The sequence below is a fragment of the Drosophila innubila genome, assembly GCF_004354385.1.
Source record: "Drosophila innubila isolate TH190305 chromosome 2L unlocalized genomic scaffold, UK_Dinn_1.0 4_B_2L, whole genome shotgun sequence".
NCBI classification, from domain to species: domain Eukaryota; kingdom Metazoa; phylum Arthropoda; class Insecta; order Diptera; family Drosophilidae; genus Drosophila; species Drosophila innubila.
Genome location: NW_022995372.1, coordinates 11,542,488 through 11,818,350, shown reverse-complemented (window position 1 = coordinate 11,818,350; position 275,863 = coordinate 11,542,488). Strand labels below are relative to the sequence as shown.

At 39.3% G+C, this 275,863-nt stretch overlaps 46 protein-coding genes, 2 long non-coding RNA genes and 1 pseudogene across 66 annotated transcripts in view; 20 read left to right on the top strand and 29 right to left on the bottom strand.

Moving 5' to 3' along the window:
- LOC117782122 (menin) overlaps positions 1-385 on the top strand; it is a 6,669-nt gene extending 6,284 nt beyond the window's left edge. The window contains exon 3 of the mRNA XM_034619092.1: positions 1-385. This exon is cut by the window's left edge and continues 1,996 nt beyond it. The gene's annotated coding sequence lies outside the window, so the exon portion shown is untranslated.
- An 881-nt stretch (positions 386-1,266) lies between these two features.
- On the top strand, positions 1,267-3,825 carry LOC117794511 (conserved oligomeric Golgi complex subunit 5). The gene is made up of 4 exons (XM_034635148.1): positions 1,267-1,293; positions 1,377-1,992; positions 2,047-3,138; positions 3,198-3,825. Coding segments are annotated over exons 1-4 (2,289 nt in total). The 5' UTR covers positions 1,267-1,291; the 3' UTR covers positions 3,777-3,825.
- A 118-nt stretch (positions 3,826-3,943) lies between these two features.
- Positions 3,944-6,937, top strand: LOC117794512 (apoptosis inhibitor 5 homolog). Its single transcript, XM_034635150.1, has 7 exons — positions 3,944-4,113; positions 4,309-4,470; positions 4,533-5,066; positions 5,130-5,330; positions 5,391-5,593; positions 5,652-5,838; positions 5,901-6,937. The coding sequence occupies exons 1-7, from the start codon at positions 4,045-4,047 to the stop codon at positions 6,147-6,149; spliced, it is 1,605 nt and encodes a 534-aa protein (XP_034491041.1). The 5' UTR covers positions 3,944-4,044; the 3' UTR covers positions 6,150-6,937.
- Positions 6,938-7,221: 284 nt separating this feature from the next.
- Positions 7,222-8,567, bottom strand: LOC117794513 (small glutamine-rich tetratricopeptide repeat-containing protein beta). The gene has a single exon (XM_034635151.1). It carries the CDS (start codon positions 8,419-8,421, stop codon positions 7,366-7,368), a length of 1,056 nt encoding a protein of 351 aa, XP_034491042.1. The 5' UTR covers positions 8,422-8,567; the 3' UTR covers positions 7,222-7,365.
- A 423-nt stretch (positions 8,568-8,990) lies between these two features.
- Positions 8,991-18,429, top strand: LOC117780048 (MAGUK p55 subfamily member 6). Its single transcript, XM_034616426.1, has 10 exons — positions 8,991-9,270; positions 12,105-12,202; positions 15,693-15,845; positions 15,926-16,423; positions 16,764-16,862; positions 16,924-17,085; positions 17,139-17,349; positions 17,417-17,748; positions 17,820-17,894; positions 18,056-18,429. The coding sequence occupies exons 1-10, from the start codon at positions 9,174-9,176 to the stop codon at positions 18,230-18,232; spliced, it is 1,902 nt and encodes a 633-aa protein (XP_034472317.1). The 5' UTR covers positions 8,991-9,173; the 3' UTR covers positions 18,233-18,429.
- Positions 18,430-18,752: 323 nt separating this feature from the next.
- On the bottom strand, positions 18,753-19,454 carry LOC117780049 (proteasome maturation protein). The gene is made up of 3 exons (XM_034616427.1): positions 19,350-19,454; positions 19,023-19,288; positions 18,753-18,957 (listed from the first exon to the last, which is right to left on the bottom strand). The coding sequence occupies exons 1-3, from the start codon at positions 19,350-19,352 to the stop codon at positions 18,822-18,824; spliced, it is 405 nt and encodes a 134-aa protein (XP_034472318.1). The 5' UTR covers positions 19,353-19,454; the 3' UTR covers positions 18,753-18,821.
- Positions 19,455-24,086: 4,632 nt separating this feature from the next.
- Positions 24,087-39,093, bottom strand: LOC117780226 (homeotic protein caudal). Its single transcript, XM_034616668.1, has 2 exons — positions 37,826-39,093; positions 24,087-25,408 (listed from the first exon to the last, which is right to left on the bottom strand). Exons 1-2 carry the CDS (start codon positions 38,604-38,606, stop codon positions 24,939-24,941), a joined length of 1,251 nt encoding a protein of 416 aa, XP_034472559.1. The 5' UTR covers positions 38,607-39,093; the 3' UTR covers positions 24,087-24,938.
- A 2,891-nt stretch (positions 39,094-41,984) lies between these two features.
- LOC117780198 (protein diaphanous) lies at positions 41,985-52,826 on the bottom strand. Of its 3 annotated transcripts, none has more exons than XM_034616631.1 (5): positions 52,575-52,826; positions 49,462-49,784; positions 44,326-46,281; positions 43,735-44,265; positions 41,985-43,137 (listed from the first exon to the last, which is right to left on the bottom strand). In XM_034616631.1, the coding sequence occupies exons 2-5, from the start codon at positions 49,781-49,783 to the stop codon at positions 42,665-42,667; spliced, it is 3,282 nt and encodes a 1,093-aa protein (XP_034472522.1). In that variant the 5' UTR covers position 49,784; positions 52,575-52,826; the 3' UTR covers positions 41,985-42,664. The 3 variants fall into 3 exon arrangements, with proteins under 3 accessions (XP_034472522.1, XP_034472521.1, XP_034472520.1); XM_034616630.1 differs by lacking the exon at positions 52,575-52,826 and adding an exon at positions 49,851-50,043; XM_034616629.1 differs by lacking the exon at positions 52,575-52,826 and having other exon boundaries at positions 43,735-44,264; positions 44,325-46,281.
- Positions 52,827-53,544: 718 nt separating this feature from the next.
- LOC117780762 (beta-1,3-galactosyltransferase 5-like) lies at positions 53,545-55,164 on the bottom strand. The gene is made up of 2 exons (XM_034617407.1): positions 54,643-55,164; positions 53,545-54,571 (listed from the first exon to the last, which is right to left on the bottom strand). Exons 1-2 carry the CDS (start codon positions 55,004-55,006, stop codon positions 53,634-53,636), a joined length of 1,302 nt encoding a protein of 433 aa, XP_034473298.1. The 5' UTR covers positions 55,007-55,164; the 3' UTR covers positions 53,545-53,633.
- Positions 55,165-55,765: 601 nt separating this feature from the next.
- On the bottom strand, positions 55,766-59,013 carry LOC117780932. Its single transcript, XM_034617627.1, has 3 exons — positions 58,444-59,013; positions 58,079-58,381; positions 55,766-57,284 (listed from the first exon to the last, which is right to left on the bottom strand). The coding sequence occupies exons 1-3, from the start codon at positions 58,907-58,909 to the stop codon at positions 56,227-56,229; spliced, it is 1,827 nt and encodes a 608-aa protein (XP_034473518.1). The 5' UTR covers positions 58,910-59,013; the 3' UTR covers positions 55,766-56,226.
- Positions 59,014-64,060: 5,047 nt separating this feature from the next.
- On the top strand, positions 64,061-71,897 carry LOC117780709 (protein MON2 homolog). The gene is made up of 12 exons (XM_034617341.1): positions 64,061-64,443; positions 64,772-64,903; positions 64,968-65,507; positions 65,600-66,198; positions 66,254-66,684; positions 66,742-67,457; positions 67,825-68,163; positions 68,223-68,867; positions 69,350-69,531; positions 69,597-70,700; positions 70,760-70,842; positions 71,142-71,897. The coding sequence occupies exons 1-12, from the start codon at positions 64,321-64,323 to the stop codon at positions 71,318-71,320; spliced, it is 5,073 nt and encodes a 1,690-aa protein (XP_034473232.1). The 5' UTR covers positions 64,061-64,320; the 3' UTR covers positions 71,321-71,897.
- Positions 71,898-80,944: 9,047 nt separating this feature from the next.
- On the bottom strand, positions 80,945-100,323 carry LOC117780710 (neuroplastin). The gene is made up of 7 exons (XM_034617342.1): positions 100,160-100,323; positions 98,726-98,828; positions 84,427-84,550; positions 81,934-82,094; positions 81,541-81,648; positions 81,265-81,456; positions 80,945-81,188 (listed from the first exon to the last, which is right to left on the bottom strand). The coding sequence occupies exons 2-7, from the start codon at positions 98,796-98,798 to the stop codon at positions 81,052-81,054; spliced, it is 795 nt and encodes a 264-aa protein (XP_034473233.1). The 5' UTR covers positions 98,799-98,828; positions 100,160-100,323; the 3' UTR covers positions 80,945-81,051.
- A 61-nt stretch (positions 100,324-100,384) lies between these two features.
- LOC117780711 lies at positions 100,385-101,031 on the top strand. Of its 2 annotated transcripts, none has more exons than XR_004617110.1 (3): positions 100,385-100,443; positions 100,510-100,641; positions 100,713-101,031. It is a non-coding gene; the product is annotated as an uncharacterized LOC117780711 (long non-coding RNA). The 2 variants fall into 2 exon arrangements; XR_004617111.1 differs by having other exon boundaries at positions 100,695-101,031.
- A 2,908-nt stretch (positions 101,032-103,939) lies between these two features.
- On the top strand, positions 103,940-124,641 carry LOC117782187 (CD109 antigen). Its single transcript, XM_034619189.1, has 7 exons — positions 103,940-104,128; positions 107,292-108,181; positions 118,879-122,644; positions 122,709-122,902; positions 123,052-123,226; positions 123,289-123,394; positions 123,460-124,641. The coding sequence occupies exons 2-7, from the start codon at positions 107,301-107,303 to the stop codon at positions 123,669-123,671; spliced, it is 5,334 nt and encodes a 1,777-aa protein (XP_034475080.1). The 5' UTR covers positions 103,940-104,128; positions 107,292-107,300; the 3' UTR covers positions 123,672-124,641.
- A 330-nt stretch (positions 124,642-124,971) lies between these two features.
- LOC117782188 (TBP-related factor) lies at positions 124,972-125,924 on the bottom strand. The gene is made up of 2 exons (XM_034619190.1): positions 125,703-125,924; positions 124,972-125,629 (listed from the first exon to the last, which is right to left on the bottom strand). Exons 1-2 carry the CDS (start codon positions 125,846-125,848, stop codon positions 125,110-125,112), a joined length of 666 nt encoding a protein of 221 aa, XP_034475081.1. The 5' UTR covers positions 125,849-125,924; the 3' UTR covers positions 124,972-125,109.
- A 100-nt stretch (positions 125,925-126,024) lies between these two features.
- On the top strand, positions 126,025-144,836 carry LOC117782185 (protein purity of essence). Its single transcript, XM_034619187.1, has 14 exons — positions 126,025-126,476; positions 126,649-126,743; positions 126,915-127,342; positions 127,564-129,706; positions 129,771-130,286; positions 130,732-136,690; positions 136,753-136,957; positions 137,039-137,731; positions 138,037-138,810; positions 138,917-139,824; positions 139,894-140,373; positions 140,579-142,589; positions 142,904-144,500; positions 144,564-144,836. The coding sequence occupies exons 1-14, from the start codon at positions 126,358-126,360 to the stop codon at positions 144,644-144,646; spliced, it is 16,011 nt and encodes a 5,336-aa protein (XP_034475078.1). The 5' UTR covers positions 126,025-126,357; the 3' UTR covers positions 144,647-144,836.
- On the bottom strand, positions 144,809-157,648 carry LOC117782186 (multiple epidermal growth factor-like domains protein 8). Its single transcript, XM_034619188.1, has 5 exons — positions 156,979-157,648; positions 154,563-156,917; positions 152,493-153,812; positions 147,520-151,078; positions 144,809-147,377 (listed from the first exon to the last, which is right to left on the bottom strand). The coding sequence occupies exons 1-5, from the start codon at positions 157,387-157,389 to the stop codon at positions 146,194-146,196; spliced, it is 8,829 nt and encodes a 2,942-aa protein (XP_034475079.1). The 5' UTR covers positions 157,390-157,648; the 3' UTR covers positions 144,809-146,193.
- Positions 157,649-157,671: 23 nt separating this feature from the next.
- On the top strand, positions 157,672-158,952 carry LOC117782184 (60S ribosomal protein L44). Its single transcript, XM_034619186.1, has 3 exons — positions 157,672-157,769; positions 158,020-158,193; positions 158,668-158,952. The coding sequence occupies exons 1-3, from the start codon at positions 157,767-157,769 to the stop codon at positions 158,803-158,805; spliced, it is 315 nt and encodes a 104-aa protein (XP_034475077.1). The 5' UTR covers positions 157,672-157,766; the 3' UTR covers positions 158,806-158,952.
- Positions 158,944-159,633, bottom strand: LOC117782183 (WASH complex subunit 3). The gene is made up of 2 exons (XM_034619185.1): positions 159,129-159,633; positions 158,944-159,067 (listed from the first exon to the last, which is right to left on the bottom strand). Exons 1-2 carry the CDS (start codon positions 159,587-159,589, stop codon positions 159,028-159,030), a joined length of 501 nt encoding a protein of 166 aa, XP_034475076.1. The 5' UTR covers positions 159,590-159,633; the 3' UTR covers positions 158,944-159,027.
- Positions 159,634-160,952: 1,319 nt separating this feature from the next.
- On the bottom strand, positions 160,953-170,156 carry LOC117779598 (striatin-4). 8 transcript variants are annotated; one of them, XM_034615830.1, is made up of 6 exons: positions 170,103-170,156; positions 168,431-169,108; positions 164,810-165,266; positions 164,531-164,749; positions 164,158-164,214; positions 160,953-163,514 (listed from the first exon to the last, which is right to left on the bottom strand). In XM_034615830.1, exons 2-6 carry the CDS (start codon positions 168,812-168,814, stop codon positions 162,403-162,405), a joined length of 2,229 nt encoding a protein of 742 aa, XP_034471721.1. In that variant the 5' UTR covers positions 168,815-169,108; positions 170,103-170,156; the 3' UTR covers positions 160,953-162,402. The 8 variants fall into 8 exon arrangements, with proteins under 8 accessions (XP_034471721.1, XP_034471726.1, XP_034471727.1 ...); XM_034615835.1 differs by having other exon boundaries at positions 164,531-164,725; XM_034615831.1 differs by lacking the exon at positions 170,103-170,156 and adding an exon at positions 169,788-169,933 and having other exon boundaries at positions 162,403-163,514.
- A 516-nt stretch (positions 170,157-170,672) lies between these two features.
- Positions 170,673-171,330, bottom strand: LOC117779965 (barrier-to-autointegration factor). The gene is made up of 2 exons (XM_034616323.1): positions 171,071-171,330; positions 170,673-170,985 (listed from the first exon to the last, which is right to left on the bottom strand). Exons 1-2 carry the CDS (start codon positions 171,194-171,196, stop codon positions 170,839-170,841), a joined length of 273 nt encoding a protein of 90 aa, XP_034472214.1. The 5' UTR covers positions 171,197-171,330; the 3' UTR covers positions 170,673-170,838.
- Positions 171,331-171,966: 636 nt separating this feature from the next.
- On the bottom strand, positions 171,967-172,536 carry LOC117780473 (barrier-to-autointegration factor-like). Its single transcript, XM_034617024.1, has 2 exons — positions 172,300-172,536; positions 171,967-172,231 (listed from the first exon to the last, which is right to left on the bottom strand). The coding sequence occupies exons 1-2, from the start codon at positions 172,435-172,437 to the stop codon at positions 172,085-172,087; spliced, it is 285 nt and encodes a 94-aa protein (XP_034472915.1). The 5' UTR covers positions 172,438-172,536; the 3' UTR covers positions 171,967-172,084.
- A 2,246-nt stretch (positions 172,537-174,782) lies between these two features.
- LOC117780994 lies at positions 174,783-175,316 on the bottom strand (annotated as a pseudogene).
- Positions 175,317-176,367: 1,051 nt separating this feature from the next.
- Positions 176,368-178,597, top strand: LOC117780085 (lipoprotein lipase). Of its 2 annotated transcripts, none has more exons than XM_034616486.1 (4): positions 176,368-176,509; positions 176,581-176,743; positions 177,068-177,708; positions 178,302-178,597. In XM_034616486.1, the coding sequence occupies exons 1-4, from the start codon at positions 176,368-176,370 to the stop codon at positions 178,523-178,525; spliced, it is 1,170 nt and encodes a 389-aa protein (XP_034472377.1). In that variant the 3' UTR covers positions 178,526-178,597. The 2 variants fall into 2 exon arrangements, with proteins under 2 accessions (XP_034472377.1, XP_034472376.1); XM_034616485.1 differs by having other exon boundaries at positions 177,068-177,704; positions 178,302-178,440.
- Positions 178,563-183,087, bottom strand: LOC117780084 (annulin). Its single transcript, XM_034616484.1, is given in 4 exon segments — positions 178,563-178,882; positions 179,136-181,072; positions 181,075-181,113; positions 182,937-183,087. Coding segments are annotated over 4 exon segments (2,319 nt in total). The 5' UTR covers positions 183,055-183,087; the 3' UTR covers positions 178,563-178,657.
- LOC117780087 lies at positions 182,533-183,145 on the top strand. Its single transcript, XR_004617060.1, has 2 exons — positions 182,533-182,882; positions 182,944-183,145. It is a non-coding gene; the product is annotated as an uncharacterized LOC117780087 (long non-coding RNA).
- Positions 183,146-185,098: 1,953 nt separating this feature from the next.
- LOC117780086 (RWD domain-containing protein 4) lies at positions 185,099-186,115 on the bottom strand. Its single transcript, XM_034616487.1, has 3 exons — positions 185,882-186,115; positions 185,719-185,828; positions 185,099-185,657 (listed from the first exon to the last, which is right to left on the bottom strand). Exons 1-3 carry the CDS (start codon positions 185,987-185,989, stop codon positions 185,243-185,245), a joined length of 633 nt encoding a protein of 210 aa, XP_034472378.1. The 5' UTR covers positions 185,990-186,115; the 3' UTR covers positions 185,099-185,242.
- Positions 186,116-186,407: 292 nt separating this feature from the next.
- Positions 186,408-188,055, top strand: LOC117780769 (protein phosphatase 1E). The gene has a single exon (XM_034617415.1). The coding sequence runs from the start codon at positions 186,579-186,581 to the stop codon at positions 187,920-187,922; it is 1,344 nt and encodes a 447-aa protein (XP_034473306.1). The 5' UTR covers positions 186,408-186,578; the 3' UTR covers positions 187,923-188,055.
- Positions 188,056-189,038: 983 nt separating this feature from the next.
- Positions 189,039-191,022, bottom strand: LOC117780768 (H/ACA ribonucleoprotein complex non-core subunit NAF1). Its single transcript, XM_034617414.1, has 2 exons — positions 190,765-191,022; positions 189,039-190,693 (listed from the first exon to the last, which is right to left on the bottom strand). The coding sequence occupies exons 1-2, from the start codon at positions 190,940-190,942 to the stop codon at positions 189,099-189,101; spliced, it is 1,773 nt and encodes a 590-aa protein (XP_034473305.1). The 5' UTR covers positions 190,943-191,022; the 3' UTR covers positions 189,039-189,098.
- A 595-nt stretch (positions 191,023-191,617) lies between these two features.
- On the bottom strand, positions 191,618-194,623 carry LOC117782032 (RUS1 family protein C16orf58 homolog). The gene is made up of 4 exons (XM_034618944.1): positions 194,471-194,623; positions 193,622-194,412; positions 192,531-192,864; positions 191,618-192,470 (listed from the first exon to the last, which is right to left on the bottom strand). Exons 1-4 carry the CDS (start codon positions 194,535-194,537, stop codon positions 192,409-192,411), a joined length of 1,254 nt encoding a protein of 417 aa, XP_034474835.1. The 5' UTR covers positions 194,538-194,623; the 3' UTR covers positions 191,618-192,408.
- A 498-nt stretch (positions 194,624-195,121) lies between these two features.
- On the top strand, positions 195,122-199,799 carry LOC117780121 (protein SERAC1). The gene is made up of 4 exons (XM_034616530.1): positions 195,122-195,484; positions 196,686-197,232; positions 197,304-198,307; positions 198,749-199,799. The coding sequence occupies exons 1-4, from the start codon at positions 195,411-195,413 to the stop codon at positions 199,533-199,535; spliced, it is 2,412 nt and encodes an 803-aa protein (XP_034472421.1). The 5' UTR covers positions 195,122-195,410; the 3' UTR covers positions 199,536-199,799.
- Positions 199,574-200,835, bottom strand: LOC117780122 (protein TIPIN homolog). Its single transcript, XM_034616531.1, has one exon. It carries the CDS (start codon positions 200,747-200,749, stop codon positions 199,883-199,885), a length of 867 nt encoding a protein of 288 aa, XP_034472422.1. The 5' UTR covers positions 200,750-200,835; the 3' UTR covers positions 199,574-199,882.
- Positions 200,836-201,080: 245 nt separating this feature from the next.
- LOC117782241 (protein male-specific lethal-1) lies at positions 201,081-205,572 on the top strand. The gene is made up of 2 exons (XM_034619279.1): positions 201,081-202,758; positions 202,819-205,572. Exons 1-2 carry the CDS (start codon positions 201,472-201,474, stop codon positions 204,811-204,813), a joined length of 3,282 nt encoding a protein of 1,093 aa, XP_034475170.1. The 5' UTR covers positions 201,081-201,471; the 3' UTR covers positions 204,814-205,572.
- A 704-nt stretch (positions 205,573-206,276) lies between these two features.
- On the bottom strand, positions 206,277-213,364 carry LOC117782240 (hydroxylysine kinase). Of its 3 annotated transcripts, none has more exons than XM_034619278.1 (4): positions 213,231-213,364; positions 211,216-211,555; positions 207,300-207,424; positions 206,277-207,213 (listed from the first exon to the last, which is right to left on the bottom strand). In XM_034619278.1, the coding sequence occupies exons 2-4, from the start codon at positions 211,539-211,541 to the stop codon at positions 206,393-206,395; spliced, it is 1,272 nt and encodes a 423-aa protein (XP_034475169.1). In that variant the 5' UTR covers positions 211,542-211,555; positions 213,231-213,364; the 3' UTR covers positions 206,277-206,392. The 3 variants fall into 3 exon arrangements, with proteins under 3 accessions (XP_034475169.1, XP_034475168.1, XP_034475166.1); XM_034619277.1 differs by lacking the exon at positions 213,231-213,364 and adding an exon at positions 213,175-213,197; XM_034619275.1 differs by lacking the exon at positions 213,231-213,364 and adding an exon at positions 211,639-211,792.
- Positions 208,085-210,462, top strand: LOC117782239 (exonuclease 1). The gene is made up of 2 exons (XM_034619274.1): positions 208,085-208,921; positions 209,009-210,462. Exons 1-2 carry the CDS (start codon positions 208,118-208,120, stop codon positions 210,149-210,151), a joined length of 1,947 nt encoding a protein of 648 aa, XP_034475165.1. The 5' UTR covers positions 208,085-208,117; the 3' UTR covers positions 210,152-210,462.
- A 316-nt stretch (positions 213,365-213,680) lies between the features above and the next one.
- Positions 213,681-215,779, top strand: LOC117781687 (glutathione S-transferase C-terminal domain-containing protein homolog). Its single transcript, XM_034618493.1, has 2 exons — positions 213,681-214,619; positions 214,692-215,779. The coding sequence occupies exons 1-2, from the start codon at positions 213,828-213,830 to the stop codon at positions 215,670-215,672; spliced, it is 1,773 nt and encodes a 590-aa protein (XP_034474384.1). The 5' UTR covers positions 213,681-213,827; the 3' UTR covers positions 215,673-215,779.
- Positions 215,759-216,789, bottom strand: LOC117781692 (NEDD8). Its single transcript, XM_034618498.1, has 3 exons — positions 216,633-216,789; positions 216,361-216,491; positions 215,759-215,978 (listed from the first exon to the last, which is right to left on the bottom strand). The coding sequence occupies exons 1-3, from the start codon at positions 216,648-216,650 to the stop codon at positions 215,882-215,884; spliced, it is 246 nt and encodes an 81-aa protein (XP_034474389.1). The 5' UTR covers positions 216,651-216,789; the 3' UTR covers positions 215,759-215,881.
- A 153-nt stretch (positions 216,790-216,942) lies between these two features.
- Positions 216,943-218,867, bottom strand: LOC117781691 (homocysteine S-methyltransferase). The gene is made up of 4 exons (XM_034618497.1): positions 218,705-218,867; positions 218,011-218,176; positions 217,767-217,946; positions 216,943-217,709 (listed from the first exon to the last, which is right to left on the bottom strand). The coding sequence occupies exons 2-4, from the start codon at positions 218,165-218,167 to the stop codon at positions 217,051-217,053; spliced, it is 996 nt and encodes a 331-aa protein (XP_034474388.1). The 5' UTR covers positions 218,168-218,176; positions 218,705-218,867; the 3' UTR covers positions 216,943-217,050.
- Positions 218,868-219,833: 966 nt separating this feature from the next.
- Positions 219,834-226,958, top strand: LOC117781686. Of its 3 annotated transcripts, XM_034618491.1 has the most exons (6): positions 219,834-220,030; positions 221,825-223,912; positions 223,973-224,265; positions 224,628-225,259; positions 225,693-226,276; positions 226,310-226,958. In XM_034618491.1, the coding sequence occupies exons 2-6, from the start codon at positions 221,894-221,896 to the stop codon at positions 226,487-226,489; spliced, it is 3,708 nt and encodes a 1,235-aa protein (XP_034474382.1). In that variant the 5' UTR covers positions 219,834-220,030; positions 221,825-221,893; the 3' UTR covers positions 226,490-226,958. The 3 variants fall into 3 exon arrangements, with proteins under 3 accessions (XP_034474382.1, XP_034474380.1, XP_034474381.1); XM_034618489.1 differs by having other exon boundaries at positions 219,837-220,030; positions 225,693-226,958; XM_034618490.1 differs by lacking the exon at positions 219,834-220,030 and adding an exon at positions 220,071-220,338 and having other exon boundaries at positions 225,693-226,958.
- A 68-nt stretch (positions 226,959-227,026) lies between these two features.
- LOC117781690 (radial spoke head 1 homolog) lies at positions 227,027-228,259 on the bottom strand. The gene is made up of 2 exons (XM_034618496.1): positions 228,163-228,259; positions 227,027-228,098 (listed from the first exon to the last, which is right to left on the bottom strand). The coding sequence occupies exons 1-2, from the start codon at positions 228,235-228,237 to the stop codon at positions 227,136-227,138; spliced, it is 1,038 nt and encodes a 345-aa protein (XP_034474387.1). The 5' UTR covers positions 228,238-228,259; the 3' UTR covers positions 227,027-227,135.
- A 29-nt stretch (positions 228,260-228,288) lies between these two features.
- Positions 228,289-233,070, bottom strand: LOC117781689 (UDP-N-acetylglucosamine--dolichyl-phosphate N-acetylglucosaminephosphotransferase). Its single transcript, XM_034618495.1, has 5 exons — positions 232,720-233,070; positions 232,524-232,665; positions 232,246-232,459; positions 231,512-231,746; positions 228,289-228,890 (listed from the first exon to the last, which is right to left on the bottom strand). The coding sequence occupies exons 1-5, from the start codon at positions 232,863-232,865 to the stop codon at positions 228,395-228,397; spliced, it is 1,233 nt and encodes a 410-aa protein (XP_034474386.1). The 5' UTR covers positions 232,866-233,070; the 3' UTR covers positions 228,289-228,394.
- LOC117781688 (beta-1,4-mannosyl-glycoprotein 4-beta-N-acetylglucosaminyltransferase) lies at positions 229,293-231,229 on the top strand. The gene has a single exon (XM_034618494.1). The coding sequence runs from the start codon at positions 229,504-229,506 to the stop codon at positions 230,983-230,985; it is 1,482 nt and encodes a 493-aa protein (XP_034474385.1). The 5' UTR covers positions 229,293-229,503; the 3' UTR covers positions 230,986-231,229.
- Positions 233,071-233,363: 293 nt separating the features above from the next.
- LOC117782004 (sorting nexin-29) lies at positions 233,364-235,227 on the bottom strand. The gene has a single exon (XM_034618908.1). The coding sequence runs from the start codon at positions 235,135-235,137 to the stop codon at positions 233,530-233,532; it is 1,608 nt and encodes a 535-aa protein (XP_034474799.1). The 5' UTR covers positions 235,138-235,227; the 3' UTR covers positions 233,364-233,529.
- A 445-nt stretch (positions 235,228-235,672) lies between these two features.
- On the bottom strand, positions 235,673-236,688 carry LOC117780418 (zinc finger BED domain-containing protein 4-like). Of its 2 annotated transcripts, XM_034616936.1 has the most exons (4): positions 236,658-236,688; positions 236,528-236,595; positions 235,937-236,361; positions 235,673-235,881 (listed from the first exon to the last, which is right to left on the bottom strand). In XM_034616936.1, the coding sequence occupies exons 2-4, from the start codon at positions 236,562-236,564 to the stop codon at positions 235,699-235,701; spliced, it is 645 nt and encodes a 214-aa protein (XP_034472827.1). In that variant the 5' UTR covers positions 236,565-236,595; positions 236,658-236,688; the 3' UTR covers positions 235,673-235,698. The 2 variants fall into 2 exon arrangements, with proteins under 2 accessions (XP_034472827.1, XP_034472828.1); XM_034616937.1 differs by lacking the exon at positions 236,658-236,688 and having other exon boundaries at positions 235,937-236,419.
- Positions 236,689-236,798: 110 nt separating this feature from the next.
- On the top strand, positions 236,799-245,928 carry LOC117780417 (polycomb protein Sfmbt). Of its 3 annotated transcripts, none has more exons than XM_034616933.1 (7): positions 236,799-237,578; positions 238,550-239,420; positions 240,027-241,382; positions 242,268-242,517; positions 242,588-243,120; positions 243,690-244,078; positions 244,688-245,928. In XM_034616933.1, the coding sequence occupies exons 1-7, from the start codon at positions 237,435-237,437 to the stop codon at positions 245,018-245,020; spliced, it is 3,876 nt and encodes a 1,291-aa protein (XP_034472824.1). In that variant the 5' UTR covers positions 236,799-237,434; the 3' UTR covers positions 245,021-245,928. The 3 variants fall into 3 exon arrangements, with proteins under 3 accessions (XP_034472824.1, XP_034472825.1, XP_034472826.1); XM_034616934.1 differs by having other exon boundaries at positions 237,435-237,578; positions 243,690-244,006; XM_034616935.1 differs by lacking the exon at positions 238,550-239,420 and having other exon boundaries at positions 237,453-237,578.
- Positions 245,929-247,403: 1,475 nt separating this feature from the next.
- LOC117780423 (NAD-dependent histone deacetylase sirtuin-1) lies at positions 247,404-253,007 on the bottom strand. Its single transcript, XM_034616945.1, has 3 exons — positions 252,160-253,007; positions 250,857-251,701; positions 247,404-249,995 (listed from the first exon to the last, which is right to left on the bottom strand). Exons 1-3 carry the CDS (start codon positions 252,582-252,584, stop codon positions 248,599-248,601), a joined length of 2,667 nt encoding a protein of 888 aa, XP_034472836.1. The 5' UTR covers positions 252,585-253,007; the 3' UTR covers positions 247,404-248,598.
- Positions 253,008-253,921: 914 nt separating this feature from the next.
- On the top strand, positions 253,922-255,753 carry LOC117781699 (dnaJ homolog subfamily A member 2). The gene is made up of 3 exons (XM_034618506.1): positions 253,922-254,170; positions 254,231-254,674; positions 254,732-255,753. Exons 1-3 carry the CDS (start codon positions 254,102-254,104, stop codon positions 255,404-255,406), a joined length of 1,188 nt encoding a protein of 395 aa, XP_034474397.1. The 5' UTR covers positions 253,922-254,101; the 3' UTR covers positions 255,407-255,753.
- A 600-nt stretch (positions 255,754-256,353) lies between these two features.
- LOC117780684 (zinc finger protein 160) lies at positions 256,354-258,626 on the bottom strand. The gene is made up of 2 exons (XM_034617311.1): positions 257,092-258,626; positions 256,354-257,031 (listed from the first exon to the last, which is right to left on the bottom strand). The coding sequence occupies exons 1-2, from the start codon at positions 258,562-258,564 to the stop codon at positions 256,477-256,479; spliced, it is 2,028 nt and encodes a 675-aa protein (XP_034473202.1). The 5' UTR covers positions 258,565-258,626; the 3' UTR covers positions 256,354-256,476.
- A 1,690-nt stretch (positions 258,627-260,316) lies between these two features.
- On the bottom strand, positions 260,317-261,432 carry LOC117779810 (protein kinase shaggy). Its single transcript, XM_034616130.1, has one exon. The coding sequence runs from the start codon at positions 261,430-261,432 to the stop codon at positions 260,317-260,319; it is 1,116 nt and encodes a 371-aa protein (XP_034472021.1).
- Positions 261,433-275,863: the final 14,431 nt, after the last annotated feature.

Sequence of the window (275,863 nt, the reverse complement as noted above, 5' to 3'; positions counted from 1 at the left end):
AATAAGTTCAAAAATGGTATAAATTAATCAAATGTATGGTGTTTTATTCCTTTATAAAAGTAGCATATTTAAACAAAAACAAAAGATACAAATCTATATTAATACATACATTTGTAGATATATTTTGGCATACAAAATTTTTACTATAAGCGTAAAAGAAAAATTAACAGTTTGGCAAGCGAAAAACCATTTGAAAAAATAGCCTATAACCACAAAAGCAAAACATGCAATAAATCAAAAGCATACCGCAAACTATTTATTATCGATGTTAAAGTTACTTATATTTCAAACCGCTCAATAACCCTATTAGCTTGAAATTCAAATAGCCACAAGTCAAAATGTTATAAAAAAAAAATTACAAATAAATGCATCTTTCAAAAAGCAATTCCATAACCATTTTAAATTTTTCTAGCAATCGAGTTTCGAAAATAGCCGGAACTTATTATAAAATATTTTAGTTGGCAACAGTGGCTGGAAAGCTATGTTATCGACGATGAATATATTTATCAAAGTGTATTCTGAATATCGGTATCGGTAACCACTAAATTTTTGGTTTTGAATATTGTGTACTTCTTGATTAAATACAGTTCATTGATTTATTTTACAATACAATATGACAATAATATGACACATACGATGCTACTTACAATTTAATAATACAACATGTTTTTAGTTTTTTTACATGAAAATAAACTAAATCAGAAAAATTATGCAAAAATACTAAACTAAGCAATTCCAAAATGCATTAACTTTGAAGTAATTAATAATTTGATGAAAATTTAAAATTTGAAATTAGACAAAATTAAGGAAAACATTTTAATGAAGGTTTAAAGTTCGTCAACCCTCGGTAAGGAAGTTACAAAATTTTATTCTGAAAAAAAGATATAACAAAAAATCCAGCAAATTTTAACAAAAATGTTGTAAAAATTAAATGAAAATGAGTATAAAAATTAAGAAGATCCATTTTCGGAATTGTACTTATTTTTTAAGTACAAAAAATCAAACCAGATCGGGAAATTCTGCAGGGTGGCAGCCTTTGCACCTGGTTGCTGTCCTACTCCACCAGTACTGGCAAGTTTTTAGGGGGAACAATAGCTGTTTCCGTCTTAAAAGCATCTTAATTTGTTATTTTAGGCAGTTTTGCACAGTTTTACCAAAAATAATAATAGCAAAACTTATCTGAAAATAGCCAGATTTTCAGCTAATAGCAATTTGAAGAATTTCTAGAAAACCAACTCTGAAAATAGCCAGATATAGCTATAAAATAGCTAAGTTGGCAACAGTGATTGCAATGTACGTGTTTTGTTCTGATTATTATTAAATTTGTTTTAAATTGATTAAATAAAGTTGATTAATAAACTTGTACACCCTCATAGGGTATCCAACACGATGGCACTCAGTGGTCACAAGGATAAGGCAACATCCGAGGCTGCCGTAGATGATGACGACTACACATCAGCCATATCCCACTTGACGATTGGCGTACAAATCCAGGAGCTATCGAAACGTTTACAAAACACCACAGAGGAGTTGCATCAACAGGTACGGGACAAGCATGGAGCATTATTGCAGCAGGCAACACACGCCGGTCGTTTCGATGCTGCACTTAATACGCTAACGGAGGATGTGCAGCGCGTACGCGCCACAGGACATCGTCTTAAGAGCCAAGTGGACACCCAATACCAACTGGTGGAGAACCAAACCCAGGTGCTTGGCCGGCTGCATGATGTGTCGCATCTGTTGCGCTCGGCAGGCACATTGCTTACGTTGACTGCCAAATTGAAGAATACCAAGGATGTATTAAGACAGGCAGAGCTGCATTTTGAGCTGGGTCAGTTGATAGAAGACAAGGAGCTTAAGGACATTGATTTTATACAAGAAGAGCGCGCCTACGTGATTAGTTCCGGCCAGAAAATACGTAATCTAACACAAATGCAGTTGGTCACTGGACTCCAGGAGCGCAACCAAACGCAGGTGGTCAATGCACTCAAGGTGAGTAATTCAGCATTGCCGTAAACATCGTCAGTTAAACTCATCTGCCTACAGATTTTTATGAACTTCAACACGCTGGAGAAATCGCTGGACAATCTGCTGACCACATTTATAGCCGACATGGAGCAGTCGCTCAAGGAATGCTTTGCAGGCACAGACATATCTGTGCTTAATAAAGCCGATGCCATGCGCTCACCCACCCATGGAGCAAGTAGCTCAGCCAAGTCGAATTCACGAGGTCCCGGCAAAGCGCCTCAGTTAACAACGACGCAAAACTTTCGAGCCAAGTTCTGGAAATCCTTGCACTGGCTGCTCTACGATGAGCTCTACGAGAGTTGCACACAAATCAAGTTGCTGAAAACGGCGTTAGAGCAAATCAATCAGTTTGGTTATACGTCCGAGTCATCGGATCAATGCATTCCACAACGCTTCTGGCAGCGTGTCCAGCAGTTGCTGCGCAAATCCTTTGACGAGTGTTCGCAGCATGTGAATCAAACATTGCAGGAAGGTCTCTCCAAGCTGCTTACCTCGGCACGTGGCTTGGAGCAGCGGCTGAACAATGAATTTCAGTTTGACAATGAACTTTTTGCTCCTTTGGAGGTGGGCTACGTTAGTAAATGCGCTGCCAACATGAAGGCTTGCTTGGCCGGAGTTGAATTGCCCGGCAACGAGACGGTCGACAACTTTATAAGAGTGGCATCCACTGAGTTGAGTGCAGCTCTCATTGACAGCCGTCTCAGCACTGCGATTGCAAGTGTGTTTGTTGTCTGCGGCAAGGAGTTGTGCACCAAGCTGGAGGCCCAAATTAAACTGGGCGCTGACTCCAAGCAAGTTGTGGACATGCCCAATATGCAGCAACAGCAGAATACACAGCTGGCCAATGTGTTGTACTACTACAAAGATTCGGTGCGTCGCATGCTCAGAGATCTGCAGTTGCAGTTTGAGAAGACAAGCGGTGGAGCCAGTGGGAGCATAGCTCGTTCATTAGAGCAGGCGGATTTGTTGATTGGCACTATTTTACAACAAATTATGGAATCGATTATAACGACCATAAGCATCATCATACTGAGCATGCATCGTGAGCCAGGCTTGAACACGGATAGACTGTCCACAACAGGACCATCCATGTACATGAAGGAGCTGCAGGTCTGCAGGACACAATTGTCCGATTATTAAATTATAGCTATATTATTTTATTATTACAGGAATTTGTTAGCCGCTCCTGGTCGCATCACATAGAGCTGTTTGATGACAAGGAGCTGACCAGTAAGTGTGGCCAAGAGCTGGCCAAGCGTTGCATTGAGCTCTTTCTTCACAATCTTTGCATTTTGAGGCCATTGAGTGGCGCGGGCAGACAACGCCTAAAGCAGGATTGTCAACACATGGAGCAGGCGTTGAAGCCACTGTGTCCCAATCTTGCGGAACTGGGAAAACCGTCCCGATTATTGCGTGCAATGTCCCTGTTGATTGTGCAGAGTTCCAAGGACCTGGTAAACCAAACAGTTGGCCCAGATTCCTTGGTGCCCAGCTACATAGTGCTGCTGCTTCTGTTTGGTCATGCCGGTGCAGATCTACAGTCACCGCACACCACAGCAAATTGGTCAAACGAGCGTTTAATTGAATGGCTGGATGGACACACGGCAGAACGTGAGAAATTAGAGCTGATATCGGGCGCGCTTCAGAGATATCGCGATAATGCCAGACGCAAGAATATTCAACAATACGATGAGGTATATCCCATGATGGTGGATTACTTTGAGCAGGCCTTAAAGGCAATCGCCTAATTAAATTATCCAAGAAATTCCATCTATTCAAATAAATATTCAAAATCAATTTCTATACGTTATTTGGTTATTCGTTGCTATATATCGATAGTTATAATCGATAGCAGCTATTGCATCAATAGTCGGCTTACTCACTAGAAGTGTCATCACTGACTAGACACACCATTTTGTTTGAGAAAAAAATCGTGCGAAAACGTTTTCTTGTGCGCTCTGTGTAAAGTAACTTTAAAAATATTTTGAAATAAGAGTTTACCATTAGGCAACCACAATGGACAACATTGAACGACTTTATAAATGCTACGAGATATTATCCGAGGCGGGTGATAAAATTTCTGAGGTAAGCACCATTAAAACAACGCGTCAAAATGTACGGTGCTCATATACATACATGTATGTACATGCATACACATTCACACTCGCACTCATACATACACAAGTATGCGATAATACACGCGCGCCGGCGCTAGTTAAATGAAATGTACAAATTTGTATATGGATATGTATAGAAAATTTGCAATTTTAATGCTTGCAGCATGTGGCGGAATACAAAGAGATATTGCAGGCCGTAAAAGGTACATCGAAAGAGAAGAGATTAGCATCCCAATTTATTGGCAACTTTTTCAAACACTTTCCGGAATTGTGTGACACCGCAATCGATGCACAGTTCGATTTATGTGAAGATGATGATACACAGGTGCGTCAATCAATCACTAAATAAGTCAAAATGTGTGAATAACTTTCGAATTATACTTGCAGATACGTCGACAAGCCATCAAAGACTTGCCTAAGCTGTGTCAAGGCAATGCAGAAGCCACAATCCGCGTGGGCGACACTCTGGCACAGCTGCTGATATTGGACGATGCAACCGAGTTGCAGCAAGTCAACAACTCGTTGCTAAGCATCATTAAGCTAGACACAAAGAACTCGATAACTGGTTTATTCCAGCAAATCACCACGGGCGATGAGCAGACACGAGAGCGTTGCTTTAAATTCATTGCCACCAAGCTGTTGACAATGGGTCCCAATGTTATAACCAAGGAAATTGAGGACTATATTGTGGATGAGATCAAGAAGGCATTACAGGATGTGACAGCCGATGAATTTCACTTATGCATGACGATTTTGGGTGCAACAAAACTGGGAAGCACAATTACCGGTCATGCTGAACTTGTAAAACTGGCCACGGAACAAGCTGAATTGAATACCACGGACACTGATACCATTGCTGTTGACGATGAAGTTGTGGAGCGTTTCATACAATGTGCCACAGCAGCTGCACCTTACTTTTCGGTATTTAAACAGTACAAACTAATTATTTTTTTCATTTATAGATCTTATCTGTTTTAATTATAGAAAACAATCAAATCGACACAGTTTGTGAGCTACGTTTGCGATAAACTGTTGCCCATCGACACATGGAATTTGATTGCCACTGCAGTCTCACAAGATCAAATACAGTTGCGTCTGCTTAAAGTATTCGCCGAGATGATAACTAATACCGATAAGCTGGAGAACGCCAATGAGCGCATCAATGCTGTCTACAATGTTCTTCTTGTGAGTCTCTTATCATTATGATTTAATCGAATTATATGCTAAACTGTTGATGATTTACAGGAGTACATGCCGTTGCCAAAGCTGAGTGACGATGATGTGGCAGATACGCCGCCCTCATTTCAGTTCTCGCATGCTGAATGTTTACTGTATGCACTACACACATTGGGAAAGAAGCATCCAGGAAATTTGACTTTTATTGAAGACGCTGAGAAACTAAAAGACTTTCGAGCTAGACTGCAATATCTAGCACGCGGTACACAGGGGTAGTCAAAAGTCTAGAATATCAAGTGAATCAATAACCTAAATTGTTTAATTTTGTAGCTATATTAAGAAACTGGAGGAGGCACTTAAAGGCAAGACTGCAGAGGAACTTAAAACGGAGGAGAATCAGTTGAAGCAAACCGCTTTGAAAACGACATCAAATATCAATATACTGATACGCGATCTGTTTCATTCACCGCCTATTTTCAAGCATGACATTGTCCTCTCCTGGATTGTGCCGAAAAGTGTATGTATTTATTTTTCACTGCTAATTAGTTTATCATTTTACTATCTTTATCTCAATTGTAGAGCAAACTTGGCAAACGCCATGTGCCCATCACATTTGGCGACAAGGGTGCCGCCAATGGAAATCAGGAAACGGATCAGCAGGACAAGAAATCGCGGCCATCCAATGAGCAGAAATTCTACTCACCGCCATCGGGCAAATACTCTGGCAAAGTGAATCCCAACTATGGCAACAACAGCAACAACAATCGTGGACGCCAACGTGGAGGAGGCGGCGGTGGAGGCTTTAGGAATCGACGCTACAGATATTAGATGCCACCTAAGCAGCACTTTTTGCATGTTTGCTATCCTAGTCGTTAATCAACAAGAAACACCACAAAGAAAACTTAACCGAGATTTTGAAAATTCTCTATCAACATCCACGTATTTACGACTAATAAACAACTTGCGAAATCACATACAAGACTTGGCCTATAGACGAATTTTGTCGAGTTCCATCAAGCATTAACTAAAGCAAGAATGAACATCTCTAAATGCACGGGTGAGTATCAAGTAAACTTTCCTTGTAATTGTCTACCTTTGATATATTTCAGAGCGTCTCACAGCATCAATTATATGAAGTTCTATTAACAATTTTCCTGACTTGCTTTCTTATTTTTCGAAACACACAAACAATTGCTTCGTATGTGAAACATGTTTGCAAATTTAATCATGATATCTTCAAACAACGCCATGCCCACTTACATTTTCATATTGTCATCATAGACGTGAGCGTTGTTTTAATATATCAGACTCCAAAAGTTAACGATCTATCTATATATAAAATAATATATTAAAAATAGTTTGTAAACAATTTGCAATATCACCACTTAACAATAATAACCAATGAGTTTGATAGAAGTAAAAATTTATGAAGTCCCAATACATATGAAATGATAATGATATGCAAGTAATCTCGTGTTATAACTATTTAAAGCAGCACTAGATTTACAAACATGTGCGAAAAGTTTGTCAAAACCTTTTAATCACAAGCCTAATTAGTTCTTTTGTTCACATAAATACTTAACTATTGTACTACGTAGCAACAACAGCAACAACAATATGCATAATTTGAATAAACGGAAATCTAAAGAAATGGTTTCCCTTGAAACCCCAAAATTGATTTTTATTTAACAGTAATGATATCAGTTTTGAATAGAAAAATAGTTTGTGTAGGTGTTCAATAATAAATTACTAGATAATTATTATTAAACTAAATTTATACATTGAAAGTAGTATAATTTTAATAAAAAAAGAAGCAATATAAACTTAAAAGGATTCAGAAGTGTAGCACAGAATTTGACTCGTATTGAGGGTTTGAAAGACGAAAGTAAATATCGTTTAGTCGTGTGTTGTATGTATTTATTTAGCATTATTAAAAATATATATGTATTGTGTATTATAAGCATTTTTAAACATTTAAACAATCGATTTAAGTTTTAAGCATAGATGAGTACATATGCTAACACTAAGTGGACGCTGCACACATCTAGATACTTGGAGGGGGCTGATTGCCCGGTTGTTGGCCACCTGGCGGTCCTCCGGGACCACCTCCAGGATTGGCGCCACCTTGCTGCTGGGCGCCGACCAACTGTGTGGCAAAGCTCTGGAACAGTTGCAGCATGTCATTTGGCATGGGTGGCACTTGACCGGGAGCTGCTCCACCTGCAGGTGCGGCACCTTGAGCGCCGCCCATATTCGCAAACAATTGGCCAATGGTGTTCATGACCATGGGATTCTGCGTCATGGATTGCAACTGCTCCAGATCGATCTCAGCGCTGCTAAACAGGTTGCGGACAGTTGGATTGGTTAACATGGCATTGAGGCCATCTGTGAGATGCGACAATTGAGGCGGCTGATTGCGAGCATTGCGAACAACCTCCAGATTGTTGCGATAGTCGGCATTGTCCGGCTCCAGTTCAATGGCCTTGGCATACGCCTGCTCCGCCTCGTTGAATTTGCCCAGATTGGAATAGGCCACACCCAAGCGGCAATACGCCTTGCTATAGTTAGCATTATAGAGCAGTGCCGATTTGCAATCGGTTACAGCGCGATCGTTGTCGCCCAGGCGAATGTGAGCGGCGGCCCGGTTGCAATAGAAAATTGGATTCTTGGGATCAAATGTGATGGCGCGATTATATTGTAGCAGTGCCTCATTGTATTTGCAGTCCTTCATCAGGCGATTGCCCTCGTTTTTGATCGATTCGGCCAGGGCCAAGGACTCGGGATTGCGTTCAATGTACAGCGATTGGAAAAGCTCAAACATGTCAATGTTCTTTGTGTTGACCACGCTGTTGCTGCCACTGCCGCTGGCAACTGCAGCATCGCCGCCTGGAGCTGCACCCGAAGCGGCGGCTGCAGCCGTTGTGCTTTGTGATGTTGCCGTTAGCTGTTCCGGCTCCTCGTCGCCCACATCGAAAGCGGCTTGCAAACATTGAATGGCTACTTCAATGCTTTCACTCTGATCCGGCGACATCACATCCACCTGCTTTTTCAAGTAGTCAATGAAGGAGCGAACAAAGCTTTGCTGCACTGCGTCCGGCATTTTAATTTGTGTGTGTTAGTTTCACTTTTGATCACTTTACGTATTAAAATATTTGTGGAAATTCACTTATGTGGCTCATTGGGGGCTCCTCTCACACACACACACACACCAAATGAAAATTTGTGAGCATGCGACCGATAAATCTAGAAAATCATCTCTATGAATGTGACTTCTAGGGCTGCTCAGCTTCGATAGCTTGATGGCAAATGACAAGCAGTTTTTGTTCGCTATCGTTCAACCTATCGTTATCGAGCGCGTGAAAAACTCGTTTTTTTTTATGTTGTTGCTGGTAGCAAAAGTTTGGAGCAAGCTTGCAAGCTTTTTGACAGCATGCAACAAAAGACTTTTCAGTTAAACACTCTCTGGCATTGCTAGCGTTGGCTTGCTGTGTTTTGGTTGTTCGCGTATTTTCAACTGGTTGTTGTTGTTGTTGTTGGTATTGTATTTGTATTTGTATTTGTTGTTGCTGTTGTCGTGGCGTGTGTATATACATAATAACAAAGCAAGTGATTATTCAAATTACTTTTTAGCATATGTTGAGGCACTGCCAAAATTAACAACACAGGCAACATCTTAAGAAAGTGTTTGTGAGTGCGAGAGTGTGTGTGTGTGTGTGTGTATGTGTGCTTCCTTCCGTGACGTCACGTGAGTCCTAATTGCGTACAATCCTTTACGTCTTCGGTCAGCTCGTTTGACTCGCTGCCAACAGTTTTGGTCTCTCGCTCCACATATAATAACTAAGTGGCGCCAACATGGTGCGTTGGAGTGCACGTTCGCGTCGGGCGCGGCAAGACCAAGTGGAGCTCTTGGCCAGCAACAACAAAATTGGCGAAGATGACAGCGATAATGGTAAGCGTTAAAACGTAACGGTAAATCAGGCTACACCAACTGTGTTGTCAGAATTTTTACAGTTTAAAAAAGCTAAATAAAAAAAAATAAAATAAAATAAAAAAAACAAAAAAAGAAAGATACAGCTTAAATGCTTCCAAAAAATATCCAAAATGTTGTGGTTTTATTGTTTATTTTCACAATAAATTCAACTTTTAAACCTTTTAAAATCAGCTAGATCTAGCCTTAAATAAGCTTAACTGTCAACACTGATATCCAAAAGCTTTTTGTAATTATTAAATTAGAATAAAAGACAATAAGAAAGACCAAGCTTAACTGCATTTAAAAAATAGACATTTTTGTGCACTCATTGTTTTTCTTTAATTTAAAAATTTAAACATTTTAAAATTAGTCAGTAATGGTCTTACAAATCTAAGCTGGCAACACTAATAACCAAATGCGGTTTGCTACTCTTCAACATTGATACGCTCTAATGACATCTAATAGGCTATTTCCACGACCACTCACATTTGCCACATTTGCTCACATTTGAATGTGCCTCATATTTGGCTTTCCACGACCAAATGTGAAACTGTTAAGACCCGATCGGTCCTATGACAGCTATATGATATAGTGGTTCGATTAGAACCGACTTTGGTCACCGACAAGTCTAACTTAAATGCATATTCTATTAGTTTGGTTACGATATCTCGTAAAACAAAAAAGTTTTTCATACTAAGACTTAATATTGGACCGATCGGTCCTATGACAGCTATATGATATAGTGGTCCGATTTGAACCAACTTTAGTCCGGATATATAAAACCAAGTTAAACGCATATTGTATTAGTTTGGTTAAGATTTCTCATAAAACAATAAATTTTTTTCGTACTAAAACCTAATTTTGACCCGATGACAGCTATATGATATAGTGGTCTGATTTAAACCAACTTTTGTCAGGATATATAAAACCAAGTTAAATGCATGTTGTATCAGTTTGGTTGAGATATCTCATAAAAAAATTTTTTCGTACTAAAACGTGATTTTCGACCGATAAAAAAATGTATTTATTCACTTAACAGATAATATCTTCCAAACCCCTCAACCAAAATTTATGTTTCATATACCAAAAAACCAAAAATTTAACAGAAATCGTTAGAGCCGTTTTGTCAGAAATCGCCAAAATGTAAGCTTAAAAACTTTATTTCACCTGTAAAATGTTACCTGAGTGCTTTAGAACTTGAACCTGTTTCTACGTCCGACTGCGTGCTGTGGAAAATATTTCATGAATAAAATTCCTTGCTCATTCGTCGCGTATTTTGATAAGCTTACAGCTCCGAGCTCTGCACCGATGTCGGTTCCTAAGACCACAGTCAAGACTTCAGTCCTAAGTCAGCCTTGATGACGATGGTCCAATGCCGCGCCGGCTTTATCGACGTTGCGCTTGGAGGCTTTTTGGCATTTATCACCAGCACTTTACCCCTCACTTAACGCATTCCCAGCTGAGGTCCCAATTTCAATTTCAGCTCCAACCCAAGCTATAACTCCAGCTACAGCAGAGTGTTGTGCGTGTTTTCTTAATGGTTTTCTGCCTAATGTCTGGACGATGTTGTGGGTCCCAAAGGGCTACAATTGATTTTGAATTATATGCCCACACTTGGCTGACCATTCAGACTCTGAATTTTGACTGGAAAGTTATCAAGCCGCAGAATCTACACTCAATAGGGGATATGTAATAGTTTTTAGCATTTTCAGCATTTATTAAAATGCTCAATTCTCAATCAGTACAGATGTTTAATATGAAATGATTGAATATTCGCCGAAAAATTAAGTATAAAAATTAATGGAACCACAATTTGATAAGAGCAACCCATAAAAATACTTATTCTCGATCAAATATACGGGTCAAACTTCTATCTGATAAGTAAAACCAATGCTCGAAAGTAATTAATGAATAAATTATAAGGAAACGAAAGTTATACAATGTTTTCTCAATACTAAGCTTTATCTAGCTTAAGATAATAAATATTTAAAGAATAATGTGCTTAACTGCCCCAGTAATTAAATATTTCAACCCAGTTATGTTTATTTTGTTCTAAGAAAATCAGTTTTCTATGAAAAATATTTGTTTATTTCCATTCAAGTTAAGCGCACTTCGAACTGTTATTTTTAGGAATATATGGTGTTTAAAAAATAAGTGAATATTTAATAATTGTTGTCAATGATCTCAATATGAATATTGAAAAAATACGATTCGATCGACTGTCATTTTATAACTTACTAAAAAGCTCCGCCTCCTGCTCGCTTCGCTCGCCAATACGCGGCTCGTTAGTTATTATATATATTATGAATTATTAAATATTAAATAATTTGTAGAGCAGTTCTATGACAGCTGTATGATATAGTGGATATCTAAAACCAAGTTAAATGCATATTGTATCAGTTTGGTTGAGATATCTCATAAAACCAAAAAGTTTTTCGTATTAAAACGTGATTTTCGACCGATAGAAAAATGTATTTATTCACTTAACAGATAATATCTTCCAAACCCCTCAACCAAAATTTATGTTTCATATACCAAAAAACGCGAAATTGTACGTATTACAACATATTACCTGAGTGCTTTAGAAAAAAAGTTTAAAGGTAAGCATAAAAGCCCTCAATCACACACGTTCCTATACATTCATTATGAATGAGCCAAAATGATCATTCGGATTTTGTACTGAAATGAAGTCCACATTTCGGCCAAATGATGAAAATGGCGTCGAATGAGCCAAATGTGCTGTCGTGGAAATAGCCTATTAGTAGGCTAGACTCCAATTATCCGTATCCCATGTCCTCCTTTCTTATTTGCAGCTGCCTATCGCAACTCGGGTGATCTATCGGACACTGATGAAATCTTTCTGAAGGGTCTTTTACTTAGCAATCCATCTACGCCGCACAAGGAGCTTATGGTATGTAGATTAAATCGCACACACATCGTTTTTGCTTTGTTCTTTGACCCAAATCCAAGTCAAACCATCTGCCAATGCCCTCGATTTCAATAAGAAAATTATGTAGATTTTCCCCACATTATCGAGAGCACACACACATGCACACTTGTACAAGAAAAATCATTGTTGTTTACTCTATCGATGGCATTGCATGGAGGAGACCAAAATCTTGCGTGCGCTTACGATTCTCTTTATTACATCATTTCGTTGGCTACTTCATGCTTGATTTACTTACGATAGCATTTACTGCATTAAAGGGTCATGGCTGCCCATTTCCAGAGCTTTCACTTAAGTAAAGAGTACACGATGCTGGGCAATAAATATGCTGTCTTAAAGCATGAGAACGAAGAGTACTTTGCCTTTTGTTGTTGTATTATTTAGTGCGAAACGTTTTATGGCTCTTTATATTATTGTGTCCGTTTTATGACACGTATGGCAGAGCAATTAACACTATTCTTTTTAGCTTATTTGCACATTAAACTTGACCCCATATTTTAGGCGTAACTTTATTAAAATGAAATTATGTAAAACATTAAATAATTTATGATAGCTATTGATTTCATTTCTTCATTGCAATGTAATGCTAATAAAGAGAAATAATATTTGTTAGTTTGTTTTTGTGGCAACACACAAAACTGAAACACGCAAAAGCCAACAAACCAGATTTAATCAAAAGCGACGTCGCGTGTCGCAGGTAATTAGAATAAACATTCTCCTAGGTAAATATGTATGTAAGTATGAGTGTTATTACAGTGACCCGATATTGAGAAAGGCAGTGAAAGTAATTAAAGCTACAAGTCACGAGACTTTCTTGATTCGAAAAATAAAAAAAATGGACATATTATAAAGTCACTGCAAATTCCACATGTTCATTTAGGAGACTCACATAAAAAGCAGCAAAAAACGACGACAACAGCAACGCCCTATGGATAAAAAAAAAGAGTGGAAACGAAGCTTTGCATGAAAACCGGTTTGAAAAATGTTTTTCTAAGTAAATGCGCATGCATGTGTTAATTATGAAAACTTAACGATACCTGGGCCAGAAGTAAAATCAACAAATGCAGAAGAGAAGCAGAGTTGTTGGCCTACTAATGCAGTAGCTGCCCAATTCAAAAGCTCTGAAAGCGGCTTTAAGCGACGTCTGTTAATTAACAGTGGACTTACAGTGGCGTACAGTTGTAACGTTATGGCCAATAAAACTTTAGCAAGCTACGCACTAACACTAGCACACGCAACTAAGAGCGACGACTAACCTGCAAGCTCGCTCCCATGCTGTGGAGCTAGCCCTAGCATGCTCTCCCTCTCTCTCTGTGTATCGCGGCCTCTCTGTGTCATAGCACTCACACCCAACTGTATGGTAAACTGGGTTTCATGCCAGTCAGTTACTTACGAGCTGTGCTAAGGTGAGGTTCTACTATTGTTTCGTGCGCTTGACTTCATATGCATGTGTTGGTGTGTATGCATGTCTGCGCTTATGTATGTGTGTTTGTGTGCGCGCTTTGCTCATTTGAGCATGGCTTAAACGGGGCAGCGGCTCGGCATAAATATTCAACAGTTAGTTTTGAATGCTCGCCCGCTTATTCACTCTTTCTCGCTCTCGATCGTCGCGCTCAGTTCTCTATTTTATCTCAAGTACGCTTTCAATAATAAAGTAAACGTTTTTTAAGAATATATATATATATGTACAAGTGATTTGAATGTACTTGCTTCATATGTGTGCCATTGATAAACAGAGCGAAAATAGCACAAGTGTTTTGTTGTGGTGTGGTGCTGTCTTGGTTACTCAGTTGCTCAGTCAACAACAAACCCAATTTTAGCCAGGTTAACTGGCACTCTGTTTGATGACGTAGTCGTGCTACGACTCTCGACTCGTATTGTGTAACGTCTTAGCTGTGTTTTGGCATTTCCAAAACCAAGTGAGTTGCATGCTCACACACACACACGCACATACTTATACAGATACTCAAGTCAAGTGAGAAGCTCACTCTCCGGCTTGCTCACACAGACACGGACACAACAACTTACACCTTTTGGACTTGTGTCACGCTCCGCTCTTCTCTGCTTGGCTTTAATGCAGCGCTCACTAGCGCGCTTTGGGAGTGGCTCCAAAAAAAGTGAAAAAAAAAAACAATTGAAAAAACGAAAAGTGCTTTCTTCAAATTAAATAAATATAAGTTGTTTTACTCTTTAATGACAGTAAACAACTCGAAATAACAACAAAATTGTAACATTTAGACAAAAGTCGCATTTTTAGGTTAAATATCTTAAAGATTCGTCAGTTTTTTAACACGTTTAACCTTCGCACGTATCTAAGAGTTCAGAAACACACAAATTTCATTGTTATTTATTGTGTGTGGAATTATAATTTGTCTAATTAGAGTTAACCTGTTGAAGTTTTTTACACAATTTGAAATATGTGCGTGATTTTTATTATTTATTATGACAACAAACTGGCAAAGCAGTTAACCAGGCTGTAAGGTGAAAGCCCTTTTCGTTAGCAACCAGCAGCAACAACAACAACGAATATGACAAAGCTCGGTGTTTTCATTTGTGTGTGTATGTGTGTGTTTCTGTGTGTAAAAGAGCCAACATTGGAAATTCTGTGTGGGGCTTCATTTCACGCGGAAGAACTGAAATTCGATATTTGCCAGACTTAACTATGCAACCAAATAAACAATATAATCGCTGATTGGATTCTCCACTGTAAACAAAAGCTCTGAATTAGGATCAAGCTAATTCACACTCCGAAAGCACACGCCAAGTATGACTTAACTGCTCTCTTCCAGCCAGTTGATCTTTCTCTTTTTGTCTAATGCAATTTGTCATCAGCAGCGAGAGAAATACTTGTAAAGAAAAAGAAAACTTTTTCCAGCGTACGCTACACTATAGAAATTGCATGTGAGTGAGTCGTGGAATCGTGGGCGGAAATTGTGGCAGAGGCATTATAATAAATACTGTCTGACAGACAGGCAGACAATTAGTGAGAATGCTACATGCTGACAAAGGGATGTGGCTGACGACGAAAGTAAATAAACTTAGCTAGAAAAGTGCACCGGAAGACAAGAATTAATTGCAATTGCAGCAAAATACAAATTCACTTTTTCAAGACAGAGAGAGAGACAGAGCGAGAGAGAGAGAACCGATCGACCCAAATTTGTAAGCACATTCGACCCAATTTTTGACCTGAGTTACGAATGAAATAGCTCAAAGTTCGAGGGGGTTAAATGAAAGAGGCTGCCAAAAAAAAAGAAAAAATAAAATAAAAAATAAGAGCCCAAGCGTTCAATTAACGGACGTGAACGTCAATTAAGAAGAAGCAAAGATGACTTGACCTAGGGCAGTGAGATGATGAGACAACTTAGAGCGAGCGATTTAATTTAATTATGCGTATATGTCTCATCTCATTTCATGTTCTGTCTGACTTCAATTCATACTTATTTACTCATCATAGCTGAATCCAACCGAACCGCAGCCCGTGCCCGCCTTTCTGCCCGCCCATCTGAACAACAAGCCGATCTGTGACGATATCATACGCAAATTTTCGCCATCAAGACGTTTGGAGTCTCGCGAGCTTGCTAAGCTCTTGGCCCAGCCCCACTTTCGTGTAAGCACACGTCCAGCGAGTGGAAAAAAAGCACTATTATCTCCAACACACTCTCACTCACTCCCTTTTGCTCTGATTAGGCTCTGCTGCGTGCTCACGATGAGATAGGACATTTGTACGAGCAACGTTTAAAAGCTGTCGGTGGATCGATAACAAAGCTCGAAGCGACAAGTCAACGGCAATTGGGCGGATATCTCTTTACGGAAGACATATTAAATAGCAAAATGCCGGTGGAAACAATTAAAATGGTCGGACTACGTCGGGATCCAAAGCAGCCGTTGGGTCTGACAGTCGAGGTGGATGAGTACAAGCAACTAGTGGTGGCACGTATACTCGCTGGTGGTGTTATCGATAAACAGGGCATGCTCCATGTTGGCGATGTCATACTGGAAGTAAATGGAACTCCGGTCCGCACAGCCGATGAGCTGCAAGTGGAAGTGTCACGCGCTAAGGAGAATCTAACACTCAAGATTGGACCCAATGTCGATGAGGAGATCAAAAGTGGTCGCTATACGGTCAGTGGGGGTCAGGTAAAACAGAATGGCATCACAAATCTTGAAACAGGCAAGAAACTAACGGTAAGTGGTGTGCTTTAACTGTATTTTGTTTTAGCTGAAAATTAAAGAAACGAAAAGAAAAAAGAGTTTGCTACTTTTTTGCATGGATTTTTAACAAGTAGAAAGACAAGAGATATTTTTGTTTAGCTGTTAACGTTTTTACTTTGATTACATATCTATAACATATGCAATATTCAATCACAGATTGAACTCAATCGAATTATATAGTTCTATTTAGTCCAAGACAAAATTCTAAAACACCTGCAACTAAGTAAGTAAATCTTGAGCTTAGCTGAAGAAATTTCTCACATTACTTTATGTTTACCTAATCTTCCTTTTTATTCGATTATTATGCGATTAGTGTTATATGCGCGCCTTGTTCACATACAATCCCTCAGAGGACTCTCTATTGCCCTGCCGGGATATTGGATTGCCCTTCAAATCAGGCGACATTCTGCAGGTCTGTGGAAACTGAGATTTTCTTACTACAGCAAATAGACTGGTTCATTTACTGCTTACAGATCATCAATGTAAAGGATCCCAACTGGTGGCAGGCAAAAAACATCACAGCAGAGTCGGATAAAATTGGTCTGGTGCCATCGCAGGAGCTTGAAGAGCGACGCAAGGCATTTGTGGCACCCGAAGCGGATTATGTTCACAAGATTGGCATTTGTGGCACAAGGGTAACTGGTCAGATAATATATTTAAATTTCAAAAACTAAATGGTTTCCTGCAGATATCCAAGAGGAAGCGGAAGACCATGTACCGCTCGGTGGCCAACTGTGAGTTCGACAAGGCAGAGTTACTACTGTACGAGGAGGTGACACGCATGCCACCGTTTCGAAGGAAAACTCTGGTATTGATTGGCGTCTCTGGTGTGGGCAGACGCACGCTCAAGAATCGTCTGATCAACAGCGATGTGGACAAATTTGGCGCTGTCATTCCACGTAAGTGAACCATTCAATAACTTATATTGAAATCTATTGAAATTTTTTTATACTTTTTTAAAAACAGACACCAGTCGCCCCAAACGCGCCTTGGAGGAGAATGGCGTGAGCTATTGGTTCATGGATCGCGAGGAAATGGATGAGGCCATCAAGCAGAATGAGTTTCTGGAGTACGGCGAGCACAATGGCAACCTCTATGGCACCCACATGCAGTCCATCAAGGATGTCATCAACAGTGGACGCATGTGCATTTTGGATTGTGCGCCAAATGCGTTGAAGGTACTGCACAATAGCCAGGAACTGATGCCATTTGTCATATTCATTGCTGCGCCAGGCATGGAACAACTAAAGACTATCTATGCCGATCGTCGCGCCACCGGCTCCAATAGAAATCTATCTGTATGTTAAAATGACTGTGTGTTTAGAGTAGTGCTAGCTTAGAACCCGCTAACCAATTGATCCTCTTACAGTTTGATCGTCAAAGTTCCATACGCTTCAGCTCCAGACGCGCACGTACGCTCGAGTCCTTAGCCTCGCTCTATGAGGTAAATGTCGACGATGTTGGACAATTTTAAGATAAAACATTCTAATTTTGAATTATGCCATAACTTGCACGCATTAGGTCACCTTTGTAGCACTCCTAGATCTCTGCTTGAACACAGAAACATTGCTTAACACATCTATCAATTATCATTATTATCAACAGGATGACGATCTTATTTCCACAGTGGAGGAGAGCAGCTTTGTTCAACGAAAGTATGAAAAGTATTTCGACATGGTCATTGTCAACGAGGACTTTGATGAGACGTTCCGTCAGGTGGTTGAGACCTTGGACCAGATGAGTCATGAGGAGCAATGGGTGCCTGTGAATTGGATATATTAAGAAAACTCAATTTGCTATCGAACTCTTCTATTCTAATAGTATCTATTGTATTCATCACAAACGAAATAATGTCTACGTACATATATGTATATGTATTTATATGCAATATTGTACAATTTAAAAATGCCCTTCGCTTCTTTTAATTGGTTTCCTTAAGTTTAAGTCTAATGTTACTATATGAAACGAATTCGTCCATTCGCAAGCTGTTTTATTTGTATGACCCTATTTTATTTATATTTTTAACGTTTATGATTTACATTTCTTGAGACTTTTGTTTTATTGCAATGTGCTCTAGCTATTCTTTTATTTTCATAACTTTTTGTATGCATATCATATATATATATATAATTTAATGAATCTCTCGAGTACAACCAATTTTAATGATTACAAAACCAAGCTCTGCCAATATTTTATTAGTTTTTAGTTCAAATACGTTTTGTTTCAGTAAAATGTATCAGTTTGTGCGATAAATAGCAAAATGTTGATGACAAATAAATGCGCATTTGGCTCAAAAAAAATGTCGTGGATTCCACCTTAAAGGGAGTTTTATTTTTCCATAATTGTTATAATGTTGCATGAGAATTGGGAACTAAAGGTAAATGCCCATTGACTTTTCCACGACGGCGTGGGGTTGACGCATCTGCTCATTGTGCTCGGGAATGCTCAAGAAGTCCTCGAAGGCGATTTCATCACAGCGTCCAGTCAACACATCCTCCATTACATTGCTGCAAAAGCCGAAACACGTGTTGAAGCTTTTGTTAACCATCAAATTGTAATAATAGGATTTTACCTTGATGTCAAAAAGGGCAGACGACCAATTTGACGAGCCGCAAAGCGATCCATGCCCATTCTTAAAGGTGCACACAGGCCCTCGCGATTTCGGAGCATTTGCATATCAATGTTGTATCTATGATCACGGTAGTTCAATTCAGAGTCACGCAAACGATGAATGTGGGCCAATTGGCTTAAGCAATTTGGCTCAGTGGGCAAAACGGCTTTGCCGGATGCATTTAGGACGGGCACGTCTGTTGGGCGAACTTTAAGAGACTGTTGGTTCTGTAATGCAATACAAACGTACTTAATACCATGTTAACATTATATTCCAATAATTTCTTACCATTTTATTAGTTATGTTTTATAAATCCTGGGAGTTTCAATATAAAACAAATTTACAATGACAAAACAGAATTCGGTTTGACTTGAAGTTGGCTGCGAGTTATTTTTTAGGTCTTTATTAAAAACGCGTTTTTAGCTAGGTGGCAATATTTCCAACGATAACGATAAATTTTAAATCGACAAATGCGGCATATGATGCGAGAGCAAGCAGCTTTTGTTTGCTGCCGCGAATTTAAGAATTCAAATTGAAATATTTGTAGCTTAACTGTAAATAGATTTTTGACAATCTGAATTTTGAAATAAAAATGATAAAAAGTTATTGGGATTTACAGAGATTGCTTTGATTAATTTCACCCTGCACAATTTGTGGAATCTCGTGCTTGACACACTCGACTGTGGCGCACTCTAATCAATTCAATAAACAAATCAAACTAACAACGCCACAAATTTGTTGTTATTTTTTTCAGTGAAATCGCCCACACCTTTTAGCGGCTTTTATGATCCACTGCTCCACAGAGCTCCAAAATTCAGTTTCAGTTTGCTTGTTTTTAATTTCTGTGGTCACATTGAGTGACAACTGCTAGAAACAGACAGAATTTAATTAGTGCATGGTTACTAATAAAACTTGTTGCTTAATTTCCATAAACAAAACAAAAGCACACAAAATTGTGTTAATCAAACTCCCGCATAAAAGCCCTAAACTGTCTGCGTACCGATCTGAACTGAACTTGAAACAAGCAAACAAGAAACCGGATAAACCTATGGAAATATGACGACGACGGCGTGGAAAAGCAAATATGTACCTAGACATAAATTAATTATCTCGATCATGCTTGAGATAAAGGACCAGCATTCAAGACCGATCTCTCTGAAAAGATTTTAATATTTTGCATTCATGTGATATAAAGCTTAAATTAATATCACGCCTGAAATACTGATTAGTATTTGTACGAGTATTCGTATCATGTGATTGCTGTGCGGGTGTTGCTTTTTATTAAGAATGACATACAAATTATTTAGAGTATGTCAAGTAATTGTTTTTAAAACATAACTTTTAGAAATAAAATTACTTCACATGCATATGTATATTATGTGTAACATTAAGGAATTATATTGTATTGGATTAGTTATTGAAGTTCGACTCTATGTGCTCTGATAGTATATAGCAGTGAAATTATTCTAACTTATTCGTCGTTCCGTGCCGAAGAACCTCTCAACGCTTGATTTATTATGCGGCAGATTAACAAAATCGGAAACGTCCAGACCATACAAAACAAATGTGAAAAAATACAACCTGTCTAGATTTGATACAACAACGAATCGAATCGGGTTTTTGTAGATTACTAAAAAGTTTCCTTAGTCACATCGATGTACTCGGATATTGACGTTGGTCAGCGGGTTGCTGCTGGATTCCTGTTAAACCCAAAATATTTTGACTTTTATGTAAGCAAATGCAAAAAAACCCAAACAGCAACAACAACTGACCAAACAAGCCGATACCGATAAAGGAAGTGTGCGCTACATTTTCACACCTACATGCTAAATAAAAGAAGAGGAGAAAACGGTACACAGGCAAACGGACATGTAAGGAGCGTTGAGAGGTGGGGGCAGACAGATAGGGGAGGCAGATTGCATTGCGGATGCACAGGCGCTCTGCTTGACATGTTTGCATTTGTCCATGCCGATTTTCGATATTCAAGCTAAATTAAAATTCACTTTTGTTGTTATACCCAATATTCGCAGAGTAGAAGTGTATTATAAACTCGTTGAATGTATTCTTTTGAATGAATCGCGAATGTAGAAAAAATAAAATCCTTTCTTCGTCACTGAATTTTTTGCTGTATTCATTTTATTACACAGAAGCTATGCCTGTTTTAAGTTGTAAAACACAACTTGTAATCAAAATAAATGTTGTAGCTCTATAACTCCTAAAGTTAAAAAATACAAAAATACCTTTATTTTTTAAATTAAAACAGAAAGGAAAAAATTAAATTCTATACCAAAAGTCTATCTACAAATGTATTTTTGTATTTTAAAATATAGTTGAATGCAGTGGAACTTGTTTATTTTATTGTTCTAAGGTGATAAGGTTTTTTCTTGAATAATTAAATATGTGCATTTATTAATTAGTCAAATCAGTTAGTATAGATAGCAGTACCGGGTATTCTACAGTCGAAGTCGCGACTAAATATTTTTCTTACTCGCTTGGGCTTAACTCTTTTGCGGGTACGCTGGCCTTTGGTCAACTGACTGTAACGAATTCGAAGCACGAAATTTCAAAAATGTTTGACTTTAGCCGCCGACTTTGGGTAGCTACTGCATTACACATACTTGTGTACAAATACAGACGTACGAATGTACTGTGTAACAACTGTGCAATTACTGGGAATTCACAGCTTATGTTGCTCCATGCGCCATTTTGAGAGAACTTTGACATGCTCAAAAATGGATAAAAAAAAGTGAACAAATGTCGATGCAGATCAAGTGATTTATGATCGTTCTTCTTGTGAATACGAGTAGAAGATGAAATGCAGTTGGCTGCTCTGTATTCTCCATCCCTTTGCCCATCCCTCGCTGCCACACTCGTAAAATGTAGGAATGATCTTTTTAAGATCGCTCACGAAACGGAAAATGTTTTATGATATGGCGGCTGTTGCTGCTGTTGAATTGGTGCTGTCTTAATTGGCACCCATAGGATTGCAAGAATCGAACCCCTAGAGTTACTTATGGTATACTGATACTGGCACTCTCTGGCATCGCATTATCAATTCTCTCTCCGTCCAATCATCGTAACTTCTGCTTACAGCTGCGCCATTGTCGCGGATGATCCATAAAACTTTATGGCACTCCGAAAAGTAACGTATGTACGTTCGAAATTTAAAGTTTTTGTCCGCATCTCTTCTTCTTTTTTCCCGGATCGGATTCTTCTCCTCCTTCTGTCCAGCTGCTTTCGGTATGTCTCTATTAGTGACGACAATGCAAAAGATTATAAATTTTATACCATATCGACATATGTATGTCTGTATATACATACGTGCGATACATATGTATATATTGTTATATATACGTGAATGTTGGTCTTTTATACATTTATTACTGTGAAAAATTTTAATTCTTACGTTATACTTTTATGTATTTGACTTTTACATTTTTGTCCCTTTGGCCAGCACTTATAGTTGACTCTTTGATTGTGTGTTGCCTTGGCATTAAGTTTGGATTCAAATACCAAATACCATTAATTGGCAGCATCTATAAATCGGAAAGTGAACATCGTAAATCAATCGAAGCGATAAACAAAATGATGAAAAATCAGAGGTTCAAGCGATTAAAAGTTTAACAATCTTCTTCAATTTTGTTGATTGACTGCTTGGTTGAATAATTGATTGACTTAAAGGATATTGATTTTAAACCTAGCTTTTCTTTTTTGATCTTACGAATATCCAAAAATAAGGGCTAGACTGAAGTCCATTTCCACGCTTTTAAAGAAGAAAATCCTAATGGGAGAGGTAGTAATAGGACTATTTTATCTCGGTCTTGTCATTGAATATCCTGGACACTCCTTTGCCAAATAACGCGCTTCAATCAGGTTATCGACTGGCCAACGGACATTCAAATCTACGCATTTGTCAGTCTATTTTTAATCCATTAAACTAAAACTTTACAAGATCCCTCCTTAAAAGTAAGGCCATGATCTTTTAATGGTAATTCATCGACTTTAAACTGCGTAGTCTGACTAATAGGGTCCTGAAAATATCTAAGGAAATTCGACTAAGAAAGTATACTAAACAATATACTTATATATTGCGAATTTTTGTTCAATTTGAATGATAAATTCAAAATTTTCTTTAAATTATATTTATTAATTCTATAATAATGATTAATTTAATTTGATTTTCGTAATAAATTTTTCTCATAAGCAATCGTATATTACAACTAGTCAAGAAACTGCCTTGCACATTTTCTTTTGCAATAATAATATATATTTTTCATGGAGTTTCAATATTTCTTATTTTATTATTCTTGTGTATGGTTTTTAGTAAAAATGTTCACAGAATTGAACTTATGAAAGTTAAAAAACAAATAAATGCTTCTTTATTTTGTCAATATACTTTCTTGGCTAACTGTATGTGTGTATATATTTACTAAGTAAATTTAACTTGTATGTATTTGAGTTGAGAAATGCGTCTCGTGAGGGAAGCTAGGTATAAATTCAAAAGTACGTTTGAGCACTTAAAATGGAGTAAGTTGTAAGATTCAATCAAATTACATGCAACTCTGACATTCATTAATATTTTATATTCAACCAGAGGTGGCGCTTCGCATTGGTGCAACAGAGCAAGCAATAGTGTCAAGAGTCTCACTCAATGGCGACGAAGGCGTTGACAAAACAAAAAGAGAAACTATTGACAGCTTTGCTGCTTCTTCTTTTCCTTCGTAGGTGGAGCGAATCAGCTGCTGAACTTGTTGTGAATGTGGGTTGCATTGATCTGCTATTGTGAATACAGTCTAAATTTACAGCAAATGAATCCCCAAAATGTAAAAATTGCATTATTTTGTTGGTATTTTTGTAGTATTTTATTTTAATTCAAATAGCACATGGATTTTACATAAATTAATCGTAGCCATAATTTAACTAAAAATTAAATTACATGCATGTGTGCTTTATATTTGTGATATGTAGGCAACTGTAATATTAATTTATAATTATAATTTGTTGTGCACAAAATATGTTTATGTATTTGTTGTTGCAGTTAATTATTAACATTAAATTCAAATTACACTAGTAGCTAACTAATTGTTATTACAGTTTTAAAGTAATAAACGTTAAAATTGTTTTGTGTTACATATTTACATGTGTGTCTGTGTGTGTGTTTGGGTGTGGAACCAAATCGCACCAAAGCTCAAAGTTTACTGAACTAATTTTTATGTATTGTAATTATAATTTGTTGTTGTGTGAAGCTGTGTGTATGTCGGGGACGGCTATACAAATTATTATTTATGTATATTAAATTACATTTCATTTTGATTTGTTTGCTTTTTCTCACTTAAACGCTAAATGTTGTTGTAATTGTTATTATTAAAACTTAAATTTTAAACATTATCTAGAACAAAAACAAACATAATACATACAAAAAGGACAAAATACAGATAAAAAATTACACATTAAATATCAAATAAAATAAAACATACATTTTACATGGTTTATTTAAACATTTATATCTTTCATACTGGAACCTCGTTGCGGTGGTGGGTTGATCGGATGGGGGTAAAGGGGGTGCTGGCAATGCGTCAGCGTTAAACACCACGAATATACAATCACAAAAATTAACAACGTGCAATATTCAAAGGCGCCGCTGCACAGGAAACAGGAAACTCCACAAAACAGTCTGACTGTTTTGCCAAAGTTAAAGTTGCCCCCAACCCGCCCTCAATTAAAAAAAGCCTAAGCTAAATCCACCGCCAGATCACTAGGACACGTTGCAAAGCTGGTGCTGGTCTCCAGTTGCTGCATGTAGCTGCCACCGCTGATGCTGTGGCCATAACTGGCTGTTGTTGCCTCGCCGTTAACGTTGTTGCCTCCATAGTCATGTCACATTGAGAGCGTGCCCACGCCCACTGCCGCAGCGGACATTTGGGCGCTGTGCTGCAACTGATGCGAATGCGCCGCCGCCGCTGCAAGCGAGTGACTGTGGGCGGCCAGATGTGGATGCAATCGCATGGCGGGTAGGTTCATAGCCATGGGATTCATCGAATGCAGCGGATGCTGTAAATGCAATCCCGGCTCCAGCTTTGTCTTGGCATCCAACAGCTGACTGTAATCCGTATGTTGTACGCCTCCCATCACATTGGGATCGCTGCCCTTCTTGTTCTGCTTGCGCTCCTTGGCCCGTCGATTCTGGAACCAGATCTTCACCTGACGCTCTGACAGTGACAACGATTGTGCCAGCTCACTTTTACGGCGTATGGTTATATACCGAGACGTGCAGTATTCCTTCTCCAGCTCCAGACGCTGGAAGTCTGTGTAAACCACGCGATACTTGTCCTTGGTGCGGGTTTTTCCTAATCAAATAGAAGTAAACATCAAGTATTGAATTAGTTAAAAGATTTAAATATTTTTAATATTAAAATGTCTAAAAAAATAAACAATCATGCTTGAATCGACAAGAAAATAATCGCTTTGAGATAAGAAATCTTTTACATGTTCGTCAACATTTTTGTTATTCAAAAACTTTAGGCACATGCTACAAAGAACAATTTTTCGCCAGTTTGTTTTCCAATAATAATAAAAATAACTGGTAACTTATTTTAAAGATATTGTCAAGATTGTCCGTTTTTATTATAAAACTTTAAAAAACAAACTTAGCTTGAAACTCATATCAGAAGTAATATAAGTAACAAGTATAATTATTCAGGTATTGTTTTAGTTAATTAACTTGGGAAACTCAAAAGCGTGTGTGCTAATTTGTCGTCACTTCAACTGTTGGGCATCCACGGCAATGGAATGGATGAGTGACTGGCGTCAGGTGAACAAACATCTCAACTCATCCTTATGTGCCCATCATCATCACCATGGTGATTATCATCTTCATGTTCAAGTTGCTTGTCATAACAGACGACAATATTTGAATTAAGATAGGCCATAAAAATATACATATATGAAAAAGAGGCAAAAAAAAAGCGTTGCGGTAAATATTAAAATGCAACCTCCGGGAATTATAATTATTATTTTCTTGGGGGCGCCTTAACGAACACCCAGAGAAGATACTTATGACCTGACCAAATAATGGCGCTCGTTGCGCAATTAGTCAATCAAAATTCAAATAAATGACAAAACGAGCTAAAGACAAGGCATGAAAAAGGCCACGGGATCATGACATGATATAGTTCGGTCTGCCTACGTGATAAACACACACACATACATACACACACACACACTCTAAAGAAAAACTCTCTCAGATTGCGACTATCACAACAAAATGAAATGCAAACATATAGTTCATTTTTTTTCGTTTTTATTTTTGTTGGAATTTTGCTCTAATTTTTCTATGTAGCACTCTGAATGCGTTTGTAAACCACAATTAAAATCGAGCAAACAAGCGAGTAAATAGACAAATATTTTCACAGATGATAAGTTCAAGCGATATAGCAAGAAGTACAGAAGACCATGGCCAGAAGAGCAGAAAGAAGTAAGAAGTGTAGGTGTTAAAGACCTTAAGATCCTCTACACCTCCTAAGATATATGATTCTTCACGCTCTTGATTTTCTTATACTCCAAATTCTAAAAATTATAATTAATGATCTATATATTTATTACAATCTTTAGATTACAAAAATGTTCTTAATTGATTTCGTGTTTAGTTGTGAAATACTATTGTAGTTTTATAGTCTTTATGGAGAAACTGCCTAAAAAGACCTAATACCGAAATGGTCTGTCGCTTTTGGCCTTATCTCTTGCACTCGTATTTATTTTTTACACTTTTGTTTAGACGTGAATTTATAGCGTTCGCTTCGTTGTTGTCGTTGTCGTCATCGTTACCTGTTTACTTAGCTAAAGCCTCATTCTTTTTGTTGTTGTTGTTTTGTTTTAATCTAAAAATTCTACAGCTTTTCGTCGTCTCTGTGCCTAATAATAAATCTCAAATTTTCAGTCTTGTTGCAATTTTAGTGGGGGCTCTAGATTTTAGATCTAGAAAATACTCTCAACTCGTCTCGAGTCGTCACTTTTGGCCCGCGCGTGTTCTTGTCTCACACTGCTGATAAGTGGGTGTTATAGAAGCCATAATACAACTAAAGCTGATAACCCAAAACTGTTTAGACAGACTTAAGATGGCAACGTTGGATTTGAGGAAGTGCACAAATATTTGTGACCATTAAAAGGCAAAAAAATTGAGTAAAGAAATTAAATAAAACTAATAACAATAATAATAACCTGTCAACGATACAATCATCAAGTAGGATTTGCTTGTGTAAATTGAACAAAACACAAAATTAAGTATTATTCCATTTGAGACTATTTCGCAATCTGACGAAAATTCCAAGTTCTTATATAATTAAGAATTGGAAAATATAAGAATATATTATACTTCGAATGGTATTGTAAAGTTTTATAGTTATCTCTTGAAAAGAATCATCTTTAATTGATTTTCTTGAAAGTTTACCTTATTATAAAATAATTAAATGTATTTGAGTAATACTATAAATTTGTATAATCCTAGCTTTCGATTACTTAAAGAATCCTTTCAAAAAGAAAATAGCTAATAGATATAATTTTTATCCTGCTACAGATCCATTTTTCAATTTCTTAAATATTCCACGTGGTGTTCCCATTTTAGATACCATATATAAATCTGTCTTCTTCCATTTAATCTATGCATAATTTTTATCTGTTGCCACTTTCAGTTCCAATTTCTCACACCTGAACACGCTGAGCAAACAACAGTCTAAACTGGAGCACATTGTGTTGTTGTTGTTGATGTTAGCGGCATTGGGGCTATGGTTCTATCTGACCTTCACGGCCATAACCATATAATCCAATAAATTGTGTATACCATATATAAAACTATAAAGTTACTAACCCGCACTGAGTGTTTTATTATCTGCACACAGAATAAATACGCACACTTTATGTGGACCAAGTAAAGTTGTCTAACTGAGAACTCTAGACAAACAGACACAAATCTGCTTAGAGGGATCTTCATAAGATCTATATGATAAGATATCATGCTCATAACTCAACTCAATACACCAGAAACACCCAAAAATTTAATACGAAAAACACTAAAGTCATTTTTGCAAACAATAAAAAATAAAAATTAAAATAAGAGTTAAGTAAACTCTTAGATATCCAAAGGTTTTTTTTCTATACTATATATCTCTATAACATATATTCAGAAAGTCTTAAAAGTACAAATACATTTTATTCGTAATTAAATAAAATGCCTTTTTTGTTTTGTGGAAAAAAAGGTGTGATATTTTTTATGGCTTTGTCACTGGCTTTTCAAGGGGAGTGTTAAGGTAAATGCGTAACAGTATATTTATATAAATGGAGCTACTTCTTCTTCTATCTGTAATTCTTTGGGGAACTGCTTGTTCAACTCTATTAAATGTGGCAATGATTTGTAATTGAAAGTTGAACTGGGACTAAAAATGAGTTCTCCTACATATATCGCACCCATAATGATGGATTAGTTGACATTACATTATCATGGTTTACAAATCGAGTTGTTGTTGTTTTTTGTTGTTGTTACACGATAGTTGTCCTATCGATTGCATACGCATGAGACGGCGGCATAGTTCAAATGCACGCACTCCCTAATCCCAGTTGAGGTCTATATCAACATTAAGAACTCCGACTCCAAGTTGCAATCAGAGTCGGGAGTTGTACTCTGTTAACCTGAAGTTGCTAGGCTTTGCAACGGCTACTCCGATAAGCTTTAATAGCTGTTTGTCCCGTATCGAATGTGATACAGACATGTGTATATTGTCGCTTCGAGCTAGCCAACTTGATTGGCCCTTGATAATAATGGCATTTTCATTAACATCAATAATTGAAGAAAAACACTGCGAAAAATTGGACTTCTATTCATTGAAAAACTATTCGAACTACTTTTCACACCAGCGTAGGTTGCTGATAATGCTATCATAAATAAGTGACGTAACTTTTTAAAAGTTGTATTCAAATTCTAAATGATACTAATTAATGATCCAAAAAAAAGTTATATTATTTACAAAAATATAAATTTTGTTATGTTTTATATTCAATTACTTAACAAATGACTCTTATTTTTGATTTTTATTTTATGTGTGCTATGATTAAACTTAGAAATAATATTTATTTTAAAAATATACAACAAAAATTAGGCACTGACTTTTACTGTTAATAATAAAGAATTTTATAAATTGTCGGAACTCTCTTCAAACTCTTTTAATTCCTTATTTTACAAATGCTTGTATCGTTTTCTCTTTGATTTTCTTTTATCTACAACTTTTTTATTAACAATTTGCATTGAATAACTAAGATTTAAGCCCTATTTTTGTAGACTATATAAAAGTAAAGCATTTGCTACTGTTTTTCCTGACCTTATCAATAATATACATGTATGTATACATATATCACAGTGTAATAATTCACAACTGGTACACACCCATTCTCAAACAATCGAATGGTTTATGAGCGTGTATCTGTATCTGTGTATCTGCATCTATCTGTTCGTGTTTGATTCTTGCACTGTGGCTATTTGCCGACAAAGGAAATAGTGTAAACAGCAAATGCCAATAGTTGATAGGATTTAAGATTTTATAGCCCCGATATTATATATTAATATACAGTATGATTGGTTTCTTTGTTTAACAAACAAACATAAATTGGAGCAAAGTTAAAACCATAAATGATTGTTAAAAGACAATTGACAAAGTTGTGTTATAAATTAAAAATATATATAGAATAAAGTATAGAATCTATGAATACGTGTATATAAAAATATAATTACTCAAGCAGCTGTTGCAGTTAAAGATGGTGATGTTGCCACCGGACATGCCATGGAATCATGAGATTGCGGCAATTATGCGTTCAGTTCCCAGCGGGCAAATCACGACCCAAGGACACTTACAGTTAACTGTTAACTGTTGCGGTTAGTTACGGCCAGTTGTCAATTGGTGGTTGCTTCGTGGTTGCCCACCGACAGCGTGTTAATGTGGGCTGTGGATTGTGGACTGTGCCCCCCTGCAGTGGGTTAATTTGTCACTGGCAGGCCGCCTAAGAAGAACTGAACATCTTTATCTATGGATCGGCGGGCATTGCCCAAACATGATGACAAAATAAATAGAGCAAACCAGATGAGCAACTCTACTGGGAGACATTTGTTACCTGCAACCTTTGCGCTCTCTCTCTTTTGCACCCTCTCTCGTTTTTCTTACTGTCTGTTTCTATTTAAATTTGGAAATTAAAGCTGCTGTCTGGGTCAAAAGTTTCCTCACAGACTCACACCGCCTCCCTTTGCCACATCTCGCACAGCAGCAATTTCATTTATTGCACCCCTGGGACGTAGACCAACACTGGCAGCAGCAGCCAACTTGACTTTTCAACACTCAACAATTTGTTCTGAGCCAAGCTTAAAGTTGAACTGCAAATATTTTTTGTGATTTTGCTTTTATTTTTGGCAACTTGTGGGAGGATGGAGAAGGGAGGGAGGCAGGGATGCAGCATCATAAATGTAGCAAAAGAAGAGACAACAGCAACAAGAACAACAACAACAGTGACTACTAGCAACACTCACCACCTAAGCGACAATATAACAATAACATTTATTTGGCATTTTGCTGCTGTTTTAGATGCTGTTATATCGTAAATATTAGCTCAAATTACATCATAAAATCATTTGATTCGATTTGACGTTTATTTTATTTTCCTTTTTCTCCTTTTTGTTTGTGTCTTTGCCTCTTTGCAGCCCGTTTACATGGGCCTTGTACCAAATTTACTACCTTGGTGGCAGAATCTCAGTTAAAAGGGTAAATCAATGTAGGTTAGTTTGAAAGGAATGCCCGTTGGGTACTTTATAAGTAACTAAGAAGGGACATGGTTATAAATTTGAATAACGAAACAAGTCGAGTAAATATATGAGACTAAATTCTTTAAACAACAGTTCTTTTTAAAAAATATACTCATTTAATTCTAGTGCTTAAATCGAAACGTACCATTATTATTTAAAGGCCGACGGCAATCATAACTTTGAATATATTTGAACATATTTTAATCAAACGTGACATCAATAAAAAATAAAATTAGATATAGTAAAGTTGAAGATTTATATATGTTCTATTACTTTAGTATATTTCAATTATTAAAATTCTACAACGATTCTTACTTAACGGAGTTGGTAACTATTTTGAATTCATTGTAGAAAAGCTCGACTATATAACTAATTGGATATCTTTGATCTCTTCTCTCTACTTGTAATCTACATGTATCCAAATCATTATAACGCAGCTCGACTGTAATATAACTAGTTTAATTCCTGTTCTCTTTATTCTTTAAGCTAGAAAATTAGATCAGCTGTATAATTTCCATAAAATGTAATTAAAGTTCCACTAATGTTAAGGGGGCCGTCAATAAATAACTCTTTCGCTCACACACACACTGATGCCATGTGAACACGCGAGAGAGAAATTCAAAATGGCGGACATCAAAGTGGAAACATGCGACATGGAAACGGTTTATGAGTATATGCCATGAATATATATGCATATGCAAAAGTACAACGGCTCCAAACAGACACCGCCGGCAGAACCCCTCCTCTCCCCAGCCCATCATCTTTGCTTTAGCTCCCCCTACATCTCTATATCCATCTCCAAGCCCCGCCCTGGCACGCAGCATTATAAATGCCAAAGAATAAAAAGAAAAAGAAGGAAAAAAATATTATCAGATCGCGTGCAGCGGCACAAACGAATGCCGCCTGTACGTGCCGCAGCCAAATGTGGCACGCAAGCCCACAGACCCGAAGGGGCGGAGTTGCAACTGCACAAGAGGATGTGAAATGTGGCTGAATAGCAATGGACGTGGACGTGAATATGGCCAACACGCCATTGGCAGCAAACGGTCTCAAGCCACATTTTATGTGGAGGGGAGTGGAGTTTAGAAAATGGCAGCCGTTGGCCAGAATTTAACGGTGAGAGACTGAAGCAGCGTCCAACTCAAGTCCAAGTCGAGAGTCAAATTCAAAGTCGTAGTCGCCATTAAAGTCATAAATTGTCAGGCGGGTAAAATTATTTTTTTCAAATTTGCGTTAATTATTTCGAATGCGGAGCTCGCATGCAATAAACATTTACAATCATGCGCTATATACATATGAATATGTATGTATATTTATGTAGAAACGATATAAGATATATATGTATACACATGCGATACGAAACACGACTTGAGCTTATTTATGAGCGGCACATGCAAGCCAAAAAAAGAGAATAATTTCAAAAAAAAAAGAAAAATTTGAGAAAAGATCTTAGGATTGGGATGCGTACCACCTTCTTCCAGTATATCATTAAAGTCCTCTAAATTGGGTGTGCTGCACAGTTCTGTTAAGAATGAAAGTTAAGATTTGTTCCATTTTCAGATAGTTTATAAATTGATCATACAATTGGTTAAAAAAAAGTTTAAGCAATACTTATATTCTATACAGAAAGATATAGATATAACTTTTGCATTCAAAATAAACTTTGAAATTAAATGTTATTTATTAAAGATGGTTTGTCAGCAGAATGATTTGATTTTCAGAATAAATGTAACTTTAAAGACTGACTAGTCAGAAAAACTCCACATATTTAAAATCATTTCAATTACTGATAAATATAATCATTTCTATATTTCTATAACTCAGTCAGTTAGTTTTACTAATTCCAAATCAAATATGATTTATTAAAGTTTTATTTAGCCAATCAACCGGATGGTTTCACTTGCCCACAACAATTGTTTACCCAACAGCAGCTGTTTGGGGTTGAGTATACTAAATATTATAAGCCAGGCCAACACATTATTGATAATTTGCGCTTCATAAAAATATTAAACAATAAATTTTGCGCTAAATTGTGTGTATGCTCCTTGGCTTGGTGTGAACTATAAATTGTCTACTGAGCTCGTTCCGTTTCTTATCTCAGTAGGTTAAACTCTTCGGGTCAACGTGCAACAATATTTGAATAATCTTTGAGGACAGACACCGAGTAAACAAACTGCAACTTGGCTGCAACGATGGGTATTCACTATAACGGACAACCAATATAGATACAGTTAACAGTTTATTTGTGCAGCTCGTTGAACTTGATTAAGTGTGGCGAGTGATTGGCGAGTAACGAGTCATAAGTAACGAATACAGAGTGGTCATTAATTAATGAGAAACTAAACGAGCGTCAAATCACAAAACAAATCCCAGCTAATAATCATCATAATTAAAGTGGCATAAAAATCAGAATATTGCTACCATATACAATATTCATTGTTATGGTTAGGGTATATATAAATATACTGATATATGTGCAAGTATATGGCGATATATGGCAATATATATTGTTGACTTTGCCACAGTAGCTGCTGAATGAAATGAAACATTTAATTTAGTTTTTTATAATTATTGCTACTTTATTGTATTGTTAAGCGATTAACGGTGCAAATTACGCTCACAATATATGGTATATAAGGTAGTAAATGGTCTATGGGACCAGTTGGACTGCAAATCTTGGCCATAAAAAGAATAGCTCCCAACGCAAACGTTTTCGCATTGTACGCACTTCATAAGAAACGTGTCCACAATAAGTTTAACACGTTTCCAGCAAAATCAGTTAGTCAGTCAGTCAATTAATCAGTGGAATTATGCCTGAGATACAAGAAGCTGATATTTTGTTTATACACGCAAAATATTTACCCGTACAATATGTCGTATGAGCGATTTTGATTGACAATCGGATTTTAATGTCGAGGCGAGGCAAAATGCCAGGCGAATTTTAGTTTATGACGAAAGGAAACGCTTCTGCTTGACACATTTAATTTTAATTTTAGAACTAAAATTGTGGTTTCTACTTTATTTTTTGTGTTGGTTCTCAGTTTCTATTAGCTGATAAACATATAAACATTATGAGAAGCCCATTTGACGCTCAAACTGATGAAATTGCTAAGGGAATGTTAATATATTTTAGGGCAATGCAGAATGACTTTGGACAGAGCCTTAGAAATATAAAAACACTTATTTGCTTAAAACTTTAGAATGACAATAGTTTTTAAAAACTCTTTTAAGTACAAAAGTTGATAATAAATCTCTCGGTCAAGATTAATCCGTAAATACTGTTTTTTTTTTCTTTTTCTTGTCTTTCTTTCATTACTTTCAATTCCTTAAGCTCAAAAATCCACGGCGCCTAATCGAACAACCGAAAATAAATGTACTTATACACATTGTAACACCTTATAGGATATACATACATATATAAATATGTACATGTGTATTTGGTATGGGAAGGGCTTTTGAGCTACAAATTTCAGTTATTACCAATATCAATGCCAATACAAATAACAGCACACACATTTTATTTAAACAACTAAGTCCAAAGTAAATCGATGGGACATATAACTCATGTCAGGGGCCTACAGAGTGGGATAGGGCGAGTGTGGGTAGAGAGAGAGAGAGAGAGAGAGAGAGAGAGAGAGGGAGAGAGAGAGAGAGAGAGGGGGAGAGAGAGGGAGAGAGAGTGAAAGTGTAAGAGTGTGAGAGAGTGTGCTAATCCTGTCATGTCAATCATGGTACCATTTGTCAGACGCAATGTCGCTATGCCCGGATAGATGATGAACTGGGCTAATCAACAAACGGACTTCATTTTGACACATGCCCCGGGACTGACTGACTGACTGGCAATGTTAACTCTCTCTCCGACTGCCTGTTGACGGCAACGTCGCACAAAAACCAAATATTGATAGCACTGATAACGATCGACATCGACAGCAACATCGACATCGACGAGAATGTCGCTCTGACTGCACCTCCAACTTAGTGGCCATTTTTAATGGCTTATCACTTCTACAAACATACACACATATACATCTATTACCTATGAATGTCTATATTTTGTGTATCAAACGAGGAGTCGTATCATAATTTCAAATTGGAGTTGCTTTATTTTATTTTTGGGGCCAGACATTGGGGCAACAAAAATCTATGCTCACTTTAGATAGTTCTCCCTCGATATGTGTGCGATGTATATAAATTTTGTGCCTATTGACACATTAAATCTCAATGTGTCATGTGGCATTAAGTTTTGATCCCACCGTCATTCACCTCACCCGTAATAATTGCTTGACTGTTTCTGTTTCAAACTCAACAAAATCCCAAGTTTGATTTATCAGTATTTCTTCGTGAAACATTCTCGTAACATTTATTTTTTTTTTGCTATTTTTTTCTATTTTTTGTTAATAATGATTGCAAAGATTTGGCCATAAATGTCGCTATTTAGTTTTTATTGGAAGTAATACTAATTTTTATTGGTTTATTGGCTATATTGTTTTAATCAATACGCAGGGCGGCGCTGTTATCAGCCATAACCAGGCTATGGGCTAGAGATAACACACACGTTTTGATACGATTCTCGTATCAACCCAAAAAAATTATTGGAGCAACATAGAAACCCGGGTTCCATACGACGGGCCATTGACAGGCGGACGTTCATTTCACAAAGGTGGCCTATTCTACCTACCACCCTCCCACCTTCCATCAGACAATTCCCGTTATCCCCCCTCTCGCTTATTTGCTGTATCGCTAATCTAATCGCAAAAACCGTTGAAACAAAAGTACAAGCAACAATAACAATTGTTGAAGAACTTTTATTGCCACACCCAATACCTCAATAGTGAATACCTGTGTGGATTCGAATATGTCGGGTTTCCAGTGAAATGAGACCTCAACACGTACGCCCCACAAATTCAATCTAAAAATACAACAAAAAAAATGCACCGAAATCGCGTAAAAGAATTCATTAAATGATCACGGCTCTATAGAGATACATAGATACTCTGTATGGCGCCAAAACTGAAAACTCAGTTGAATTGTTTATTATTTATAAGAATAATAAATAAAATTCATAATCTTAATTTGTCGTCTTGACCCGCTAAAGGATTAAATTGAACAACGGCCACAACAACAACAACGGCAGGGCAATAAACGTTAATTGCATACCAACAGATTTTATGGGCTTAATGGATATCGTCGATATCGAACGTCGTCAACTTGAAACGCTGCCTGGGGTCATAAATTGTGAGCGCTTGCGCACGTGTTTTAGTGTGAGTGTATTTGCTTGTTTGGCATTTAAATGTAAGAGTGTGTACATTAAAAGTGTCAGTGTGTGTATGGAGATGCATTGACATTTGCATTTACATCGCTGTTGTTGGCGCTCTGTACAAAGAGAAAAAAGAGTTCAATGCTGTGCCAGGAGAGTAAACCACAAAGATGGCCGAACTGAGCTTTTGACATTTGATCACAACGAGCGAACAAGACAAGACAAGAGGTGAGAGAATAAAAGTAGATTGTAATGGAAAAAGGTTTTTCGACATCGAATACACAAACGTGTCAAAAAGTGGAATTTTAAAACAATGACTCAATTCAACATAAACGTAATTAGAATGATTTATGCATGTATCTTGCATATCTAAAAGGTCTTTATTTACTTTTCAAATTCAATTGATTCGCATCGATGCATTTGACGGTTTAACTTCGACATTTCGAACTTATTAGAAACATTTCTCACACCGCTAATTGCTGTGAGAGCGATCGGCGCGTTCTTGTCTTTCCTTCTATTTGCATTTTTCATTTGAAACTCAAGAAATGATCAACCCTATTGAATTTTTATACTAAAATTGATTTACGACACAAAATTAGTCAACATAGTCGACAAGTTTCGGTAAGCGGACTGCTGAGCTGAGTTTCGCCTATAAATCAAGGCAGTGTGCCAGATCCAGGGCCGTAAACTGAAGACAAACATTTGATTTTTATGAGCTAATGGCCCTTGGGTCGACTGAATGCAACCAAATTGCTTATTGTAAGTTATAAAATTATGTTTCTGTTTTTCTCTTTTAAAGCGCGAACAGCACGAGCTTCGACCAAATACTGAAAAAGACAAAGCAGACACTGTGCTTGCAAATGCGGGATAAACCCAGAAAAGGTGTCCAAATTCGATTGAATTTACCCAAAACCTTGGTGAAATTACTAAGGTGAAGTTGAAGTCATGAGAGCGAACGCTCTCTTATTTCAGAGAGCATACGCTTTCAATGTGATCTGAACGAACAAGAAATCAAAACAAAGTAGGATATCTTCCTATATATTTCTATCCGTTAGTTTTAAGGCAATGAAAGCTCAAAGCACAATTAATACAAATACCAAGTTTATACGACAGCTTAAGTGAATTTAAATAAAATCTTTTTTAATGCGCTTTGTGTATTAAACACGTCGTTATCTTTATAAGTCGGCTTATATTTTATTTTAGTTAAGAGCTTATGCAAATGGAAAGCATTGTAGTTAATTTAAGAGTTTAGCGAAACGAATTTTTGCTACATTGGTGGAAATTGGATATTTAATCAATTCTATGCCTCGACGTATTTTGAAGGTGTTAAATAATAAAGTATATTCAGCTTGAACAATTTTAATATCTTAAAACGCTTCAAAAACTTTTTAATTAAATTGGTACAAAATATATGAAATTTTCCTATTAACTTGTTTCGTTTGAATAAATTCTTGTAATTTTATTTTAATAGTAATATTTAGTTAAAAATTATAATAAACATTTACTTTATAAAACTTGAGAGCCTGTTGACGAAATTTTGTATATAAAAAGGAAAATACTAACATAATTGTCACACAATAAAGTGTTAAATCAGCTAAAAACTGTCTTATAAACCTGGTAATTGACATTTACATACACAAATGCACAGTGGGTAAAAAGGTGGAAACTTACCGGGTTGTGGTTGTGCCGGATACGATGGCTTCTTCATCCAATCGTAGTACTGAGCCTTTGCTGGCGATGTGCGATGATTGTTATTGCTCGTGATGCTGTTGTTGTTATTGTTGTGTGTAGAGGGGCTGTTGTTGTTGTTATTGTTGCTGGCCGCGCCGCTTAAATGGTGGGTCATGTGATGTGGCGACGAGGCGGACGTGGGTGCACCAGGGCTGGATATCTCACTGCCCGAAACGGTGATCGGTGGCGATGGCAATCCCTCGGCAATGTGTTGCTGTTGTTGTTGTTGAGAATGGGACACAGGATCGGTGGCAATGCTGCCGTTTGTCTCGTTCAGCTGTGTGCCACCTGCCGAGGGACCCACGACGGGGGCAGAGCTGCCGCTGCCCGAGCTGGCTGAGCTGCTGGAGCCGCCGCTGGGTAGGCCGCTGTTGATGTGGGCATGATGCTGATGCATCAACTGGTGCGCCGATGTGGGAACATTTTGTCCGAAGTTGTCGCCCGCTGCCGAACTGGAGGCAGGTGAATGCCACTCGCCGGCGCTCGCTGCCGCGGCCGAATGGAACATGTGATGGGGATTGTAGTACATTTGATGGGCGGCCGCGGCGTGATGGGCGGCATGGGGGGAATCCACTTCGCCCAGGAACTGATGATTCGGTGTTGTGTGATAGTTGGGCGTCCAGTTCCATGGCTGACCTGCGGCGGCTGCCGAGGCATATGCCAAATTGGCAGCACTGTGCTTTTGAGCGTACGGCAGGGTATTATAATAGTGTGATACCATTTTTGAACTTTGGGGCAGCTTCTCCTGTTTTTGAGGTTATGGCGCGTAAGCAAATCTCGATTAATTATTTATATCGTTTATTCCTATCTGTTCAACACTTTGTGTTGTGATTTTATGTCTATTGATCACTTGTCTGTGGATTACTTGCACATTTTGTAAGCTTTACTTGAAGTTTACTTTCAACTCGTTCAATTTTTGCGCTCCTTTTTCTGCGCTCTTCTGCTCACTCACTTGAGTTTGTAATGATGTTATTGCGAGCTATCGATTATCAAAGTGATCGTATAATCGTCTAGTGTCTTTTTTAGTATTTTTATATGATTGTAATTGTATCGAATCCACCTACGCGTTATTTTAACTGATTTTACTGCTGATGTGCGTTTTTATTTTCAACTGCCGTTGCGTTTGGCCTGTTGCGACGTTAACCGCAGTCGAATACGTACTGACGGCAATGAGCGTCGCACTGATAAACAAGCCAAAAAAAAAGAAGCCGAGGCACAACAATCTTTGCTTGCAGCGAAGTCGACAGCAATGGTATTACTAGTTGTCTCACTCACACGCATGCAATCGACCGTACGTTTGAATTTTTTAACCCTCATCGCAAGTCCATTTCCGTTGAGTTTGAAATTCAAGATGGCTTATGTTTTCGTACTTGTTCTTTCTTCACTGCTGCTGTCTCGCTCGCTCGAGTACGTTATGGATGACAGGTAGCTCCGCCTCCTCGACTTGGACCTGGGCAGGTACCATTTGGCGATGGCAATTTTTAGATGGTAGAAAGACAGACCCCTTTTCCTTTACGACTGCTTCGATTTGTACTATAAACTACTATTGCCGTTGGCTGTCCCTAATTAAGTAATTTCATACGAGTATGCATTATGCAATTAGTGGCTGTAAAATCATGTTTGTAATGCCATAACTACGGATTTCATTTATTATACCATTGTACATACGATTCATTCAGCCTTTGGCATTTTCCAAGCACCAATCAACGTTTTAATGTTCAGATTTTGGATTTGTTTTATAAGCCTTCATGGTACCCCGATTATTTTGCAAAGAAATTGAAGTTTTCATATGAATATCAAACTAATTACAACACAAGTGATATAACACCTTATAACACTTAAGAAATTGATCATACATTAAAGAATAATTTAACAAAAAGTGTGTGAAAATATAGAATACAAATTAGATGTCATTACTTTAAATATGAAAAATAAAGATAGAAATTTATACAACTGCTAAGATAGTAGTATTTTTTCACAGCTCGAAAAAGTATCTCAACAATCATACATTTTGTAAAATTAAAAGAAACAGAAAAATTGTCAAATATTAAAATATCTTCCATCGATTGAATAATTCGTTACAGTTGATTTTCTGATTACTGCATGTATTGGTTAAAAAACATATTCATTGATTATTTGGACCCTAAATTGTTGCTGATGCCATAAAATTGCATGTTGCCTGCTTTTTAAAATATGTGCACGGTGAGCGCGAATAATTGGAAATACATTCAGGTGACACAATGGACAATTTCACACAGACAACAACAACAAGGGAAAATCAAAAGATCGGCAGTTGTTGGCCATGCCAGCAGTTGTTGGCAGTTGGTCCTGCAGGCCAACACTTACATTTCACTTATTAACGCTGAGGACTTTAAAATACATATTTGAAATGTTTCGATCGTCCTGTCTAAACAAAAAACCCCTTAATGCCCGAAAACAAAACATTGTAAAACAATTGAAGGCAGCACTAAAGTTTTATGATCGCGCGAACTCAAACGCGATCGCGATCGGAATCGCGACCTAGAGCAGCAGTCGAAAGGACACTAAACAATGCCTATAGAAGGTGGCCATAAAGTTCGCACAACAATTAAGCGGTCGCAGCCCATTTTTCCTTGGTTTGCTTTTTTTTCGCAAAGCGTCAATAATTCAAGAGAATTCTGTATGCTGCATCTGAGGTACAAAAGGAAGGGTAGGGCCATTTTTTGGTCCAGACACCGGGCAAGTCATGTAATAGGGCATAATGTTTACCTGGAAGTCATTAGAGGCGCAATATGCTCGTGCCTGACAACAGAAAACAGAAAGTAAACACTGGCGACAAGATTCTCTAAAAACAAAACCAAACCGTTAACAATAAAAAAAAATCGAATCCCTTCTAATGCATCTATGTCTATCGCATTATGAGTCACACAACTCATAAATTAGAATATGACCATACCCGTAACATTAACAACAACTTATAACAATAACAAAAAAAAAATCGAAAATTTTAAAATGCAATTATGTTAATAAATCCATAAAGAAAGCACAGCGCCATAAGCCATAAAACAGCTTCAAAACTCAAGCGGCAATTAGACCGAGCGAGAGAACTGTGATACGGATGGGCACCGACTCTGCACGAGCCCCAATCTCAGATACATATACGATCACATATACATATACAAATACACCTATAAAATTTGCCGTCGCAGACCGAAGGCAAAAAAAAAACTGACGCGATGTTTGATTGGATTGTCGAGTTTTTGTCGCTTGTCGGTTAATTTAAGGTTGAAAAGTTTTATAGCCATGACTCCCAACAAGTGGCCGCCGATCGCCTCTCCCCATATCTCCTTTCCCCGCAATGGGCAAGTGCATTTTGCGTTGTGCACACATTTATGGGTGCCGCAGCAACAGCGGCGACAAATTAAAATTTTCGCTTTTGCGGCAATATAATTTAACGAAAACGCCGAAATTTATTTATAAAATGAAAAAATTTGCAAAGATCATCATGATGAATCAGTATTTTTTTCAAAACTTATTACAAAATAAACTATAGTTGTTTTTACCCGACATTCATAGTCTTTAAAGCTCACACCATAAAGGAAGCATAGAAAGCTGATTTTAACGTTTCTTCAAATAATCAGTTTTCGGGTTTCTTTGTTAAAATTTGAGTTTCTACTGCTTCAATATTGATTCGTTTGCAATTTTTGACAAATTCAGAAATCATTATAACCATCAATAAAAAAATGCTTTTTGAGTCCATTGGTTCTTATAATTCTTTTCTGTCTATTCTTATTTGTAGCTTCGTTCAATATCAATAAATATATATTATAGGACAGTTTTCCACACTTTTACCATCAATAACAGTGACTCAGTCAGACAGACAGTCAACAAGAAAAGTTGAATAGATATAGTTAGTCAACAAGAAAAGTTGTACGAGTATATATACAGATTACCATTTAATCTTTTTTAAACGCTCGTTAAAAGTTATCACTCATCTAGTTGTTTTGAAATGTTTTAATTTCTAAATAAGTCTAATTTAAATCTCTCATCTCTTTACTTTATTTGATTTTCATTATACTCCTTAACCACTTTTCACTAAAAACACAAATCCAGCGTAGACTTCATTTAGATACTGTATGATTTTATTTTCACAATTTTCAGCATTGGGAATTTAATTCCGAAATTAAAGTTACAAAGTTACATGCATATTTAATGAGTTTTGATTTCCAAAAAATGGTTTAATTGCTCAATTCGTACCGATACTAAGTATTATTATAAAATTACTTAAATACATATGCTCATTGTCCGAAAATAGATGAATTAACTAATCGTTTATATATATTTATAAGTAGTAGAAAACAAGTTAAAAGAAAAAGCAGCAATTAACGCAGTTTAATTAATATGTGACTTAATATCATATTAAATACAAAAGGAATTCTATCATTAAGATCGTTCATTTGGTGCTCTGAAAACAAAGTGACATGAAACAATATTAAAAGCAATCAAAAAGAGGCATAACGAAAACAAATAGTATTTGAACTAAATTTTACAGTAGCAAGAAAGCGCATTCATTTCAAAAAGTAGTATATCAAAAATATATATTTTCAGATGTAGGTATTATCCCGATTGTCTAGCACTTTGCGGCTGTTAAATTAATCGACTTCAAATAGCTTTTGTTAACAGCAATTGATGATGTTATAAACAAGGCTGCAGATACCACTGTTAATGTCTAAACACTTAGATGTCTATATATCTATTTATATATGTACACAGGAGCCAAGTGCTCATGGTTTATTCATACTACGCCGATCCCAGCACCTCGTTTAGTATCATTTCTCGGGTCATTAGCTGGCCATTGGTGACCCTCGTCCGGGAACGACTTCGACTCAATTGGGCGCGACGTTCGGCACCCGCAGGTCGTTGGCGACGCGGTTGACGAGTTCTTTGACCAAAGACTGAGCCCGTATGCAAAGCCTCTAGCAGACTGTCCATGACACCCTCCTGCGCCTGTGCGGCATCCATGTCCACCACAGCCATCTTGCGCTGTTGTCGCTCCATTTGCTCACGCTGCGATTGCTCACGAGCCTCCTGCATGCGTCGTTTTTTCTCCAACTCCTCGCGTACGCGGACGTTATCGTTGTGCGCCGATTGGAAGGCATCCTTGAAAGTCTTGATATCGCCAAAGAACTCCTCCATAGTGTATTTACTGGGATCGAAGGCATAATACTCGCTAAGATCCTTGAACAGCTTCTCCATTTGCACCTGCATTTTGCCTGTAAACATATTAATTGTTAGTTTGGTTCAACTCTTATTAAAGTAAATGATAGGCACACAAAACCAGGAGACTTTTAATTAGCGTATAAAAGGCGAAAACAATATTACGAAAAGTTTAATTATTAAACTAAGATTAAAAAAAAAAAACAAATTTGAAACTCAAAAATTAAAAAATTACGCAAGAAAAAATATGTTATTCAAATCAACAGATTTCTTGGTTGGTAAAATAAATCAGAATAACGCTAATTTCATAACTTTAATTTTAATATCTAAAGAAAGAGATCCTGCGTTACCTTAAAATAAATAATTGAAATAAATATTATAAATGGTTTAAATTATGCAAATGATGTATAGAAGTTTATCGCAGATTCCAAGTAAAAAGAAAATTAGAAACGGATTTATAACTGTTATTTTCGTTCACGGCTCCTTTTTCCTATTAAAATAAACTATGAAGTTTTTTCTTATCCTAAATATTGTAATCTGCATAAATTTGCTAGTTTTTACTTCTTTTGGCCCCTTTAAATAGTGTTTATAGTTTTTATAATTCTTTTCGAAAATATTAAAAATTCACTCAAGGCACTGTCCTTATTACTTACCCAGCACATCGACCTGCTGGCGACAGTCGACGGCAAACTTGCCCATCACTTCGCTGAACTTGTCATCATCGCACTGCGGCACTTTGTTATTCTGCAGATCCGTTTCCAGATTCTTGACTGCCGAATTCATTTGCCGCATGGCCTTCTGTATGGCATCCATGTTGACTCGCGATGCTTTGTCAACGTGCGACAAGTCATCGTAGAAATTGAGCGCATCGGGAAACCTCTTCTCCACCAAATCGACCAAGTAGTGAAGCAGCGTTTGCTTGTTATCAGTATCCTTGGTGTTTGTCAATTTGGTCAAATAGGATATCTCAAAGCCAAAGGCGGCTTCGTTCTTGGAGCCAGTGTTCATATAGTTTCCGAGCAGCAGAATGAGCTCAAGTATCTTCGAGAACTTTGCGCTGTTGCGTATCTCCTCACAGGCGGCTGTCCCGGCCACAATATCCGGCTTGATATCCTGCACCATGTCTGCGTAAGTCAGCTTAAAGTTGAGGTTATGCAGACGTGGCGACAAGCGTTTGATTTCACCTGAAAGATGAGATAAGTTAATGGGATTCTCCTTTGAATTCTTCACTTCTATTTACTCACCTATGGTAGCCGCAAACTGTTCAATTGGTGGCAACGGTTCACCCTTCGCCTTGATCTCTTGGAGACGCTTCAGCTGCTCTGGCGGCGGCAGATATTGAATAAGATTCTGTAGTATGTTGGAGGAAAGAATGGCAGTATCACAACGCAGCAGACAAATCTTAATTTGCTCATAGGACAGATGCTTTAGTGAGCCTCCCAGAAGAATGGACAGATTCTGTGCCGATTTGCCGTCCAAGACGCGCAAGTCAATGTTTTTCTTGGTCAGCGTAGTTGGCTTATCCACCGAATCCTTTTGCTCTTTCTTCACGGGCTTCGATGAGAATTTGATAGCGAGTTCTTGCAGGAAATCATCGGAAGCTAGTTTATCCTCCTGGCACTTTACCCAGAAGGCATTTTCTGACATTTTAGCCGGCACAATGGCCTTCCAGTTGGCGCGCTTCATGGGAGTCTTGGTATCCCACTTCTTTTTGGGCTTCAGTCCGTGCGGCAGCACCGGAGCCATAGGCATCATCATCATAGGCGGCGGTGGCGGTCCCCCAGGTCGTATCATCCCAGGCATTGGAGGTGGCGGCGGACCACCTCCCATGCCGGGCATTGGCGGCGGTGGTGGCGGTCTTGGACCGCCTGCCATGCCGGGCATGGGTGGTGGTGGCGGCGGTCGTGGTCCTGCCATGCCTGGCATAGGTGGGGGTGGCGGTGGCATGGCTCCTCCGGACCCTGGTGGTGGCGGTGGCATGGGTATGTTGATTTTGGGTAATTTATTGGGTGATGGCGCTGCCACACCGTTGGCTTCCATTAGCTTGACCTTTTCCTCGAGATGGGCCGCCTTGGCCTCCGCCTCTTGTTTGGCACTCTCAAGCGCCTCGATCTTCTTCTCATACTCCTCCGAGCGCTGCATCTCTTTGGCCTTTGCTTTCTCCACAATGTCGTCGAGGAGCACCGATGTGTCGATGTTGAAATCGCGATTCTCAAAGTTCGGATCGCAATATCCCTTGTGGAACACAATCTGCGCTATGCACTCCTCTATCAGTTGATAGTAGGCGGGACGAAAGTAGAAATCATCGCGAATGTACAACAGATGTTGTAATATCGATAGGAAATACGGCTCTGAGGCGGTGTCCATCACCAGATTTTTTAAAACATCGAAACAATCCTGCGGATCATCCATGTTAAAGGTGACATTATCAAAGTTCTGCACAAACAACTCAAAGTCATCGTCGCGTATATCCTTAAAGATCTTGAAATGCTGCTGCAGTGCCTCATTGTTGCTGCTATTTACAATGTCAGTGAATTCATCCATCCGATCATAAAGTCCCATACGCATAATCTCACAACGCAGATGCAGACGGAAATTGAGATCCGTCGGCGTACTCGTTAGCGTATTAATAAAGATGAGACTGTGACAGACCAGCTCACGCTTTGGATCCTCCCTATCCGATACGAACAGCGCATCCACAATGGGTCGAAACCTCTCGCTCGCCTTATAGGACGTGGCTGCTATTGTGGTGATGGCTCTCAACACCTTCTCATAGCCATTCCGCTCGTACACCAGACAAAAGGAGGCCAACAACTTGATAGCTTCACACATCGTTTGTGGCTTGCGTGGATCCAGCGATTGGGCCAATAGAAGCACCACACTATGCTGATCCGGTGTCAGGACGACATTCAAGCCCCATGTATTATTCATGATGGCCTTGAGGCAACGTATCGCCTCAAACTCAATCCGTCCATAGCTGCGATCCTTTTTAGCTCGTGTTAAGAGCTTCTCAATCTGTTCGATGCCCGCCTCACCAAACTCCCTGATCCAGGATATCGTATTACTGGTCAACGCCACACGCAACGACTCCACGCATTGATAAACCTTAGGTTCGCTGTGCTCTCCATTCTGCAGATATTCTATGTAGTCGATGGGCTTCTCGAAGCGAGAATTCGCGCTACGCTCCGCTGGATTTTTACCTGCAATCGAGTAGAGATTGAAAATTAAATAAAATAGTATTTGTATTACAATCTAGTTGTCTTAAGTCAATGTTTATATTTTTAAAAATTTTATTATTACTATATTTGTAGGAAAAATGTTACGCCAACTGAATATACAAATAATCCCACTGATATTTTATATTAGAATTGTTTGTAGTTATTACTTTCCCAGTCTAAACTTAGTCATCCTACTTTGTATTCATCCCGAATACATTATCATCATCATTGCTGTTATAACATAAATAAAATTTTCAAAATTAGACTCAAACAATAATAACCACAACAATGTTAAATATCGTCACCATTATAAAATAACTTCTACTTTTCGTATTCGTATTGTATTCCCAATCACTGGGATTTATTATTTTAATTTAATGGCAGATCCATTTACATTTAATGTATTCGAATCAAGTAATCAAACCGAAACCAATAAAGGTTACGGGTTCGGTTTCGGTACGTTCCAAAACAGTTATTTCGATAAAAGGTTCTATTTCAGTTTACTTCTTCGGTTTTTTTTTAAACATATCGAAGTAAATATCTAGATCCAGAGGAATTATAATAAACAATAATAAATTAAGATACCAAACCATGAACAAAATGACATTCCGCTCGAAAATCGGTAAAGTTTTTTCAAAGTTATGATATTCGAAGTTGCTCAAGCCTTTGACCTAGGAACTTTACAAGTCAAAATATTTCTTAATTTTGACATGATTTTTTACGAGGTCAGATTTCTTCAAGTTATGAGTTTCACCTAGCAACTTTACCACAACCGTACCGGTACAAGCGTTTCGGTTTTCGGTTCTTGAATGAGAATTAATTTCTGTTACGGTTTCAGTTCCGGTACTAAAAATGAAACGGTTAGTTGTTATTCCCTGATTCGAATGTGAAGTTTCTTTTATTTTACAGTTTAAATTGAAAATCGGCTAGTCTTAAGCAACCTCCACTGTACTGCAGATTGCACGTTTCGCTCCAGTTACGCGCGTTGCTGGGTCCATAATACTATAGAGTTGAGTGAGGCATTATCAGCTGGAGGAAACGCTGCTCCATGATTTCTCAAAATGTAACCTTGACTTTTATCAAAAATCCCCAACAGAATGTGCCAGATGAGCAAATATGTTCTTATATTTATTATTAAGAATAATCATTGAAATACATATATGTACATACATATAAAACATATATTTAAATTACGTCAAGTGCTTTCAATGCAGACGCCTTGCAGTTGATTGATGTTATTATTATTATAGCTCGAAAGTGCAAAATTCAAGTGTACAATGCTACAAAACAACAATTCTCTCTCTGTCTCTCTAGTCCTCTCTGTGAGTAGCTTAAAAAGGGAGAAAACGAATTCAAGTGCATCAACTTTATAGATCGAAAAGCTGTCATCTGATTTATCTTACACGTAATGTGCAAATACGTGCATAAATACAATATGAGAGTCTACAGAGTAGAGTATGACAAAATCAGCTCAAAATAAATGCTGTGCAATAATGAGCAACAAACGAACGATGATAAATCCAATTGCTGATCGTAAACATCGAGAAGAAGGCGTCGAAGTAGAAACAGGTGGAAAAACAAAATTAAAAAAATGGAAAATGGTTGTTTACTTTTATAGCGACGTGAAATATTGAAATTATTTTGTACCATATCTAATATACCCTGTATTTTATATTAAGCATTCTGTTGAAAATATACACAAATACTGATTGGCTTTAAAATATCCATTTATTGTGGTATTTGGATCATTTTATAGGGTATCTTGCAGTCTACATTGTGCATCTATTAGCATGCCCAGACAGAACAATTATGACTATATCTTATCAGCTTGATGCGCTAAATTACACTAGACATGTTCTCCTTCTACGCCATTTAATTTTATTTGATAAATTAGTGCTGATCTTGAGAATTATGCTTAAGCGATAAGGTTTATTATATTGCTAAGCACCCAGATTAACTTTAAGAAAAACATACAAGCTCCATAAGATACTCTATTAACAGCTATCGCTAATTACAAGTTGTTAAATGTATAAGAGTAATCCACTTATCCATCGCTAAATCTCAACTATTTTAATATAGAGTAGTAATTGTGATTATTGTGTGGATACATTGTATTCATTTCATGAAATTTTCTATCTTTCAGTATACTTAATTAATGAGCTATCAGTTAGTTTTCAAACACGGTATAAAATTGTTTGTCAATAAGTACATTATTTAATATGAGCTTTCACCCAATGTTTATTAAAAAGCTTTAATTGAAACCTGTAAGTCCTTGACAATGATGTTGAGCGTGACCTTTTCAGATTTATAATTCAATTTTTTTCATCTAAAACCACATTAATTTTAATAAGCTTTTATAAAGTGATTATTAAACTTCTTTAATCGTAATCTGGAAATCAACTAATGAACTTTTACTAAATTAATTAAATTGAAATCTGTAAATCAGCAATAAATTTATGGGTAGTGATATTGTGCTTTATATTATTGCAGGGTATTTTATTTTCGATCTTTAAGCACATTCATTTTTAAAAAGCTGTAAGTCTATTAAAAACGTACAATAAACAAAAGAGTAAAGTGTTCATAAAAATACTTAAGCCGTGTGATGGAAGGGAGGATGGAAGAAGGGAGGAAGGGAACGTGCGCCGCTTGAGTTAATTAATAAAACAACTTTGTGTTGTGGGTGGCCCGGATTTGGCGGCGTTGCTGGCAGGTGGGCGAATTAAAAGCAATTGTTTTGTATAAAGTTAAACAGTTTATGCGGTTACAGTTACGATCTGCATATGATTAAGGCCAGTTAATTGAAATGTGCAACGAGACAAGTCAAGCTTATCAGTCGGGGAGTTAGGGAATGTTGGAAGTAGAAGCTGTGTGAACACTCAGGCTAAAACAATTTGATAATATTTGTTGCAATACTTTTTCGTTTTAGATAAGGCATTCTATCTATATCTTATACAAGCTCTGATAACACACTAGCACATTCCCCTAAAATGCGACTATGAATCATCATTGCCATTTCAACGTAAACACAAGGCGATAATTGATAGGAGAAACCAGTGAATTGGCCAATGCAATGGAAACTTGCAACACAATACAATAAAGAGATATTTGTTTAGCTGTTATTAATCTTATCTATAAATTGAGGTGTCTCTCTTTCTCTCTTACCTTTCATATGCATGAAAATCATTTTTTGACGCTCCGCAATTGATTTACTGAGCAGCGGTTCTCGCTTATCCTTGGGTATATTCATATCCTCGAGTATTTCGAGGAATTTGGCATTCACCTGTGCCTCACTCAACTCATGAATATGCCGCTCCAGTTCACCCACACTGAACCCACCATCGTTATCTGTGGAAACGGGTCGTCCAACTCCATGTGGTAGACTGTTGCTGTTGTAGTTCCCACTGCCCTTCGATTTGGAGGGACGACCGAACCAGCTTTCCAGCAGGCCGCCGCCCGTTGACTTTGACTTCTCATGACGTGACATTCTGCAAAATGCGTTAAATTCAATAAGTCAAATCACAACAATTAATTAAATAGAAGCAATTTCAAACCCAAAATTTTTTAGACGCATTTTGTTTGGTTACCAAATGTACAATAGATTCTTTAGTGTGTGTGTTTATTTTTTGGACATGCGCAGCTTTTGTTTAGCTGAACAGCTGTTAAGTGTTTACAACTTGAGGCAATGCAATCTCTTAGAACCGCACGCATTGAGCTGCAACGCGGCACTAACAAGAAATTGTACATCCCAACAAATCAGCTGCCTCATTATCAGTGATGCTGCCGGTTTACTTTCTCATTTACTATATAACAAAGGATCGGGAGCGGGGCGCAAAGTTGTTTTTAAAGATGACCGTTTATGTCTACAGTCAGCAAAGTATTTTTATTGACAAAGAACAAAAAACAAATATTTGATTTTATAAAATTTTATATATTTATTTTATAAATTTAATTTCTATTTATGTTTATTATGTAAAAATAAATATGGTTTCTGGTTTTATTTTATTTTATTTAATTTTAGTTGATTATGCTTATAGATATCTATTTTTTTTTATAAAAAACAAATTTGTGAATTTTTTCCTTTGTCAAAAAAAAGATGTATATCATATCATTAAAAAAGATTAACAGCAGTATGTTTTCAAACAATTATTAAATCAATTTAACGCCAATTGTCAGTATTCCTGAAATTGCTTTAGATTGACTTTTAAGTATCCCAACATTTGTTGTAACACTTGATAAAATGTATCTGAAATGCATTAAAACAATATTACAATTGTCACATTTTAATATGTAATTTGAGCTTTTCATTAAATCGACATAAAACTACTGAGCGCTTCTCATTTAAATTAATTTCATTTTTAAACACTCGTATTCGTAAATTTACCATAACGTGTCTGTCGATTGTTGCGACTGTGAAAATGGTTAACAACTAAATTTCTGACACTAGCACTTTGCTTAGTTATCTTAAAAATTGTAAGCAAACTACATTTTTAAATTGAATACAACTTTAAATATGCGATAATTATCGTACCAAAATGATTAAGTCCATCTCTAGTTAACAAATTAACATGTAAATAAATAAAAATAAGGGAAAGGGAATAGAGCTAATTGTGAAGTGGTTGTAGAACTGGGCACGTGGTACGTGAAAACGGTTGATTAATTTCGCAAATGAAAACATTAAATTGAAAAAAAAGTGAAAACTTTAGCTAAACAAAGTAGCTAAGTACATAAACATTAAGCCTAATTATTAAGCGAATGCAAAAAGTGACGCGATAATTACCAAAATAGGAAATAACATAACAAATTGTATGATAGGCAGAGGGAGAAGAGCGCGTAAACAGAAAAAAGCGATAAAAAAAAAAAAAACAAATTGCGCGGGGTCATCGTTAGATGCGTCTGTGTGAATGTGTGTGAATCATGTGGCGGCATTCAAATGCAATTCTGTCTGTTAAGTTTGAATTTTGCGTCTCCATCGATGGGATTGCTTAGAAAAAATATGTTAATCTAATGATTCATTTGGCAGACAGGTTTTGGCTTGATGATGTTGTCATCAGCAGCAATATCGCTGTGAATGATCTAAAGCAAATGTGTCTGGTCGGGATTGCAAAATAGCGGCAACATCTTCACACAGAGCATGTACAGTGGTTCTTAGCCTATGTGACCCACTACATTTTAAACTATATTTAGTATTTAAATGCTTAATTCGGTATTAAAAATAAAACAAAAACATTAAGATTAGAGTAAACAATATTTAAGTGTAATTTTTATTTTCTTTCTAGTGCAAAACAAATTCATTTCAAATGGGTAATACAGTGGGTCAAATAAGCTGTGAGCCACTGTATACATATGTACATTACTTTAAGCAGAAGGGCAACAATTTCTTTTTATGTCGAGGAGGAAATGCTTTCAACAAGATTTCTTTAGCTCAAGAATTTACCGCTGCTTCTGCTGTTGTTGTTGTACTTGCTGTTGCAACAATCGCTTCACTGGTTGAATAGGCCAAATGCAACAACATGCTGTGCACTCGCATTGTTGTTTACATCGAGGCAAATGCACTTTGCAGCCGCCTATCGTGTGAATACCTAATGAATATTAACAGCAACAACAATAGAAGCAACAACTATGCCAATTGTAAACAATCAACGTGTGGCGGGCTTTCAAATTTTTTGAAAATTGAAACGGACACCAAATGCAAGAAACGTAGTCTGTTGCTCAAATTCCAAGAAGTGACGATTAAAAACAACTACAACACCTACCGCAGTGTATAAGACCAAGAGAAAGACAAGACTCAAAACAAGAATTCGAATACGAATTCATAAATGCGCTCACCTTCGTTTCGGATATGTGCTCACTTTTGATTTTTGGTGGTTTACGTCATAAGACTGAAAAAATAATGGCTTGGTTGGCAAAGGCGAACACACACACATATAGGCATACACACTCACACACACATACACAATCAGAAAGAGCAGTCAAACACCCCCCGTTCCATGTTCCATTTCGTGTTGTCGCAGTCACTGTTGCTTGTTGTTTTTGTTGTCATTGGGTGCGCTGGCTGATTTTTTGTTTGCTTTATATGCCGCGACGCGACGCTGGCCTAAACAGAGCTGCGCAGCGCACTTTGAAGCACATACTCTTACACATACACATACACATACACACACACTCACGCACATAAGACACTATGCGTGGAAATTACAAAGCGAATTTTTAATAAACTACCCAAAGTTACGAGCAATACGAATAAATTACGCCAAGCTGGAAGAAATTCGCTTACTTTTTTATATTATTTATTTTTGGTGATCGCTTTGCTGCGGTTGTTGAGGTTGCTGCTGCTGTTGTTTGTGGTCACACCACTTGTTGCTGTTTTGTTGGCGCATTAAACGATGGCTAAACTCACATAAATTTTAAGGGTCGTCTACGTGCGTTCGCTTATAGATAACTTTGTCAACAATTTAACACGTAAATAAATATTGTGCTTTCCATTCGTCGTTTGGCACGAATACAAAAAAATATGAATGCAAGCGGTGTGTTCGGAGTGTTGCCACTCTAGTAAAAATTTCCGATCTGGTTTGATTTTTTGTACTTAAAAAAAAGAACATTTTCGAAAAAAGGTATTCTAAATTTGTGTACTTTTTTTTTTAGCTAGAATTTTTTTTGTTGCAAAATTTTTGTTCGTTTTTTCTGGTTTTTTGATTTATATTTTTTTTTTATTAAATTAACCAACCTATTTTCCCGAGGGCTGACGATCTTCAAACATTTATTTAAATGTTTACCCTAAAGTGCCCACACACGACAAGCATGCGCGCTGAGCATGTTTGGCTCGCGTCAATTTTTATCGTGTGTGGAGTAGTTGGCGAGCGACTCGTTGGTATTTGAAAAATTTCAATTTCAACGAGCGGCTCGCGCTTATGCTCGTCGTGTGTGGCGTTATGTGCGAGCATTAAATCAAAACACACCAAACGTCACTTTGATTTTAAGAGTCAATGAGATAAAATTGAACAATTTGTCGTGTGTGGGCACCTTTAATTTTGTCTAATTTTAAATTTTCATTAAATTTATAAACTGTTGAGTTTTTGCCTTTTTTAAATTTAAAATTTTCTTCAGTGATGGGCGACAATATCGACAAAATAAGTTGACCATCGATAACAAAGATTAGTTCGTTCATCAAAAATTGAACTTCTGATCCACTATCATGTATGATATCGATAAGCTCATCGATAAGTTTGAGCTGTCGTTAAATTTGAATTGGGAACTTAAAACCATTTTTATTTAAAACTAACCCACAATAGTTTAAAGTTGATATTTATATGTTTAAATTATAGAGAAAAGCTATTCTAACATTTTGCGGTTTGGTTCTGCAGCTTCTGCCATAAATCGAACTGTTCGCTAGATTTGACCATGTGTAGGCTTATAGATTTGCGTATATTGCATGAAGTATGACCGATTCGTCTGTTGATGAACTCGTAAACGTGAAAGCGTTCAATATCCAAACTTTGCGCCACAAAACCTGTGATGAAGACATCCTCCAGGTTCAGATATGCCTTCTTCAGTGATCCCACATATAAATCGTGGATAATGTCACCAGTCATTAAGTAGGCAGGTCCCGTGGTGAACGTGGGATATACTTTTTCTGGATACTGGTTAATGGATACATAGTACTTGGATTTTTTATTACGAACGGGCTTCCATTTATGGGCCAATCGACCAAAGATGGCTCGCTTCTGTTTGCGTTTTTCCCGATCTGCTGTAAAACTCAGGAGCATGGGCACATTGATGAACATGTCGTCATCCGTCTTTAGCAAATACTTGGCATGATGACAATGCAGATCCGCCCACTCCAGAGCCGAGATAACTTTAAGCGTTAAATTATTATAGGAATCAATATAGTTTCCTCTGATCAGATCGCCATACAAAGAATTTTCCTCACTGAGAGCTTCATTTACCGTCCTGTTAGTACTGCGACCCAAAACAAAAGCTATGCCAACATCACGACGTGCTCCATAATGTCCCCAGGTCTGTCGGATGGACATGCGTGCATCCGCATGCTTAAGTGCTGAGGTGATCAATACCACAAGCCTTGTGCTTAAGCCGTTAAGCGAACAAATGCGATCCACATCAATCTCTTCATTTAAATGACCGCTCTCATAGAGCTTTTCTGTTTCAATCAGTAAATTGGGAGAATCTTTTATTTCTAATAGCACCTGTTGAGGAGTGTTTTCTTTCGGATCTTCTCTTATGCCCGGCTCACTTTTGTTCTCGTGCATTGAGGTAACTTTGTAAGAGTAGTCAAAATATGGTTTAACTGTAAATAAGTTAAGCGATTTAGTTTATTTTAATTTTTACCTGTATCTGTATTTATCTGCTTCCTACGCAAATCGCCTTCATTGGAAGTCTCAGCCTTATGACTGGAATCAGCCGAAGGATGTGAAGACGATTTTCTTAGCCGCTTCTGTTCCTCCACTCCTGAAGACAGCCCGAATTCGCCTGTGTTATTCAACTCCACCATTTCCATTAAAGATGGCAGCTTCGTCAGCTGCTCCTCCTGCTGGCGACCTGAATCTGCAGTTATCTTTTGTGAGATGGAAATCTCTGGGTTAAACGTCGATGTCGTGGAATATAATGCATAGATGAAAATAGTGAAAATTATAAGTTTAAAAACTAGCAGAGTGCGCAACATGCGAGTATTGCCTAAGTTGACGACTGCCATTGTTATCTCGATATTTGACTTGATTTTGTATTTATTTTCTTTTTTGATTTGTTTTTGTAAATACGAACGCGATGATAAAATACATAATACGCTTGCTGTGATCAGTTTTGTGCACTTTTATTGAGTGCAACAAAAAGTAAACACATAAACAAGCGAAATAAAATGATATACATATTTTCAAAAGCCAACTTTGATATTTAGAGAAGTTATATGGTATTTTTTAGTTAATTAATTTAAAATATATTATGTCGATGCTATATCAATTAGTTTATGCAAAGGACAAAAAGAAAGTATTTAACAAACTTAATTTTGAATAAGTTATGAGAGCTCAAAAAATGTGCAGACGTAGGTAAGAAGGGAACCAAAAAATTTCGAAAGAATTCAACCTTTCCAAATAAACAAAATTTATCCATTGCTTTAAAATTAACATCACATCCTTTTGTTCTTCGTCTTTATTCTTCAGAAACCCCATACGAAACAGCTCCGATAGCTGCTGGTGAGAGATTCCATTCTTTATATATGGAATTATTATCCTCGGCGTCCACATTTTTGTTGGAATCAAGGAATAGATACTATATTATATACTATATTTAAAAAAAAATCTGTGTAAAAGGAATAATTTACCATATAAAATGATTTACGTATTTCCAAAAGTCCACTGCAGTATTTTAAATAAATAAATAAGCCAACTACTTATTTACTATATCATACAAAAAACCATCTTTGATCTTTAGAATTACAGAAAATAAACACAATTGAAATTCTTATAAGAGCTGCCTTTTATATATTTAAAAAAACACAGATTATTTGACGACCACAGTAAGCCAATAGTGTTCTTTGAGACTGTTTTCGCTTCGTTTTTTTGGTAAAATATTGAAAATTTTACCTTGCATTACGGCTACTAAAGGTGTGAGTTGTGTTTTGTGAGAGTGTGTTTGTGTGTATATTGTGTTATCATACTTATGACCACAGTTATTGCTAATTATCAGTTAAATAATGGCATTTATAATGCTAAAGTTAGACTACCAAAACATAATTTAAAATATATATAGGTGTACGCATAGTACATTATGTTGTGTAACTCGAGAGTAGACATCAGATACATTCCTAATACTTAGAAACTAAAGTATCTCTAGATGCTGCCTTTCTTTTTTATCTTTTGCTAATTCCATTGCTCTAACATTTAACATAGATTAAATTCACAGCTTAAACCTAAAATACTATTTACATTTTGTAGTCTGATCCAGCAGTTTCTTCCACAGATCAAACTGTTCGTTCGACTTGATCATGTGTACGCTAATGGCATTGCGTATGTTGCAAGGATTAAACGAGATTCGACGATTTACGAACTCATTGACGTGCAGACGTTCGATACCCAGACTTTGGGCCACAATGCCTGTTGTGAAGACATCCTCCAGCTTCAGATAAACTGTCTTTAACGCTCGCACATAAAGATCGTGCACAATGTCGCCTGTCATCACGTAGGCAGGTCCTGTGGTGAACGAAGGAAACACTGCCGCCGGGAACTGATCAGTCGACACGTAGTACTTGGATTTCTTATTACGAATCGGCTTCCATTTCTTGGCTAATCGGCCAAAGATGACGCGCTTGTCCTTGTGCTTCTCCAGCTGTTTCACAAAATTCAACAGCTTTGGCACATTGATGAACATATCATCATCTGTTTTTAGTATATACTTGGCACCATTACAATGCTGATTTGCCCATTCCAAGGACGAGATCGTCTTTAGCGTTAGATTATTATAGGAGTCAATAAAGTTTCCTCGAATCAAGTCGCCGTACATGTAGTTCTCATCGCTGAGAGCCTGATTCACCGTCTCGTTGGTGCCGCGACCCAAAACAAAGGCCAAGCCAATATCACGACGTGTTCCATAGTGTCCCCAGGTCTGTCTGATGGACATGCGTGCATCCGCGTGTGTCTGTGCCGACGTGATCAGTATCAACATTCTAGTTTTGGTGCCATTAAGCGGACAAATGCGCTCCACATCAATCTCTTCATTTAAATGTCCGCTTTCATAGATTTTGTAGGTTGTAATGCCCTTGGATGGATCCATTGGACTGCTGGGAGTCTTGCTTTTGGATTTCGTGGTACGCACCGAGGGGACTTGCGGCTTTGGTGGTGGCGGCTTCTCCTTTGTTTCCTCGCCGTCCACTTTCACTTGCATCACGGCGTATGAAGAAGCTGGCGGCACAGCCGCATTGTTATTGTCCAGCAAATTAATTTGCAAGTCATCCATCAATCCAGGCTGATTGGTTTTATCTGCAAACAGTGAGCAAATTAAGTAAATGTAGTTGGGTTTATTTGATATACTATCTAGAAGAGCGTTATGTGCGGTCTGCAAATTGTCGTTGCGTAATATGCAACCCAATAGTCTCTAACGACAGGCGTCGAGCGTAAAACAAACTATTCGGAAAGGCTAAACGAGATCGAATGTAAGAGACCCAGTACTTATATAAAATTGCATAGCTACCGAGTTCATTCTAAGGGTGTTATTCAAATTTCGGGACAGATCCCCACTTAAGTAATATTACATGTGTCTAAACTCATATATAGTGTGGTGCCTATTATATTTTCTGACATCTAAGTGTTCATACAGACGGACTTGGACACGTTCATTGTTGAAATTTTCCATGATGCAGAAATATTGGTTAAGTCCTACTCTTTATTGGGTTATACTTTTGTATACTATTTAAAAGAGAATTGAAAGATATTTAATTTTAAGTGGAAAGTGCTACCAAATTGATAATGTGAAATCGTATTTATGGAGTTATGACAGTCTTGAAGTAAATGAGTCACATGTATATATATTATTTGCGTTTGATAAACTTAATACACCCTTTGCTGTTTTTGATTACAGAGTCTAATAACGTAAACGCTAATGTTTGTCTGCCTTCCAAACCGTTAGGAAAGATGATACCTTTGTGTTTTCCAACTGCCAATTAGCAAACACACAAAGTGACCTGATGCCTGACGCCCGCCAATATAATCTGCTGACAATTGTGTAGAACAAGGCAACATGGCACTCCCATTTTGTTATGGAAATGGAAACGAACCCGTGTGTTGTTCGTTGGGCAACGCGTTGTTGTTGTTGTTGTTGTTGTTGTTGTTGCTGCTGCTGCTGCTGTTTGATGTCATGTTCTTTAGTATCTTATCGGCATTCTCAATAAACTTTTGCAAATTGGAAGTCGGTATCATAAGAATCTCCGCATCTGAAGGCGACTGTTGTTGTTGTTGGTGCTGCTGCTGCTGCAGCTGTTGTTGTTGTTGTTGCTGAGGCGAGGCAATTGCTGATGCAGCTGCTGCTCCAACTGATTGCTTAACAGTCAGCGACTCACTGTTGTTGTTATTGATGTTGCCTACGCAATAAAATATATTTAACACACGCTGTCAATTAGCATTATTGTTATGGCCAACTCACCTGTCATGGCATCAATGCTTTGCACATATTGCTGCTCTTCGAGCAACTCATCGGCAACATTGGGCGCCTGTTCACTGCCAGCCATGGGACTGGCACCACCAGCTCCTCCATCCAATAGCGCATCCTCATCAATGGTGGGCAAACGATGCTGCATTGGAGGCTTCCTATGCAACTCCTGCGATCTAGATTTACCATTATCCTCCGCTCCGGCGATGTTCAAGACTCCCGTGTTGTTTAGATGTTGTGGCAACTGCTCCGATTGTTGTTGCTGTTGCTGTTGACGATTGGCGGCTCCCGTTAGTTGTTGTGGCGTTGGTGGCGCCGCCGGAGCGTGCATATGTGTTGGCGTCAACGTTGTTGTCATTGTGGAATACGATGCATAGATAACGATAGTGAGTATTACGGCAATCAAAACCAACAGAAAGCGCAAAATGCGCGTATTATGCAAATTTCCAACTGCCACCATTTTGATCCTTTTTATTTATTTATCAATCTCAATCTCAACCACAAATCAAAATCAAATCTTTGATTTTTGAGTATTCGTTTTCGTATTTATTTTTCTATACTTTTTTTTAAATATTTATGACATTTACAAACTGTAAAAATAAACAAAGTAAACTTAACGTTAGAATATTATGTTTAATAGAGAAACATTCAAAAAAATTTCAAAATTATAACATAAAAAACAGTTGTAGTTGTCGCTATAGAATTGCTCATAACTGATATGCCGAGAAAAGAAGTGAAAAGAGCACGGAAATGGTGCAAGATATCAGATATGTATAGAGCTCAAATGAATAAATACTTACAAGTTTCCTTAGGTTTTTTTTATGAAAGAAAATAATAGAAGAATTAAAGAGTTGTCACATTCATTTGTCCAATACAATTATGCCCATTATTACCCATTTCACATGCAGGGTATAGGAAAGAACAATCTATTCACACTAGCCTTATATAATGTGAACAAAACAACAACGATCAATCAATTGCTAAAAATATACAAAACACGTATGCACAAATTCGTACACAGTTGGACGCTTGGAGAGCAAAAATAATTTGGTTAAAAGAGTCGCAGACACGTTGGAGATGAATGAAGTACAAATGCTGTTCTGGGCATGCTAATGAACTGGACAAACGTGAAAAGTAGGAATATATTCAAATCAACAAATCCAGCATCCAAAACTGTTGTCATGAGTCTCTTCTTGCGTCGCCTTCCATATGGTAGACAATCCTTAACATTCTTGACCCGATTTGCCAATGGAACGAATACTTGAAGAAACCACCTTCGCAAACCACTTGGCTGACAATGTACACACATGTACATATGTACGTATGTGTGTTGTGTCCACTTGACTTGCCCCGACCCACATACTCATAATAGGAATAGCTTCTCCAGCTGTAAGTTTATAATCGGTCTGTGATCAAATAGAAATTTGATTACAATGTGTGTTTTTATTCTTATCATGGGTATACTTATTGGCGTTTATTGGCGCTTTTGTCAAGCTACTGACACTTGACGCTGACGGATTTATCGCTTTAGTGGAGGCGATTAAATGGCCAATTCAATTGTAAGAATCAAATTACAAGGGGTTTTAAGTTATGGGTAAAAGGGTAAAAGTTTGTGGCCAGATGGAGTCATCGTCCACCCTTGCAGTTCAAGTTTGCTGTCGAATATTTTTATAAAAAAAAAACAAAACTAATTTAATGCCTCGAATTTTGTTAAGGCTATTTAAGTGCCTGTGTACCGGGTCCTCACAGCCGATCACACTGGACGGTATCGTTTTTAGTAGCTGTACACCGATATTTTCAAATCACAACACTGAACCTAATAAAAATAAAAGCCAGAGCCATCAATGCTATTTGTTTAGAATTTATTATCAGTTTACGAACTTTAACGATTGATTCAAAAGTCGAAATAATCGTAGATAAAGCGTCATCGGGAAAACTACAATTCGTAATTACGGCAATATTCCAATCAATTGAAAAGTTTCTGCAGAAGTTATTGTGATAACGTTATCGAATCTGCACTTTAGATAATTAAATAAATATGAAGGAGTTGGCGTGTTTATCTAATCTCTAGCTAATTCAAAAAACGATAACAGGTAGACAGATTGGTAACAAGGCAAATGAGAAATCTATTTAATTATTCTACAGTTATGCGACGGATAAAAATATTGGGATAACTGTAATTATTATGTACTACCAAATAATTAATGTTTTTGATGAAAGATAAAAAGTACGAGTATTTGAAATACGACATACTGTAATCTTATCCATCAATGAACAGTCATATAGTCTAGAGTGGAGTGTTTTTTGAGAGTAGTTCAATTTATTGCCCATAACAAGGTTATTACCAAAAAAAATTTCCTATGAAAACCTTTGATAAGATGTTTCTCTGATAGGATCATTTCCGTTAAACTGTTTCAGTTTAGAGTGCAAAAATAATGTAATGAATTTTATAGAATTATTTTATAATTGTTTATATTGCTGTTATCGCGATAATGTTTAGCGAGCGTCATCTTGACCGGGTTTATGTGACGCACTGTGCAATTAACTCAACAAATTACGAGTCAAGAAATATTCAAGCGTAAATCTTAAAGTACACAATGTCTAAATGAAAACTAATCAACCGTTTTATTGGAGACCGCAACGTGACGCATTGAGGCTGGTTAATCTAGAAAGCGAGAGTGTCTTATCAGCTGAATTTATAGCTGATTCTACTCTCGCTTGATTTAGAGTCCATTTCCCTGGCTATTGCAGTAAACCATTAATGCGTTATTTTAGTACATGTGTTTTAGCTATTACCAATGTGAATTAATGATAGAAAGAAAACAAGCATTAAACATTGGCACTTTTGGCGCTAACAACTAATTCTTATCAGCTAACCAAGACTCAGGAAGTACACACAACTTCCAACTATTGTATTAAATCATTTATCTGAAGAAACAAAAAGTATTTACTCGGGACATAATTCATGCAGATAAACGAAAAAATAAAATACATATATGTATATTTCTTTTAAATATAATTGGAAGTGCACGTGCTCACTTGCTAGATTTAAATGAGGTGCTAAATTGCGACAGATTCGTTAAAAATTGCAAATAATTAGTTTAAGGTCTAATTAGAAGTAACACACAGTTTTTGCTTGTGATTATACAATAGGAGTGGGGGAGTGGGGAAGCTGGGGATCACTTAAGCTAGACGAACTTGGAAATGAAGTAAGTATGAACCATGACAAGTACAATGAACCGCAGAGATTATCGTCGGTTATAGTGAGAAAACGGGTTTTAGATTTAAACCGAATATCTTTCGGTTGAACCGCGTTGCTATCAATCAAAGTCGCATCAAAAGCTTTAAGAGGGCGTTGACCAGGAAGATGATATCCATGAGATACATAGTGTGTAGCAGCTGATCAAGCTTCCAAGTTGGCCAAGATTGCTTCCGGCCACACTAATGAAACCATCGCTCGTAATACGCACATGCAATTTGGGAATTTGGTAATAATCGTGCGCTTACCAAAAGTATTACTCAACCATTAAGCAACGCTTTGGTTATGTTAATAAATTAAGCACAAAACAAGAAAACAACACTGTCATTGGTTGGACATTGCACGGTCACCCTGTCTTTTGTCTCGGAATGGACACAAACTCTCAAACTAACTTACCTGCAGCTTAGTCGCAGCGTTCGACTTGGCGAGTAAATTTGTTAATTGAAGCAGCGACTGCGACTGCGACTATGACGTCGACGGCAGCAGCAGCGGCGTCAGCCTGAAGACAGCGACAATGTTGTCGGTGATTGGGCTATGGCTGTGGCTATTGTTGGACCAGGGTCAAGCATAATTACTAGATGGCTGGGCCGGGTCTATCAGCCTTATTGTGTTGTCTTATTAGTTATTTTTAGTGTTTGTTCATAATTAATTTGCGTTTGTTGACAATAATCAAACGACGACAACAATAAGTTGTACACACTCACAAACACACAGACTTCTGTGTCCCACTGTGCCAAGTGCCTTGTATATCCAGTTGCCTTGGGAGCCTGTGCTTGAGTTCCGAGTATTTAATTTGACTTATTTTAGCACACTTTCATTAGTCATGCAGACCAGGTATAAAGACAGACAATGCGTTTATTTCTGGCTAATATACTACACACAAGTGTATATACAAAGGTTTCGGGTTTTTCTTTTTTTTTCTTAGTTACTGCTGCTGCTTTTTTGCATTGGTTGCTGCGCGACAATGAATTGCTTTTCATACACTGTTTGTTACACCACTAAAAGTTATGCAGTTTATCACGAGCACGTATGCAATTAATGGCCTCAGTATTTGGGGTTTTAATCTCATTAAAATTAATCTCGAATACAGTTTTGTTTACTCCGTGAGACGTGAACGGGTGCGAATCGGCCGTCTTCGTCCGCAAGTCGTTTAACTCTTCTCCTTCTTTTCTCGAAATGATAACCACTAGAGGTGGAGAAACATCGATGGAAACATCGACGCACCGATACATCGATGTTTCCTTGTTACTATCGATGTTTTCTTTTCTACGCAATAACGTTTATATAAATGTGTAGCACATTTGATTGTTAGTGTTATCGCAGGCGATGTAAAACAAATTAATCTCGATTAAATAGATCTGTTTTGAGCTAACGATTATAATTTTTCGTTTGAAAAATATTTACCTGTGAATTAATAAATATGTTATGTTTTCCAATTTAAACAATCTGTTTTTTAAATTAAAATTTCAAAACTAATTAAAATAAGAATTTAAATAAACCTTAATGCTTATCGAAGTTTTCTTAATTTTAAAACATCGATGGTCGCAAACATCGATTGCTCTCCACCTCTGGTAACCACCCTGTTGCTATAACAGTCCCAGTTAATTTACCTATGTTAAGCTGTTATTTACAGCGAACTGTTAGTGATATTTAAAACAATGAGATTTTGTAACAGACTAACAAACCGAAAATAATTGTAGTTTAAGACGTGCAAGGTTTTTTTAATTAAAAGTGATCATAACCGAGAATTTCAATCAACTTTTAGGGCTTTTAACTGGTTCCGATTATAACATAACAGCATAATGTTTACGTAAATTTTTTTAAAGAGTTGTCTTAACAAAGGTCGTTAATTGACATGTCGATTTAAAAAATAAAAATGACCCAAATAACAAATAGCACCATTCTAACGCCCAATCCTGCCAGCCCGTTTTATGTTGCGACAAGACAAACAAATGGGTAGCACTACATTTGGAAATCAGCTGTGCCGTCTCGACACTGACGGGCCAACCTGCCAGCACTAATAAATTCCAAATTTTTAAAGTGCAAAAAACTCAATAAATATGAATACATTTGATGAAAATTTAAAATTCGAAATTAGATAAAATTAAGGCAAACATTTTAATGAAGGCTTGAAGTTCGTCAGCTCTCGGGAGAGAAGTGAGAAAATTTAATAAAAAAAAAAAAAAATATCAAAAAATTGAGAATATTCTAATAAAAATTCTGCAAAAATTTTAAAAAGTCTACTTAAAAAAAATTTAAAAAAGGTACAAAAATCAAAATAACTTTTTTTTTTGAAAATATACGAACTTTTTCAAGTACAAAAAATCAAACCAGATCGGAGTCTTTTACTAGATGGGCAACCCTCGGTTTGGCAAAAAAAATAGGTGACTCTTTCGTGTGTTGGTTAAAAAAAAGAAGAATTGTTATTGTGAACACGTAGCGGAAATTTGGTTTTGGTCCAATATAAGCGTAAAGTGAAATTAAACGCATATGCTTTAAATAAAGTGTTGTACTTAAATGTAGCATGCATATAATACACTAAGTGTCGTTCGTTTAACAAGGAGGCAGGAGCATAACAACAGCTGAAACCGAAAAACCAACAACGCATAACTATGTCATTTGTGGGTGGAGGGGTTGGTGGAGGCACCGATGTGCACAAATTTGTTGAGGCCCTCCAGGCAGACTTCAAGACGCTCTCACTTGAAACGAAGAAGAAGTATCCGCAAATAAAAGAGGTAAGTGCTTGGTTCCAGGGTCATATTTCACTGCAGCTGACGTATGCATCATTTTGCCTTCTTCTAATTGCCGCAATTTGTCATACAGCCGTCGGTGGGGTGGTTAGGTGGTTGGGTGGTTGCATGGGATGACAACGCCTTACGTGGAATGTGTGGTGGTGCCGTTGTTCTGCACCTGTTTCTGTGTGCGCGACGACGCAATTATGAAATTGATATCAAACCGGTCGGTCAGCAAGAAGAAATAAAATTGATTTTATGACAATTACTTGAAATGAATTGGACATCGTCATTATTAAGTTCATAATAATACAATTCAATTTTCTTTCAGGCATGCGAGGAGGCAATTGCCAAGCTATGCACAGCCGGCAGCAGTCCACAAAATTCGGTGTATTACACCGTCAATCAGATACTCTATCCGCTGGTTCAGGGCTGCGAAACAAAAGACTTGAAAATTATCAAGGTGATTCATCGATCATATCAGCAATGTTTAGCAATCATGATTAACTTGATTCCCTTTCTTATAGTTCTGCCTAGGCATGATGCAACGCCTCATCACACAGCAGGTGGTGGATCAGAAGGGCGCACTGTATATAACCAATGCCTTATGGACGCTAATGGAGCACAACATCGAGGAGGTCAAAGTGCTGCAAACGGTGACATTGCTTCTGACCACAAATCTAGTTGTGCATGGCGACACATTGGCTAAGGCATTAGTGCTCTGCTTTCGGTTGCACTATACCAAGAATCCAACAATTGTGAACACAGCCGGCGCCACAATAAGACAGCTCGTCTCTCTGGTCTTTGAACGTGTTTATTTGGAGAAGGATTCGGTGCCCAGTCTACAGCAACAACATCAACAATCTGTCAGCCCAGATGGAGATGGCCATAGCCCACAAGATGGACAGACATTTGCCACGGACGCCTTTCATTTGTTTCAGGATCTTGTGCAGCTTGTTAATGCCGAGCAGCCTTACTGGCTGGTGGGCATTACAGAAATGACACGTACCTTTGGCCTCGAACTGCTCGAAGCGGTGTTGAGCAACTTTAGTGCAGTGTTCCATGAGGTAAGACCACAACCAATCTCGAATCTCGTAAAGTTATTTTCTTTTGAACTGCAATAAATAAACAATTCAATACCCTTATCTTAACTTTGCAGAATCAGGAGTTTCGTTTGCTGTTGAAGGAACGCGTCTGCGCTTTGGTTATAAAACTATTCTCTCCAAATGTGAAGCATCGTCAGCTCCCAGCACCAAGTAATGGCACCGCTGCAGTCACAGCGGAAAAGCCATACTTTCCGATAAGTATGCGGCTGTTGCGTTTGGTGGCGATACTTATACAAAAGTATCATACTATACTGGTCACTGAGTGCGAAATCTTTTTGTCGCTGATTATCAAGTTTCTGGATCCGGACAAGCCGCACTGGCAGCGTGCATTGGCCCTGGAGGTTATACACAAACTGGTCACACGTTCCACGCTGATTGCCTTTTTCTGCAAGTCGTATGATTTGAAAAATCATGCTACACACATTGTACACGACATGATCGCTGCCATGGGCAGTTATGTGCGCTATTCTCTGATCAATGCCTCGGCGGTACTGAGTAATGGTGGACAGCAATTAACTGGAGTCGCTGGACAACAGCCAAGCACATTGACTGCGTTGGCGAGCGGTGGCAACAATCAGTGTGGTTTTATGTTCCGTGGCGCATACCTTTCCTTGGTGGCCACCTTTGCGCCGGGCGTCTCCAAGGCTGTTTTGTAAGATGACTTTACTTTTTAAACTAGAAAACTTGCTAACAAAGTTTTATTTTAGCTTGGAAATGCTGGACAAACTTGATGCGCCTAACATACCTGATAGCTATGGCATTTCCCTGGCCTATGCTATTTTGTTGGACATGACGCGTTCGATTGGCGGCGTTATTCAACGCACGCCTGAGCCGCATCCTACACATAACACGGCCGTTATAAGCGAGGAGGAGCATAAGCCATTATGTCTGCAGCTGGTCAACTCCAGTTGGTCTGGTCTGCTGAGTGCATTCATTCCGCTGGTGGAAACATCCATCGATGAGGGCACCACTGAGAATATACTAAAGGCTATGCAAAACTATGCGGCACTTTGTGGAATGCTAGATCAATTGCAACCGCGTGATGCCTTCATTATGGCAATGTGCCGAGCCTCCTTTCCGCCCCACTATGCAATGTCCATTTTTGCCAACACCGTGCAACCTGATGTAGATCTCAGATGTAAGCAAGAGATAACGTCTTATACCGTTTAGATATGCTAACAAATTCTATTATCAGGTCACACTCGCAGCGGGAGTCAGGATCTGAGCAGTCAGTTCATCAACAGCTGCAATGCGGATGGCGGTGACTTTCGGCCACAGATTGTGGCAGTGGGAACACCATTGCCCAGCGCCTCGTTGCCACACAGTGTGATGCAGGCACCTGTAATGCTGACCAATAAGAATCTACAATGTATGCGTGCGATTCTCCTGTTGGCCCACAATAATGGCAGCATTTTGGGCACCTCATGGCACATTGTGCTGCAGACGCTGCAGCATTTGGTGTGGATACTGGGATTGAAACCCTCGACAGGCGGTAGCCTGCAGGCAATGCCCAAACCCGCCGTGGAGGCCAATGTGGGCATACAGACGGCAGTGATGGCTGATCTGCCAGTGCTGTCACAAATGATTGGCCAACTTTTTGAATCCAGTCAGTATTTGGATGATGTGGCATTGCATCATCTGATCGATGCGCTCTGTAAGCTCTCGCATGAGGCCATGGAATTGGCGTATGCCAATCGAGAGCCATCGCTATTTGCTGTGGCCAAGTTAATGGAAACGGGGCTTGTTAACATGCCACGCATCGAAGTGTTATGGCGTCCCTTAACAAATCATCTGCTTGAGGTGTGCCAACATCGACATATACGCATGCGTGAGTGGGGTGTAGAGGCCATCACCTATTTGGTCAAGTCCGCGTTGCAGTTCAAGCATAAGCAGCCGCTTAAAGAGAATCTGGTAAGTCGTATTACCTAATTATAAAGGGTGTTTTTGTTTAGAGGGGTAAATTTAAAAAATGTATCTATCTTGTTGAGATAATTAAGAGTATATATATTTGTTATCTATTCATGCATCAAACACATGTATAAATAAAAATTACATTTTTATTTTATAAAATAAGTCAGTAAGTGATTCATTTTATTTATTTTTTGTTTTTAAGTAAGCGTTACGTTTTTATAGATGACTTGTTATAAAAATCAAGCTTTCTAATAAATAAAACATTATTTTTTATTACTTTATAACCAATTTCAAGATGCACATCTCTCAAAAAGATACACCTTTATAAAGTTCAGTATGACGTACATCTTCTATATATTTTTTAAAGGAACTACAAACTATGTTGCTGAGTCCACTCTCGGAGCTATCCACAGTGATGCATGCGGATGTGCGTCAGCGTCAATTGGATTGTGTGCTGCAGATTTTAAATACAGCTGGTGAAATTCTATCATTTGGCTGGCCAGCCATCATCGAGATAATTGGCGCCGTTAATGATCATCATGGCGAGCCTCTGATCCGCACCGCATTCCAGTGTCTGCAGCTGGTCATAACAGACTTTCTAACGGTTATGCCTTGGCGTTGTCTACCCTTGTGCATCAGCACAGCGGCCAAGTTTGGATCACAGACGCAGGAGCTGAATATTTCACTGACAGCCATTGGTCTTATGGTAGTTAAAAATAGTGAGAGTCTGGGAATAAATTAATATTTCATATTTTATGTTTGCAGTGGAATATTTCAGACTTTTTCAATCAAAACCAGGATAAGTTGATGTCCACACAACTGGAGGATGTATCCATTTTGCCGGATTTTCCGGGCACCGTCAAAATGCCGCAATTTGATAAGTTGTGGATGTGCTTGTATGCCAAACTGGGCGAGCTGTGTGTGGACCTACGTCCCGCTGTACGCAAATCCGCTGGACAAACATTGTTCTCCACAATAGCAGCGCATGGTAGTTTGTTGAATCCTCCCACATGGCAGGCGCTGGTCTGGCAAGTGCTCTTCCCGCTGTTGGACAATGTGCGTGCTCTTAGCAGCTCAGCAAGTAACGAGAAGGTGGACGCCAGTGGCAACATTCTAATCCATCATTCACGCAACACGGCCCAAAAGCAATGGGCCGAAACACAAGTGTTGACTCTCTCCGGCGTTTGTCGGGTGTTCAACACCAAGCGAGAGTTGCTCCAGATGCTTGGTGACTTTGAGCGCGCCTGGTCGCTGATTCTTGAGTTTATACAGAATGCGGCGCTAAGCAAAAATGGTGAAGTCTCCTTGGCGGCATTAAAATCGCTGCAGGAGATTATGTACCACAACAGTACGGAGCGCGCGCTAAAGGATGCACAGACAGCCAAGCAACAGGACGACGAAATTTGGACCGTAAGTTTTATGAATGCGAATTTTATTTAAATACAGCTGTCGTATATAAGACTTATTTCTCAATTTTAAAGTACAAAAATAATTTGCATTTAATGATTGGAATTTAAAACTATCGAAAAAAGAAATTATGTGGATGAATCAGAAAAATATTTTTCGACCGGAGCCCGGTTTTGAGGCGTTGCGTTTCTCGAAAAATCAAAATTATTAAATCTAAAAATTAAATAGTTGTTTCGGGACGAAACGCGACCGATATTAATTTCGGTTTGATTCCCTAATAATAAACTTTTATCTTAAATATTAAAATTTACCTAATAATTTACATAATGATGATTTTTGCAAACAAGGCTCGTTATGTTTACTGATTAAATTAATCAAATATTGTCGATTATATATATTTTCATTGCTTAAAAGCTGTTCAAGTTTAATTGAAAATGTTTTCAAGGACATCAACTTAACCAAAACTCTTTTGTTATATTTGTCAGATTGCCTGGAACATTTGGCTAAGCATAGGCATGGAGAGCACCAAAATGTCAGCGACAACAAGACAACTGTCCGGCATTGGCAGCCCTAATGACAGTCAAGAGGACTTTTACATTCCCAGTCAGGCCTTTCTAACGGCTCTCATACAAATCTTTCCCGCCATTTTTCAGCACATTCAAGTCAGGTGACCAGTTCGTTTATCTTTGCAATCAACTACCAGTTACTTAAGAAACTATTCTATTCTCTCAGATTCAGTGCCTCCGACTTTGATAAGTTCTGCACGGTGTTGACCAATGCTGTTTGCATACCCGTGCAAACGGATGCTGTGCCATACATAATGTCTACAGTCTCGGATACGTTGTTGACCCCGCTGCATGATGGCATACTGGAATGCATGGAGCTGATACAAAAGGAGGCAACTAGATCCGACTCGGATCCCAGCATACGACAACTGATACCCGCCATCTTTCGCCAGTTGTTGATCTTTAGCAAGTTCGCATGCGCACCGCCAACATTCCAGCAGAGTGTGGAGCACAATAAGTATGGCAAACCAAGTGGTCATTATGCCAACAATGCATCTATTGAGGTCGTAAGCATGAACTACATTCCGTTTGGCGAGAAGTCCATAAGTATTTGCGTTAAACTATACCAAAGCACCGCTACCGAGGAGTCGGTGGTGCAGGAGCAGATATTGCATGACATTGTCAAGGCACTGCGCACTCCGCTAGCTATGAAGTACAAGTGTCTATCCTCTAGCACCTGGAAATTGGCCATCTCCAGTCTTATCAGTGTGCTTCACACGGGATTGAAAGTGGCGCGTGTAAAGCCGCAACATTTTGCCAGCCTGTGGGATGATTTGGCTGATACCCTGGACAAGTTTCTATTTCCAATCAGTGTGTGCACGATCGAGGATCGCGGCTTAGAGGAAATTGTACTGGATGAAACAATCGATTGCCAAGTAATTGAATTGCTCCGTGATGAAGTCTTGCCACATGCACACGAGATGCCGCATCAGTTCATCATGCAAATTGTTGTGCTGCTAAACAAGGGTTCCATACACTCTGCATCCGATAGCAACATTTGCTATGAATCCGATTGGAAGCTACGCGAAATCTTTGCCAAAACTTGCTTTGAAACTTTGCTGCAGTTCTCACTGCTAGAGGATCAGAGCACGGCCTCGGCCTGTAATAACAATCGCCTTAATGCTAATTTGCTAACAGCTGGCGCCGGAGGAAATGTCAACAAGGACTTTGCCGGTCGCCTGGCGGTCACTGCGCTGCTGCATCGCTTCCAAGAGGTGCTTAAGCGTTTTAACGATGACGAGCGTCAAAGTGGCAAGTGTCCGCTCCCTAGGTAAGTTTAATACTAAAAGGGAAAATCAGCTAAAATATATCTTATGCGAAATATTATAGATTCCGTCTTTCTGAAATATCGTTTGTGTTGAAAGCAATTGCAACGCTTGTGGTGTCCATGAAGAAGGCGCCAGCGTCCAAAGGTGAGTGTGGTCTAAACATAGATTCACTTTAAGAATTTTGACAAATAATACTGAGAATAACAAAATTAAAAAACAAAAATAAGGAACAATAAATCAAATTAATGAGGAATTTAAATTAGTAGAACCTATTTCACATTTGTATTCTGAATAGCATTCTTTTTTTTAACCTCGAAGCTTTTACTTAATTTTAAAACATCCTATTTTGATTTCCTTGAATTTGATTGTTGTAAATCCTACAAAAAAATAAATTTGAAATTAGCATAAGTTCATGAAATCTTAACTTTTTCCCTCGTCCACAGTCAATAAACCCGCTTGGGATCTGCTAATTGGTCTGTATCCCTATTTGGTGGACTGCACCACAACCACGTCGCCGGAGGTGTCTCGTTCGCTGCGCGAGGCGTTGCTGCAATATACGGATCTGTTGCAAGCACCACGCACCTCCAATGATAATGCAATACAATCGAATGGACAGCAGTGAGAATATGATTAAAGGAATATGTGGAAAGCGAATCGTTTTTAATTGTTTAAGCGAATGTCCCTTTGAATATATACTTATACTTATAATATTTACATATTTATTTTACTTTGCATAATTTAATATTGTTATATATGCTTACGCCCACTTTTTACCCTTTCCCCGTATGTGTTTGTTTAATTATTATAGTACATTTAATAAGACCTAAGTATATATGTATTATCTGTCAGATGTAGGCAATAACAATTCAAAATTAAGCTGTCAAGAGCTTTAATGCTCGATAAGATAAGATGTCCAAGTAGACCCGGATAACCTACTATGCAGCAGCAGCAGCTTTATCGCCCAAAAAGAAGACGACAACGACGAGGACAACAACAAACAAATGTATTTCTTTAGTACCTTTTCGCTGTTTACTGATAATGATATGATATGATAACAATACATAAGCTATCCGTGTAGCGCATTTTAATCAACCTACTTAGAAATGGAATAGATTTGCGTGTTAACTAAATCAAATACACTTAACCATGATGCAACAACTTTGTAGTGACGTTTTTAAATAAAGCAAAATTATTATATATTTAAGAAATCGCCTTTTCATTATACAAATATCATTTGATAAGGCTGACTTATGGCGTCATAAGTCTATCGGCTATCGCAATCTGCAGTTGTTATTTACGCCGGAAATTTGGTAATGCAAATAAATTAAAATAAACCATAGGCTTTACAAAGTGTGAATAGGAACTTACCCCTACTGTGTGCTGTAAAACGTGTTTCAGAGATACCAGAGTGCAATAAAATGTTAATCTAAATAAAATTTTTATTTTAATTTGTTTTGTTTTCATTTTAATCGGTATAATAAGTATAATAACATTTTTTGTTCTTCTTGTTTTTTGTTTTGTCATTCATTATTATTTTACCTGTTAATTTTAATGTATTTTATATAGTGTTTTTGTTTTGTTTTTAATATTAGAATTAGGCAATCGAGTTAATACTACCTTCGTTTAAATATTATGCAACGAATTGGATTTTTTCTATGTTTTTATTTATGAATTTTTAAATGTATATTTAATAAACTCATTTCCATTCTGGCTAAGCAACATTTCGGTCTCTCAAGCGATACACATGTTGCTTCTTCTTCATCATTTTACTCATTTAATTATATTTTATATGTTTTGCTGTGCCTTTTTAACTCAATTGTTTTTTTTTTTTTGTAGTTTTTTTTTTTAATTTTTAATATTAGTTTTAATGCCATGGGCGCTAAATGTACAGTTGCCTTGTAAAAATGTACAATCCAAGCGCTGCTTTTAAAATATTTTTATTTTGTGTTTCATTTATGCTTAATAATGTTACAATTACTAATTTAGTTTTTAGTTGAAAGTCGCAATCACCTTAACAAATAGCCGCAATTATATATATATATTTCTATATATATATTCATATATTTATATATATATATATTTTTAGTGTTAATTAACCTTGTGTTCTTATTATTTTAAATCATTGTTTAATTTCATCATCTGCTGTGGAGATTTTTTGGGTGAGTGGGTTGGGGAAAGAGGGTGGCGGAGGGGAAGTCTTAGATATAATACAATTGTTTTTATTACTGCACTAACGCTCGTGTGGATTGTGATTTGATTTCATATATGTACTTAGTTATTAACTGGGCTCTTCACCATCTTTTATTTACTTTGCTTGTTGCCGGCAATATGGTATTAAGTATGTATGTATGTTATGCGTGTGTAGTTGTTTTTAACAATTTAGTTCATTTTAGTGACGATATTTTGCGTGTGTTTTCTGATCGAGTCTCCTTTACTGGTTTTTCCTCTAAAAAACATGTGTAATAATTTATAATGCATTTGTTTGTTAAACAAAAGTAACGCAAATGGTCGAGTGCTAAAACAAGTGTAGTACTTCATAAATATATATATATATATATCTTAATATATATTAGATAGATGTATATGTTTATGTATGCATAGTGTATATAGTATAGAAGTATCTGTAGATTAGAGGAGAGGCTTAAGGAGCGCAGTTTTTCAATGAAATTCGTTAAATTTGTTATGTTTAGAAATTTGATGAATTATTTTGTATGGTTATTATTAATTGTTACCTAGATTTATATTTTATTATATATGTATATTTATTTTTATTTTAAAATTTTATACTGTTAGTGTAGCTGTTTATTGTTTGTGTTCAATTTATTAAACTCTACATTAAATTACATAGCTAAATTGTTGTTGGTTGGTTTTTCATTTTCCATTTTGTTTCATTTTTAATTTTGTTTTTTTTTAATGCCATTAGCCATACAAAATGTCGTGTTGCATATACATACGTACGTTAATATTGTATATGTATATATAATCGTTTTGTTGTATCTTTTAGTTTAATGAACACTTTGTTGGGTTCAATTCAATATTAGTTTAAAAAGTTTGCATTTTCCATATTAATAGTATTGTTGTTTCTTTTAAGTTAGTTTAGTTGTAAGGTTATGTTAAGTTTAGCGTTGGTTTAAAAAAGTTGCTCATCGAAATGAATATATATATATATATATATATATATATAAATATATACATATATATATATAGTTAAGAAGCGCTGTGCCCTGTTGACTTGTGATTTGTTTAAACTTCCCTCGATCATATATATATATATTACTATATTTTCTATATAAATTGCTAAAAATCATAGTTAATGTTCATAGTTCAATAATTAGCAATTTAAATACAGTATTTGCCTAGTTGAAGACGCCTGGATTTCATTCTGCCAGAATATCATAATATCGCATAACCAAAAATAGATAAAACTTTTCATGCAGTTTTTTAGTGTTGTTTTTTTTAATACTTTTTGTTCGGCTATCTATCGAATGTGTAATTGTTTTTTAATTTAATTTGTGGGCACTTGATTGATTTTTATTCAATAACTTTTTTAGTTTCCTCGTTAATTTATAAGTAAAAAGATTTTATCCATTTTTGGCCATACGTCTGGATTTCATTGTATTAATTTATATATCTGTGGATATAATTTCTTTTCATCTTTTTTGTTTTATTATAAATGATTTACCCGTAGTTATAACTGGATTATAGAGGGTTTCTTTTAAATTGAAAGCAAGTCACACGTTTCGAATACAATTTGAAATCAATATGAAAAAATGATTACATCGATTTGCAAAGTTTTTCTTAATTTCTTTTAGTAAATTGTTGTTCATCTTGTATTTCTACTGAAACCCTAAGGCATTTTCTTTTCTTAATTTGTTTTTAAGATCAACTTTACACTACGAAGGGTTGAGGGAGGACAATAATAAGGCAACTGATATATCAGACTATAATTTAAGTATAAAATAGATCCATATATGATCGTCATATATGCCAAGAAGTGCACTTATGAACGAAAATTTCTGGAAACAGAATAATTGGGAGGATTACAAATACCTATTTTTTGAGAAAATTGTTTATAAAACGTGTGACTTGCAGTTGATATTCGATCTTTGATCATTGTCGATCATTCGTTATTATTGTGTTCAAGGCTGCAAACGGTTCGAATACTAAAATATAGAAGTAATAATTCCAAAAATGTTGTAATATTTATATTTTACTATCTATCATTTAACAAAATTATCATCTTAAGTTGAATGCTTTAAGAATCTTGACATTTTTATGTTGAATTATTTAAAAGAAAAAATAAAAACAATTGAAAAAATAATATTTTTTTTAATTTTAAATGTATAATTATCAAAATACAATAAGATTTAAATATTTATCGTTTGTGTCTTATACATATATGTAAAAGTAAAGATTTAATAAATAAATATATTGTTTAAGAAAAATTAAAATCGAATCAAGTTGTGTAGCGAAAATATTGAAGCTTAGGGGTTCTTAAAACCGATCAGTGAGCTTGATAACCTGTTTTAAATTTTTGAGATTTGCAGCCTTGATTTATAATTATGTGTATTTTTGTAAATACTTTTTATTATTTTAGGTTTTCAAGTGTCGAAAATGTAATGATGAAAGGTGAAACATTTGTCGTTTGTTTCATTTATATAGTTATCTGATTGCTACATAATGAAATATACATATGTAGATCTTGTTGTTGTTGTAATTCCCACTGGTTTTCCTTTTGAATTGTTCCAAAATGTTGTTGTAACTGTTTTTGCTTAAAGCTAATTAAAGTTATCTGTTATCATTAATAATATTTATGTATATTGTATATATACACACATGTTATATATATTTAATATATAAGATTTGCTTAAGATAGTTTTCTTGTTTTTTTCTTTTTATGCGGGAGAGTAAAATTGTGTGCCAGTTTATCGATAACAATTCATAATGTAAATAATCAAAAAAAGGCATAAATAAATCGTTTCAAATATATACTGAGGATTTATAGGATACACGATTTGTTTTGTCAGGCTTTGTTCTTGTTCTTTTTGTTTTAACTGTACATAGAAAAAAAAACATACAATACTGCGTATGTACTTAGTTGTATATAAGTGTATATAGTGTATAGTTTCTTGTTGTTGTTTAGTATATGTATATAGCAATAGTTGACGAGTGTTATAAATTTGTTGTTGTTGTTGGTATTTTGTAGTATGTTGTTGTTATTGTTGTTTGTGGGTAACATTACTTCATACATAATAGCAGTAAATAGGTATCGTAGCTGTTCTTGTTGTTGGTGTGTATAAGCAACGTGGGTTCACTTTATCAGTTCAAGAGGTCATATAGTACATACGTGTAAATGTGAGTGAGTGTGTGTGTATATGCATGTGTGTGTAAGGAAATAAAATGGAGAGTTATTAAATAAACAACTTGTCAGTTGTATGCAATAAACTTAAATATGTAGATCTATATATATATATATAGTCACAAATAGTCGTTACACAAATAAGCCACAAACTGTACAAACTGTCCTTGTACAATAAAAAAAACCTATACACAACAATCCCCTTATTTGCATCATTTCGATTTCGATATAATTAATTTTGAACAATCAAGAGTTTTACGATTACGACGGTTTCAAAGTATCTTTTGCTAGGCGATTTAATTATCTCTAAATTTATATATGTATCGAACATACACACACGATGATTCAGTTTAAGCACTTTTTGCTTTTAGTATCCTTTTATTATTATTTATTTATATTTTATATATAACAAGAACGGTTATTATTATTATTATTTATTAGTTTATTAGTTAACTATACAACTGTTTATGTTTTAATGCACAAACATAATTTATCATCATTATTCATTTATTATTTAAATATCTCTTCATATTTACTGAGAACACAGTTTACACTATATATATATATATAAATATTTAAAGCTTTGGTGGCGGCAATAAAGTGTGAAAATCAACATTATTTAGAAACAAAATAAAAATTTTCAAAATGAAATTAAGTATTCAGATAATTTAATATTTACGTAGTTAGATAATTGAAAATTGAAGACCGCTTTAGTGTTTAACTTGGTATTCTTTATACACATACATACACATACAACCAAAAGCTTAACAACTAACAGAAATGAATAATAATTATAATTAACAGTGTTTCTTGGTATTATTTATTAATTTCCTTTTTGATTTGTTTGTTGTTTTGCTTCGTTTTTGTTTTTTGTTTTCCGAAAAATAGGCAAAGTTGTCATAATCATACATAACATAATTATAATCATATATTTTATAAAATACAATACGTAGTATAAGTAAGCAAATAGTACTGAACTTTACAAGTTTTGGCAGTACGCAATTTGTTTCTCATTTTCTTGTAATAGTTTAAAATTATGCAAATATACAATGTAGTTGTTGTTCGTCTTATTTTTGAAATGGTTTTCTTTTTTTTATGTTATTTTGAAATTTTTTTTTTTTAGGTTTTGTTATTAAAATATACTCAAACCGCGCTACTTAATTGTTTAAAAAGTTCTTTATTTTATTAACTAATATTATTAATAAACAAATTTTAACATTTTTCGCATTCAACAATTTTTTTTTTAATTTTTGTGTTTTTTTCTGGTTTTGTTGGTATTTTGCTTCTTGCTTTCTTCAAAGATTGAAGAATTGGTTTTCACTGATCGCACCCAAGAACTCGAACTAAAACACCCCGAAAAAATAGCTAGCTACAAATTAAAAATTTCATATATATGCATATTACTATATATAGTAAATAAATACGCAAGATAGAAGAAGACGGAATCCTCGGCGTTTTTTTAGATGTAAACAATAAACTTGTAGGTTATGTACAACATTTCTGTGACTTTCACTTGCAACATGTTTATGTATGTAATTATTATGTATGTGTGTGTGTGTGTGTGTGTGTAAGGAGGGAGGATGGGGCGTATCTCATAGATACATCTTTAATAGTTGTAGTTGTAGTAGTATTTGAGTAGTAATGCGGGTTCGGTGTTGGATTCTGATCATCATCATCATGGGACCCGTTGATCATTTAGTTAATTACTAGTGCTCCGATTTTGTTTTAGTGTTTATTTAACTGCTATCACTTTCATTTTTTAATGTTAATTTTTTATGTTTTCTTGTTTCATATTAATCTTGTATTATCATTTTTTGTTTATAATAAAATACAATTTAACTAAACAATATTTGCAGACAATTCAAGATATTGTTTCGGGTATTTTGGAGGAAAATGTAGGGGATAACTTTGTTTTTTCTTTCTTTCTGGGGTTTCAGAGAGAGGGGGGCTTGGATCCTTTTGTGACAACACTCATTTTGCTAGTTGTATATTATGTATGTATATAATATAATGCTTTCATTATTTTTGTTGTTTTGTTCTTTTTTTTTATTAATATTTATATGCTCAATTATGTATTTCGATTTAGGCTGCCTTTTGGAATTTTAATCATAATTTCTCCTTTTCTTTTTCCTGCAATAGAAACAACAAATTGCGAAATCGGATAAGTCAAGAGATTGATTCAAATGGCACTAGAAACTTATCGAGCTTAGATACAAAGTTTAACCAAAAACTTAATGCAGACGGAGGGGAGGTGAGCAGCAATCAATCAATCAATCAATTAGTTAGTTAAATCTCTATTACAGATACATACAAGAGCAATCAAAGAAAAAATTATAAATAAATGTACAGTTGAAAATTAAATTGAAATTCAAATTTATACTTTGTATTTCCGACTTTCTATTTGGTACAAAAATTAGACTACTTGTTGTTGTTGTTTATAATAATAATCTAATATAATTGTTATGGTTATTGTTTATAGTTGTTGTTGTTGATGTTGCATTTGTCGGTTGCATTATTTGCTGACGCTGGGCACACTTTTCGTTTCGCTTAGAGGTGGAATTGAATCGATTTTTTTGCATATTGTATAGTGGGTGGGGCAACGATAGCGAGCGATAGCGACAACAATCGATTAACCAATATGCCAATCAATCAATCAATCAAGCTGCAGGCGGTTTTTTTTACCTATTTACTTATGCATTAATTATTTACTTATTGCGAATTTTATCAACTACGGCATACAATTTGCGACATTTGTTAGTTACGAATTTGATGTTGTTTTTTTTTTTTTTAATATTTTTTCGTTTATGGCGGGAGGAAAGAAAATAAGAAAAGAATGAAATACAATTTGATTAGCTTCTCATGATTATTATCTACGCAATTTATTGGCACTACGAATTCCACGATTACGTAATAACGTTTACGAAAAGCAACTGAAAAGGAAGCGCTAAGCACATGGACACATAGAGATGGTTCCAATCCCATTTTTTACTCAATTTGTTGGTAAAATCTGCAGTTGCCGTTTCAATTTAATACTGTTGCATTACATACATTACATTCATGTATCTAGAATTATTCTTGGATGAGTATATGGTTGTGTATGTAAATAGACGGGAGAACGATCTCTATAAGGTATATAGCTACAATATTTGCAAATAAAAAATCAGAATATTTGTACATACAGCGAAACTATTTACATACATAGAAAAATAGCGAAGAGACATTAAAAATGCGTGTGTTTAATTGTTTTCTTTTTTTTAATTTACATTTTTTTTTTTATTTTTTCTAGAAATCAATCTCAAAAATAATAAGTGAAAAAATAGCACAAAAGTTTGTATACAAATTTTTGTAATTCATTAATTAATAATTATAATAATAATAGACGGAAAATTATTATCATAATAATAATAAAAATAATCGTGGTAATATTCAAAAGAATTATTCACAAAATAGACGGCAGATAAGAATAAAACTGTAACTGAAACAAAAACTGAAAAAAAAGAAACAAAAAGTGCGCAAAGAAAACAAAATACTTTACTTAGTGTGTGTGTGTGTGTGTTGTACGTGTACAAACTAATTAAGTGTAGGGGCGGAGCGGGGAACAGGAGGCGGAGAAGGCTCTACAAGTTTTAAAAGAAAATAAAACTGCAATTCAAAAAAAGATTGTTTCCAGTCGTTTGCCGAATGTTTGTGTGTTTTGTTGTTGTTGTCGTATTGTGTTATTGTGATTAACCAAATTTATTGCCAACTTTAAGCTTAGGTAGTCATTTATAATAGGCATAATAATAATAATATACATACATAAGTAACGATAGAATAGATTGATAAACTTTGTGTGTGTATTTTTCAAGGCAAAACTCGATGCTAATCATTTAAATTAGAATTAAACAGTAAGTACTTAAAACAATAAGTTGATAACATTTTTCATTTTATTTCACTTTTCATCTTAATAATGCACTTGTTGTAACTCATAAAGGAAATTGTGTGTATAGAAGTGTGTGTGTGTGTGTGAAAACAAGCGCAGCAAACAAAATTTTAAACTTTTCGACATGAAATTATAGGGGATATTTATGTGTATGTAATATATATATAATCGTATAATTATACACTATTTATATGGCTATAAAACAACGCTCAGTGTTTTGTTTGTGTGTGCGTGCGTTTTGAGTGTAGATTTTGTGTGTGCTTGTCAGAATAACAGCAATGTTTTTTTTATTATTTGTTTTTCGTTTAGCACACATCCAAATTAAAGTTACAAAATAAACTGTTTTGTATTGTTTTTTTTTTTTTGTGGGCAGCAAATTATAAAAAGAGTTGTATATTGTATATATGTATATTTAAATATTAAGCTTTATTTTTGTTGTGTTTTTGTTTTTTTGGCACGCAAAACATTTGCCCAACTAGAAAAACAGTTTACTAAATCGTGTTTAATTTGCGTATACTTTAGTTTATAATACAAAAATAATGATAATAACGGTGAAACATTATTGTACAAATTTGTTAACTTTTTCCTGTCGTTTTTAATTTTGAGGTGGGGCTTTTTTTTACGTGCCACAACAAAAAAACACGAAACAAATTGTGCATTCGTTTTTTTTTTTGTTTTTGTCTTGTTGCTCATTATTTTTATTTTATTTTTTGTAAATATAAATCGTTAACTAGAAAAATTTTGCTAAATTTCTTGCTGCTGCTGTTATTTGTCCGTGTGTTGTGTATGTGTGTAAGTACGTCGCATATGTCTGTGTGTGTTGTGTGTGTGTGTTATGTGTGTTGTGTGTCTGTTGCGCATTGCGAATGCAGCTTCAAACGTCTTTAATTTGCAGTTTATTAACTAAAATGTAAATTTTCTGCTGCGTTTCAAATGTTTTAACAAAATATTTGGTGTTGTTTTTGTTGTGGACTGCTTTTGTTGTTGTAGGGTTGCAGGTTGTTGATGATTACTTGTGTTCTGGCTGTTGTTGTGGTTGGTCTTACTGTTGTTGTTGTTGTGGTTGGCAAACTTACTGTTCTTGGGGATCAGTATCACTCTCCTCCAGTTCGCTCTTGTTGCGTCGCTTCTCATAGATGAGAATGATCACACAAAGAATCAGCACCTCAGCACAGATGCCCAAAAAAGGCCACAACGCAGCAAATTTGCCTAAAAGAACCAAGAAAATAAAACCAGTTGTAAAATTGAAATTGGAATTTAATTTGACTCGGTTGTCAGTACGTACCCTTAACACGAACGGTTGTAAAATCGCTGACCTCTTCTTCATTCAGATAATCATTGGCCTCGTTGCGTGCGGTGCATTTATAGTCGCCCTTATCTTCCTTTGTAACATTCTCCAACATTAGAACGGCATTTTCTATGCCCTTCTCATCCGGTTTAAGTATGTAACGTGTGCTATTTCCTAAATCTATATTACCTAATAAACAAATCGTTTTTGTAAATCTTTAGTATAGATTTTATGCGAAATAAATACTTTTAGTTAAAAAACGGTATTACTTACCATAAGTCCATGACAATCGGGGATTACTACCGATCACCGTGCATTGGATTATCATCTTCTCACCCTCTACAACACCATTATTTGAAGGCACTCGTACGAACACTCTAGCTACAAATATCAAATATTAACAAATTTTATAATAATTAGCGTTTTTGCGGTCAAAATCTTACATATTTAGTTTTATATTTATTATGTATTCAGCATTTATTATAAATTGATCAAAATTTCAACTGAAGAAGATTAAATTAAATTTGTGTGTTAGAATAATCAAAATGGGCCTAATTTATGTGTTTTAAGACTTGACAAAAAATTAAGAATAATTTTAATTTTGATATTTATTAAATATCAACTCTAACGAGGAATACTGATTAACTTTATATTAATATGTCTTACCAATCGCCGTAATATTCTTGGACACGCCGTTGAACTCACAACTGTAGACGCCATCGTCGGTAGCTTCCGCTTTGTCAATCACGAACTTTCTCTCAGCATGAATCAATGAGAAGCGACCTCTCAGAGATGGCTCATCCGTCACATTGACGCCTTGCTTTTTCCTGTAAAAAAGGGGACGATTTTAGTCTCACAATAGGAAAGTTTAAGCTGAAATTTGAAATTTATTAATGGAGTTTATCAAAAGGTTTCAAAATCTATAGTATATTTAAACAAATATCAAAACTTGTTTTAAGGAATTCATAATGATATTCATACAAATATATGACGATAGGCTGATTTTTTAACTGACGTTTACTTAATTAATATAGGTATTTAGAATTTGTCTGATTAAGAGGGAGAAGTTATTCAATAACTTATTGGTTGGTGTAAGATTTTATAAGAAAAGTTTAAAAAACACTTGAATTTCTCTATCGTGTTCATATTATCATTGTCGGTATAAGGCTTTATTCTTAAAAAAAGGGGCGAGAAGTTAATAGAAACCCCATCGATTGGTATTAATGGTTAGGTTAGTATTAATATTATTATTAAAGAGGTGTAGTCCAGGATTTAAAAAGGAATAAATGTAATTATGGTTTCATAAAACAAATATCGAAAATAGATTTTCAAAATCGTAGTATAGATACAAATAATCTTTCGGTAAACTATGTTGAGTATTGATTTCAATTTTTGTTATTGGAGCTTAGCTCTTTTTCGATGAAGTGTGGGAAGTTACTTAAGTACCTATAGATAAGTGTTCATAGAATAAGTTGAAATCATGTTGTATATGTTTAGCTTTTATTTAAATCGGTTTTTGGAACAGAGCTTTGTACATTGGGGTACCAAAGAGGTTTTGAAGGCCCTTGTTGCCCAAATTGCAAAGCTTTATTAAGGAAGTTTGGTGCCAATTATTTAGGACTAATTCAACGTGAGGCACGTTAAGCATCGGCCCTGGCCCAACTAAAGGACCGGCACAAAGTGTCATTACCATTACGAGGCTGTTACACACACACCCATACACCCACACAAGCACAGAGAGAGAGCGAGAGTGAGAGAGAAACCAAGTCGGAAAAGCCCGCTCTCTGGCAGGCCGGCAAATCGGTCGGACATTTTTCAGCGCCCTCAACCCGCTCACTATGCTCTCTTCAGGTTACGTCAGTCAGTCAATTGTAGGTTTAGTCCAGGGCAGCAGGCAGAGGGAAGGTGGAGGGGGAACAAGAGGGGCAACATAATTAAGCAAAAGTGCTTAGCTGTGCCGTATTAAAATGATTGTTCTTATAACTGCCAACTAGTATGCTGGCCATGGAATGAAAGTGTCGGAGAAGGTGCCTCCGTCTATATAACATACAGCTGTGTTCATGAAAATAGTAGTGCGACTGAACTCTAAATGTTGAAACAAAAAATTAAGTGACAAACACAATATTTTGAAACCAATATGAAACAAATATTAAAATTATTAAATTGAGATGCTTTTTTGTTGTGAACTTAGAGACATATTTACTATGGGGCTTAAGATAAAAAAATTCACGAAAATATTAGTGGATACTAAAAAGGGAAGCAAAAACTATTTTACATTAGTCTAACTGCATTTATTAAGTTTTTTATTTTTTTTACTTCTTATATCCTGCACTACTATTTCACAGAACGGCCAATTAAAATTGCATTTCTCTAAAATCGTCAAAACATCAAAATTCCGACCAAAGTAATGAAATTTTTTCACTGTACTCTTCTTTGCATACTATTCTAATCAAAGAGTGGGTATTTTTTGATTTTTCAACGGTAAAAGTACCATTTTATTTGGCTTAAGATTTGTGTAGAGCAACACTACTATTTTCATGAACACAACTGTGCGTATATTGGTCAGTGGATGGGGACTATGAATGTAGATGTGGACACTAGGGAGTTGGGGGGTTATAATTATAGTTTTACCAGCAACCGTAACAACTATAATTTGTTAAATATCATTTATTTACAAAATGTTATTAGAAAAATATGTAAATAAATAATATTTTTTTCTAACATAACATTTTGGAAATACCAATAACATTTAAATTTTAATTAAAAACAACCTAGTATAACCCCAATTTTCACTTTTTAACTACACAAATTATTTTTATTTCAATAAAAATGTAATGCACATACCAAGAAATACTACAGAATTTATTGTAATATCTTTCAGAGTTTTTTTATGCTTTGGGATTTTGTAAATTAAACTTATATTTACAATTATTATAATGAAACATCAGAAAAAATATTGAAAATTATTATTAAAAAAGTTATTTGAAGATTGGATAAATGCAAGTATTAAATTCATTTGATATTTTTTTAAGGTAAAAAATAAGATTAATTTTTATAACGAAAATAAAAAAAATAAAAGTATATTCATGTTTCTTTTTTTTAAATTTTGTTTTGTGGTTAACAAATATGTCTTATTTGCTATCCGAGTTTGTTACTTACCATATCAGTGGATCATTGGATTCCGTATTTTTCACATTGCAGCTGAGCACAAGTGGCATTCGAATTTTATAAAAAACCATTTTATGCTCCACATTGTCATAATTTGGCACCAACGAATCTGGCCCTGATGGGAAGAGAATTCAGAGAGAAATGATATTAGATTAGTGTTAATATTTACACAGAAAGTATGGATTAAGTATTGTACAAATATATCGTAAAAATGGGGAGGAAACAACGCTTACATAAATAAATGCTTAAACAAATATTTATGACTAAAAGTTATTATGCATATAAAAAAAAACAAACAAGATAAAGATTATATGGCTTGAATATAGTATAAAACTGAGTAATACGCGAATATTGTAGATAAATTTGAGAAGCGAGCGCTTAATATATGAGAGGTGGTTGGGGGGCGGGGCAGGGGGCAGGTATCACAGGTAGTTTTTGTTTCGTTTTTAGGTTTGACAGAGAGAAATGAGCTGAGATGTCGAGATTTTCGGGGTACACTTTAATATTGGACTGCTTTAAATAAATAATATTGGCAACTTAAGAGGGCAACAAAGTTACACACAAAGTCTAGTAAATGCTAAAGATAATCAGATAATAATAAACGTAGTGCAAAGAATATTATATAATTTTTTTTTTTATTTACTTTAAAATGTAACCCAAGACTAAAACTAAAATTAAAATAAATGAAAACAGCATACATTAATTTTTTTTTTGCGAATTTCGAATTTTATTTTCTGCTATACATAGACACATCTATGATATATAAATAATTTATTTAATGATAAGTATATTTGGTTTGTAATATTGATTTTTTAAACTTGGACTGAAATCAAATAAATTTCATTTACGCGGCATATAATTGTTACGTTTATATGTTTTAATAAGTGATATGTATAGTTAGTTTAAGTAGTTACAATAATTAATATGTAGTTTTTTTTTAAGTTAGCTGCAATTAAAATGGAGCAAATATCCAGGTCGATACCTAGATATGTAAATGTAGTAAGTATATGTAATATATATCGAGATTTTAATGCATAAGCAAAAACAATGTTAAGCGAAAACGACAGCTAAAGCTGAGATCAACATTGATAACTGTTGGCCACACAAATACTATCGCATATGCATATTTGAGATGGCTCAGAGTGGACAAAAAAAGAGCAAGAGAGCAATGAATATGATGTTTTGTTTCATGGTATTTGGGGGCAACAGAACACGGCTTATCAGAAAAAGAAAAAACATACAGTTTAGCGCCATCGCCAATTTGAAATTACAATCGAATTTAATATGCGTCACCAAAATGGCCGCCAATCAATCAAATTGAAGTGAGAGCTGTGCACCTGACAGCAGTAGCAGTGTGTTCAAAACTAAGGCAAACAACTAAAACATCGAAATACAACTGATAATAATAATGACAAGAGCAACAACAACAACAACAACAACAACAACAACAACAATGACAATGACAACAACGACAACAACTATAGCGACACATAAATAAAATCAAAAATTGTTACACATAGAAACAAAGAAAAATAAACAACAATAAATAGAGGCTAAATTTAAAGTTTGGCTGTGCGTGTGTGTGTGTGTGTGTGTTAATCGAACGAGCTTACAAACGGCTAAACGGCCAGAGTCAGCGATTAACGTAACGTAAAGTAACGTTTAATAAGCCAACTACACCAAAATAGACTATCGATGTGAAGTTTGAACGATGAAAAGCGTGCTATTGTTATCGATGTTGCATACTAGTAAGAGTCGCAAAAAAAAAGAGTAAGGAGAGCGAAAGAGGAGAGAGAAAAGAGCGAGAGCGAGCTTAGACAAAGTGATGCGACGGTTATGTAAAGAGTAGCTTTAGTTTAAAAAAAAAAAATGGTAGGAGAGTGTGGGGAGTGGGGGTGGTGGCGCATGTGAAAGCAAGGAAGACAACAACACAAGGGCAAGTGAAACTGACTGAAATCTTGATAGAGTTTTGAGAGAGTATGTATGTATGTATGTGAGCATGTATGCTGGAATGTATATGTAAGAGTGTGCTCAATGTGTGAGTGCGTGGGTGTGTGTGTGTATGTGGCTCACCCTTATTAATAGGCAAGAACGTCTTGGGCTGCTGCTGCATCAACCCATTGTTGTTATTGGTTGCAGGTGTAGCGGTAACAGCGCCACCTAACGCCGGTGGTATAAACTGCGGTGAATAGGACGTCTGATATTTCTCATTGCGATGCGAGGAATGCGCTTGATGCGGTGGCTGCGGTGGCAGCGGCAGTTGATAAGCGTGTTGTAGTTGCTGTTGTTGCAGCTGTTGCTGATGATGGCCACGATGATGAGTTGATGATGTTGCCGATGAATCTGTGACTATCGATAAATCTGCGCCTATCGCTGTGGCAGTGTCCAGTGCTGTTGTCGTGGTTGTCGCATGTTGGCGATGATGTGGCAGCGTTTGATTATACAGCTGAATTGTGGGCGGCTCTGGTGGCGCCACCGTATGCTCCATTAGATTGAAACGTGGTGGTGGAAAATCTGGTGGCGTTGCCGAATAAATCCGATGAATGCCGTTGCCAAGTGATGAAGAAGAAGAAGACGAAGATGTATGCCAAGGTGTGGTGAGATCATTATATTTGCTTGTCGGTGCGGGGGGTGCATAACCAAAGACCTTTCCATAATCCGACGATGCATTACCAAAAGCCGAGTTGGGGTAATGTTGTTGCTTGTGCAACTTGTGCGATTGCTGTTGTTGTTGTTGCTCCTTCCACGTATTGGTAAAGATCTCATTCGGCGAACTTGGCGTCATTTCATCAATCGTCTGATAACCACTCTCCGTGGAACTCGACTCCTTGCCGTGCACGTGCAACATGTGCGATCCGGTGGCATGCCGATGATTGTTGGTGCACTGATAGTGTCCCTCGTGCACCTTCAGTGCATGTCGCACCTTCAGATGTGCCTCGATCTTGTGCTTTTCGCCTGCAGTTGTTGTTGTGAGTTGTGGTGTGGTCAATAATGCGACGACTTCCTCTCAAACATGGCGGAGTTAATAAGGTGAAGTTGTGAGAGCGACAGCCCTCTCTCTCTCTCTCTCAGAGAGCATAACCAAATCATGGTGAAATTATTACAACGTGGAGTAAAGAGTATAACACTCTCACTTAATTTCTCTCAACATATTTTCACCATGAGTAGAATAGCATATCTTTCCACTCAAATTGGCATTTATTTTTGCTGCTTTTTCCATCTCAGGAACTTCACCTTTTTACTTCCACCACGCCCTCTCTCAAGATACTCACCCTCAATGGCAGTCTCCGACAGCGAGTACGAATGCTCGTCGTGTCCGTGACGCAAATTGTGACGAGCGATCGACTCGCCGTTCTTCACCCAATGTATCTTCTCCGTTATAGGAATGACGCAAGTGATCTCAAAAGGTTGACCGATATTCACATTCTTATCGCCGTAATAAATCACGGGCTCTACGGCGTGTGCAAACTCCGACGATTCGTCGCTGTCATTCGCTGTGTTGATGTTGTTGTTGTTATTTCCAATAGATCACAGTTATATAGCATACAGTATATAAAACACACACAGCAAAAAGATTACAACAATTTCGATTTTATTCATCAAATAGCGAGAGAGAGAGAATTGAGAGAATTGGGGTAACATAGAGGGAACGGGGAAGGTGGCAGAGGGTGAAAACCATAATCATTGAAATTAAGAAAACACATCGACAATTAACAACAAAAATGGCTTTGTGGCTTTTTAATTAGTCTTTTACACTCTATAATATATATGGTTACTATATACGATCCGATCCAATTCGATCGACTTTTTGTGTATTTTTTTATTTTGTTGATTTGTGTTTTTATATGTGATTCAAGTTTTTGGATTATTTGATTTCAGCGCCAAGTTACAAAAAAAATATATTGAATATGTATATGTAGATCAATTTATTTATACTAAATGTGTCGTAAATCTTGCTTAAATATACACACAGAAAATAAACAGAAACAAAGTTTAAAAATGAAGAAACCAATTGAAATTAACGTAGAGTTAAAAATAAAATTAATTGGCTTATGAATGTGATGCGATAATTGAACCCTGGAGAAGTATTTTATTATTATCGGAATGTGCAATTGGTGTCATATATTAAATACATATATTTGAGTGTATTGATCCAATGTTATCAATAACAATCACACGCTGCACTCAAAACCACTAAATACAAATGCAAACAGTTGGATAGGAAATTATTTTGACAAATCACGAAATTCACATTTACAACTGTTCTGAGTTGACTTCATAAAATGAAAAAAATAAAAACATTTCATTTTTAATGTAATAAAATAAGAAACAAAAAATAAAAAATCATCATTATAAAAAAATTAATAGACATACTATATGTGCATTATTAATTTTGTCAAAATAATTATATGATTAACAGTATGCGTGCTGCTTATTATTAGCAATAAATGTGTATAATAATACATAGATTTTCCTTGAGATCAATTCAAGTGTTATTTAATCACCCAGTTATTACGTGACATTGCACAACACTGGACGCCAATTAATGTGACCAATCATATGCTTAATGCATCTCTGACGCAACTTGTTTAATTTTCCCAATCAAATTGATTACCATCAACTGACCATACACTCATACATATATACATACACACACATACGGCATTGGGTAACGATGACGTCAACGATGTCCAGTTTTAACTGCATATTCTTGAACCTTGTATGTATGTATGTGTGTGTGTGTCTGTGTGTGTGTGTGTGTAAATAATTGTGTTCAATGACCATGTGCCGCTTTTTGATAACGACCCCAAAATTGTTATCAGCTGCTGGCTTATCACAGGCGGTAACACAAGTACATTGAATAACAACAAATAAGCAAAGGCTAATATGGCAATAAATTCGTATATGATAAAGCCGCAATCTTATCAGTTGATTTAACGAGCCAACGGACATGCTTCTTATCACTGCATGTCAACACACTCAATGATTAACCGTATACAAATACACATCTGAAAATGTGTGACTTCTCTTTTATTTGTTGAGCTGACAGCTTTATAGAAAATAAAGCGCAAAAAATAAAAGATTGCAGACAACAATTTAATTTACATACGTTCACTCTCTTCCCTCTCCCTTTCACTCGCTCCCACCACTTCTGGCTAACCAAAAATGCTCTTGTCACTTTGGACAGCGCACACACACATAGAATACATTTTCTCCATGTGTACATATGTACAAACATACATATCATAAGCATATTGCATTGAAAAGCAGAAGACAACGGGCGCAGCTGAAAAAGTATTATAAATTTATACAACTACACAGACAGACGCACACACAAACTCACACACGTGCGCCTAACACACCTTAATATTTTGCAGCGCAACTCTCTCACATCTCTCCTCGCACCGCCCACCTCTCCCTCTTTTTGACTTGCTATACACTTGCAAGCCCTAACCGTTTAACCGCTACAGCTGTTTGCTGCCGCTGTTGTTGTTGTCGGTGACTAGAAATTTATGGTTTATTGCTTGTTCATTTAGCATAGTTTTTGTCGCATTCCTTGTGCCAAATAAAAGCATGGGCACACAGAACAAATCGAGAAGTGAGCACAAAAAGCGCCAACTAAAACTTTATTTAATCAAATTTATGGCTGCCAGCAGCAGGAGCAGCAGCAGGAGCAGCAGCAGGAGCAGCAGCACATACACCTCACTGCACCACTCTTGCTCTCTCCCCCTCTCAGCAGCACTCGTGACATATTGCTATTGGCATTTGTCTGTTTATGTGTGCGCGTAAGTGTGAGTGTGATTGTGTAAGTTTTATTATTTTTTGAGGCATAGTATTGGCAACAAATAGCCACCTTGTTATTGTTGTTGTTGTTGCAGTGGAAAATATTATAGCTAAAGGCAATTAAAATATTTATTTACAACGAGCATTTTAAAAAAAGCCGCAAAAACGAGCAAAAAGTGCACTCATTTAGAGAATTTCAACAAGCAATAAGACAGAGAGCGAGAGAAAAAAAAAACATGGCAAAATTAATTAACACGAAACAAAATTGATTGCGTCTATATTATGGGCTTGTCTATGCCAATGTGTGTTTATGTGTGTGTGTTATTTTTAGCAGGGGTTGTACACGTGAAAGCCCACAGTTAAAGAGTTAAAGAGCACTTTACATGGGCCCCGCGCACTTTATACCTCAAAGAGGAACTCAATTATGAGTTTTTACTCACAACCTTTTTCTGCTAGCATCAAAGGAAGTTGGTGCGCACACTGTTGAAATCGAGTTAAACGTTGACGTGAAATCCTATTACTATCCTTGTCCCTATCTGCACTGTCGCTGATTCAATTTTAGTTCGCAGCCGCTGATAAATTGCATCCTGTTGGGTTGATCAAACAGAGCTGAGCTTCGAAGAAATTTTTTTGCGCTCTGTCAAGCGACCGTGTGAGCATTTGCATGAGTGCAGCGCTTTAACATTGTTTAATGATGTTAACGCAGTGAGTGGTTAGCGAAGCGTTAGACAGACCTTAGCCGAGGACAGACAGCATTGCTACAAATCCCCAATATCCTCTTTGCACTTTGGGTACTTGAATAAAAATGACAAAAAGGAAAGTAAAATGAAAGCAAAATCAGCTTTGCCAATTCAAGTGGCTTCGAATGTAACAAGAGGATGACTGATGGATGCAAGTGGTTGACCAATTGAGTAAAAACAACAACTACACACACACACACGCACTTAAATCAATCGATCGGTCGGTCAGTGAACGGAGCATGTGAAATTAATTAAGTATTTTGCACGAAACATGCCAATTAAATGCTAAAACAAAGCAATTCCAATAATAATAATAATAAAGAGACAAAAACAAGCTGTTGAAAAATGAACAAGTCAAATGTAAATACAAACAAAGCGAGAGAAAGACTAATGAGAGTGAGAGAGACGGCATGCGGGTCAGTAAGATTCAGAAACTGCATTATGCACTTGACAGACCGCTGTTAATGGGGCGCTACAGCAACAACAAAAGTGTCAACTAACCATTATCATTATCATGCTTATCATAATCAGACAGAGATTTATAAATACGCGCATACATAAATATTTAAATACGCAACCGAGTTACTCGCTAAGGCAAACAAAAGTGCCGGAAGAGGAGAAAGAGAGGTGAAGACAGAGCAAAGGCAAAAGCAACAACAACATCGAAGACTGCGACGGCGACGGAGACTGCGACGTCGAGTCATGTGTCTGGGCTGAGAGGAGCAGTATCATATGTGCATGTGTTTGTGTTTCTAAACAGATGTGTATGTGTGTGTGTTTGTGACTTGCTGCTGTAAATTGAAATAAAAAATTGTTTGTCTATTTTAAAATTAGCAAGAGCAACCAAAATGAAAATGACTAGGCGTCTGAGCGTTCGTGTCTCTCTCTCTCTCTCTCTCTCTCTTTTACTTTCCCTCTCTCTCTTGCAGCGTATGTAGAAAAAGTTTTGCAGTTTTATCCTCACAGCAAAACCAGAAAAGAACAACAACAACAAATATACAAAAACTGTAAACGTATTTGAACGAAGAACTTGAAAAAATGTATTTAAGTTTAATTTTGTTGGCTTTTGCTGGCAATACACATTAAAGATTTAAGCAAACAAACATTAACAAAACACTTGTTTAATGTTTTCAAGTATTTTAAAGGAAAGAACAAAAATCTCATGTAGTTTTTTCATTCTCATTTGTATGGGTGTGGAAGGGAATAGGGGAGGAGAGGAGAGGTGTTGTGTACATAAATATTTTATTTGCCTTGCAGTTGTCTAATTAAACGAAATAAACATAAGCTAAATTTAATTTCCAGCTCTCAATCGGTTCAAATTGCGGCAATGAAATGCCGATACAGTTTGGCAGCTACTGTACACAACACGATCTTAGCCAGTGTTGCCACAACAGACTTTTTATGGACTCCCTTTTTGATAAACTACTTTCTTACAATTCAAATATACGATTAAAAAAAAAATAACCTTATCTTCAAATACTCTTTTTCCTTCTATTTTAGTATAATTTCTTATGTTGCTTGGAAAAAGTTAAAAAAATAATTAAATAATACATTAGGATAAATAATTTAAGAAAAAAAGCCTTAATTTTGATAATGATAAATACATTTGTGATGAAATTTGAGGGGATACTATTAAAAAAGAAAAATAGATTTAAAACTTATAGATTATTTGAAAAAAAAAAAGTCCAGATATTTAACAATAATTTGTTTATATTTTATAACAGTAGGTAAAGTTTCTAATAACAAGTTAGGAAAAGATTTAATAATGAGATCCACTCAGTACAATAATTATAAAATAAATTGACCTTATTTTGATAATGATCGCCACATTTTTAACACTCAGAAACTAAAAAGAAATCATCATCAATTTTTCAAAATATTTTACTTAAAAATTCAGATTTTGATCAATCTTCTAGCCTTACGGCTATTGTAGACGTTTCCCAAAAGTTGAAAACACCGATCCCAGCACATAGAATACAGTTTGAGCAGCGATGGACAGCAACTGCCAAACGTCACTGTAGCACATTTCTGATCCAATAAATAATGCAGGGAAAACATGTCAGACAGTTTTGAATATTTCACTCGGCCTTCCTCCTCGTGCCAGACATTTATGTCAATTATTATTGGCTTCGTACAATTGAAACCAACGCAAATTGATTCGAAGAAAACTAAATGGACATTTGAATGTATGCACATACAAGCAAACATATTCATATAGAAAAAAAGGGAAAAACAGGCAGCAGCACACAAGTTTATTACACTCTCTTTGCCACAGTGCTTGCCATTTTATTTGTACACATACATATAAACAACTTGTAAAAACATACATACAAGTGCACTCACACAAATGCTTTTGCAGGAACTTTTGAACTTTGAAGCCGAGAATTTTCAAATTGTCAAAGTCAATGAAGCGAAAAATCTCTCTCTTTATTTTCTTCCTCCTCCTCCTCGCTCTTCTCCTTTAAATGCTCTATTGCAAACGACAAAGAATTTATCGAATAGCATTGAAGCCAATGCGATTGTAAAACAAAACGCGAGGCAGTGAGACAGATAAAGAGTGTTGAAATGTGCAGCAAGACAAAGGCGACATAATCGATCGAGCCACTCTCTCACTCTCTTTCACTCCCTATCTTTTTACTGAAAATGGAGTAAAATGTATAGTTAGCTTTGAGCCAAGAAGTGAAAATATTTGAGCAGAAATCCAATTCAGACAGAACGGACAAACCCCTCCCTCTCTATCTCTCTCTTTCTCTCCATGTCTGTCCCTCCCTTCACCATTGAGCACCATGCAGTGCGCCTGATTGATTTAACGTTAAGGAGAGAGCGGGAGGTAGGAATGTGGTAGCTAGTGACGTTTGTGACGACTTTTAATTTGGCAGCGCTTTGATTTTGTTTTTGTTTTTCGTACTTGGTGGCGGCTACTGATGAAATGCTAAACATACAACAACAAAAGCGTTGGCAGACAGTCAGACGAATAATTCGCATACAGTTATCAGACATTCAAATGTGTGTGTGTGTGTGTATGTGTGTATAGACTGTCTGCAAGCACAGTGGGCCACACGCAATTGTCCTCAAGTGCAAAATGAAAACTTGACATTTCAAAAACATAAAGTAAAAACAAAGAAAAGAATAGAAAATATTCATGCGCAAATGTTTTCAATTCGTTTTTGTTGACAGAGAGACAGACAACGTATAGATATACATTTATTGTTCTCACGCAAAAACTTATTTATATTTATTTTTAAATATGTGAATATATACCATATACATATATATATATACATATAAAGTCTAACAAAAGCATACACATGTACATATTTATCTCGTATTAGTGCCTGTCTGCTTTTAAATAGACGATGTGTGAACTGTTAGGTTTTGTCAGGTGCCTGCTAATGAAAGCTACTGCAAAGAGAAAGAGACAAAGAAAGAGAGAGAAGGGCCATGGCCACACGCAATAGATAAGAGTGAAAAGACAAAAGTTGTTTCCCGCTTTGGATTCTCAGCTCCAACAATTTGTATAGTAAATTAGCATGAAAGCGCAGCAGAGTCATGCGAAAGGTGCAATTTACAGATACAGATACATTTCTATAGAGTGTGTGGGTGTGTATCTGTGTGTGCTCTGTTTAAGCAGTCATTATATCTGGCACGACCGGAAACACAGAGGCAACCTCTATAGCAAAATGTGCCACCATTCGAGTTGCAGGCAATTCAATATACTGCACATTCCCAACAATATGGCCACGCCCCCACAACTGGGAGGCTTTTCTTTTACCATGACGCGGTAACGACATTGAAAGGGAAATTGCATTTCATGTTTATTGCGTTTTATAAAAATAATGCATAAAAATAATGCAACAAGAAAAAACAGACACCAAACAGATTCCATATCTTTGAAGACAACTATTTACCATGATTCGTTTATATCTATAAATATATTCAAATCAAGTATGAAAAAAAAACCAAGAGTTTTAAAAGATAATTCCTTTCTTTGTGCTGAACAAAGCAATAAGGGTGATAATACTTATGTATTAAGCAAATGGATTATAGAATTTTTCTTTGTATTTTGCCATGAGTAACTTATGAGTACATTATAATGAATCCACTCGTTAGACATTATAAATTTATTAAAAGCAGACTGTTATAATTATAATGTTTTAAATAAAAGCTATTGCTTGATTTTTATAGAAATTTTCAAATTTTAATGTTAACCATGAGTTTGCAATGAGCTTTGCTCCAGTGTGCAAGGCGTTTATTTTCTTCAATTTTGCGACTGTGTTGTGTTGGGCGAGCCGAAATTTAAATATTTGACATTTATTAATGTAATGAAAATGCTGTTAAATAAACATGGCAACAAGAAAACTAAACTCGTAAGCCCCAATGTAAACACACACACACACACACACAGGACAATTCAGCGAGCTTTTTTGTTCTTGTTCAACACTATCGCAAAGTTCAAAAACCTGAGCGCAAGTCGGAAAATACCTCGAGAAATGTGAAAATCCAGTTGCAGATAGAAAGCAAAAAAAACACAAAAAAAAATACCTTTCCGTTAGCCAACATAAACACCTGGACAACACGTGGTTTTGATTTGCCTACGCAATTCGCTTTTAAGTAACAAGCAATAACAACAAATGAAACAAACACAACTACTACACTAGGAATGCAAATACTTTATAGTGCTAACCAGCTCGTGATTCATATGGTACATTTGTAAGCTGGTATATATAGTTTTTCTGTTCTACGAGTACACACATATATGTCGATATATTACACGGTAAATTTTTTTACCATCGGAGAGTTCGCAAAATTTACCATTAAAATATCAATAGTTTCCCCCTTCCCGAATACGTATCTATTATTTTACGTATGATTCCGAATATTTATGTAAACAATTCAAAAAAGCATTGAAAATATTATGTGTACCTTGAAACACACACAAAATGAAAAGAAAAAGGTAAAGAAAACAGAAAACATGTGCAAAATAAAATTGATAATCGGAAGAGATTAAAATATTCCTGAAATACACCTGAAAGGAAAGCAGCAATGCATCGAAACTTAAATACCCTAATACCGGCAAAGCGTAGAGTATAAGAAAGCAGTGTGTTATCCATTCATGGGTATAAATATTTTCGTATAAACAATACTCCAACTCAAAACTTTCTGTAAACAAAGATTTCAAGTTTCTAAAGAATACCAATAATATTGTAAACAACAAAATTGCATGTATTGGAACTAATTGTACATTATATATTTATATAGATTAGATACCGCTATTTGCACAAATACCATCAGCATTGTCTATATTTAATACAATATCTTAAAGTATTGTTATATCTATAATTGATATTTATAATTCTACAAAAGAAATATATTACAGACTTGTCAAATAACTTGAAATTACTTTCACCCAAGAACCAGAAGAACATATTTTCTTAAATTTCTCTGCTTTAAGGTTTTTGATCTCGTCCACTTTTGTACTGCATTTTTGTTGGATCCATTGTGTGTTCAGGTTAAATAAAAATTCCAAATTGAAAAAACAAAGATTGACTAAACTTGATCTCCCTGCACTTTTAAGGAGTCAAACATAGCAAATTTTGTGCCTCTCACCATTTCTGAGATTTGTTGTATACAGTCAGACGGACATGACTTTTCGTATGGTTGATACTGACCAGAAATATGTATACTTTATACTGACTTTATACTCTTGCACAAAGTAAATATGTGTATTTTCTGGTACAGGGTATAAAAACTTGATTATACTGATTATAAAGACAATGCATTGGGCAATAGATAGATGGCCTGGTTATATGTTAAATGAATAGTATGCTTAGAATAATAAATAGATACATACATATATCGACGGGAGCATCATAGATAAAAGCAATTCAAAGGCTATAATAATATTGGGAATATTGACGGCCAGAACAGTTGCTATTGGCGCAATGTAAACAATGATAGCCGGTCCAGAGAGTATCGAATGTAGTGTACCTAGTACCGAGTACGGTCGAATCGATAAGTTAATATAAACAAGCGAATGAACAGATGGACGGATGGAATTGTACCGGCTAAGACTAGAATCTCTATCTATACCTGGCGACCGTGTAAATATCTAAAACTAAACAGCATGTACAAAATTCATAAGATTTAAAATGAATTTAATATATTTGTTGTTGTTGTTGGTTTGTTCTGTTTTCTTTTTCTTTCCCCTTTTTTTGCAATTGTGTGGAAAATTGAAAATCAAATGAGCGAGCAAAAAAATCATATATATATATTTATGTATTCATATGTATAGTATGTGTTTAGGTATATAGAGGGAAGCAAAAGGTGAAGAAGAAGAAGAGGAGCCAACATACAATGTCGACCAGTCCCAGTACGAAAACCTAACCAACAATATAAACTATAAAAAGCAACACAAAAATATCGAAGCACAAGTACACTTAACTAAAGGCCAAAAAGATAGACAGGGCGACAGAGACAGAGAGAGAGTGAGAGAAAGAGAGAGAGAAAGAGAGTGTGTATAATAGAGATAGAGCACTCTTTACAAGTGTGAGAAAGAGAGAGAAAGGGAGAATGTCGAACCCGCTGGCCTCAAGTGAGAAGAAGAAGAAAAAGGGGAGGTGAGGACGAGGTGAGCTTTTACATTGTAAAAGAGAAAACAAAAAAAAACTAAGCAAAAAGAAAGTGTTCACTCAACGTGTGTGTTTCGACTGCCGTGTGTGTGTGTGTATGTAATGCTATGTTGTATTATATATATTGGTGTGTGAGAGTGTTTGTGGTAATATCCCAGCAGAACTTTGGATCATGGTGACATTCGATTTCCGAATAATTCTTAAGGATTTACAAAAACAATTTTTGGAAGCCAAGGTAAGGCAGAAAAAAAGAAATTAAAAGAAAATTGGTTTCCTAATATTCGATATTTACTTAATCAAACATAAGTTCAAAATTTTGTCAAAATGAAATAAAAACAGGTGCTGGAAGTACAACCAAAAAATATATTACAGTGCCACAAAAACAGCTGAATTTTACAATAAAATCTAAACTAGCAAAGTCTTGACTGGGGAATGATGGCACAAACAATTTATATTATGATTAATACAAGTGATCATTAAATTAAAAGCCTTACGACATCGTTAAGATATTAAATCAAATTCAAATTTCTTCAGGACTTCTTGTTAGAAGTTAAAAAAAAGTGTATATTATAACGGAAAAAGAAAATTCGCAATTTTAAAACAAAATCTGGATAATAATTGCATCACAACTTCTTGAAATATCTTTAAGAAATTTTATAGCATGTATGTATATATAGGTCTCCGAGATGAGAAACACTGCGGATTTCTGCACATTTCTCATTTTTAAAGTTTCTGCTGGGAATATAACGACAAAAACAACAGCAAAAGTGCTGTTATTGTTGTTGTTGTTAGCTTTGCACCGGGCAATTAGGGCGTCTTTCTGATGGGGGAGAGGGAACGGTGGGGATTGTAAACCACATACTACCATTTTTTCCTTTTTGTTATTGCTTGCAATATCTGCTGCAGCTATGTACACACACACACACATTCACTCATATAAAAAAAATTGTTCCATGTACATAGATACAAACGTACAGATACATACGTACGTCGGTACTTACATATATAATAATAATATAATATAGCTTAAATATAGGGGGTAATTATGCTTTGTTTTTATTCTGCCATTATCAATATTATTAGTATTATTATGATTAATAAACATTTGTATGTGTATGATTGTTGTTGTCAACTTACCAAATGATTGAGCATAAATCGCTAAAAATATCGAAAGGAATGAAAGAGCTCTAGTCAAGAATTTTGCCTCCATATTTGGTATTGATCCGTATTGTTGTTGTTGCTGTTGGTTGTTGTTATTGTTGTAATTATTATTTTGCTGCTGTTGCCGCTGTTGTTTTTTATTTTTGTCGTTTCAAATTGCTTGCATGTACATATTAAATTTGCATTAACTATTTATTGATTGATTAATTATTTTTGGTTGGTTGGTTGGTTTGTTGTTGTTGTTTCTTTTTATGTTTATTGTTTTATTTTGTTTTGTACTTTACGATTAACTTACTATGTATATCATTATTAATATTAATTTATGTATAGGTTTATTTATACGATTTATTTATTTATGTTTTCTTCTTTTATTTTTTTTTAAATTATTTATGCTTAAGATTAATTTGATATTAGTTGATGTTGTTGGTTGTATTTGTGTTTTATTATAACGATTCTTCTCCTTCTATTTTTTTTAACCAGCTCCAGCTTTTGTTCTTATTTCTTGTCGCTATTTTGTATGTTTTGCAATAAAAGAAAAAGTGGAGAAAATTTATTTTAACAAACAATTTGAAATTTTTTGCTTTCCTTTGTTTCTTTGGCAATTTGTCTTTGGTTTTGTTTTTCCCGCACGGGTTTCAGTTAGCGTTTTTAAAATACAATTTTATGCTTTTCGCACAAAATTTAAAAATACATAAATTCAACGAAATATCAAAAGAAAGAAAATCAACAAGAAGAAAGCCCGCGGCGTCTTCAAGTGCTTCGACAGAGAGAGAGAGAGGGAGAGAGAGAGATAGAGTGGGAGTGAGAATGAGAGGCAGCTCAAGGATGTGAAGAAGCATTCAACTAAATACATATGCACAAAACATATACAATTTTATAAAAATTCTTCACTCATTGTCTCTCTTTTGTATTTGTCGTTTGTCAACGTCAACGTTTTGTGCTGCACACGTGCTGCCAACGCAAGGGGGGATGCGGTGGGCGGCGAATGGACGCTGCACCTTTTGCTAATTTCTTATGTTTGGTCGCGATAAACGAAACTTTTGACGTTATTCATTTCCATGCGTAGCCAAAAGCTCTCTCTCTCCATCTTTTTTCACATGCACGCAGTCACACACACACACACACATGCACTCACACACGTATGAAACGAGACTGGGGGTCGAAGAATTTTTGGCTCGCAAACCAAAAAAGAAATATGGCACATTGACGTTGGCTGCCAGCCTGGGTTATTAAAATGCTCGCACTCTTAAAGAGAAAAACTCATTTATAATATACAAACGTTGAATGTTTTATGTAGGTGAGTGTAATTGCTTTCTTTATTTTATATTTTTTATTTTACTTGTTTTATGTGTGTGCCTCGGAAAACACACAACACAAATTGGTGACTTAGAAAAAATTGGCCATACGTACTGCTGGCCTGGTACTAGGCAACTCAACTATACAACAACACAGCAAACCGAAATGGCAAAAACGGACACGGAGCACAACAGAACGGAAAGGCAACGTAAACGTAACGCAACGAATTCAGCGAACAGACTGAACTAGACTCTGTGCAGCAACCGAGCGAGTAGGCAAAAGAGCTGTGTACAAAGCAACAGCAACTGAAGGCAGCGCTCGCTCGGCCAACGGTCGGTCAGCAGAAGCAGCGACAGTGACAGAGACGTCGACGTCGTCATGGCTGACTGATAAAAGTGGTACGGATTTGTTATTAGCTCATTGTTTTTGCTGTTTCTTTGAGATTCAAATTCGCTTATTCGTAGCAGATGACAGACAGCAAGAGCATCGTTATCGTTATCAGCAGCAGCAACTGCAGAGCAACAGCGGGAGTTTGTTTACCCCGCCGCGACGTGTATCCATCAAGAGTCATAAGCATAGTTATATATCCACACTCCGTATGTACTAGTATATACCAGTGAACTAACATACATATGTATATCGCATTAAGATAAAGACCTCATTGCAGTATTTTATACAAATAGACGACGGCGACAACGAAATACGTGAATCGTTCACGTATCGGCGGCCAATGGGCAACGTTGCGGTGGGAATGGCAGGCGGGTTTGGAAGGCGGCTGCGGGTGCGGGTTGCGGTACTGACGAGCTGCCCAAAAGCGGTTTCAACATGATTTTTGTTGGGTAGCTGCTAAGCTAATTTCAAAACAAAAGGCGCGCACTCATCGCGACGCATCATGTAATCTAATTTTTACTTATGTATGTATGTATTTCTTAATTGTTGGCAGCATTTTCAGCTGAAAGAAAAATATACAAAACAGCTGAGCGCGATAGTTTCTACATCAGTCAGTGATGGCCGCATGTTATCGATTGTGTTGTAGTGAACTCGATATCGATTTGTGTGCTTTGGCAAAGACTCTTATATGAATGTGCGTATGTGTGTGTCTGTGTGTGTTCCTTATATGAGAACATAACATTTTGATAAAGTTCTGCGTTTTATTGGCAAAGTTCGGTCCACTTTTGAGACAAATCGCCTTTTAGCGCAGCATAACGTCATCGGATAGTCATGACTCAGTGTCCCGGTCATCGTTTATTTACTGTACTCAAACACACAAGCACGCATACTTACATGCGAAAGAGGGAACAATAACAAAATTGACGTAAGTAGTCTTGATGATATGCGATGCTGCTTGACTTGAACACTTATTAATAATTATTAAGCGACAATTATAATATCTATGCATATGTGTGGAGTTAATTAAATTGGTTGAGCTTTAAATGAAATGAAAAAATACCGATTGAGTTCACGCGCCGCCTACACACACACACACACAAACCTACAGTAAATCAAGAAAGTGTTCTGACAGGATTTCTGTTTCCAAAAATATATTTTTTTTAATGGAACTTTTTTTTTCTATTTTATTATTTTTTTTTAAAACAAGTTTAAAATAAGACAAATTAATTTCCTCGAATTTAACTATTTTGAAAAATAATAATAATAATAAGAAAAATATGTGACTTTTGAAATTGACAAAACACTTTCTTGACTGCGTGTATATGAATCGGTTTTAAACTTGGCTGCCAGCTCTAAACTTCACACAAATGACTTTATAGTATATATACTTAATTTATATGTAGATATATATATATGTGTGTGTGTTTTTGTTTGTGTGTGTCAAGCTGGATGACGTGATTGTCTCTCTGCGCCCGCATATGATTAAAACGGAAAACAAGATAAAACTCGTTGGAGCAAAGGAGCAGCGTATTCTTCTTCTTCTCGTTGTTGTTGTTGATGATGCCTGATGTAGGGGGCGGCAATGGGGGAGGAGGGCTGTAGGGGGTGCCCATATATATAATATATAATATTTATGTGTGTGGAGAAGAAGCAGAGGCAGCAAAATACGCATGACACTCCTTGCCGCTGCCGCACACACACAAGCACAAGCACGCGACACACAGACACGAGGTCACTCACACAAACACCCACACATTCACACATAGACCACCCGCACGGCCCTTGTTGTCATCACTCTCTGTGACTCAAAGAGCAATAGCAATTATTAGTTGATTTTCACAGCGACAGCGAGCACAAGAATTAATTTGTGTGACCAGGAGTCAATATACTCAACAATTTCAAGTCACGAGATGGGAACTAACATACATATGTACATATATAATACATATATAATTAATATGCATGTATTTGTATGCGAGATGTGGCAACACAATGAGTATTGAGTGCAAATATTGTAACGGGATTTTAAGCTAGCTGCTCCCTCATTTTTTTTCTTCTCTCCTTTCTTTTTCTTTCATTTTTGCCGCGATGACGACAGCGTGCGCGACAGCAGAAGCAGCAGCAGCGGCGTCGCCTTCGCCTTGCGCTTTTCAATAACATTTACATTTACACTTTGTACTATTTATGTAATAGTTTTTGAAACGCTGGCGAGTTTTTTCTGACGAGATGCGGCCCGCTCTGCGTTGCACCTGGCCGCAGAATTTTTGCACAAATTATGTATATTTCACATCTTTTCTCTTCGTTGATTTCTTTTTCATTTTTTTTTTTTGTTTTTCTACAAGAATTTTTCCAGCACACATATGCAAGCGAGGTACGCACAAAACACACACACACATATATATATATATATATATATATATATATATACTTCGAGTCACGAAAATACGCGACACACTCAATGACGAAATTCGTCGAACAGCGTTGACAACTCTAGGTTCTAGCTCAAGCTCCTTTGCTTTCATGTACAATATACATGCAAGTGTGTGTGTGTGTGCTGGCATTTGCATGTGTGAGTATTCTGCTGCTTTTCGTCATAATTTTAGCGTTGAGTTATATTTTTAGCGTTACACTTGTTCACTGCACATTAGTGTGCACAATTTAATAAATATTGCTTTCGCACTTTTTTCAGCTGTATTCATTTGCACTCTTTTGGAATTTACCTAGCACACAAAACACAAAATTCGATTTTTTCCTCGCTGATATTTTCACGCGAATGACCTTACATCACACGCATACAATACACACACGCATGCACATGCCTTAAAGAGTTGGCATTTATTGTGGGGTCAGGCTTGGTCACACTTGGCTATTAAATACCAAATTTCATCCAGCCCTGCACAACTATCGTTGCTCAACGCTGTAGCGATATTTCGATAAGCATTGCTGATTGCGCATCAAACCTGGTTTTGTGTGCAAATTAGAATTTAACACTATACATATAAAACAATAATGAAAGATTAAAATATCTAATAATAAAACTGATTTAATCCGTTATCTAAACTATACCCAATTCATGGTTTTAGAAGTTCTGGTCACTGTTGCCAAATTAGCTATTTTATAGCTAGTTCTTTCTTTTCCGAGTTTGATTGCTAGAAAAATTGTAAAATTGCTATTGCCGAGCATAGGCTATATAAAATATATATTCAGCTATGTTTTGCTTTTAGTATTTTTACTAAAACTAAGCTAAAGTCCACACAAAAATAGCTATTTTTCCATTAAAGTTGGCAGCATTGGTTGTAGTCGTAGGTGATTGGTTCAGCTGCTGCTACTTACCAATAGGTGGCGGTAGCTGGCCGCCTATCGATATCTCAGCGCCGAAAATAACTGTTTGTAATATTAAAATTGTGGTCATCGCAAGCTCAAATTAAAATATCGATAACTATGCCGATTTCAACGATGGCTTGCAATTGGAAGGGGTGTGGTGCGATAACACAAGTTAGTTTCTGATTGCCCGTCACTAGCATAAGTCATCGCGTTGCGGGGTTTGTGTTTGTGTGTGTGTGCGCTGCTGCTTTTGTGTTTCATTCATTTAAAATTTAAGTTAAAAGTTAGTTTTGTGTTCTCGCTTCTTTTATTACAAATAATGCAATCGCCTTGCAGTGCATCGTAAAGACAGTCAATAACGTGAAACAGGTGAGTGAAATTGTTACGACGCGACGGCGACCCGCCCAAAATTGTTTGCTCAAATACCTGCGCTTAATGCTTGCGTTGTTATTATGCTGATGTTGTTGTTGCTGCCTGCACATGGGCGTTGACCGAAAAACGTTGAAAACCCAAATCATTCCACAGTGCCCACTAAATAAACAAGCTTACTTTATTTTATTTATGTGAACAATCAATTCATAAAACTGTTGGAAATGCGTAATTTATACATATGTATGTAAAATGCCCACAGGCTTTTTCCTGCAAAAAAAAATAACATACAGTATGTCAAGTAACTGTTTGGACCAAAAATATAAACGTAAATGTTTTTTTTTTTTTTAATGGTTAGGCATTAGCAACTGTAATTTAATAAGAAATAGTAGATAAACAATAAAAGGTTTCTCTTGTCAAATTAGTCAAAACAATTAATTGAACAACTGTATGACGCTTCTTGTGTCGCTTGCCACCTGCTGCCCAATTGGAAATGTGGTGCACTCAAATTTCATAGCCATTTGGTGTTCCTTTACTTTTTTGTTTTTATTTTGCATATTTGGAGTGTGTCCTCCAGGCACATTTCAATTGCACTTTTGCCCTCACATTTGCAACGGTCGTACACTAATTAATGCTATAATAAAATGTGTGCATGTGTGAGTACACTTGTACATGTGTGTGTGTGTGTGTCGGTGTGTGCTACAGCGTCTGCATCAGTTGAAAAAGGGTGGATTACAATGTATGTTGAGCTCTTTGAGCTGCGTTATTATTACGAGTTTGGGTTTCTCGTTTAGTTTTGTATTGGTTTTCACCTCGGCCAGCGACTTCTGCTGCTTCAGTGCGCAGGCAAAACTCACACATATACACACACACACACACACACACACACACACACACACACACACACACTCAGGTAACAAACACTATCTTCCAATTGCGTGTTCTCTAGCATTGTGCCTTACCGGCAACAACTGCTCGCCTTTCCTTTCCCTCTCTTTCTGCATTTACGTTACTGTTCGCGATGCCCGAGGGTCAAGTGTGTATGATTGTATGTACGTCACTGTCTGCCGTCTAATTGTCCTCGCTACTCTCTCACCTTCTCTCGTTTTGTTTTTTTATGGTTGCCTACAGTCTAGGCATAGTCCTTGTTGCTCTTTTTTTAAGATGAGGGGTGTCCTTTGTGATCGCGATAAGCGGCTTTTTGTATTTTTCCATTTCATTTTTAATACATTAATTCGTCAGTGTCAAAATTAAGCCGCAGCTTTTCTTGTCCGCCTTTTGCCATAGCCAAATATTGTATATTGATAGACTTTTATCGATCGGAAAATATAACTATGAGATAATGACACTTGTTCCATTTCCTCGTTGCGTTTGTTAAATATTCTTTTTCTCTGACAAATTCCTGTCAGTGCATTGTGCCAAAAACTATGTATAGAACTCTATTCCCAAACAAATTGAGATTATGTTGTAAATAAAAGAGGCTTTTAAAAAACTAAATGGAAACTGAAGAAAAGTCGCCTTAAATCACTTTGGCACATATCCCATATTAAAGACTAATTGCGCGCCCACTTGAATGACATTTAACTTAAAATTTAACATAGTTTAAATGTGGCAAGTGTGTGAGTGTTGTGTGTTGGGGTGTGTGCGCTTTATATAGACAGACGTCCAAATCCATAGCATATAGCACATCACGTTCATTGCTCCTGCCAGTGGGACTGCTATTAATAGTGGCGTGCAGCGACCTCATTTAATACCCTTACTAGAGGGGCATAGTTTGTCAGGGATTAAACTCATACCTTTTGAGTATACAAATTAGATCTTTCACAAAATTGTGTCCGAAATTGTAGTCGAATAATTATACATGTTAATTTCTAAACGAAACTTGTTAGGATTGAAATTGTCACTGAATTCTGACAGTTCTTTTGTTTCAAATATCCCAAAGATTGTAAGCTTAAATTAATTGAAAGTGAAAATTAGTTTTAAAAAAATTTGAAATCAAATATCAAAACATATTAATGTTAAATTTTAATTTAGGTATATTAGAGAAAATATAATTATTATGCTCAAATTTAATTTGTTGATAAATCTTTCTAGACATCAAAATTGACTGATATTATTTACCTTTTTTAAAATTGCCCTATCCGACAAAACAAAATTGAAAATAAACTAGGGGGCACTATCAAAATATATTTTGAACGAATTAAATTAAATTTGAATGCAGAATTAATTTTAGATGCCAATCCATGATCAAAATGACATTTCGCTTGAAAATCGGTAAAGTTTTGCCAAAGTTTTGACAGTTTGAAGTTGCTCAAGCCTCTGATCTAGCAACTTTACAAATAAAATATTTTTTACAAGAAAATGAAAGTTCAGAATGAAATTTCTTTTTATACTAATTACGATATTAGAGTTGATTAAAAGTAAAAACTTGAGATTTAACATTTTGAATTTTCAAAATTTCAAAGGGGGGACCCTTAGCATCAACATAGAATCATGGCTTCGATAGTCGAAAAATAATAAAATTTTCGAAATGAAAATTTGAATACACTATGAATTAAAAGACCGAATAATGATCAAAATTGAATTCCGATTGAAAATCGGATCAGTTTTTATCAAGTTATGACAGTTGGAAGTTTGTCAACGCTTTGACTTATCATCTTTACCACAGCCGTATCGGTAGAATTTAATTCCAGTTTCGGTTTCAGTTCCGGTACTAAAAAAGCACCGCTTAGTTTCGGTTAACGATTCCGATACCGGTTTCGGTGTTATTCCCTGAAAAAAAAAATATGATAATTTACAACAAAAAATCGCAAATTAGTTTAAGATGAATTTTTAATTTAAATATAAGCATTCTAAAATTATGTTGAGAGTATTTCGAATTCGTTGCTTTCATTTGGGGCCCTTTTCACATGTTAGTGGTTGATGTTGCAGCATGTTGTGGCGGCCTGCACAGCACGCGGAAGGCATTCGAGCAGACCAGACACTCTAGACATCACAATTGTATAACTGTTAACAGCACGCAACACACTGCAACAATATATTCCAACAGATTTTTATTTATAATTTACAAGCAGGATAGGAAGACAGACGGACTTCAACCTTACTTGCTAATTGATTCACTTGTTTCACGCACTGATTGATTGACTTGATTCTTTTCTTTCAGCACATTTTGATGATGCAGCGTTTAATGTGGCACATGCTGCACGCGCTGCTGCTGCTGCAAACAGTTGCAGCACAAACCGATGGCAGCTATTACAATCCACAACAACAACAGCAGCAACAACAACAAACTTTGCTACCACAACAACCAACATCGCAATACGAAATCAATCCACAATTTGGAGGCAATCTGAACCCAAATTTGAATCCGAATCTCAATAACAACAATCTCAACAACGTAAATAATCCGAATAATCCATTGTATCGCACTGATGGCATTGGAGCCGGAGGATACAATGACTTGGGCAACCAGGATGATTACAATAAACGTCTGGGAAATTCAGCATATGATGACAGTGAACCAAGTCTGGGACGTGGCAAGAGCTCGTATAATTTGAAGGGCACTTTTCTGGATACATTGCACAATCAAGAGCCAACCTATTTTATTGTCGCCTCACGCATGGTGCGTCCTGGTCTTATCTATCAGGTATCCGTGTCCATATTGCAGGCCAAATATCCCATCACAGTCCATGCGAGTATCTCATGTGATGGCGTCCAAATCAGCGGTGATTCCAAGGGTGTCAAGGAGGGCGTTCCCGAAACTCTGCTCATGCGAATACCTCCAACGAGCGTAACCGGAGATTACAGGCTGCGTGTCGAGGGTTTCTATCAGGATGTCTTTGGCGGTGTCGCCTTTCTCAATGATACGCGTTTGGATTTCTCCCAACGCTCCATGACCATCTTTGTGCAAACGGATAAACCTCTTTATATGCAGGGCGAAACGGTGAGATTCAGAACGATTCCCATTACAACCGAACTCAAGGGATTCGACAATGCCATCGATGTTTATATGCTGGATCCCAATCGTCATATACTCAAGCGCTGGCTATCGAGGTAAGTTTGAAATGTTCTCACATTGTATACAATAAAATTATAAATTGTATCTTTAATTCCAATTCGATCTCAGGGACTATAAGAGATAGAGATTTAAAACTTGGTATGTTGGTTCCTGGATACCGTACGCAGATCAAGTTTGTTTTTATTTTTGGATCGGATCTCTATATCTTATATATATTGTAACGATCCTTAAGGCTTCACCGGGCTAACTCGGTCGGCGATATGAGTTCGTGCAACAAATTTATATTATGCAGCACTTGCGAATAAATAAGAAAGCAGATAGATATTCAATATAAATGGTATTTGTTTATTAGCGACGCGATGGCCGACTCTTTTAAATTTCAATGTAGGTTTATTTGATTTCGATGCGTTGTGTTGCTGACTGGTGTCCTCGGGCCTCCGTCCTTGAAATCCGATGCAGGCTCGTCGCTCGTCGGTCGCTCCTGGTTGTAGCTCGGTTTGTCTCTCTCGTACTGGGAACCCCGCTACTGCAAGGGTATCGGGAGCAGGTCCTGCGACAGCTAGGATTGTTGAACGTAGGTCCTGCGACCGCAAGGATAAATCCCCCTTGACCCGCTCTTGCAGGGACAACTAAATCTATGTCCTGCTTCAGCAAGGACGGATAAACTAGGTCCTGCGACAGCGAGGAGAATGAACGACCCCGGTCCTGCGTTCTCCAAGGACTCTCCGCTTTAATTTTGCCCGCTTACAGCTGGGTTAGCTCAAGCCCTGCTAATGCGAGGACGACTACGACTACTTCCTGCAACCGCTAGGTTCGCTTAATTTACTCCTGCGACAGCAAGGCTCTCTTAATTCACTCCTGCGACCGCAAGGCTCTAGGATACTAATGCTACTATTACGATTACTGGATCCTGCGACAGCGAGGATATCTTTTCTGGTTCCGCGTCAGCAGGAACTATATCCTGCTACAGCAAGGATATCTACGATGTTTCCTGCGACAGCAAGGAGTATAACCTGCTATTGCCAAGTTATCTATGGTGTGTCCTGCGACTGCAAGGACTATATCCTGCTACAGCAAGGATATCTGCGATGGCTCCTGTGACAACAAGGATTATAACCTGCTACTGCAAAGTTATCTATGGTGTGTCCTGCGACTGCAAGGACTATATCCTGCTACAGCAAGGATATCTGCGATGGTTCCTGTGACAACAAGGACTATAACTTACTGCAAAGTTATCTACGGTGTGTCCTGACAGCAAGGACTATATCCTGCTACAGCAAGGATATCTACGAGGGTTCCTGCGACAGCAAGGAGTATAACTGCTACTGCAAAGTTATGTTGTTCGGAGGATCCTGTGTCAACAAGGATTGATGTTTTGTCCTGCTATTGCAAGGACCGATCGGTGCTACTTGTTTGCTTGCTCTGCTCGAAGTGTCCCGCATGCGCTGTTGCGCGCCCTTTTATACTCTGGGCCGCCGTAGGCACGGACTTCTGCTCGCCTGTAAGACAGAGGCGTCGCTGAACAGGGTATAACAGAGGCGTCGCTGAAAATGTGCAATTGTTGTGGGAACACATATTTGTTCCTCACACTCCCTCTTTCTTCGGGTAACCAAATGACAAGTCTTTGTATTTTCATTTTATTTAATTTTATTGCCGCTTTTCTCGCGGAACACGCGGATCGCCCCTGCCCCCTTTAATTTTGTATCTGCGCCCTCATCCCACACCAGGTATACCCGGCGCCTCCCGGGGTTGAGCTCCTTGACGCCTGACCACGTCCCGGCCAGGCACTCCCACCAACTCCTCGTACCTGGTGTGCGACCTCGGCGTCCTTCAAACTCTCCTCCTGCGCCGCCCGGGAAATGCCAGCTCCAGCCCCAGTGACCACCTGGGGTGCGAGGCACATACCTATTGGCCCCGGTGGGCAGATCGGCTGCCCGGGCGCAGGTCGGCGGCCCAGGGCAGGTCGGCTGTCTGGGGTAGGTCGGCGGCTCCGGAGGGCAGGTCGGCTGCTCCGGGGGGCAGGTCGGCTGCCCGGGGCAGGTCGGCGGCCCGGAGGCAGGTCGGCTGCCCGGGGGGGGTCGGCGGCCCGGGGGCAGGTCGGCTGCCCGGGGCAGGTCGGCGGCTCCGGAGGGCAGGTCGCTGTCTGGGGGCAGGTCGGCTGTCTGGGGGCAGGTCGGCTGCTTCAGACCCTGGCCCGCTTCGGTGCCGGCGCAACTGGTGCTGGCGTGGTTTCCTCCTCCTCCTCCGACTCGACGAGATCTCCCACACCGTGGGGACATGGTGCGGGTCGGATCGCCCTCTTCTCCTCCTTGGCAGGCCACCACAGCGGCGGAATCTCGTTTGGCGACGCCGTTGCCGGCGGCGTCAGCCCTGCCGCCACTGCCCGATCCTCGTCCAAGATGGGTGACGTGGCCAGCTCCAGGACGTCGGTGTACCCGGCCAGGTGTAGGTCGGCAGCTTAGCGCCCTCCGGCGAGGGTGAAATGGCAGCCTGGTGGGTTTCCGCGTTGTCGTCTGCGTGTTGCTCATCCTGTCTCTGATCTTCAATGTCCAGCTGCGTGGGCGGTCGCCCTTTATAGTCGCCGCGCAGGCGCGATTTTCGGTTTGCCCTTCGCTTCCTTTTGGTCTCTTGTTTTCTCTCCTCTCGTGCCCTTTGGCGACCGCCACCGTCCTCTGATTGGACACTTGTGCCCAGGATTACGGTTTCTCTCTCAGGTTTTTCCCCGCTATGTATGCCTATATATATATATATATGTATGTGCGTATATACATAAATAAATCGGCAATTTGAAAATTGTAAGATGAACACAATTAACGGTGTTAAATTGTTAACGATTTAATTTATCCCCCCGCCCACAATTTAATGTGTTAACTTATTAACAATTTTATTAAATTGTTTCGGGGTAAATTGTTTGGGAAGCATTATTAACATTTATTTCGGCTGTTAATAATTTAAAATGTGAAGCGGCCATACTCAATAAATTCTTGGCCACCCCCACGGGGTGCGAACCCCGATCTTCGGTCTAGAACGCACAGCAGACGGCGCCTCAAAGCAGAGCGCTGCCGCGGCCTCTGGCTGTAATCGCAACAACAATTATGTGTGCTAATTGCTTGCTCTGCTGACGTCACAGCAACGTAGCTGCAGCTGTTGGCCGTTCTGCACTCCCCTTTATGTGCAATTGTATATTGTATATATGTGAGCAATAGCGATCTCGTGTTGTATTTCCCTCGTCGTATATATATATATATATATATATATGTACACATATATATATGTATCCTTGTTTTGGCGATCTCGTGTTGTATTTCCCTCGTCGTATATATATATATATATACATATATGTACACGTACATATATGTAGATATGTCCTCCTGTTTACATATATTTGCTCCCTGTTGTGGTTGTGCTAATGTTTATATATGTATATGTATAATGTATTCCGCGCATAATAAATCCCTCGCTGTGTAGATATCTGTATTTGTTATTATTAACAAATGTTCATTCCTTTGGTTTTTTTTTTTATTCCACATTATGTATGTATATATATATATATATATATATATATATATATATATAGGTGTCATTGCTCATGTAATAGTTCCTTCGCTGTAATTATAGACATATATATATATAAACCTAAACATATGTGCATAATAAATTTCGCGCATCATAATTCCCTCGTTGTGTATATTTGTTTGATTGTTCGGCTCAATTGGACGCGATGCACCCAACAACAAATAGCGTCGCTCTATGTTGCTTTTGTTGTGCATTCTCTCTGAGAACAATTCCTCTCAGTTTTGTTCAAATCTGAGCGTCTTGGTTGTCGGCAATGTGCAATGCATATCAGCGAAATATAACTGTTCTTGTCTTTTAGCTTTCCTTTTGTTTCGCTGTCTTGCGCCGCTCTCTGTGTCTTAGCTGTCGGGTCATTGCTATGCAAAGAAAACGAAAAGTAAACAACAACAAATGTTTGTCTTTTGCTTTGCCGGCCACTGACCGCCGCGACAACAACAAATGTTTGGGCTCTCTTATCTTCGTTCGTATGCGTTGCGTGAGACGTAACAACAACATTTTCGTTTTGTTTTGCTGCCCACTGACCGTCGCGACAACAACAGATGTTGGGCTCTCTTATCTTCGTTCGCTGTGTGTTGCGTGTTATCCGTTGCGTTCGATGCTGCTCTCGAACAAGTATGCACAGTGGCCGTGTTGGTTGTCCCACGTTGAATTATTTTGTTGCTCATGCTGGCTATCGTATATATATATATATATAAATTGATGTAATATATATATATTTCTCTTTTTTTTTCTCCTTGTTGAAAACGAGTGTTTCATGGTATTGGATTAGGGTGGTCCAAAAAATTTTATATATTTTATAATTTTTCCCAACGAGAAAAAAAAAATTATTATATATAAAAAAAAATTCATCGAATTTTTGCCGTGCCTTGTTTTGGATGTTCGCGGGTGTTACGGTGGATTAGGGTGGTCCCGAAAAAAAAAATTTTATTATTTTTCCCAAGGGGAGAAAAATTATTTATTCTTTTTTTTTTTTAATTTTCATCGAATGTTTGTCGCCTGGTTCTTGGATGCTCATGTATGTTACGATGAATTAGGGTGGTCCCAAAATATTATTATTATTATTTTTTTTATTTAATTATTTTCCAATAAGAAAAATTTTTTTGTTTATGTTAAACCATGAATTTATTGGTGTTTTTTTTTTCTTTCCCATGCATGTACCCTTCTACCGCCCTCTGTAACATTTATATAAAACAAATCATTCGTCTGACCTGGTTTCCCTCGCCGCCATATGTGGTTTTAGGTCTCCAACGTGTGCTCGCCGTATCTTTTTGTCCGCCTGCGATTTTAGTTTGCATATTACCGGCGATATGAAGTCCACGATCTGGTATGGTCCTCCAAATCTAGGTGCCAGTTTCGCCGCAAATCCCTCCACTGCATTGGATAGATGATGCTCCTTTAGCCACACTTGTTCCCCCACGCTGGGTTTCCATTGTCTCCTGCGCAGATTGTAGTAACGTGCCTGATCTTGCGCCGCCTTCTCCAAACTCCGGCGAACTATCTCAAATATTTCTTTGAGTTTGTTGGCGTTTGCTTGCGGTTCCTGTGTAGTCCGTCCTGTGCCGATGGCCTCCTCATCATAGAGCCTGGGGAAGTCGGGCTCTCGACCCTGTGTCACAAACGCTGGCGTGTATCCTGTGGATGCTGTCACGCTGGTGTTTACGGCCAAAGTGATTTCTGGTAACGCCTCATCCCAACAGCGTTGGTTTGCTCCAGCGTATTGAGCAATCATTGTCTTTACTGTGCGATTTGCTCTTTCCGTGGAGTTTTCCTGCGGTGTGTACGGTGCCGTGTACTGGTGTCTCACCCCAAATCCTGCAGGAAACTCTTGAATGCCTTGCTGGTGAATTGTGCGCCGTTGTCCGTGATGAGGACCTTTGGCACGCCAAATCTTGCCAGGATTCTTTCTCTGAACGCTTTTGGAGGGCTGCCGCCGTTGCGCTTCGCATTGGTACTAATTCAGTCCATTTTGAGAACCGATCTATAAATACCAGTAGCGTTGTATTCCCGTGTTTTGAGCGTGGTAATGGTCCGACAAAATCTGCGCACACCGTGGCCCATGGTTCTTCCGGAATTTGCGTGAGCATCTTGCCGGCTGCCTGCAACTGGTTCGGCTTGTATTGCTGGCAAACTTCACATCGCTGTACATAGTTGCGGACATCTCGGTGCAATCCTGGCCAGTAATAACGTGCCGCCACCCGAGCTATCGTTTTCCGTGTTCCAGTATGTCCCGCTGCTGCTATGTCGTGATTCTCGTGTAAAACACGTTGTCTCTTGTTCGATGGCACACACAATTTCCAGGATGTCACGTCCTCGTGCCCGGCTCGGTGAGGAATGTGCCTGTATAAGTTGCCAGATTCTTCTAGGTAGTCTGGGAATTTCCTGGGCTCCTTACGAATCTTCAGTAGCATCTTCTGTATCCAGTTTCCATCAGTTCCGCCAGTTTCCGCTGTCTCTTCTTCAATTTCGACCCGAGCGCAGACATCCTCATTTAGCGGTTGCCTCGACAATGCGTCTGCCACTACGTTTAGTTTTCCTTTGCGATATGCCACTTCGAAGTCGTACTGCTGCAATTCCAATGCCCATCTGGCGATGCGACCGGTAGGGTTTTCAATAGAGTTTAACCATTTTAGCGCCATGTGGTCTGTTATGACGGCAAAATGATATCCCTCTAGGTATGGTCGCATCTTCCGAATCGCCCAAACGATGGCTAAGCACTCTTTCTCTGTTGCTGAGTAGTTTCTTTCGGGTCCGTTCAGTGTTCTGCTGGCGTATGCGATAACCCGTTCTCCCTCTCCGGATTCCTGTGTGAGGATGGCTCCCAGTCCATAGTTGCTGGCATCAGTTTGTAGCGTGAATTGACGGTGAAGTCAGGGGCACGCTAGGACTGGTGCATGCGTCAGCTTTTCCTTCACCATCTCAAACGCCTGTTGGTGCTCTTAGTTCCATAGCCATTTCACGCCTTTCTTCAATAGACCGTTGAGGGGGTGCACCGTAGTTGAAAAGTCAGGCACGAATCGTCTGTACCAGGATGCCACTCCGAGATATTGCCGCAGCTCCCTGATGTTAGTAGGCGGTTTTAGTTGAGAAATCGCCGCTACTTTGTCCGGGTCTGTGCATATTCCATGTTCTGTCACTTTATGACCCAGATATTTTAATTCTTTTTTGAAGAAGTCGCACTTGTCGACGTTGATCTTCAAATTCGCTGCTCTGAGTCGTCGAAACACCTCCTTTAGGTTGGCCATATGTTCTTCCAATGTTTTCCCAATAACGATGATGTCATCTAGATATGCGAAGGCATGTGGCAGCATTTCAGGTCCAATCACCCGATCAATGCTCGTTGGAATGTTGCTGGAGCGGAGTGAAGTCCAAACGGCATAACTTTCCAATGGAAGAGTCCTCTGCCTGGTACTGTGAACGCTGTCAAAGGGCGACTTGTTTCCTCCATAGGAATTTGCCAGTAACCGTCTTTCAGGTCGAGGCTGGTGATGTAACGTGCTTCCCTCAACTGATCCAGGATGTGGTGTACTCGAGGTAATGGATAAGCGTCCTTGACCGATCGGCTGTTTAGCTGCCGAAAGTCGACGCACAACCTCCATTTGCCCGTTTTCTTTTTGACCATCACAATCGGGGCACTGTGTGGGCTGTTCGACGGCTCAATACATCCTTTGGCTAGCAACTCGTCGATCTGTTTGTTGATTTCTTCTTGCATCTTAGGGTTCTTTGGGAAGTAGCGTTGCTTTATCGGACGGTCGTCGTGCATCACGATTCGGTGTTCCGTGATTGGTGATGTGCCGCTCATAACAGCAAATGCGGCTAGTTCCTGCTGAAGAAATTTATCCACAGCTGTTTCGGGGTGTAATGATTCACCCTGCTCTACGCCGATGCTCGTTGTTTCATCCAGCGTGATTTCCTCGTCTTGTGTTGCCTGTTCTTGTTTCCTTTGCTCTTGTTTACTTTGTTCTTGTTTTCTTTGCTCCTGTGTGTGATCTGTGTTGACCACCGAGTTTCTCTTCTTGTACTCGGTTGTTTTGTCGACGAGTCGGGATTCTGACTTCGATTCCGGCGCATTCGAAGTTAGTTCCCATGTTGGAGAGGAAATCCCATCCTAGCACCAGTTCGTCGATGACTCCCGACAGAATTAATAACGGCATGTTTACAGTTTTGTTGCCGAGCTTTATCTGTGCCTCCACTTGTTCCGTGACGATACCAGGTCCGGCCATCTGCCAACCGCACCTGTCTCTGTGTTGCTTTTAGTTCAAATCCTTCTTTGCATAGCGTCCCTGCTAGTTCCTCACTTAAGAAACTGCTCGTTGCCCCTGTGTCGATGGTAGCGTTGTACAGGTTGTTTCCAATTTGAACCGTAGCTGACAGGCGGTGGCCCTCGTCCTTTAAAGTGCCGATTAATTGTGGGGAGCCGCTTCTATCGGCATCCGCTCGCTCCTGGAACCTGGACGCCGCCGATCGTTTCCCTGTCGGCAACATTGCACTGTGCGAACTCCATTCGCCCACATATCCAGCAGAAAAGGAGGCTCGGATTTTGACATTCCTCGCCCAGTGTCCCTCTGTTCCGCATCTTCTACACGCCTGTGTTGGGTTGGGGACATGTGTTGGTTGTCCTGAGAATGCTCTAGGTGTTGGCTGTGGTCGCGACCTTGCGTTGTCGATGCAGCGGGTACATGGGCCTTTCGTTTCTGCTGGTCTAGCGTCTTCTACTGCCATGAGCCTGGGGCGGTTACCACGGATTGTTGCCGCAATTTCTCTCTGTCCCGCTCCAGTTCCTCGAATTCCTCCGCCAGTTGCATGAGCTCGATCAAACTGCTGTTCTGATACGGTCTTGCGAACGCTCTGAAGTCGGGAAGGCTGCTGTTGTATATTTTCTCTCGTTCCTGCTCCTTGTTAATCTTAGTGGGCGCATCAACGTCTGCATCTCTACCATGAACTTTTAAATGGTTCATCTATGCCCTGCTTCCTCCGATCAACTTCTTCCGACAGCTTCGAGAAGTAATCTCTTGGTAGGAAAAATTCGTGGAAGCTCTTGCGAATGATGCCCAGGTTCTCCAGTGCTCGTTGTTCGCTATATACCACTTGAGAGCCGTGCCTTCAGTAATTCAGGCATTGCTCGTGGTATCTGGTCCAGTTCCAGGCCATAGGTTTCTGCAGACCATTCCACTTGCTCCAGAAATTCTAATGGCTTTGAGGTGCCATCGAACTTAAAACTCCACCCCTCACTTGTTTTGCTACCGCTGCATAGTCCCGCGCTGGGTTCCTTTCGGTGTGTGGCTGGTATTCGTGGTGTGTGGTAGATGTGTTTTGCCAATGCGATTCTTGTTCTTCTCGTTTTTGTTGCTGTTCCCGACGCTGTGCCTCCGCGTTTGTTGAAGCAAAATCCATATTTGCCATTTCTCTGGCCACTGTGTGTTGTTCCGTTTTTGGCTCCTCCTTATAGGTGCAGCCTCCCTAGTTGGGGATGCGCGAGCGTGTTTTCTGGCTAATGTGTCCAATCGACCGGCGTGAGGTAGGCGTCCTTCTTGTGTTTGTACCCAGTCGCCGAAGTCCTTGCGCATGGTGTCCACGCTTCCAGTCAGTGTGATCCCGAACTCGCTGCCATATTGCAGCAGTTCCTCCTTTTTCAGGTTGTATATCCATGTTCGTACCATTTTGAAATCTTACTATTCTTATATTCGCAAAACCCTGCAAGTTGGGCGCCAGTTGTAACGATCCTTACTTCACCGGGCTAACTCGGTCGGCGATATGAGTTCGTGCAACAAATTTATATTATGCAGCACTTGCGAATAAATAAGAAAGCAGATAGATATTCAATATAAATGGTATTTGTTTATTAGCGACGCGATGGCCGACTCTTTTAAATTTCAATGTAGGTTTATTTGATTTCGATGCGTTGCGTTGCTGAATGGTGTCCTCGGTCTCCTTGAAATCCTTGAAATCGTCAGGCTCGTCGCTCCGGTCGCTCCCTCGGTTGTAGCTCGATTCGTTTCTCGTACTGGGAACCCCGCTACTGCAAGGGTATCGGGAGCAGGTCCTGCGACAGCTAGGATTGTCGAACGTAGATCCTGCGACCGCAAGGATAAATCCCCCTTGACCCGCTCTTGCAGGGACAACTAAATCTATGTCCTGCTTCAGCAAGGACGGATAAACTAGGTCCTGCGACAGCGAGGAGAATGAACGACCCCGGTCCTGCGTTCTCCAAGGACTCTCCGCTTTAATTTTGCCCGCTTACAGCTGTTAGCTCAAGCCCTGCTAATGCGAGGACGACTACGACTACTCCTGCAACCGCTAGGTCGCTTAATTTACTCCTGCGACAGCAAGGCTCTCTTAATTCACTCCTGCGACCGCAAGGCTCTAGGATACTAATGCTACTATTTTACTGGATCCTGCGACAGCGAGGATATCTTTTTGGTTCGCGTCAGCAGGAACTATATCCTGCTACAGCAAGGATATCTACGATGTCCTGCGACAGCAAGGATATAACCTGCTATTGCCAAGTTATCTATGGTGTGTCCTGCGACTGCAAGGACTATATCCTGCTACAGCAAGGATATCTGCGATGGCTCCTGTGACAACAAGGATTATAACCTGCTACTGCAAAGTTATCTATGGTGTGTCCTGCGACTGCAAGGACTATATCCTGCTACAGCAAGGATATCTGCGATGGTTCCTGTGACAACAAGGACTATAACTTGCTATTGCAAAGTTATCTACGGTGTGTCCTGCGACAGCAAGGACTATATCCTGCTACAGCAAGGATATCTACGAGGGTTCCTGCGACAGCAAGGAGTATAACTTGCTACTGCAAAGTTATGTTGTTCGGAGGATCCTGTGTCAACAAGGATTGATGTTTTGTCCTGCTATTGCAAGGACCGATCGGTGCTACTTGTTTGCTTGCTCTGCTCGAAGTGTCCGCGTGCGCTGTTGCGCGCCCTTTTATACTCTGGGCCGCCGTAGGCAACGGGACTTCTGCTCGCCTGTAAGACAGAGGCGTCGCTGAACAGGGGTATAACAGAGGCGTCGCTGAAAATGTGCAATTGTTGTGGGGAACACATATTTGTTCCTCACAATATATCTTATAGCTAGATTGCATGCATTTAAGAAATAAATTATTTCCCTAATTAAATCTTTCTTGCTCTTCTTATCGCAGACAATCGAATCTGGGCTCCGTTTCGTTGGAGTACAAATTGTCAGATCAGCCGACGTTTGGTGAATGGACGATACGTGTTATTGCCCAGGGTCAGCAGGAGGAGAGTCACTTTAGTGTGGAGGAATATTATCAGACGCGTTTCGAGGTGAATGTCACAATGCCAGCTTACTTCTTTACCACGGATCCGTTTATCTATGGACGTGTGATGGCCAATTTTACCAGCGGTTTGCCCGTCCGTGGCAATCTCACAATTAAGGCAACCATCAGGCCAATTGGGTACTTTAGCAACCAAGTGTTGAATGAAAAGTTCCGTTTGGGCCGATCGCCGTTGGAGCAACAGAATTTGTATGACGAACGTTTGCGCTATAATACTCCCAACCAGAATCCTCAACAGGGTTATAATATACCCGCCCAATTGCCACAGGATGGCGTTGATCTCTCACAGGATATTTTGTATCGCAATCAGTATGTGGTGGAACGTAGCTATCAATTCGATGAGGAATGGCCATTTTGGGTGAGAAAACCTGAATATATTGACAACTACGATTCCTGGACGAGCAGCTATCGGAATTCCTTGCCATTCCTGCGCTATTTCAACGGCACCTTTGACTTCAAGTGGCCTCTACGTGAACTGGAGGCTCTTGTGCCACGTTTGGCCAACTCGGAGATCCTCATTACGGCCACAGTGGGTGAGAAATTCTATGATGAGATCATCAGTGGTTATGCCGTGGCACGTGTCTACAATTCAAGTTTGCGTGTTGCGTTCCTTGGGGAATCCCCGCAGGTTTTCAAGCCCGCAATGCCATTTACAACGTATTTAGTTGTGGAATATCATGATGGATCACCCATAAATCCCAATTTATTGCGTCAAGGACTCATGGAAGTCAGTGGCTTTGTGGAGAGTCGCAATGGCGGACGTCGTGATTGGCCCACTCAGCGATTACACATGTCACAGCAGAGTGATGGCGTTTGGGAGTTGAAAATTGATATACGCAATGATTTGAACTTGGATGAGCGTCCTCAAAATCGGGATTTCCTCAACGGCATACAGAATATGCGTTTGCAAGCACATTTTATTGATCCACGTGGAGAACGCATTCAAACCGAACTTCTGCTTGTATCGCATTATTCACCACGCAATCAACACATTAAGATCACAACGAGCACGGAGCAGCCGGTGGTTGGAGAATACATAATTTTCCACATACGCACGAATTTCTTTCTCGAGGAATTCAACTATTTGATTATGTCCAAGGGTGTTATATTGATCAACGATCGGGAAACAATTACCGAAGGCATACGCACAATTGCTGTAGTCTTGAGCGCGGAGATGGCTCCAATGGCCACTTTGGTGGTGTGGAAGATCACACAACAGGGTCAAGTGGTTGCCGATTCCCTCACGTTTCCAGTTAATGGCATCTCCAGGAATAATTTCACGGTTTACATAAATAATCGCAAGGCGCGAACCGGCGAGAAAGTTGAGGTGGCCATTTTTGGTGAACCCGGCTCTTATGTGGGACTCTCGGGCATAGACAGCGCCTTCTACACGATGCAGGCGGGCAATGAATTAACCTATGCCAAGATCATTACCAAAATGTCCAACTTTGATGAGCAAACAAATGGCACATATAAACACATTTGGTATTCCCATGAGGGTAATCCCGATCAGTTGGTCTACTTTCCGGCCTCTTCCTTTGGCATCGATGCGAATCGCACTTTTGAGTACAGCGGATTGATTGTCTTCACGGATGGCTATGTTCCCCGCAGGCAGGAGAATTGCAATAGGACTTTAGGCTATGGTGAATGCTTGAGCGGACGCTGTTATCGTTTGGAAAAACATTGCGATGGCGCATTTGATTGCGACGATGGCACGGATGAGATTGGTTGTCATGTCCGCAACGATACGGAATTGTTAAACTATCGTAAATATCGCTTCAATCGTGTTTTACGGCATTACGAGAATGTTTGGCTGTGGAAGGATGTGAATATTGGACCACATGGTCGTTACATCTTCAATGTAGATGTGCCAGATCGTCCTGCGTATTGGATGGTTAGCGCTTTCAGTGTAAGTCCCTCGAAAGGATTTGGCATGCTCAACAAGGCCTTGGAATATGTTGGTGTCCAACCGTTCTTCATCAATGTGGAAATGCCAATGGTTTGCCGGCAAGGAGAACAGGTGGGAATCCGTGTCACGGTTTTCAATTACATGACCATACCCATTGAGGCAACTGTGGTGCTGCACGGCAGTCCCAACTACAAGTTTGTCCATGTCGAGGAGGATGGCATTGTGCGCTCTTATAATCCACGCACCAGCTTTGGCGAGCATCAGTTCTTCATCTATTTGGATGCACAGGGAACTACGGTGGTCTATGTGCCCGTGGTGCCACAGCGTTTGGGTGATGTTGAGGTGACGTTGCATGTGGCAACTTTACTCGGAACAGACACCATCAAACGCACCCTCCACGTGGAGTCCGATGGCCTGCCCCAGTACAGACATCAATCTGTGCTCTTGGATCTGTCGAATCGTGCCTATGTGCTGGAGTATATGCATGTGAATGTCACACAGACACCGGAGATACCCTATCAAGTGGATCGTTACTTTGTCTATGGCTCGAATCGTGCTCGGATCTCGGTTGTGGGTGATGTGGTGGGTCCCATCTTCCCCACGATGCCTGTAAATGCCAGTTCACTGCTCTACCTGCCCATGGAATCGGCGGAACAGAATGCCTTTAGTTTTGCTGCCAATTTATATACCATCATGTACATGCGTTTGATTAATCAACGTAACAAGACGCTGGAGAAGAATGCCTTCTATCACATGAACATTGGCTATCAACGACAACTGAGTTTTATGCGCGGCGATGGTAGCTTCTCCTTGTTCCGTGCCGATTGGAACAATTCTGCTTCCTCCGTTTGGTTAACCAGCTACTGTCTGCGCATCTTCCAGGAGGCTTCCTTCTACGAGTGGGAGAACTTCATTTGGATCGATGCGACAATTATTGAGAAGAACATGCGTTGGCTTCTGCAGCATCAGACGCCAGAAGGTGCCTTTTATGAGGTCACCTGGTTGCCGGATCGTAAAATGAATCGCACAAACTCCGCCAGCTTTACAAATCTACGAAATCGTAACATTACCTTGACTTCACATGTCCTCATCACACTGGCCACCGCCAAGGATTTATCTGGTACGTTGGGCGCACGTGTGTCCCTGGCGACACAACGTGCCATTGCCTGGATCGAAAGGAATATGCAGTTCCTGATGGACACACCGGAACCTTATGATGTCGCCATCACAGCGTATGCATTGCAACTTTGCAACTCACCCATTGCGGAGCATGTTTTCAGCATCCTTCGGCGTCATGCACGCACCACTGGTGACTTTATGTATTGGGGCAATCAGGAGTTGCCGCAACCGCCACGTAAATTGGAAAATCAAAAGTGGTTCTCATTGCCACGTTTGCCCTACGAATATGATTCCCTCAATATTGAGACTACAGCCTATGCATTGTTGGTTTATGTGGCTCGTCGTGAGTTTTTTGTGGATCCCATTGTGCGTTGGCTGAACGCACAGCGTTTAAATGATGGCGGTTGGTCCTCCACCCAAGATACAAGCGCTGCTTTGAAAGCCCTTGTCGAGTACACGGTGCGCTCTCGCATTCGTGATGTTTCCTCGCTGAGTGTGGAGATTGAAGCCTCCTCTCAAGGCGGCAAGACACAAGAGCTCCACATCGATGACACCAATTTGGCGCGATTGCAAAGCATTGAGGTAAACAGTCTGTAACAATTAATAAGTAATTGATTAAACTAAAACTTTAATCTCTCCCTAATAGATACCCGATGCTTGGGGAACAATCAAGGTGCAGGCCAAGGGCGCTGGTTATGCCATACTGCAGATGCATGTGCAGTACAATGTGGACATTGAAAAGTTCCAGACGAAGCCACCGGTACCAGCATTTGGACTCCACACAAAGGCCATCTTCCACGGCAGGAATCAGTCGCATATATCTTATGTGGCTTGCCAAAAGTGAGTGCTTCAAATAAACAAATAACAATTAGTTGTTAACCGCTGCAAGTAAGAGATACGACTCCGATCATGATATCCGGATTGCAGCCTTCTTGCTCTTATCACTTACCCGTTATATAACTAAATTGAATCTACATCGATCTCTGCAGCTGGGTCAACACACAGGAAGCGGAGCGCTCAGGCATGGCTGTGCTGGATGTGGCTATACCCACGGGCTATTGGATACAACAACAGAAATTGGACTCGTATGTGCTGAGCAATCGTGTGCGAAATCTGCGACGTGCTCGCTATTTGGAACGCAAGATTGTCTTCTACTTTGATTATGTAACTATAAAAGAAATATAATCGGGGAACTTATTTAACCGACTTTCTGAATCTTTTCACAGCTTGATCAGGAGGACATCTGCGTCAACTTTACGATAGAACGCTGGTATCCAGTGGCCAATATGTCACGTTATCTGCCCGTGCGCATCTATGACTACTATGCGCCAGGTGAGTAACCAATAAAATAATTATTTAAATATATTATATCTTATGAATTTATCTGTTTCTTGCAGAGCGTTTCAACGAGTCCATCTTTGATGCCCTGCCCACATATCTGCTCAATATCTGTGAGGTTTGCGGTAGTTCTCAGTGCCCTTACTGCTCCATATATAACATTGGCTGGCGTGCATCCTTGTCCGTCTGGCTGTTGTTCTTCAGTGTCTTCATTTATCTGCTGCGCAGTCGTACACATTTAGTGCTCAACACACTCCATCTGTTTACCTAGAAAGTCGAATATTTTATTCCCTACACTAGCAGCCCAAAACCACACAAAACATGATTAGCTTATTAAGTTGAATTCGATTGAGTGTTGAGTTTGAGTTTGAAAATTGAATTTTTAGTTGGTTTTTGTTCTACGTTTGTTTTTATTTTTTCTTAACAAAATTGCATTCCGTCCAAGAATACTGGCAGGCTTTGAGTTATTTTTATAATTATAATTTTAATAACGTAATTGCATGTAAACATAATCTCGAAATGTACAAAACAGCATCCACCAATCGAGCGGACAAATTTGTTTTGCAATTTGCCCAGATTTCTACTATATCACTATGAAGAATCAAATTTTATGTACACAAATTACACATATAACATATAGAGTATTTTTAGCGTTCAGTTTATATTTTATAAGTAATAATATGTAACTCGTCATATGCCAGAACTAGAGTCTTTGCCTTATCTCCAATATGTGGGCGCTACAAGTGCCGATTTAAAGTGAAAATCAATATGAACGAATATACAACAAAAGTGTCTTAATAAAATGGAAAATGCCTTTATTAGATTTTAGAAATCGATAGTGAATATACTTATATTATTGAATTAACTTTTGGCAAAAAGCATGAATATCAATTGAAATTTTTTATATGCATATATTTAATTGGAATTTTTTTGTAAAAGATGATGATTATGATAACGTTGAAAGCGACCGTCCAATACATATACTTTTTATGTTTAAATATCGCAACAAATGAATCTAATTAGTGTGTAAGTTTTATATTCTTGACAAAAACAGTTTAGATACTGCTTGTGTACATTATAACATAAATACTGTATAGCCATGTACATGTAGCTAACGAGTCTCGAATCCAAGTACTCCGTCCCTCCTTTATGGTACACAATTGAAATCTACGTTTTCTATGTAACGAAAAAAACTATAATAAATTAACGAAATCTTTTCATCCACGTGAAAACTCAAAATAGATTTAATGCGACTTTTGATAAAGAGTTGGAAAAATGAAGATAATTTTAGTTAAAATGGCTGCAGTCGAAAAATAAAATAAAAAGCAAAATAGGTATGTTAAGAGAAAATAAAATAATTAATAAATTACCCTTCATTGAAACGGCAATTCCTGAATTCGAACTCAGCTCGCTGACGAAGATCTTTCCGTTGGACTAGCAAGCACAAATACATTTTTGATCGAAATTAGAAAAATAAATTTAATATTTGCAGACAAATAACAAATGAATTTTTTTCAAAGTGTATCTGATAGCAGTATTTCAGTACAGGGTAAATAAATAAACAAAACTGATTTTTGCATAAATAGTTAACAGTTTATTAATATTGGCCATAATGCTTAGGTGGTCTTTGTTAATTGTTCGATAAATACAAGAAGCGCTTAACTATCCTTATTACATATTGCTATAAATAAAAAGTGCACACATAAATTCTACGTTTTACGAAAACTAAGTAATATTGGGGAAATGGCCTCTAAGCAATCCATAATGTCCTTTCGTGATTTGGCACCGGTAAAGACGACCTTTCCGTTGACAAAGATAAGGAGCACTAGACGGGGTTTCACCATGCGATAGATGAGTCCGGGGAACATCTCCGGCTCATATGAGCTGAATTGGCCGTGCACTTGATTTAGGTTTTCCAGGCGTATGGGAAAACGAAGATCCACCGTGGCCACAATGTTTTGCAGCTTATAGTCCGCAAATTTTACGGGAAAGCCCAATTTCTGTATAATACGTGCAAACTTGCGGGAGCCCAAATTGGCTTCTATTTCATTTCGTGCTCCCGTGCAGATCACTTTACCCGTGCGGAAGATGAGTGCCGTGCAACGTGGGGAATGCATCCGCATGATGACACCACGGAAACGCTTTGGAGAATACTCCGAATTCCGGGTGCGGGAGTTGATGGTCTTCAGATCCAATTCACACTCCACGGAGAAAGTAGCCACGATGTTTCTGTCATGTAGCGAAATTTAACAATTGTGTTTATAATAAATATTCTTAAGAAATGCAATCGTCTTCTACTTACTGCAATTTAATCTCATGTTGTGCATCCTTTGGTTCTATAAGAGCCGCCGGCTGTTGCAGCTGTAGGGTTGTGTGCGGATTGCTAGGCGGATTATTGGATGTCGACGCATTGCTATCTGGGTCGGCGATTTTAAAATGGAATTGCATTTTTTGTTTAATTCAATTCAAATTAACAAAATTAAATGCAGCTGGCTGTCAGTTAAAAGATAAATAAAACACGCGATGCACAAAACAGTGTTGCTCCATTAAAGCAATGGAAAAATGTTTGTTTTTGTCTATGCTAGAAATGGCAACAACAAAGTATGCCAAGCCTATTGTTATTGTTCAAAGTAAAACACAGTCTATATTTTTTGTACGATTTGTAATTTTATCTAATGCACTAGCTAAAAAATTACATATTTAATTTGCGTACATTTTGTTAAAACGTTTACCAACACTAACAGCTGTTTGTTATAGGTGTGTCAATCAACACTTAAAAATTATACGTATTTCATTTTTGCACCATACGTAAACAAAGAATACGCCACAACAAAAGTTCCACTAAATCCAATACCAAAGCAAGCGCACCGCTGACAGTCGAAAAGCAATCCAAGTCAAAGAAGAAAAAGAAAAAGAAGAAGAAGAGGAAAAAGGGACGTCAAATCAGAGTTAAAAAAATGTCGGCGCACAGTGGAGGTACGGATTGGAATTCGGTTGTAAAACCACTTTTATCAAACCGTACAGGCGCTTTAAACAAAAATGAAATATCAAATTTAATAAAAGCGATTACCAGATGGTGAGTGCAAATCAAATAAATATCTAAAAATTACATTTAATAGCCAAATGGCGCAGTTGAAAATTTGCCTGCAAGGTGACTTGCAAAATTAAATATGGCGACCCACAGTGACGAAACTTAATTCGCTAAAAACTTTGCATAAATACTAATTTTAACAATTGAATTTCTCTAGTGAACATGATTTTTTCGACGATGAAAGTAATTACACACAGTTTTACACCGCATTTGCGGCTCTGGCGGCCGATAAGCTTACGCAAATCAAGTCAAGTAAGTGTATAACCTCCTCCCCTCTTCCCCTTTATCAACTGTAATGATTTTTCACACCGCAACAAGCAAAAATTTGCTTGAGAAATGCAATTTAACGCATGACTCACGCATTTTGCTTTTATTTTTATACATTCGTACTTAGTTATTGTGCTTTGTCTGTTTTTTTTTCAGTATGCCAGACGCAAATTTCACAACTGCACGATGCCAGCGCAGTCCTCATACGTTTCATACTCTTTAGATTGCCCAAGGTGTCTGTTTATGAAATCAAATGGCTGCTTGTCGCACTGAAAATGCTGTGCGAAGGTCGGGAGAATGCCGCCTCGGGATCAGGATCCACACAGTTTGACTACAATGGCGTAGCTGCTGTTCTAAAGAGTGCAAAACATCCAGAATCGAATAGTAAAAGTTGCCTCAGTAGCAGCAGCGGTAACAGTAGCGGGGGAGGGAGCGGTGCTGGCACGGAAAAAGATTCACCCAAGTCGGAGATCAAGCGATCACGCTCCGATCTGTCCACGGTGATATTGCAGCAGTTGCTGGCACCATTGGAGCCCGGCAAAATGACCTGGGTGCCATTAAGCGAGGAAATTAGTGATTGTACAGTGAGTATCAAATATTATTGTATTCGGGTCCTGAATAGGATAGTAAAAAAAATATTATTTTAATACAATTTTCATGGTTTCATTATATCACTTTATTATTAGAGACTTCAAGAGAAATCATATAATATTTATTATAACTAATGCATAATCTTAAATTCGATTCTTCGCCAAAATTTATGACTAAATGTTTTATCTATTACCAACTCACAACTCTATTTCAGGAGCAACTGCTGTCAGCCAATGTCGAGTACTTTCAAGAACAAAACGGCGTGGACACGCTGCTCGATGTGGGCGTGCTTTTGCCTATACTAAATCGTTATCGCTCCAAATACGAGGAAACAATTGTAGGCGGCAAGACGCTGTATCTGCCGCTTACCCAAGTGGAGGCCAGCACCGTCAAATCGGCTATGACGCACATGCTCACCGATCTCTCTATACTTGGACAAGCGCATTCGCTTATTGCACTGCAGCCTTTAACACCAAGTCGCATTGAGAAGTTGTCAAAGTGTGGCATTGCAGCATTATACAATGCTGTGCTGACATCTATTGCAGCCAGTGTGTTGAGCATGGGCCAGGCGAGCAGCGGATCACAGAAACAACAGCCGGCAGCTGCATCCACAAGCCAGGGAAGTGGCGCCGGCAGCAGCAGTGTTCAGGCGAGCAGCAAAGATCACGATGACTTTGAGGAACAGGCTTGTACCATTGTTAACAAGGCACTGGAGATTTACACGAGCATTGGGGATATGTTCAAGGCATCAGCACGCATGCATGTCTATCAGAATCATTTGTGCTATGGCTCCTGGCTGCTCATAAGCGGCATACAGGGTGCCATGGGCGCCTCTGGAAGCAGTACAGCAGTTGGCAAATCAACAGCAACAACAAGTGAAGCAACGGCCACGCCCAGTACGCCCATAGCACGGGTTAATCTCTTTAAGGTCCAACAAGGATTTGGCGAGTTAAATGCAGCCATTGCCAATCATAGTATTAAATTGCTCTCGGAACTTATTGATGATTTAAAAATTGAATCAGCATGTGGTTCCTCAACAGGCAGTGGCAGCTGCTTGGATGTGGAACCCGCACAATTTGACATTCTCCAGAATTATAGTGCGCTACAACGTATAGTGCGTGTGCTGAATACAGCAACACTGCATCAACTATTCACCTTCTTGGCAACCGTTGCCTACAGGAAGGCATGCACACTGAAGCGAGCCAATACCAAAGATCGCACCGAGTGCGAGCCTATTAGTTACTCGGACTCCACAACCTACTTTAATGATTCACTCTCTTGTTCGGACAACTCAGAGGAGGATGACAGTGAGAGCTATTTGGGACATTGGTTTAAGGAAACTCTTTCGCCCGAAACACAAGATGATAATGCAAATACCTGCACGCAGGAGCGTAATGGAGATCAGAAATCTGCACTGGTGCCCAAACTGGATGAACCACATGAATATCTTGATCTGGCAGCAGATATTTTCTGTTTTCTCGATCAATTTCTGGCCAATCGGCATGCGTATATGCAGCGCTATGTAAAGGCGGGCGTCAGTGATCAACAGATGCTGCTCATGGCCAACATTATTAAAGACTTTGATCGCGATGTCATGCGCCAAGAGGGAGGCAGCGGCGGCGGTGGTGCAGGCGGAGAGGCAAGCTGCTCAAATTGGCAAACAGCCATGATACGTTTCTCTGGTGCTGCCGGACGTTATATACACAATTTGATATCGACATCGCTGCTTTCGGAGCAACTGCAATCGAATCTCTTGCAGCATTTGTCGATCTCACCTTGGTCCACCGATACTAACAGTTGGCCACTTCAGGTTTATCCGAGCACGCTTTCGGTGCTCGTGCAGATTCTACTCCTCAAGCCGACACAGGAAAAGGAGGCTGCTTGTTTGTCTGTCTGGCATAGACTCATCAACACGCTCGTCGAGGGTGTCTGTTCGGCGAGCAATGCCAGCGATTCAGACTATGAGGATCTTAATATTGAGCATGCTCAGCTGCTGCTTTTCCTCTTCCATTCGTTGAATCTAATGCAAAAGAAGTCGATATTACTTTTAACTGCCGGCGGAGTTATTCGCTGTGCCGATGTCTGTCGCGGCATCAGCTCGGATCGCACGGTGCGCAACAGTCAAATGATGTTGCTCTCTCGCTTGCTGCTCTTCTTGGAGTATCTAATGAAGCATCTGTACAATGCGCCACCAGAATTGCTCGATCAAGTGCGCTGGAATCTGTTTAGTGTTAGCAGCATGCCCGATACGCAAAAGATTACGGATCTACTTAACAGTCGCACCAAACTGACATCCTATTGTCGACAGGACATTGAAGAGAAGTTCCGCAAGTCGCCAGCCGGGGATTATAATTCAAGTAAGTAAATTCATAAAGGCGTTTAAGTTCTGCATCATCAAAATCTTTATTATTATATTTGCAGGCATTCGACCCACCTTTTATTCGCTTGTCACCACGGACCCAACAAAACCTTACTGGTCCCAGGAGTTCAAATTGGACGGTTTGGCCTGGAATTTTATTCTATGCACGCCCGATAAGCTTAAGTATCCGTTGTTAGTGGATGCACTGATTGACATACTGGCTATTACTGATATGTCTGCACATGCGAGGGATAAGGACAGCCTGCACAATCTTTGTGCAATGCAATATTGCTTTAGTGTAGCTTGGAAATTACTTTTGGGGCTGCCTCCATCCACATCGCACGTGGAGTCACTGAAAAGCGAACGTGCGCCCAATTTGCATTCGCTTATTTGGAGTATACGTTGTCCTTTGGAAAACTCACATTACCTGGTGGTCAACAGTCTCATCAAGCAGGGCATGTACACACAGTACGCGGAATCGTTGTGGGGTCAGGTCGGAGATCGTGCTGCGGACATACGTTACAGTCTGAAGCAGACATCTTTGGGAGTGGAGTCTTTCAACAAGCAACTTAACAAAGGTAAGAAAATGAATGGTTATTATAGAGGATTATATGGGTAGATTCGCAAAAGTTTTTTTTTTTTTTTTTGAAACAGTGATAAAAATACCAAAATTTAACAAAATAAGTGGAAACATACATAAAACTAGGAATAAATAAAATAGACCATTAATTAGACAAAAAGTTAATTTGGAAATTAAAATTTATCTTTAGATTAAAATTGAAAAATTACATTTTTGAAAATATTAAATGTTTGTCATATTTTTATATAAATGTTTTTTTTTAAATATACCAAAAATTCAATAAAATTTAGAGAAATTAATGAACTTCATTTTTTTTTTAACATATTTTACTTTGAATTTCCTAGTTCCTACTACTTTTATTTTCGGGTTTTCGTTTATTTTATTCTTAGTTTTACAGTAGTTTTCATGAGATTATACCAATTAACAAGCAAATACCTTTATAGCTTCTTCAAATCCACGCTTGTCTGATCTTATCCTGTTTGATGCTCTGATTGCCCACATGCAGGCTGTGGCCTGGGCTGATAAGGAAGGCTTTAAGCTGCAGCGTAAGGAGAGCGACAGCGATAGCCTTACATCCGAGAGTCGTGAACGTGAGAGTTCAAGTGCCGCCAATGATGCGGAGGTATATTCCTCTAGTGAATCAATTGATGATCAGCAATCAAAATTAACAGAGGATAGCATTCTCACGCCTGGTGAGCTCTTGGAGCGCACACAACTAAGCAACGAACTGCTGCTCAAACTGATGGACTCTTATACTCTACTTTCCAACATTGTGCGTGGACAGATGTTGAAGCAATTGTCGAGCACAACGCCGGAACAGGCTTTAAATCTGATTGTTCCCGTTGTGAGTGACAAGCCGGCTATAATGTTGGAGTTGCATGCCGCTTTCCTCAAGCTGTTGCCCAACGAGGATAAGCAGTTGATAGCCAACGAGTGGCCCAAGTGTCTGCTGGTCAACGATGATGCCTTCAATGGCAAACAGCATCCCGTAGAGCCGTATACACTAAATGTTATCGATGCCCACATCACCGAGTTGACCAAGTCCACGACATATACAACGTTGCACACGTTGAAGCATTGCTTGAAGTCCATATTGCATCTGTTGGAGCTGCTGTTGCCATTCTGCACAGCTATTGGCGTAGAGGCGCAATTGAAGCCACTGCTGATTGCCTCCATGATGGATATGCGTACAGATTATCTGCAGAGTCAGAGCGAGCAGTGTCTGAGGGAGATTCTACATGGACTCACCAATGAGGCGCATAAGCAGCTGCTCTTTGAGCACATGATTGGACACTGTTATCACATGTTGATTGACTTTGCCGCAGAATTGAAACAGCCTTCAACTGTCGCTACCGGAGATCAGGAGCAGCGTGCCCTATTTAACGAATCCATGCTCTTTGCAGTGCTCAAGACCATGATTAAGATGCTCGACGTGCCCACAGCTGTGCAGGCCATGCGTCAGTTCTTCAAGGAGCAACGTGCCGGAAGTTTAACGACCTTGTTGTTGTCCTTCACTGGAACCACGTTGCCTTTGAGCTATGCTCGTAAAATGCTTCAGTTTGTAGAGCGTTTATTTGAGCAATCGACACAGCCGGATGCGCATTTTCATCATGAGGAGCTTGTGGAATGCTTTGCTGAACTGGGCAGCGTGGATGTGGCACGTCTGAAGCTCTGGCTGGCTCACATCATCTATGGTCCTAATGTGGTAAGTGCTGCGGCCAACAATAGCAGCTGTGAGGCGTCCTGCAAGCTGTTGACCAGCGTCATGCAACCCTCGAGCAGCTCGAGCAGCAATGCCCAGACGCCAACCAATATGGCCACCGTTTCGGCCATGCCCAGCATCTCGGATCAGTTGGATGCAATGGACATTGACTATGATTGTGGTGGAGCGGGAAATGCGGCACCAAATACAGCACAAATCTTGAGTCTCTGGCAGGCGGCAAATCAGCCCAACAATCAATCGGAGGATTCCTCGCAAGCGTGTGATCAACAGAATGGGAACACCCATCGCAATGGCGCCTTATTGTTGAGTTTTATCAAATCGCTGGTACGGGATCAACCAGCAGCTGCACAACTGGCTCCCCCACTCTTCCAGGCGCTGTTGCAGCTGGGACAAACGTTGATAACGCCACCACAAGATGGCTGTGACTTCGCCGATGTACTGCAGATAATGATTACGCTGGCGGATGCGGCGCCAGCACGTGGTCATGTGGCGTTGTTCAATACGACGTTGCTTTGGCTGGAGCTGGCGAAGTTGCAGTTGCCGGATAAGCAGCTGAAGCATGCGGAGAATGTGAGTGCTTTGTTGAGATATCTCAGTGAACTGTTGCAGGGAATAGGTTACCGGGGAAGTCGTCAGCATATGCCACCTTGGGATGATGAACTGCAGCTGGACATTGATGAGCTATTCGATGAGCTAGCAGATGAGCAGCAGGAACAAGATTCCCTGCTGGATGACTCTGATGAGGATACGCTTAATAATAAACTTTGCACATTCTCGCAAACCCAAAAGGAGTTTATGAACCAACATTGGTATCATTGTCACACCTGTAATATGATTAACACCGTCGGAGTTTGCTCAGTTTGTGCTCGCGTTTGTCACAAGGGACACGATGTGAGTTATGCCAAGTATGGCAACTTCTTTTGCGATTGTGGCGCCAAGGAAGATGGCTCCTGTCAGGCGCTGAGTCGTCGTTTGCCCACTAGCGGCTGTGATGCCCGGGATGGTTATGTTTCTGCTCACATGAGTCTCCTGGCGGCTGGCAAGAAACGTCAATCGCCTCCCACACAGATACGCAAGGATTCGTTGAGCAATGAACGCATTGCGCTGCTTGGCAAACTGTTGGAACCGCATCGTGATGCACTGCAGCATCCAGATCAATGGCTGCTCGTCGTGCGCTGCATACTCGAGTATTTCGATGTGCTCCTGCCTTCGATTCGGGAGAATTGCACTCTCTACTCTATTGTGGGTTGTCACAAACGTGCAACGGCGGCGCTGGAGCGACTGCATCAACTGGATCAGAGTTTCCAGCTGACGGATCAACTGATGTTTGCTACCTTGGGTTCCCAGGAGGGTGCCTTTGAAAATGTGCGCATGAATTACTCGGGAGATCAGGGACAAACAATCAAACATCTCATTTCTACGGGTGTTGTGCGTCGCGTCGCCTTCTGTTGTCTATCATCGCCACATGGACGACGCCAACAGTTGGCAGTGTCCCATGAGAAGGGCAAGGTGACGATCCTGCAGCTCTCGGCGCTGCTAAAACAGGCAGATGCCTCCAAACGTAAGTTGACACTCACTCAACTCAGTTCGGCACCAATTGCCTGCACGGTACTCTCCCTGGCCGCGAATCCCTGCAACGAGGATTGCCTCGCCGTCTGCGGGCTGAAGGAATGCCATGTGCTGACCTTCTCCAGCAGCGGCAGCACCAATGAGCACATTGTGGTGACTCCACAACTGGACAATGGCAATTACATCAAGAAGGCCGTGTGGCTGCCAGGATCGCAGACATTGCTCGCCTTGGTCACCTCGGACTATGTAAAGATCTACGATCTGGCTGTGGATGCATATAGTCCAAAATATTATTATCTTGTGGCTGTGGGTAAAATACGTGACTGCACTTTCATGTACCAGGAGGGATCCTATTATATGCTCACTTTTGCCAGCAGTGGTTACATTTACTATCAGACGCTGGACGAGCAGAGCTTGGCCGTTCATGGAGATTTCTATGTGACAAATACGCTAGAATTGAGTCATCATCATATCAAGGATGTCAATGGTCAAGTGGGATGTGGTGGTGTCTCCATTTACTACTCCCATGCATTGCAATTGCTCTTCTATAGTTACGCCTCTGGACGCAGCTTTGTGTCACCGCTGACGAATGTCAATCAGGGAGTGAAGGGCATCTATCATCTGGACACCAATTCGGCGAGTAAATCCTCATCGAAGGGTCCACTTCAGCCGCTGGTGCAATGGACCGAAGTTGCCGGACATCCTGGTCTCATTTATGCCAACATGCAGACTTCGAATAATCCAATTATATTGATGCTCACACCAGAGCTGATTTACATGCAGGAGATCAAAGCACAATCCGCCAAGTCACGGATTATGGATGTTGTGGGAATACGTCATTCCGTTGCGGGCACTGAAAAGACTACGTTGTTGTTGCTCTGCGAGGATGGCAGTCTGCGCATCTTCTCCGCTCAGCCGGAGCACACGAGCTTCTGGTTGTCACCACGTGTCCAACCGCTGGGCAATCAACTCTACTCCGCCACCTTGTTGGCCAAAACTGGCAGCACTTTAACGGCCACAAGTCCCAAGTCGAGTAAGCCCAACAAGGTACCACGCAAATCGGCGGGACAACAGAAACAATTGACATCGGGTGGTGTGCCCGTGTTTCCCATTGATTTCTTTGAGCATTGCAATATGTTGGCGGATGTGGAGTTTGGTGGCAACGATCTCTTGCAGATCTATAACAAGCAGAAGCTCAAGACGCGTCTATTTTCCACGGGCATGTTTGTGGCAAGCACAAGGGCTAACGGATTTACCCTCGAGGTGCTCAACAATGATCCCAATGTGGTAATGGTCGGCATACGTGTGCTTCTGGGCACCCAGGACACCCAACGTGCTCCACAATCAGTGAGCATCTTAGGACGCACAATCCCTACGCCAGTGCGACGGGCACGATGGTTTGACATCCCGCTCACCCGTGAGGAGATGCTCCAGTCGGATAAATTGCTGAAAGTTTGCTTTGCCAAGTCACACGATCCGGAACATGTGACGCTACTCGATTGTATTGAGGTGTATGGCAAGTCCAAGGAACTAGTGGGCTGGCCCGATGACAGCGAGGAGTTGCCGCCCACAGCGGGTGGCACGGTTGCAAACGGTGCAACAACTGCGATTGCTACGCCGGCAAGTGCTGCTAATTTTGGTGAGGGATTCAATTGTATCACACAACTGGATCGCATGTGCACGCATCTTCTCGAGGTGCTCGACTGTGCACTGCATCTGCTGGGCAATGGAGGCGCCGTCGCGGCTGCAATGCGTCAAAAGGCTGTAAAAACAGCCAGTCAACTCCTATTGCTTCCCACACCGAATCCTGTACAGACTCAGGCACGCTACGTGCTAGCGACGCTCTATGGTAGTCGCAACTCTTATCATGGCTATAAGGATGGCGTGCTCTTGCAATTTGTGCACGGAGAATTGCAGGCAATGCAACCGAAGCTCACCCAGTTGGATACACTGCAGGACATTGATCCGGAATCCTTCTATCGTCTTATTCTCCTTGTGCGCGGCATTGCCAATGCGCGTCCTCAATCGCTGTCCAAGATTTGCGCCGAATGCAATTATGATATTGTGCCTGCATTGATGTCTATCGTTCTGGAGCTGCACAAGGTGACGCCTGCCTTGGATGAGCCCACAAATATTGTAAGACGTGGTCTCTGCCAGGCAGAGACAATTGTCCATTGCCTCGTGGAGATTATGTATGGATTTGCTTTGGCCGATGCCAGTCAAGTGGGACGAATGACCAAGTACTTTATTGAGCTGCTCAAGCACGATGCGAGCGTAATTAGCCACAGTGCCAAGGAGGCGCTCATCCTTCTGCTTAGTCCACGCCTGAAGCGTCGCAAGGTGGCCATTGTGACCACGCCTCCCGCCTGCTCCACGCCCACACCCTCGACTTTGGCCATCAGTAGCAGCAATTTGAGCGCTTTACAAGGAGCTGCCTCTCAAGCGGCCAATGACATTATTGAGGAGGCTGCAGCAGCGGCTGTGGATGCCGCCGCCAATGCTGGAGCGGATCCCAATGCTCTGATGGAGGCGGAGGCTTTGAACGTTGGCCAACAACAGCGACATATGCTCAATCTGGAGGCTTTTATGGGCGGCGGTTTTCCACGTTTGCTGGGATTGCCCGAAGATGCCGATGATGAGGCAATCATGGACATTGCAATAGCACTTAGTTTGCAACAACATAGCGGAGATGCCAATACATTGCAATCTCTACAGCAAGGATTGGCCAATTTACAGGGTATACGCCTAGCAGCGGCAGCAGCAGCCACAGCTGCGGTAAGTGGCGATACAGCCGGCTCAGATGATGATGAGGGTTCCAACGTGGCCACCGATGGTTCCACGTTGCGCACCTCGCCAGCTGAACCGGCGGGAAGTGGTGGCTCCGAAAGTGGAGGCAGCGGTGTCGAAAGCATTGGTGGTACCTCGGCTCGCAGCAGCAATTTTGGAGATCATGCAAATGCTTCGCCGCCACGCCAGAGCAAGGATCAGGAACAGGATCAAGAGCAGCCAGGTACAAGTGGCAGCTGTGTGGCAGCTCTCAGTGCGATGAGCAGCAGCGAGGATAACGAAATCAACGAGGATGAGAAGCTCAGCAAATTGCACGATTTAAGGTAAAAACTACAATAGCATTTTTACTCTTTGTCGGTTAAAATAATTTTCTAATCCCTTATAGAATCGCCGTGCTAGAGAGCATTATCGAGCACTTGGGCACGTTTGATCTGTGCAATGGACTGCAGGCCATACCCTTAATCCAGGTGATCCTGATGCTGACAACAGATCTGAACGGAAACAATGAGCGGGATCAGCAGGTGTTGCAGGAGCTGCTTGCTGCTCTGGTGGAGTACGTGGAGATTGGCAAACGTGGAGCAGCCACTAAGGTGAGATACTTGTTTTCAATTAAAGAAAAACCAAGGAATCTTAATTATAATTTTAAAAATTTGAATAATTTAATAAATCAGATGGAAACCAAGTGTCCTGGCAATGAGGTGCGTCTGGCATTGCTCTCACTCTTTGGCGTGATGATGGGCAAGACCAAATCCAAGCAGACTGGAACCACATCGCCACCGCATCAATTCAAGGACAACAGCTCGTTTGTTGCGAGCACCACAGCAAATGTGCTAAGCAAAAGCGGCGCCTTTGTTTACGCTCTGGAAGCGCTCAACACTCTGCTCGTGCACTGGAAGCAAGTGCTTGGCGATCCCTATGCAGCAGGAGGCACTGGAGTTGCACAGCCGGCTAATGGAAATACCGCCGGCGCTGGAACTTCTGTCCAGTTATTGAAACCCATTAAACATGGACCCAAACCAGACATATCAATTCTTATACCACACAATTATCTAAAGAACTATCCGGATATATTTGAATCCTATGATGGTCTGCTTACGGAGATTATTGTCCGACTGCCCTATCAGATATTACGGCTAAGCAGTGCCCATCCGGATAACTATGATAGTGGCTTCTGTGAGGCAATGACTTTCACACTCTGCGAATATATGATGTTGAATCTGAATGCTTTGCTGCGTCGCCAGGTGCGCAAGCTGCTCATGTATATCTGTGGCAGCAAGGAGAAGTTCCGCATGTATCGCGATGGGCATTCCCTGGATGCACATTTCCGTGTCGTAAAGCGCGTCTGCAGCATTGTCAGCAGCAAGGTAACTACTCAAGTAATAGTTAGTTAGTAATAGTTAGTAAAAGTTTGCAGCTTTATTGGATTTTTACTTTTATAACTTTTGCAAAAGTAAATCAATATCCCAGCTGATCTCCACTTTATATAGTTTGATTTTTTTTAAATTGAATTCTTTATTAAAGAATTAATTAACTTGCAAAAGTTATAGTTATGCAAAAAAATGAAATATTAATTCATTTTGTTTTAAATCTTTTTGTCGAAAATATTTACATGTACATATATTTTCTATGTATGTAAATTTATTTGTTAATTAATAATCTCGTTTTACAGAACGGTGCTCCCTACAATGCCAATCCGCCGCTGTTGAGCTATGATGCATTGGTGGAGCTAACGGAACATTTGCGCACCTGCCAGGAGATTAGTCAGATGCGCACTGGGAACTGGCAAAAGTTCTGTGTGGTGCACGAGGATGCCTTAGCCATGTTAATGGAGATTGCCTGCTATCAGCTGGATGATGGTGTCTCTCCCATCATTATACAACTATTGCAGGCAGCTGTTTGCAACATGCCACTACCCTTGCCTGGTGTCAAGCAACAACAACAACCGCAGCAGCAGGCGCAACCTCAACCATCGACGAGCAGCAAGTTGCGTGGGGAGCGTGAGAAGAGCGAGGATACGGATTCCGCCTATTACTCCAAGTTTGATCCCGCACAGTGCAGCACATTTGTGCATCAGATCTTTCGCTATGCCAGCGATGCGCTCATCATACGCTTTGTGCGCATCTTTCTCCTGGAGAACAACGTGAGTCAATTGCGCTGGCAGGCTCACTCCTTCATGACGGGTCTCTTTGAGCATGCCAACGATAGGCAGCGTGAGAAATTGTTGAGCATCTTCTGGAATCTGTGGCCTCTGGTGCCCAGCTATGGACGTCGCACTGCCCAATTTGTGGATCTTCTAGGATACTTGACGCTCAGCACGCGAACCATTACGGAACGTCTGCCGGAGTTTGTGTCGCGTGCCGTGGAAGTGTTGCGTCAACAGAATGAGCTCCTCTGCAAGCATCCAAATGCGCCGATCTATACCACCCTGGAGTCCATATTGCAGGTGAGACTTTGATCACTCTCATTTCAATAACTTAATTAAATAAATTTAATTTTTAATATATTAATACTATACAAAAATGTTATTATACATACATGTTCTTTGTCAGGTCAATGGCTACTACCTGGAATCGGAGCCGTGTTTGGTCTGCAACAATCCGGAGGTGCCAATGGCTAACATAAAGCTTCCCTCGGTCAAGTCAGACTCGAAGTACACAACAACCACGATGATCTACAAGCTGGTGCAATGTCATACCATATCCAAGCTTATTGTGAGAATTGCAGATCTCAAAAGAACCAAAATGGTGCGCACCATCAATGTGTACTACAACAATCGCAGTGTTCAGGCCGTCGTCGAGTTGAAGAATCGGCCGGCATTGTGGCACAAGGCGCGTTCCGTCTCCCTTCAATCGGGACAGACTGAGCTCAAGATTGATTTTCCGCTGCCAATCACAGCATGTAATCTTATGATTGAATTTGCTGACTTTTATGAGACAGTCAGCGGTTCCAGCGAGAATTTGCAGTGTCCACGTTGTAGTGCAGCGGTGCCAGCGTATCCTGGAGTTTGTGGCAATTGTGGCGAGAATGTGTTCCAATGCCACAAGTGTCGTGCCATCAACTATGATGAGAAGGATCCTTTCCTCTGTCACGCTTGTGGCTTCTGCAAATATGCCAAATTTGATTTTAGCATGTATGCACGAGTTTGTTGCGCTGTCGATCCCATTGAATCAGCTGAGGATCGTGCCAAGACTGTACAATTAATACACAGTTCGTTGGAACGTGCTGATCGCATCTATCGTCAACTATTAACCAATAAGCAAATGTTGGAGCTGCTTATCCAAAAGGTGGCTGAGCATCGCAGCAGTGATCGTTTGGTGGAGGACAACATGGGCAGCGTGCACAGCACTTCGCAGGTTAACAAGATCATACAGCTGCTCGCCCAGAAATATTGCGTGGAATCACGTACCAGCTTCGAGGAGCTCAGCAAGATTGTCCAGAAGGTCAAGGCGTGCCGCAGGTGAGTTTATATCATTAATGTCCCTTATGTTTTCTATTTCAACTGGATAATCAATTGATATTCTTTAAGTGAATTGGTGGCCTACGATCGTCAGCAGCAGGATCAGCCGGCGGTGTCCATGGCATCTGGTGCCGAAGCAAATCATACGACAAATCGCTGCTATGGCTGTGCCTTGGCCTCCACCGAGCAGTGTCTGACGTTGTTGCGTGCCATGGCCTATAACTATGACTGTCGGGTGGGTCTCTACAGTCAGGGGCTTGTTAGCGAGCTGGCCGAGCACAATTTGCGACGTGGCACGCCACAAATACAGGAGGAGGTGCGCAATCTGTTAGTGGTGTTGACCAAAGACAATGCCGAGGCATGCATGCATCTGTTGCAGCTGGTGACGACGCGTGTGAAGAATGCTCTCATGGGGGCTATACCTCTCATTAGTCTAGAGGCGGCTGTGCATCAGGAGATGACGCTGTTGGAGGTGCTGCTTGGTCAGGATGATGTGTGCTGGGAGTACAAGCTGAAGGTGATCTTTGAGCTGTTCATCAGCAACTGTCGGTAAGTTAATATAATGTTAATAAGTTTTAATTTTAAAAAAATTAAAAACGAAAATTTATATAAATAAATTAAAAACAGTATTTTTGCAGTGTTATTCATATAACAGTTATTTATTTCATTCACATTGACTTATTTTTTTAAGAGTGTTTAATTTTCGGATAAATAGTAATCATTATTATAAATCCTTGCTTTCATCTTCTGTTAGCTTACCACGTGGTCCCGTTACATCCGTGTTGCATCCTTGCCTGCGCATTATGCAGAATCTTATTTGTCCCGCGCTCCCCAACAGCGGCAGCAAGAACAACAACAACAACAACAACCAGCAGCAGCAACAACAACAACAACAGCAAGGACAACAAGCGCAACAACAACAGCAGGAATTGTGCAGCATTAAATTGCTCGAGGGGAATACTATTGACTATCGCGCCTGGCTGGGCTCTGATCGGAATCACGAGTACAGCGCTTGGAGCAGTCGCATGCCCACCACAAAGTGTCCACAGCGTCAAGAAGGCGGCAGCAAACAACGCGTTGGAAAGCAACAGTCCCAAATGGTGGATACCTCCGCTAAGGGAGGGCGACGTGGCGATGTTCGTGCTGCCTTTTTGTGCGAAAAGTATGGACTACGCTGGCGTCAGCATGTGCTGGACAAGGAGAAGGTGATTAAACCTTTGGTGTTTAATGCCAAGTGGATACAACCGCTGCTCTTTAATGCCAACTCGAGGTTTGGCAGACAGTTGGCTTGCTCCCTGCTCAATGGCCTGTGCCGCACCACAGAGCGAAAGCAGCAGGCGCTAAATATGCTCACGGGATTCCTCAAGCATGTGGGCGAGGCGGGTGAGGCGAGTGCCGAGTATTTAACATTGTATCGCACGGTGGCAACTGAAACACCTTGGCTGCAGTATCTTGTGTTGCGTGGTGTACTCAGCGAGATCTCACAACTGTTGGCCGTAGAAATAAGTAAAATCCATCGCATGGAGGAGCATTCGCTGTCCTCGGATTTGTCGCTGGGTTACGCATTACGTCAGTATGTGGAGTTGTTGTGGTTGTTCCTTGAATGCCCCAACATACGACGCACCTACAAGACGCGTCTGCTGGGACCTGTCCTAGAGAGTTATCTGGCATTGCGTAGTCTGGTCGTGCAGCGCACACGACTCATTGATGATGCACAAGAGAAGCTGCTAGAGATGCTGGAGGAAATGACCAGCGGCACGGAGGAGGAGACGCGGGCCTTTATGGAGATCCTCATCGATACTGTGGAGAAGACAAAAATGAATGACATTAAGACACCTGTGTTTATATTCGAACGCCTCTATTCGATCATACATCCGGAGGAGCACGACGAAAGCGAGTTCTATATGACACTGGAGAAGGATCCGCAGCAGGAGGACTTTTTACAGGGTCGTATGCTCGGCAATCCCTATCCCTCCAGCGAGGTGGGTCTTGGTCCTCTTATGCGTGATGTGAAGAACAAAATCTGCACTGACTGCGAGCTGATTGCCCTACTGGAAGATGACAACGGCATGGAGCTGCTGGTTAACAATAAAATCATTAGCCTGGATCTCCCTGTCAAGGATGTGTACAAGAAGGTGTGGCTTGCCGAGGGCGGAGATCGGGATGCCATGCGAATTGTCTATCGCATGCGTGGTCTTCTTGGCGATGCCACCGAAGAGTTTGTGGAGACACTGAACAACAAGAGCCAGGAGCAGGTGGACACCGAGCAGCTGTATCGCATGGCCAACGTTTTGGCCGATTGCAATGGACTGCGTGTCATGCTGGAACGCATTGGCAGCCTGCAGCGAATCTCTCGTCAACGTGAATTGATTCAGGTGTTGCTGAAGCTATTCCTCATCTGTGTGAAGGTGCGTCGCTGCCAGGAGGTGCTCTGTCAGCCAGAAGTAGGTGCCATTAATACGCTGCTGAAGGTACTACAGATGTGCCTGCAATCGGAGAACGATTCCATACAATCGGCAGTCACCGAACAGCTGCTGGAGATTATGGAAACAATACTCTCCAAGGCGGCCAGCGATACTCTGGATTCGTTCCTGCAATTCTCGCTTACTTTCGGTGGTCCCGAATATGTCAGCGCTCTGATCTCCTGCACCGACTGCCCCAATGTGCGCAACAACCCATCCGTGTTGCGTCATCTCATCCGCGTCTTGGCTGCCCTTGTCTACGGCAACGAAGTTAAGATGGCTCTGCTTTGTGAACACTTTAAGGTAAATCGAAGCCTTGAATATACCTATTACTTTTTCATTACCACTAAAAAAAATATATTAAAAATGAGATCAAATATCAAATCAATATCAGAAACCATTCAAGTGATAAAAAATATAAAAGAAAGCAGGGATCACAAATATTGATTTTCTTTCTCTTAACAAAAAAAGTAATTATTACAAAACTAAAACATAAAAAAATCGCTATTATTTAATTTTTCTAATATATCCCTAAAAAAAAGTAATGGTGTAAACTGAGCGATTACTTTTTAATGTACCTTCACTAATTGTGCCTTCTATCTTACCCTTCATCCTAGCACACACTTGACTTTAATCGCTTTGACAATGAGCGGACCACCGAGGAGGAATTCAAGCTGGAACTATTCTGTGTGCTCACAAATCAAATAGAGCATAATTGCATTGGAGGCACGCTTAAGGATTACATTGTCAGTCTTGGAATTGTGGAGAGTGCTTTGGCCTATATCACGGAGCATGCTCCCTGTGTTAAACCAACTCTGCTGCGCACGGACTCCGATGAGTTGAAGGAGTTTATATCGCGACCGAGCTTAAAGTACATATTGCGCTTCCTCACGGGCTTGGCCAATCATCATGAAGCCACGCAGTTGGCCATAAGCAAAGACATTATACCCATTATACATAGACTGGAGCAGGTGTCCAGCGATGAACATGTCGGCAGTTTGGCTGAGAATTTGCTGGAGGCGCTTAGTACGGATGCGGCGACTGCCTCAAGGGTTCAACAGGTGCGGGATTTCACACGTGCCGAGAAGAAACGTCTGGCGATGGCGACCCGTGAGAAGCAACTGGATGCACTGGGCATGCGCACCAATGAGAAGGGTCAGGTGACGGCAAAGGGATCCATTCTGCAAAAGATTGAGAAGCTACGCGACGAGACGGGCCTGACTTGTTTCATTTGTCGCGAGGGTTACTCCTGCCAGCCGGAAAAGGTGCTGGGCATCTACACGTTCACCAAGCGCTGCAATGTCGAAGAATTTGAGCTGAAATCACGCAAAACCATAGGCTACACCACTGTTACTCACTTCAATGTGGTACATGTGGATTGTCACACCTCCGCCATACGCTTAACACGCGGACGTGATGAATGGGAACGTGCCAGCCTGCAAAATGCCAACACACGCTGCAATGGACTATTGCCCCTGTGGGGACCCGCTGTGGGTGAGGCTGCCTTCTCTGGTTGCATGACCCGGCACAGCAGTTACATGCAGGAGAGCACCCAACGTTGCGACATCTCCTACACAAGCAGCGTGCACGATCTGAAGCTGCTGCTGGTGCGTTTCGCCTGGGAGCGTAGTTTCCATGACGATGCCGGCGGCGGTGGTCCTCAATCTAATATGCACTTTGTGCCCTACCTGCTCTTCTATGCGGTCTACTTGCTGCTCTCCTCCCGCTCCGCCGCCCGGGACAGCAAAACTCTGCTCAATTATCTGACTGCAGCGCCATCGGATAAATGGCTAGAGTGTGGCTATGAAGTGGATGGACCTTTGTACATGCTAACCATATCGCTATCCCTGCACAGTCGAGAGATGTGGAACAAGCACAAGTTGGCGCATCTAAAGCGTCTGGTGACTGTGGCACAAGCACGTCATGTTTCCCCCTCTGTGCTGTGCAAGGCGCTGTTATCTCCGGCAGATCGGCAGGCCAAAGAGTACTCGGTTTACAAGCCGTTCTTAATGATGTGGGCACTCATTGACTTGATATACAACACACTCTTTAAGACGGTCAGTACGCCTAAGGAGGAGGATTGGCCCGCTTCGCTATTTGAATTTATACGCAAGAATGATGAGGCGATGCTCAAGTCCACGGATAGCATACTGCAAACGTTGACGGATGAGTTTTTGCCCTGCACCTCCTTTGCCGAGTTCTGCGATGTGGCAGGTAGGAATTCGAAATGTATAAATAACAGGATTGTTATTAACATGTTCTTCTCTTTTTTTTTAGGTTTACTGAATCTGATTGAGCAACCGGATACCTTCATTGAGGAGGTTCTTGCCGCGCTGCCGACCACAACAAGCTCTAGTTAAATTCAACACGAAAATTTCAGCACATTTAACAATGGATTACAACTTAAACTAATCACTAATCAAGCGTGTTGCAACTGCAGCTGTGTTTCGCTTTTAAGCATAATATGCATATATACTTATATATTTATCACCTACAAACTATTTAATCAATAAAATTATTCGTTTGCACAATGAAAACGATCAATGCGTACATATTTATTTTTATTTTCCATTATCTTTCAATTTATTGACAAAAAAACCAAACTTATATTCCTAAATACAAAATAATACATATGTAATCATATTGCAAAATGGGACGTAATTGAAATTAAAATCATCATGTAAATATCATCAAAATACCGTTACAACCTCAGTTCTATAAATTTTGCTAACCAACTATATATCCTAATAACAAATCAGACGAGTACAGTACAAAAGAATAAATTTAAAGCCATAGTGAGAAATTTGTTACAACCATTTGGTTACTGAGATTAGTGTGTAAGAGTTTTTTTTTACTAAAAGATTAAGGAAATTCTTGGAAAAATCACTGAGATTTAATTTGTTCGTTAGTTGTTGATTATTGCTGCTATCGCTTTTTAAGTAAAATTAAAGTATTGAGTGTGTTGCTGTGAGTAAACATAACAAGTGTAGAAAAAAACATTGGATAGTTTATGTCCATTAGTATATAGTTATTTTCATATAAGTAAGTTTTTTGTGATTGTTCTTAAATTAGTAGGTACACAGGTGCAAAAAGTGCGTGAGAGCTGTCATAAGTAATTAATTAATTAACTAAATTGAGCAATTGCTAACCATCAACCGATAGGGGGATATATCATAATACTCTTTATACAATACATTACAATTACGAGTACGACAGAATATAAAAATAATTACAATAATAATATAAAAAAATATAATACCTTAAACCAAAAATGTATATAATATCATAGAGATTCGGATTTCATATTTTTGTTAGACCAACGCAACTTGGGCGGGGCAATGACACATTTACATATATTTTAATAAATACATGCACATACAATAGTTACATATTATTATTATTTTTTGTTCTTGTTATTTTACTTTGTTTACTATGGCTGCTAAAAAGTTATTGTGCCTCCATTCTGGGTTTTTGTTCGTTTTCAAAGAAATGCACATCGGAAAAGTTTTGTTGCTATAAAAATTGACAGTACGCATGTATACTTATATCTTAAGCTTAATCTTAATATGTCAAATTCCATTTGTTTGTATGCTTTGTATAAATGTTTTTCTTTTTCCAGCTGCTTTCCCTATTTTCACTTGGTTTTTTGTTCTTATTAGCACTACACGATTTTTTTTTTTTGTATATTGATGATCCGATCTTTCTACATAGTTTTATGTATTATTTCGTTATTATTTTTCGTTAGCTAAACGATTTTTTTTATGTACAAAAATTGCCTAAACTATGTATACAATCCACACACACTTACGTATTTATTACATATATAAATCTAGAGAATTCACTAGTATTTGCTGCATACCATTAATAATTAAGGAGAGAGCTGGTTCAAGGATTTGAGGGATTCCAATTACAGCTGTTGATTTCGTTGGGCTGCAGCGCGCATAAAATGCCGTGCATTGAGGGGATATTGACGTGGATAGGAGATGAGAGTGGAACCAAGCGCAATGCTTAGCGGTGCCTTGGAGCGACCTGGCAAGCTGACAAACACGGTGCCCACCGCAGCCAGATTATCACAGGTTGGCTCAATGGCCACCAACATAATCTCTGTTGCCTGCACGGGACGAGTGCAGTTACTACTGCTGCTGCTGCTGCTGTGATGCGGCAAGTGTCCATGTGACTGGGATTCGCCATGTTGACTCTGATGCTGTTGCTGTTGCAGGATCAGCGCCTGGCGAGCTCGCTGACGCATGGCACGCGTTGTGGAGGATGAGGCAGCCGGCGGACTGTTGTCCAGGTCCAGGCTGGCTGATGCCAGAAAGATTTGTGCAAACGGACGCTTGGCCAAGTGCAGCATTTCCACAACATGCTGGCGACGAGCGCGTCGCAAATCCGACGCTTGTTTCACCTTCCACACGATGACACAGAGGGCGAGGAACAGAAAGAAGCAGGAAAAGAAGACGGAGAAGAATACAAATAGATCGATATGCAGCTGATCCTGGCGAAATACAACCGATCCATAGCTCGGCTCCGGTCCAGAGCTGGCGCGCAGTGCAATAAAAAATCGTGTGGCACTTAAATTATGCGCATGTTGTGGCAACGTCAGCACCAAACGGTTCTTTAGCCCAAAGAGACGCAGCAGCGTGTTGCATTGATTGAGTGTAACATGTGTGCTCAGATCCTTGGCATACTGATCCTGCACCACAAAACTGTGCACCCCATGACTCCGACAATCGTGCAACTGCGGCACATAGAAGGTGCCACCTCCACTGTTCGCTCTACCCGTCCGACGCTCCGGCGTGAAGAGTTTCTGCAACGTGACATTGTCGTGTCGTGGCAGTGCCACATTTAGAGGATGCTCCCGCTTCGTTTTGGGTCCCCAACTGTAGCGATTGTCCAGGAAAATCTCGTGATAGCCCGTCGTTTGATTCGTTTCCACAATAAAGGAGTCATCCTGTGGCGACATAAACACATCCAGTTCACCCTGCGTCACATCGATGATGATGCGTATGTCCACGTTCATGAAACGCGGCTGGATCACAAAGAACACCGTCTGGCCGGGCTTTAATGCAGCGGGCTTCGATTTGCATTCCTCTGTGGAACAGAAAAAAGATCAAGTAAGATTAATTAATAAATATTTTCTTCAGATTTACTCGTAATCACATTTGAACTCGTAGTGTTGATTTGCAACCCGTGGAGTAGTTGACATGAGTGAAATGTAGAATAGAGAACTCACCAATGGGCTTGGCATCGAAGCACATGCGCGACTCGACGGTGATTTGCTTGTAGCATTGATGTCCATCGGTGGGATTGCCCGCATACGAGTCGCGGCACTTGGAGCACTGGACACTCCAGCAGAGTTGGGCCGAGTTCTTGCCTCCTCCGGCCGTGCAGGTGGCATCACTTTCCGTATTGTTGGCACAGTTGCATTTCTCACCCGTGACGGCGTCACAAACATTGCCATGACCGTGACACTGACATGGACGACACTGGCGATGGAGATCCTCGCTGCCACGGAAGTAGCCCAGCAAGCAGCTGTCACAACGATCTCCGGCCGTGTGATTGTCACAACGCAGACAGGTGGCATTGTGGGCGGGACCCTCAGGTAGAATGCGTTCCAATTCGGAGCGTGTCATGTTGAAGACAGCGGGATCCGCATCGTAGGCAACGCAGACATCCGAGTGACCGTGACAATACTCCAAGCAGGGCTGACAGGCGTGACCCTCGCGAGGATTGCCCACAAACAGGGGCTGGCACTTCTCGCACTGCTCCCCCATAGTGTTGTTGTGACACTCCAGGCAAATGTCCAGCCGGCTGCTCGACTCACAGTTGGAGTGTCCATTGCACAGACACTGAATGCTACAATTCTCGCCCACATAGCCAAAGTCACACTGGCATTCATTGGGACGCACACAGCTGCCACGAACGCATCCCTGACTGCAGACGGGGAGACAGCTTGACTGCTCCTCGCGATATCCCGCGGCACAGACGCACTTATACCCAAGGGTGGGCGTGTCCAGATCAATGCACTGCTCCGACACTGCATCACAATTGTGGTGTCCATTCTCGCACTCATTCTCCGCCGGACACTGGACATAATGCCAGCTCACGACATCGGCATGTGTCAACTGGGAATCGTTGCGCCAGCTGCTGTAGATCAGATCACAAGTGGAGCCCGATGGATACTCCTGACGATGCTCCAGTGCTCCTTCTGTGCAAATGCCATCGCCATTGAATCCCTCGCGGGCACACCAACCACAATGGGCATGCTCCAAACAGCTGGAACACTGGGAATACACATGACACGGCTCCGGACAACGTTCCAGTTCGGTGGATTCTAGCACTAAGCCGCAGACGCCGCCAGCACAGAGCAGCGGTTGGGCACTGGGCGAGAGACAGGCATTCAACATGGTTGACCACTTGCAATCCGAGGCGGAGGCGGATGCATCCTCAGCCGTCGACTGCAGACAGCTGCTGCAATTGGTGTGCGTGTGACATGGAGGTGGACACTGTTCCACCAGGCGATAGGCGTTCTTTTCCACCAGCTCACGGGCAATGCACTCCACGTGTCCAAGTTCATTGCGTGCCCAATGACATTGATCCGCATGCCGCATGCAGGATTCGCAGTCCAGTTGATGACACTGCGGCAGGGGACACAAGCCGAGCACGCCCACACTCAACTCCTTGGGACACCAGGCGCTGCTCCGGGCACAATCGACGCCAGCGGGCACACAACGTCCACGAATGCCACATTCATCGCACCACTGACAAACCGGCGTCATCTCCTGGTGAATTGGCCAAGCGGCCAGGCAGGCACTGCAGCTGCCAAAGCTGGAGCAGTTCCTGCTGGCCAGCCAGATATCATTGCAGGCGGGACCATTATTAATGACCAGGGTGCCATTGTGATTGGCACAGGGAGCACGTCCCTGGGTAAAGCAATGTGAACTGTTGCTGTACGTGTTCTGGATGGTGCAATAGCTACAGCCCATATAATGCCGACAGATGGACTTGCCACCACTCCAAAGCTGGCAGAGATCCTCCGGGATGTTGATGCGTGTGACATGACTTTGGGTGGCACTGCCATCCCAGCCGCCAATGACATAGATGGTGCCACTATCCGCATCGATGGCCATGTCCTCGGCATAGCTGGCCACTGGCAGGCGTCCAATCAGCTGCACATCCTCAGTCAGACGCACCCATTGATTGCAGGCGTAGACATAGGCAATCAATACATCTGTGGAATTGTAGGGCGTTGTTCTGCCGCCATAGACAACCATGTAGTGCTCCGTGCTCACCGCGGAGTGGAAGTAGCGTCCTCGAGGCAGCAGCGACGCGGGAGCATTCAGTTCCTTGAACGTGGGCAACTCGGTCCAAGTCAATTTGGTCAAATCCAGTGCATACAACTTGTTCTGCGGTTCACCCGCATAGCCGCCAAAGACATAGACGCTGTGCGTCTCCACATGGTAAACGGCACTGTGACCGTACAGCACAGGAAGACGTGCTCCCATCGCCGCCAGCTGCTGCCAACGTCCTGTATCCAGATTGAATTCCCACAGCTCCAAGGAACGCGATTTGTTCAGACTTAATCCACCCACAATCAAAAGGGATTCCCTATCCTGATAGCGCACCTGGCACAATGTGTGTCCAGCTAAAGCTGGCGGAGATTCCTGATCCTTCAACACTTCGATTTGACTCCAGCGTTGATTCTGTATGGAAAACTGCCAGAAATCCGCAAGCAAACGAGAATTGGCGCCAACGCCGCCATAGATGTAGATGCTCTGCTTCTTCACATAGATCTCAGCGGCATGAAAGTAACGTCCCAAGGGCATGCGATCCTCGGGCGTGGAGGACTCCACCGTCACCTGCAACCAGGTGCCGTTCTTTGTGTCAAACTGACGGAAATCATTGAGTGGTCCATGGCTTGGGGAATAACCGCCAAACATCCACAAGGAGCCACGACGATCGGCATTCACCGAGTGTCCAAAACGTGGTATCGTCTTGCGCAGATGCTCCAATGCCTCACTGAGGAGTTGGGTATTAAAGAGCTCTGCGAGCACCAAATGATTCCGTTGCACCAACGTGCCACAATCCGCGCCCGCATAGCTCCCATTGCTGCAGATGCAGCGTCCGTATTCCGTATCGCAATATCCCTGCAATCTCTTGGCATGACAATTGCTCGGACAGATCTCGATCTCACAGCGTGCTCCCACATATCCCGGTGGGCAGACGCAACGTTGCTGGGCATCACAGATGTGCGGGTGCAGGCAACTTCCGGCCATACAATTCATCACCGAGTACAGGGCATTGAAGCCAAAGTGACGACGTTCGCTTCCTTGTTTATAGTAGACAGTCACATGGCTGGAACGTGCCTCAATGATCCTTGCCGCACTGTACGGCTCACAGATTACGGCCAGCAGTTGATTCTGCTGGGCAGCGCCTGTTAAGTCCGGCAGACTATCATAGATATACACGGCATTCTCATCACAGTCCATGACCAGGCTGTTCCATTGGAATTCCAGTTGCAACAGCGATTTGTCCGCGTGCAACGTCTTTGGTTGCAATATCCACAGACATTCCCGCACCTCCAAACTGGCGCCCCAAGGAGAGCGATACGATTGATACGAACCAATGGCACTCCGACCAATGCTCGTGAGGATCCCTCGAGATTCACACTGATAATAACACTGTCCCCCATCTCGAGGATCGCCATAATAACCGGGAGCACACACATCGCATTTTAGTCCTTGTGTGTTGTCCTTGCAAAAGCATTCACCATGACTCACATTGCAGATGCCCTGAAAGAAAAAACATATTAGATTATTTATTTTTTGGTTCTCTTTTAAAAATAAATATTCAATTTATGCAAACTCCAATCACAATAAGGAAATATAAACAGGGAATTAAACCGAAACAAATATAGGTTACGGTTTGGGTTCCGGTACGTCACGAAATAACTATTTCGGTAAAAGGTTCTATTTCAGTGTTTTTCTTTCGGTCCCGGTATCAGTACCGGTACGTAAAGATACAGCAAATCAATTTTGAAACATTTTAAAATTTTAAGATGTCGTTTTATAATAAATATGTAATTTTTTTTTTATACTTATTACGATATAAGCAGTTGATTAAAAGTGAAAAAATTAGATTTTAAATTTTCGAAATTTCAAAGGGTGGACCCTTAGCATCGAAATAAATATCTAGTAGAATCTAGAGCTTATTATTTTTTTAAGAATTTAATAAAAATTGAATGCAAAATGAATTTGGAGGCCAAATCAAGACCAGAATTATATTCCACTTGAAAATCGGTTCAGTTTTGATCAAGTTATGGCAGTTTGAAGTTGGTCAGACTTCGGATTTAACCACTTTACAAGTCCAAATTTTTGTTCAATTTCACATGATTTTTTACAAAAAAATGAAAGGTCTTAAAATCAAGTTTAAAGTGTTTTTTTTATACTAATTACGATGTAAGGAGTTGATTAAAAGTGAAAACTTGAGATTTAAAATTTTGAATTTTCGAAATTTCAAAGGGGGGACCCTTACCATCGAAATCAAATCTTGGTCGAAATTAATAAAATTTTCTAAATGAACAAAATTTAAATGCAGAATGAATTAAGAAGCCAAATCATGATCAAAATGACATTCTACTTGAAAATCTATTCAGTTTTGATCAAGTTATGGCAGTTGGACAACTCCTTGACGTAGCAACTTTACCACAACCGTACCGGTACAAACGTTTCTGTAATCTGTTCTTGACAGAGAATTTGCATTCGGTTAAGGTTTCAGTTCCGGCACTAAAAATATAACGGTAAGTTTCGGTTAACGGTATCGGTATCGGTACCGGTGTTATTCCGTGAATATAAATATTAATATTTCGGGAATAGAAAGCAAAAACAATTTCGACATTAAGCAGGTATACAATTTTGGTATCGCTATGTCGAATAACTTGAAATTTTATAAGAAACATTTATCATTATAAAGTTATTTGACTATCAATATTCAAGTCTGTATCTGTATAATTGCTGCTGGTATTCGGTTTGGGAATCGAATTACGAATTTTCTATCTTAAGTTAAAAACAAAAAAATACTAATATTATTGTTTTTTTTTTTTGGTATTATCTGATTAATCTGTATGCACTCTTCTAAGCATAAATAAGCATTATCTTCTAAATTTTAATAATTAAAATAAATAAGAAAGATTGCTCAAGTACTGACCTGATCTTGATTACCATGACCGTTGCACTCGCAGGGATGACAGCCGACAGTAGCGGTGGCATTGCCGTAGCTTCCCTGACGACATCGCTCACAGCGCTCTCCCTCTGTCCAGGATTGGCATTGGTCACACTTGCCGAGGCGTTCAGTGCACGTGGAGTGATTGTTGCAGCCACAGCTGATGCCACAATCAGCTCCCGTCCAGCCCAAGTCACATTTGCAGCTGTAATCTGGCGGACCAGAGCAATAACCATGTTGACAGAACTCGTAACAAGTGCGGACACAGCTGAATCTTCCATCGCCGTTGTAGCCACGACGACAGTGGCAATTGTAGCTGCCCTGGGTGTTGGTGCACTTGGCCTCCTTGTGGCAATCATGCAGACCAAGACCACACTCATCCACATCCGGACACTGGGCATACGCCCATTCCGCATCGTGTTGTGTGCTGCTGTTTAGGGCCAAGGAGCAGTTTCCAGCGCTATAGCTGAAATCTCCCTGCATGCAGATGCCCTCAATGGGGTTATCACGATCGAAGCACCAGCCACAGCTCAAGGCTCTCAGACAGGAGGTGCAATTGCGATGACGATCACAGGATTTACATTGTTGCAACGCACGTGGTTCATTTGACCTCATTATCAATGTTGTGGTTTGCGATGTGGATGAGGAGGAGGAGGAGGAGGAGGATGACGATGACGTTGCTGGGATGCTGGGTGGTGTTCCCACCTTGTCAATCCACTCGCGGCACATGCCAAACTGATACTCGCTGGTGTACACTGCAAAACTGAAGCACTGAGCACTCGCCTCACACCAAACACAACGACCTCGCTCGCCCAAACACTGATCACAGCCATGACGCTCCCGGCATGGACGCGGACATTGTCCAATTGCTCGGACACTGCTGTTGGATTTGCCAATGCGACCGCAACGTGCATCATCCAGCCACCATTCGCATTCGCCATTGCCAGGCGTGGAAACACACGCCTCACAGCTCACATAGTTGGAACAGTTGGCACATTGACTTGGCTGACTGATCAAATATGCCCAATGCGTGCCATGCTCCAGGGTATCATTGGTGTTGGCCACACAAACAGCGCTCTCATTGACCGACTTTAAATGGCATTTGCCGCTCAATGGACACCAGGAGCAGGAGGCATCTGTCAGGCAGTGCAAACAATTGCCATACTGAGTACAATCGCCGGAGTAGTACGGCTCCAGATACTCAAATGTAAAGGCATTCAATTGACCATTGTGCAAATGCTGCAACTCCATTTTAGTCTTCTGATACGTGTTGTAGATGTTGTTCTGTCCAATGCGACGACGTGCCTGCAAAGAATTGAGAATTCATTAAATTGAAGATTATTTTTACAGTACAAGGGCTAATTAGGTTGGTTTAAATTTAAAACGTATTTTAAGTTAAATTAATTGAGCTAACAAAATAATAATAATAATTTGTAATTATTATAAGTGTTCCCATTTTTATTTAAGAGTTACATTATAAATTAAGAGTTGCGAAATAAAACATATTTTTTCTCTTATGAATGAAGGAAAATTCCGTAAAAAATCATAAAGACGTTAATTTGTCGGAATTAATGAAAAAATATAAAACATAAACATATTATGTCCTGTGATCCGAGCATATTAAATATCAGTTTGAAAACAACTGTAGCTTATCACAATTAACGCAATTTTTATTTATTATTGTATCATGTATCAATTTATATTAAGGTTTTTTTTTTTAAAGATATTTGATATGCTTACAATAGATTAAATAACTTGTGGAAAATTTTGATATTAATAATAATGGTATGTATAGTTATATCTTTTCTTTCTTAGTAATTAATCGAGTATCATAATTATTCCAATTTATATTATATATAAAATACTCGTAATGTCTCTATTTAAAATATCTGCCTAAAGATTTTTGATTCGATCTATGTAGATTAAACATCTATTGAAAAATTTTAATTTATATATAAATTAAATTGTTTTCTATAGATTTTTGATGTACATTAAATATCAGTTGAAAATCATTAATTAATATCATAAATAATGCAATTCTCTTTGCCAACTCACCTGGAAATCAATGAGGAAAGGTTGCTCGGTGCTTGGCAGCTGGACATTGCTGCAATAGGATTGATTTGAGATTTGACTGGTTACATTTTCCAGTGCATCGAGATTCATGCCGAGTCCAGCACGGAGCACCGCGGAGGAGTAGCTGCTGCACACCTGTATAGCCGAGTTGTTGTTGTTGTTCCATTGCTGCTGCGGACGCACAAATCCCAGGAGCCGGGCCAGCATTTCGCCCTCCTGTCGCTGCTCAAAGTACGCAGCTGGTGGGGGTGAGGAAAAGTCCACCATGGTGGCATTGACAATGCCCACATAATCCGGCATTGTATAGTTAACAGGATAATTGTACTTAATATAGGTGAGACCTGGTCGTCTATCATTCCGGGTGCACATATCAGGCTGACGAATCTCAGTGCCCTGGTCGCCCCACCAGCCGGCGCTGTCCCCGCAGATGCCATAATTATCATCCCGATGATGGCAGCGGGCATTCTGTACACACCACGTGCATTCGTTAAGGCCAAGTTTACTAGCCACGGAGAAGGCAGCAGCGGCACTGTTGCCACTTCCCCACGACGTGCCGTGCACCAAGCAGGAATGACAATCCCCCAACGAGGGACAAATGCCAGGACAACGTGTTGTCTGTAGATTTGTGGTGCAATTGGCGCCAATTGTGCGTCCATAGCAACTGCTATCGGCGGAGCACCAGCCACATTCTGGATTGGACAGACAGGCGGTGTGGGATCCATGTAAGCGACATGACATTTCCGGATTATGATTATACAGCGTGTTCTCCACGCGCAACACTTGCGGCAATTCGTAGGCAAACAGGTCCGCATTCACATTGCCATGATAACCGCCCACGATGAGCAGAGTGTGATTTCGACGCAGTGCAGCCGCCTGGGCGAAAACACCCTGAGATTTCGGATAGAGACTGTCATCGGCGGAGACCACCTGATTGATCCAAATGTGACAGCTGAGATGATACCAATACATTTGATTATCATAGCAGATCTCATCCTTGTTGTGGCGATGCGTGTAACCGCCAAAGACAATCATATAATTTCCGGATATTGTGGCCGTGTGAAAGGCGCGTTCACGTGGAATGTTTGTGTCCCGGAGTGCAGTGCGAGGATACAGTATCTCAGTCCAGTGTAGTTGATCCAGTTGAAAGGCAAAAATGCGATCCGATAACTTGGAAAAGCGTGCCAAACTGGTCATAATGCCGCCAAAGACAATCAAGGAATTCGTTGCGCTATAATAAACCGTAGAATGTGCTGCAAGGCGTACGTCCAGTGTTTTTCCACCTCGCGGTTGCACCAACTGCCACTGGGAATCCTCGTTGAGTGGCAGCCGGATGCGATAAATGCTTGAAGAGAATTCACCCGTCTCCACGCTTCCGCCAAACAGATACAAATGATCCGCAGCCGTTGTGAGCGTGTGACGTGCCAACGCTGGCGGCTGAATTTGTGATCTGATGGCCATTTGCTTCCATTTGCCACCATTTTCCGTATTATTGTACTGCCAGAGATCATTGTAGAAGCTGCCATTGGCATGCTTGCCGCCGTAGATGACAAAACCGCCGGGCACCCGATCCGCCGCATGGCCATAACGTCCATGTGGCTTGTGATCTGTGACCTCTTCGAGTATATCCTCCAGATACTCGGAGAGCTCCTCATCCGTGGAATTGGCATTCACTGTGGTCAATGGGAGAGAGGAACGCGTTCGTCGTTGATGCAAATTCGATTCAGCCAATGTATAGAGTATATTACGAAAGAAGCTCACATCGCTCGTCAGGCCCCAGAGCTTGGCCTCATCCTCGTTCTTGTGATGCAGCACTGCCTTGAGCAGCGTATGATCTATTTTATGGGGATGATAAAAGTGACGACGACTCTGCAGTGGTATGCCCCATTCATCCTCCCATTGGCTTGTGCTAAAGCGATAGACTTGCAGCGTGCTGATAACATTGTTTAGATCATATCCGCCAAAGACAAACAGTGAATCCTCATCCTCTATATAGACGGCGGTATGTGCAGCACGCGGCGTCATGCCTTCGGCATCGGTGGCAAGCCATCGCCAGCTGCTGCCCGGCGGATTATCACTGAGATCACAGAGTCGTCCGCTGTAGCCATTCGAGCAATGGCAAATGCTCTTCTGGCACTTACCGCGTCCCTGCTGCTCGCCACATTTCAGTGGGCATGCCTCGTCTTCACAATCGGGCCCCACCCATTCGCCGTGGCAGACACACTGATGGCCAACGCACTTGCCATGATTATGACAGTTGTTTAGGCAGTTTGATATGTAGTAGGAAGCCCGAAATCCATCGAGCACATAGTTTGTATCGCTGTACATAAGTATAAGCATCTGCAAGGGAGACACATTATTAATGAATCCATGAAACGTGAAAGGTCTTGGTGTTACTTACACTACCGCTGCGTGCAACCAATCTCTGTGGCTGGGTGCGTCCACTGAAGCTGCCTAGCAGCGTTGAATTGAAGGAGTCGCCATCATATACATATATGTAGTCATAGGAGCACTCGGTGCCCATGCTGTGGAATGTTAGTGTAATGAATTGACTGTCATTTTTCGCCTTTATCAGCCATTCACAGTGCGAGTCCTGCGTATAATTGTAGCCGGATGGACCATCGCTTATCTCGCCGTAGGGCTCTGTGAACACTTTGCGACTACGATCGCATGGCGCTGTTATTTGCAATTGCTTCGACTGTATCGGCAAATGTAAGCAGATTATCCAAAATGTCAAGGTTGGCAACAACAGTCCGTACATTCTTTGCATTTTAATTGCTGTCTCGCCTGTCTCGTAGTAGCCCAATCTCATTTTTATGCTAATTGCGATATCACGACGACCGTCAATTCCGTTAGTGGTGTATTTATCCGGCTGCAATTCTGGTTCTGCATGTTTTCCAGCCTTTTCTCATTGCACACAACTTGAGCGCACGGCCGTTGTCCACCAGGCAACTCGACTGGCGCTGAAAAGTTATTATTTTCCAGCTATTTTTTTTGTGCGGAATTTTTTTTTGTTTAATTTTACTAACTAGTGATGGGCAACATTCATCTCAACACTACACCCGGTGAATGCCAAATATCGATAAGTACCTGCGATAAATTAGCAACACTGAAATTTGACAGGCACAGCGACACGTACATTTTGACCATCTCTAATTCCGTCTTTTTGGGTATTCTTTCCTATTCAAGATGGTAGGTGTTTAGATTGTGCTCAGCGAAAATCGTGAAGCATCCGTGTTAATAATTCTTAAAATGTAATTGAAATACTAACATTTCGCACAATGATTTGCTGTGCGTGTTTTGAACCAAATATTTCACGAATGTGCGTACTTTAAATACATTCTATTTGCTTTGCAAAATTTCGTGTTTCGGCGTCGAGTCTTTGTTGCTGGTCCCGTTGTAATCAAGAATCAAAAATAATGTATACATTGTACTTTTTCAGGTGAATGTACCTAAACAACGTCGCACCCTGTGCAAAAAGTGCAAGTGCCACAAGCTGCACAAGGTAACGCAGTACAAGAAGTCCAAGGAGCGCAAGGGCGCTCAGGGCAGAAGACGTTACGACAGGAAACAGCAGGGTTTTGGTGGTCAAACTAAGCCCATCTTCAGGAAGAAGGTGAGCACGATATTACGGGATATGGGATTTGTTAAATAAAATAAACTGAGCACTTCCAGTAGACCGGGATTGCCGCAATTTCAATCGGCCGTCTGGTGGACAGAGGGTGCAAAAGAAATCTATATATTTATTTTACCTGGTTCGGTGCGGCCATTAAAGGTAGCGGTACTGCTTTTTCAATAGCGTGCCTGATCCGCCAGCTTCAAACAAATCAATAACTTTGGAACTATGTTATTTTATTGGCCTTTCGTAGAACTAAATTGCCTCGCTTGAGCATTCGGCTTTTTGGTGGGAACAGATTGTTGCCCAAAGTAAATGCAAGTGTCATGGTGCGGCCTGTCAAGGCAGCTGTTCAGCTCCGTTTCAGAGCGTTCCCGAGCCTGCACTAGCAAACAAATTAATAGATATATAATGAATATGCAACAAGTTACCGACGTGTACTAACTCTATTTACTTTCTTTCGTCTCTATATAGGCTAAGACCACCAAAAAAATTGTGCTGCGTATGGAATGCACCGAATGCAAGTACCGCAAGCAGACACCCCTGAAGCGTTGCAAGCACTTCGAGTTGGGAGGCGACAAGAAGCGCAAGGGACAGATGATTCAGTTCTAAGCTGCCGATCACCGATGGTCAATCCGCATCTAACCCGCTCTTTTCTCTAATGAAGTGTTTTTAAGTTGTTTTCATCGACTGCTTTTCATGCCGTTCCCAAAAGGTGTGCAACAAGTGGAAAATAAAACAAATTAGACGTAAATTTAAGCAAATGTGTTTAATTTAAAATGGTAGCATTCGCACGAACGCTATATCACAATAGGTGCTGTCCACAGGATTCGACTACTCGATCACGCCGTCCTCAAGTATTGAATCTGGTTTGCTGCAATGTAAATTAACAGACTCGGTAACAGAGCTCTTAATTCGAAGAATATCCAACTCACTCTAGCACTTGCGGTTCCAGACCCTCGGACAGCATTTTCTGTTTCACAGCAGGCGCTGGCACGCCCACATGTAGCATTTTGAAAAACTTTTTATATCGAACATCTTCGCAGGCACGCACTCGTTTGGTCTCAACTTTAGCTGGAGCCACTTCCTCTGCTGGCGTCTCTTTCTCCTCCACAACAATGTTCGCTGCGATCGTTGCCGAGCTTTTGGCAGTGTCCACTTCGTTGTCTAGGGGAATTGAAGCAAGCTTCGCCTCTAGTATAATTAAGGCAGCTTCGGTTCTTTGTAGCTGACGTTCCAATTGGACGAATTTTGTCTCACAGTTCAAAGCGAATTCATTGAGAAACGTACATGTGTTTATCAGAAAATGGTTAACAAAGGCAAGTATACGCTTTTGATTAAGCGGTGGTATCTGTGTTTTGTCCACTTCTCCCTTAAATGTTGCACTTGCTTCCATTGTTATTATTTATTTTTAATATATTAGTCGATTACTAAATATAAAAAGCTACTTGCCCCATTAGAGCGATAACGATAAATGATAATATCGAAAAGCGACCACCATGTTCAGTGCTGTAAATATACAAAAAAAAGTGCTGTAAGGAAAGCTCTTGAAGGAAACGAACTTTTTGCTTTTAAATATTTTATTTATTTGGTTTTATTATATCTTAACATGAATTGTGTGGAGTTCTTTATGTTTATTTGTTGTTTAAGTATTATATGTACGTTTTTTCAATTTATTATAAAAGTATGTATATATATTGGTTTTTCTTCGTAATTTTATTTCAGTTAATATGCATGAATTTTGTTTGGATTTTTAATTTCTATATGTATAAACTTATGTGCTGGGGACTGGGATCTTTCCTATATGCTGAAATCTACAATGAACGTTTTACGACTTAATGGTTTTAATATCATAATGCGCATGCAGTTATAGTTATTTTCTCGAATATGATTTAAATTTTGTGCGCTTCTTTTTTTGTTGTATGTTTGCATGTCGATCGCATGAAAATTATAAAATATAGACACACATGTTTACAAATGGTTTTATTTATTAGTTTTTTTTTCCTTGCAAAACGAAACGCATTCGTGTTGTTGTTGTTGAAAAATATGGCAGTGGATTTTCGAACGGTACAAAAATAAAAATCATGATTTGACCTTTTATTTCTTGTTATAAAATGTAAAAATGAAAATGCCGCCAGCAGCGAAATCTCTTTAAATGAAAAGGCAACAAAGGATTGGTTGAACTGGCTTTTGATTCTGTTTCGATTCAGATGATATATTGGATATCGTTGCAAACGAGAGCCCGCTGGTCTACAACGTTTTAAATATTTCAATTGCTTTCATATTTATTTATTTCAAGTGAATTGGAGTCTCTTGGTGTTAAAATCTCAAGGCCAAATGTGACGACACTGTTTCATTTTGTAAAACTTTATTTCAAATAAAAATACATGGTAATAAAAAATCAATGTACAATTAAAATTAAAAATTAGTAGATTTATGTATTAATGTTTGTTTTTCTATGTATATGCGCATTACCATTATTAGTTGTATTTTTAATATAATCATCATTGTCATATATGTAGATCTACATGTTTGTGTTCGTGTGTGTATATTTATATATGATATCGCATGTTCATTTGTAACAACTAAAGTTCAAATTAAAATACACATAACTAATGTATAGGTAGTAGAGGATTTTTTTTCTTTTATACGAATCGTTATCGCTTTATTATTTATTTTTGTTGTGATTTTCCTTATAATCGTTTATCGAATATCAACTTGGATTTTTTATTCTTCGCATTCCAATTTCTTTTTTTTTATCTTATGAAACGCAACGCTTTTGTAATAATAATTTGTAATACTATAACTAATATTGAGTTGCTCGGCATTCACTTCCATTTTCAACGTATTATTTGATTACAATTAATAAATCGTTAAGCGATTCTTAACATATTCATATATATATATACGAGTATATATATATATATATTTTTTCTTTTTTCAACTACAAGTGTACGAAATCCATTGGATCAGCGTTTGAAGCTTTTTTTTCTCATATTGTTTTCTTTTTGTTTATGATTAATACTAGGCATAAATTAAATAAATAGCTTAGCATACAGTTATAGCTCAACGGCATTATTATTTATATCATCTGGATCAGTTATATCTGGATCTCTGTCCTAAGCATTGCGTACTCTTTGTATGAAAAATTATAGAAATAGAAGCATTTACTTTTTTCACTTAGTGTTTAATAAAGTTTTACCATGTGTGATTAGTTTTTGTTTTTAACTAATATTATGTTTGTTTCACACCATGCTTTCTTTAAATAAATTAAACTCATTATCATCAGTATTCATTATCGTCGGCGTTTTCTTATCTTAATTTACAACTTGCACGCTCTTTGTATTATGTGGGAGATGGTGACGAGTTATGCATATATATATGTATATGAATATATATAAATATATATATATATATATGCCGCTTAAGACTACAAAATTTGATCGTCTATTAATCATTACGTAAAACGTTTGTTAGATGAGTAAATCTTCTTTCCAGCACAAGACATAGCTTCAGCTTCATCCCTGACTGCAAAAGAAATGCAAAAACCTGAAACCTGCAACGCGAGTGGCCAATTACAAAAAGGTACGTTGATTAATCATCATCATCATTAAAGTTAGCCATGGGCGTGAGGGGGGTAAGTATATATATATATACATATATATATATATAAATATAAAATGTACAGGACAGCAAACATTGACACAATCGCTTTGCAGGTTTGTTAAAATTAAATCTAGATTGTTATTGATTGGCAATCATCATCTACTTGAAGAAAGTTGTTAAACTTGCAGCTGTTAAAGTGCCACAGGATTAAGAACTTTTCATCTTGTTAACAAATTCAATTTATGGGTGTAGGTGTGTTGCACTTATATATATAAATATATATGTATATATTGGATCTGCATCTGTATGATGTTGTAGATTACAATATGTTTCTTACGAATCAACTCGCCCTAATTATGTGTTTTTTATTTTTTTGGGACAATTTTCCCTTTACATAGCAATTGGTTTTTTCTTTTGTTTTGTTTGCAATCTGGTTTTCATAATTTGTTGTTGTTGTTCATCTCTTGTATAATGTATAATTAGATTTAAATGTATAATATATGTATATATATAAGTGTATTTTTATGTATGTATAATTATTTAACTCGAACTCGTTATCGCTTAGCTGGGAGCTGCTGCTGCTACTGCTGTTGGTCTATAATCTTAGACAAACACCTTGGCCAGTCCATCGGCTCCGGCGCTGGCTATATAGGGTTTGGTGGCATGGAATGCCACATCAAATATGCTTTCATCGAACTTTTTGCGGTGTGCGGTAATCTCCTGCACGCACGTCTTATTGTCCAGATTCCAGAGTCGTATGGAGCAGTCATGTGAACCGGATAGCAAGTACAGACCGTGCGCATCAACGGCCAGTGATGTGACTGGTTCCAAATGCGCAACCATCGAATGCACCAGTGTACCAGATGTATTATCCCAGAAGCGTATGTGACGATCCTCGTGCGCCGTTATAGTTATGGGCAGTGTCGGATGGGAGACGACTTTATTAATAAACTTCCCCGTATTGCCGGACATCTCTTGTGCCGCCTCCAGTTTAATCACCTGCTTGCCCGTCTCCGTATCATAGATAATGCAATGTGCACTATTATAGGCAACCACAATGTGATCCACCTCGTTGCGCACAAAGTCCACGGATGAGGGCCCGCCCTCGGCCTCCGCGGCCGTATAGGTGCGCAGCAGCGGCTCCTTTGTGTATGGTGACCATAGTTTAACGGTACCATCCGCCGAGCATGATACAATGTTGTTCTGCATAGTGGTCAGACCCCAAACGGCGTCCGTGTGCCCCTCCAACGTGCCGGAGTGCACATTGGGATCGTAACAGTCGTATGGATCAATATTGGGTGATGGTAACTGCCAGCACTCGATGTTGCCATCCAGTCCTCCAGAGTAGCATGTCTCACCGCTGGAGGACATGCCCAGACACAGGACTGGCCCGGTGTGCGCGCGGAACGTATAGAGCGGCTCCACATCAAGACTAGCGGACTTTTTGGCTTGCACCGTCTTCTGTAGATTCCACAGCTTGAGCGTATTATCCTCGGAGGCAGTTATTAGCACGGGCTCCTCCGGATGGAAAATCAACGAACGCACTCCATCAAAATGCGATCGCAGCGTGTACTTGGCATTCCAGGTCTTGCGATAACCAGCTCCACCAGCACTGCCTCCAGTGCCGTCCTTGGCATTCGCATCATATGCACCATCCGATTCATTATTGACCGTCAGCTGCGCCAGCTCACCCAATCCCAGTGACCCGTCCACCTCTGTGAAAAGATAGAAACGAGGAAATCGTTAGTGGAAAAAGTAGACAAAGAAGTTGAGGATAAAGCGCTTTAATGCTAGAAAGCAAATAATTAAGCCATCGAGAGTATTCAATATAAAGAACATGATATCTATTATTTTGCAGACGGTATTATAATTTTGTAACGAAATGTGTAACGCATTAATGTAAATATTTAATGTCAACATATGTGATTGTTCCTTTTTTACCTTTTTATAAGGACCATAACAAATTTAAAAATAGAGAAAAGGTTTTTTTTTACAAAATAAAATATGAATTTTTTTCAAATAAAAGTATGTGATGTTGGAGCTAAGCAGATCATATTACTATGGTATATAGTGTCATAGGAACGATCAGTTAATAATAAAAGTTTCGTATGGTGAACGTTATTTCTTGAGTTATCTCGACCAATCTCACAAATTGTTTATTTGATATTGTATTTTACAACCTTACAATTTTTTTTTTTAATCGGACCTAATCATATTCTTAATACAGAATAATTTAATATGGAGCTCTGCAAGGATAACAAATCTTAAATTTTTTATTGTTGAATTGAAATGCTCTCGATTGGTTTCCAGTTACACAAATTGTTAAATCTTTTGTTAGTTAGTAAGTTAGTAAAGCACCTTCGGTCATAAGATTCATATCGTTCATGAGCTGCTCTCCCACCTCGGCCTCAAGATCTAAAAATCGCAAAGACGACGATCGCATCACAACCAGAAGAGAGAAGCGAAAGAAACATAAATCGAAAAGCATAAGACAAAGTGCAGCAATATTGTCGCAATTTTGGTAATAACTGGGAATTGGATATATTGAGAAACTAAGGGCCTTTTAGAGGGATTTGCAAATTAAAAGATAAATGCACACTACGGATGATGTGACGCGGGCGGGAGGGCAATTAATGGTCTTTTGCTTATTTATTTTTGGATGGGGTAGATGCACCATGGATGTGTTACAAACATGTGTCCAACAAAGTTTAATTAGATCGTTTGGCATTACCTTCGGTCAGCATATCCTTGCCGGATTTGGGCCGCTTGGCCATTTTAACGTCTGTATCTTCATTGTCGGTGGCGACCATTTCCAGATCATCGGATATCTCATCATCGTCGGACATCTCCGTTGGCCCAAGGAACTCAAAATTGGCCATGACCGCCGCCTCCGTGTCCAATATGATGGCATCGTTTGATTGTTGCACTTTTTTAGCGGGAGTATGACGTCCTAATGTGAGCAAATTATTCAAATCTTCAACAGGGGGGAAGAGGGTGTACAATAACCTACCTTCAGACTCTGAGGCACGTTTATTACTCTCGTTGCCGTTGATATTTGGACTGAGATTCTCACCGCCACCGATGCCGCCGCCACCATCGTGATCCGCATTATTGTTGAGTCCTAGAATCGAGCGTACACGATTTGAGCGCACATCAATGATGTTGTCTGTGTATCCAATCTCGGCCAGATATTGGCGCAACATTTGCCTGCCCTGTCGCCACGTGGTGTTTGACACTGAACTATAGGGCACTTCAGAATCGGTCGCCACATCCCCGCCCAGGCCACCATCGTCATTCGACGAGGGCTTGAACTCATTCAGCTGCGGCGGATCGGTACCGTATTTTAATCGATAGAATTTCGCCCGCTCCTGACGCAACGCATACTCTAGCATCTTTATGCGACGCGTCAGATCAGATTTGAGGCTCTCCAGACATTTTCGTTCGCCCAGCAGCATTGCGATCCGCGCCTGGAAGCATTAAAACAAATAAATACTATTAAATAACTGTTTACAGTAGGAATTGGTAAGCTATATAAAGTATCGATTACACAGTCGGTAACTTAAATATTAAACTAAAGTTTCGAAGATAATGAAATAGTATTAATAATATCAGTGGTTAGTTTGAGTATCAAATTTAAGATAATGATTGTATCACCATTGTGTAATTACTACAACGTGTCGTATTATAAGTAAGTTTATCTTGATATCTGTAATACAAATGATAACTTTACTATATAAAATATTGATAATATAATATATTTAGGGCCGGTTTTTCATATCTCCTTAAATTTTATTAAAGAGATATTTTCAAATTTAACATTAATTTCTATAAATTTTACGTCAAAATAGCTCTGATAAATGTGGTTATCAAACCCCTTAACTAGACATTGAAAAACCGGCCATTGGAATAGCATATTTCATTCGAAATTTTAATTTCAATGCCAAATTTTCTTTATTTTATTTAGAAATTGAAAACGTTATCGAAACCGTAATCTTTAACCTGTATTAACCGATTGAAATTGGTAACCGTAACTGAAACCCTCACCGATACAAAACTGTTTTATTTCAACAAAACCGAAATAAAATATGTATTTTTGTAACAAAAGATACATTTGCAGAAATGCATCGATATACCCAATATACCCTTTGCACTCAAAAGCTACAGGGTATAATCAATTTTCATTAATGCAGCACTTCAAAAGCTTTCATATGCTCGCCATAAAATGCTTGTGCGTGTGTGTGTGAGAGTGCATGTGCATACATAAGTGTAAGTGTGTATTGGTGGGTGATGAATATGTGTGCGTTGGTCTCGTTGCAATCCAATTGCTGCGTTTGGCGCGACGCTGCGTCGGACTCATAATTGACGGTCCGCTGCGTCGGCAAAACGAAAAACAATTAAATTCAATTAATTGTAATACATAATTAAAGACTTGTATCAAAGATGATAAAAATAATGAAAGGATTCAGTGCGAAATCAGCAGCAGTTACCGCTATTTCTGCGTAAAAAATACAGCATTGCTCACTTTCGAAATACACTTTCATAACACACCATCCTCCCCCATCCCCTCGCCGAAGCACGCAATATTCATCAGCAGAAACAAGAATGTGCAGGTTATGTACTACATTTCTGCGCATAAAGCTGCGGCAAAGTTGAAAAGGGGAGGTGAAGAGACGCAGGGAACAGCAGGTTAGACAGACAGACAGGTGTGTAACGATGCCACGCAAAACTTTTGCTTACTTCCTTTTCCGCAAACCCATTCAATGACCGAGAGAAAGGGAGGGGAAATTCAACCCACACCCGAAATTGCCTGCTCTCAAAAAGTGAGCGCCTCAAAAAACAACAATAACAATTTACACATGCTAATAACACCCGAGACGCAAAACCAAAGAGAGCAACCGCCAAAGAGAGTGGGAGAGAGAAAAGTGTGTAAACTATGCCGCTATTTGATTTTAGTCTCATTCTGTTTCTATTCTTTGTCCGGTGCTGCTACCGTTTTCGTTGTTGTTGTTGCTGATATTGGTGCTGTTAATGGAAACGTGTTCTGCATTTGAATTAACGTTCAATGGCATTTCATTTGGCAAAAGTCGCTAATTAAAGCACGCATTAACAGAGATATGTTAGAGCTCTGCTCGCGTGCTATAATGGTATTGTTGAAGAGCTACTCAAAAAAAGGCGCCCATATCAAATAGCGACAAAAGAGCACACTTTTCCACATTATGGCCACGGAAGCCAGGCAAATAGAGGGAATCGCAATGAGTTTGCTTTATTTTTATGCCGGGCTAAATTTCAAATTACCCAACAACATGCAACGATGATCATGATGACGACGACGACGACGATGATGACTGAGTTCCGGATGATGGAATGTGTGGGCGGCAGGTGGCGCATTATTTTTATTTATATGTATGCAGTTTTTATTTTTTTCTTCTTTGTGCTTTAGAAAAGACATTTGTTGGTACAAAATACATTTGAATAATTAAATTGCAGCTGCCATTAGAAAATAAATGCGGAAAAGAGGAGCTAGAAAAGTGTGAATTAAAATGCAACAGAGAATAGAAAATGACAAATGCAAGCAACGCGTCAATATTTTTTCTAATCTCTCTCTCTATCTTCCTTTCTCTATCTCTATCTCTCTCTCACTCTCTCTCTCATTGATTAGACCAATCGTCAAACATTAAATGGAAAACAAATTGACTAATTAACAGCTGGGCCGATGACATTTGCCATCGATTTCAAAACCAGCAGCAGCAGAAGAGAGTAGGAAGATTGTACAATGAACCAGGCACGGCACAAACACAAGGACGTTGCATGTGCAGCACTGACACTGACACACAAACAGCCGCAAGCCAGAAATAGACACACGCAGAGTATGGAGCTAGCGCCTGGCACACGACACACAATACACATGCATGTAAATTAGATATATCCATATATGTATACAAACATACAGACAAACAGACGCGAAAGCGCTAAAATGGCGTCCAGTACCGATATAGAGGGGAGGGGAGGGCTGGTCGTCGTCTAGTCACTGCCCACTCTACATCTCTTTTTTATTCTTTTTATTTTTATGTCTTGTTTGTTTTTGGTAAAACACAAACAAGGCGAACAGGTTCACACATATGTATGCATGCATATATGTATGTATATTTTTGCGACAAATATGTGCGGCACAGGTAAAACGCAGTGTCAGCGTCGCCAACTTGTTTCCATTGCAGTGACGTTTTGAATGTCGCTTGTTTTCCAGAGCGTAACGGGACGGAGAGACTGAGTGCATCAAATGTGTATGTGTATCGATCAAAATGTTAGCGATAGTCAAAATGTAAGTGAAAGCAGAAGGTAAAGATGCGAAGGCGGCAGCAATTTTATAATTCCCAATTGACAAGAAATGCAATGAGAATGCACTTAATTATGTATTATGTTATTAAAGCTTTAACATTTTAAACCGCTGCAACCTGAAGCAAACAGAGCATAAAGTTGATTACCAAACAAATTATAAAGAAGAAAAATCGCTTCGCTTATTTTAACCAAGAGACCAAAACATATTTTCTCTCTGAGCCGAAACCCATTGAAATGGAAAGTGAGCTTTAAGGACAATGTACGAGTATTATGGAGACTATTGAGCTCAACTCACCTGCAATTCTGCCCTGTCCACATCCCACTGTGAACGCTCCAGTTCGAAGCGCGACCATTCATGTTGTATGAAATGCAATATGCCCGGAATTGTGTATTGGGGCGTGGTTGCCTGCTGATTGTTGGGTCCACCGCCAGGGCCGCCCATGCCGTTGCCGCCATCGTCGCTGCCATTGTTGCCACCGCCAACCATGCCGGAGATTATGCCGCCAACATTGGCGTTCTGTCCGCCAGCGCCTAATCCGCTAATGCTGAGACCGGCGCCGCCCAAGCTGTTGGATAGCACGTTGCCTACAGCTGAATTGGTAACACCAACGCCGAGAACGGCGGCACCGCCGACCGGCTTGTTATTGATGCCAGCGGTGGCTCCCGAATTGGTTCCCATTTGTTGTTGTTGTCGCTGTGGCCCGTTGCTGGCTTTTTTGCTTCCTGTTGATTGATTAGCTTGCCTTTGTGTTTGCCGTTGTCTTTGCCAGATGCTGCCGTCGCCGTTGCTGTGATTGTTGTTGTTGCGCTTCTTTTCTTTTCTCTTTCTCAGTTGTTGTTCTTGTTGCTCTCTTTCTTATTACTTTTGATCGATAAATTTCACTCGATGGCGTTGGACACGATTATTGGTCTTGTTCTTAAAACTTGCCGTCGAGTGATTTTTTCTTGCTGACTGTTTCTGTTTCTGTTGGTCCTGCTGAGTTGAAAAAAAAACACAGAAAAGCCCGTACGTGAGACAAATGAGGTCATTGAATTTGCCGAGCAGCAAACAAGAAAAACGCAGGCGAACTAGCAAACAAGGAAAAGGATACGGGTTTTAAATGACTGCCTGCCTGACTGTGGCGATGTCTCCCGGCTCCACTCGCTCTATCTCGCGCGCTCTCTCTCTCTCTCTCTCTCTCTCTTGCTATTCTCGCACTTCACCGGAACCGTCCGTATACGCCCCCGCTCCGCGCGCGTTCTCTTTCTCTTTTTACGATACAACAACGTCACACACTACACACATACACATACACGCACGCACTCACCCAATCGCACTGATTTGAATGACAACGACAACGACGATTACTACTGTTTAGGCACACATACTGGATAATCGTTTAAACATTTCGACTTAACAAAACCTTATTTACTCACATTTACTTGAAAATTTTGTTTACTATTTACAAATTTTTCCAAGGAAACGTTGTTGCTACCGTTTTTTCGACTACGATTTTGGTTAGAGACGTTTACGCAAAAAAAAACACACACACACACAATTTTTCTGCGAAACACAGACAATACATGTAAATGCAGACGAATGACGTTTTCGCTTGACGGCGCTTCACAGGAACGCAATCAATACGATTGTTATTTATTATTGAGTTATTAACGATTTGTTACTAATATAATTAATGCAAACGTCGTGCATTGCACACAAAAAGTCGATTCAGCCGTTCGTCGCACAGAATGTTTGGCCTGGAACTCTAAAACAACAGAGTTACTGCACAATATGCTTAGCTCACTCGCACACGTTGAATGAGCAGTGAGCTTATATATCTATTTCGTTCTACGAATCTATATACAAAGAAAAACACACGAACACAAGCGCACGCTAAAGCCGTACTATTTTCACTTAGTTTAATTATACACAATATGTTTTTTTTAGCATTTGAAAAATTCGCAAGGGTCAACACCGACTTGCTTACTTTGCACTAGGTTACACCGCTTCGTTATTTAATAAATGTTTGCAGGATTTTCACGCAGTTGCTTTCATTTTTCATTCAGGGAATTTACCAGTGTTGCCAGCTTTATAGAGGGTTGCCCATCCATTAAAAATTTCCGATCTGGCTTGATTTTTTTACTTAAAAAAATTAGAACATTTACGAAAAATTCGGAATTTTTGTACCTATAACATTTTGAATTTTAAATTTTCATCCAATTTATTCATTTTTAAATTTTCGATTATTATTGCGCGTGTGTTGAGAATGCACAGGTGATTTCCTAATGTCGTTTCAGTGTTGTCAACTTGTTTTAATAGTCTGTCGCAATAAAAAACGGGTTGGCCGAATCGACTGTTGTTATCGACGGCCAATGGATGTTGGCCGATTACCAAAATATATCGAATGTCATTTAAATTTAATTTATTGCGCTATTGTTCTCTAATTTACGTTATTTAAATTACTCCATTATCGTATTACTGTTGACTTGTGTGAATTTACAAAGAGCACACAAGTATGGCAAATGTACAATTATCGCTAAGTTAATTTTTAAAGGCATTTAGAATTCAATTAACACTTGTATTACATTTTAATGATAACCTAATATTACTGTGACAGAACATATTATTATATGGAGAATATCAATGTATCTGAACTCCCCGATGCGTCCGAGCATATTGCTTGTCCAGAGATTTCCCAAAAACAACTGTGCGGTTCGATTCTTTTACAAGAACTCTTCGCACCAATCATTGAGACAATTGTAGCAATCTGATGCCTGCTTTGAGCTAGCATGGCAAACGTCTTTCATCCAATCCTTGAACAGCTCCTCGTCTTTTTTCAGCACCAAGTACTGGCCTAGCACCGTGTAGGCCTGCAACAAGAGAAAAATCCAAACATAAACATTAAAATCGTAAACACGCGTTGTTTATTCACACACATGGCGTCATCATATTTACCTTATCAAAGCCAGCGGTGCTCAAGCGTCCCCCGAGCGTCTCTCCAATTCCAGCCAGTTCTGTTACTGACTTCTCTCCCATGGGCTCTGCCACGAAGTTTCTGTACTTTTGAGTTGTTCCCGACATTTTAAACTATTGTTTTCGAATTTGTAGTTATATTTTAAATTAGAACTCGTCAAATATTGCGATAAATTAGGAAATAGCTGAATCTGCTTTTCGCGGCGTTTCTAAAATATGACGCACAAAAAATAATGCGACAGTATTCTGAAAATACTAAAATGTTGCCAGGGCTGCTACGCTTTAGAGAAAAAATACAACTGAGCAAATCGAAACAGGTTGGCAGCCTTAAACCAAAAACGGGCTGGCAGGCTTGGATTTTGGATTAAAAGTTTCAATTTTAAACCCATTTTTTAATTGTGATCAATTTTTAAAATTAGTTTAAATATGAAACTTGTATAATTTGAAAGCTAAAATTTTAAAAATTGTTTCAGAATTTTCTTAGAAGTATGTCAAATTATAAAACAAGAAATTATAACAAGGTGCTGCATTCGCACTGTTGGGTAAATACCCCACCTTGATAATAATTTCACCATGATACCATTTACTGCAAGAAACTTTGTAATTTCCCCAAAATTACCAAAAATGTATGCTTCTTTTGATGTTGTTCTTTTATGTAAACTTTTTGAGATATGCTTAGTTATATAATTGTAAAATACATTTTCAAAACTTAACTTAATATGCGTTAAATCAAAGATTAGAAAAAATAATATAGTAAGTAAAAAATTTACAAGTCGCAGACACGAATGCTAGGTGGCAATAACACTGCATCCGGCATAGCGTTTCATACAAATAGTAAAATATGCAATCATAAAATAAAAATAAAATTACATTTGCAATTTGTATTTTTCCTTAATATTTTTAATCAAAATAAAAGCATAAGTGGTACTCTTATAGAGTAGAATATGTAGTAGGAGACAAACACATAATATGAGCATAGGTTGCCGTGGGATTCGTTTATAAGAACTGGTTGCTCCAGTCGTTGAGGCACTTGTAGCAATCATTCGATTGCTTTGAGCTAGCATTGCAAACATCTTTCATCCAACCTTTAAACTTTCTTTCATCTTGTTGGAGCACCAAATATTGGCCGAGTACACTTGAGGCCTTTAATGCAATTCAATCAGAAATACGTATTAAAAACTATTAGTCATCACATGTTCATGTAAACAAACCTTATCATACCCAGCTTCGCTCAAACGTCCGCCCAGAGTCTCCCCAATTCCAGCTAGCTTCGTAACATGTTTGTTTCCAACAGGCTCTAAAAAGTCTCTGTGTTTTTGTGAAGTTGACGAAGCTGATTTACGTGGCATTTTGGATTGCAAGTTTATGCTCAAATTCCTAGACTAACGTCACAAATATTTTCACAGATATAAAAAATACCGAGAACTGCAAGCTTGGGCGGCAAGACTAATTATAAAGCGAACTGCGCAGTGTGGTGAAATTACATTGTAAGATATCGATATATCGATACCATAGAATATTTATGGATACTGTGCCATTCATTACTGGAAAAACCACGTCTTTTACAAATTTAAATTAATGTGGGTCACCCCCCCGGACTAAATATGTACGTAAAATACATTATTAAATTGATTAAGGTGAGATATAAAATTCACAGAATCTACATTTTAAAGAGTTGGAATATTGCAGCATACTTTATTCATAACATTCAATGTATTGCATACTTTAATGGACATAGTGCTGCCAAAATTTGAAATATTATTGAGACAAACTGACTACACTTTTAAAGGTTAACATGTTCAGAAACTCACAATTAAATCGTTATCGTACACGTAGAGTGCTGAAAAATACTCAAAATTTCTATACATACACATCAGAGAACTGCAACGGGTAAGAGATGTTCGATCAGACTCGAACATTGACTCGTACTCGTTGTGATTTTTTCACTTTGTTCAAGCGATCGGAGCGGATCGTTCGAACTGAGCGTTTGATTCGAACGGTCAGTTCGAATCAAATCGTCCGCAATCATGCTGATCGTTTGTGAGAGTTCGTTTCGATCCAATCACGTTCGAGTAGCAATGATCGAAATGATTTTTCAGCGTTTGTGAGCGTTCGTTTCGATCGAGTCACGAGTCATGATCGAACTTGCTGGTTGATTTGATTTGATTCATACCCGTTTTGTTCAAACGATCGGATCAATCATCGAGTCATACTCGAGTTGACTCGTTCAGAAAATGTGCGAGGCAGATCGCGCACGTATGTATTTATGCGCGTAAATATGTATATAAATGCAATAGTATTTATGCTTAAGACGTTTATTGTAAAATGTATTACGGGCTGCGTATACATACGTACATACATATGCATATACATACATACATGCAATTACACATGCCCATAATAAAATAATATTATTTTAATTTTTTTAAAGACTGGAAAAACTATCAAACTTTAAGTTATTTAAAATAAATTATACTTTTTTAATATTAATTAATTTAATTTTTTTATTTTACTTTTAATTTAAAATTTAAATTTTTAACAGACATTTTTCATTATTTTATTTTATAATATATAAACTATTCTAAGTTGACATTAAATAAATAAAAAAATATTTAAAACTAAATAAATAATTAATAAATAAATTATAAATAATAGTTTTAATAAAATTTGTGTGCATAATTGCGTTCATATAAATATGCATTTACATAAATATAATATAATTACATAAATATAAATGTATGTACATATATGCGCACATTTACTTAGAAGAAGAAGCAGGAAAAAAAATACAAAATCAACAGTGTCGTTTTCGATCGTACTCGAACAATCACAATCAAATCAAATCAGTCATCAAGTTCGATCATGACTCGTGACTCGATCGAAACGAACGCTCACAAACGCTCAAAAATCATTTCGATCATTGCTACTCGAACGTGATTGGATCGAAACGAACGCTCACAAACGATCACGATCCATGACGATCGCTGCTACTCGAACGTGATCGGATCGAAACGAACGCTCACAAACAATCACAATCAAATCAGATCGTATGACTCGAACGCTACTAGACCCGAATTGTTCGAAAGCAAAAAAAATCATACCCGCGACTCGATCGTAAACAAAGAGACCCGTGACTCGATCGAACCCGTTGCTACCGAGCTCAATCATACTCGAACATACCCGTTGCAGTTCTCTGATACACATCCCGTTGCTTTTGCTCCCACTTTGCCTATTACAGCAACAACAACGGTTTCCCTCCATTGTTATAATTTAGATAGTGTTTTTTTTTTTTGTCTATCCTCTAATTTGGTAGCACTTGACAAAATTTAAGGAGTAAGATAAGTTCTGAAATGCATTAAATGTGTTTTTTTGTTTCAGTGTGCATATTGTAAGAATTAAAACTGTGTTTCTTCATTTTTGGTGGTTTCCTCAAAGAAAGAACCGCAGCGAAAAAGTTTGTGATGATCCAATTCAATTATTAAATTAAAATTTTACCATTTCACAAATTCAAATTATTTATTGCATAAGTGAGGATATCAGCAATTCCCGCCTATGCTTTGCAACAACAAAGAAAATGGACAAACAAAAAACACACAAAGCATACAGAAAAATCGCTGATAAAGCTATATTAGAAAAAAGCTAAATTGCATATTTCCCCGTCCACACCCATTTATAATCTTCAGAACTGTTTGAATAGTTTTTATTTTTCACTCCATCTGTGAATGTTTATTTATTCAACTCAATGAGTTGAGCACTGAAAAGTTACAGTAAAGACTGCTAATGGGGGAATTATTTTTATATGATTTTTTTTCACAAGAACTCCTTGCTCCAACGTTGAGGCACTTGTAACAATCTGAGGATTGCTTGGAGTTAGCATTGCTAACATCGCTCATCCAACCCTGGAACCTGACCTGGTCTTGATCAAGCACCAAATACTGCCCGAGTACATTGGAAGCCTAAAAAAATGAAACGAGAATATTTACGTATATTTTAATGAAGTCCATATTTCGTTAGATGTACGTAAGTATGTATGTAGATACAGATGTATGTGGGTATATTTACCTTTTGGTAGCCGGCGTCGTTTAAGCGTCCGCCAAGAGTTTCGCCAATGCCAGCCAGCTTTGTAACTGGCTTACTTCCCATAGGTTCCATGAAATCCCTATGTTTTTGGGAAGTGCTTGAGGTTCTGGAGTTTTTAGACATTTTTGTAGATTTTTCTGTTAATTATTCCGCTGACTATCTGCACAACCAAGACCTTCAAGCTTTGAGGAAAGACAGCGAAAACCGCGCGAACTGCGCATTAAGATAATTCTTCAGATCAGATATCGACTTATCGACTATTTCCCCAGTGAATACATATTTATCGATATTGTATTTCGTGAATTTTTAGTTAGAAAATAGTGCATACTTTAATGGGCATAACTGGTACAAAAAACCGAAAATGATTTCGTTAAAATCGCAACAAAATAAATATATCAGGATGAATGGGAAGATTTTTGAATCAGGATACTTTTTATTTTGAGGTTTTACTTTTATTTGGAATATATATTTATAATAAGCTTCATATTATGAGCTTAAAAAAAAGGTTTATGGTGTTTTTGAATTACTTAATTAAATTTGACAAATACTTTAATAATTAACCGTTAACCGAGTTGTTGGTGTTTATGGGAAATTTGAAACGTTTCGTCACTTTATTTAGAAACCTGTAGTGAACCCTAATGCAGTTCTTGTATAAACAACTGAATTTAATGTTGTCTTCAATTTAGACCCAATTAACTCCCGCTGCGACTGATAAGGTGTAAAATGTCAAATTGCCGTCAAGCTTTCAAGCCAACTCGACTTTCTGATGGATCCAACAGTCTTGACTGACACCTGGCCCAGTCACAGGTTAACTATAAAAATCTTGGATCGTTGCATTCAGTTCATAGTATAACTTTAGCAGGAAATTGACAAAAAAAAAAAATAAGTTAAAAAATAATAGTGGAGAAAATGTTTAAGCTTGCGGTTCGTTGGCTCTGCGTGGCAGTTGTTTGGCAAGGTGAGAGTGTCTGACCGACTTTTTAGACATATTGGCCTGGCTAAGTTTAATTAAAATGCTCCCAGCTCAGAGGCAGAGCATTAATTACTCATCTTGCCCTGCAGCCGAAACCGGTTTGCGAGGGCACAAAAGGATTTAAAGTGAATGACACAAGAATTGACTTGAATTGGCAACAACGAATGGCTAAGAATCTTGGAACCTGACCTGAGATCAGTCGCAACGTAGCAAGCAACCGTTCAAGATGCCATCGAATACTCTTGCCTGCATTTGTAATGTCATAAACCCCTGTCGCAATGAGGTGTCCACCACCTTTGTGGTCGTACAATGGCTAATAACAGGATTCGCTGCACTTGCTCAAGTCGTGCGTCCCGTTCTCTTGCTCTGTAAAGTTTTTCCAACCCGAGCAAATTTAGAAATATGTAATTTATTTATTTTATATCGTAAACTTTTACAGTTGGCATACGCGGTGAGGTGTCGCTTAATCAGGAGGATTACAACAAGACCTGGATCTACATGCCAAATGGCGAGGGCAAGCCCGAGGTGGCCTATCTTGTGGAACCGCCGCCAGAGAATCGCATTAGTTTGCCGCAGCTTATACAATTCGAATATTATGGCAGGTGAGTTTCCATGCTTTTCAATTTCAAATTGTCCTATAAAATAAACTTTTATCGAATTTTTCCTCTGTTCCTTTGAAAACATTAACGATTTTAATAAATGAAACTTTTGTGGTAAAACTTTTTTCTTAAAATAATGGTCGATTTATATTAAATGACTGTCTTTCTGATAGGTTTTTATATCCCTAAATTTTATTAAAACGTTAATCTTTCTTTATTTAAGAAAATTAAATTTTTACACTTTTTGATAATTTTCATTAAAACTTAAAATTTTTGTAACTCTGCCAAAACTTGACCGATTTTATTATATTTGATACTCTTTGCTAGTGCCGCTCCCGATGATATGCGGAGTTCCAGTTTTTGGATTGATGGGAACGATTTTGAGCGTGTGCGTCACAAACGCGACACTTGGCAAGAAATGGCCGAGAATTTTGATCCCAATTTGGACACCAAAATTCTTGTGCACGGCTGGAAATCAAGCACCATGAGCAACTCCATTCAATCTATACGGGGAGCGTATTTGAAGCGGGGTCAAGTAAATGTATTTGCCATTAATTGGAGGGATCAGGCTGATAATATATATTATCTAACGCCGGCACGTTATACCGTTCAAGTTGGTCGAGCGGTGGCTAAACTGATCGATCTGCTGGTGGAAGAGAAGGATGCGGATCCGAATCGAATTCATCTAATTGGACACAGTCTAGGTGCGCATATTATGGGCTATGCCGGCTCCTATACCAAGTATCGTGTCAGTCGAGTTACGGGCCTTGATCCAGCGCGTCCCGCCTTCGAGGATTGTATTGGGCCAGAGAATCACTTGGACGCTACGGATGCCAATTTTGTGGATGTCATACACAGTTGTGCGGGATATCTTGGCTTTCGCAAACCCATTGGCATGGTGGACTTTTATCCCAATGGCGGCGGTCCACCTCAGCCGGGATGCACTGAGCTCTCCAGATTTTTAGTAAGTACACAAAAAGTTTTTTTTTTATTGTTTTATAATTAATTCAAAGGTCATGCCATAACGAATGTAATTTTTGACTTCGGACTTCAACCTTTAGCAGAACTGAATAGATTCATTCATTCATTCTGCATTTCAATTTTGTTTATTTAGAAAATTTAATTTTTGGGCCATCATCCAATTTTCCATACCAATTAGGTTTTAATGGAAAGGGTGCCCGATTGTGATTTTCGGGAATTGTAAATTTTAAATCTTAAATCTTATCAACATTTTACTAGTGATGTAAAAGTATATCGAAATATCGACAACTCGATTTTCGCAGAAGCGATAACCGAGTATTTCAACTCGATGATTTTTTGACGATCAATCGAGTTGATTAAATCGATTTCCATGAAAAATCGACAACTCACAAGGGATTGTTTATCGCAGTTAATTTGTAGAATTGACTTTGGTCGTTCAATTTTTGTTAATTTCCTGATTAAAACTTTGTTTAAATCTACAGTCTTCTGCAAAATTATCAACTCTTCGGTGTGTCTTAGATAACTTTGCGTTTTTGATTTATGTTTAAATTAATACATTTGTTTTTCTTTTTCTTCACAGCCGGATGCAGTCATGGTCGTTCGTATGAATACTATGCGGAGTCTATAAATAGTGAGAAGGGATTCTATGGCGTACCTTGCACCACATTGGACCAGCTGAAGGGTAAAAACTGCACAGGTGGTAAGATATTAATGGGTGATCAGGTGCCCAGGGACGCTAAAGGTATCTACCTGGTAAAAACAGCTAATAAGCCCAGTTACGCACTTGGTATGGACGACATCTGACTCAAGGATAACAAAATTAAATATACATTTCACAATGTTTAATTAATATTTTATTTAAATGTTTAACTTAAAATCAAGCTTAAACTAAATATACAAAAGTTAAAATTGCAACTGTTAGCGATCTCGATAGATTTAGGGTATAACATCTGTGCGCCTTCGGATAATATTGCTGCTCCTGTGGTTACCATTGGGCTGCAGCAGATCCTCGGGTCGTGGCTCGATCTCGTAGTGCTTATAGCCATCCACATCGTCAATTTCTTTGGCAACGAACTTGCCCAGCAGCGTGCCACGCCCCGCATAGGGCGGTACATACTTGAAGGTTGCTGCAGCCGTACCTCCAACTGGTATTTCAGCGATCTAAAAAGATGTGGAATCGATTAATTAGTTGCTAATGCTATTTATAAGGAACATTTTTCATTTATACCGATTTGCGGTATTCAAAAAAAAATTCTGTAAGAGACCACGCGCAAGCCTTATAATGATGTTTATAATGCTTATAATATTGGTTAAGAAACCCCTTCCAGCTCTTAGATACATGCCCACAAAGTTAGAATACTTTTTAAATCTTTAGGCCTCGCATTTAATAATACTTAAATTTATAGGGACGCACCTTAAATTTGAGGGGTTGTGCAATGCCAGGTCCCTCGATGGTGAACAGTCCCTTGTGCAGTGGAATGGGCAGTGGATTCGCCAGTCGAACAATTACATCAATTTCCTTTTGAGCCACAACATTAACATCCGATCCTCCGGATCCAAATTGGAACTTGATGTCGGGCTTGCGCACTCGGAAATCATCCTGGGCATAGTAATCGTAGTCCGTGTCCTTGACACGACAGGCGGCGGATATTTGAAAGGCGGCCTGTGACGACAGTTTCTCGAAGTACTCAAAGAACGTGACCTCCATGCGAACATATTCCGTTGTCTTTGGCTTCAGATCAAGCTCGAATCCCATGATCTTGACCTCCTCGGCACCGACACCCGTATAAAGGACTGCGTCACAATTGAGCTGACCAGTTGCCTGATGGATGCGCTCCTCGCTCTTGTTTGTGACCTTCAGCACAACCGTGAAGTTCTCACCGATCTTGATGTCATCCTTGAGCTCCATGCTGAACTCCACCTCGTTAAAGTTATCATTGAGATAGTATCGACTAAAGGCCTGACGGGATTGCTTCAATGCCTTCAACATGGTGCTGCGTTCCTCCTCGGTTTTTTCCGCATATTTGTAGGTGTCCGTGATGTCTTCACGTTCCCACTTCAACACCGCCTTGGTGCTAATCAGATGACCAATGGCCAAGGTGTCCTTGCGTAGCAGCTTCAATGGTTGACTGGGTCCATTGTAGCGCCAATAGAGTTTGTCCGCATTGACCTCGGAGTAGACAAATCCACAGTCGAAGGGACGCAAAATCTCGCCATGCTTTACGGCCAAGACTGAGGCGGGACCGACACGGTACATGTTATCGGACGCTTCCTGCGGCGTGGCATCCACCGCCTGCCAACCGTCATAGCCTCCATATTGTCCAATTCCCAAATCCGGACGCTGCATCCACAATTCGTTCCACACGTGATAATTCCAAATGGAATCCGTTGTCTCCGCATCCAGCTTCTTATTGTTGGCATCAATGAAGACATCTACGGTGAGGGAGGCTTGGGTATCATGGGCCGAGGAGTAGCAAGTGATGATTCTAGCTGGGATGCCCAGAGCACGAGATATGGTCGCGAGAACGCCACTAAAATTCCAACACTGTGCAAACTTTACCGACTTTTGGGTTTTGTAAAATTCCTGAAGAATCTCTGCGGAACCAGTCCACTTGGTAGGCGCTGTGCCGCCCGAGAAATCTTCAGACCAGTTGCCGAGCAACACGCCATCATCGTCCACGGAATTGACCAAAGCAGAGAGAGCTCTGGCCACACGCACAGGATCACCCCGATAGGCTGGTGGAATGCGTCCGACGGTGCCAAGGAGACGGAGACTGCACTCGAGCACATGACGCTCGAATTGGCCAATCTTCCAGACGGACGGACGAAGGCGGTTGTAGGAACCACGCCAGATAAGGGTCGTATCATGCATGACATACTCCTTGCGCTGCTCCCGGTTCTCCATGTAAACCTGATCATCCGGACACCAGGGATTAAACAGCACATAGATGGGCAGGGGCAAAGGATAACTGCGGGATCCATCGCCCAACAGCTTGGTATCAATATCCAAGCGCCATTCGGTGACCGGACAAGTGGCTGGCGGCTTGACGAGCACCGTCAACGTTTGACCCTCATGGGATTCAATACCAGCACCCCATTCCAGAGCATCCCCCAGATAATCGATGCCATCGTGCGGCACGAGAGCCATGAGAGTACCATGTCCTGGACTGGGTTTGCTATCATCGGCCACGCTAAAAATGAAACTGATGGCATCCTTGCTGGGACTGTAGTCCCGACTGAAGTGTATGCGCAGACGGAAAGGCTCCCCACGTCGCACAATCAATGCCTGCTTGGCGGACGCGGCATAGAAATGGCTCGTGTGGTGCTCGTCGTGATTGTCCTCCAGGCAGGATCCACACGTTGCACACCCAAAACCGCCGAGCTGCCAGCGTCTAATAAAAAACATGTTATATGAATTTAATAAATAAATAACAAAAAAAAATTATACATAAAAATATTACAAACACAAAAAAATTTTAATCAAAAATACTTTCATAAATTACCTAAAGCTTGAACAACATAAACAATGGAGTCCTTGTAGCGCTAGATTGTAAGATAATACAACTAATTGAAAAATAATCTTCAATTAAGTTGGTCTTATACATCCTGACAAAATTTGGTTCGGCTCGAACCAACCAGTCGAAAATCAATTTTTATTAAATTTAAATTTAAGTACACACTCGTTTTAATAGTTAAAATAATTAGATAAATATATAACACGACATCAGTTATTGTTTTTATCGCCCATCGACGATTCTACGGATCAGTTGGATGATCTCATAAAAATAATGTTGGCCGAGACGATAGGTTGTCATGATTAAACGCTGCAACCAAAATGAACATGTTGAATAATCGCCTTTGGCCATAAACAAACAAAAATTGTGGAATTCTGGCCAAAAGTTCAATGCCAGCACAATTAATTTTCATAGTGGACAATCGGGCGTATGCGTAATGCGCTGCTGCTATAGCGGCTGCTGTTGCCACTATTGACGCCCACAATAACAAAAACATTAGAGTCAAGGGGTATACAAATTGCCGGAAAGCATCATCATCATTATTATTATGTTGATGGACAGCAAATAGATGCAATAAAAATATATCTAAATGATACCTGTATGGGTAACATGTGCAACATAAAAACTGAATGAATTTACTATTTCAAAATTATTACCTTTTTTGTATAAAAACGATCATTTCATGTATACGTACTTAAAAGCAATGAAATTTTCTCAAATGTAAATTTTTGCAGAAATATGTAAAACTGAGTAAGGCCAGGAAGATTCTGAATGGTTTATTAAACCAAGTCAGTGTTGTGACTTATTGACTAATTTGGTAATGCATTGTGGACTTTATTGGCATGGAAAAAAATAATGCCAATGAAAATCAGTTGTGTTAATGATAAATAATTTTACTAGAATTGAAAATTGTAGTGCTAATGATATAACATTTCATTATAAATATTTTCCTTAGATTTCTAGCTGCCAAATTCAAGAAAACTAAATGAATTTATCAACATTGCATCTAATTGATTTGTGATTGTAATTTTTTTCAAAAAATTTCTGTTAAGTAAAATTAAACTATTTTATTTGTGATTTCATATTGAATATTCAAAAGCAAAACAAATATTTTTCCATTGAATACTCTTTGATCTATTCAGAGCTTTGAAAATGTTTAAGGGCGCTTCTTCAATTTAATTTCGCCTTTGATATGGAGTCAACTAATAGAAATAAAATACAATTTCCACATGGCTGCACCTTTAGACCTCAGAATTTCAGCAAAATGTATCAATATCAATTAATGTTTAACCTTTAAAGTGATCGGGTCTCTAAGTGGGATGCTGAAATTTGCATTTAGCGTTTCCATATCGATAAGATGGATTACTATGAGGAAGCTCAGATAAAGATTTATTAACAATGTTTGCAAACAACAAAAAATTTTAACGAAATCAAAAGTGTGTAAATATACGAATAAATAAATTTGCGTTAAATTCCGAAAATCCAAAAACGTGTCAAACAACTAACAGACAGAAATATTCAAACAAAGCGAGTGAAGTCATAGACGAAAAAATAAATATATTAAATTGACATAAGAGGAATGCTTTGGGACCAGCAAAATAATTTATTGTGCTGTGAAGCGTATGTCATATAGGGTCATATACGTAGTATGTAAATATGTATATATTTATATATATATTTAATAAATGCATGTTAATTACTTTCTAGATCTGGATCGGGACGTGTGCTCCGAAAGGGATTAAATGGGCGGGCGGGTGGCGGTGGCTGCCAGAAGCGTTGCAACCAGCCGGGTGCATAGCTGCGATACCAATTGGTCATCTTAACGTATTTAACACACACACACAACACACACTGACGCACAATACTTAACGGAAATTGCGCTTTAGCTGACTCTTGTATTGTATTCTTCGAACCAGCGTTTTTTTTAATATACCACAAGTAAAGTCAAAGCGAAGATCAAAGTCGAAATCGAAACCGTTCGCTGCGACGCCTAAAACCGCACTGATCGGAATCTCGTTGAAATAGTTTTGCTTGTCTGTTTAACAGAGCATTTGCTAACTGGCTCTCTAGTTCTCTCTCTTCCGCTCTCTCGTTCTATGTATGTTTCTTCGTTTGCTGTCATGATGCGTGATTGATCAGATTAAGATGGCTTCACTTTTTGGCTTGTCTGAGAGAGTTCGCTCACTGGTGCACTACTTCCTAAGTTCCCTCTCCTATTAGTTGCTATTTCTTCGTTGGTGCGCTCTCTGTTATTAAGAATTATGGAACGGGAAGCAGCTTGTGAGCAATGTCCGTTGGCGTTGCTTTGGTTATGGAAGCTACCATGTTGGTGTTAATATTGTGGCTGGTAGCACTACGTCATCGGCGCCGCATTCAAAGTCGAGTCTTGATTCAGTGCCGTAACGAATGAGGCCAATTTAATTGATTTATCTGTGAGCAAAAAGACCTGGAGCGAGCTCAATATCATCATCATTATCATCATATTAATGAACATTAATTTGCATGCGCTGAATGTTTTATTAATTCAGCTGTGCAAAATCAATCTAATGCACATTTGTGATCAACTCTTCCTAGAAATTCCCATTAGAGCCACATGAAACTCATGAACCAAATTTAAAGTTCCAAATTCTTTTGTAGAAAACTACTTTAAAAACTTACCCTAAGCTGTATTGAAGCGTAAGGCAAAGTATTAGAGTTACCTGTTATACAAACATTTGTACTGATTAAGTTAATCAATAGAATTAGAAATAATTCTATCTCTTTGTTACTTATAAAATTTATCACACCCTTTTGCCAATGGTTGCAGGGTATAAAAAAAGAATCTCTGGATATGTTTCCAAATTCCAAAGTTGTTTACAAACTTGAAATGATTAATATCACATGCTTTGTTTCCAGAAAAGATTGGCACATCAGTTAATTGCTGGAATTCATGCTATTTTAACAAATATATGTACATACACATAAATAATAATATATGTATTTATATTTGAGCACTTGTTTCAAGCGAAATTTTTGGACCTGCTGCTTAATGTCTTTAATAGCTTGCAGATGTTTATTATTTTATAAAATTTTTGATTTAAGATATTTCTGTATTGGGGAATGATTAAATGCCTTTAAAAAAAATAAATATCGTATGTACTTTGGATCGCATTCAATTGTAGGCAGTTAGATTTGAATTTAACACTCACACCCACAGTAAACAACAAATTTGCATACCAAAATGGCAATATCAATAGTAGGTAATAATAATAATTGCGCAAAACTGTGTGCATAGTCATTCAACATTCAGCAGAAAATTCTAAATAACTTTTAAATATTCACCTGGAGCAGCCAAAAGATTTGCATTGACATTACGTATACGCAGTGTCGTGTCAACTTCCGTCTCTGAACGTTTGTGGCAATTTTTGAAAAATCGTAGACAAGACGATTTCTGGCCCATTGTGGGGATTTCGAAATACTACAAATATTATCAGACGAGGGCGTTGCTTTAGTTAAACCGGTTTTCATACAATGATAAGGCTCCAAAGCGAACTGTGACTAAATACGTGCGGTATTGAAAAGTATTTTACTTAAACTCGACACGCGCGCTGTCAACAATTAACTGACAACATATTTACGTGGGATTTCGGTTAAAAAGGCAATTATAGCGGTTAAAAGTGTAACAGAATTATTTTCACATTACATCATCATCACGAAACGTTCGTTGTTCGATCGAGCGACTATCTCAGAGCATTAACATTTCTCGACTAGAAGCCCGAGCATCCATCTAACAAGTGTTTGATTTTACATATGTGAGTCGAATGTCTGAGGTTGACCCCAGCCAGTTAGTTGCTGACCTTGTCTGTCCAAAAAACCAGACATGCGTGTGTAAATTGATCGGCTTTAATGGAACACTTGAGAACAAATCAGATATATTTGACTTTTGATTGAATTCATAAGATTGCTGTTGTTGTTGCTATTGTCGTAAATAAAATAACTACTTAGTTGGTTGGCAGCTGTTGCCTTCTTAAGTATTCAAGGGGTGCAACACTGGACTAGCGGCTGCACTGTCCATAAGTGATGCAGCATCCTCCTTGCTGCCCGTTTGCGACAAATGCTTAACAATATCAACCCAATCCCAGCCACGTGCTCGCTCGCCCTTGTGATCAGTTCGTTCCCATTGACGACGCTTTTGCGATTTTGTCAGTTGTTCTTTTTTCGGCTCCTTTCGCTTAGCATCCGCATCGACATCGGAGATCTTAAGCGCTCCAACCCCATCATCAACTACAGCCATCGTGGGAGCAGTTTCTGGCTGTCCGGCCGTGAGCTGCTCAAGGTTGTCCTTTAAGCATTCAAAGAGCGTGTAAGTCATGCCACAGCCCAACCACTGTGAAGCCTCCGTTGTGAGTGCCGTCTGTATTTCCTCCTTTACGGCGGGCAAGCTGCAATTTAATACATATATCATCAGTAGATTGCTGGCAATAAACGCCTATTTATACTCACAGATTACGATTGTAGAAGGTGTTCATGTTAATCGTGGGCGCCTCGTCGGGATAGTTTTCGCCCCATTTCAGCTCCACGAGAAACGACTTGTAGTTGTCCTCTTCGCCATACTAAAAGCAGATGTTCAATATTGGCCAAGATGTGTGCATGTGGTGGTTCTTACTTTATATTGATATGTTGTCAAGTCGATTTCCTTGAAATTATCATCCCCCTCGTAAATGGACTGCAAAGCTTCGCGCTCATCTGTTTGCTGTTCCAGTGGCGTCGACATTTTGTTTCAGTAACAATGAATTTGTTTAATCAGCACACATTTCTTGAAAATTAACACAAATGTTAAAATAAATTGTATATTTGTCACAACAAAACAACGCAACAGCTGAGTGCCGGCAGGCAGTGCTGGAAGAAGAAGTAAACACACATCGTTGCAAAATATACATATTACATTGCCCGACCGCCACCATCTGTCGACCGTTCGGAGCTAAAACCAATCATGGCGGGCTATTTAAATCAAAATTGTCAATTTAAAAGAATTGTTTCAATTTTATATAAAAATATAGTTAAATTATAAATAAGATAAAATAAAGGTGATTATTTCTAAAAATTTACTTTTGAAAATGTATCTATTTTGTCGAATTTCATGGGTCTGGCAACATTTAAAGAAACGGCAACTTTTATTCTGCTAGGTGGGCAACGTCTTGTATTGCAGAGAGCTGAGAGTGAAAAAAATATAAACAAATAGATTGAAATATGCATTGCGTAAAACAATGTGAGTGCGAGTGGTGAATCATCGTTACTATTGCTAATTAACACATGCGTACGCCTCATATTCAATAACAAACAGCAACAGCTGAGTCTCGAAAATGTCGACGGATGCGGACTCTTCAATATCCGCATCGGAATGCGCACAATTGCTGGAATTCAAGAACTTTCTAGCGTCGTTTGCCGCCGCTGCCAGTGAACTGACCTCTGGCAATGAATTAACGCGCAATGGGAGTGGGAATTGTGTAACGCGCAGCAGCAACGACACTTATAAAGTCACGGCCGATGAGCAACGTGCGGAAATCGTGTCAACGATTTGGAAACAACTTTCTGTCAAAGGTTGTCCAAATGCATTTCAAATGAAATTGCTGCACATGGCCGCAGATAAAATGGAACAGGATTTGCGTCATGCCAAGGAATGTGAGGTCAATGTGGACCTTGACGAGACACAGTACGATCTATTGAAATTACAGAAATTCGTTAGCAGTCAGCTGGATAAATTCCTGCTCAAATTGACGGACAATGCGGCGATGGAAAAGTTGCAGCTATATGCTGATGACGAGGCGTTGTGCAGGGATCCCGCCGAGTGTCAGTGTGCATTAAAGCCTTGGTCTCCAGGACACAGTGCGGCGGCCATTAAGAATAAGCCGCGTAAAATGGAAGATCGCCATGTGTGTCTCGAGCGTTATGGTGAAATGTATCAGCTTGAGAAGCACAGTGACTGTCGTTTCTTTGGCGTATTCGATGGCCATTCGGGTGCTCTGTCCGCCTGCTATGTGACCAGTCAAATACCACAGTTGCTGGCACACCAGCTGCAACGTCCTGTTCCTGCAACAGGTTCAGGTGAACATAATGTCGACTTTTATCGCAATGCCTTCGAGACGGCATTTCTGCAGGCCGATGAACGTTTTGCCCAGAAACGCATCACGAGCGGCACAACTGCCGTTTGTGCTCTGATAACTGGGGAGCAGCAACTCTATATTGCCTGGGTGGGCGACTCCAAGGCGTTACTCGTAGGCAAACGCACCCAACTGCAGCTAGTGAAGCCCCACAAGCCGGAATCCCCGGACGAGCGACGTCGCATCGAAGTGAGCGGTGGTGCTGTGATTCATGCCCAGGGCCAATGGCGGGTTAATGGCATACTCAATGTGGGACGTTCCATTGGCGATTACAGTCTCGAGGCGGTCATTGCCGAACCGGATTTTGTTGATGTGCAGCTGAGTGAGGCCCATGATTTCTTAATCCTGGGCACCGACGGCCTCTGGGATCATGTGCCCGAGTCCATTATTGTGGACACTATCTATGAATGCCTGGCCGAGGCGACAACCCAACTCGATGACATTCCCAAACTGCTTGTAGATGCTGCCAAAGATCACGACTCACAGGATAATATAACCGTTGTCCTGGTGCTGCTAAAGCCACGCGATCAAATTGGTCTCGGCTAGAGTTCCATGTGAATTCTATATTTACAGCGAATGTATCATTAATTGTTATACGCATTGTTGTTTGTAATACCCGTTACACAGAGAATATTAGGGTATATTGTATTCGTTGGAATGCATGTAACAGAGAGGAGCACGCCATATAAAGTAAATATGTTCTGAGTCATCTCAGCTTTAAATTTATAGATATAATTAAATGTATATGTAAATCGCGTAACGGGTATCTTATAGTCGGTGTCTCGACTATAGCGTTCTTGTTTACTTGTTCATGTAAATAGCTTTAAGATCGCATTTTGGATGACGTACATTCTCATGTGCCTGTAGCGTCCGGCAGCCTGAAAAACGCTCCTTTGGTTGCCTCCTCGAATAAGCTCAAATCATAAATATTGTGCATGCTCCAATTAAACACACATATTTATAGATTTATTAACAAATGTGCATTCTATATTTACATACCCACACAAATAGTTAACATTTTTTTGGCCGCTTTTAAATAGCTTACAATGCTTCCGCCAAATTTGCATGTTGTATATAAAGATTACATATACATATGTATACAGAAGTATATGGTATAAATATATTTATATAGCCCAGTTGACAAACGTAACGAAAGTCCAACGAATGCTCGATTTTACGAGCACTATTTAAAGAAAGGGAAACCCCCAATTTTTACAGATTCCCCCTTTAACAATTAAAATACAAATATTGCTAACAATCATGAAACTAGTGATATTTGCTGTAAAGAACCATAAAAATAATCCCAAAGAAATATTTTCCTCTACTTAAAAAAAATCTTTGATCCTATTACAAGTAACTCTTAAAAAATATTATTAAATTCTTTTAGCTCTTGAAAACTATCAGAAAAAGTAGCAACTGCAATGTTTTTAAAGCCAATGTTAATAATATGTAAATTTGTAGAAAAGAAAGAGGTTTGTCAACTGGTTAAACATAGAACCTATAAATAAACATATTTACAAGGCGCACACACAAACAAAAAAACACACACACCTGTAATCAGCGTTGTTGCTGAAATCCCACACAGATTAAGTACCTTTTTATACAAGAACTTTATGCATTTTAACAAAAAAAAAAAACACATTTTAAAACAAACAATACAAATACAAATTGTTTAATAATTTTTTTATTGGAATAAAGTCAAAGTCGCGTTGAGAAACTAAACTAACTGCCAGAATTTGGCGGATGTTGTTGTGATTGTGAGGGAGGTGGTGGTGCTCCATAGGCTGGATGCTGTGGCGGGTACATGTGTGGTGGTGGTGGTGGTGGCATGCCCATGTGTGGTGGTGGCATGGCATAAGGATGCGGTGGTGGTGGCATCCCATAACCATAGCCATGTGTGGGCATTGGAAATGCCATGCCCGGCATCATATTAAAGTTGGCCACCGGCGGATGAAAGTTGTGATAGTAATTTGAGTGCCAGCTACCAGGATTATAGCTGGGATGATAGTTGTATTCGGAATCACGTGATTGTGAACGAGATTGCGAATGGTTTTGTTGTTGCTGGTTACCATTTTGATAATTATTTGACTGTCTGTTGTCCCGTTGGGCACGGCGACCTCGTTGTCTTGATGGCGCCGCCGCCTCCGAAACTTCGGTGGCAACCGTGGAAACTGTGTCCACAGAATCCGTGGAATTGGTGCGCTCCCGCTGACGCTTCTTGCGCTGCTCCCAGCGTGCTTCACGCTCTGCCTCATCATCCGAGTAATCAATGAATTTGGCCGGCGGCTCCACATCATTCTCCCAAGATGCATCTGAGCCACGCACCTGCATCAGCTTGGACAGAATGACAAACTGTGTGTGCTCGGTTTGTGGAGCACAGTAGACAATGTCGCCAATGTTGATGCCGCGATCCTTGATCTGTTGATTGCTGTTGAAGCGCACACAATAGAGGGGATCAGCCACCTGGCCGAGCACATCGAATACCTGGCCAAGCACTTTGCGCCCCTTCTCGAGGAACAGCACCGTGTCCAGATCGAACAGCATGGAATTGGGCAGCACACTTACAAGCACCAGTTGATCCACAATCGAATGCACTTTGCCCAACTCTATGCACTCATCCTCCGGCACTGTAATCTCCAGTTGATCTATGGGCGGCAATTCATCCAGCAGCATCTCACCACGTACTTTAGGCGGCTGACGACGACGTGGTCGGGCATCATCGTCCAAATCATCATCATCTTCATCGCATTCCTCGGTGTTAATTCTCTTGTCTATCTTCTGGCGCAGCGCTGTCAGATACTCGCCCTCAGAGTCCGAATCCGAATCGCTGCTGCTGTCGCTGCCTGAGCTCACGGCAACCACTTGTCGCCGGCCTGTGGTAGTCCTGATCTCTGTATTTGTGACAGGCACTTCAACTACATCATCGTTGTCACTGTCCTCTGCATCGGCTGCTCCTTGCGTATCTGAATCCACATCAGAGCTGTAGGCGGCAAGCAAACTTAGACTGTTTGATGGGTTTGCCGCAGTTCCAGTGGCTGCAATAGTTGATGCTACTGGTGGCACAGCTTCTTGAGTTGTCGATGGTGTTGTTTCTTCCACTGCTGATGCCGAAGGAGTTGCGTCCACTGTCGTCTCGCATTCTATTTCAGTTGCTGTCTCAATTAATTGTGCGTCTATTTCGAGTTGTGGATCAGTGCACATTGGCTCAGTAACAAGCTTGGTCTCTGTGACTTCAGATGTTGACTGTGCTCTGTTTGCAGGCTGTTCATCTGACTCAGAAATCTGTTCTGACTCAGCAACCACAACAGCTTCACTTTCTATTGACAAAAATAGAAATTGTAAATACATATGAAATTGATGCTGTCCACTTTATATAGCTGTACTTTACCTGCTTTACTTGTTGTATCAGCTGGTGTTGCCTCTTTTTCCATTGCAACAGCGTCTTCCATAACAGGCTCACTGATAGCTCCATCTACTTCAACTGTTGGAGGCGTGGTCTCCGTCTGCACAGCGGCTGTGTTGACCACACTCTCGGCCGGCACAGCCTCTGGCTGCACAGCTTCCATAGTTTAATAGCGTTTTTAAATTGTTGTCCAACTCGCAACACGTTTGTTCGTTGCTCGCACGTGTTTTGATTTGAAACCAGACAGTCGATTGTATGGTATCGATAGACAGTATCGATACTCATTAGCTTGTGTTTGTTTGGTTTATACCTATCGTATAAATAGTTGCTTATAGTATCGATAGTTATTAGCTCATCAATAACACAAAAACTCAATAAAAAATGAATAAATTTTAATAAAATTTAAAATTTGACACTAGACAAAATTAAGGTTTTAATGAAGTTTTAAAGTTCGTCAGCTCTCAGGAAAAGTAGTTAGAAAATTAAATTCTTAAAAAATTAAAAAAAGGTAAGGAAATTCAGAATATCTTTTTTCGATATTTTAAATAAAAAAAATCAAATCAAATCGGAATCTTTTACTGTATGGGCAATCCTAGGTTTAAGGACGCCGCGCCGAAAAACAACGTTTTTCCCAATGGAACAAATTTGATTTGAGCATTTTTAATAAGAGTTGGCGGACAAAAAAATAGCACCAATCCCCTATATTTTAAAAGGACAAATCTTCACATAATTTCAAATACTTTGCAAATACTTCACATAAGTGAGCGGGATTGGCGATCTTGTGTTTGCGGAGTGCGTGTACCGCAAACAAAAAGCTTTTTCATGGAGACCTGAGACATTGTTTATTGCGTAAAATGTCAAAGAATTTTATTTATTCATCTATTAAAATCAATTGCGTGTTTACTTCTAGAATTTTCAAGCTAATTTTAAGTGCTAAGCTAATGGACTTCACGTTTGACAAATAAATTTAAATTATTACATTCGAAGCTTATAAATAATATTACACCGCTTGCACACTGTCAAGTGTTTTAAATTAAACTAAGCTATGTACAATTTCATGAAATGCAATTGAAGCGTTTAGTTCAATGCGCAGATCGTGTGCTTGTTTTTGTTTCATTGGATTTAGGTAAATAGTACCATTTTGAAATGTGGTAAGTTATTACAAAATAGATTTCGAATTCTTTCGAGTTAAAAATAAGCACATCCTTATAATTGAAATGCTAAAACGTGTTAAAACGGCTAATCGACACTGGAAAGTCCAATTGGACTTTTGGAATATTATACTCATGTTAGAATATATCGATTATAAACATTACTTTGTGCTAAGGCAGAGTTTACATAGTTGGAAGATGTTCACGTTTAGAATATTCGATTTTTAAAAATTATTTAGTACAAGTGCGATCGAGTTTTATGAGATTAATTGTAAATATCTATGTGTTCGTGTAAATATGTATTATCGCAATAGTTTGCTAATATCAACGTTTGCCTTATGGTTTATGGTGTAACCATGTGAGATATGTGTGAGAATGTGTATTGTTGTAAGCTTAATTAAAGTTAAATAAAAACTTTCATAACAAGCATGCTAGCGCAGTATCATCTTTGGTCCAATTGGCAGGCATAAGGCCCAACCTACACCTTCCAATCCAAACGATACTCATCCACCAGCAGCAAATGTTGATTGACAAACCAACCTAAAAAGATAATATTAATTTGGAATCGAAATAAGTTGTTTATTTCCATTTTTCACTTACCCTCCTGTTGTGCTAGATTTAGAAACTCCTGCCATTTGCCTTGTATGTCCCAATACTTTTCCTTTATCTGGTTTCTATCCTGCAAATACGAGACGGCGAAAAAGTATGCCTTCAACACATCCTGGGAACGTGTATCAAAGTGCAGATAGACGCCCAAGTGTTTTTTGCTCTCCGCTATAATGAAACGCTCATTCGGATCAAATGAGGAGACAATGTTCTCTATGACGATGCTGCTTTTATATTCATCTATAAGATGCTTAACACTCAGTCCAAGGCGTATATTAAGCGACACTGACACAGTCTGTCCAACTGTAACGCGTTCCATTTTATTGACCTAAACGAAAGACCTTATTAGAAATTTGGTGACAATACTCAGAGGATGTTGACCTATATCAAATTTATTTTAAAATTTGGCCACGCCCACTTCCGCCCCCTTTGTTTTTTTGTAAATCACAAATAATTATTAAGCTTTATTGATACAAATAAAATTCTTTAAATTACCATTAAAGTGATTATTTGGCTTTTCTTATAACAATTTTATTGGTTACTGATATTTATTTAAACCAAGGAATCAAACCAAAACCGTTCCGAAACAACTATTTCGTTAAAAGGTTCTATTTCAGTTTTTTTTTTCTTTCGGTTTCGGTATCAGTACGGGTAAGTAATAGTACACCAAATCAATTATGAAACATTTTAAAATGATAAGGTGTCTTTTTATCGAGATCGAAGAAAATATATAAATCCAGAGGAATACAATTTTTTGAACGAATTTAATAAAATTTGAATGCAAATAAATAAATATGCCAACCCATGATAAAAATGACATTCCGCTTGAAAATCGGTAAAGTTTTGCCAAAGTTTTGACAGTTGGAAGTTTTTCAACTCTTTGACATAGCAACTTAACCACAACCGTACCGGTACCATCGTTTCGGTTTACGGTTTCAGTTCCGGCACTAAAAATAAGACGGTTAGTTTCGGTTAACCGCTTCGATACCGATTACGGTGTTATTCCCTGATTTAAGCAAATAGCAGAGTTATAACAATTTGCGATCCCTTAAGAAAACAATTACTTGACATACTGTTTAACTCACCTGCTGTGGATTCAGCATACGAGATGACCGAAAGAATTCCTCCAGAGCAATCAAATATCGAGATTCATTGAAAGTGCGCAGGCAAACGGAACGCACAGCCTTAAGATTGGCATAAAGATGCAGCGTGACGACAATGTAGAAAATAGTGTACAACATCGCCTGGCTCTTGATGAACGTCAGCAAATAGAGACCCACAAAGGAGGCCACCAAATTGACGCATGTCTCCTGTGAACTGTCCTTGGAAGCCACATCCGCTAAATTGCCGCGCACTGCATGATGTTGTGTTAGGGCGGCACGTGTCGCGCCACCCGCCACGCCCACAATGGCCTTTAGCAGGGTGGAGCCGCAGAGTATTTGTGTAGCGAAATGTGGATACTTGGGAAGCACATAGATTTCGATGCCCATGGCCAAATCGTTGAGAAAATCGGCGCGTAATCGCCATTTCTTCGAGTCCACATCCAATTGAGAGCCCTGCCACCAGGCGAAAATGATACGGCCCACATGCCCACTGCCCTCCTTTAGTATCCACGTAACTGTGGCCGAATATGCATTTACATTATCACTGCCCACTCCAAGACCCTTGAGAATCGCATGAGTGCAGAGTGTTCCGCAAATTGTGCTGCAAAATGCCTGCAATGTGTCCCATATTTGATAGGCAGCATAGTCCTCAGATACCGAGTCCGGATAGCCCTTGGGCAGAAATATGTTCTGCAGCACTCGGAACAGTAGAAACTTCTCCTGTATTACCAGCTTATCGCCACGGAGAGGGACGCGCACAATATTGCTTTGATCTAAGAATTAAAGCTTGCAATCTTTGTTTCCAATAAGATTGTGACATCTAGCACTTACCTGCCGGCGTTACATAGAGTATTTCCTCGCCTTTGGTTCCATATTGCTCGCGAAAATGTATTTTCATTATTGAACATAAATTCAATGCTTGCCTTGTTTACGCAAATCGCGAACCCCGAGTGCGCGTGCACCTCCCTTGCGCACAAGCCATCACTGTTGACAACTTTGCTATTTTATAGCTAGATCTGTCATCGCTATCGATTTAAGTTTGTGATTTTAATCAACAAACAATTGTTAAAAAAGCAATGAGTGGAAATTATGAAAAAACCATTTTATTCGTAATCAGTTAATTTTGGGTGGTCGTAATCACGCGGGTGAAGAAGTTCAAAATTTAATTCTAAATAAAAAATCCAAAACTTGACAAAGCTCTAGCAATAATTCTGCGAACATTTTCAAAATTCTAGCTTACATGTGCAAACGATACTTTGTTTTCGAAAAAGATACTTTTATAAAAGTTGGTACCAATTCCAAGGATCTTTTTACGAATTCCAAGGTCTGGCAGTGTTTAACGTTGCCAGGTGGCAAAGTTTTTCGAAAAACAGCTGCTGCCAAAGAAAAAAAAAAATCGGCCAAATCGTACTGTGTGGCAACTCCATTAGACACGAAAAAGAGATAAAAGAGACGAAACAAAACAAATCTGCCATTCAACAAACTGAATCGCAACATAAAAGTTCGACAAAGCAAAAAATAAACAACCCGAAAGGGAAAATAATTAATTAATTATTTTGATAATTAATTAATACAAAGTGTACAAGTGATAATACCGTTTGAGTAATTCACAAAAGTTTTAAAGTGATACAATTGTGGTCTGAGACAATATTCTAAATTTAACTGTTGACTGTGTAAAAAAAAACAAAGTAAACTTTTGGCAACAATCTGACAAATTTTACTAGCGAGCTCCACCAAGGCAACACAACACAACACAGAAATACAGCAGGCAATGTCATTAGAGGAATTAAAAGCAACTATACGCCGATTTCCAAAGCTTCTGGGTGGTATTGGCATATTGACCACGTAAGTAACAAACGGTGGAAAAGTGTACTGGAGCAACAGCTGTAACGAAATACACAAAGCATTTATAATAACAACCCATAAAACTACGTAAAGCACGACATTTAAGGGGGCTCGCCGTTAAACATTCAAGTTAATTTAAGCCTTGGCATGCAAGGTGGCGCCACTGCAAACTGAACGCTTGTCTGACTTTATATTTATAGTATTTCTAATTTACATATACATTTCATGTCGAGTGCAGTTGCACTAACAAGTGCAATTTCCGCGTTCGACCAATAACTAAACAGCCGATATCTAAAGTGACGTCACTTGTTTACAACAGAATTTCTAAGAAAAAAAAACAATACACTCATTCTGCAATCAATGCCAACTCTCCCAACTGTTGTTGTTGCTGATTTTAACACAACAAGATCAAAACAAACGTACGATTTTGCTAAAATGAGATAGCACTATTCAAATTGTTGTTGTTGTTGTTAACAGCTTTTTGTGTTTCTTTTGCTTCGCTGCTTCTTGTGCGTAACAGCTGTTCAAGGCCCCCCTCCTCGCTCACGCATACACAATACATGCATACAAAACACACACATACATAGTCCATTAAATTGTGCGCAATTTGTTTTTGCCAAAAACCTCGCAAAATTGTAGTTTGTTCTTATCGTTGTTATTGTTGATGATGTTGTTGTTGTTTATAGTTTTAAAAATCGTTGGCGCGTGTGGCGCTTCTTCTCTTGGTATGGGCTGACGTGCCCACTTTTATAAAAATAACAATTTGTTGTTGTTTATCTAACTCACGTTTATGGCAACAACAATTTGTTGGCAGCAGTGTTAGCTGATTATATTTGTCCCAATTAAACACAATAACAACAACAATACTAATTTAGATAGTTATTAGCACGTGTAGAATTTGGAATATATATATGTCGGGAGCAGAAATAAATTAAGCTTCGAATTTATTTAATCTGGTTATACTTGTATGTACATATAATAATTAAAATCTGTAAATCTCCAACTCTTTAAGCTGCAAATTGACATTAGAAGAGCTGCATACTGTAATCTGGCTCTCTTTAATGTAAAGATGGAAAAAAAAAGATATGCAGAATCTTGTAATGGAATTAACAGTCACTCGATCGCTGTTATCTAAATAGAATATAAGTCACACTTACTAAAGAATCCTCTAATCCGATTTTTCTAAACAATTTAATTTCAGCGCCGGCATCATCCTCTACGAGACACCACAAATCCGTAAATATCTCGCTCAATATGTGGACAAGAAGCAACAGGAACCGGACAAGCGTCGCACCGAATACATCTACATTAAATATCACATTTATCGGGAATCCATGCGCAAGTTGCAACAGAAGCAGGAGGATGAAAAGAAGTGGATCAGTGTCATCATCAATCCCATTGGCAAATGGTGGAAGGCTGCCAAGCATTCGGTTGCCTGGCGTCTGTTGAACATTGCCCAAACCGGCAGTCAGGCGGAGCGTTTGAAGGCTGTCCAGCAGCTGGTTTGTATGGATCATCTCAAGGATTGGGACTTTCGTCATTTGGCACAGATCTGTGATGCACGCACTTGCGTTTCCTTGGCCCGCTGTGGTGCCGATGTCCGTTGGTTTATGCCCGTGCCAAGGCGTCGTTGCATCAAAAATCCAAAAATGCTGCTCTCCGAACTCCACGTGATGCTCGCCCGTCTCCGTCCCTCGTCCTGCGTGGATCACTTCTTTAGCAAATATTTTCCCGAGCAACACGACACGGTAAATATTAAAAAAGCAAAAGAGAGAGGAAACAGGAAAATTTGAATTTATTTTAATTAATTCTTTAATAGGAGGGCATTCATGAGTTTTTCACACCAGAACAGTCGATTACACTGTCCACTCAGGACACGGATTTGCTGAAAGAGATCATATCGTTTCTGCATCACATCACAAAGGATCCCAAAGTGTCGGCCCAGATCATACACGATGGCGGTCTAATGCATTTAATGGAATTGCGCAAGATCTTCAATGATGACAATGAGACATTGGCGACATTATGCAAAGTGCTGGCCAACATGTCCATGGTGCCGGATGCAGTGGAGCATTTCTTTGTCTCTGGCTGGGTGGGCACCTTGGCCGAATGGCAACAGTGTGCCGATCTACGCCTTCAAGTGATCTCTGCCAAGACGATGGCTAATCTGGATCATGACGATCCCAATCAGTTCACATATCCACCGAATGTGTATCCCCTGCATCCACGTGTGCGAACACGTCGCAAGCCCACAGCTGACATTGTCTTTGTCCATGGACTTTTGGGTGGTGTGTTCATTACCTGGCGGCAACGGGATCGCAAACCCACCGAGCTGGGACTCTACGGCAAGAATGCGTTCTACACCAGCGAAACGGATGACGTGTTCCTCGTCGGCGAACAGAAGCGTATTAATGGCAACAGGCAGAAACAACAGCACCAACAACAGCAACAACAGCCGCAGCAACAAACAAAGCAACAATTGGTGCCGACACAGATTCAATCCAATGGAGAGGCAGCCAAGGCAACTGTTGCCAAACCGGAATCCCTTAAAGGTCAAGTGTTGAAGACCAGCAAAAAGGTGCAGGAAAAACATCTGAACATCAGCGATGCGGCCACTAAAGAATTTGTGGAGACGCTGCGAAATGAGGCGGAATTAGACTCGGACTGGGAGGTAGTGCATCCGGATATTCCAGTGTACGCCAGTGAGAATTGTCGTGGCATGTTCAGCGTGTCGGGCAACGAGTGGAACAACCAGGATGCATCCGAAGAGTATACTAACTGCTGGCCAATGGAGTGGCTGCCAGATGATTATCCAGATGCAAGGTAAGCACTCAGAGATATAGATAATAATATAAGAGTTTTTAGAAAAAATTTAAAATTTAAAAAACGGAACAAAATTAGGAAGAACTAGTTTTGAAAGACAAATTACGTAGCCAAAATTAGGAAACTTACATTTGAAAGCCAAATTAAAAAATATTTTATTATTTTTATCTTTTTAAATTTCTTGTTTAAGATTCAGAAATACTTTTGAAAAGAAACCAGCAAACAAAAACAACATTTTAAAGTAATATTTTTGAAGTATATAAGAAGTAGATTATTTCTAATTGTTGTACTCTAAAATTTTGCATAAATAATGGGAAAAGAGAATATTGTTATATTTTAGGTTTTCTAATTTATGCTTCCGTATTTTGGATTCTATAGATTATTTTTCTCGTGCAAATATTCGAAATTAGTTTGATCTAATTTGAGCTTTATTTTTGGCAGAATCATCGGCATTGACTACACATCCGCTGTCACCGAGTGGTCGGCTAATTTCACCAAGTACTGTCCATGTGAGAAGGGTCAGGGACACATCGATGTGCGAGCTGGTTCGCTGTTGGAGCGCATTGCCGCATCCGACGTGGGCAATGAGCGTCCAGTGGTATGGATCGGTCATTCAATGGGAGGTCTGCTCACCAAGATCATGCTCCTGAAATCATTGGACTCCACTGAACCGAATGTTCAGCAGATTGCCAAGAATACCAGGGGTATTGTGTTTCTGGGTACACCACATCGTGGCTCATCCATTGCCAAGTGGAAACAGCACATGCAAGTGATACTCTCACCATCGATCGAGGTTAAGGAAATGGAAGAGAACTCACCGAAATTGCTTGACATGCACCGCCGTTTCATGGGCAGCTTGCACACACGCCTGCGTCATGTGAATGTCCTCAGTGTGGCCGAAGGATCTCCCACCATGCTGACCTCATTCAAGTTTCCACTGCGCATTGTCACCGAGGAATCGTCGCGCATTGATTTCGGTGATTTCTATTTGCTCAAAGACGATCATCTCAGTCTGTCCAAGCCCATTTATAGACAGTCCTTCCTCTATCAGAGACTGCTCCATGTCATCAAGGATGCCATCAAACAGAGCAATGAGCCCAAGGATGCGGATGAGCAAGCGACGCCCCAGACTGATTTATCAACTTTGAATATTGTGGGCACAATATTTAAGGGCACCAAAGGATTATTTGAAATGCTCCCGCGTGTTGCCCTTCGCTTTACCACATAGAGCGCAAAAACACAAAACCAAAAGCAACGCACAATGTACCTTGATGGATTTGCACTCAGCACTCACCATTTAATTTCTATTAGTTTATAAAAAAAAATATCAAGTATTTCTTTCTCAGAACGACTCACACGACCCCCGTGTTCATTTATCTTACAATATGTGTATCTATGTATATCATTGAGTGTAACTCTTTCTATACGAATCTTAATTTATTTCTTAACCTATAAGAATAAGAAACAATAAATACAAAGTTTATAATTATGACTCTACAAATATGGACTTTTTCAGGATTATTAGCTCTTAAGTTCTTTATTGACATTTTCCTGAAAATGCCAAATACATATATTTTATGGTATGGTTTCTTGCACTGCACTCGTCTCCATTTGCTTTGCCCGAAGTCGCTCCTGTGCCAGACGTCGATTCTCAGCAATCCTGGCCATTTGCTCCGTGGACAACTTATTTGCTGCCGGTGTCGCTGGCTGCGACGGCGGCAGAGGTTGCAGATAGTCACTTGTGTCAGCGTCGCGCACAGAATACGGCGTGGATACAACGGCATTGCGTGAAAATGAGGGTGTCACCAGTGTACTACTGACTGTGGACATGTTGCGCCGGTTTACAGCCGGTGTGCGTGGCGCCAGCTTTGACATGGCAATTTGTTCGCCGAGCAGGGCATCAAATTCATCAAATGGCTCGGCGACATCGTTTGGATCTTCATCGTTGGCATTGTCAGGCACCTCATCCTGTAGATTCAGCTCCTCTAGTTGCCCAAGGCGATAGCGTGTCATGTGCACCTGCAGTGGTTTCTTCTTTCCCAGTCTTTCGATATTGCTGAGCACGTCATCGAAGGTGTAGTTCGGGTACATGCGATGTCCCCAGTGCTGCAGGCGTCTCAGGATCTCGTCCAAATCGGCCTTTTCATGACCCCTGCCCTTGAATTTGATGTCCTTGAAGTAGTTCTCGATTGTGTGCAAGCCACGTGGTCCACGCAGTTTGTCCACGGTCAAGCGGGGTCGAGGATTACGTACTGCTCGCTTTTTAGGCTCTACCTTGACACCTTCCTGATCACCGGTTGCAGCTTCATCCGCATCAGCGTCATCGCCGAACAGCTTCTCACCTGTGTCGCCGTCGTTATCACTGGGTAGCTGATCATTGTCGTTGCCGATATTGTCATTGAACAGGTCGTCAACCCCATCATCACCAAATATGGATGCCATCGAGGAGTTTAAGAATCAACATAACCACCACTCGACACTCGAGAGTAACAAGCTGGTTTGCCGCCATTTCTCTGCTTCTTGCCGTTGTCAATCACACAAAGCGTACACACGATGGGCAGTGCTGCCAACTTGCTCAGCGTAATTTGCTTCTTTGTTATATAATTTGTATGCTTGTTCGCAATCAAATTATAATTTATAGACGTTTTACATTAAAACTAACAAGATTTGAACAGTATTTTGTTGATGAAGAAATTATAGAGGCAAAAGTAAGTGGTGAAAAGTAGCAGTTGGCAGCGTGGCATTATTTAGCAACCCTGCCTTTGTGTGGCCTGGCAACACCAGTAACGCCATACTTCTGAAATGCTTTTTTCGGTCGAGTTTATAATATCCGCATAATTCTGAAAAACAGCTAAAGCAAGTAAAAGAAGTATTTAAAAACAGATATTTATGCAATTTGGGTAAATGCTGTATCCAATTGCCATAACGTCAAAGTGATTAACGCGCCAAAACATTGCAAAATAGCAATTTTCTGGGAAAAAGCGATAGCAGAAAATAATTCGAGTGTGGTGAAAATACGTTTTACGCATTTTACTGTGTGTTCGCCCATCAGCTGCGGCTGTCAAAAGTTGCCGTGCGTGGTGGGTAGCCAGCCACAAGCCGAAAACAAAACACGATAAAATTATGAACAACATTTTGTAAACAATAAAACGTGAGTGTACGAAATGGATAAGCGCTACAAATGGAATGTCAGCCAGCAGAGAGGTGGCTACGTGGAGCCACAACAAGCCTATGGTCAACATATGCCCAGATCCGCTTATCAACTGCCATTCAAAAACTATTCGCGCCTCAATCATAGCTATAGCTATGGTAAACATAATGCACCTGCTCCCAGTAACAATTACTACAAGAAACCGCCCCCGCCTCCACCGGTGCATGCCCGAGAAAGTGGCGGCAATTGGTTGGCGCAAGCAGCGGAATCGGAAAGTGCCCAAAACAACAGCTCCGAAGTGGTCACATTGATTGTGGAGAACAACAATTTAAAAAACATGATATTGCTGCATATGAATCTAATGCAGGAGCAGACTGACCAACTCAAGGGTAAAGACAAGGAGCTGGATGATCAAAGCGGTCGCATCAAAACATTGCTGTCCCAGAACCAGGAACTAATGCAGCAGATTGCTAAGCTCAGTCAAAGGATTGACGATTTACGTAATCAACTGCGACGGTGTGTCAAGCGAACGGCGAACGATGATGAGGAACAGCAGATGTCGGTGCCCAAGGCAAAGATCCAGTGTTATGTGGAGAAACAAACCCAAACGCTCGATTTGCTTCACGAGGAGCAGGAGGAGGTGGAGGCGGAGGAGGAGGCAGTGATTCATCGCTACGAATCACCGAAAGTGATTGTCACATCTGTCACTGATTTGCCGCCCACGCAGCCGGTTGCATCTGTTTTGGATAACAGCAAAGGTCGCGGAGAATTCAATGGTGGCAAAAAGGTTAGCACGATATTCCTACATCGTGTGCACCAGGAGAAGTCTTGCATTCAGTTGCAAGATGATGAGCAACGGCAGGAAGAGGAACAGGATATGGAGGATGAACAAGAAGCGAATGATTTGCAGAGGGTGGTAGAGGAGGAGCAGGTGGAGGAGGCGGAGGAGCATATCTATGCGGCGGACGAAATGGAAGTTGTAAATGAAACGGAAATTGGTGCCGAGCATGAACTGGTTACCGAGGAGGTGGCAGAAGATGATCCAGTCAACAATGGTCACATCTATGAAGAAGAAGTTGTGGAGCAAGAAATTGACAACAATTGCGGGACGAGTAATCTCTGGCAGCACGAGACGACGCAGCAGGAGCATGAGGTGGAGGCGGAGGAGGAGGAAAATGAATCGTCGGAGGAGGAGCATGAGACAGAGGAGGAGGATGACGATGAAGCAGAGTCGGAGGATGAGACGGAACCGGTGCCAGAGCCAGAGGAAGAGAAAGTAACAGAAGCAGTCCAGGATCAGGTAAGCATTTGCAATAGCTACAAAAGTCCATTTACTAAGAAAGACTTACTCCCTTTATAGATGTATGTCGTCGAGGAAGAAGTAGAAATTGGTCAGGACTCTCCTTTTGCCCACTCAACGCCCCACCCCAAGCAAATGGAACTAAAGGAAAAGCAACAACAAGAACAGCAGCTGGAGTCACAGATAACGCAAGAAGAGAGGGAGGAGGAGAAGCAGCCAAGTCCAGAGCTGCAAATGGAACAGTTAAATAATAAACTGGAGCTGGAACTGGAACTGGAGGATCAGCAGCAACAGCAAAAACTCATTGAAATGGAGTGTCAGCAGTTAATCATGGAACATGAAGTGCATGTCAATCAGGTGGAAGTGCAATCTGTGGAAATGTTGCATGTTGTCCAAGAAGAAGAAGTGGAGATGACCCAGACGAACCATATAGATACAATGTCACTTAAAGCGAATGTAACAACAAAATCAAATCATCAGGCACCAAAGCCGAAGATAGAGGGGATCGTAGTTAAATCTAAGCAACAATCAACAACAAGGACACCCAAAACGAGCGAGAATGAAACTCAGACAGCAACAGTAAATGATGATGCAGATTGGCGACTATCAAAGGAGCAAATTGATGCGTCAATGAAAAGTATTGTACCACGTTTTCCATCAAAGCCAATTGAAGCAGAGTCAGCGATTGAGCGTAAGGAGCGGAAGAAGCGTGAGTTAAAGGAGAAGGAGAAAAGGCTTAAGAAGCTGTTGAGACAGAAGAAAGAAAGAAATGTGCAGCGGATAAGGGAGCTGAAACGGGAAAAGGAGCTGCAGCGGGAGCAGGAAGGGGAACGTGAGAAACAGCGAGTGCGGGAACAGAAAAAGGAACTGGAACGAGAACGGGAAGAACGTGAGCGCGATCAGGAGAAGCAACAGGCAAAACATCAGGAGCAGCAGCAGCAACAACCGTCGAAGGCGAATATTGACGAGGCAGAAATGATGCGAAAGCTGAAGGAACACTTACAAAAGCAACAGCAGCGTTTGCAACAGAATCAACAGCAGAATCAGCTGAATCAGAATCCGACGGTGCGGATCAAGAAACAATCGATGTTGAGTACCAGCCTTATATATCCGCCAATAGCGCCGGCAGCATCAACGATAACACCAGCGCCATCACCCACAAATGCAGCGTCTCCAAAATTGAAACCATCAACCAACAACAACAACAACAACAACAGCAACAGCAGTAGCAGCACAACAACAATACAGACACCATTAACACCACAGTCCATAAGCAGTGTGGGTAGCAATAGCAACAGCAACAATAGCAACAACAACAACAACAGGCGCACAGTGGTCAACAATTGCTCGCCGCACACATACAGCAAGCAGAGCAGCAACAACAGCAAGAGCAGCGGGAAAAGCTCTTCCAGATTTGTAACATCCTTGCAGCCATACACGACACGCTCGTGGGAGGATCAGGAGTTTCACTGTGACAACGAATTCTTTCTGGAAGAAGCCGACGAGCTGCATGCCGACAATCCCAGCCTCGAAATACCCAAATGGAAGGTAGTCCAATTGCGACACAGTGCGGATCATAAGAACATTGAGCCGCTCAGCGATGCGGCCTTCGAGGAGCGTCACGATAAGTATGTGCGCGATGAGAAGGAGCGAAAGCGACGGGATGAGCGTGTTATACGCGAACAGATACGCATTAATGAATTGCGCTCGCGCCATAATCAGGATGAGGTATTGGTGGCGTTAGATCCATTGCCGACATCCACATTCTATCCGCTGCCCGAGGACATCGAGGGCATACAGTTTGTGAGCGAGGTGCCCGTTCAGGCATTTGGCGAGAATATGGTTAATCTGCAGGAGCAAGGTGATTACTTTTCGCTACCCTGGCTGGATGCGGCGACCGCAACCACGGCGATTGCCAAGGCTAAAGCGGATGCCCTGCCAGTTGCCACATTGGATAGCAAAAAGCTGCCCACAACTTATGCCGAGGCGAAGCATCTCCAGAACAATTCCTCGTATGTGTTCCTTAAGCTGCGCAAGCGACAGCGGCGGCGTTAGTAACCAATTAGAGCTCCACCAATTTCAAGTCGCATGCCAAATGCCCTGCAAAAGCCTTCTTCAAACTGACGTTGCATATTGCTGATACTATTATTAATGTTTTTTTTTTTTTTTTTTTTGTAACAACTTTTTTTTCATAACTTTAAGTTTAAATTTATAGCGAACAGTCGTTAGTTTCTTTCAAATTACGTAAGGAAGTATGTTAAATATTTATATTCAGTCAAAAAAAAAAACATCTCAGCTTTACCACAATTCAAACAACAAACAAATAAGCAAATTATGTTTAACCTATTGCAAAATTAGACTCTTTTTTTATTTTTAAGCGCAAAGCTATAAAAACTTACTGTATATGAACTTTTTTTTCTATTATATTATTATTATTATATAATTTGTGCATCTCTTCGTGTATTTATAAATTGTTATATAGATCCAACTGATGCTTCTGCTGTTGACACTTGTTTTTAAATTGTATGAATGTGTATGTATGTATGAGATTCTGGTGTGTTGTAAGGAATTAGTTACTCAGGTATTTAATTGTATGTCTGCATTGTATGGAGATTTGTTCTTGTGTACTGATAAATGTCATAATTAATGTTGTATGTAGATTTTACATACTTTTATCTAGTTTTTATTGACAAAAATAAGAAAAGAAAAGAAAATGAAGAATGTTGATAAGAACATATGTGTACATCGGTAGAAATATCGGCAGGATAGCGAAAGCAAAAGATCTGATTTATGTCAACAATTATATATACATATACATTTTGTTTAATTGTTTTATATTGTAATAATATAAATTGAACAATCAAATAGAACACCAACAATAAATTAACTTGATTTTCAAGCTGTGTAAAAATAAAAGTGTTTATTCAACTCTTAGTCTATATATTTAAATTATCTTTTGCCATGATAAGAGCAGATATATATATATATGCACATATCTAGTATATTTGCAACGTCTCTGAGAATTTGTATTGCAAATTTTGGTAGTGCTGGCTCTATCTGTACATTTTTCTAGGCATTAACAAATCTAATAAATAAGTAGACTAAGTAGACATGACTATATAGAATATATAAATATCTATGTATATGTATTTAGCAAACCCTTTATATAGAGCAATAGTTTTACGTTTATTTTGTAAGTTGAGAAAAGCAAATCGCTCGATTCACTTGTAAATTGCAATAAACAATTGTTTAGCATTTTTTTTATATTATAATAATGTAACACCATTGCAATTTGCGTAGCTGTTAATTAGTTCAATTTGCTGCAGCTCCTCACAAATTCATTGGCACTTGCAAACAATACGATATTTAGAGCAATCGTAACCGCAAATTTTTTAAAACCACCCACAAATATAACTATTAAAGCTGCATCAAATATATTTGTACATTTAACTGTTTAACAAGTATTGTAAAAATAAAGGTATATATATATATTTAATAAAAATAAAAAATAATAATAATTTTACAATAAAATGCAAATCTTCAATACTTAAACTTGGACTCATTGTGTATACATAATTGAAAAATACTAAGTGACAAAAGTTAGCAGACAGGTTGCTGAATGGACGGAAGTGCTTTACTTATTGCTTTGGGTGAGATACTGATGGGCCGTAGTCTCCCACAGTTCATCAATAGTCTCGAGACTGTCCCGCCAGAGCTGCTCCAATAGAACCCAGCCTTGCGCTTGGGTAACTAATACATAATCGTTGCTGGGGTGCAGGGTATGTGTATAAGCGCCCATGACCAGACTTTGCGCTAGACGCGCAGCCACACAGTACTTGAGGTAACCCCGCTCCTTAGGGCTGATTGTTTGGACGCTGGTGTAACCTGCTAGAAAAACGCCACCACTGGCTAATTCCTTCGCCTGCATCATCATGTAGCACATGGCAATGCCCAGTTCAAAGATCAGTGGGGAACGACTGGTGTCGCCAAAGTCAATCACGCCCGTAACTCGATACGAATCAGCCTGTCCTTGTTTTTGGACCACGATGTTCTGTTCATTGTAATCGCCGTGTATGATCTGGTGCTCTAGCATCGGCAGTACACTCAACACTTTTGTCTCGAACGTCTCGATGATCTCCTCACACAACGCCTTCCGCTGATGATCCTGCAGAGCGTAGAGGAAATCACGCAATTGTGGAACCGACTGCAACATCCACAGCGTCTTGTGTGTGTCATATGCCTTGTGGGTAAAACTTTTCAGCGCCCGATCCAATTTGGCCAGGTACTCGCCGCACTGGTAAAGCAAGTTCTTGGTCACTTCCACCTCGTGGAACATTTTTCCTGGAATAAACTCCAATAGACGGACCACATGAGCATTGCCATTGAGTTGCTCCACAGAATAATAGTTGCCCCGAGCATTGGCTATGGGTCGCGGACATTGCACGTTATGTTTGGCTGTAGTTTATGTCATACAAAAAATACATTTGTTGATTATTATAGTAGATATGCAAACATGAAACAGGTGTTTGCTTAATATTTACACAAGTAGAGCAGGAGTTGATTCTGGGCGTCCACAAAGTCCTCCTTTTTCGAGTCCAAGGCATTGAGAATTTTCAGCACGTAACCAAGCGGACAATGCGATACAATAAGTGGATTTTTAACATTGCTAAAAAGTAAATAAAAATGATTAATTTTCGAATTTCAAAATTGCTATTAGCTGCCACCTGGCCCAAATGATGCCACCCTGTTAAATTTTCCGATCTGGCAGTGTGCACATTTTCGGGTCAAATGTCAAAATTGGTAACTTACAAATGTTAAACATTTTTTTTTTTTTTTTGACAATTTCTTAGTTTTAAAGATAGATTTTTTTAATTTTTGCAGAATTTTTGTTAGAATTTTGTCGATTTTTCTATATTTTTTTAGAATTAAATTGTAACTTCTCTTCCCTTGGGGTGACGAACTTCAAACCTTCATACAATTTTTTTTCATAATTTTGTCTAATTTTCATCAAATTTCTTAACTTTTTATTGGAAGAGAAAATAGAAAATTTTATTCAAAAAGAAAATTAAAAAATTGAGAAAAATCTAGCAAAAAGTGTGAAAAAATTAAAAAAATTCTAGCTAAAAAAAAAAATGTAAAAAAAGGTACACAAACTCAGAATCCTGTTCTCGGAAATGTACTTATTTTTGTAAGTACAAAAAATGAAACCAGATCGAAAATTTTTACTACAGTGGCAGCACTCGGCAAATCAAACCAGATTGGTAATTTTTACTGGAATGGCAGCACTCGTCAAATGCATTTTGGCGGGAAGTAGGGCGGTGTATAATAATTATTTCGCATTAGTGATAAGACCTTTGTCATGGGTATCACCGGCTTGATACCGTTTCTGGAGAAGGCATCAGCCAAGGTTCATCTAAAGGACCTGGGCGGCAGCACCGTTGCCGTTGACACCTACTGCTGGCTACACAAAGGTGTCTTCGGCTGCGCTGAGAAACTGGCGCGCGGTGAGGAGACGGATATTTATGTGCAATATTGTTTGAAGTATGTGCAAATGTTAATATCCTATGACATCAAACCCATTCTTGTTTTCGATGGTCAACATCTACCGGCGAAAGCGCTAACCGAACAACGTCGACGTGAATCACGACAGCAGAGCAAGAAGCGAGCAGCGGAATTATTGCGTCTAGGACGTGTCGAGGAGGCGCGCTCCCAAATGCGTCGCTGTGTGGACGTTACCCACGAGATGGCGCTGCGTCTCATCCAGGAGTGTCGACTACGACACGTTGACTGCATTGTGGCGCCCTACGAGGCGGACGCCCAAATGGCTTGGCTCAACAAACAAAACATTGCACAATATATAATTACCGAGGACTCTGACTTGACGCTATTCGGTGGGCAGAAGATAATCTTCAAGTTAGATTTGAACGGCACTGGGCTGTTGGTGGACGCACAAAAATTACACCTAGCCATGGGTTGCAAAGAGGAGCGTTATCATTTTGACAAGTTTCGACGCATGTGCATAATGTCTGGGTGTGATTATCTGGACTCGCTGCCGGGCATTGGACTGGCAAAGGCCTGCAAATTCATGCTGAAAACGGAGCAGGACGATATGCGTATAGCTTTGAGAAAAATACCACAGTATCTCAACATGCGCAACCTGGAGGTGAGTTCTTATGATTAATCAAAATCCATTAGAATTCCATTTTTCACGAGATGTGCTGGGTTTTAAATCTTCATTTATTTTTATCAGGTGGACGATGAATACATTGAGAATTTCATGAAGGCGGAGGCCACTTTCAAGCACATGTACATCTACAATCCGTTAGAACGACGCATGGAGCGACTGTGTGCCCTGGAGGATTACAAGACTGACGAAAGCTATTGCAGCAATGCAGGCACATTGCTGCCAGATAGCGAAATGGCATTTCACTTGGCCTTGGGCAATCTTAATCCCTTCACACTCAAGCGTCTGGACAACTGGCATCCAGAGCAAGTCTCTGCGTTGAAGTCGGCGCCAGCGAAGCATGTGAAGCGCACAAAGCACAAAAGCATTTGGCAGGCAAATTACAATACAACGGAATTGAAGGAGGACAATGAAAAGACAACTCAAACAACTTGTGCGCTGTATTTCAAGAAGGTGGACTTTGTGGGACAAACAATAAATGCGGAAATTGAAGCCAATCAGCGCCAAGAGCTGGCCAAGCATACAGAAGCTGAGCTGCACAGCATGTACAGTTTTGGGGTGAAACGTAAGCGGAGTCCGAGTGAAAGCAGCTGCAATTCTACGCCGCCTGCATCTCCGGCTCAAAGCAAAAGTCGCCACAATCCATTTGCCAAGGATCTGCAACGCTCGCCAGTTGTATGTAAAAATGGTTCCTTGTTGCGTCTACTGAGTCCCAATAAGAGCAGTCCGAGCAAGTCGACGGAGGAGCGAACAAGACCCGAAACAACGCGAGTGAATGCCATAAAACGTAGCATTTTTGCCAAGGAACAGGTGGAGGTACGAAGTCGCTTCTTCAGCACGCAGACTCAAAGATCAGAACCTAAAGAAATGGAGAGTAAGATCAAGGAACCAGAAGACACAATCGAGGTAATAGAGAGTCCAGCGGAGGGAAAATCAGTTGTAGAAACCAACAACAATGTTGATATAGTTTTACTTTCATCCTGTGAATCGGATGATTCCTCATCTCTGACTGCAACGCTGCCCAGCAGCCAGGAAGCTGCGTTACCCATCACAACCGTAGAAAAACTGCCGCCAAGTGCACGACGCGTTGGCTTGTCCAAGCCCAAGACAAGCAAGCGATCCAATCCCAATACAAAGACTGTCAAATCGGACGAAAGTCAAACGAAGTTGAGCATGTTCGGCTTTCAAAAGCGTCCCGTTCTTAAGTGAGTTACGACTCGTATGTTTACTTTTTTTTTTTTTGTTAATTGTCAACTCAATGTAGTAATTAGTTCATTAAGTTTATTGAATGACTAAGGCTGTGACTATATTCAACACTGCCCCATTATTAATGTCAAGCAGCGTCAAAACAAAAAAAAAAACAAACTCAAATAAATAATATAAGATGAAATACTTTACAAAATGCAATAACAGCTGTAACATATTATTTATGGAAATAACTCGCATTATACTCTGCCGACGGTGTTATAATTTTGCCATCAAAATGTATAAGGTATGAAAGAAAGACTGTCTAACTAAAGCATATTTGCTCTTATTCCAGCTGTTTGTTTCTTTTATAGGACATTTAAAATATTTGTTATGTTGAGTCTTTTAAAATCTAAGAATTTAAGTTTCTTTAATTTTAAAGCAACAGTTTTCTTGATGAAATATTCATTATTGTTTTTTTTATTCAACTATATTCATAATTACTTGATTTTTTAAATAGAAGCTGGTTTCAACATAACTTCGAATTGGACAATTCCTTTTTGTATAAAACAATTTTTAGTATGATTTGGAAAATTGTAAGCTCATATTTCAGCTTAGCGAAGTTAAAACCCTTTTCTGGTTATTTATAAGCTTGTTATGACATTTGACATTACAGGATAATTTATTAGCTAACAAATATACTTATCAGGATTGAAATGTTTTGATAAGCTAAGAAATATAGAAAAACTATTAATAAACAAGGCATTAAATTATTCCATTAACAAAATAAAATAAATAAAAAATAAAATAAATAGTTAGAAGACGCTTTGGAGAATCATATCAATATGCATTCAAGATAACAAAAGAGGCTGCCGCCAAGGTGACCGTCGCACATCAAGTTCAATTGTTACCCCCACCCCTGCCCCCACCGAACGGCTAACTTTAATTAATATCACTATAAATAGCATTTGCTTGCGTGTGTGTGAGTGTGTGTGTGTGTATCTGTGTGTAGTCGTGTGTAAAATTGCCCCCCTCAGCGCGCACTGAATGTAAACAGTAAGTATGTTTTGTTTTGTTGTAATGCTTACCAATCTTCCTGTATCAAATAGTTGCGATCATCATAGGAGATCATCTCCTTTAGTTCGCTAATCGTTATTCCATATAGACGTCGCACCAGCGGCTCCACATCTTCTGGCTGCACCTTGGGCTTAATATCCGAACCAGGCTGGAGAATTTTGTCGCCATCGCTATCGGCTGTGACCTGATCATTGACGTTGCCATTGGAGCCGTTTTTGGGAGTTGACGCCTTTTGGTCGATAGCCTTTTTGGGCTTTTCGGCATCATCGTAGTCGTGATTCAGCGTATATGACTTTTTGGTAATGCTCGTCAGCTCCACATTATTCCACTGTTCCATTTTGTTGTTGTTGACTTTATAGGAATGCAACAAAATAAAAAAAAAACAAGGGTATTATAAGCAACGAATATTTAAAGCAACAGATCAGAATACACACAATAATGACGATGATTGAAATGTGCTCGGTATTGCACTCAAAAGCGAAATGAATTGAATTTCAGTTGTGGACGGGAACGACGTAGCGCTTCAATTGAAACGAGTTCGTCGTTAGCGTCAACGTCGACGTCGACATCTTCTTTATATCTTAAGGCAACAGTGTTGCCCGAACAGCTTTTTTTTCTTTATATGTGGCAGAGAGCAAAAGCAATTCTGGCCTTATCTTAAAAGTACTCTGCTTTTTCTTCAGTCAGCTAGTAACTTTAAACTAAAAAATGCATTAAGTTTTGCAAGCGTTATTGCCAAAAATTTAAGTCATGATGATTATTATAATTTTAAAACTATAATTTTTTGGTACCCCATATTATTGAAAACTAATATTTATTTATTTTAAACAAACAAAAGGTTTTTTCATATTTTTTTGTTAAGAAATGTATCTTTTTTACAAACTTCAACCCACCAAATATCAGATTTGTTAGGCTTGTTAGAAGTTGGCAGCACTGTTGGGCAATGTGTTTTTTTCTGTGCCTGTGTGCCGTTTGTTTCATTTACCCAGCTAATTTAGTTATTTATTTAATTTCTTATAACCTGTTCTGTTTACATTTTGATTGCGTCGCTGTGATTTTTCTTTACCTTTCCCGCTTATTTGGACACTGCACTGTCACAGCATTATATTTTTTATTTACTGTATTTTTATTATCAGTATTGCCCAACAAACCAAGCAGTCCCAAAGCAAACAGACTTTAAGTCGTGATCACACTCTATTAAATCAACTTATTGCCCAACGGACTCAAATCAATGCAAAGCGTTTACATATAAATGAAGATATTCCAGGTACATTCAAAATGTTTGTTGTTGTAGTAAATCAAGCTAAGCTGAGTGTAAATCAAGTGCTTAAAGAGGCCCTACCACTGATAGACTAAACAAATACAATTTAGTGATACAGTTAACTGTCTAGAATCGAACAAACAATTGTGCAATACATTTACTTATTTTATCCTGAAGTCAGTTAAGAGTTTAAATATGTCGTCACTTGACTTGTTATACATATGAAACAGTTTGTCAATTAATTTATTTGACTAAGTTATAGATTTATTTTGGAAGAAAAATATATATATAATATAATGTGCTTTATTGGATTCAGCTTTTATTATTAAGTACAAAAAACAAATGTGAACTTCGAATTTTGTCAAAACATTTACATGATTGCCTGTATAAATTATTATATAATTGTTGGTGAAGTTTTCGTTACTCATTTTAAACAATTTAATGAATGAGCGAGAACTTGCTGCTGACCTTGACTTCAATGCAGTTTTATTACTCATACGCCGCATTGTATCATTGCATTGGCCACTGGGCAGGCGTACATTTAAACAATAACAACAACAATGCGCACTCTCACTCACACATTCACCCACACATGAAATTAATGTAAATATGCACAGCTGATTGCGAATTATGCAAATTAGTTAGCAGTGAAAACGAAGTTTAAAATAAGTACTCATAATACACGTGTGGTAAGGCAAAAAACACGCACCTTGTTCGTACAACTGGTCAATTAAAACTAACGTTTTCCACTTGTTTTCGACTTACTTCAACGCTGACCTGTTCTAGCGCTGGCTTGAGTTGTGAGAAGAGCACAGTTTAATAGCTGTATTTTTTGCGCAGTTCATAACTTAGCGTAGTTAGCTGAGCAATAAAAATATTAAATAATATTTTATTTAGCGTAAACAAATCAACATGAATATTAACAAAGCAAAAGTTAATCAAATCGGACGCAAAACAATTCAAAAAATTCGACTGCACGTTGACATGTGAATTAGGGCTGCACAGCCAACCAATACTACAAACTATGCGATAAATTATTTTTCCCAGCATGTTTTGCTTACTAAAAAAGCTCTTTATTTGTGTATTTTACTTAAACTGCATTTGACATTTTTTTTAAAAAGAAAATTTAATATTTTATTACATATTCTACATTTTTGAAATTACCCTCGATATATCGATGTTTTTGCAGTCCTAATGTGAATGGCAATTTATTTCTTCTTCTGCCATGGTTTCCAGCTGTTTCTATTTATTTTGCACTTAACCTCAAAAGCACTTTGATTTACTTTTTCTTTTGTGTTTCAACTGATTTTGTGGTTTTTGTTAATTTTCATTAGTTAAATGATTAGTTAATTGAACTAAGCTATGGATCAACTGTATGTGGAGATCGAGATAAGCACTCAAAATGCAAAAAGCGAAACAACCATATACACCAGCGTGCCTTCGTTTCTAGCGTTGTACACATATCGGTATCTAAAGGAGCCTCCTAATATCAAAGTCAACTTTGTGGCCAGCAAAATAACGAGTGGCAAGATAGCGTTACGCAGCTCCCAGTTGCGACGCGAGCTGACCGATCAACATATCACATGTCGAGATGCCGCCACACTCCCCGCCCTAAAGGACCTACGGCTGCCCATCTATGAGCGTGACGGAAACATCTATATTGCGGGCACTTGTGCCGTTTGTCGGGAGCTCATTGCACGGCAACCTAGCGCACAATTACGACAGCTGCTGGGCTTTAAGGGCAGCTGTCTGCTGGCGCCAGCCGAAGCCTCGATATGGACACGTTTCTGTGAGGTCGATGTTGTCACTTTGGTCAGCCAGCTGCAGAACGGCGATCTGCCTTTGCGGGAGGTACCCGTTGAGGTGGTACGCTTTGAGCAGCACATGAACCAGCCTGTCCGCATGCACAACATATACAAACTGGCCAGGGAGCAGGCCAATCAGACCTCGAATGGTGTGCCCGTGAAGCGCAAGGAGCGTGTCCTCATCGAATGCAGCATACCCAAGGAGCAGCTGCTTATCGAGCACCGTTTCGCCGAAGGCATCAGCTTTACAATTGCCGATCTCATACTTTATCCGTTGCTCCGTCTAGTCTTCCAGCACTGCGCACAAATGCTGCCACATTTTCCACTCACGAGCACTTGGTTCAGTGAGGTTAGTCGAAGAGAACCTTTTTGTTATGTTTACAAACAAAGTCAAGTTAACTATTAATGTAATTTCTTGCAGATTGATGCCTTTGACGCAAACTGTGCACGAATCCTGCATGAGTTGTATGTGCCAATTTTGGTAGCCCCAGCTGAGAACACTCAACTGCTTAGCATACCCGACTGTGAAGAAGCCAGCCTGTATAAGGCCGATCCCAAGCGGTATCGTCCTCGAAATCGCATTTATACCAGTCAGGCAGAAGTCGATACGGCTTTGGGTAAGCTTACCCAGCTGGATTTGGAATTTAGCGCCGACTCGGAACATACATATGGAGAGCAGTTAATCGACTGGCAGGGAATTGAGCCAACGCATGCCAAGAGCTCGGCCTTGCCGGAGGTGCGCCTGGAACGCAAGCGTCAGCAGCTGGAGAATATGGCGAATGCTGTCGTATCCTTGGCACAACCGGGCGATCGCATTGTTGACTTTTGTAGCGGAACTGGACATCTGGCCATATTGTTGGCACTGAAACTGCCGCAGTGTGTTGTGATTGTATTGGAAAACAAGGCATTTTCACTGTTGCACGCTCAGAAGCGTGCGTCCGAGCTCAAGTTGAGCAACTGCGTCTTTTATCAGTGCAACATTGATTACTTTATGGGAAGATTTGACATTGGTGCTTCGCTACACGCTTGTGGCACCGCTACCGACATTGTTCTGCAGCAGTGTCAACGTGTAAACGCCAGGTTTGTGTGCTGTCCATGCTGTTATGGATCCCTCCAGCCCATGCCGCACATTTCGTATCCTTTGAGTGAGCGTTTTCGCAAGGTGCTCGATGCCAAGGACTATTTGTATATTGCGCACACGGCAGATCAGGCACACGAGCTGGGCACCACCAATTGCAAGCCGGAGACAACGTTGCAGGGTCTTCATTGCATGTGCGTTGTGGACACGGATCGCAAGTTGCAGGCGGAGGAGGCTGGCTATAAGGTGATATTGACACGCCTAAAGCCAGAGCAGTGCACGCCAAAGAATCATTTGCTTGTTGGACGCTATATACGTAGCTGAGACTGCATTTAACATACGAATATATATTATATATATGTATGTGCATTAATTGCCTAACCAAAAGAGATAAATTTTCACAAAATATATGTATTTTCGTATATATGTAATTACCGTTGACGGTGTTTTATTTGAGTAACATGAAGTACTTGTAGAAAATGACTTAATGAGTTACCAATTTACTAAGACGAATTCAACACGCCAGCTTCAGTCTAGTTAATAAGCTGATTGCCGCCTCGCAAAGCCAAAACTAAATGTAACACTGAACCTCCTTGCACTTTATAATCAGCCGCCGTTTTGTCATCATTCCTGCAAAACAGAAAACCAATTAATTTTGAAATACAATAAGAAATTATGATAATATTCGGCACACAAAATATTTGATATCCTTGCAGTCCGACTTTAGTCAATTTTTTTCAGGTTGTATAAGACAATACGATATACACAAACTGTGAGAAAGGCTGAGATATATCAGAAAACAATAAAGTGTAATGTGGTTCAGACCGATACGGAGTCTAGTTTGTATAGAAACAGACGGACAAAACTCGTCATCCTGATGTAGCATATGTATATATACTTTATGACGTCTGTCATGGAGATTTTTTATGCATTACACATTTCATGACAAAAATAATAACTTTCTCTGCAAGAGTAAAATAATTATTGTTGGTTGGTTGGTTTAGTGACGCACATTTGTTTGCCGGAGAATATGAGACGTTGTTGCTGCGGTGGTATGCCTTCCTTCTCCTCGACACGCTCCTTGATGCGGTCAACCTTATCTGTGGGTTCAATGTCGATTTCGATTTCCTTGCCGGTTAATGTCTGCAACGGGATTTAGAAATGTATGTGAAATTATTTCGCTCGAAATTTTGTTGTTGCCCCACTGAAGCGGACGCATTGCTCGCGCGGTGGCATTTCAATAATATGAGCAATTGTTGCCCCTTCTCCTTAATATGACCTTACCTTTACTTTGATCAACATTGTGCAAGTGTGTGTAGCTTACTTTTCCAGATACAAAATAATTTTAAAAAAATCTATTAATATTTTTTGCAAGCTTGTTCCAGTTGCGGCGTTTATGCGAATGTCATTCGGCCTGTGCTGCCAACTCGTTGTAATATGACGGTATGCTCTTCTCTGAATGTCGATAACACGTCGATATTTACCGATTCTTAATAGGTACAAGAATTATTTGACCGTTAGGAAATATTTTTGTTTTCTTCCTTTTGAAAAATTTCAATATTGTTGACGTTGTTTGTAAATTATACAAACTAAATATTTTGTCTAGCTTTTATTTACAACCTAAAAATGTAATTTACACATATACATATCTAATAAAATGCATTTTGTTCACTATTGAGATCCTAGCCTCGCTAGGTTCATCTCAAGCCACTTTGTTTTTTTTGTTTAGCGCATGCACCGCTTCGCAGATGTGTCGAATATCGCGGGCATAGGTTCTGCAACATCCGCCAATGATTTTAGCTCCCAACTGTTCCCACTCTGGGACATATTTCGCGAGCGGAACACAATGCTCACGTCCTTGCCATCCATTGGCTACGTCATAGACCTCACCGCTATTCGGGTAAACCACCAAAGGGATTTGATCCTCGACACTGCGATCTCCATTTAGGCTTTTAAGCAGAGGTGTTACAAACTTGGGATGCACACAGTTAACACCTACAGCCAGGCATTTATCCTGTGCCTTACGCTCATGGAGGATATCCCAAATTGCAGTTGCTGCCTCGGCAAACTCTTCGCCATGTGCAAGAGTGCTCTCATCCTTGCATTGAAAGGCAACCCAAAATTTAACTTGCGGATAATCATCGCAGAGCATTTCCACCAAAGCCTCTGCTTCCATTTGACAGGGTATGGTCTCAATGGCCAGTGCATCCACACCTGCCTCAAGGCAGGCCTCAATGCGCACCCGATGCCAGTCGGTTATGGTCTTCGCAGGAACATAATCCGCATAGCTGCCCGTGTACTCAGAACCATCGTGCAGATGCGCACCAAATGGTCCAATCGAGGCAATAATCAATGGGTAACCTGATAGATTATATTATCACATTAATCGAGATTGTGAATTTATGAGGTTTTTACTACCTTCATTAACCGCCAGCTGGGACTCGAAACATTCCGTCAGATATTTCTCCTTGGCAACATGCGCCATGCGAACCGTTTTCTTTATCAGATTAATGCTCTGTTGCTCATCCAGCTCCAGATATTCCATGTAACCCTCGACACTCGTCTGATATGTGTTTGTCAATATCATATCAGCGCCATCTATTTAATTTATTACTGATAAGCTAGATTGTTGTTAATTGATAATGTAAACCACTTTACATACTTTGGAGAAAGTCCAGATGTGTATTTATAACAGCTGTTGGATTTGTGGCGTTGAAACGTGCACTCCACAACGGATCTCCATCGACGGAGTTACCCACATGTACCGTCATCTGGGTGCCAAAGCCGCCATCCTTAACGAGCAAACGTGTCAGACCCATTTTTAGACCCTGTAAGTTTAATTTTTTTAATGATAAATAAATTTTTAATTTAAAAAAAATTAACCCAAATAAATCGTATTTGTTTTTTGAACTTGTTCAAAGAAAATGTGTTTTTTTTTTAAATTTGTCAAAGCAGTTACATTATCACTTAATTCATAATAAATACAGGACTTCTGACAGTCGGGTTTTTATGACTGAAGCCTTTAATCTCTGAAAGTGCTGATCTGTCTGTATTAATAGCAATTCGCTGATATGAGTGAAGTCGTCTTACATTCATGTAATGGGCCTTATCAGCGACTCAGTAGAGCAGCTGTGCCGAATTCCTCGTTTCAAGTGCGAGCTTTGGCAATCGATTAAATCAATATAAAAAACATTGTAATTAAATCTAACACAACTGTAACCTTGTTAAATGCTTACACGTATACTGCGTTCCGGTAGGACGATGAACTCCAATTGGAATTTAACACTAATATAAGAACAACTGATATGACAGATCATGGAATATTTTAGAAACCCTCTGACTTTGTCCACACTCACCTTGACAGCTTATAAATAGAGATCTTGTAATTGATTAAATTATTTGCTTTATAAGACGCGTCGCGACTACAACAACGTGTTATGCTTTCAAAATGAATTATTTAACAGTATCCGCTTAGTCTCGAACTCAAAACAATTGAGATATTATATGATGTATATGGTTTGCCGGCCCACAATCGTTTAAGTGGTTTATAATGCTGTCTGGGAGCTTTTATAGGTTGCCTGTCAATGTTCTTATCACAGCACGAAAACAAAACGTAAAAATATAAACGCAAACAAAACAAAACAGAGTTCCAACATTAACACCCGGCGCTCGGTGCTTGGGCCCTAGGCTTGGATTGTGATAAGAGAGCATACAGCTGCCAGACAGCAGTCTAGGAGTAAAAAAAAAGAGCTGATGAAATCCAATCATATTGCGTGGATCTGTTGATAGGACAAAGACCAAGTCGATTGGTGTCTGGTAATGAATGATTCGATAACCTTTGAAACCGTCTTTCAAGCTTGATTTTTGCCAAAATCTTGACCCAGATCATGCGAAAAGACCTCTAAAAAAATCTTCATACCTCATCTCTAATCTTTATTTTACTAAATATAGTATTGATAAAAAAAAATAAACTTGATTCTTAAAGGAAATACATTTTTTTTTTAAACCGCCTTTTTTATTTTTAGTTATTGCCACATTTTGTTGTACGAATGTCATTGAATGCCCATTTATGTATAAGCTTAAAATTTTTACAAGAACGAATGAAATTATATTAAATTATGCAACTTATTAACTTAGGTACAACAAACTCAAAATATGCACACAAAAATTCACTTTTTTAAATCTAATTTTGAGTTAAAAATTGTCATTAAATTTTAAACTATCAAAAAAAATAAATTTAATGCGCGCCTGGAACATTTTTTTAATCCGATCGACTTGGTTGGCCTTATCGATATTGTATCGATATTGACGACAATAACTTATCACTGTCAAAAGAACAGTGTCTTAAAAGTTTTTTTTGAGTATAACAGCGTCTTAACAGTCTGCGTAACATCGTAAAAACGCGTACATACGTTGCATATTTATGTACATAAATGCTTCCGAATTTGAAAGCATATAAGCTAAATACATTTCAATTGTTAGTTTCTTTGATTGAATAATTAAAAATAAGTTCAGTACTAGTATGTAACAGTAGTATAACAGGAATGCAAATTTAATAACATTTATATGTTAACATAACATACACATAACATATTAAAATCATCTTTGCGCAAAAGTACAAATCGATGCGTCGTCGCAAATATTGTGGGACTTAAATTCGTTAAAAAATGTTGTAAATAACGGTGAGTGACTTGATCATTTTACTTTTTGCTATTGAGAAGGTCACGTTTCATGTGGCATATATGCGTGAACATACATAAGCATATCTATTCGTGTTGCAATTGTGTGCGTGTTTAGGTTACTGCAAAAACGGCTGCTGTTGCCACAAAGGGTGAAAAACAAGACATATTCGTAGTACATAATGCTATAAGCACCTTCTTCAGCTGTCTAAAATTTTATGGTGTAATGCAGATGCTGCTCGGATCAATACAAAGCATCTGAACGAATGTAGATAAAAAAAAACAGCACCAAGAAATCGCTGGAGATCAAGGTAATGACGCACTGAGCTATTTACTAATTTCTATTCCTCTAGGAATCACTATCATTTTAATTTTCACCTGAGTGTGCGTGTATGAATGTATGTATCTTCGTGTCGCTGCAAACATATGTACATTTCTTGTTTGTACGCTCTTTGCTCATTAGCGGCATTTTGGACGTCATTCAGGCAGAAACAAACACAGGCACACACACACATATGTACATTCGAATGGGTTTGTGTTTATGTGATTTTAATTATATGCATAGACATATGTGTGTTATGTATAAGCATCTGTACATATAATCTGTTAAACTGTTTATGCCATTCTATGATCTTAAGCCTGGTTTACTTACAGCATGAATGTATGTATTACATATGTATGTATAAAAATAATTATATAATTTGTGTTTTTCCAAGGTAAATCAAATAGACAAAGTTCGTAGTCTAACAAGATGTTCCTCCCTCCTTTATTTTACTTTACAGTGCATTAAGTACTAGATAAGCCATAAGCTCGTATCTCTCACTCTGTCTCTTTTTCTCTCTCTTTTTCTCTCGCTATATATCTCCATTGGAAAGCAGCTTTCATCTAGAATTTATATATCTTATGTTTATGTTTCGCGTGTCTTAATTTAATTATTGTTCTTTATTTTTCGCATTTTAACTTTCTCGTTCTTATCTGCTTTAACCTATTTGTTTACATTTTTATGTTTTTCTGCAGCTTTGGCTTATTTAAAGCTTTCATTTATTATGTTGATATGTATGTAGAATATTAAATTGATAGATTGCCTTTTAGATATTTGTTATTATTATTGAAAGGTGCAATATACATACAAATGTGATATCATTTTTGATACGAAAGTGATTTATAGGTATTCATTATTAATTACAGTCGATTCCATCTTGATCGCCACTTTGTTGTTTAGGTCTTATCGTATTACGTTCATATCGATATAAGTTAGGTATACAGTTAGTCAGTAACTGGAACAGTTTTAAAATGCAAACATTTTTTAAATCAAAGTAATTTCAATTTTATTTTTTTAATTGATCCAAAGACCATATTTAACCATAATAAAATTAGGTTGTTTTTTTCACATTTAAATGGATAAATTTTTTATTCTGAAAGAACAATTACTTGACTTACTGTATATATATCTATAGATGTCGAAATAATAGAATGAGGTTTTATTCTAGCTTGTGAATTTTCTGAACTAATGGATACACAAATATTTATTCCATTATTATTATAAGTGTTGCAAGCCCTTAATTATATATTGGTTTAGCGTGTTTTTGTTTGTTCTTCAATACGAACTTGAATTTATTTGATTTGGACAAATTTTATTGATTTTATATCGAAGGTGGGAAGGCATTACTATGATGGGAAAGGTATTTCCAAAACTGTTTTTCTTGGCTACTGCACACTCAAAGACACTTATTAAATCGATAATTCATTGTACTTTTTCTTTTCTTTCATTCTTTTTTTTTTGGCTGTTTCCTACAGGTGTGCTATGCTAGCATACAATGAGATACATATTATGCCATACAAGTTATTGAGATTGCAAACGGAAAAATGGAAACAATATCCAAGATCTCCCTGATATTTGCTGCATTGCTAGTTTACAATGCCATCAATGTCAACGCCAATGTCTCAGCCAATAAAAATAATCAAGGAGGCTGCAGCTCCGTCTATAGCGATAGGAGCACCATATTACAACTGCAACAAAGTAGAAGTAGCATTACGGGATCGGGTCCTGTGACGATACGCACATGGCAGGAGCACGAATTCTCGCTGTTGGGCTACAAATTCCATCTACCATTTGTGGGACATGCAGTCGACTTGGATGTGGATGATAGTGACAGTGTGGACGATAGCTGGTTGCTGGATAACAGCGCCCAACAGTCAACCAGTCGGGAGCAGGAACAGGAACAGAAACCGGTTGTCGAGCGCGAGCTGAACGAGCATGTCCATGTGGATCCAGTAAGCAGCATCATAAAGCTGCGCTGTCAAAATGTCAGCATGACCGAGATCAATGCCGAGCTGCTGCTTAATCGTCACATTAACTATGAGCATGTGACGCTGCTCCATGTAGCTAACACTGATAGCAGCAGCAGCTCCTCCTCCTCCTCCTCACTCCAGTTGCAGCAGTACGAGAACATGCGTCAGTTCAAGTGGATCGATAGCTTGCTGCAGGATGAGACATTGCAACGTCTCTTTGTCCAGCAGACGCAACGCTTTGAGTCTGTGGAAACACTGGATTTTAGCGAGAATCAATTGAACTGCATCCACTGGGCGCAGCCACAGGCGATGCGACGCCTTAAAGTACTACGATTGAGTGGCAATCGCTTGGCCAACTGCAGTCTGGTCGAGCTGCAGTATATGAATCATCTGCTCGAGCTGCATTTGGATCGCAACGATTTGCAGGCACTTCCCGCCCATTTTTTGCATCAGTTGAGCGAATTACGATTGCTCAATCTAAGCCAAAATGCGCTGGGGGAATTGCCTCGCAATATTTTCGAGGGTGCACTGCAGTTGGAGTGGTTGCATCTAGCCGGGAATCGATTGAGCATCTTACCGTTTCAGCTTTTTCAAACAGCTCGCGATTTGCGACTGTTGGATTTGAGCGTCAATCGTCTGCTCTCGTTTCCCGATAATTTCTTTGCATTGAACAGTCAACTGCGTAATCTGCAGCTCCAGAGCAATCAACTGCAGTCGATTGGCAAGCACAGCTTTTATAATCTACGTGAGCTGCGCCATTTGGATTTGTCACTGAATGAGCTGAGGAGCATCGATCGCAAGGCCTTTGACTCCTTGGAGAATCTCATAGTGCTCAATATATCCAGCAACAAGCTAACGCTGCTGTCCTCCATCATCTTCCAGCCACTGCATGCACTGGATCAACTGGATCTCAGTCGAAATCTGTTTAAACAGCTACCCGGCGGATTGTTCCAGACGCAACGCAAATTGACCCTGTTACGCATCGATGAGACGTCGCTGGAGCAGCTGCCCAATTGGATCTCACGCAATGAGGATTATGTGGATGCACAAGTCCTGCAACGTCTGCGCTATTTGTCCATGCAACAGAATACAAAGCTCACACAGTTGCCGCCCACATTATTTGCCAATGCCCGCAATCTCCGTGAGCTGCTCCTGGCCGACAATAGTCTGGTCAAGTTGCCCTCACAAATTGGCAGTTTGACGCGTCTGCAGCGTCTGAGTTTGCGTGGCAATCGCCTCAGTTCGCTGCCCGAGAGTCTTAAGGATCTACGGCAATTACACTACTTAAATATACTGGGGAATGAGTATCAATGTGATTGCAGCATGTATTGGCTTTCCGGCTGGTTAACCAACGCCACAACCTCGTTGCGAAGTGGCAGTCAAACGTTGGACTCCTATGAGCATATCGATAACCAAATCGATGCACTCAAGTGTCAATATGGTTACCCAGGAGACATGCTGCGAGTGCTGAGCAATCTCAATTGCAGTGTTCCCCTTGTGGTGCAATCCTCAGAGCCCAAGATGTATAGACTTCATGCCACCGCCAAGCTGGAGTGCCGAGTCTATGGCAGTCCAACACCGGACATTATTTGGGTGAGTCTCCCTCCACTAACCAATCCTTAAGAAATTGTTTTACGATTCACATGATTGCAGGTGACGCCGCGTAATAAAATTCTTCGTCATCATGCCGATCCCGACAAGCGGCCCATAATTATCAACAGCGATAATGAGCATCAGCCCAGCAAATTTGAGCTAATCGCTCTAACAGATGAAAGCAACGCACAGGCGATGAGTGTGAACATCAGCAGGCAGAAAAGCACAGTGGGACAACGCGTGGTACTCATCGAGAATGGATCTCTGTTGGTGCACAACATTTCCCGCGGTGACAGCGGACTTTATACTTGCTATGCCTTCAATGTGATGGGCAATGCTTCGGCTGGAATCAGGTAAACTACGGAAAGAATTAGTAGAAAATAATTTACTGGAGATTAGAGCTTAATAGCCTTAAACTTTTTAATTATCCCTAAATTCTGTTGAAACTATTTAAAATTGAAGCTATACTTTTTTAAAATCAATTGAAATTTTGTTGATTTTTATTTATACTAAATGGAAAGAAAAACAGCTCTTACTAAATTGTTAATAATAGTGGTGTGAACTCATCACTATACATTTTGTTAGTAATTTTATATGTTCTTCTATATCTGAAAGCTTTTACCTACCATATAATTGAACAACAACCATTTATCTAGCTCTGTAAAGATTAACCTTGACTCTTATGCTAATAACTTGGTCTTTACTCTCTTCACAGGCTCTACATCGATCCCATTGTGTTTTATCGCGTTAAGATCGAGAGTTTGCTGGCGGGCACAGCACTTGCTACGGCCTTTTTATTGCTCACACTCATCGTACAAGGACTGCGCAGTTGCTTGACAAGATTGGGGGTCTGTGAGCGGCTATCCTGTTGTGCGAATCGCAACAAAAGGTCTCCTAGATCTCGTCAGATCTATGCCATGCTCGACAGCATCGAGAGCTACAAAAGCCAGCAGCTGGAGAAGTTGAGAGAAAATTATGCACAGCAAGTGCATCGCATACGGGAGAATTGCGCCCAACAGGTCGAGTGGATACAAAGCAGTTATACCACACAGGCTAAGCACGTTAAAGAGTTCCGGGACATTGGTTCCAATCATTTGACTGCACTTAAGGATCAATATTGCGATCAGGTAAAAAAGGTGCGCGATTATTCCACCGGCCAATTGAGCTGGGTACGCGAGAACTATGTCTTCCAGCGTAACAAAATACGTAAGTTCAGTGCCCACCAGGTGTTAAGACTTCGCGAAGGTTACAAGTATCAGCAGCAGTCGCTAAACAAGGTTCTGGAGAATCTGCCCAGTTTCTATTTTGAAAACTGTCGCGGCCGCTGCGAGGAGGACATTGTTGAGGGTAAGCAATACGATATAAAAAATAAATTGCAAATACTTTTGAAGGAAATACAAAATAAAAGACAATAAAACTAAGATTAAAATTTAAAGAAACTGATTAAATTAAATGCTAGGAAATTCAAATAAAAAATATATTCACAAAACAATAATAAGGTCAATATTATTGGACAAGTAAATAGTTCTGATTTTTATACTTCCAGTCAAGTTTTTTTTTCTATTTTGATTAAATAAGTTTTTTCTTTAAATGAAACATAATAAGACTAGGGTTGCTCAAAAATGTTTAAAGTGTTCCAACAAGTGTTGCAAGGATTGGGGAAATCACAGAAAAACTCATTCAGATTAATAGGTAGAAATAGTAGATTAAGAATAGAAATACAAATCAAAATCGAATAGAAAAAGAACAAATCAAATAATAAATTCAATTTTCTTCACAGATATAGACTGCTATTTAAAGAGCCAAATGGAGAAGGAGCTACACATACAGAAGATCAAATCGCGTCTGATGGTCGCCAACATTTCGGCCAGCAAGGCTTCCGTATACTATACGCCACCAGATGACGATCTGTTGCACGGTTCCCATTTGCATCTGCAAACGACGCCCATACACATCAATTACATAGACGAGAATTTAGATCATCAGAAGTTGGAGTTGCATGACTTTAAAATGGATCCACAACTGCTGCTCTTCAACGCATCGAGATTATATGTTAACCCAGAAGGTGCAAGTAGTAGTCAGGCAGCTGCAGCTGCCGCTGCAGCAATGGCAGCAGCATCATCTCTGGCTTGCAGCATTGAGGATAATAATGTGGATATGCAGTTATTGGCTGACAGCGGCAGCCCAATGGAGATGAATGAACTGAAGGACTCGAACGATGTTAAGAATTCGAAATCGTGTCCTGCTATTTATAAGGTATCCAAGCAGCTAGATGGCAGCACGCTGCACGAGCTCCTCACCACCGATGGCGAAGGAGCACCACAACATATGTTGCGCTTCAATCCGGTTGACGAATCATCACTGACGACGATGCAGCTACCCAAGGAGAAGCTCAACATTGTACTGGTGGAAGACTGCGACAAGGCATTGCTTCATCATCAGCAGCAACAACAGCAGCTGGAGACGGATTCTGGCACGGAACTATCCACTTCCACGAGCGGCTCCAACAGCGACAGTGCCTCAAACTGTCCAACACACTATCAGCCGGCCAATGCCACAGTATCTGCAAAAAATTAGATGGTTTTTTTTTGTTAAATTTGATAATCATTTCGAATTGCAAGGGAAAATGAAAAATGAGAAGAATATCAACAGCAACAACAACAAATGACGCTAAAATAAATTCATCAAGTTATTGTTAATTGTAATATGGAAAGGCATCATACAATAATTACGTTTAGATTTAATTAGTGAAACTTAATGAATTCAAATGCTGAATATCAAATGGAGTACATAAAAAAAACATAAAAAGTCATACCTTTAAAAAGTAGCAAAAAAAAACCAATTTGAATTTGAAAAAAAGGTATCATTAACTATTGTCAATAATACTTGAAAAGAAGCCCCCTATTTGTGATTTCAACTATGATATGAAACAATTTATTTATAGAGACCGCATCAAATCTACATATACATACATTCATATAGTCAGGCATATTTTAAAACGACAAATACAAATTTTATTCAAATTCTAAAACGCAAAATAAAAGCAAAAAAAAAAAAATAATAGATATGCTTGCAAAGTTTACTAAAAACAAAAAAATTGAAAAATCGATGGTATTAGAATGCCAAACAATATATGCTAGTTTATTTTATGTGATTTTTAGACAATATCTGTTAAGTTCTCGTTATGTGGATCTTGAAAGATAATTGTATTCAATATTAGTTTCTAGACATTGGGACACTCGGGCTGTCTTAGCACCTCGATGGCACAAGGGCTGGCATCGATTTTACATGGCTCTGATTCGGTCTCCAGCTCACTGAGTTCATAATCACACTCGCATGGGAAGCATTCCATTTCGCCCTCGAGCTCATCTTCGCCTTCCTCACCCTCGCCATAGAAGCTTATCTGTTCCTGGCTAACGACACTTGGCTCTGTGGTTATCGAGCAGACCGACAGGTCGGAATCAGAGATGGGTATTGGCACCGGCTCCTGTGGCAACAGCGAGTAATCATAGATGGCAATCTCCTGTGCAAACCACAATGTTGGCTTCATTTCAGCTATTTCTTGATCCTCATCCTCGTACTCTACATTGAACTCTTCCTCTTCAGCCTCTTCGGAGTTGCCAATAGCCTTAAGATTATAATCGCCCGGCAAAAAGAAGCCAAGCAGCATATAACGATTGTCGAAGCTAAATACGGAAGGACCTGTGGGATACAGTGCATCCCAGATGCCGTGCAGAATGGTGCACTTATCATCATTGCCAATATACAGCTCAAATGGACCCAAGCGCACATTGGAGTTCCAAGTGGACTTCAAACGCACAGACATGCAGCAATTGTCCTTCTCAGTCTTATAGCTATAGATGCCCACACCATGACGTTGACCCTTGTACCAATCTCCCGAATAGGTGTCTCCATTGGCATAGTTGTAGCGCCCCTTGCCATGCTTCAGATGCTTGCGCCAGTTGCCCTCGTAAACGGATCCATCGGGATAAATGAAGATGCCACGGCCACAACGGACACCACAACGATACTGTCCATAATAACGAGCACCATTTTTGAAAACATAAAGACCAATGCCATGTCGGCGACCCTTGCGATAGTTGCCATCATACTGATCCCCATTAGGCAGAATGGCCCAGCCACGTCCATGACGTTGTCCGTCAGCATTTCGACCGCCTATGTATTTCTACAGTTGGGAAATGCATTGAAATAAGCATGAATTTTATGAAATTATTGGACTTTTCGCCTACGCCAATATTGGGACCCTCGTCCTCCTCCTCAGGAAACGAAATATCCGATTCATCGGAGAGTTCTGAAAGGCTCATGTTGTATATATATATATATATTAAATAAATTTACTTCGCGTCTATTTTTTATTAGGAAATATAATTTCGTACTTAAGTTACTTTTGGGAACTGTGTATTTATATCAACATGAAAAGCCAAGGCTTACTACAATTATGTTAGGATTACAGGATTGGGGTTAAGTTTCCGTTGCATAAAAGTAATTGGCCAGTGGGTATCGTATGAAGAGTGCCAACATTGTGGACAGCACCTGGAATGCCATCAGCATTTGGGTGGCAACTCGTTCATGGACTGGTCCAAAAATCACCAAGACAAAGTTGATAAGCGTCAAGTTGTTTGTCACAATTCTGCCATCGGGTTGCTCCTGCCAACTGACCAGCCTAAAAGTACGGAGCACAGTGACCATAAGTCGTCCCAATTTGCTCAATTCATCCATTCGAAATTCCGTAGTGCTGATGTGCAACAAGTCCGAATTCTGATCATATTTCGGTAAACGATGCCTTGGACAGGGCACAAAGTGGAACAGCTGCGGCGTGGAGTATAGGAAGTTTAATATCTGTGGAAGGAAGAACAGCAACAGTGTTTTGCTAAAGTGGCCCAGAATGCCAACTACTGCAAAGGTCATGCCGGCAAAATAACAATACGTATCGCCAACAAACACCTGCGACGGATATCTGCAAGTAAAATAGTTTAAAATTCGAATTTAAAATTCCGTTTTCAAAGCATTAACAGAGATAACAACAACAAATAAGAGAGGATGCTACATAAGAAGGTTGACCTTGCTGTAATTTAGGACAGCGCGAGTCTGACGTCACAGTGTGAAGCAACAAACGATGTACATTAACATTTTATAAGTTGTTTCATTTAGTACATCAAAGTCCAAATGAAATGAAAAGGGTCTAGTTTGAAAAGTGTCCAATATAATATGAATCCAAATAGTTGTTACCTGTGAACTTATTAAGTAGAATTAAGAAATGAAAGTTAAAAAATGATTCTTAAAATAAAAGCTATATTTTTCTCTTGTGGTCACCGTTTTCTAGCTTTTGCAATTACAAAAAAAGCAAATTCTAGCTACGAAAAAGGCTGTGCTGGCAACACTGACTTTTGGTGTCGAATTCGAACAGCTGAGAGAGCGCAATGTTAATCGAGAGGACAATGGCAATCGACAGCTGTGCGTGTGGTGGGCAGCAAAATGAGTGAAATGTGGGTGTGTTAAAGAAAAGGCGAAAAAAACCCGTAATTTTAAAGCAAAAGAAACATGTGCTGTGTGTAGTCAATTAACACACAATGGCCAGGAGTACGGGTCTGAGCCAATTAGTTGCTAGTGGAAGCGGCCGTCTGGCCATAACCAAAAAGCTGGTGCTGTGGTCAGTACTCGTAGTGCAAGTGGGCTTCATTGGCTGCATTTGGTTGCTGCAAATGAATCGGAGTCAGTTGCTGCAGCAGACGAGCAACTCACCGGATTCAGGCTCGGGGCGTGTGCATTTCGTGCGGAATGCAAGAAATACAAAGGTCAACAAGGATCAAAGAAGAGGGCTGCATTGTATGCATCGTGAGAATACCAATCGATATCAACAGGATTTCTATCAAAAAAAAAGCGACAAATTCAATCGGAGTGCAGATTATGCTATGCCGGCTTATGTTGATTTGGAGTTGGCGCCAGCTCTCTGGTGCTATCGGGAAGGCACTCTTAATGAGACGTCAGCTCAGCGGAACGACAGGGATTACCTAATGGCGCAGCCACAGTGTCTGTGCGATAGCGGCTGGCATGGACGCGACTGTGGTCAGCCGGAGATCATCTGGCGGGCACTGATGACGCACAGTCGCGCCAGCAAACGTGCCGGCTACGAGGCTCCACTGAAGCTGCACGAAGCGAGCGGGACGTCGGTGAAGCGACTCTTTTATATGTTGAATCTAGGCGACTGGGAACACATCAACCTGGAGCTGCTGCATCTTCAGCTGCGCACACTCATGGAGGTTGTGGATTTCTATCTCATCTACTACTATGTCAGAGACATCAAGGATAATCTGACGCGACGTCAACTTGAACGCAATCTCAACTCCATGCTGAGCTTCAATTACGTGCTGTACCAATGCAAGGGACCTGGTCATGTTAGCTGCACTGGAGCTGCTGTTTATGCACATTTCCGGCACCAATTGTGGACACTTTGTAGTGTGCAAACACAGGCCACGGATTTGCTGCTTTATGGCGACCGGGAGACGCTTTTTTCGCCGGCAGCATTGAAATTTCTCAAATACTATGCGTCGGATGTTTTGCCACTTCGTTTCCGGCTGAAGCATAATGTATACGGCTTTTATTGGCAACATCCGAAGCGCACACGCCTCAGCGGCGTCATTAGTTCCTTGGTGCATCTGCACGCTGCCCAGATGGATCCGCAACGGCTGGAGCGCCAGGCGACATACACACTGGGCGATCTCAATCATTACGGCGGCTGGAGCTGTGAGCTTTGCTTGTCGCCGGAGCAAATTGTGCTCATGCTGCAGACATCGTCAGTGGACAGTCGGAGCATTCCCGTGCGGTTGCCCAATCAGACGAGGAGTGCTCGCATCGATGCCAACTACGTACAGCAACTGATGGGGACCGGAGTCCACTTGGATGGCAGCACACAACTGCTCCGATTGCGACAGCAGAGTGAGAAGTATTTTGCGCCGGATACGGCGACTCTGCACAGTAGTCAATTTGGGCAATTGCTCTACAATATGTACGATGTGGATGTCTTGGACGATGTGCAGGAGGATGAAGACTAAGACTAGTACTAAGACTCGGTTAACTAATAAGCCTAATCTGCTAAACATACTCATGTGGTTATGTGCCTCTTTAATCACCTTCTCCCTTATCATAAAAAAGTTTCGCTTCAAGCTAAACATATCGGAAAACTGCATCGGTTTTTGATTAATTTAATTCCAAATTCAGTAACTCAGCAAGCAGACAGACAGGGCGACAGACGACAGACGTCGACGACAACGCCATCTGTGATAATAAACTAAACTAGATATGAATTTGAAATGATTCTCAGATGTCAAGGTATTTGTTAATGTGTACATTTAGTTTAGTTAATCTACGGCCCATTTTTGCAATGTCTAAGATCTTCAATGTATGCAAATTAATGTCAAATTCAAATATAAATCTAGACATTGAAAAATCGGCCCTTAGTGTTATTTAAGAAATTCAAATAAATGTTGTAAATGTAAATTCATTCTAAGAATATTATTAAACTGCAACAAAATATTGAAACCCTCGAAATAATATTTGTTATATACACGTATTACTTACTTGTTGTATTTCCACAAAGCCAACGAGGTGGCCAGAAATGGTAGCATAAAATGTAGAGAGAATTGATGTGATTCCACCTGATGACCCAGTGACAATTCGATCAAATTGAAGAGCAAAACGGAAGCGGCAATGATTAAAGATTGACCCACCTCCAGACCATTTATGCCAGCGAGTATATTGATGGCATTGGTACAAAACACCGCCAAACTGCCCATAAAGATGTAGTAGAGTATGCCTAAAGAATGATATGTATAACTATTAGCAGAGACGACTGTTGAAATTATTTGACAATTTCTATTATAAAAATTAAAAGATAAAAATTGAATGTAAATACCATTTGAACCAAGTGGCGTATTTCCAAAATCTAAAAATATGTAGTGTGTGACAACACTTTTCATGTGATACATTTTAAGACTTAAAAAACGTACAGGGGTCTTTTGGGTTTTTATAATAGAAATTTACAAATAATTTTTATTTTTGACTTTAATAATAAAAATTGAAACTAATAATTATTTTTAATTTTTATAAAAAAATTTAAAATAATTATTTTTAATTTTTTATAATAAAAATCTAAAATATAAAAATTTTTAAGTTGTCAATTTTTTTTAATTCATAACTTTTATTTGCAGTCCCTGGTTAAAAGAGACCGACTGTAATAGTCCCTGTACTTAATCTTTGATAAACAGATGCAGGGTACATTAAGTCGATACTACTTTATTGCAGCTGCTTCTCACCAATGTTAACGGAGGTGCCAAAGAGACCACGTGCAAAGTTGGGCATCATGACAGTGGTGGAGTTGTAGTTGACATAGTAGACCATCAGGAGAGGCAATGTCGCTATGGTCGGAAGCAGGAGCTTGTGCCGCCAGCGCAGATCGAGCACATCGTCAGCAAATCCAAGGAATATCATGCAGCAAATCGATAGCAAGGCGGCAATCAGTTCCACGAACTGTGTCAAAGATATCAATAAGCATTACAATAGTTCCCACACATGGCTGAGTCATCCATAAAACCTTATCATGTGGAAAAGTTAATGGCTTTCCGCCGGTAACTGCGTCCGTGGCGGCGTTCTCATCAAATGTGAATGGTATGGGTATAAAAAGAAACATGGAGATCAAGAAAACGCAACCAATAATCACGCCATACGATTCGGGTCTGAAAAAAACATGTTTACTAACAATTCTGGCGAGGATTATGCTCAACACTCACACTTGTGGCTTGTCCTTTTTACACAGATCTCGGCCAAACAAGTTGGCCTTGATGAACATCTCTCTCAGGCGGGGTATCATGCGCACCGTCATGAGGTAGGCGCCCGTCGAAATGGTCGCATTTACGGCAATTGCTGTCGTGGACATCTCGGACACTAATTAGATTATAGCTGATAACAAATTCAAACTACTGCAGGTGGGCCAAATAGTTGATGTCGTGCAATATGCGAGAACTCGCTCAAATAGAACAATTCTGATATATCACACCAGCATTATGCCGTAATATAACAACTCCGGCAAGCGCAAAAGTACACGCCAATAATACGGGCAAAGACAATAACAAACACAGCTGATAGAACCGCACAGTTATCGCTCAACTAGTGAGTTATCGTTATCGATAGTGACGGTTAATTTTTAACATAACAATTATTTCTGGATTTCTGGAGTTAAACACAGAAGCTATAAACTATTGTTGTTTTATTTTGACCAAAAAAAAAAAAATAAAAATCATTTATAATCATTATTCTTGAGTTCTGTTTTTTTGATCAAAAATAATGATTATCGGTGAAAATCATAATATAATCAATTTCAAATCGAATTTTTAAGTAACAAACAAAAAAACCGACTTTACAATCACAACTCTTATTTTCGAGAATTACTTATATATTTATTTAATATCAATAAGTATCAGCACTTGGTGACTGTTACAAAGCCTACTCCCCATTTATACATTTAAATTAATATTTGATAAACATAACAAAAATACTTTCAGTGTCACTTCGAGTTTGATCTAATTTAGCCTTTATCTGTGCTATCGCTCCCGGAAGAATGGAAATGCCTTTTGGAGCTCCCCCTTGGACTTGCATGCCTCCACCTGCGGTAATGTCTCCACAATATTTAATAAATAGATTTGCAGTTGCTGTCGGCGCTCTTCGACAAAGACGAGATTCATATTTCCAAAATGCTTCTTCGGTGGAAACTCGATTGAGCTAATGTTGGGATGAGTGCGGAGCAAGGATTTATGTAGTTTATTAAATTCATTATAGCGTCGAAATAGTGTCCAATGCTCCAACCGCTGACGCATTGTTATGTGGATCTCGTAGACGTAGTGGGAGCCCGAACGATGGGACTTGACGAGTTTAACCTGTGGAATGGTGATCAGAAAGTTGGAACAAAACGATGACTCCGGATTGATGCCCGTTTCATTGAACTGCTTGGTGAGGCGACGAACTAATTGGCGATTTTGTAGGGTCAACTCAGCTACGCGTGTTTCCAGCAAAGCGCATTTCTCGTTTAATAGCATCACTTGATCCTCCAACGCCGTCGCCTGCTGACTGTTGCCCCCGCCATTACCCGAGGATGATGACTTGCTCCACTGGGAAGAAGTATCACTGCGATCCTCAAAGAGTTCCTGATCAATAGCATTTGTAGCTGCTTGTTCCTGCTCTTCATCCTGATCTTGGTGTGTTGGATAAACATCGGTTAGTGGCGTCTTAAGAAACTCTAGTTCTGGGCCAATGGGATCACAGGGCGTTACATTAATGGGGAGCACATTAATGGCGTGCTCCAACAGTTCCTGTTCTACAGCATCTTTTGATAAAATCTGCTGCACTTCCAACATTTCGCGCGGACTTAGAGCGCCTAACAGATCCTCCGTTGATGTGGCGCATGCAATGGGTCTCTCTACAGCAGAGGCATTGCGTCCTGGCTTCCGCACAGCGACGGGCACGGGCTGAGGTGGGAATATAATGGGTTCCTCCCTCACGGCATTTACCGATTGTACTGTCTGTCTTTTCGGTGCGTTAAGCTCCGGATTTTCAACGTTCAGGGCAAAGAGAACATCTTGAAGGCTAATCAGAATGCCGGGTAGCTTCTTAGCTGCTTCCTCGTTGAGCAACAGCGACCAAGGAGTGTAATAGCGCTGCATTTGAGCCTCATTACTTAGCCAGGTTAGCACATGACTTTGCAGGCGCTTCTCATTAAGCATCGCGCGTATGAAGGCGCGTCCACGGCCTTGTTTTGTCCAGATTTGCTTCAGTTCCTCGTAGCGTTGACGTTCGTGTGGTGTCAAATGCGATTGACAGAAATCCCAGAATGTGGTTTCATTGTGAGCGTTAACTTCACCTCCGCCCCCATTTCCACCCAAGACGATCTCGTGCATATTTTGAAATAAACTGACGGCTGTCAATGATACATTCACCGTTTGGCGGAGCCCGTATGCGAAAGTTTCTTCAAGGGCTTCGCACAACTCCAGCACCACATCGTCCGTTTCAGTGGCTAATTCTCGTTTACCACCATAATTTTGACTCGTCTGTTGCGCAGTTTGTTGCAGTCGTCGAAAGATGTCCTCTCTTCGTTGGCCGAAAATGCTGCCGTTCAAGGTAGCACGGATTGGGTCTGGCAATGCACTTTCAGGCATTTTCTATTATTTACACACAATGTTTATTATTGCTTGATATTGTTCCTTAGTTATTTATTTTCGTTTTCATTGTTTTTTTCTTCCAAATGTAAGTGTTGGTAAGTGTTGTCATTATCAATCAGGGCTGGAATATATTGTCGATATATGTATCGATATTGACTATTTCATTTTTCCCAACAATTATCTGTAATTACTAAATTAATTAAAGTATAAAAATGATGCAAAAATAAGCATTCACCTTATCTCATTCTAAATTCTCAATTAAAATTTAAATTAAATATTTGACTAATTTACTTAAATTAATCGATAAATGCTCAGTTCTTATTTGAAACAAGCTGTTTTCCAACACTAGCTGGTCCACGCGATTCACTGACTGCCAAAAATATCGGTAAATTTCAGACAAATTGGGTTAGAGGTGCAGAAACATCGATGTTCGTGTCCATCGATGTTTTCGATGTTTTCAAAAAAAACATCGAGTGAAACATCGATGTTTAAAAAAAAAAAAAGAAAATGCAAAAAGAACAGAAACAGCACAAACAGTAACATGAGATTTATTTGAGATCATTTAAAGTGTCTATTTCGATTCAGGAATAAAAGTTGATCAACAACTTCATGTTTAAGCCTTGTCCTGCGGTCAGATATGGTTTGTCCAGCTTTGCTGAATACTCGTTCAGACTCACAGGACGAGGCTTGTATACAGAAAAATTTTTTTGCAACCAATTTCAGTTCGTTGTCAGCAGTCATCTGTAAAAAATATTTCTTATTTAACATGTTAGTCATAATTATTTAAAAATCATACCTCCCAATACTTCAAGGGGTCGCAAGTGTCAGGAATGTTTTCTTTTTCCATATATTGCCTTGTGGCAATAATGGCATCGGCTCTGGTAGACTTTACTTTAGGCTTATTTTGCAAAAATGAAAATTTGCTGCTTGCCTCGTTTGAAGTTGATTCTGGTGTTGGTGGACGTCGTGGAGTTGTTGATTTAAGAGAGAGCAATTCCAGCTCCAACGCTTTAGCTGCTTGGTCTGCGTTTGAACTTCGGAGAAAGCCATCTTTTTTGAAGCGAGGATCAACGAGAGTAGCGATGCGAGGAATTGTGCGCGTTTCAAAGGAATCAAGTCTTTCCACTAATCGTTTCTGAACAAGGTCATATATATCTTTTCCTTCCTGTGTTCGCAACTGTGCATTTACTTGAATCATTTTATGATGAATCTCGGCAATGACTGGAATAATTAGCGACACAGACACTTTTGTGTTAGTCGACACCGAAAGAGTCGCTTCCTGAAAAGGTGACAGCAAATCCGACAAGTCATTCAAGACGTCGAGTTCTTCATTTGTGATCGGTGAAGGGCTAAAGGAAGCGTGGGCTTGTAAAGATATATAACTTACTTTTCAGGTAATTCTCCATCTTGCCTTCGTCATCCATCAACGTCCACCAACACCATCAACTAGAAATCCTAAATATTATCAACAATTTTGTTAGTTTTTAGAAAAAACAATAAGAAATTCATTTACTTACAATTTTTTCTCACCGAGCGCAGAGTTGTTTGTGAAAACATCGATGGTGGTCACGAACCATCGATGGTTCCGATGTTTTGAAAACATCGATGTTATCGATGTTTCACTCGATGTTTCTGCACCTCTAAATTGGGTTTTACGCATCACCAATCATCGCAATACTAGCATAAAATTTGCGCGTAAAAGAATGCCAAAACTTGAGTAAATGTTTAAATAATATAACACGTCTTATAAAAACTAACAGGAAATGTGAGCACAACCAACTACATTTAGAATCTACTTATTAGATGTATTAAAATGTAAGTTTTCTGCTGCATCAGAGACATTTGTGCGTTTTCTTTTGTGTTCGTTCGTCGTCTGCGCGCACGGTGCGCTTCATTGACTTTTTGAGCGAGTGTAAATCGTAAAAAAGAATCAAAACTTAACCAAATAACACGGTTTTACAAAACATTACATTGAATACAAGTGATTTGCGGAGTACTTTAATGCAGTGATCAGACAATCGGAATAATCTCATATTTTGGCAGCAGCTGCATTTCGGTTTCGTGCAAAAAAGGAAACAGAGATACAAACAGAAGCGGGACCGAAACAGAGAAGCAGAAGCAGAAACAGAAACAGGCGCCTGTGACCGTCCATATGGTCTGCAAATGCAGGAGCCTGTTAATGTGCCAATCTGACTGACTAGCTGTCTGTGTTTGTGATTAGTGCATGTGTGTGCACTCAAATAAACAATCGACTGTAACAACAACAATAATAATAATAACATACAATTAATACAATGAATCCGGCCGAGCTGCGCATGATGTGGATGAGTAGTCAGTACAATTCCGAGCGCATTTCACTGGAGGATGCAGCTACTCTGCTTGGCCACTCAACCGTCGGTCTCTCGGTTATGGAGGATATGACACATCAGCCAACATTGGTAAGCTACCCCCTCCTCTCTCTCGACCATACATTGTTGTGTATCTCAGTATATACTGTAACGTTCCCGTTACCGTGCTCCTGCTTTGCCAATCTCTCGACTAAACAAACCCAAATTCTGTAGGTTAATATTTACTTGGGAATTGGCCATGTATTTATGAATATTATATACATATATTACTTCATATATTAAAAGGGTGTTTTTTTGTTCTTTTTGTTGAGTAAAACTATTAATTTGATTTATTGCAAATGTATAATAATCGTATTTATGAGATTTCTTTGTGAACAATTATTTGTGGATATTCCACTTTAAAGGGATCTTAAATACCAATAGATACAGACTAAGACAAGCCACTTAATAAATAATAAATGAATAAACAATTCTTTCTTTTTGAACCAAGTATAAACAAATAAGAAATAAGAACATATAGAAATGATGATATTATAATAATATTTCCAAATACAAATTTGAATTTTATTGAGTATGAAATAATAATAATTTGTGTTTATTGTTTTAAATTTTTATTACAAAAATGCAAATTGAAAATGAATTATTTTGTAATACAATTTTTATAAAAGCCAGCTAAAAATGCACAAATTTAAACCCCAGTTTTAAATTCGTATAAAATAATACAAGTGGCAATAAAAAAAACACCCTTTATACACCTAGAATCTAGTTACTTGTATGTGTTTCTGCTTTAGTTGAAAATTGGAATTTGTTTACTTATTTCTTCTACTTTCTTTTCTATGATTTATGTATTGGTTACGTTATATTCGTATCCGTATCCGTATCCATTCAACTATCAACTGTATCCAACTGCCAATTTCAAAACGAAACCGAACTCAACACAAAATCCACAACAAACTCAACACACTTCCAATCCACAACAACAATTACCATCATTACCACCTCAACCACCACCACAACAACAACAACAACAACAACAACAACAACAACTCAATGTCGTAAAGGATATGAATCCAATGATGAGCATTGTTGGGGGGGATTTCACGGGACAAGCTGCAGCGGCTGCTGCGGCATTGGGCGTGCAACCTGCAACACTTATTGCCACAAACACAAACAACCTATATGGCTTTGCCCACATGGGCGGATTGCAACACCAGTTGTTGCAACAAACGGCAGCAGCGGCTGTCTTTCAAAATTATACCGAAGTTATGGACGGCGATGATGGGAATAATGGTAATGGCGGCGTTGCATTGATGGGCGTCGGCTCATCCGCGGTTGATGATGATCAGCAGCAGGTTTATGGCCAATTGGATGATGGCTATGATGATGGCGGCGCCAGTGGTGGCATGTCTGATCTGGAGCCCAAACAGGAGATCATTAATATTGATGATTTTGTCATGATGAACGAGGATAACAATTCATACGATGGTACTGATTTTATGACCTCCTCGGATAAGGATATATCACAATCCTCCTCATCGTGCATGACAAATATGCAGAATCATGATCTTCTCGTGCCCCTCGGTGATGGTTTAATGCACCATAAACTGTTGGGAACCACGCATGCCATGATCAATGCATCGACGGCACCATCTCTGCCCGGCATGAGTTTATCCGCCAGTGGCAATGCCTTTACCAATATCCTAGTGGCCTGCGATGATACGACTGGTGCGGTCAGTACCAAGGGTATGTCCTCGAATTGTGGTAAAGGTGCCAATGCCAGCACCAGTTCCAGCTCCAGTTCATCCATGCGCGCCCAGCGTAAGACTCGCAAAATCGAGCCAGTGAATAGACCAGGACTTGTGCTTAAAACACCGATTGCCTACAAGGGCAACATTGATCCCTCGGTAATTCCGATACAGAAAGATGGCATGGGTATGTTCTCACTTAACCTTCACTTTATGCTATGATTTAAATACTTAATTATTATTATACTTACTTATTTCACAAACCAAACAAACCAATTGCCATGATTTATTAACGCCTTTAGTAATTTGGGTTTGTGATTTGGCTTGGTGATTAACCTGAGCAGGTAGTCAGAGCTATCATATTAGTTAAACTAATGGCCTAATTCCACTAACAACTTAAAAAGAAACAATTTAAAAAATTATTTTCCATAATTTCTATAGCATATTTAAAAAATGTTGGCATTCACTTTAAGTATTTTTAGTGTCAAAAAATGAAAATAATATTAAAAAACATACATATTGGATTATTTTTGATCGTTGCCACAACAAAATTAACCCCAATTGATTTATTTTGTCGAAATTCTTAAAGGGAATTCTATAGCTGGCAATAAAATATAAGATATAATTTCCATTAGGTATAATAATTTTTAAAATATTTTATTTTTCTAGACAACAGCTTGTCGATAGATTCTTAAAAAATATGTGTGTTCAATGGAACGGGGTCAATAGTTATAGAGCCAAGTCTAAAATTTCGCATACAACTAATCTGGAATCATGTTCTCCTCTCCCACAGCTGTCTGCGAACGTTGTGGCGCCATCGGAGTGAAGCACACGTTTTACACGAAATCCCGTCGCTTCTGCAGCATGGCCTGTGCCCGTGGTGAACTCTATTCGCTGGTTCTCAATAGCAAAATGGATGCACCCCATACGGCGAGCAGTTCGCCGGCACCTGCCCTTGAGATGTCAGAGACGACGGCGTCAGCGGCATTGGATGCCGTTGGAAGTATTGCATCTGATCAGGAACAGGAGCAACAACTACAACAACAACAGCAGCAACAGTCGGACATTGAGTTGACACTGCAGGCAGCACATATCAAGAATGCCAATTATCGTTTTCGTATCACGGATCAGTCAAAGATTACACAACTAAATGGATTTGGTGAACCAATGTCATTGGGCGGCGATGCCGCTGCCAACAATGTTCAGATGGCAACGGATGAAACAATTGCAGCACTAAATGGTGGCGCTGTTGGAGATGCTGCTGCGCCTCCGGCTGAAGCCAGTGGCAGCAGTGATGGCAACACATTTCTGAATGCAGCGCCGACGCCAAAGGCATTGAGGTTATTTCGTGATGTCTTTCCACAGGATGATCTACCCCAGATCCCAAAATACGAACGTCTTCCGGCTCCGTGTCCTCAGATGGAAAAGATCCTAAGTATAAGACGGAGAATGTATGATCCGACGCACTCCTATGATTGGTTACAACGACTGGGAAAGGAGAGTTTCTTTGCAGCTCCTGTTACCTGCTTTCCTCACGCACCTGGCTACGAGGTGTGGGACAATCTGGGCGTTGGCATGAAGGTGGAGGTGGAAAACACCGATTGCGATAACATTGAGATCATTCAGCCAGGACAGACGCCCACATCATTTTGGGTGGCCACGATACTCGAGATAAAGGGCTACAAGGCGCTAATGAGCTACGAGGGATTCGATACGGACTCGCATGACTTTTGGGTGAATCTCTGCAATGCCGAAGTCCATTCAGTTGGCTGGTGTGCCACACGTGGTAAGCCATTGATACCGCCCCGCACCATCGAGCGTAAGTACAAGGATTGGAAGGATTTTCTCGTCGGACGATTGTCCGGAGCACGCACATTGCCATCCAATTTCTATAACAAGATCAACGATAGCTTGCAATCGCGCTTTCGTCTCGGTCTGAATCTCGAGTGCGTGGACAAGGATCGCATCTCACAGGTTCGCCTGGCTACAGTCACCAAGATTGTGGGCAAGCGCTTGTTCCTGCGCTACTTTGACTCCGACGATGGCTTCTGGTGTCACGAGGATTCCCCCATTATTCACCCCGTCGGCTGGGCCACCACAGTTGGCCATAACCTAGCTGCACCTCAAGACTATCTGGAGCGGATGTTGGGTAAGATTTAAGGATAAGATCTTGGAGTCTTGATCATTTCTTGAGAATATCACACCCGAACTTGATACGCTATACATTCCATGAAAGCCAGTAAAAGTTTTATAATTTGGGAATCAAACCAAAACAAAAATAGTTTACGGTTTCGGTTCCGGTACGTCCCGAAATAACTATTTTGGTAAAAGGTTCTATTTCAGTATTTTTCTTTCGGTTTCGGTATTAGTACCAGTACGTAACGGTACAACAAATCAGTTTTGAAACATTTTTAAATGTTGAGATATCGTTTTATAATAAATATGACATCAAAATAACTAGCTAGACCTAAAGCAAAAAAAATTTTTGAACGAATTTAAAAATATTTAAATGCAGAATGAATTAAAAGGCCAAGTCATGATCAAAATGACATTCCGCTTGGAAATCGGTTCAGGTTTGATCATGTTATGGCTGTTTGAAGTTGGTCAGACTTCGGAGTTAGTCACTTTACAAGTCAAAATTTTTGTTCAATTTCACATAATTTTTTACAAAAAAATTAAAGGGGTCAGAATCAAGTTTATAGTGTTGTTTTATACTAATTACGATATAACGAGTTGATTAAAAGTGAAAACTTGAGATTTAAAATTTTGAATTTTCGAAATTTCAAAGGGGGGACCCTTAGCATAGAAATCAATATCTAGTAGAATCTAGAACAAAAATACATAGAGAATTTAAAGGCTTAAAGGCTCAGTTTTAATCAAGCTATGAAAGTTTTAAGTTGGTCGGACTTCGGAGATTTAAAATTTTGAATTTAAGACGGTTAGTTTCGCTTAACGGTTCCGGTATTAGTCCCTGATATAAACAAAAAATATTTATTCTTAGTATAATATAATTTTTAAATGTATTATCTTTCAGCGGGTCGGGAGGCCATGATTGAGGTACATGAGGACGATGCCACCATAGAGCTTTTCAAGATGAACTTCACCTTCGATGAGTACTATTTGGATGGCAAAACGAATGGATTTATGGAGGGCATGAAGCTGGAGGCAGTTGATCCACTTAACCTGTCGTCAATTTGTCCAGCCACGGTGATGGCAGTCCTCAAATTCGGCTACATGATGATACGCATCGACTCGTATCAACCGGATGCCTCAGGGTCAGATTGGTGAGCCGGCCTATCAAGAGATTCCCGACAAGAATAAATATTTTTAAACCATATAAATTTATGTTTTTAGGTTCTGCTACCACGAGAAGTCGCCGTGCATCTTTCCCGCTGGCTTCTGTGACTCCAATAACATAACTGTGACACCCCCCAATGGCTACGATGCACGCACCTTCACCTGGGAGGGATACCTACGCGACACGGGCGCTCTGGCGGCTGGTCAACATTTGTTCCATCGCCTGGTGCCGGATCATGGCTTTGAGACGGGAATGAGCCTAGAATGCGCTGATCTCATGGACCCGCGACTGGTGTGTGTGGCAACAGTGGCCCGTGTCGTTGGTCGACTGCTCAAGGTGCACTTTGATGGCTGGACCGATGAGTATGATCAATGGCTGGATTGTGAGTCAGCTGACATTTATCCCGTCGGCTGGTGTGTGCTCGTGGGCCACAAACTGGAGGGACCACCACGTGCCTCGCACCAGCAGGTGATTAAGCCAGCACCCAAACCCAAGGTACCAAGGAAGCGGAAGACAAAGAAGGGCGGCAATGGAGCAACTGGCGCTGCCAGCAACAAGCAAATGCCACATGACAACAATATGCAAACAGGTGAGTTTTCAATTCAAAGATACCCTTTTAGAAATTGTTTAATAATACAAAAGTTATAAATGAACTATGAAAAATTTAATTGGGAAATTTAAATTTGGTAAAATGTAATTGGGAAATAAATAAAAAAAGAAAATTATTCCCTACAAGAATATTGTCAGATAAGACTACAAATATAAAAATGTAGGGGAAGCAAATAGGATTTATAATTAATATAATATAATTTATAATTTAGGAATGCAAAAATTAAATTTAAATATTTTTATTTCGACTTCCTTTCTGTTTCTTAACATTTTAGTCGAGTAAGGTTACTCAAAAAATGAAACTGGAAAATAAATTAATTTTATTTATACCATTAAAATTTTCTAGAATCAGTTTAGTAGAATCTATTTCATTTTTACGAAAATAATCATAGTGGATCACTATTTGAGAAGAAAATTAAAGTTTAATGAACTAATTCTGACTAATTTTTCAACTTTGGTGACTTAAATTCAATATGTACTTTTTTTAATTTGTTAATGTAAATCTAAAATAAAAATATGCACAAATATTATCTCGAACTCTGATTATAGAAACAGCAGTTAAGCCGCGAACGATTGCATTGAAAACGACACCGCACTTGCCGAAGCTGAGCATCAAGTTGGAACTGAAGCCGGAGCATCATAATCCCGCCTTCTATGAGAACAACCAGCCCGAGGATGAGGATGAAGAGGATGGCATTGCTGAAGACGATCTCGATGGCGACGGCAGCACCAGTCACATGTCCGAGCAGTCAACCACACACTCCGAACAGCTTGGGACAATGGCAGCCACAGCTGTCGCAGGAGTCGGAGCTGGAGCGGCAGCCGGTGCCAACAGCACGGTAACTCCAATAACCGGCAAAACAATGGTAAAGAAATCTTCCACTACTAAATCTCCTGCGCCACCAACTGTGGGTCGCAAAGCCACTAGCTACATTGCGGTGAGTACTTGAGGATAATAGTGCGTAATTGCTTGTAGAATCAAACAACCAACCGCCCAACGCCCGCTCGCTCGCCCGCCTGCCCGTCTGCCTATCTGCTCGTTGGCTATAACATTTGTACATAAAATTCGAAATAAAAACAAAGAAATCATCAAAAATGCAATTTGTATATAACTTATGTTTACGCACTGTTATTTTGGTACTTGCAAGAGTTTCATCAACACCTCAACCAGTCCTGGGAATAGTGACTAAATTTTTTTTTTAAATTAACCTTAATTCTTCATAAATTCCGTTGCAACTGAGTTAAATTTTATGTTTACAACTTGTTGAATTCATTTATTTGCTTAAAATGCAAATATACTTCCATTAATAAAGAAAAAATAGTTGAAAATGTAACTAATTAAATCCAATATTTGATGTAATAGTTACCTCTATGATTTATGTGTTGACAAAAAAAAATTTTAATCAGTATTCCCAGCTCTGACCTCAACACCCAAACACCTGAAAACACACACTACCTTGTCACACTTATACTCATTCAGCTATGTTCTTAATCCAATTTTTAGACTCGATTTAACTAACTAATATTACTACTTTACTTTAAAACAGAACTCGTCCGTGACAAACAGCAAGTACATTCCACGTCTGGCTGACATCGACTCGAATGAGGCGCAACTGGAGCTGATGCCGGATTCATGGAATGTCTATGATGTATCACAATTTCTGCGGGTTAACGATTGCACCGCACATTGTGACACTTTTAGCCGCAATAAAATCGATGGCAAGCGTCTAATGCAATTGACCAAGGATGACATAATGCCACTGTTGGGCATGAAAGTGGGACCTGCGCTTAAAATCTCTGATCTAATTGCGCAACTCAAGTGCAAGATTAATCCCAGCAAGGCCAGATCACACAAGAACAACAAATCACCATTTTTATAGTGCGGAATCCAACCCGATCCCAACCAGAAACCGAAACAGATAAAACCGAACCCGATTCAATGTTTAACAAAGCCAAGCGTAGTCGTATTATACATATTTTTTTTTTTCCAAAAAAAAAAAATGAAAGCAAAACAAACACGATTGTTATCACCGATAGATGCACGCATCTACCCGTGCATATTATGATTATATATAGCTGTATATATAATACAGTATTTTGTTAGCACTTGAAATCGAAACACATACGTTGCCTATAATGGATTCAATATCCATATACAGTTTGTATAACTAACTCAAGTCTTACAGCGCGTTAATATATCTAGATATATTTATATACACATAAGTATATAAGTAAATATATATACTTATCGCCGTAGTCTTAAATGTACGCTCATGTTATCAGTCAGAGTTTCTATAAATTGGGATAATACATTTTTATCATACACACAAAACACACACATATTTTTTATAATAGCAACAAATCTAAATTGATAATGCAACATATGTATATAATCATATACATACATAGACACAAAACATAAATACATATGAATATATATATATATAAATCGGTTAATTGTATATAGAATTTGTATTCTTCAGTCGCCAGTAAACCAGGCAGCATCTCAAGAGCAAAACGCATCCAGTTAAGCGAGATTAGCCGCTCCTAGTCCGTAAGCCAACAAATCTGCAAAAAGCCCCAACAAATTGCAGCATATATTGTTTATTTTGAATCCAGCAACTGCATGAATTAAGTATGTACTATTAAAAAATTAAGCACTTCAAGTGAAGGCAACCTTAAAATTAGATTACCATTGTATCTAGAGATATATGCTTAAGGTATCAGTTAATAATGTCTAAAACATATATCTAATAAAAAAGAGTTAAAAATTGCAACTATAACGAAATGTCATCCTTTTGTTTTATTTTATTGAGTTAGAGAAAAAAACGAAGTACAGCAATTCAAATTAAGCGCTCGCTTCAATATTGGTTGGGGAAAAAGAAATCCATTATTTATATATTATTTTCAAAATTCATTTATTACGGTTTGGACTGTCCGATTTATTTCAAATATGTGCCGTTTTGTTCAATGACTTGTTGCCATTTTGAGGACAACTTTAAAATTCCCCGCTCAAAAAAGCTCTGGTCCTTGCTGTTAAAAAACTCGACCAACCTAGTTTCGCTTTCCTCTATTGAATTCATTTTTTTACCTTCAAGAAAATTTTGTAAGGACAAAAAAAGTTGATAGTCGCTTGGTGCTAGATGCGGACTATACGGTGGATGCATTAAAACTTCCCATCCGAGCTCCCTAAGTTTGTTGCGCGTCATTATAGAAGTGTGTTGTCTAGCGTGAAAGACAATCGCTTTCGCTGTGAAAGACAGTCGCTTTTTGTCAATTGCCTTCTTCAAAAGGTCTAATTGTTGACAATAGAGGTCTGAGTTGATGGTTTGTCCATATGATAGATGGTAGATAATCCCACCAAACGCACAGCAAAGCCTTCCTGGCAGTTAGTCCTGGTTTGGATACCGTTTGAGCTGATTCACTGCGTCTTGACCAGTCACCATCCGCTTAAGAAATAGGTCGATTTCATTACGCTTGGACAAGGATTCGCAGATGGAAATTCGGTTCAGTATGTTTTTTTTTGATAGCTCGTGAGGCACCCATACGTCTAGCTTCTTACTGAATCCAGCTTTTTGTAAATGGCTTAAAATTGTTTTGTGGTCAATGTTAAGCTCTTGGGCGATGCTGCGGCTGCTGACATGCCGGTCTGCTTCAGTTAGCTCCACGATCTTATCAGAATTTTCGACGAAGGGTCTACCAACTCTAGGTGCATATTTAACGTCGAAATTTTCGAAACCAAAATTGTGCATTACTAGTCGATACAGTATCGGGGCCATAAACATCGTTCACAATTTCAGTCGCCTTGCTTGCATTTTGCATCAAAAAGAAATTGTAAAATATAGCGAATTTTTTCTTTGTTGATCTCCATGCTTAACAAAATTTCTCTCACAATAGAATCGACCCAAAAAAAAAATTTCCAACACTGCGTTTTAAAGGGGAAGCCCACCTTTCCCAAGTTTAAATCAGTGTGACCAATAGTTTACAAATTAGAGCATACCAAAGCTGACACACAAAAAAATAATGGATTACTTTTTCCCCAACCTAATAAACTTGCCACTAACATTTCTGTTAAACAACACTGTTAAGCATTCCTGTTGCTTGGAACAGCATATAAGATGCGACGAAATGGCAACTCTCGCTCAAATGTTTAATTGTGGATTCTGTTCGTCACAGTGGATGCTGGAAGTGCGCCTCTCGCTCTTAGGACCCACACATACTAACCGCAAACCATCAATTGATCATTAACCCAAGTATTTTTGTAGCTGCTCAACAACTTTCAATAGATTGGTTTATTATTATTATTATTACTTTTTTTTTCTGATATTAATACAATATTTTTACAACTAGAGCTTAGTGTCTAATTTTACACTTAGGTTTGGTGGCTATTTATATAATTTGTAATAAGTATATATTTGATAATTATGCTAAAATTTTGATTAAACTTTTGAACACGCACACCAACAATGCTACTAAGCTGTGTGTGTGTGTTTAGAAGAATAGGTGCATGTGTGTGCAAATATTTGAAATATATTTATGTACATATAAGTGTGCATGTAATTATTGTAGGTAGCTGCCATAACCGTCAAAAAGAGTTTAAGGAAACATAAAAGTAGAATAATAGAAGTACACATATACAAAGATGCCTATATACAGGGTATTTTGTCAAGCACTTAATTACTAATTACACATTTGTACGCAAATGTTTGTATGTATATACTTTAATACTTAGTCTATATTATTGTATATTTATTATATATAGTTATGAAGAATATAGAAAGTTGAGGCTATTTGCGCTAAACGATGAATTTCTCTTGAAACTTTCCTTGGTTTATCTATGTACTTGTAAATGCCTCAATAACAACTTAATAAAATAATAATAAGAAATACTAACATTTACATACACAAGGTAGACAAATAAATATGAATAGGAGTATGATTTTGAATGCAAATAAGAGATTATGAATTTGAATTAATGTGCAAAATGTGAAATATCAAAAGGAGAATAAAAAATAAAGGTTCCAATTGGTTTTTGAGCTTCTTTAGACTTGGTTCACTTGAGTCCATTGAAAGAAAACGCATTACAAACAAGAAAGCAATAGCCGAGACTGCTCAACTACAAGATACCCTGGTCAAGCTTCTTAGTTACTTATCGTGTGTGACCAAATTCAAATTTGTAGCTTAAAAAAAAATTGTAAATAAGCCCGATCTGCCTGCACATGTATGGAGACTATATACCAAATTTGGTGCTTTTAGCTCTTGCCATCTCTGAGATCCATTCGTTTGTACGGACGGACAGACGGACATGGCTGTAAATACTCGACTATTGCTATTTCTGCTGATCAAGAACATATATACGCCTCCAATTGTCTGTTAGATACTTTGCACAAAACTTAATATATCCTCGACCAGAGTAAACAAATAAATATTAAATTAGTAGCCGAGATTAAATCTACATTTATACAGTTGTTAATGTAGCAGCAGCTTGTGTTGTTGTTGCGGCAACTGTTGCTGTTGTTGCTCCCACGCTGGATCGTCGCTTTTTTATTGGCGGCGTTTCAGTTTCAAACGCTGGAGAATTGCATTTATCTTCAGCAACTGTTGACTGTTCCACAACTTCTGCTGAGCTGCGTCTTTTATTGCTGGGACTGATGTTGCTGCCACAGGCAGTGCCAAGTGTTGCATCCACGCTGGTGACACCGCTGGTGATTTCCGTGACAATGTGCGCCTCCAATGAAGGCGGCAACAGCGGCGACAATGGCACTGCATTTAGATCGCACGCTTCCTCATCGCTGACCGCAACATTGCCAAAGATATCGCCACCACGGTCGCCGACCAAATCATCATCATCCTCGTAGTCGTCATCGCTAAAGTCATTGTTCCAAAAGACCTGTGCACCGGGAAAGACATACGAACTGTTCTTGCCGTGACAGAAGAAGGTTCCGGGTTGCAGACGTTCCGCCGTAGTTTGACGCTTCCGTGGCGGCGGCGTCGGAGTTAAGCTGGGCGCTGCTGTCTTGGTTTCCAGCACAACATTTGCATGGCCGGAAGATGAGGAAATGACTTCGTTGTTGCTGGCATTGGAGAACTCGCCCTGCTCAATGCCGCTGTCCTTGGACGAGTCAATGGAGAGATGACGATAGCTGGCCGTGCTGCTGGCGACGCCAATGGCACTGGCACTGATTGCCGCCGGTGCCACAAGGCGATCGCAGCTTAATGCCGTCTCATTCAGCTCCACAAGTATATCGCTCTTAATCCGCTCGATGGCGGCACGATCATCTGCATTGGTTGTTGTTGTTATGGTCTGTGGTGTGGTTTGCTGTGGCCGCTTGCTCTGCTCCGCCGTGAATGTGGAAGACTCGAAGCCACTGTCGGAGCAGGTGCCTGCCGAGGAGCCGAGCATGTAATCCGCCGATCCATTTGACTTTAATGATTGCGTGTCTGTGTCCAGCTGCGATTGCTGTTCACTCTCGGAGCTGCAGTGTCGATGATGATGATGATGATGGTGGTGATGATGATGCAGATAATCTGCTGGTGGCAACAAATCCCTGGACTCACGGAGCACACCATCGTCACAGCACAATTGCCGCCAATCGTTGTCATCCGTTTGGGATGCGGAGCCAGATAGACGATGACAGATCTGATTTATAATCACATCAGAGTCACCCAACAGTTCCACATCAAACTTGAGATGATGTAGTTGCTCGCGATTGATCAGAATCTGCGGCACTGACGCTGGGATGCTGCTGGGAATGTGAGCGACGGGACGCACCTTCAGCGATGATCCAATCACAATCAACAAATCGCATTGGTCTTTATCCGTTGCCATAACCGTGTGATACTCATCGGGCAATCCTTGAGAGATATAACAAAAGTTGCAGATTAGAGTCTATTCAATAAATTCTCAGCTTAACAATAAGTGGTGCTGGTGTCGAATAACAACTAAAATCTTAGTAATGATATAAGCTTCAATTAATAGTTTATTGCTAGTGGAAATCCCAACTAATTTGTTTAACTAAATTATAATAGAATCCACATTACTAATACTAGTAATTTAGTGAATTCCAGAATTTGAAATTAATTTTATTGTATTTTAATAAAAACATACAATATTTTAAATATAAATGCTTTTGATTCCTTAAACTTTTGAACACAAAAACTGAAAAGCCCGTAATTGGGGAAAAAATCAATTATTTCTTTGATTTCGGTTTTTCCAAAGTTAAATTGCATAACATTTTTATTTTTTTCTTAGTTGTAGTAATGCTCTAAAAAATATCAGGAAAAAAAAATATGTTGCGTATAAGAAAAAATAATGTATATTTGAAAATAATATTCAACAAAAACTTTTGTAAGGTTTTCCCAATATTAATGAACTAGATATGTTGTATTATATTTTTTCTGATTGTTTTTTTTTTTCCAATTTCTTGCTTTCTTTTTTTTCCATTATTTGTTATCTTAAATTTTAGTTTCAGTCTGATTGTCTTTGTTTTTGTAATTCTAAGACAAATATTCAAAGTTCATAAACGAAAAAAAAACTAACATTCAATTGTTAAAAAAAGATTTATGTTTATTTCAACTATTGATAGCTGAGAAATGTTAGTAACTACATTAAATACAATTGTATAGTTCTAGAAGAAAGAATAATTCGAAATAATATATTGAAAACAAATTTTAATCAAGATTTTCAGCTTTTGATTAGAAAATGAAATTGCTTACCTTCGCCAAAGAAAACAATGTCGGGCTTCATGATGCCATTCTCGACAAGCTGCTTCAGCTGATCCTCTGTGACGGCCACGGAGGCATCAACGCTGTGCTCCACATTCGGCTGACATTGTGGACAGACGGGAATGCGCTGGGCAAAGATGTCAGCACGCAGTGCATCCGCATTGCATTTGTATTTGCACTTGGTGCACGAGGCCGTCGAGAAGGAGCCGTGGCATTCAATGACCCGCTGGATGCCGGCAACCCGTTCCAGGGTATCGATGTTCTGCGTGTAATTGCGCAACAGTTTTCCCTTTGTCTCCAGCATCTTGATGAAACGGTGGCATGGTGAGGGCTTAAATTCGCCTGGATAAATCTCTCGGGCGAATTTGTAGAACGGTCGTGGATCACGCTTGAAATAGTTAATGTCGAACATAGCCTGCGGATCGGGTAAATCGGGAAAATCATGTGCCAATCGGGCATAAATGCCATTTGTGGAACGGAAATCTGGTATGCCGCAGGATACGGACACGCCAGCTCCAGTGAGCACAATGATCTTCTCGGACTTTCGCACCAAGTCGATGACATCGTCAAATGTGTTCACGTTGCTCAATTTATTGCGACGCTTTGGCTCATTGAGCAGATGCGACAGATAATCCCAGAGCACGGATTCATCAATATCCGCCGGCAACCCGGACGCAAAGTGCGGCATTATGCTGGCAATCACCTGGCGTGGCATGCGACCACGTCCCGTGTAGAACTCACGTTGTTGTTGCCAACGCAGCTTCCAATCGGTTTCGCTTATCGAGGAGCAATCCGAGCTGGAAGAGTCGTCATCATCATCATCGCTGTTTGCCCAGCTGGAAATAACAGATTAATTGGAAATAAAATGAAACTTTCATTTTAAGAAAGACAATTATACTTGGAGCAAATATCTAAATAAATTAAGATTTAACAGGGATTGTTATTATTATAAGTTTTATTTTATGATAAGCAATGATTTATTTTAATTACTTTACAACCAAAATAAAAATAAGCATTATTTACAATACTTTTCAATTTATTCAAAACTTAAATAATTTATATCACGATTTTAAATTTTATTTACACAAAATATCTTATTATTTTCATCGATGTTAAAATAATTTATCCCAAATTTTTGTTTTTCAAAACTTGAATAATTAAAAACTCAATTTGTAATTTAATTTATTTGTAATTTATTTTAATCAATGTTTAAATAATTTATGAATAAAAGTATATATATTTTAAGTGTATTTTCCAAATGTTATCTTTATTAAAAATGTTAAGTAATTTATACCTCGATTTGTAATCTTCATTTTCGTCCTCGTCATCTTCATCGTCTTCATCCGCCTCGGAGAAGGATTTCTCTATTGGTTTTTGTTGTAAACTTTGCTCCGATTCGTTTGTTAAATTTTTGGCATTTTGATTGGCGCCAATTTCTTGTTCTCCCATTTGAGGCAATGTTATTGTTTTGATTTCACTATTTGCTTTTGGTTGCGGTTCGCTTGTTGCTGGCGTCGCCGCCGCTGATGATGTTGTTGCTGTTGCTGCTGGCTTCATGTTTGTTGACAGAATTTCAGCGCCAAAATCGAAATTTGTTTGCGATCGTTCATAAATTATTAATCCATTATCGTCGTGTTGCATACTGACATCGCAGACATCAGCAAGTTCCTTGGCATTGATGTGGCCAAGTCGTATGTCCATGTCCTCATACTTTTCCATTATTTTTCCAGGCGCAACACAGTTTTCGCCCGTATTAGCTTCGTCTGCTTCTTGCCACACACTCTCTCACGCACAGCACACCACCACAATCGAGATGTTTCGATTTCTTCTTTTTGCTTTCACGCTTTCCGTTTTCTCCGCTCTTTCGTTGATACACACACAAAATTTTTACGTCTCTACTTTGCATCCATTTTACTTTCGTAAAAAATATCTCTAGTTGTCAATTAAGCCCAATTTTTTTATTTGCGCACATTTATTTCGAAATAATACGTTTTTTTTAATATTTAGAAAATTTTTTTACTGCTTTTCTATAAATTATTTTCGTAAAATTTGTACGTAATAACTGGAAAATTTTCCGAAGATATGACGTACAAAACGTCCAATGTGCCCAAAGCAAACGTTGGAATAAATCATTAAATTTCACCACGCCCAACGTGTGCTCGAAAATGGCTACGTGCGTCGCTGTGTCATGACGTTTTTTTAATGCAGAACATCTGGTCACACTAAGAAAAAATAATACCAGAACATCTGTTAATAAATAAATACTGAATCAGTATTAATTAGAACGCGTTAGATTTAAATTTAAGTTAGTGAAAATTTTTAAATGCAATAACTTTGCTATAAATTAATAATTTGATGAAAATTAAAAATTCAATATTGGACAAAATTAGGAAAAACATTTTAATGAAGGTTTGAAGCTCGTCACCCCAAGGGAAAAGAAGTTATATAATCTGACTCTAAAAAAAATTCAATAATTTGACAAAATTCTAATAAAAACTCTGCAACAACTTTTAAAATTGTAGCTTGAAAATTTACTAAAAAAAGTGAATTTTTCTATGTACCTCTATTCCGGAAATTTACCCTTTTTTAAAATCGAGCCAGATCGGAAATGTTTACTTGGTGGCAGCCCTCGGTTTATTTTGATTTGAGCGGCCAGCTCTGTCGACCTCAGAAGAACTAATAACATGTTAGGATAGGTCCTACTTTCAAATGTAAACAATTATGCTAAATTTATTGCAACAACGCCATCATTATTTTAAAGGAAAATATGGTCGGGTAACGTAAATCGGCTAAGGCGATGTGTTATTTTCACTGACCACTTAAGCAAAGTACGTATATCGATTGTTTTTGCAACAGCCAGCCACAAAGCAAGCAGCAAATAAATTCCAACATTATTTACCGACAGCAAAGTTTCTTACAGTAAGTTTACACAAAGTTAAATATGTTGAATAATTCCTTAGGAGAAAAAAAGTTCAAGTTCCAGAAAAATGAGTTTTTTAAAAAGTCTAATTAACTGGAAAGTATTGCATACTTTTTAGCGAGCAGGTCAGCTGTTTTTACAGCTGTCGTGTCTGCTGCCTTGGAAAGTGGAACGAATACAACAACAATTGGGAAAAAACAAAACAAAGTCATAGCAATATGAACAGAGAATTATAGTGTCATAAGTTTAGAAGCAATCACAAAATTATTACAGCTAAAATGTGTATTTAATTTAGGGGCTAGTGCGCGCATTCGCAATGGACAAGTTGAATTTATATGAGGTACTTGGAGTGACCAAAGATGCGACATCAGAGGAAATAAAAAAAGTATGTGTCAAATTATTGTTTATCTTCCATATGTACTCATGTACAGTTTATTTCAATTAGAATTATCGCAAATTGGCCAAAGAGTTCCATCCGGACAAGAATCCCGATTCGGGTGAGAAGTTCAAGGAAATATCATTTGCCTATGAAGTACTTTCGGATCCGGAGAAACGTCGCATCTACGATCGCTATGGAGTGAAGGGCTTGCAGGAAGGCGCTGATGGCTACAGCGATGCCTCTGACTTTTTTGCACAGTGGTTTCCATTTGGTGGCGCTACCTCCGATCGTAGCAGACGCGATGGCAAAATTATGGTTAAATTGGAGCTAACGCTTGAGGAAATCTATGTGGGCGGAGCTCAGAAACCGGTGGAATATAAGCGACAGAAGCTGTGTGACCAGTGCAATGGAGACGGAGGACCCAAGGAGGCGCGCCTGGAGTGTGAGGCCTGTGGCGGCGTTGGACGCACTGCAGCATTCACTTTCATGGGTCTAAGCGCCTTTGATGCGGTCAGTTTGGTTAGTCTAAAGAAAATGATTTCCTTGACTCGTATAATTTGATTTCAGGTGTGTCCCACATGCGATGGACGTGGATTTACCATCAAGGAGAAGATGCGCTGTAAGCTGTGCACAGGCAGCGGCTTTGTGGAGCAGCAAATGAAACGCAATGTGGATGTTGAACGTGGTGTGCCCCACATGCTGAAGCTGCCCTTTGCCAACGAGGGTCATCAACTGCGCAGCGGTGAATTTGGTGATCTCTATGTGATTATTGTGCAGGCCGAGCACGCGGTCTTTCAGCGTCGTCATGCCAATCTCTACATGCGTGATTTGCAGATCAATATCACAGAAGCATTATGTGGCTACACGCATTGTTTTAAGCATCTCGATGGCCGCAACGTTTGCATGACCACCCAGCCGGGTGAAGTCTTGCGCCACAACCATATCAAGAAGATGCGCAGCGGCGGCATGCCCGTATTTAATAAGCCAACGGATCATGGTGATCTCTATGTGCAGTTTAAGGTCATCCTTCCGGCAAACGATTTTGCCACACAACCGCAACTGGCGATGCTGGAGGATTTGCTGCCGCCACGTGAACGTATTGTTGTGCCGCCTGGGGCGGAAGAGGTTCACATGACGGACTACAAGCCACAGACTCGTCAGGCCCGTACGGATACAGAGGATGATGATGATTACAACGGACAGTCGCCACACTTTGAGAGCGTCCAATGCCAGACAGCTTAGTTGTGGGCATGGACATATCCATGGCTGTTGCAGTTGCAATATCTCGCTATTGATTTTTGGAAACTAATCCCAACGCTTGGCGTGGACGAGATGTGCTTCTTAGTGCCGCTAATCGTCCTACTATGCATAGTATTATTTTTCATACAGGAATGTTTGCTGTAAAAGCGCGTGATCAAAATTTTACTCATTATATTTTAGGCCAAAACGAAATTAGCTTAGCTAAATTACAAATATGCATATGAATGTCATAAATGTTACCAAATCCCCACTACTAAATTATATGTTTATCTCTTAAACTATACTCACATTAACTTCAATAACTTTGCAACATATAAACAAACAAAATATCAATTAATAAATATTTGTTAGTCTAAGAACCATGACAGGCTAAAGAGATAGCAAAGTAATACACTATTTGTTGTAAAACCAACAATAATAAATATAATAAAATAAATGTGGCATAAATTTCACTAAAATAAATAAATAAATGCCTTATTGCTTTGATGCCTATTATAAAAGGGTATTTTGTTGTTGAAACTATATTTGTTTTTAGTTTTGATCAACTTAATCTTTTATAGTTTACACTGCAAGCTTTACAGTTTGTAAGGTCTATTTATTGTTTAATAAATATAAATCCATATAAGTATAGGATCAGTTGAATACTAATTGAAAAAGAGTATTAAGATAAATCAATATAGAATCCATGACGTGTCAAAATTTATAATGACAATGTGGGATGAACATTATCACTAGCTACGATTATCAATAAATTTTAAATAATTGTTTTATTGCCGTCTTATCCTTTTCTCACATCTATCTTATTTTCTATCGTTTTTCTACTGATTTATAAGTTTTTAATTCTTTTAGACGTAAATCAATAGTATAATAACAAAATAAGATAATATAATAAATTATTTTTGTCTTTTTCCACAAAATTGCGCAGAAAATTAATTTCTTAAAGTTTATTTGCTTACAATTTAAAAATCATTTAAATTACAGTCTTCAAAGTGTATTGTTTGATCTGTTCAAGTCGATCCTTTTTGTAATCTGGTCCATTTATAGTATTAAATTTAGAGCGAATTTCCGTGTTTCCTTGATTTTGACTTATTAGAACTGCTGTCCGAGTTGGTATCCAGTGGATCAGAAGCCTGCTCCGACTGAGGCTTGGTAGGAACGCTTAAGTCCAGAGCCGCAAGGGAATCTGATTGAGGTTCTTCTTCCTCCTCCGGCTGTGGCAAGACCAACAAGTGTTGCTCCGAGCTGGTTGATTGCATCTCACCACAACGCATTGTCTTGGCATCCGCAGCTTGTTCAGCACTGACCTTCATCAAGGTAAGATATTGATTGTATTTAGCATAGTTCCTTCTGCCGGTCTCATCATTCATCAAGACCTGAGCATGGACATGGGACTTGTCGCGCATGGTCTTCAGGCGTATATGCTTGGTGATGTCCCAGCGCCAATTGGAGCGATATGAGCAGAGGGAGCATTCAAATGGCTTGCGATTGAGATGACCCACAATGTGGACATGGAAACGCGATGCGGTGGCAGCCCAAAAGGTGCAATGCGGACACTTGAAGACTTTCTTCAACGCATCCGAATCCTCCGGCTGCAGTTGCTCTGTCACCTGTGGGGGGAAAAGTGGAATATTGTTAGAGTAAGCATTTGGTTTACTGGCTGAACCCACCTCTCCATAACCAGGTGCGGTTTCCACACCACAGTAGCTCAGATCGTTGCCACGATAATCCTCCTCGCCGGCAAGTTCCATATCACTGGCCAGATTCGTGGTGCTCCTCAATGCCGGCTCACATTGCTGCAGATGCTGCACTAGCTCCACGGCATTGGGCATGATTTGCTGACAATGCGAGCAACTAATAGGCGGCAAGTCATTTAGAGGCGTCTCCAACTCGGTTGCCTTCTCTGGACTGGGACACGCCTGCGTTTCGTTTGGGTCCAGCTGCTGCTCCAGAGACTCCTGTGAAGCCTGTCGACGCGATGCCACATGATGGTTAAGCTCGTGTATGGTCAGGGATTGTTTAATGTTGGTGCTGAAATCGCAGACATTGCACTTGAAGTAGCCATTGGCGCCATGGTTCTTGGTGTGCCTATCCAGATTCCATTTGTAGGGCGAGTGGAAGTCACAGGAAGCGCATTTGATCAACGGCATGGAATGATATTTGACATGCTTCTTGAACCGGGCACGGATCGGAGTGCTGTAGGAGCACTTTTGGCATTGATAGGGAGCTATGGAGTTGCCAGTGGAGAGATCCAGAGCCTCTGGCGTGAGGTAATCATCTACCTGGGTGAGCTCCTCTGAATCGGAGCTGCTTTGTTCCGCCTCGCGCCCCTCCAGTTCCTGTGGAAGGGAAGCAGCCGAAGAAGTGGACATGGGCACGGTTGGTGGCAACATGCACAGCTGAATCTCAAAGGCCATGGAGAAGATGTTACCACTGCCATGTGAGACCAATTGCTGCAACTGCTGCAGTTGTTGTTGTCGATTGAATGCCTCTACATTGTGGAGCAGCTGCTGCTCCAAGACTTGCAGCTCACTCTTCAGTTGCTTCAGCGATGGTCCTCCACAAGGCAACGACGATGATGATGATGATGATATTCCAACTGGAGCCACTGGCGTCTCGATGCTCTCCTCGAGGCGTCGCTTGCGTGCCTCGCGATTACAGTGGCGTCTCCCCGACATGCCACCATTGTCATCGTCGGAGCAACCATGCACCATCTTCATGTGACGCACAAGCTTCTGAAAGTGCCGCGAGGCATACAGACAGAGCTTACACTCATTGATGACAATCTTCTCGCCGTGCACATCCCGTAGATGGGACAGATGACTACGTGGATTCTGTGTGAAGAAGGCACAACTGGTGCAACTGTAGTTGCGTCTAATCTTGCACTGCGGCAACTCCTCTTCATTCCTGGCATCCACCTGTAATTGTGTCGGCGATGGCGCCTTGTAATCTCCTCCTGCTCCTCCGCCTCCGTCTCGTTGTGCGGGCAACACCATCCTGGGCGTCATTTGGGGAATCGTTCCGCCTGTCCGATTGTTGAGCAACTGAAGATGTCGCTCCAATAGCTCGGCATCAACAAGTGGATGAGTTGCGGCTGCCTTCAGACGATTCTCAGTGGTCGTGGTCATCTCTGTTGAATTCATGGGGGCCTGATAGACAGTAGCACCACTGACCAAGCTGCGCACCACCAGCCGATTCCCAGCACGCTCCACCATAGATGGCAATTCCATGGCTGAAAATGTTTTCAATATTAAGTTTCAATTTCTTTTGTCTTCCAAATTTCCACGTTTTTTCTCACTTTTTCTTCAGTTTTTTTTTTCGATGTTTACACTTTGAGAGCTAACTACGAATAAACCACATTGGGACCGTCAAACCGATGGTCGATTTTTCTGTATTACGCAAAGGCTACTGGGTCTTGATTTTCAAAGCGGTTCCCTCCGAGTCCCATGTCAAAATTGGGTTGTATTTAACCAAAATACGAATACCATAAAAAAAAAAAAAATAATAATTGAACTAAATACAATCTGTAAAGAAAGCAAACGGGGAATAAGTATTTCAAGATATTAAAATGGTAAACAACAAGGGAGCATTAGATAAGAAAAATAGCTTAAGATTGACAGTACAAATGAAAGCTGAAACAGATTCGAATCGTCCTCTCCAAAGATAATAGAAAATTTTATTTTTTGGAGAAAAAAGAAAGAGCCAAAAAGTAATACTCTAGGAAAGGTAAGTAAATCTCATAGAAAATGATTTTTACAATGATAGTTAAGGAGGGAATTAAGAGAATTAAATTCAAGGAAATGTAGTTTTTTAGAGAAAACAAAACTATCATAGAACGAATACTATGAGGGAGTAGATTGAGAATTAGACCGATAAAGCAACATAATATCAGGTGTGCTCTACAAATCTCTGCAGATCTTTTACGACAATTTCTCATGAAAACAACCGAGTATAGTCTTGGTGTTCCTGAGATATCAGAGACTATATTTTTCAAACATATTCGCGGAGTCACAAATATCGACTTTAATAATTTTAAATTCTGAACAAATTTATTATTATTATATTATATTTTATACAATAATGCCATTTAAAATGAATATTTTGTTTTTGCTTTAAATATAAAATTGATTTTATTTAACAAATTTTACTGTAGTAAATATTTCAGCAAATGAATAGTTTGACAGTTGAAAGTATTGATTGCTTTGTTTCTTTTGCGTTGGATTTGTGTGTTTAGCGATTTGTAGAACCGACGTGAATAAATTATAGTTGTTTGGGTAAAAAAGACAGGAAGTAGAATTTTATATATCTACTCTTTTTCTCATCGAAATTAACTTTAATTGGTGAAAATCAAAAAATCATTGCTTATGATGGAAAATAAGAGCGGGTCCTTTAAAAAGATAAGCATTGTTTATTCATGGTACATTTGCTAAATTTGCAACAAAACTCGTACATTTTTTTTTTTGTTGATACATTGCATCAATTTTTTATGTATTATAAATTTTTTGTTGTTTTTTACTTGCAAACCAAAAGTTATCCTCAAATTCTGAGTATTATATAAAGTAAAATTTTAGATGGAAATGTTAAAGCTGAATAAAGAATTTAAATTTGATTGAAAGCTAAAGACTTCAATTTGAAATATGGTTAAAAAATATGTTTGTTTTTATAGGCTTATAACTAAAAATGATTTTTTTTTTATTCATTGTGACTAACACATTTTACCCTTTTTTGCCCGATTGACAGATGGTTCTGAGCGGAAACTAAACACAAAGATTCTCACTTTGTAGCCTAAATAGATAGTTACTTATTTACGTCGGTAACACTAACATTATAAAAGTGACTTAATAATTACTACTTATAATAAACAGCCAAAAGGTCTCTCACGGTTATTGGATAATTTAAGACTCCCTTCCATCCATATAAACCGGTAATAGTTGTAGCCGCAAGTTTGCATCCACATTCAGTTCTTGCTCACTAAAATTGAAGAGAGGCGGAAGATGTGCTCCATTTGGCATTCGGCTTTTCATTGCAACCATGATGCGCAGTTCATCATAACTGGCATGGGCACAAGCATAAAGTGGAGGAATACGATTGTCTGGATGATAGGCGAGGCAGGAATTAAGGAGATCTTCCAAGTCGGGTGGTAGATCGACACCCAATAGTAATTTCCAATCGGTGCTTGTCCCGATTTCCACTAGAGTTATTCCAGTGGCGTCCATCAGGTATTTCGCACTCTCCAGTCCAGACGTGCCCAACATGCAGACGATCTGCAGCATCTGCTTCTGATCATCTTCCATGTGGTCAAAGAGCAGTGATCCTTTGAGCATTTCCGCCAGCACACAGCTGGCACTCCAGATATCCACAGATGTGCTATAGGAACTACAATTGGCTAGCAATTCCGGTGCACGATATGGACGCGGACAGGCACAGGGACTAAAGACTTTTGAGCCGACAAATCTAGAGCTACCAAAGTCACCTAATTTGAGATTCATCGTTGACGGATCCATGAGCATATTATCGGGTTTTATATCTTGGTGGCATATGTGAAGCGAGTGAAGAAAAGCTAATCCCCGGAACAATTGATATGAGAGGATGCGCACATAAACCAACGGTACAGATCCCTGTCCATGCTGCTCTAGATAATCCAACAAAGTCATTGGCATGTACTCCAATGCCATAAGTAAATGCTTTTGTGGGGGATTCCCCAACTGGGCATGAAAATACATCAGCAGACGCACAATGTTACAATGCTCCTCAATGTCGCACATTATATCCACCTCATCTTCCATTTGGCATGGTTTTTGGAGCACCTGTTTAAGGGCCACCACACGATTCAATTGATTTATCCTTGCCTTATAGACTCGTCCAAAAGATCCAAATCCAATCGGTTCATTTACCGTTAAAGAGGCGCACACTGGTTGGCGCCCACGAGGAGTGTAGCACATGGCTATATAAACGGTTCCACTTTGTATTATGGAATGATGTATGGAAACATCTGTGTTTTCCTCAATCATTGCTATGGATATTGAACAAAAATCAAATTCACACCACATCACATTCACATTTATTGTCTCCACTTACCCATCTTATTTCGTTAAAGACAAACAGAAAATAAGTAAAAGGAATACAGAGTCGACTTCACTTAAGCTTTCTGCAGCGAGTCTGGTCACTCTTAACACTCAAGCTGCAAAAAGATCCTCAATTTGCAATTATATTATAGTTAAGAATCAATTTATGAAATCAAATGCAAAACACTGTTAATTTACATTTTTATTTTAGAGTTGACAACATTTATGGCGCAGAAATTTGAGTTTTAATCGATGCGCTTCTTGTAACGATTTGGCAATGCATGTTATCGTGGGTGTGTTGAATTATTTACAGTGGTGAGTTACATTTTCAAATGCAAAGCTTTTGATTCGAGCGAGCGTTGCCGAATCATGATGAAATGATTTAATTCATCTTACGAGAACGTTGCCAGATCTTGGAATTCGTAAAAGATCATTGGAACAAACGATCTTATGGACATTTTTGATGCAGAAATTTTGACAAATTTGGTAAACCAAATAGTAAACTTAATAAATATTGTAAGAATCCAAAATAAGAATTAATGAAAGGAAGCATAAATTAGAAAATTTAACTAAGAAAAGCATTCATCATAAAAATTTAGGAAGATAATATAAAAATACATTCAGAGTACGAATAGGTTAAATTGAACTTCTTAATAAGATATATACAAATACATACAAATGTATTATTAAACATACATTTACTTTGTATTTGGTACATTAATACGGTAGGTTTTTTGTCTGGTTCCTTTTTAAGAGTATTTCTGAAGTTTAACCAAGACAAGAGAAAAGTGCAAAGCCCCATATCTAGGGAATTGTCCGGAAATAAGTTCTGTAAAATTTAAAGTCTTATGATAGATCTCTAAAGTCAACTTTTCGAACTATTTGCAGAGCATTAATTGATTAATTTGATTCCTAAACACCGCCCGCTTGTGATTTTGAAAGTGAATAATGCTTTTCATGAATCTCCAATAAACATAGTTGGCAGAAGGAGAGACTATTATGTTAAATATGGATAGAGGCTTTAGAGGCGATAAGCCTGTCTACGTAATGACCGAGTGTGGGCTATGTGCTGTCATTATCATTTCCGGTAGCCAGCAAAAGTTTATGCGTCCAAATCGAGAGCCTGCACAGGACAGTCAGAATGACAGACAGACAGACAGATACCGAGAAGCTATTGCGGAAATGTCGCTTGCCATGCTTCTCTGTGGTTCAGAGTTGAAATTCATGTAATTCCATTAACACAGACAACTTCCGTTGGACCAGAAAATGACAGGCTCGGCTAATGGGCGACGCGTGTGTCATGCAATGGTTTTATAAATATACGAGTATACGAGATGTAGATGTGCATGTGAATGGGTGTGGATGTGGCTTTGCATTGTGGCATATCCATGCCGAAAATATTCCAGTTCGCAGACTCTTCACTTTTGGCCTTCAGCCAGTCGACGGGCATTAAAGTTAAATACCTAAATTCAAATATTTTACGATGGCATGAATTGCCGCCAGTGCAACAGGTTTTTCCAAAGTTCCGCAAATAGGAAACTGTGAAAAACTGCCAAAACGGAAATGACAGTCAGGCCAAAAAATACCTAGTGTCAAGTGTTATGTTGAGATATTCAGGATTTCCGTTTATTACTACAACAAAAAAAAAACATTCTGTTGTCATCTTTGTTTACAGGTTGCGAAAATGAAATTTCTCGACCCTCCGTGTTTAGTAAATTAGTTACAAAATGCCAGCCTTATAAGTATATTCAGCTATATATATAAATATATTCTATATTGATAAAGAAACTTAATTCTTAAAACAATCAAATCGGCTTCTTTTTGACTGTCATAATATGTTAATTACATAACAACTTAATTACTTTCTTCTCTTTTCAACTGCACTCAACAATGGTCAACTTTTATAGGGTATAAGAAGAGTATTACGTTAAGTACCCTCAGCCATGAAATACACATTCTTCGAGCCTTTGATATGAAAATCGTGCCAAGTTCTCGCAGCTCAAAGGCACTTGACGTCTCAAAGTCAATGGCAATGGGGCAATTCGTGGGAAAATCTCTCGATTGCATTCTATTCGTATAAAAGCTGTTTCAACTTACCCACTGTATACATTATAGTTGTTAGTAATTAACAGCATTGAATACGATTACAAACATCTCCGCGTTGCAAATTTGTGCAAATTGAAAAATCTTTCAAGACAAAGTTGTTGTTGTTGTTGTCGGTAGTCACACCTTTGTGATGTTGCTGTTGGTGATGCACTGTGGTTGCTGCTGCGTCGACTTCGACTGCGGTCTTGACCTTGAACTTGGTATTAGATGTGCGCTCTCAAAACTGGTTTTTTACCTGGCCGAGACTTTTGTGTTGTAAATTAATGGGATCCACAAGAAAAACGGTGACAAGCACGAAGCAACAACATCAAGCACAGCAACCATAACAACAACCACAACAGCAACAGCACCTACAACTTTACTTTGGTTAAGTAACAACTAGTTGGCCATTTTCTGAAATTACCATTTTAAAATGAACAAAGGGCTCATAATTAAAATTAAATCACTTTCCTATGCCAACTTCATGCCGTTGATAGCACAGAGAGCAATGGGAGGAAAAAGGCAGCATACTTGTTCTATGGTTACATTTCTAATTGCCGGCTGAAAGCGCGGCAATAAAAATAAAAACAGCAAACCAACCGAACACCGAACATCGCCCTCGTTCCTCCCTTCCGGAGACGACCACAGGGCAAATAAAACGAATCCAAACACACAGAGGGTGGCACAACATGTTGCTCCACAGCCACAGCTAATCCAAACGCCACTAAGTATGCTACAGGCCTGGAGAGGCAGTGGGATATCGAGAGGGTGGTGGGGGTGCAGACTTTAGCATTTTATTGGCTGGGTGGCTCAGTGGTTTGGGAGGATGTTAAAATTTAAAAAACAACAACAAACAAAACAAACTGAAAACATCCGAGCAATGTCGGCCGTTTTGGCATAATATATTAGGCTTTAAGCTAATTTGTTTGGTTTGCCAACATAGCGTATACGTTATTTTTTACTAAATTATTAAATTATATGCAAGTTACAGCTCAACTGTTTTATTTAATATTTAAGTTGAAAATTAAATAATGAATTCATGAATTTAAAGGAGCTTTGAAAACAGTAGTAATATATTCGACCTTAAGGTAATTTGTTAAGTTTGCCAATATAATGTATTTTATTTTTTAATTATGAAATAATATAAAATTTACAGCTCAATTGTTCATACGTTATTTTTTACTAAACTATTAAATTATGTGCAATTTACAGCTCAACTGTTTTATTTAAAATTTAAGTTGAAAATTAAATAATGAATTCATGAATTTAAAGGAGCTTTGAAAACAGTAGTAATATATTCGACCTTAAGGTAATTTGTTAAGTTTGCCAATATAATGTATTTTATTTTTTAATTATGAAATAATATAAAATTTACAGCTCAATTGTTTTAGTTGTAATTTTAGTTAAACATTTAATAATGATTCAATGGATTTAACAGATTTAATATTTGTAAGTTTAATTTTGCCTGTATAGCAATTGCAAACGGTAGTGTCTAAAGTGTTAATACGTTATAATTTTAAGCAAGAGTTATTTTATTTGCAAGAAACTATTTTATTTAATAATTATTTACCTAGCCGTATCAAATGTTCACTATATTTTACGAAATTTTGAAATTGCAAGATTAAAACTGCTCAAGTTTTATTTGTTCAGTGACTGCTGTAAATGTAAATAATTGTATGTACGTAAGAGTTTACAACTATATGTATGTATTGATGAACGTGTATTTCTGAGAATGTGTGTGTGTGTGTCTGTTACGCCCCCTTTTTGGACTGTCGGCGCTCACACGCACAACTCGTTGACCGCCAAAAGAAATATTCGTAAATGTAGTGCACGAAATTCGATGCCCAACGAAGTTGCGTGCAAACTGCGGGCGTATCCCAAGTAAACGACGCCAAATGCTTCTCAGCAAGCAATCGGACGCTGTTAGGGAGTGATTGACTGGCACATATCCTGTAGAATGATCCAAAGGTCGGATAAGTCAATGTTGAAAACTCAGTTACTGATAACATAAATAAAAAGACACTTTGAAATATTTTAGTTATATAGTTTTATATTCCGTTACTTAGATCTTTTTAAAACGCAACACCGACACCACATTCACGCAGTATGAAGCAAAGAAGAAGAAGGAAGTTTAAAATTAATAGAGTGGACAAACTTTATGTAAAAGAAAATACTTAACATAGTGTTGTATAATGATATTTTTGTATGTTGAATAGGGGTATTCCAGTCAAGATAGGTATTCAAAGAGAATTAGGTACATTTCGTCTCAAAAATGAACGCAACTTTAAGGTACATTAAGAACTTTTGATTCAAATGTTAATTTTAAATAAAATAAAAATTTGAATAAATAAAATAATTAAATAAAGTAAAATAAAATAAAATAATATAAGATAAAATAAAAAAATAAATTAATTAATTAATAAATAAATGTATATTCATTATTTCAGTATTTATTTTACAGGGTATATAAAGCAAACCGGTTAAGTGGCGGCAAACCAAACAGCTGCAGGTTGGCTGCAGCAAGCGTAGACTTGGCCATGTTGCATGTGGCCAAATACACAACGCTGCTGGGAGTCGCGGCTGGTGTTGCCAATTGCCAATTGGTAGTTGCTCGTTTTCAAGAACCAGGTCAAGGCTGCCACAGATGGCCATGCGTAGATCATCATTGAGATTCGCTCCGTTCGCTCGCAACATGTTGCAAGCAAGTTCGTTGCAAGTTGTGCCACTTAAGCGTTAACAGTTGCTAATTGTTTGGACATTGGACGCCAACTGTGTTGGCTTTAAAGGTTTAAGCCCGAATTGTAGCAGACAAGCCTAATTATCACACACAAGTATGAGTTGCTGTAGCTGTGTCAAATGTACTCTGTAATTAGGCTATTAAATTTGCATCACTTTTTGGGGGCAATTTACGTGCAGCTGCAACGCTTGGTTGCCCTTATGAGATACATGCATTATGATATTTGCCTGGTGAAACAGAGTTCAATAAACGCTACGAAATCTTCTGACCTGGCTCAGATCATTGGCAAGAACTCAGTAGCTGGGCCATTTCCTGGTTGAGCTTAATACTAATTTAATATGCATTTTAAATTAAGTGCCGCTGACACTTCAGCTTTAATGTCATAGCCAGGCTAAGTGCAAGTGATTATTATTATTATTATTATGACTCCGACTGATATTCATTTGCACTTGTTCATAAGTTCGAGTACTCGCACATCATTTAATAGCAATAAAGTGCTTATTTATTCGTTCAAAAACCACTTTAAATATGCTCGATTTTAGTTTCAAATAATTCTATCGACGCTTTTCTCATGCTCATGGCAAAATTCAGGGAAGTTGAGTTCATGTTAAATATGCTGAGAGACTAAATTGTGTTAAGTATAAAATATAAAGTTGAATTTGTTGTTTGTATTTCATAATATCATATTGAAGAAATTTAGCAATACGATACATACCTTTTTATCCAAAGCTATACGTACTCCACTATATCGTTATGAACAATTTATTTCCGAATCATTTAAATGAATATCGATTTTAATTATATTATCTATGAAAACCTCATTTGTATTTAATTTACGGTTCAGGGAAATTGACGTTAAGTTAAATATGCCAATCGGTTTAATTTAGTTTTCTTTAGAGCTATACTTAAGTATAAACCTGATATATAGGGTCAAGCGTAATTGATTAGTTGATAACCTGTTTTTACTAAATTCGGTATCGATTACGATATGATTGCCTAATTTCTCGTTTCTCTGATACTCTATTTAAATAAATCAGTTCTATTAAAGTTGATAAAAATACAACATAAATATGGAGAATTTTGCAGCACGTAAAATTTGTGTAGTGTACTTAGAAGCTTTATAAACCAAAATTTATCTATAGCTACTCTTATTGAAGAGCATCTGCTCTTAGACTGACATGTCAAACTGTAATACAGATTTTCAAGTTATTTATGCCCTTTTTACGCTTTTTCTAAATGGGTGCAGAATGTGCTGTCAAAAAAACTCTGCCAACTAAACCCTTGACTTAGGATGTCATTATAGAGTATTCCAGTTGTTGCTGTGACTAACTTAAGGATCGTTTCAGCTTAAATCTGTAAGGGACATGAATAAATTTTGAATCTACAAATAGTATAAGAGAGTTAAATTGAGTGTTTCCGTCTAAAACTTATTCAACAAACCAATAATTATTTATACATTTAGCTTAGTTTCCCTTATGTACTTGATACTTTGGTCATAATAATTAACTGCAACTTGTACTCAGTTAACTTCTTGCTGTTGGCATTTTGTGCGAGAGAGAGGGAGACGGGGAGAGAGCTCATTGTAATGTACTTATAACACCTTTGGCCAAGTGCTTGTGTGAATGCTCTTCTCTCGTTAATTCCGCTGGTGTACTTTAAGCACATTGAACTTTTGACTAATAAGCGCAATTGACATTTCGAGCAGACAGATTTTAGCCAACAAACAAAGTTGGCATCCTACATTTGCCCTCATAAGGAGCTTAGCAGTCATTGATGCGTACCATGGACATGTGACACCCAAAAACACCCCTGGGGACATCAGAATATGGGAATAGTCTTTCTCATTCCACCCACTCGGCTCGTCTCTATTCAATGGAGCAGAAAACTGTGCGAATCTGGGCAAGAAATCAATAATGTGTAGGTTCAACTTTAAAGATCTTAAATGAGCAACGAAATTTGCCAGATTTGTATTTATTTTTTAAAAGAAGGCTGTAAATGCAGCAGGAGGTTGGCGATGGCATTAAAATTTCATACGCTGTTTACGACTGTAAAACGGCTGTAAAGTTTGTTTTATGTGGCCAAGATAAAAGTTAAACACTCCACGGCCAACATAGACTCATCCACCTGTGAGTTGGATGAGCCTCCAGCATTGTTGCCCCTCTGCCACACGGTTAAATCAGCTACGGCACATTGTGCCGACTAATGAGTCCGTAGACATCTGTATCCGTTTGAAAATGCAAAAACAACAGATGAACCCAAGTCCAATGCCAGCCCAGGGCCATTTGGTTTACCTTTCTTCAAAACAAAAGCGAGAGATTCAGGATACACCGAAGCAAAGGTTCAGCTTACAAAACGATTTGTGTTTTTATAATATTTCAACTTATTTATTTCATAGAGATAGAGCATATGATACTCGTTGTAGTATAAATCTTTTTTTTGTAAATACTTTTTCCTGCTTGCGGCTTAGATGTCAGGTATATTTCCAGTATCTTGCACATGTTGTAGCTCACATGTTGCTTGGGTTAGTTGGGAGATTTAACTACGTTTGACATTTGCCAGCTCGTCTAGCATATTCTTCATATTTTTGAATAAATAAGTTTTAAATTTAAAGTGACCTTAATCAAACTCAACGTTTTAAATTGTTTGTTACTCCAAGTCAAATATTAAACATGAGCCCATTTTCTTAATTCCTACCATTTGCTGAAAATGTTTAGGCATAAAATGTATTGAAATTAATATAAGTAATAAAGTTCTATAAAACTGTCTTATTTTAATTAACTGGACCAAAAATTACTTTGATTATTATTATATACAAATTTTTTGTCAATTGAATTGTATTGGGATTATTGCATACAATTTTAATTTATGTACGCTTAATAACGTTTATAACATAAATAATATATTTACTATAATATCGATATAATACCCGAAAATTATCGGTTCAATTGTTAAAGATTCTTGAAAATGAATAATGAATATGAATATCAACACGTTGAGTTATAGATTTTGGGTTCAACAACCTTTAAAAGTAGCATGAGGAGCATTTTTGCTTATGGTTTACTGTCATGATTTAAGTTAGAGATTTTATTAAATTTATTTATGTAATGCAATCACCTTTTAACCATGTACATACATATATATGCATTTCTTGCAATGTTACAAAATTTAGCAATTAAATGAGTCTTGATTGTCAAAGGCAAAGGCAAAGGCAAAGGCATGTCAAACGAAATCCATTAAAAATCGTCTTAAGTTAAGCTCAGACATACAAATATTTGAAGGTACGTGTGTGTGTGTGTGTGTGCGTGTGTCTATCCCTTGTGACCATGCCCCAAACATAGTTCAAGATTTCACATTAAGATAATTCCAAGGAAATATCAAAATGCCTCATCGCTTTTGGTGTCCCAATCGCCCCGGCGCCGTATACTCGTCGTACATCAATTGACAGTTTCGTTTCGTGTTATACAAAGAGATGAAAAAAGCTTGTATACTCGTATCAAAAAACCAAAAAAAAAGAGTAGGAAAAAAAGTGGAGGTGGGGGAAAAAAGCTGGGTAATTTGTTGGTGTTTTTATTAGCGCGAAGGTCTGCAAAAAAAATGTGTAAAAAATATATTATTTTACGGGCAGGTAGAAATTTGTGACCATCATTTGCTGACCATCGGTCTGACCATTCTTCAGAGCACACCCAGATCAACATACATACATAAATCGTTAAGTACATACATATATACATAGTGATGAAATCATTTTAAAGACTCGACTGGGCTGGGCTGCCTCACGTTCCGGTGATTGGAAGACACAGTGAAAAGAGAGTTTAAGGCTTCATTAACTAAATGCAGCAGCCAAATTTGTTATGAGATATATTCGTACTCACAGTTATGGCCAATATCTGGGCATGAAGATCTAAAGAAATCTTCATTTGCTAAACGTTTTTGAGGTCACTAATTGTCTTTGTATAATAACTTGGATGTGCCCAGACGGACATGCTCTTTCTTACTGGGTGTGTCTTGGTCTGGCTTTAAGATAGCAATTCTTGTTATTGTTATTGTTATTACAGCCAAGAGGTGCTGTTGTTGTGGTTGTAGCTGTTGTCCATGTATTGTTTTACCGTAAGCCACTTTTACTTTTTTTTTAGGTAACGCTGTCTTGAGACGTTTTTATAGGCTTAAAGTGGAAGCTGATTGCAGTCTGATTGACAGCTGCGACGGCTACTTGAAGCGCAGTCGGTAAATCACTTGCTCGATTCTCAATACCCTTGCTACCTTCCTCTTCCCCCGTCCTTCATTCTCTTTTCAATACTCCTGGCTCCCCTCTTGGCCAAAAACTCATAAATATTTTGAGAACGCATGCTCACCCTACAGCATTGTTATACCCTGTACCCATTGAATTGATTGATAGCTAAAAAAAGGTATTATAATTTTGAGAAAATGCTTGCAACAACCACTGTGAACCTATAAATATGCGTTGATAAATATTGTCAATCAAATTTAAAATTAATTTTTTCCTTACAAAATTTGGCGATAGTAGATAACCCATTCCTTAATTTATTTCTTAAATAAAAAAATGTATTTGCTTAGCTACTGATTTTGATAGTTTCAAAAGAATTGATTGATAAACCTAGAAGTTATACAAGTTATAGAGTGAAATATACATACTCTATTTATTTTTACCTTGCATTTTTAGCTAAAGATAATGTGGAATTACTTTTTACAATTTGCAAAGGGTATCTAATCGTTGGCCATTCAATTTGTTTCAATGCCTTTTTTTTAAAGCTCGCGTTGGATTTGCTTCAGTGGCTGTTGGTAAATCTGTCTACGATGTTTATGATAAACGGCCTGACAAGCTGACATACTTACATATGTACATAAATGTACATACTATGTACAAGTAGTTGTTGCTTTGCTGTTCATTCGTCTGCCAGTAAGTCCGTTTATCAGTTAGCCAATTTATCAGACGGCCTGAAAACGAAAATATCTTTGCTTTGGCAATATGTTTTTTAGATACACATCGCTTTGGTTCTTTGTGCCATATGTCAACTGAGATTTGGCAACATTTTCATGTATATTTTGTACACTTAAGGATAACATCGACATTTGTATGAAATATTGCTAAGAAATGACAGCAGATACCCTGTACTTGTATTAAATGTTCACTATACCAGTCTAAATATCACAGGGTATATTCCAATTGATTAACTTGAATTTAACAAACATAAATCTAAATCAGGAAAGTTTATTAGAAAAAATAATATAATTTAACTTTAGAGCCTTTAAAAAGGTAACTATGTTTAAATTATACAATTTTATGATCTTCAAAAATCTAGGAAAAAAATTGAAAAAAATTGAAAAAACACTGATTATACCACGAATTTTTACTACAATAGATTTTAGTAATAGATAGCACACCTTTCCATCATAATTCACTGTATGTGTTCTTTTTGACAAATACGCCGGGAACATCTCTATAAAAAATGCTCTGCTTCTATTACAGACAAAATTTCAGCTTGTTTGGCAGCCTGACACAGATACACACTCCACACATTCATTTGGAATTGTACTGCCAACATTTCGGGCTATACATTTCTGATTCAAGTGTCCAGATATGCCAGCGAAATGTCAACAATGTCGCTACGATGAGAGGGAGCGGACTGACAGCAAGGGATGGAGGGGGAAGTGGAGTTGAGGCGCTTTAAAGCCATCCACGTTTCATGGGGAACGATACATGCTTCCGGCCTCGAAATAGAGAAACGTTGCCAATGCGTCAGAAAACAAAGATATAAATTGTAAAGTAAAAACAAAAAGCTACAACAAAATTGGAAATAACATAAAACAAACCTTTTACGCTTCATTGCACAACTACTATTTTTGGCAAAGGTTTTCAATGAAAACGAAAACGAAACAAAAACTTTTGAGTCATGACATTCACTACTCGTATCATATGTAAATTGTCGTACACTTCAGTTATCTGCTTCAAAGTTAATAAACCAACAAGCCAGCTCAGAGGTGTACGAATATCGATAGCAGGGTGGCGCCAATAGCAAAACTAACAGCTACCCTGTAATTTAAATATTTGTGGAGTAATATATTTAGGTTTGTTAACCAAAAATTATAGATTTAAATTCATAGGAAATATATATTGATTTCTTACATATGTATTAATAATATCATAATATTAATATGTTTATAAAGGTAGGAGACACCCTAGAATTATTAAAATAATAGGACTATGATTAATTATACTTGACATTTAAGAACCTGCTATTCTCATTTTAAAATTTACACCGTAAATATATTTTCTTTTAAGTCTAACAACACTTTGTGTCTTCTTTATTGAGCTTAAGGAAAAGTCAACCAGAGTTGAGTCAATGCCTGTTAAATTGTGAGCACGATTTGTTCGCATTGTGTTTTTTTTCTGTATTTGTAATATGCATAATACAGTTTTGTATTTTAAAATAACTTTATTTTAGTTTTAATTGCGCGCAATAATTTTCTTTGATGGGACATCAACGTCAAGGCGAATCACCCGATATGCGCCATCCATCATAATCATGCCAGCTCACCATCAATCCCAATACAACAATCCCACAATCGCAAAATTCCAATTCCAAAACTGAGACCTGAGGAATCTCTGATTTTGAGCGCGTGCGCACAATCATCCAACAAGTTGACAACTCGACAGTCACCCAATCTCAAAGTCAGGCTCAGACTCGAGTCAATTGTCATGCAGAAAGCGCAGCGTAAATAAAACGATTCTGCGATTCAGTTGGCCAAATGGCGTCTTGTGCCTTGTTTTGCATGCCACGCTCGTTAAGAACGAATCAGAGAACAATGCAACACAGTCGCAACCTCAACAGCAGTAGCAGTAGCAGCGGCAGCAGCAGCAGTTATCCATCTGGTGTCCAGTAATGGGCTTAGCCCAACTTCCCCCCATAGGATGCCCAAGTCACAATCCGACTCTGAGTCCCAGTCACAGCTCCAAAGCCAAAGCGGCTGCGGCTTATAATGACGCCTCAAAAAAGCCAACCACGCTGTGTTCTGCATATTGATTAACCGACAACTCTTCTTCTTCTTCTTCTTACTCTTTGGGACCGATGCAATAAACCAAAGAATGTGCAAAGACTGCGCTCATCATAGCGCATCATACGAATCGACATCAAAATAATATATTGTACATATGCATAGAAAGAAAATTACCTAATGGCAACGAAGCTTTCATCATCTTTAGGTGGATTACTTTTTAACGTTCTCGTATCATGAAAAACACTTTTACAGAATTTTTTTTTCGAAAGCCTTATTTTTTAAAGATTCTACTTTTGTTACTACTTTTAAGAAAAAATGTTGAAAGATAATTCCAATGGTATAATATAAAATACAGAATTATCATCAGGCTGTAAAGCTTTAATGTGCAGTTTCTTTGAAACTGTATCATTATGTATCAAGCAACTAAACTTTATATATCAATTATAGTATTTCGATCTGTCTGTTTCCATGTTTAAACTGTAAACAAGTCTTACTATATTTATTAAGAACCTCTTTCTCTTTGACTATTGTCTATCTGTCTCTTTAAAATTTAACGGCAATTCTCTTAGTTTTGTAGGTCCACTCTTAGGACCAGCTTTCTGCCTCTTTCGCTCTCTCCACCTCTCTTTCAGTCTGTTAGCCATAGCGTCGTATTACACGTAACATAACCAATTTAATTTGTTTGTTTTACTAATCAGGGGCACGTACGAGCACGTATTTGCGCCAAAGTGTCTTTAGTGCGGTCTTTAGCTGGGGTTCTGCTATAGCTGGCTAACCTGCTGTTTTTGTTGCTGTTGCTGGTGTCGTTTTTGTAGTGACTGCCGTTTGGTTAAACAGCCCACGTTCAAACTTGGCTCAGAGCGTGCTAATCAAGTAGCCCAAAACAAAAAAAAAAATCTAGAAAAAGCGAAAAATTACGCGAACGAGTGAGCAAAGGCTGTTTGTGTATCTACATACATACAAAATGTGTACATAAGTATTTGTTTGGTTATCTGTTCGCCTGTTTGATGATTTGGTTGTCCATCTACTTTTTGGGCTCTGGTTTTGATTTTTGGCTTTGTCAACTGGCGTCAACTGTTGCTCGGCCACAATTTTAGTTTCCTATAAAAGAGCTGTCATGCTTTTTGGGGTTGGGCCTCTCTGATTCGCTTTGATGGCTTCTAGGTGAAGGTCATCTTGTGACTGAAATGTTAATTGCCTGCTGTTTATTGCTAACTATTTTTACAGATATGGCAGCATGTGGTTAACAGCAGAACTATTTTCAGACTGTTGCGGACTGTGATTGTGAACTGTTACGACGAGCTTTACATGCAAAAAAGTCTTTAGTTAATTTTGTAGTTAAATTTTTTGTTAAAAGTTATCAGCAATTTATCGATCAATTACAGTAGCATCAACAGAATAAACAATAATTTTTAGTATTTTGCCTTTAAAAAAAAAAAATAATAAGCAGAGTAGATAACAGTGTCAATAACAGACTGTTAGGTTAAATTAATAAAAAGTTTACTTTTTAACCATGTTCAGTTATTAACATATAAATATTTAGAATTTTAAAATTGTAAGCATCATTTAATTGTTAGCATTTAAATCTTATTTTATAATTTTAGCAGCAACAAGCAGCAATAACAGTCTGTTAAGTTAACTCCCGCTTATGTTATTGACTTATGTTTAGTAATGCTTTTAAATTTAATTAATTAAATTCTTACATTAAGTAATTTTCAATTTAATATAATTAATAAATAAACGTAACAATATTAGCAAATATAACAGACTGTTAACATAATTTATTAATGCGATCAACAAGCAGAGTAACATAGCTAACAGTTGCATTTAACAGGTGCTATTAAGAGATGCACTACAGACAGCAGAATAGGCGTGGCACTGCCCTAAATCAAAACTCATGCATTTATTCTAAAAAGAATCTCTTTTAAATTATGTACTTAAAAAAAACCGAAAGCTGCTTGGTCAACGATCTGTGTAACAGTTATTTTTGTGGCATGACAAGCTGTGTGGTAAGTAGGCAAAGGACACGAGCGAGACAGAGCGAGAGAGTGAGTGAGTGAGAGATAGAAGGGGGCAGGGACTGAGATGGGCTGCAAATGGGATACATACTTTGAAGCATGGCAGACTCATAAGCATAATGAACTCCAAGCAGAGCTATGCCACGGACTGGAGACTGAAACTGTATCTAATGGCAAACGTGGTGGGGCATGATGGCGTTTTCGATGCTGCAGCAGCAGCCGAGACGAGGGTATAACTTTCTCTCTATTTTTTTTTTGCTGATGCGGTACTTTCGAAAGCCATAAAAGGGCATTAGCCTCCTGAGCACATTGCTGCAGCTGCGACGCCAACGTCTGTGCGCGCTTTGGAAAATTGAATAACCAGCCGTGATGGAGAAGGATAGTGTGTGGAAGAGAGTGAAGAGCGGAGGAGGCAGGAGAAGGCTCAATGTTGTAGTCAAGTCATTTAGGGGTTGCAAACAGTAGCGAACGGTTTTAGCACAGTTTAATTTTTATGGCTTGTCAACAAGAGTGTTGGCTC

Coding starts and splice junctions, on each gene's coding strand:
- LOC117794511 (XM_034635148.1), top strand. Junction 1,993..2,046: donor AGGTGGTCAATGCACTCAAG/GTGAGTAATTCA, acceptor ATCTGCCTACAG/ATTTTTATGAACTTCAACAC. Junction 3,139..3,197: donor TGTACATGAAGGAGCTGCAG/GTCTGCAGGACA, acceptor TTATTATTACAG/GAATTTGTTAGCCGCTCCTG.
- LOC117794512 (XM_034635150.1), top strand. CDS start 4,045: ATGGACAACATTGAACGACTTTATAAATGCTACGAGATATTATCCGAG. Junction 5,594..5,651: donor CTAGCACGCGGTACACAGGG/GTAGTCAAAAGT, acceptor TTAATTTTGTAG/CTATATTAAGAAACTGGAGG. Junction 5,839..5,900: donor CCTGGATTGTGCCGAAAAGT/GTATGTATTTAT, acceptor TCTCAATTGTAG/AGCAAACTTGGCAAACGCCA.
- LOC117794513 (XM_034635151.1), bottom strand. CDS start 8,421: ATGCCGGACGCAGTGCAGCAAAGCTTTGTTCGCTCCTTCATTGACTAC.
- LOC117780048 (XM_034616426.1), top strand. CDS start 9,174: ATGGTGCGTTGGAGTGCACGTTCGCGTCGGGCGCGGCAAGACCAAGTG. Junction 12,203..15,692: donor CGCCGCACAAGGAGCTTATG/GTATGTAGATTA, acceptor TACTCATCATAG/CTGAATCCAACCGAACCGCA. Junction 15,846..15,925: donor TGGCCCAGCCCCACTTTCGT/GTAAGCACACGT, acceptor TGCTCTGATTAG/GCTCTGCTGCGTGCTCACGA.
- LOC117780049 (XM_034616427.1), bottom strand. Junction 18,958..19,022: donor CTGCCCTTTTTGACATCAAG/GTAAAATCCTAT, acceptor CGGCTTTTGCAG/CAATGTAATGGAGGATGTGT.
- LOC117780226 (XM_034616668.1), bottom strand. CDS start 38,606: ATGGTATCACACTATTATAATACCCTGCCGTACGCTCAAAAGCACAGT. Junction 25,409..37,825: donor TCCGGCACAACCACAACCCG/GTAAGTTTCCAC, acceptor CTATTTGATTAG/GAAAAACCCGCACCAAGGAC.
- LOC117780198 (XM_034616630.1), bottom strand. CDS start 49,870: ATGCGTCTAAAAAATTTTGG. Junction 49,785..49,850: donor ATGCGTCTAAAAAATTTTGG/GTTTGAAATTGC, acceptor CGCATTTTGCAG/AATGTCACGTCATGAGAAGT. Junction 43,138..43,734: donor CCAGCAGGTCGATGTGCTGG/GTAAGTAATAAG, acceptor ATATGTTTACAG/GCAAAATGCAGGTGCAAATG.
- LOC117780762 (XM_034617407.1), bottom strand. CDS start 55,006: ATGGCAGTCGTCAACTTAGGCAATACTCGCATGTTGCGCACTCTGCTA. Junction 54,572..54,642: donor GCAGATAAATACAGATACAG/GTAAAAATTAAA, acceptor ACTCTTACAAAG/TTACCTCAATGCACGAGAAC.
- LOC117780932 (XM_034617627.1), bottom strand. CDS start 58,909: ATGGTGGCAGTTGGAAATTTGCATAATACGCGCATTTTGCGCTTTCTG. Junction 58,382..58,443: donor AAGCATTGATGCCATGACAG/GTGAGTTGGCCA, acceptor TTTATTGCGTAG/GCAACATCAATAACAACAAC. Junction 57,285..58,078: donor GCCCAACGAACAACACACGG/GTTCGTTTCCAT, acceptor CACTGTTTGCAG/ATAAAACCAATCAGCCTGGA.
- LOC117780709 (XM_034617341.1), top strand. CDS start 64,321: ATGTCATTTGTGGGTGGAGGGGTTGGTGGAGGCACCGATGTGCACAAA. Junction 64,904..64,967: donor AAGACTTGAAAATTATCAAG/GTGATTCATCGA, acceptor CCTTTCTTATAG/TTCTGCCTAGGCATGATGCA. Junction 66,685..66,741: donor ACCTGATGTAGATCTCAGAT/GTAAGCAAGAGA, acceptor TTCTATTATCAG/GTCACACTCGCAGCGGGAGT.
- LOC117780710 (XM_034617342.1), bottom strand. CDS start 98,798: ATGGAGGCAAAATTCTTGACTAGAGCTCTTTCATTCCTTTCGATATTT. Junction 81,649..81,933: donor CAAGAATATTACGGCGATTG/GTAAGACATATT, acceptor TGATATTTGTAG/CTAGAGTGTTCGTACGAGTG. Junction 81,457..81,540: donor CCGATTGTCATGGACTTATG/GTAAGTAATACC, acceptor TTTGTTTATTAG/GTAATATAGATTTAGGAAAT.
- LOC117782187 (XM_034619189.1), top strand. CDS start 107,301: ATGATGCAGCGTTTAATGTGGCACATGCTGCACGCGCTGCTGCTGCTG. Junction 122,645..122,708: donor CGCGATTGCAAAGCATTGAG/GTAAACAGTCTG, acceptor TCTCCCTAATAG/ATACCCGATGCTTGGGGAAC. Junction 123,227..123,288: donor TTGTCTTCTACTTTGATTAT/GTAACTATAAAA, acceptor ATCTTTTCACAG/CTTGATCAGGAGGACATCTG.
- LOC117782188 (XM_034619190.1), bottom strand. CDS start 125,848: ATGCAATTCCATTTTAAAATCGCCGACCCAGATAGCAATGCGTCGACA. Junction 125,630..125,702: donor CAACATGAGATTAAATTGCA/GTAAGTAGAAGA, acceptor GCTACATGACAG/AAACATCGTGGCTACTTTCT.
- LOC117782185 (XM_034619187.1), top strand. CDS start 126,358: ATGTCGGCGCACAGTGGAGGTACGGATTGGAATTCGGTTGTAAAACCA. Junction 127,343..127,563: donor AGGAAATTAGTGATTGTACA/GTGAGTATCAAA, acceptor ACTCTATTTCAG/GAGCAACTGCTGTCAGCCAA. Junction 139,825..139,893: donor AAGGTCAAGGCGTGCCGCAG/GTGAGTTTATAT, acceptor ATATTCTTTAAG/TGAATTGGTGGCCTACGATC.
- LOC117782186 (XM_034619188.1), bottom strand. CDS start 157,389: ATGAGATTGGGCTACTACGAGACAGGCGAGACAGCAATTAAAATGCAA. Junction 156,918..156,978: donor TGGTTGCACGCAGCGGTAGT/GTAAGTAACACC, acceptor TCTCCCTTGCAG/ATGCTTATACTTATGTACAG. Junction 147,378..147,519: donor CTTCGATGCCAAGCCCATTG/GTGAGTTCTCTA, acceptor TCTGTTCCACAG/AGGAATGCAAATCGAAGCCC.
- LOC117782184 (XM_034619186.1), top strand. Junction 158,194..158,667: donor AGCCCATCTTCAGGAAGAAG/GTGAGCACGATA, acceptor GTCTCTATATAG/GCTAAGACCACCAAAAAAAT.
- LOC117782183 (XM_034619185.1), bottom strand. CDS start 159,589: ATGGAAGCAAGTGCAACATTTAAGGGAGAAGTGGACAAAACACAGATA. Junction 159,068..159,128: donor CTGGAACCGCAAGTGCTAGA/GTGAGTTGGATA, acceptor TTTACATTGCAG/CAAACCAGATTCAATACTTG.
- LOC117779598 (XM_034615830.1), bottom strand. CDS start 168,814: ATGGGAACCAATTCGGGAGCCACCGCTGGCATCAATAACAAGCCGGTC. Junction 165,267..168,430: donor TGGACAGGGCAGAATTGCAG/GTGAGTTGAGCT, acceptor TAATGCTTCCAG/GCGCGGATCGCAATGCTGCT. Junction 164,750..164,809: donor ACGTGCCTCAGAGTCTGAAG/GTAGGTTATTGT, acceptor TGCTCACATTAG/GACGTCATACTCCCGCTAAA.
- LOC117779965 (XM_034616323.1), bottom strand. CDS start 171,196: ATGTCGGGAACAACTCAAAAGTACAGAAACTTCGTGGCAGAGCCCATG. Junction 170,986..171,070: donor GCACCGCTGGCTTTGATAAG/GTAAATATGATG, acceptor CTCTTGTTGCAG/GCCTACACGGTGCTAGGCCA.
- LOC117780473 (XM_034617024.1), bottom strand. CDS start 172,437: ATGCCACGTAAATCAGCTTCGTCAACTTCACAAAAACACAGAGACTTT. Junction 172,232..172,299: donor GCGAAGCTGGGTATGATAAG/GTTTGTTTACAT, acceptor ATTGCATTAAAG/GCCTCAAGTGTACTCGGCCA.
- LOC117780085 (XM_034616486.1), top strand. CDS start 176,368: ATGCCATCGAATACTCTTGCCTGCATTTGTAATGTCATAAACCCCTGT. Junction 176,510..176,580: donor GCGTCCCGTTCTCTTGCTCT/GTAAAGTTTTTC, acceptor AAACTTTTACAG/TTGGCATACGCGGTGAGGTG. Junction 177,709..178,301: donor GCTCTCCAGATTTTTAGTAA/GTACACAAAAAG, acceptor TTTTCTTCACAG/CCGGATGCAGTCATGGTCGT.
- LOC117780086 (XM_034616487.1), bottom strand. CDS start 185,989: ATGTCGACGCCACTGGAACAGCAAACAGATGAGCGCGAAGCTTTGCAG. Junction 185,829..185,881: donor TGACAACATATCAATATAAA/GTAAGAACCACC, acceptor ATCTGCTTTTAG/TATGGCGAAGAGGACAACTA. Junction 185,658..185,718: donor ACCTTCTACAATCGTAATCT/GTGAGTATAAAT, acceptor ATTAAATTGCAG/CTTGCCCGCCGTAAAGGAGG.
- LOC117780769 (XM_034617415.1), top strand. CDS start 186,579: ATGTCGACGGATGCGGACTCTTCAATATCCGCATCGGAATGCGCACAA.
- LOC117780768 (XM_034617414.1), bottom strand. CDS start 190,942: ATGGAAGCTGTGCAGCCAGAGGCTGTGCCGGCCGAGAGTGTGGTCAAC. Junction 190,694..190,764: donor TGATACAACAAGTAAAGCAG/GTAAAGTACAGC, acceptor TTTTGTCAATAG/AAAGTGAAGCTGTTGTGGTT.
- LOC117782032 (XM_034618944.1), bottom strand. CDS start 194,537: ATGAAAATACATTTTCGCGAGCAATATGGAACCAAAGGCGAGGAAATA. Junction 194,413..194,470: donor ACTCTATGTAACGCCGGCAG/GTAAGTGCTAGA, acceptor TTTAATTCTTAG/ATCAAAGCAATATTGTGCGC. Junction 192,865..193,621: donor GTATGCTGAATCCACAGCAG/GTGAGTTAAACA, acceptor TCTTTCGTTTAG/GTCAATAAAATGGAACGCGT.
- LOC117780121 (XM_034616530.1), top strand. CDS start 195,411: ATGTCATTAGAGGAATTAAAAGCAACTATACGCCGATTTCCAAAGCTT. Junction 195,485..196,685: donor GGTATTGGCATATTGACCAC/GTAAGTAACAAA, acceptor ATTTAATTTCAG/CGCCGGCATCATCCTCTACG. Junction 198,308..198,748: donor GATGATTATCCAGATGCAAG/GTAAGCACTCAG, acceptor TATTTTTGGCAG/AATCATCGGCATTGACTACA.
- LOC117780122 (XM_034616531.1), bottom strand. CDS start 200,749: ATGGCATCCATATTTGGTGATGATGGGGTTGACGACCTGTTCAATGAC.
- LOC117782241 (XM_034619279.1), top strand. CDS start 201,472: ATGGATAAGCGCTACAAATGGAATGTCAGCCAGCAGAGAGGTGGCTAC. Junction 202,759..202,818: donor CAGAAGCAGTCCAGGATCAG/GTAAGCATTTGC, acceptor CTCCCTTTATAG/ATGTATGTCGTCGAGGAAGA.
- LOC117782239 (XM_034619274.1), top strand. CDS start 208,118: ATGGGTATCACCGGCTTGATACCGTTTCTGGAGAAGGCATCAGCCAAG. Junction 208,922..209,008: donor TCAACATGCGCAACCTGGAG/GTGAGTTCTTAT, acceptor TATTTTTATCAG/GTGGACGATGAATACATTGA.
- LOC117782240 (XM_034619278.1), bottom strand. CDS start 211,541: ATGGAACAGTGGAATAATGTGGAGCTGACGAGCATTACCAAAAAGTCA. Junction 207,425..211,215: donor TATTTGATACAGGAAGATTG/GTAAGCATTACA, acceptor TTTACTTTTTAG/CAATGTTAAAAATCCACTTA. Junction 207,214..207,299: donor TCAACTCCTGCTCTACTTGT/GTAAATATTAAG, acceptor CATAAACTACAG/CCAAACATAACGTGCAATGT.
- LOC117781687 (XM_034618493.1), top strand. CDS start 213,828: ATGGATCAACTGTATGTGGAGATCGAGATAAGCACTCAAAATGCAAAA. Junction 214,620..214,691: donor CGAGCACTTGGTTCAGTGAG/GTTAGTCGAAGA, acceptor AATTTCTTGCAG/ATTGATGCCTTTGACGCAAA.
- LOC117781692 (XM_034618498.1), bottom strand. Junction 215,979..216,360: donor ATATTCTCCGGCAAACAAAT/GTGCGTCACTAA, acceptor TCTGTTTTGCAG/GAATGATGACAAAACGGCGG.
- LOC117781691 (XM_034618497.1), bottom strand. CDS start 218,167: ATGGGTCTGACACGTTTGCTCGTTAAGGATGGCGGCTTTGGCACCCAG. Junction 217,947..218,010: donor ACATCTGGACTTTCTCCAAA/GTATGTAAAGTG, acceptor TAAATTAAATAG/ATGGCGCTGATATGATATTG. Junction 217,710..217,766: donor CCAGCTGGCGGTTAATGAAG/GTAGTAAAAACC, acceptor ATAATCTATCAG/GTTACCCATTGATTATTGCC.
- LOC117781686 (XM_034618489.1), top strand. CDS start 221,894: ATGGAAACAATATCCAAGATCTCCCTGATATTTGCTGCATTGCTAGTT. Junction 223,913..223,972: donor CAACACCGGACATTATTTGG/GTGAGTCTCCCT, acceptor ACATGATTGCAG/GTGACGCCGCGTAATAAAAT. Junction 225,260..225,692: donor CGAGGAGGACATTGTTGAGG/GTAAGCAATACG, acceptor TTTTCTTCACAG/ATATAGACTGCTATTTAAAG.
- LOC117781690 (XM_034618496.1), bottom strand. CDS start 228,237: ATGAGCCTTTCAGAACTCTCCGATGAATCGGATATTTCGTTTCCTGAG. Junction 228,099..228,162: donor ACGAGGGTCCCAATATTGGC/GTAGGCGAAAAG, acceptor TCCCAACTGTAG/AAATACATAGGCGGTCGAAA.
- LOC117781688 (XM_034618494.1), top strand. CDS start 229,504: ATGGCCAGGAGTACGGGTCTGAGCCAATTAGTTGCTAGTGGAAGCGGC.
- LOC117781689 (XM_034618495.1), bottom strand. CDS start 232,865: ATGTCCACGACAGCAATTGCCGTAAATGCGACCATTTCGACGGGCGCC. Junction 231,747..232,245: donor TGGCACCTCCGTTAACATTG/GTGAGAAGCAGC, acceptor ATCATTCTTTAG/GCATACTCTACTACATCTTT. Junction 228,891..231,511: donor GCTTTGTGGAAATACAACAA/GTAAGTAATACG, acceptor TTTTACTTGCAG/ATATCCGTCGCAGGTGTTTG.
- LOC117782004 (XM_034618908.1), bottom strand. CDS start 235,137: ATGCCTGAAAGTGCATTGCCAGACCCAATCCGTGCTACCTTGAACGGC.
- LOC117780418 (XM_034616936.1), bottom strand. CDS start 236,564: ATGGATGACGAAGGCAAGATGGAGAATTACCTGAAAA. Junction 236,362..236,527: donor GATGGAGAATTACCTGAAAA/GTAAGTTATATA, acceptor TAATTATTCCAG/TCATTGCCGAGATTCATCAT. Junction 235,882..235,936: donor ACCCCTTGAAGTATTGGGAG/GTATGATTTTTA, acceptor TATTTTTTACAG/ATGACTGCTGACAACGAACT.
- LOC117780417 (XM_034616933.1), top strand. CDS start 237,435: ATGAATCCGGCCGAGCTGCGCATGATGTGGATGAGTAGTCAGTACAAT. Junction 241,383..242,267: donor CTATCTGGAGCGGATGTTGG/GTAAGATTTAAG, acceptor ATTATCTTTCAG/CGGGTCGGGAGGCCATGATT. Junction 243,121..243,689: donor TGACAACAATATGCAAACAG/GTGAGTTTTCAA, acceptor CTCTGATTATAG/AAACAGCAGTTAAGCCGCGA.
- LOC117780423 (XM_034616945.1), bottom strand. CDS start 252,584: ATGGAAAAGTATGAGGACATGGACATACGACTTGGCCACATCAATGCC. Junction 251,702..252,159: donor AATGAAGATTACAAATCGAG/GTATAAATTACT, acceptor TGTTATTTCCAG/CTGGGCAAACAGCGATGATG. Junction 249,996..250,856: donor CATTGTTTTCTTTGGCGAAG/GTAAGCAATTTC, acceptor ATATCTCTCAAG/GATTGCCCGATGAGTATCAC.
- LOC117781699 (XM_034618506.1), top strand. CDS start 254,102: ATGGACAAGTTGAATTTATATGAGGTACTTGGAGTGACCAAAGATGCG. Junction 254,171..254,230: donor CATCAGAGGAAATAAAAAAA/GTATGTGTCAAA, acceptor TATTTCAATTAG/AATTATCGCAAATTGGCCAA. Junction 254,675..254,731: donor GTCTAAGCGCCTTTGATGCG/GTCAGTTTGGTT, acceptor ATTTGATTTCAG/GTGTGTCCCACATGCGATGG.
- LOC117780684 (XM_034617311.1), bottom strand. CDS start 258,564: ATGAATTCAACAGAGATGACCACGACCACTGAGAATCGTCTGAAGGCA. Junction 257,032..257,091: donor CCGCACCTGGTTATGGAGAG/GTGGGTTCAGCC, acceptor TTCCCCCCACAG/GTGACAGAGCAACTGCAGCC.
- LOC117779810 (XM_034616130.1), bottom strand. CDS start 261,432: ATGATTGAGGAAAACACAGATGTTTCCATACATCATTCCATAATACAA.